General features: G+C 37.4%; 1 protein-coding gene across 1 annotated transcript; it reads left to right on the forward strand.

Annotated features, from left to right (window-relative positions):
* The first annotated feature begins 8,861 nt into the window (after window positions 1–8,861).
* Window positions 8,862–113,731, forward strand: LOC112049789 (uncharacterized). Its single transcript, XM_052884209.1, has 6 exons — window positions 8,862–9,115; window positions 90,512–90,681; window positions 94,514–94,691; window positions 96,996–97,135; window positions 106,101–106,332; window positions 108,283–113,731. Exons 1-6 carry the CDS (start codon window positions 9,076–9,078, stop codon window positions 108,372–108,374), a joined length of 852 nt encoding a protein of 283 aa, XP_052740169.1. The 5' UTR covers window positions 8,862–9,075; the 3' UTR covers window positions 108,375–113,731.
* The last annotated feature ends 135,131 nt before the right edge of the window (window positions 113,732–248,862 follow it).

A 248,862-nucleotide genomic window follows, 5' to 3' on the forward strand; every position in this document is an offset into this window, starting at 1 on the left:
TCTTCAGCTTTATAATATTGAGTATAGATTACAATCAATATATAAGGAGGGCTCCCATACAACAAACGTGATTTTTTGTTGTTGTTTTTTATTGATGTTAAGGTACCCATCGTGCGTGAGACCGACTCGCACTTGGCCTGTTCTTTCCGTGTTGTTAGGCCGTGTTATTGCGCCTCACTTTGGCACGGACGTTCATCGAAATCTAAGATGCACTTATTTAGTTGGGAGCCAATCTCCAGCCTCTTACAACCGAGCGCAGGTAACGTGAGAGATGAAATTGCTACTTTTAAAAATCTAATTTTTCCCGATAGACTATTTTCCGTCAAAGCGAATAACATTTTACCCGCATATCAGGTATGTATGTATTTTGATGGCCAGTACTTCTATTATCGTCGTTATCAACCCATATTCGGCTCACTGCTGAGCTCGAGTCTCTTCTCAGAATGTTGAGTTGGGCCAATAGTCCACCACGCTGGCTCAAAGCGGATTGGCAGACTACACACACGCAGAGAACTAAGAAAATTCTCTGGTATGCAGGTTTTCTCACGATGTTTTCCTTCACCGTTTGAGACACGTGATATTTATTTTTCTTAAAATGCACACAACTGAAAAGTTGGATGCCCCGGACCGGATTCGAACCCACCACCCTCCGGAATTAGAGTCAGAGGTCATATCCACTGGGCTATCACGTATCTACTCTATTGTATAGTTTGGGCATAGTTTGATAATGCTTTTTTAAGATACTTACGTATTTACGTACGAGTACTTACGTAGTTATGAGTATGCTTGTGCCTAGTACAGAAAATATACATAAGTAGTTATAGTTGTGTTGTTCGTTTCGGAATTTCGCTCAACAATGTCCTCTGTCCATCCAGCCTCTCACAAAGTTAAGCGACTCTCAAACTATGTGGACTATGTCTTGCCGTCAAACTCCGTAACTTTCACGACATCTTGCATTCTCTACGGTACAGTGTGGGCCAGATTATTGAAGACTTTCAGCCACCTACACAAAAAGAGGGTTGTTTATAAGCTTAACCACTATGTGTCTGTGTGTCTGTAACGCCGTATCTCTTAAACGCGTAATCCGATTTGGATGCGGTTTTTTTCTATTTAAAAGTTGGTTTTACAAGATTTACCTGATGAATAAAATGTTCATCAAAATGACTAAGGTGACTAATACCATAACTACATTATACACGGCCTCTGTGGCGCTGTAGTATGCGCTGTGGATTTACAAGACGGAGGTCCTGGGTTCGGTCCTCGGCTGGGCTAATTGAGGTTTTCTTAATTGATTCAGGTCTGGCTGGTGGGAGGCTTGGACCGTGGTTAGTTACCACCCTACCGGCAAGGACGTACCGCCAAGTGATTTAGCGTTCCGGTACAATGTCGTTTAGAACCGAAAGGGGTGTGGATTTTCATCCTCCTCCTAACAAGTTAGCCCGCTGCTTAGATTTGCATTATCACTTACCATCAGGTGAGATTGTAGTCAAGGGCTAACTTGTAAAGAAAAATAATACGTACCTCGTAAATTTCGATTGTAATCGATTTTTCCGTAGTTGGGTTAAAGTTGGCTTAACTTTTTTATATTTTTTGAAAGTCATTTCAGTCGACAATTTGAAAACTTTTACCTGGTGAACCGGTCAAAAAATAAAGCTTACTTTGTACATTTTTTATCGATGGGCTTGTAATTCAGAATGCGAATAATTTTTTATTTGTTTTAAATGCAACTTTTGAATATGAAAGCGGCCAGGGAAGCGATTTCAATAAAGATCCAACTGCCATCTGTTACATGATGTGATTGGTAATCTGTAATTGTAATTGAACATTCGTAGTTATTATCATTTTATACTGTACTAGCCGATGCCTCGTGGTTTTACCCGTAGTGCCCGTTCCCGCGTGATAAAATATAGCCTATGACACTTACAAAAACCGAGGCTAGTGGCAAAATAAATTTCAAAATCGGTTCAGTAAAACCCCCTACAATACCACAAACTTTACCTCTTTGCAATGTTGGTATAGACTGGCCAACGCACTGCCGTTTTACCCGCGTAGTTCTCGTTTCCTAGAGTGTACAGAAACAAAATATAGCCTATAACACTCCTAAATAATGTGGTTTTCTAGTTGTAAAAGAATTTTCAAAATCGGGTTTTGTAGATCCAGAGATTACTCCCTACAAAACTTTACCTGCTTATAATATAAGTATTGATGGAGAAGAGCTGTAATGCAGATTAACCTTATTTTATCTTAACTTTTTTAGTACATTTTATCTTTACTCTTTTTAGTAAGCTAAGGAATTTGAACTATGGAGACTTAAAGATGTAGCGGACATCAAGAGTTCCAATGAGCTCAATTATCCGAGTAAGTAGACGCAATTTTTTAATAAATACACTAAACGTTTATATAGCGAACACGTCATATAAAGTGCCGCCTTATGCCACCTACATGACACGTCCTCCGCAGGTGTTAAACCTCATTTGCCTGTAATTACGCCGGCAACCATGCCCTTCAGACCGAGATACAGCAAACCTGCTTGGGAGTAGAAAGAGTGGGATCTCTCCTCCCTGGATTGTCTCAATCTTAGGTACACATTTATGTGTTCCATGCGTACCCTGTCTATGTGCTATACCTAATGAGCACAGAACATAAAGAACACACAGACTACAAACACATATTCTTGTCTTGGTTTATGTTCTCGTCATTTAGATACAAACTCTTTTGTATTTTTTTGTTACTACATTCGCCCAGCAGTGTTACCCTACTTTTCTACCTATTTTCCCAAATCTAATGAAACAAAAATCTTGTACTTCTCTTTAAATAAGGCTACAAAATATCTTACTATTTATAGATTTATCACAATATTACAAACATACATGATCTTTGAAAACAAAATAGAAAAATAATCACCCAGAGCCCACGGTATGATAGATCTAACGAAAGGTTTCACTTTGGTACGATGTAGTGTAGGCAGTAGCCTAGTTGTAAGAGCACAAAATTGTACTAAAAATACAGACACGAAACGTAGTATCCCATTTGCGCCATTAAAGCCGCCAGTTCAAAGCGGTCTGTAGTCAAAACACAGACAGACAAAACTGGCCGTTCAGTTCCATTGAAACATTAATGCCCCTTTGCAATGTATCGCCGCATCTGCATATAGATCGAATGCGGTAGGATAGCTTTTTATGTGCATTGCAAATGTATTATTTTGGACTTAGTTTATCGTTTATCCAGAAGTTAACATAATGGTTTGGGATCATAAGGCCCTCGGTCCTTTTCTCTTAATTCCATGAAGTTTTTATTAGAAAACTGGTTTTGGGAAGTTGGTGAATCCTCTTGACATGCCTTAATGTCCAGTCGTTGGTCCAGTGATTAGCCAGCAAAGATGTTAGAAGATAAAAGAGGTAGGTTATACGCGGATCGCAAGTGGCATGTTAAAACTATGCTAATTAGCAAAGCTGAACTCAGTCGCCACACTGTCATCGAGCCATTGACAACGCCAACGACAACAGTTATACTTAAATATCAAATTTGGTTTACCTCTACCTCTTTTTTCTTCTAACATCATTGTTAGCCAATGTGGTAATGGATAATGATGTCCTGGGTTCGGATCCTGGATTAATTAACCGCTATGAGATACTGACTTTCTCTTTCCTTAAAAAATATCAGCCCCCGTGCGTCGAAAAAATCAGTCGGTCCTGGTCATTATAATTCACATCTGATAGTTGTCATTTATGAATTTAATATTATGACCCGTCAAACCGCATTGAGGCAACGTGGTTAGTTTTAGCTCCATAACCCCTCTACTATAAGGAAAGAGGCCAAGCCCAGTGCAGTGGGCTATTCAAGTAGGCCAATAATGTACTAGTAGTGTAGTAGTAGCGCAGTGTTGGTCGATCCCCCACCAGGTGAACCGACGACATCAATCGAGTCGCAGGTATTCACTGGATGCAGGCGGCTAAGTATCGTGATGTTTGGAAGTCTCTACAAAACGCCTATGTCCTGCAGTGGACGTCCTTCGGCTGATATGATGATGATAATGTACCTAAATGTCAATCTCCGAGATCGACGACTTAACATAATTTCCTATGCCCGTGGACTCCAGATTAAAAACTTGAAGATTACATGACTGTCTGTGACAACAAACAGAATGAGCTTACAGCTCAGCATTAATGCTGTAGCAACAAAAATGCATTAACAAGCGAAAAAGGAAATTTGTTTGTAAAAGAAAATGCCAAAATTTTCTTAGTTCGACCCAGGATCCGAACCTAAGAATTTTCGCTCCTCAGCCCAGGCTACCACTCGATAAACCATTAACCATATAATACTCATCAAAACACACTCGATGTTAATAAGCCAGTAAGTACTTATTGAGCGAAACTTTGAATTGAGGTTAATTGGCCCCGGGTAAAACAGCTCCGTAGGAACTTGCAGAGGATTTCACTGCACTGTGTACCCGATTTTACTGTTCCCAACATTTCTCAAAGATTTCAAATATAGTTCACTAATTAACTTATCAACTTTGTGCCCTAGTGTAGTAAATAAAGTCTGTTTTTAGAGTGCTACAGATCTTCAGTTTGAATTGCGCAGTTTTATTGTATCGAAATTTCAATTAAAACTGACAGACACTACACACGTAGGATTTATCTGCGGGTCCATAGCACGGATAATATTATTAAGATGAAAGTTTAATTCAAGTATGTTTAGTTGACAAGCAGTTTTGAAACGTTTTTGAAAAAGAAGTATTCCTCATAATTAAAAATATACTAAATTATATTGAGATCATCTCGTAAAGGCTTTATATGTCATCTCAATACTCAATACTCGTAATACTCAGGGTTTGAGTCCTGAGCGTCGGAACGAAGTTATTCAATTTGTAGGACATTCTGGCTGTTAAGTTGTATAACTATTCGTTATTCAAATGTAAAAAAAGACATCTGATTAGTAACAACTTTTGATAAAGTACCCTCTTCCCAACTTACATCATTAACAAGGTTATTAGAAGTTGTTTCAAACTGGCTGTTTTTTTACTGTTGTTTAATAATTAGATATACAACTTAATAGCCACAATGTCCTACAAATTGCGTGGTCCATTATCTCGTTCAGCAATTTTTATTTTCTGGTAACTCAGTAAGCTACCAGAATTTTCGTAAATAAAAAAAGTTGATCGTCTCATCGAGATGAAGCTACTGAATGAATGTTCTACGGATCCCGGACCACACTCCTTTATTTTAATTACTGCTGTAATTTTCCGAAATAAAAGAAAGTTACCTTTTTAAATAAACAAAAATTCAAAATTGGTTCAGAATATAATGAGAAATAGATATACTCGTTTCTATCGTATAAAAAGATAATTGACGGAATTATCGCTGGACATACATAAAAAAAAAAAAACATACATACAGCCGAACGTAGAACCTCCTCCTTTTTGGAAGTCGGTTAAAAAGGTTAAAGGTTTTTGTGATTACTATTACTGTACTATCGGGACCTACAGCGCCGATTGTAAAATTCTACATTATCTAATAAGGTACATTATCATACAGTAACGTTAGTAGTATATTTTGTATCCCCTTATTCCCACGGGAACAAGAATTATCCCTATAAACATGTGCCCTTTATACTATCCCTATATACAGGTGTATTATCTCTTTATACAGGTGTACTGTATAAAGTACATCTGTTAAAAAGTCTTTTATACAGATGTAATCTCTACTTGTTAATAAACTAAAAACGCGTGTCTGGCATTTCGATTCAAAGGCAAGGTGAAAGCCAATTTTTCATCGCTCCAATCAGAGTTATTCAACTTTCATTTCAACGCCTTACAGACAACCTTCTGCATCTACACATAAATCCACCCGCCTCACACCCCCGAATTTATCCCCCATCGGGAATAATTGAGTTTAATTGTCAGATCTGTTTTCCTAAATTATACAACAGAATTATTTACTAATGCCTGGCAATGAATAATGAATCACCCGACGGTGATACGCCTTCACAGATGTGCCAACTTTAATTTGGAAATGTGTGTTGGTCAGTGCTTTTTCGAAAAAAACTTACTTTGTACGTTTTATTAATCATACATCGTCATCAATGGGCTGTAACTCTGAAAGCGAATATGTTTTTTGTTTTATTTTTAAATACAACTTTTAAATGTGAAAGCTGTCAGTCATGTGATTTTAGTATAATCTGGCTTTAGTATATTTTTCTGAAATATATGTTATCATAATCATAATCATAATCAAAATATTTTTATTGGGTAAATAAAGAAATTTTATGTTATTTAGCTTCTATTGATTGCCAGCAATCTATTTTTAACCGACTCCGAAAAAAGGACGTTTCTCAATCCGACCGTATATTTTAATCTTCAATTTTAATCAGTTTACAAAAATTCGATTTTCGATTGTATAGTTTGATCGTTAATTTGTCAGTACTACCAGTAATATATTATGTGTCTTAATAAATTCCATAAAGTTCAATTGCAATATTTCTGGGGAAATAATTTATAAATATTTCCAATTAATCTTCTATAGACCTTAGAAAATATCGCCTGCTGATTTGTTGCCACGTCTAAAGACGTTTAAAGGCAATACTTCTGTTCCGCGAATCTTTGTTGATGACATTATGAATAGTCGAAGCGGCATTGTTCTAACAATGATGAATTTTAAGACATTCAAGCACTTATGAGGTACCTTTATTAACTACATCAACAGCTAACAACAGCCGTCAGTGCAACGCATTTTGGCCATTAATTAAGTAAATTTTTAAATCTATACTAATATTATAAAGCTGAAGAGTTTGTTTGTTTATTTGATTAAACGCGCTAATCTCAGGAACTACTGGTCCGATTTGAAAAATTCTTTCAGTGTTAGAGAGCCCATTTATCGATGAAGGCTATAGGCTATACATTATCTCCGTATTCCTACGGGAACGGGAACCACGCGGGTGAAACCGCGCGGTGTCAGCTAGTGACATAAAACTCTTATCTTCATTATTTTGACTTTTTTGTAATTTAATACCGATATCATGCAGCGTTGGAATCTAAATCTAATCTTCTCATATACATAAATATGTATGTATGTAACTACATAGTTACATACATCTTAACGACTACGGAATCCTAAACATGGGTTATGATGATGTAGTAGTTTGGTGAAGAGCATTTTTTGATGATGAAAAAACCATAGGCAACTAGCGGACACTCGCGACTTCGTCCGCGTTAGTTGTTCACAAATCCCTCGGGAACCATGGATTTTTCCGGGATGAAAAGTAGCCTATATGTTAATTCAGAGTAAAATCTATTTCCATTCCAAATTTCAGCCAAATTGGTTCAGTAGTACGTTAAGAGTAACAAACATCCAAACAAACGACGACGGCCTCCGTGGCGCAGTGGTGTGCACGGTGGATTTACAAGACGGAGGTCCTGGGTTCGATCCCAGGCTGGGCCGATTGAGGTTTTCTTAATTGGTCCCGGTCTAACTGGTGGGAGGCTTTGGCTGTGGCTAGTTACCACCCTACCGACAAAGACGTACCGCCGAGCGATTTAGCGTTCCGGTACGATGACGTGTAGAAACCGATAGGGCTGTAGATTTTCATCCTCCTCCTAACAAGTCCGCTTCTATCTTAGATTGCATCATCACTTACCATCAGGTGAGATTGTAATCAAGGGCTAACTGGTGAAGAATTAAAAAAAACATCCAAACAAACAGCCATACAAACTTTCGCGTTTATATATTAGTAGGATATATCTTTTATTTTAAATGAAGCGTCATTATAATTATGTTTTTGTATACAATTTCAACGTTTTAATTTTCATCCAATCAGCCGGCGCCAGTGTGTAAGCTAGTTAAAGGTTTAAATCAATTGAAAGCTCGCAAAATATATGGCGGTCCCGTCAATATTTGTCCAAATAAATATCAGAATATTTTAACGAAACACGACCCGATGCTTGTACAATGATTCTTTAATTATTTTTTACCTGAACGTGGCAATCATTTTTATGACCAATTTCCAAATTTTGATGCATTTTATTTATTTTTTATTGCTATTAGCAGAAACCTTCTATCGCAAAAAAGATACTCGTGTCTCTAAAATAAAAAATAAGATTTTCTTACAAAATCTTTCCAACTTGTTAACTTAGAAAGATTCCGATCAATTGATAATCTCCTCCTTTTTTTGAAATCGGTTAAAAATTACCCAAAATTCATAGAGTTTATTTTAAAGAAAAAATTGTAGTTGTTGTTCTAATTTTATTATTCTAACTGTAAACGTTTCGGGTGGGTGTAGAATTTAGCGAAAATACTAAATTAAATATAATTTAATACCTAATAAATCATCTATACGTCCTTATTTTTTATTACTTTACTATTTTAAAATATTATGATAATATAGTTTTAAATTAAAAATCAAAATTTTGCCAAAATTCATTTAATACTTTATTTACACTGTAATTACATTAATGTATTGTCATTAAAGATAAGCAAGTTGCAAACGTCTATGAAACCAACCAAACACCACAAAATAGTTAAAATGTAGCTTCCAAGTTTCGACCAGATACAGCAAGTTAAATAACTTGCTGTATCTGATTTTATTTATTTTATTACTTGACTATTTTAAAATAATCATGATAATATAGTTTTAAATTTATAATCCAAATTGCGCCAAAACTAAATCCGTTTGATAAATTGTTTACCATTCAAGTAGCAAGCAACTTTGAATCCAAATAAACGCTATTAAATAGTACAAATTTAGCTTCCAAGTTTCGACCACATACGGCAAGTTAAATAAAAAAACTAATAAAAATTGTATCCAATACGGATAAAGTTGTTAATACCTGTATAATTTCATAACTAACATGTATTTGCGCAGTCCACTCTCGCCTCAAGTTCTGTTATCATGTCGCTAGTACCCCAGCCAGCTCAGTATGTTGCCACTCACCGGACGGGCGCACGCTTTCCCGCTGGAAAATTCGCGCTTTTCGTACATTTTCGCCGGAAAATAGGATGTTCATGAAGTGTTGCTGATATTTGAATAGTTTTTGTGTTTTGTGAATAATGTGAATTATGGTTACCAAGTGACTGTATTATGAAGATGGTGGTGTTAATTGTTCTCGGCGTACTCATTGGTGAGTGTTGGTATTAGTTGAATGTTTGTGTGTCAATTAAATAAAGTGTATTAAAGTTAATGTCGGCAAAATGTCGGTGAGAAATTACATTCGGTGATGTTATTTTCTCTACATTGTGTGATGTTATTTGACTAATAATACTAATTTTTGCATTTAATTTTCTTTTATTTTTCTACTCATATTTTCGTATTTTCTTTTACTTTTCCTTTCATAAGGAAAGCGGTAAGTATAGTTTTCCGTGATAGCGTAAACTATTTTTCAAGCGAGTGTTTTATAAATATTAACATTTCTGTTTTTTGTAAATCTATAATCATTTAATATAATAATTTTGTAAATCTATAAAATAATATATCTATAATCCTATCAAAATCTAAAATAATGTGGATGGAAATTACAGCAAACTTAATCTCTCTATGTTGCATTTATTTTTTGGACTGACACCCATTTTGGAAGCAATTTCAAATACTTGTTCGTGCCAAAATAAATATAGCATTTTATTTTAACACAAACCAGATATTTTCTTTATCGCAATATACTATTGCTTATGCAGGTGTTTTTTTTTTTAATATTTCATTATTCTTGTTATATCCTTTAAAGTACATAATATTATCAGGAGGCTAAATCAAAGCAGCTTTAAAATTATTCACTTAAATATAAATTAGTTAAGCCTAAATAAAATAGCATAATTTCTATTTTATTTTTATTTCTTCTATTTTATTTATTTATCACAGCTCAGATAGTGTGATAGCCCAGTGGATATGACCTCTGCCTCCGATTCCGGAGGGTGTGGGTTCGAGTCCGGTCCGGGGCATGCACCTCCAACTTTTCAGTTGTGTGCATTTTAAGAAATTAAATATCACGTGTCTCAATCGGTGAAGGAAAACATCGTGAGGAAACGTGCATACCAGAGAATTTCTTAATTCTCTGGTTTCTTCTGGTCAGAGATTTTCTTCATTCTGAGAGGAGACTCGAGCTCAGCAGTGAGCCGAATATGGGTTGATGACGACGATTTATTTATATAAAAGCATAAAATTATGAACAAGTGTGCACTATGACAGTGTGACTAGACTGTACAATAATTAATTAAGTATATATTATTTTACTACTGACAGTGTACCAATTTATAATTATTAAGGTAAGTAGTCAACGTACATATCTAGTTAATAACGTAAGTAAATATAGATATTTGTTTTTTTTTTTAAGAATATTTGCCATAACTTTTTATAATATGACCAATATTCCCATTACCCTCCAACTAGTCGGGAAAGACTGTGCTAGGAGTGGGTACGACAATAGACCAACAGGGTGGGGATCGAACCACCACCCCTCGGTGATGAGTCCAACCGCTCTTACCGTTGAGCTATTGAGGCTATTTAGTTATTTACTTTATTTAGGTTTTAGGGTTTAGGAGTTAGGGTTCTTTTTTATGCTTTACAAGTTAAATCTTGACTACAATCTTACCTGCTGGTAAGTGATCTAAGATAGAAGCGGGCTAACTTGTTAGGATGAGGATGAAAATCCACACACCTTTCAGTTTCTACATGACATCGTACCGGAACGCTTAATCGCTTGGCGGTACGTCTTTGCCGGTAGAGTGGTAACTGTCTACAGCCGAAGCCTCCCAACAACCAGACCTGGACCAATTAAGAAAACCTTATTCGGCTCAGCCGGGGATCGAACCCAGGACCTCCGTCTGCAACAAACCAAACTTTTTAACCAGGACACGATCCACAAACACGACTCTTCTAAAGGTCTACAGCGTTCTTTTTACATGATGAGATTTATACATCCGTACAAGTCGAAGAATGTTGATCTTGATACTCGTATAAATGCAGCGGGAAAATTCACTCCAGTTCTAAAAACGGTGCGCTGGTTTCCAAATAAAGGCCGTTTTTATTTCGCTCATTTTTAAGCACAACTCTGCTTTTCAAGGATTAAATCTTTTAACGTTTTATTTTAGACGGCATTGTATTTGAAGAATTAAATCCATGTTTGTTTATTCGCTTTTGTAAATATTTTATTTCACAAATTAAATTTAGTTATATTTGATGGAATAGCTTAATAGAATTTATATAATGTATTTTCTAAATTATGAATCTTTTCATTTTGAATTATGAATCTCTTATTAGTTTTACTAGCTGACGCCGCGCGGTTTCACTCGCGTGGTTCCTGTTCCCGTAGGAAAACGGGGATAACATATAGCCTTCCTCGATAACTATCTAACACTAAAATATTTTTATTAATCGGATCAGTAGGTACTTTCAGAGATTAAGGCGTTTAATCAAACAAACAAATAAACAAACTCTTCAGCTTTATAATATTAGTATAGATTTAAAGGTAGGCACGTAGCTCTGCAACTTCAAGAACAAAATGTATGAGCTTCTTATATTTTACATGGCAATTTTTCACGGTTAGGATTAAATCCTAAATTAACTGGATACTATCCTCGCCCGCTAGATCTTCGATTACTTGTAGCATTATTTTTTGCTTGTAGCATTACCTAAGAAAGTTAGAGCAACATAACTCGTGTTAAAAATACATGACAAATATTATTAATATTTTACAAAATAAATGAATCAAGTCGGACTCGCCCACCGAGGATTCCGTACAAATTGCTTACGTACTTTAAATAAAGACGTACTTTAAATATTTTGTTTTATGATTTAGGTATGTAGGTATTATAGTTCAGATGTTTCTCTAAATTTGAAGAAGACGGTATAACTTGCCGAATTTCATAGTTCTTAGCAAGAAAGTCAACTTACAATGTTTAAATTTAAAAACATATATTGAGTGTTGTAATATACATTTATGGCAAAAGCCACCGTATGACTTTTTTACAGCTTTATGAAACTCTAGACCCAAAGTGAGTACATTGATTTTAATTTTAACTTAATACCGACTACTTTATACTGCAAGATAAATAGTCTTTGACAGAAATACAACAACAACAAAATAATCTTAAATGAGTTTGGTATTTTTCCTTTTGAGAAACGGAACCCTAAAAAATAGACCGTATTAGGCTGCTTTTCCACCAGATATGTACTGCGCTAAGTTGATATGGATGCGTTTGATATCCTCCAATAATTGTTGCACATTGGTGCACTGGTGAAAACGGATTCAACTAAGATATATGTTTTTTACAAGGAAGGATGCGTGCTCTGGATGCGTGCTCTGGATGCGTGCTATGGACGCGTGCTATGGATGCATGCTATGGTGGGTAATTATATGCAGAGCAGAGTACCTACAGTATGCAACGCATCTTCATAGCGCATTTTCCTCGTACAGCTACATTGCTTAGTATTGGTGGATACAATCACATATTTTCGAAGCGTAGATTTCACATCTTCACAGCATAGCTGAGTAGCACATTTCTTCAAAGCACCCTTATGGCTGTGAAAATATTATCTATACTAATATTATAAAGCTGAAGAGTTTGTTTGTTTGTTTGGTTGAAAGCGCTAATCTCAGGAAATACTGGTCCGATTTGAAAAATTCTTTCAGTGTTAGATAGCCCATTTATCGAAGAAGGCTATAGGTTATATACTACTCCCGTATTCCCACGGGAACGTGAACCACACGGGTGAAACCGCGCAGCGTCAGCTAGTACTCATATATAAATTAACTCTCACATAACAGCTCTTAACGGGATAACAGTTATATATTATCTCGTAATGTCGCCGGCGGCAGTGTCGCGGTGAGCTAGCTCATTAGTGACTCGGTGTCAGCGAGACAGATTGCTGGCTCTCAGCGCCTCGCAAACCTAGAGTAGGAGTCTTAAGACATTGCTAAGTTATATCTTATCGGCTCTACTCAACAAAATCCGGTTGTACAGTCGAATAAATAAACTTAAAACTGTCGTGATACGCCCAGTGGATACGACCTCTGCCTCCGATTCGGGAGGGTGTGGGTTCGAATCCAGTCCGGGGCATGCACCTCCAACTTTTCAGTGTGTCGTGAACTATCAAAAAGGCTTTTAAACTATCTATAGTAATATTATAGAGGTAAAGTTTGTTATAGGGGTAATCTCTGAATCTACTGAAGCAATTTTGAAAATTATTACACCCTTAGAAAGCCACGTTATTTGTGAGTGTCGTATGCTATTTTATTTTATCCCCGTATTCTCACGGGAATGTTGACTAAGCGAGTGAAACCGCGAGGCGTCAGCTAGTTTTAAATAGAACAACTTGATTTAGTATCGTTATTCTGCTTTTAATTTTAATGTTTTATCATCATCATTATCATATCAGCCGATGGACGTCCACTAGGCATTTTGTAGGGACTTCCAAACATCACGATACCGAGCCACCTGCATCCAGCGAATCCCTGCGACTCGCTTGATGTCGTCAGTCCACCTGGTGGGGGGTCGACCAACACTGCGCTTACAAGTGCGGGGTCGCCATTCCAGCACTTTGGGACCCCAACGTCCATTGGCTGTTTTGTTTGAGTGTGTGTATGTGTGAGTGTATGTTTGTTCCTCCTTCACGCTGCGGCTATCGAAGCGATTTGGTTGAAATTTGGAATGTAAATAGATTTCACTCTTACTTTTCATCCCGGAAAAATCCATGGTTCCCGTGGGATTTGTGAAAAACAAAATTCCACGCGGACAAAGTCTCGGGCGTCCGCTAGTAGATAAATAAACAAGTGATACAAGATTTCAGTTTCCTTTTGAGTTACGGAACTCTAAAGTTAATTTATTAATCAAGTCTCTCTCAGTAAATATGTAATCGGTCTCTTTCTCTGTCAGCAAAACAAATTGCAGTTTCCGCCGCTTACTGTAGATACGGCTTACGGGAAAATCTTGGGCGGTTCCTCGAGTTTAATTATACTACTTTATTACTTTACCTACACAAAAAACTTTTATTATCTAAAGCCTGCCTTTTTATACAAGTTACGTTAATAATAAGTTTTATTTTTTTTGATTTAAGGAGTGAATAAATTAGCAACATTTTACTCGTATTACCTAAGTTAAAAATACCACTAAATATGAGTTTTAATTAAGTGGAATCATATTAAAATAATAATTTTCATGAAACTTGGGTCTGTGAATTTAAATTAGATTTAGTTAATAGTTTACTAGACCAGTTAATTATTTTATATTTTTGAAATCCCGCAACGAATTATATAGCTTAACAAAGTAGGAGATAATTTCTGGAAGTTAAAATAGACTGAAAATGACAAGAAAATTGTATATGAGCCTCCGTAGCGCGGTGGATTTACAAGACGGAGGTCCTGGGTTCGATCCCGGCTGGGCCGATTGAGGTTTCTGGCTGGTGGGAGGCTTCGGCCGTGGCTAGTTACCACCCTACTGACAAAGACGTACCGCCAAGCGATTTAGCGTTCCGGTACGATGTCGTGTAGAAACCGAAAGGGGTGTGAATTTTCATCCTCCTCTTAACAAGTTAGCCCACTTCCAACTTAGATTGCATCGTCACTTACCATCAGGTGAGATTGCAGTCAAGGGCTTACTTGTATAGAAAAAAAAAATTAAAGTACAGGAAAGACATTGATTCGTTCGACCGTGTAGAGTTTTTTACGTTCCTGCAACTGTATGGTTTGTCTAAATGGTGTTTTATTGATATCATTCGATAGCCCTTGAAGTGCCCTTTTCAACAATATATAGCCTATACATTTGGACTTGACAGTTTGACGCGTTAAGGCCGACCTTTGATTGTTTTGTGATGTTAGTTTTATACTTTTACGCAATTTCGTCTCAGTGTATGTATTTTACACTAATGTTTTGTATTAACAATAGATAGGTTCTAAAACGAGCTAACGATTAAAATTTAAAGGAAAGTTGTAGCTTCTCTGAATCAAAAGTAAATACTAACTGGAAATTTTGAAATCCGACAAAATGACCTCCAATTATCAGCGCTTTCCTCCCCACTGCATATGACTTATCATAATTTTATCTTAGTGTATAATTTTTTTTTGATTTTTCAGATATCAAACGGTGTAATTATATTTTGAATAGATATGATAGTTACGTAGCTATTATAGCAAACTGTATCCCCCGATTTTCGTACATTCGTTGTTTTCGAAAGACACCCCACTATGGAAGCAATTTTAAAGACTTATTCACGTCAAAAATGGCCAAGGTAGAGCAGGTACGATCACGGCTCTACCGTGACAATATTTGTACCTATGCATTTCTCGATTTCTATTTTCTCATTTCGTCCTTTTAGATCCCTTTTTTACGTAGTCAGGTTATAGTTTAAAATACTTTATTATTTATATAACGATGTATGCACAAATTTACAGTGGGTGACTCGATTTCGTCTCTTTTCTTTCTTGAACGCAGCGTTACAGGTTGGACTTTTGCCTTCGTTACCTATTATTACCATAATACGTAACGGGTATCAGCGACAGTGATTGTACCATTCTTTTATGGAAACACCTCGAGCAGGTCCCAGAACTGGGACCTTGGGTGACCTTGGGTGTAGATTTAGGGGATCCCTTACGAGTAGAATGTATAAACACTTACCTTCCCTGCCCGACATGTTCCCCATACCCACACTAAACAATTTATGATAAACAATAATTACAACACAAAACATTATTGTACAAAATCACTAACTCGACTGGCAGCGTGACGGTGTCTACGCTGCCTAACAAACAACTGAGCGCAAATCATCAAAAACCCTCTTATTTATACCAACACTGATACCTCCCCTCTACAATACCACATGTAATCGGATACTTGTAACATATACTCAATAATTCCATGCATTTACAACTTAAACTTGCAATATCAAAAGCTTGAAACTAATTTGATAGCTTAACAAAGTGGAGTATCGGAGCTAATTTCCTTGTACATCAGTCAGTTTCAGCGCTGGCCCGCTGCGGCGGCACTGAAAGCCAACTCATTAGTAAACGTTCTTGCAATACATTCGTACTGCGTGGTGTAGAGTAAGACTAATTGCCGCTTTGCCGCTGTGTTCTGTTATTATCTCTTGTATACGTTTGATACATTTCGACCATTGACAGATGTAATTAATTTTATATTTTATGATATACAGGTTATTATCATTATCATAAAATATTCCGATCCTTCAAAGCCCAGTGGATATGGCCTTTGCCTCCGATTCCGGAGGGCGTAGGTTTGAATCCGGTCCTGCATGCACCTTCAACTTTTCAGTTATGTCCATTTTAAGAAATTAAATATTACGTGTCTCAAACGGTGAAGGAAAACATCGTGAGGAAACCTGCATATCAGAGAATTTTCTTAATTCTCTGCGTGTGTGATGTCTGTCAATTTGCATTGGGCCAGCGTGGTAGATTGGCCTAACCCCTCTCATTCTGAGAGGAGACTCGCGCTCAGCAGTGGGTCAAATATGGGTTGATAATGATGATAATGATGAATAGCTGCTACGATATTAGCACTACGCCGCTGCTACGCCTCTGCTACGAAGTTCTACGACATTATAGTTGAGGAAGTTGCGTATCGTTATTTTGTGATTTTGACCGTTGTTCTATTTTAGTTTCTGATAACCCAGCTCGTGTTATTTTAGAAACATATATATTTTTTTTTAATTTTTAAATTAATTGCACAGATTTTGCTTGGTGGTAAGCTTTGGTCGTAACTACTTATACGAGTAACCATAAAAAGGTACCAGTATAAGGCTTTTCTTAGTATAGGTAAAACCTTTTCAACCGAGTTTGAAAATTTCCTTATTTAAAAATTTTACATCATGAAAGAGTTATTAGAAATATTTTTTTTTAAATCAAGGGTTATTAAAACACGAATGCATTAAAAAATATAGATGTTTTTTTAAAGGCTTCCACTGAAATCCAGCGCTGCAGCCAGCTGCAGATTTATACTGAGTGGGAAACCTTTATTTTTCAGTGCGCTTTTTTATAACAAAAAAGCTTAGTTATAGTTTTTACTGACCAAATAAAAATCAAGTCGATGAGCCGTGATAGCCCAGTGGATATGACCTCTACCCCCGATTCCGGAGGGTGTGGAGTGTGGGTTCAAAAATTGATCCGGAGCATGCATCTCCAACTTTTTAGTTGTGTGCATTTTGAGAAATTAAATATCACGTGTCTCAAATGGTCAAAAACACTCTTTGCGTGTGTGAAGTCTGCCAATCCGCATTGGGCCAGCGTGGTCTACCCCTCATTCTGAGAGGAGACTCGAGCTTAGCAGTGAGCCGAATATGGGTTGATAATGAAATAAAAATATTTTTCTTTCTTTCTTTTATATCAGAAACACGAGTATTTTAATACAAAAATAACTGTAGAAAACGGGACTCAACGTTTTTATGAAAATTATGTTTTGAGAAATCTTTCAAGATCTTCGAGTTACCGTACAATTTTGATTTTGATATACTAGGAGTCAGAATATGCTCTCACTTAACTGTGAAATTTAAGCCATTCTGCCCCACGAACTAGGGGAGGAGGGAGGTCGGTCTCTTTATCTTGGAGCCAAAACTTTTATTAGAGAACTTTGAGCGAGGCAGTATCATAAAATATACTTGAGGTCCCCTCTCTATTCTAAAGATCTTAGCGTATCTAAATTACTATTTTATAGGATCATAATTTCGGTGATTTTCTGCGAGCCAACCAATTTTCTATAAAAAACTTCTTTGTTAACTTTACTTTTTATCCCTTAATATATTGGATACGTACTCGTAATTTTAGGACTTGACCTAAAAAGGCTTCACAATTTTAAGCTTATTAAGCAATATGTGCTGCAATAACTTCTTTTACGAGTATTTCTATAAAATTAGAAAAGAAGGAGAGTTTTTAGAATTTAAACTATATTGCGTATTATTCATATTGATTTATAATGAAATACAGCTAAAACTCACGTCATACAACGTCGGACTATGTCTGACCAGTTTCGAATCCATACGGGGCCCATAGTCATGAGCTGGTTCTTGCAACGCGGCGCGATCCAACGATCGTCGGGCTAGTCGAGCATGCTCCGGCGTTGTGTCACGTGAGTTTTAGCCGTGTTTCATATTAAATTAAAATTAATATGAAGGAGAGTGTTTACACGTTATGAAGGCTCCTTAACCTTACGCCCGGTCACAAATCCCGGGTTCTGTTCGGAGTTTCTCTCTATAGCCATATATACGATTATCCCAGTACCTGCAAGGTGAATCCATAGAAAGTTAAGATTCGTAAAGTGCTTTTCAGATAGCATGGGTACGGTGACATTTACCTTATAGCGTTCATAATACGTACTATTGTCGTGGATCGCGGCAAACTTGCAAGAGTGAAACGAACTGTCACCGTACCCATGCTATCTGAAAAACACTTTAGAATGTTCGACTCAATAAAAATATGGTGTACGAGCAGAAAAACAATTTCTAAAGTCTTTCTTAATTTAATGAAAACTTATGTTCATATTAAATGATTTCTTACATTATGATAAAAATATGAAGATAAAGTAAAGTTGCAAACTTAAAATTCAGGTAACCTTTGTGTCAGTATACATCAATACATCGATTTTAAAAAAAGAACAATAGAAAGCCACGTTATCTGTGAGTATCATAGACTATATTTTATTCCCGCATTAGTACGAAATTGGGAACTACGCGAGTGAAACCGCAGGGCGTCTGCTAATAAAAATATCTAGTTGAATACAGCAATTTGTTCTAAAGCCTTTTCGTTTATACAATCCTTATATTACGACTATAGTAAGATTTCCCAAGTTCGGTTATTGGATTAATAAGCAAAGTTAGAATGCTTATTGTGCGCGCGCTGAGGTAAGCGAAGCTATAACAATGGCCTGGCCTTTGAGACCGACGGGATATTGCCGGAGAAATGCATTGTGGTGCAAGGGGACGCTTGTGTTAACAAACACGAAAAATATCCCGCCAGTGGATGGAACTTCTGGTTGAGATAAGAAAAACTAAAGTCGTTTAAACTTCGACTTTACGTACTGACAATATAATATTTATTTTTATTGTCTACTATCAGATGGTTTTTTAAACTTCTTAGTTTCTCCTCTCAAAATAAGAGACTCTTCAATAGTCCACCACGCTGTAGCCAATGCGGATTGGCAGACTTTACACACGCATATTTAGACTTGGTCGTTAACTATGGGCCTCATAAGAAGGCTCAGAGTCACACAGCGGGCGATGGAACGAGCTATGTTAGGAGTATCTCTGCGTGATCGAATCAGAAATGAGGAGATCCGCAGAAGAACCAAAGTCAACGACATAGCTCAACGAGTTGCGAAGCTGAAGTGGCAATGGGCGGGGCACATAGTTCGAAGAGCCGATGGACGTTGGGGTCCCAAAGTGCTGGAATGGCGACCCCGCACTAGTAAGCGCAGTGTTGGCCGACATAGCTCAACGAGTTGCGAAGCTGAAGTGGCAATGGGCGGGGCACATAGTTCGAAGAGCCGATGGACGTTGGGGTCCCAAAGTGCTGGAATGGCGACCCCGCACTAGTAAGCGCAGTGTTGGCCGACCCCCCACCAGGTGGACTGACGACATCAAGCGAGTCGCAGGGATTCGCTGGATGCAGGCGGCTCAGTATCGTGATGTTTGGAAGTCCCTACAAAAGGCCTATGTCCTACAGTGGACGTCCATCGGCTGATATGATGATGATGATGATGATGACACACGCATAGAATTAAGAAAATTCTCTGATATGCAGGTTTCCTCACGATGTTTTCCTTCACCGTTTGAGATACGTGATATTTAATTTCTTAAATTGCACACAACTGAAAAGTTGGAGGTACATGCCCCAGACCGGATTCGAACCCACACCCTCCGGAATCGGAGGCAGAGGTCATTTCCACTGGGCTATCACGGCTCTTTTGTTATTTTTTTATCAAACTCTTAATAATAAAACAAAGCTAGCTATGGTTACAAAGTTCCATACTTACGTACAGTAGACAACTATTAAAAAACTTTATGGGCTGGAGTAGGTCTAGACTTACAACCGTTCAAATATAAATAAACATATTATAAAAATATGAAGAATATGAAGCCATCAGGTTAGATCATGGTCAAACGCGAGCCTATTTGCATTAAAAAAAAAACAGGCAATATTTCAGCTTTTCCATATTATTCCATATATATTAAACCAATTACTACAATTACTAATAATATTACAAATAAGTAATGTTTGTAACAATGAAGGGGGTAGTCTCTGGACTTAAAAAAATGTATTAATAGAAAGCTACGTTGTTTGTAAGTGTCATAGGCTATATTTTAACCCCGTATTCCCACGGGAATGGAAACTATGAGGGTGAAGCGTTGTAGGATGTAACCTATAAAAGCTACAATGGTCTACACACCATAGTTGCGTACCGTACTTACCTATGGCAAGAGAACAGGGTGGCAATGCTTCAGGTTTTAAACGATGAGGAATATCTGGCTATCACAGACCCTTAGTTCAAAACTTTTAGCCGTCTATAAAAAGCTAACGCTAACAAGGCTCAACTAAGTTCAACTTAGCTAAAGTTATTCAAGCATATAATTATAATATAATTCAGAAAACATCCCCTTTCTGAATTTATATTTAGCCTTATCAAAAGTCTATATTATTTACGTCTCTTAAACAGAAAAGATATAAAAAGAAATACATAAAGAAAATGAACAAAGGCAAAGAGTAACCGGCATACAAATGAAATGAAATTAATACGAAATGCTGATGAGGTCGCCCCTCATTACCGTACCCTGTGTAAATAATAAAATAGTGAATAAATTATCATATCTTTATTTCGGTAAAAGATTCAGCATAAGATACTTGGGGCCTGAGTGTGAAGTGAAGGATATTATTTGCATCACAAAAGATTCTTTTTATGTACTTTCTTTTCCTTTCGCGTCTTTCTCCAGTTGTTCTGTTTTGTTTCACATTATTCACCTGTTTTTGTAAATTTCATTCTACAATATTAGCAAGAGATAAAAATATATATTTTTTTCGATATAACTAAGACAACTAAGTGTCTCAGCACATAGACTAGCAACTGATTCATGCAAAATTGGTGTTAAAATATTCTGTACTTTTTAATATTGATTGATCACTTTCTATCAAGTGAGCCTATTATATAACCTATTTACTATTTTGGTCTTTACTCGTATTGTCAACCATTTAAAATTAACATCAAATCAATTGATGAAATGTCAATTATCTACTGTGTGATATCCACTGGCACTGGCAAGATCAACTGGCATCGCATTCAAAACAAACTCAAGTATAAAACAAGGGCTCCTAACGCATCGAAGAATCAACCCATAACAAACTCAGCCGGGTAAATAAAGAAATGTCTTAAATTGAAAAATAATTTACGGCCTCTGTGGCGCAGTGGTATGCGCGGTGGATCTACAAGACGGAGGTCCTGGGTTCGATCCCCGGCTGGGCAGATTGAGATTTTCTTAATTTGTCCAGGTCTGGCTGGTGGGAGGCTTCGGCCGTGGCTAGTTACCACCCTACCGGTAAAGACGTACCGCCAAGCGATTTAGCGTTACGGTACGATGCCGTGTAGAAACCAAAAGGGGTGTGGATTTTCGTCCTCCTCCTAACAAGTTAGCCCGCTTCCATCTTAGACTGCATCATCACTTACCACCAGGTGAGATTGTAGTCAAGAGCTAACTTGTAAAGAATAAAAAAAAAAATAATAATATAAAATGGAACGTTAGTGCAGTTACCCTACTAGTTGTTTATTATTATAAATTATGGCTTTATATAATTTATAATAATAATAATAATAATTTTTCTTTATTAAGGATAAAAATCCACATACAAAAGTATAATAATTTAAATATACGTCGTAAATTAAACTAAAATATTAAAATGACACGGTATGATATGTTATAATTAATGAAAAATAAAAATAATTCGTAATAAAATTGCACGTCATCTTATAACTAATTTTACCTACTTTTTATTTGCGTCCCGGTGAACACGTCGCCAATGGTCAAATATCGGGCCAGACATGTGCTCACCGATGACCGTGAGGATGACGTTGTTTGTTTGTCTGAGTCTTTCCCAGAAAGAGGCTATGCGATTTCGTATAATCGCAAAAAAGTCGGGAACCTTCGCCTCAGCAAACACCTAGGGAGTCGCATTAGGATGCGGTATGCATCATTATATTGCACCCTAATGGTGCTCATGGATGATCTTTTGTATTTCGTCCATAGTTGACATGTATAAAAACATTGGCAATATGCACGAAATAGCCTTAATTTCACGTCCACACTACATTTGGAAAATCTACGAGCAAGCATGTTGCACCGAACCGAAAGCGCCCTTCTCTCTCTTTCTATGTCTAAGTCATCCTCAAGATCACCCGTGAGGACATGACCCAAATATTTAAATTGCTTCACTTCCCGAACTGCAGAACCATTCAAATAAACCTGAGGCACTCTCTCCGGACCTCTTCCAGATCTAAAGACCATCATTTCAGATTTAAGAACATTGTATTTCAACCCATGGTCGTTAGCATAACGACCGCAGATTGAAAGGAGTTTTCTTAGCCCTCTGATTGAAGGACTCAGAAGCACCATGTCGTCTGCATAGCTAAGATTGTTTACACAAACGTTTTCGAGATGGCAACCAATCTTAGTGCTTCTGAGCTCTCCTATCAGATCGTTTATGTACACATTGAAGAGATCCGGGGAGGTTAAGCCACCTTGGCGAACACCACAGTCTAGTCTAAACCCACTAGACAGTGTTTCACCCCACCTTACATGGTTAATCTGGCCACCATACCAGTATCTCAACAGACCTACTATTTCGCTTGGCACCTGGGCCGCATGCAATTTGTTCCATAGAAGACTATAGTTTACCAGGTCAAATGCGCGATGCTAGAAAGCATGCATACACGGATGTGTCCCGTTGGGTATAATACTGCACTATTTGTTTTAGGCTGAAAATAGCAGAATCTGTTGATACACCGGGTCGGAAGCCAAACTGCGAATCATCAATATTAATAAATTTCTGCAGTTCGGGATGCACAACTCGCTCCAAAATCTTTCCTATTACAGTACCTAAGGAGATAGGCCGGTAGTTACTAGTAGCGCTCAAATTACCCGTTTTATTCTTAACAATAGGTATAACAATCGTTTTCATAAGGTCAGTTGGTAAATATGAATATCTTAGACACAAATTAAATAAAGAACATAGCTTTGAGGATAGAACATTACCTGCACACACTATGTGCTCAATACTCAAATTGTCGTGACCTGGTGACTTACCTCGTTTAATTTTATTTACTGCATTTTTTATGTCGACTGGTGTAAGCTGTACATAATTTCTAGAAAGGTTTTTGGACGAGGGCGTTCCATCTTTAGGTGCTTCTGTATTTAAAGGCTCTAATTTAAATTTTTTGCAAAAAGATCAGCAATCTCCTTAGGCTCCTGTAAATTTTCGACAGTTAAGGGCAATTTCTGTTTACCGTTAAAGTTTTTAGTTGCATTCCAAAATTTAGCAAAGTTTTTTTCTTTTTTATGTGTTGCAAGAATATCTAATTTAATTTTTTCCTCATTTCGCTGACACCAACTTAATTTATTTTTGAAAGCTTTTCGACTTTCAATCATTTTGTCATATGTACTTCCAGACGAAGGCTTGCCCGCTAAGAACCAACTGTTATAGTAAAACTTTGCGTTTTTGTGATATTCGTTGACATGATAATTCCAACCGATAATTGGCTTATGTAAACGATGACGTCCACCGGAACGCAAATTAGAAGTTATTATATATATAACTACATACTTTTAAAAACTAAATATTCAAGATCAACTGACATCGCACTCAAAACAAACTCAAGGATAAAACAAGGGTTCCCAACGCATCCAAGAATCAACCCACAACAAACTCAGCCCGGTAAATAAAGAAATGTCTTAAATTGAATAATAATTAATATAAAATAGAACCTTAGTGCAGTTACCCTACTAGTTGTTGGTTATTATAAATTATGGCGTTATATAAATACATACTTTTAAAAACTAAATATTCAAGATCAACTGACATCACTCAAAACAAACTCAAGTATAAAACAAGGGCTCTACACGCATCCAAGAATCAACCCACAACAAACTCAGCCGGGTAAATAAAGAAATGTCTTAAATTGAATAATAATAATTAATATAAAATAGAACGTTAGTGCAGTTACCCTACTAGTTGTTGGTTATTATAAATTATGGCGTTATATAAATACGTACTTTTATAAACTAAATATTCAAGATCAACTGACATCGCACTCAAAACAAACTCAAGTATAAAACAAGGGCTCCCAACGCATCCAAGATTCAACCCACAACAAACTCAGCCGGGTAAATAAAGAATATGTCATGAATGAAAATCTAGAACATTCCATTTCCAGTGCAATGCGTCTATTACTGTGCTGAAAGCTACCTCATTAGGAGGCGAGCCCTGCGGTGCGGCGCGATGTCAACGAGACAAATTGTGCATCTCTGCCAGAGCAACAACTTCACTAATTTAACAAACCAGGTAGCAGTTTGATTAATGCGTTTCCTGCAGGTTACAGCTAATTAGCTCTAAACTTACCTTCAACTTTACTATCTTGTTGCAAGGACCGCTTCGTCTTCGTACCATTTCAAGTTAGTGAAGATCTTAAACCGCATCATCGTTTAATATCAAGTGAGAACTTGCATTAATTGCAGGTAATTTTATAGCTATAAGGTTGTTATTTATTTTTTCGTTTTTTAACAACCCATATCCGGCTCACTGGTGAACATTAGTCTCCTCTCAGAATGAGAGGGTTTAGGCTAATAGTCTACGCTGGACCAATCATTGGCAGGCTTCACACACGTAGAGAATTAAGAAAATTCTTAGGTACGCAGGTTTCCTTAAGATGTTTTTCCTTCAACGTTGGACGAACTTATATATAACTAAAGTAGGAGATGCAAACCCCGGACCGGATTCAAACCTACCAGTAGGTACGTCCTCTGAATCTAAGACAGAGTTTATATCAAAGGATTTCCACCTATATCACCCATATTGACGATGTATTCGAGGTATGGTTGTGTATGTTGCCAACACGATCGTGCGTTCTACAAGAATACGTTGCGTTCTACTCTGCACCAAGCGCGCTGCTATAGAGCGAGTACACACTAGGCGTTTCGAAGCACGCGCTTTGATAACGCGCGATTTTAGAGTAAAGGGGTTTTTCGAAGGTGTACACCTGCAAGCGTGCGCTTCTGATCAAGCGCGCGGCAAAAGTCGTCAAAATTTCGGTCGAACGCGCGTTACGTGGGTGTCAGCTGCGCGCTTGTAGATACATCCACCGCCCTTTTGTACATTTGAGCGCGCACTTTGACGTCCATTTCTGAAGTGAACCAGTAGTAGGGATACCTTGACTGCGCTCGTAAAACACCGTACTGAGCGAGGTGTATGTGCGCTCGATAAACGCAACGCTGAGCGCCTAATGTGTACTTGCTCTTAGCCCTCACACTATGTATTACAATTTACTTTGCGGGGTATGTTTTGTGACGCCCTAATTTTCTTCTGTTCATGTATAGTATTATTTAGTATTTGCATATTTAACCCACATGACACATTTAAGTCTTTACTAACCTTTAATATGTAAATGTTCTCTGTACCAAATAAATAAAATTAAATGTAAAGAATAAACTCTTGATCGATACAGACAATTATTTTTTTGGTGTAGATGACAGATATAAATAAGCCCTCATTCGCACGAGAGCTTTTTAAACGGACGTTAAAAAGTGTTCAAATACAAGAAATGCATTCCCAAGTATATGTTCACACGACAGTATTTTTAAAGCAGGACGCTTTTTTTCGAGCAGCATTTTAAATTTTGGGCGTTAACCTTCATTTAACGTCCCTTAAAAAACTTTCGTGCGAATGAGGGCTAATGCTAATGCTATGTAAAACCATTCTGATTTTGTGACGAAAACAAAATGATGGAAGCAAATAAGACATATTTAAGTAAAAAAATAACATGCTCTAATAAAAGAAATAATATAACATGAATTCATAATAATTCAGTTTTAGAAAAAAAAGTGAACAAGCTAAGAATAATGGCGCACAAACGAAATTAGGCTCAGCGAGCGGGTCAAATTAAAATTAATATGAATTTTGATGAGTTCTTTCAAGATTCCTCATTAGGCGCGCCGTGTAAACAGCAGAATGGTGAATAAATTATCATATACTTTATTTTTTGGTGAGAAGAATTACAAATGAGGTACTTGACCTTTAAATTAAAGAAGAATATGGCATAATGCTGGCCTGCGTAGTTTTAAATCATAAAAGATTTTCATTTGAATTATTATAGTCGCTATTCTAACAGGATTGATGATTCCTGTGGTTCGACTGTTCGGATTTAAATCACGAGGTACTAGGTTGGAGTCGAACTATAAAAAAGATGTTCTTTTTTTAAAACATCATTATCCTATAGAAGATCCTATAGAAGATCCTATAGAAGAGAAGAGAAGATATGTATTAGAAACGACCTTTCCCCATCTGTGAATTAGATGAAAAGTATTTTATATCAAAATTAGGATGTTCAAAAATATGTTGCGAGTAGGTTGCCTAAAAATTCCTGGCCGTACTATGATTAATGATTTATTAACTATAGTTAATAATGGTTAATAAAAGTTTGTCCAGGAAATTTAGATTTTTACAAAATTTAAATAAGCTAGCAATCGCACCATTTCACAAAAGTTGGAAGTTTATCTGTCCGTCCTTTCATCACAAAGTGTACACAACTTTGAAGTTTAAGTCATGGTTGTTTTGGGAGATATTATATAACTAAAGTTCAGACCCTCCATTGTCCAAGTATAAAAAATTCTCCACAACACACTATGAGAATATTGAAATATGAGAAATTATGAACCCAGATTTTAGACATATAGCTTTAGTATCCCTTCGCTAAACATCCTAAAAGTATCATAGACAGTTTTTTAGAATTTAAACTATCGTGAGTTTTATTCATATTAATTGAATATGAAACACGGCTAAAACTCACGTAATATTGGGTCGGAGTATGACAAACTGAGAGTTTGGATCGTGCCGCGATGCAAGAACCAGCTCATGAATAAGGGCCCCGTATGGGTTCGAAACTAGTCGGGCATACTCCGACCTAATATCACGTGAGTTTTAGCCTTGTTTCATAATCAATTAATATCATAGACAGCATGAATAGACAAAGGGTCTGACCATCACACTTGTACGTCAATATGCGTTAAAGCAACTTACAATGGATACTGTATGCCTAGAACGTGCCCATTCACTGTGAAGATAATTACGTTGTCAAAATGTCAGTGTAGAGGGACTCTTAACAAAAAGGTAGGCGGGAAATTGAAATAAAATAGTAGTTCAACTAACTCCAACAAATATGATTAGGGTTGGCAAGTTTTAAGCAAGTAAATATAACCCTCGGGCTTTGGGGGGACTTTTTGTATAACGGCCAAGAGCTCTTGGGATATTTTGTGGAAGCACTTGATGGGAGATAAAAGTTTGTTATATAGTTTGACTTTACACCTGCTGGCAGCTCCTAGTGGTTTACCGGATCGTGCTGTTTTATAAAGTTTTGAAACTAGAAATTTTTAGGAAGCTTTAGTAATTAATAAATAAAACGATATTATATAAATTGAATCATTCAAATCATTAAATATTAATAATTAAAACTTTGACTTAGCATGCAAACGCGACCTTATTGCAATCTTATCCAGGCAACCGATGACGAGAGGATTTACGAAGAAAGAGCGGAACTAAACACTAGAAGTAATACTAGAAGATCCAGATTTTATTCACATTCATTGTTTAATTAAGAACTGGCCTGTATTCTTTTAAGACACACAAGTTAGTCGCTGGATCATGTGATCTGAATGATAGGTGAAGAAAAATAAGTTTAAAATTATGGGAAATACGAGAATGTTAGGTCAATTTGGCTGGTGGGAGGCTTCAGCCGTGGCTAGTTACCACCCTACCGGCAAAGACGTACCGCCAAGCGATTTAGCGTTCCGGTACGATGCCGTGTAGAAACCGAAAGGGGTGTGGATTTTCATCCTCCTCCTAACAAGTTAGCCCGCTTCCATGCTAGACTGCATCATCACTTACCATCAGGTGAGATTGTAGTCAAGGGCTAACTTGTAAAGAATAAAAAAAAAAAAGGTGTTTATTATACATATTTTTCGGATACAGGATTCGAACCTTAAAACTACAAGATTTCCAACCATTTTCTAAAAAGTTGTGTCATGAAGGTTTGTTACAAAGTTGATAGTTAAAACACCCGACGTCTCTTCGGCTATATGGGAATGTTACGCCTAAATAAAGCGACATTTATAGGCCTGCAGGTAAATGTGTACCTTTCTCATAAAGTGAGGTCTTTGGGGACCCTTGTAGCTTGTCAGTCTTCGTAAGTAGCGCGGCACTGACATGGCTCCTCATTATAGTTTCTAATTTTATTTATTTAATATTCTTTTATTTATTTAAATGATATTGTCAACATTTCGTTGATCCCCTTGTTAGTTCAATCGAGTAGGTATAAGTCCAGGAATCGAGACCCTAACTGTCTACCAAAAAATAAGTAATGGAGAAAAGTCTTAACAAAAATTATTGCGATTTTCTTGATTTATTTTTCGTATTTAATATATCGTAAGTCATGCCTATGAATTACGTATTTCTTTACAAGTAGACTAAAGTTAAATTTGATGCAAATCATCTGAAAAATCTTACACACTTAATCGAATAAATAATACAAGAGTTGGTCATATAATGTATAATAATAATCAATATTTTTGAAAGTTAATAAATTTCATCCAAATCATCTGAAAAATCTATGAGATCACAAAGTAGAAGTACACACTTACATATAAATATTACAAGAGTTAGTCATAAATACTTTAGATAGAGATCAAGTTAAATAAATGAAACTAGCAACAATTCTCAAAGGATGAAGGAAAGTTTAATAAGGTATATATGAAACATCACAAAATACGAGATATCTCAGAACGTATCAGCAGAAATACTGCGAATTCCAACTTCAGGCACCAGTATTGCCTCAACTTTCCAATTTTTATATAACCGCCTGTACACATTAAGTGAGACAGCGGAAGCGGAGGCGTGTATATTAAGGGCGTGCTGTATTTTTTCTGATGTATATTTGGCAAGAATTAGCACGTTGAGAAGTCCATATTTTTTGCACCTTATATCAAAAAACGGTTAAGTGACTTTTTACAACTTTAGCTACTGGTTTTTAGTTGAGGGATATGTCTAATTGACTAGACAATAGGGGTAATGCAAACTTTAAAGCATCTACTGTGGCTTAAATCAAACCCAATTAATTCGTGAACTTCTATAAACACGATAGAGTAGTCGATGAAACGTACGTATCTTACCGTATCGTACCTTGTTGATATTATCTTGTACAACAATGATATAACATCACCTTACTAGGAGTATATACGATATTGTAACAAAGCAGATAAAGCAAAAATAAACATGCCAGCAGTCGCTTCCGCCAGTTAACGTAAGCGAGGTCTAAACCTGACCATTGTATGATAACTGGGGAATTTATACTCGTGGCTTATAATCAATTTTTACTATTTTTCCAACAAAATCCGATGCCCATAAATATGAGGATAAACATAAATAAACAATACTTATATGGGAGACCAGAAGTTTGATTCCGTGCTAACTCAATGGTGTTATTTATGTTTTTAATTAAATCTACAATCATTTGTCATATTGTTTCAACAGTGAACAAAAATTAAGTAGAAGGCAATCTACTACATCATCGTTAACAACCCATATTTGGTTCACTGTTGTACACGAGTCTCCTCTCAGAATAAGAGGGATTCGGATAATAATCCACCACGCTGGCCCAATGTGGATTAGCCGACTTCACACATTTTTTTTCACTTCACACACGTGACTTAACATAAGAATTGAGGAAATTCTCAGGTACCTATACAGGTTTCCTCACGATGTTTGTCGTTTACCGTTTGCGACACATAACACTATTCTACTACATATACGGAATTATGAATAAAGCGTTAACTTTCGAACGAAATGCAGCGTTCTTGTCTATGGAATGCATAATTTTTTTATTTGATTTTTATTGAGTTTGAGTTTGCAAATATAACTTTAAAATTGAATATTGTACTGAATTATTTTATTTTCTCGCAATCGTAGTGAAAATTATAGTTTAACACGCGGGGCTAAACCCAATAAAAACTCGGTTTCTATTTACCTAAAAATACCTCGTGTATAATGGGTCTTTTTAACCCCTTGTATAACAATCTACTATTATATTGAATTACATAAAGATCAGGACTTTAGATTTATTTACCTACCTACCACCTTTATACAAATTTATTGATCGAATTTTATCGGTGTGTGATGACTGAAATTATTACTAAATTTACTTTAGATTTCACTCAACAAAATGTGATATCACTATAGATAGCAAAAACAAAAACAATTCGATTTATTACTATAAAACGAACAAGCGGTGTCTAGCTAACTACACGTCCTTGATACAGATGTGTTATTAATGATGGAAAGGGGAAACAACGTACTTTTCGTTATCTAATGAAATAATAATTATCCGACACCCTAAACAAATATAACATAATCTGCCCCTCACCGCGCACTAAATTACGCGTCACCCCATTGTGACTGAAATGTTACCGAAGTGTTACCAAAATGTTACCAAATTGTTACCAAATTATACGCCCTCGCAGCGGGCACAGACGCGTTCCGGAATTAATTCATTAAACATTGAGGTGTGCGCCTAACTAGCTGTTTCAACTAATTTTAACTTGTTTAATTACTTAGCAATTTTAATTTACAATATAGTATAGAAGCGTTTTACTTGGTCGCTAATTATGAGCCTTGTAAAAAGCTCAAAGTCACTCACAAACTCAAAATCACTGAGTGATCGAATCATAAATTAGGAGATCAGCAGACGAACCAAAGTCACTGACACAGCTCAGCGAGTCGCGGAGCCGAAGTGGTAATGAGCAGGCCACACAGTTCGAAGAGCCAATGGACGTTGGGGACCCAAAGTGCTGGAACGGCGACCATGCACCGGAAAGCGAAGTGTTGGTCGACCTCCCCACTAGGTAGACCGAAGACATCAGGGTCGCAGGGAGCCGCTGGATGCTAGTGGCTAGAGACGTTTGTGCTTGGAAGTCCATGAAAGAGGCATATGTCCAGCAGTGGACGTCCGTCGGCTGATAATGATGTAGATGATGATAGATGCGTTTTACTTTGTGTAAATCTCTAATGTATGCAGGGCATGAGGTAACTAACATTTACTTACTCAAGGTTATCTCGCAATTGAAAGATTCCTTAAAGATTGCTTGGATGACATTGGATCATCTTCTATACACGTAGGAAGTATAAAAAAATGTTTTTAATTTAACCATTGTTCGCTATTAGTATAATTGTTTTAAAAAGCAACTGATGGATTATATCCTACTTTTCTCAGCAGATCCTATTTTCATAACCGATGATAGTCACTATTATTAACCACAAACAAACAAAGTACTTGACGTTTCAAAACTACTGGTAAACTAAGCCTACATGAAATAAATTAATTTCAAACACGTCCTACAAATTTATTTATGACTTACTTACTTACTTACTTGGTACATTGCCTATCTTTTCAGTATTTATTTATTTAACCAAAAATGTATATTCAGACAATAATTAGCACATCCTATTATTAATATAAACGCGAAAGTTTGTAGGGATGTTTGTTACTCTTTAACGCTGCTATTACTGAAGCTATTTGGCTGAAATTTGGATGAAAAATAGATTTTACTCTGGATTAACACAAAGGCTACTTTCAACCCGAAAAAATCCATTGTGAAAAACTGAATTCCATGCGGACGAAGTCCTAGCGGACAGCCGCGTCTTCGTAATAATTGACGCAATATAAATTTCCAATTAATGCTTCATAATAATATTCATATAACAATTATTATCAATCTCGGCAAACAGCTTCAAACTGTAATATAATAATGGGCGCATGGGTCAAGTGGCTGTAGTAAATATCTCGGGTGAAACCAATAAAACTAAGTTGGGGATAGAGTTTAAAATTAACTGAGACTTAACCCTGCCGCATACGGCCGGTTATACAACTGGTTATATAACCAGTAAAATAATTAACCACAGTCATCATCATCATTATCAGCCAATATACATCATGCTGACACAGCTGGAAATATGCCTTATATAATGAATTCCAAAAAAAAAGGTTAAGCCTTCTGTATCTCCTTTGTCGTCCGTCTACATAGTAGGGGGTTGATAAACGCTGCGCTTTCCGGCTTAGTCCAATCTACTCGAAGCATCTTGAGATGTTGGAAATGAAACTTCATTTAGGTAATTTTTAAAATCTAAATCTTTATAGATGTTATATATTTTTTTGTGCTATGTGTGTTTATGTGCTATATTTTATCTCTGTATTTCTACGGGAACGGGAACTATGCGGGTGAAACCCCGCGGCGTCAGCTAGTCTAGGTTATACACTGCATTATAAATCGAATATTGCCCCAGAGACGTAATTTTTTTTTTAGAAAAGTTGCAGTAAGGTCAAATGCAGACTACGCAGTCTACGTTTGGCCTTAGTTAAGGCAAAGTTTGAAATGAAGTGTAATGTTACGGCCAATTGAGAGGGTGAATTGCCACTGGAGAGGGTGAGAATAGTTCTGTCCCTATAAGTTTGAAGGGCTGTTACAAATGTTAGGCTGTTTTCAACATTGTTTTGTGAATTCAAATAATTTGCTGGTATTTGCCTTATGCGTTAAATTGAATTAGGTACGCCTAAGAGCTTTAATATTGACTAACGATTTTAGTTATGACTGTATCCCCCTGATTTTTTTTTATTTAGATTAGTGTTGGGTCACATAGTTAGAAGTGCCGATGGGTGAGGTTCCTAGGTGCTAGAATGGCGATAGCGTACGCCTCACGGGAAAGCGTAGTATAGTTCGACCCCTGCACTAGGTTGTTTTAAAATCATAATTTAATGACGTAAATGTAAGGTATAATATAATGTTGTTGATTGGAACTCTTTAATATATTTTGATGACGTGTGAAGATCAATAACAACAAGCATAGATTAAGGCCTATCTGATGTCAATGATTTATAGATTGATTAATAATTGTAAAGAGAAATAATATCTATAGATACCTCCTAATTAAAATACGAGACACCAAAGACTGCCAAAATCTTTCCCTTCCTCCTTTGGCCTCTCCGTAGTTGAGTAAAAATAAGAACTTACTAAAAACCGCGGTTGCTGTATATTTTAAAAATATTAACAAGTAAAAGCACTTAGCGATCTTTGTAAATGAGTTTCTCAACCCATTGGTGTAATGGAGTCATTATGTTAAAGTTTAATTATCGCAAACTTTGAAGCGGTAAATGTCTTATTTTAAGACCATTTTAAAGGCACTTAACCCATATTATTATGAGTAAATTAATAATTGTTAATATTATAGTAATACTATTGAGTTATCTCGCCTTAGCGATATATGATCATGTTTTCACAAATTTTGGTACAACGCAGCGCTGGACTGGATTTTGAAGAACAATCACGCTTTTTAGATGAAAATTTATTTATAAAATTTACATATATACAAAGGGATTTAAAGGAAATTCTTGTTTTGTAAAGTAATTGTGGATTATGGTGGACTTGTGGATTACTGTCGCAATTCTTCAATGATGTTTTTAAAACTCTACAATGTATTAAAATTATCTCTATTTTCCCGTGTTAGACACAGAGAGACAAAGACAAATTTGAAATTCACACCACCGAGTTATAAAAACCTCATTGGAGAACGTACGATACGATTTCTTAAAACATTTTTATAATGGGAAATATTAAAAAAAAACAATAAATATACGCAAGCAAAGTTTTGACGCTTCCGCGGCGCAGTCGTATACGCAGTGGACTTACAAGGTCCTGAGCTCGATCCTCGGCTGGGCTGATTGAGGTTTTCTTAATTGGTCCAGGTCTGGTTGGCGGGAGGCTTCGGCCGTTGCTAGCTAGCACCCTACCGACAAAGACGTACCGCCAAGCGATTTAGCGTTCCGGTACGATGTCGTGTAGAGACCGAAAAGGGTGTAGATTGTCATCCTCGTCCTAACAAGTTAGCCCGCTTCCATCTTAGATTGCATCATCACTTGATGTGAGACATAATGTGAGATTGTAGTCAAGGGCTAACTTGCACTTACAGAATAAAAAAAAAGTAAAAAGAAATAACTAGCACAAACACAAGCTGATAGCATTATTCCTACAGAGATGCCTGTTTGGATAGAATCTCCCCGAGTAAAACCTAAGTAAAGTTTTGTATATTGAAGAAGTTGTTACAGGGAAGGCGGACCAACCACTTAATGGAAAAATAACATTACTTGTTCATGACATTGGAAATATAATTTTAACCAACTTGCCTGGATTCTCAGAATGGATTCATAATTTAATACAAACTACAGTGGACTAAAATAGACTGTCTGTTTCATTAATGTTTCATTCAAATAATTAATCTATTTTCGAGAATCTAAGCTAGAAGGGGTGATAATTATATTTAATTACGACAGTTAAATGGATTGTTAAGCCGATATATAGCCGAACCGGATATCTGTGATAGCCCAGTGGATATAACCCCTGCATTCGATTCGAAGGGCGTAGGTTTGAATCCGGTCAGGGGCATGCACCTCCAACTTTTCAGTTGTGTGCATTTTTAGAAATTTATATCACGTATCTCAAACGGTGAAGGAAAACACCGTAAAGAAACCTGCATACCTGAGAATTTCTTTTTTCTCTACGTGTGTAGTCTGCAAATCCTCTTCGTTGGCTCAGAGAGGAGACTCGTGCCCAACAGTGGGCCGAATATGGGTTGTTAATGATGATGATGATGATGATGATGACGATGATGATGATGATGATGATGATGATGATGATGATGATGATGATAGATTTAAATAATATTGTATCGTTATTAAACTATAATAATCATACCAAACATTATTCTTATCAGCCTAACAGAACCGAGCACCGTCTGGTTAAATAACTCTCTAATTTTTCACTGCTCTATCGAGGTCTTCTAAATGAGTTTACCCTCTACACACAGCTTTTATTAATGTTCGGGGGTCATCCCCATTTTGACCCCAACGATAAATCTCGAGTGAACCTTAAAAATCCAACATGGCCTCTAGCTTTATTTGGTTTTTATTATATAACTGCCTCGTTGGCTCAGTGCTTAGAAGTTTACAGCTTTAGATTATGAAGTCCACGTTTCAAGTTTCATGTGAGGTGTCTTTTTGGGTCTTTCTTGCAAGATATTTAAGTATTTATTTGATAATGGGCTTTTTCGAGATAATGGTATGAAACCTTTCATGCGCGAGACGAATTTGCAGGTCTTTTTTATTTATTTATTTTTAAACTTGACACCTCTATCTTGAGAAATTAGTCTTATAATTAGGCGGTGCCAATCCAGTGTCATGTTTTAATTAAAGCCGTTTCTGGAAAAAACACAGAAATTTTGTAACTTAAACGGCTTGAATTAAAACATCACTGGCTTGGCACCGCCTTCAAACTGATCAGAAGGTAGCACATAGGTAAGAAGTTATTTCTTGCTTGTTAGTTTAGGTTAATTTTTGAGTTGGAAGTCGGTTGAATTTTTTTTATTAAAATTTTTATTTTTTAATTTTTAGTGTAAGCATACCTATTGAGTGTGAACAAAATTTTATTAGCTAAAACGGTATTTTCTTATGATAAGTACCTAAGTCAATTTTAAAAATACTCTCTTCTCCTCACTACCTTCAATGTAGAATGCTTTTTGACGAATGTAACTTTTTTAGCCGGCGATCGATGTCGATTTTTCGCATCTTCATAATAACACCGTAATAAAGGTGTATACAAAAATTCAGCTCAGTAGGATTTTTTCTCCAGATAAAACTAAATTACTGGACTAAATAGAGTGTTGATAGATAACGTTGTGTCCGTAAAATAATATATTAAGAGTTATTTTTTTTCTTTTTGTGGTACCTTAAATCATCAGTAGCGTGCACTTCATATATGCAAAAATGCACTGCCTATCCTGAGAACACATTATGAACTGAACCTGTAGCCATGTGGCGCGTCGATTTTCTATCTACAAACGTTAACGCTTCGAAAACTGATAAATGTATGACTGCCATGTGCGACAGGTCATGTGATCAAGTTGTCGATCGGGTCTGTCATTCACATACATTTTATTACTTTTCGAAGCGTCAGCGTTTGTAGAAAGAGAATCGACGTCGCACATGGCACATACCTTTGATTGGATGAGAAATGTCACAGCCTAGTTAACAACCTTACGCCACTGGTTATCCTTAGCACCTAGACGCAATCAGCCAGTTAATGTAACAGCTAACTATATCTAGCTATAAGTCATTTACGTAAACTCAATCATAGCTGATTGAAGGGCCGCCTGATGGCTCACATGTAGTTAGACGGTATTGATTGAAGATGAAGCCGAGTATGGATGATGTGTCAGATGCCGGCTTGAATTACAACTACAGGTAATACATAGAGATGAAGTTACAACTATTGATGTATTATGTTTGAAATTCAAAATTCATTTATTTCAAGTAGGCTCAGTTTACAAGCACTTTTGACACGTCAGTTGACTATTTGTAAAGATTCTACCACCGGTTCGGAATGCTGGTTCTGCTGAGAAGAAACCGGCAAGAAACTCAACAGTAACTCTTTTTATGAAAACAAATCATACAGTGTTATAATTTATAATTGATGACAGCATTACAATTTCTTATAGTTTTACTTCCGATGTGAAGGTGGAAGCTGATCCAATGGCATCCAAGCGCCTTTATCTTTAAGGAACTCATCGATGGTGTGATAACCTCGACTAAGTAAATGTTTTTTAACACATTGCTTAAAGCTATGCATTGGCAGGTCCATCACATAAACTAAACATGAACTAAACGAGTATTCTCCGCAGATTCGGCTTTCTGGAGCCGTTACTACTCAAGTACTTATTGACAGTCTTGACTTGTTGAAATCTTAAAATAAATCAATTTAATTCTAAACCAATATTACAAATTCTACCTAATTGCTTGAGTTAGTATTCGCGGCTTCGAATAATAGGGTTTTGGGTTCACGTTTTTATATGAGTTTTTTGAGGTTTTTGAGAAGTATTAAAGTTGATTTATAACACTTTTCATCCAATAAACAGATGGGCGAAGGTCGTTTCTAAAAATGATCTTGGACTTTTCAGAAGCCAGACTTAATACAAAGAGGTCACAGGTTAGATAACTAAATTTGTTTTTGTTAAATAACTCAATAAACTACAAAAACCCAGATGAAATCTCGGGTGTTCTAACTAAAACATTATAAATCAACTTTATTAATAGAATAAGCTTATTGAAACAAAACATCAGCAATAAATAATATTATGAGCAAAGCGGTCAAAGGGTGAAGCGGTCCATTATAATACGTCGGCTTAAACCTATAAAACTTAGTTATGTAAAGTTTAAAATTGACTGCTATGTTAGAGAAAATCCCGTGGGTGTAAAAGGGTGAGAATAGTTACCCGGGATGACTGTCTGTTTTAATTATTATTAGATCCATTAGACGTTATCAGTAAAATTTTCCATAAACTGTATGTTTACAGAACATACAATTGGCTAATTAAAATTTATTATTAAAACATTGCTGAATTTGTTTTTAACCCCAACGCAAAGTGAGGGATGCTTTATGGTTGATCGATGTGTGTCTATGTATCTGTCGTGGCGCCATTTAATCATGAACCAATTTGGATGCTGTTTTTTAATTCAAAGCCAGTTTTCCAACGATATTTTTAAATACGTTCCATTGAAATTCGGTTAACCCGTTTATTAGATTAAGGGGTGAAAACAGAGAAGAACAATAGAATATTTTTTAATGTACTTGAGAACGTTGTCTACATTATATATTATAAAAAAAACTACTTAATTTTCCTGATTTGGTATTCTTTGTAATGTTGATTAATTGTCATAAGAACATCAGACATTTCATGTTTTTTCATAAAAGTAAAAATAAATCGTTATGTTTCTAGTTTCTGTTGCATTTTCTCTATTAGCAATTACTATCTGGGATTTTTAACCGACTTTTAAAAAGGAGGAGGCTGTAGGTATGTTTTTCATATTAACTTTAAAAATTCAAGTAATAACTTGTTATTAAGACAGTTTAAGTTTTTTTTTTTTGATCTACTATTAGTTCTTTTGCTCTCCGGGGTGGAAATTATTCCACCCTGATGAATAGCATAATTTTAAAAATACACAAATAACTCTTTGTTTAAATAAATTAGATTACATAAACGTTACATAGCCTAAAGAAAATAATATCTCGATACTTATTAATGCATTAATCTCGCAGATCGTACCCGCAGTACGGGGTGAGTGTGTAATTTACCAACAATGGCGGTATAATTTATGGCGCGTTGCAAAAAGGCATTACGTATTATTCGCTTAGTGGGAAAAAGGAAAATACTTTTTTGGATGTACCTAATTGTTTAATATTCTTTGTGTTCTTTTTTAATCAAAACCTCAATAGCTCAACGGTAAGAGACGAGTGAGAGAGGTAGTGGTTCAAACCCCGCCTTGTTGGTCTATTGTCGTACCCACTCCTAGCACATTCTTTCCCGACTAGTTGGAGGGTAATGGGAATATTGGTCATGTAATAAAAGATATGGCAAATAATTCTTTAAAAAAGTCAATTAAAACTATAGCATTATAATGTGCTTTATTTTTTTAAATTTTTTAGCTCGAATTTAATTATTATCACCATTATCTAATGTTTCAAAAGTACTTGTAAGGCTCCGGCCACAACCACAAAACGCCGCTAGCGGCATATTTCCTGTAGTTTTCATACATTTAATATGGACTCGCCTAACACGGTTGACGCCGGTGGCCGCTACACGCTACAATCGTCGCTACTCGCTTCTTGTGGCCCGCACCGGCCACTAAACGCCGCCACACGCCACTCTTGCGATTATTATACTGTATGTAATGGGTTAAAAAGTAGCAGCCACCGACCACAAGTGGCTGTCGCTCCCTTCAGCTGTTTTTGTGGCCCCTTCTTGCTTCTTGTAGCGGCGTTTGTGGCTGACGCGTGTGGCCCGTGTGCGGCGACTCTAAGCCTAATTGAAATTCAATTTTTTATGGCACCGTAGCGTAAACCAATTTGTTATTCTGTGTGCCTAGTGGGAGTTTGCAATATTTTCATACTGTTACTATCACGTTGACGTTTACGCAAATTTATATGGAATTGAAACAGTTGTGCAGTAGTGCCACTAGATGGCGCTGTTTCAACTCCTTAGAAATTCGCGTTTACGTTACGTGACAGTAACAGTATCAAACTGCCACTAGGCCCTCTGTTAAGAGCCTTGATTTTCCGCTTGATATGAGGTGGCTCATCTGTTTGATATGTCTACTATTAGGCTTCTAGGCTAGGTTTTTACCTTAAGTCAGGACCCCTCTATCCCACTGAGAGGTACTAGGTACGGACTCTCGCTCCCATGCGTTAATGCTTACATAAATTACAATATAATAATAGGTTCTTATATAAATTACAGAAAAAGAGGAAATTCGAAAGGCATGGTATTGCTTATTAAAAAACTTCCTTTCAGTAAATTATGAAAATTCTTTAGGAATGATTATGAAAGTAGTCAGTATTCCAAAAGTCGTCCTCAGCGACACAATGGTCGCATTTGTCGGCGCTATAGGAAAGTGGATGCAATACTTTCCGCTCGGAACTTGGATTTTTCGTAGAAATCTTTTTCAATGCACTGAAAACTTGCTGATATCGAAATTTCGTATCGCTTCTTTTGAAACATGAAGCGTTTGTCCAGTTTCGTTTGTTAAACTTTTATTGTATTTCATGAATTATTTCTTGCATTGATATTTGACGTGAATTATGGATAAAACTGCCGCCAGTGTTTAATCTATATGGATTTGATACTTGATTATGTGGAGATATAGATGTTCTAGGTTAAAGTTATTTTATTCTTTACAAGTTACTGACTTGACTTGACTGCAATCTCATCTGATGGTAAATGACGATGCAATCTAAGATGGAAGCGGGCTAAGTTGTAAGGAGGAGGATGAAAATCGACACTCCTTTCGGTTTCTACACGGCATCGTACCGGAACACTAAATCGCTTGGCGGTACGTCTTTGCCGGTGGGGTGGTAACTAGCCACCGTCGAAGCCTTGCACCAGCCAGACTTGGACTAATTAAGAAAACCTCAATCAGCCTAGCCGGGGATCGAACCCAGGACCTCCGTTTTTGTAAATCCACCGCGCCTACCACTGCGCCACGGAGGCCGTCAAAACTCGACTTGAGCTCAGCAATGAGCCGAATATGGGTTGATAACGAACAATAAGAATAACAAATATCAGTTTACCACTATAACACCTTTGTGAATAAGTTTAACAAAATACTTGTCAGATAAAGGAATAGGAGCTGAAATAGAAATATTAAAACAAAATGGCAGTTGGCAAGTCGTAAGTAAATATGGACGGTCTGAGATAAACTTCATCCAATATTGTAACATGGAAAATTCAGTTTGTTTGAGTAAAGTTGAGAATGTGATTGTCGCGTGGTTCTATGCTGGTTTTATTATTTAAGACTTTTTATTTTACTATGTATGAATTAACTTTACTGAGTGTTTAGAAATAAAGTTTGCTAATGAAGTGGTAAAGACTCATGAATAGTCAAACTTGACGTTTTAAAAGTGCTTGTTAACTAAGCCTACATGAAATAAATTACTTTTGATTTTTTTTTATAAATTTCTCTGTGTTATTGAATAACGTTAAGTTAGATGAAGCATTAAAAGAAGGAATGAAAGAAAATCTTTCATAAATTTCAATAACCTTACTCCACTTCTGAAACGTTACTTTTGAAACGTCAGATAATGCTATTAGGATGGAAGCGTGCTAACTTGTTAAAAGTACCGGAACGCTAAATCGCTTGACGGTACGTTTTTGTCTTTAGAATGATAACTAGCCACGGCCGAAGCCTCCCACCAGCCTGACCTGGACCAATTAAGAAAACCTCAATCCGCCCAGCCGGGGATCTAATCCAGGTCCTCCGTCTTGTAAATCCACTGTGCATAGCACTGCGCCATGGAGGCCGTCACTAATGGTGATAACATAAAAACTTAAAATTACGTATTCGTCAACTATCACTATAATAATAATCGTTTCTAAATAGCGGTTTTCCAGGGATAAAATTTCCCGTTTTACATTGTAAGCGAATTCTTAGACCGTTCGGTCAAAATGTTCCCGCCGTTACAGTGCCACGGGGCGTTACTTTTTATAGCTCTCACGTGTACTTTGAATGTGCAAACTGGTGCCGCCGTTTTGCCTCGTCAACTTGTTTGCTGATGTTTTATTCAATTCAAAAGCTAGCGCCGCTTTGACCTTATCGTCCGCCATTGTATGGTTGTTGTAATAAATCTACGCGATTTTACGGTCAATGCTACTTTGAATCATCTCGAATGGAAGGTTGTAGGGTCCAGCAACGAAATATTTATTCATAAACATTTTGCGTAGGCAAAATGTTTATGAACGTAGTGAACCCTCAGAATACAGAAAGTGTTTTTCTGTATTCTGAGAGTGAACCATGACGGTGGTGCGTTTTCTTTCTATTATTTTAATTTTATACATTTGAATTTATTATATTTTATGTTAAATGTGACGTCTCACGGGTTTTAGCTGAAAATCAGCGCTGTGTATTATGCTTGTATGTAGTGCAAGGCATATGCTGAGCTGTACTCCCTTTCGTTTTAAGGATTACAGGCAGACATGCTGTCTTTAGGGTAGGCTTGTTCGGCTCGTAATGGACATGAGCCAAACAATAACATAACTCACTCACGCCGACAAATATTTCAACCTTCTTTCTTCTTTCAGACTAATAAATCAGTATTGAAACAATGGCAGGATCGTAATGACATAACAACCGACAATGCTTCTACAACGTCTTCGCCGGCGAAGACGAGGTCCCCGATATCTAACGTCACCCGGACGTGGGTTTTCTAACTAACGATCTTGGGGGCGTCCGGACTGATTCACTCAGGTCACGGTCAGGTCAACTCCTCCCGAATGGCCCTTTAAGCCGAGGTCCGAGTCTCATAGGGGACGCCCTTAGAGAGCCGTTCCGTCCTCTATTTTTCTTTCAGCCTTCGGATCACATCAGGCGATGCTTCTGCGCTCGCCCAACCCCCCCAGTGACGCCGTAGTGAGTCCGCAGGGAGCGGAACCCGGCACCTACTCAGGCAGAAAAAAAAATACAATGGCAGGTTTATGGGGATCATTTTCAACAAAGTTTTGTCTAAGTGTACACTCATAAAAACAGCAACACAAATTCATTCTTTTTATTATAAACGAACCCTACCAAACATGAGTAATAAATAATTGGTTTTATTTTAGCATAGCAAATAATATTTTTAGCTCGCTTTCAAAAGTTGGTCAAGTGGGAATCGGCATACATGAGCCGTTGAACCGCGCGTGTTGTACTGCGGAGAGCTTTCCAAGAATACCTGCATTTGCTTTTTAAACTTTTCGATTTTAAACTACAAAATTTTTGCTGAACATTTTTTTCTTTGATATTTTTTTTTACCACGACTCTTTTGACAATAATTTAAAAAGCTTTTTAGAAAACTTTTCTATCACGTATTATGTTTATGTAGTTTTATTATAAAGTTATTTTTCGAAATTTGACCTATTTTTAACAACGCGGTTTTTGACTACCTCTGTGGTGCACTTGGTAGTGGTGTGGTTCTCGACATAGAGGTCCTGGATTAATTTTTAGCTTGGATGTCTTTAGGATTTAATATTTTCTAAATTTTCTCAGCTCTGGTCTGGTGGTAAGCTTCGGCAGTGACTAGCTACCATCCTACGTACCACCAAGCGATGTCCGTGGCACCGCATCGTTCCGGTACGCTGCCGCGTAGAAACGGTCAGAGATATGAGTATTTCCCGAAAGCTGCCCAGCCGAGTTGAATTCGGTGGTTCACTTCTCTCTCGAAATCTGACCTACCTTATTATGTCCAATAATAACTAAAACCTGGCTTAGTACGTTATTAACCCATATTCGGTTCACTCTTGAGCTAGAGTCTCCTCTCAGAATTAGTGTTTATGCCAATAGTCCACCACGCTGTCCCAATGCGGATTGGCAGACTTCACACACGCTGAGAATTAAGAAAATTCTCTGGTATGCAGGTTTCCTCACGATGTTTTCCTTCACCGTATGAGACACGAGAAATTTCATTTCTTAAAAATACACACAAATTAGAAGTTGGAGGTGCACAACCTGGACTTGATTCGAACCTACACCCACCGGATTCGGTGGCAGAGGTCATATCCACTGGGCTATCTAATGGCTTAGTAATTTTACTGAAAATGTATTGGACGAAAGAACTGCTATATACTACATAGATGTGTCTAAGTAGCGAACCCACGAACTTGTGATCCGAATCCACACAGGCTAACCATTAGACCAATGAGGCATTAAAGGCTATTGTTGCTGCAAACATAAAAATAAACTTAACATAGTTCCGTGCGTTTTGTGCGTTTCGCGTGATTTTCGGTTGTTACGTATAACTGCTGGCTACAGGGTAGTTCGTGTAACTCATAAAATACAGGAAATTACTACTTATAATGCCTTTTAGTAGCCAAAAGATTAATTTTGTAGGTATTTATTTACAAATTGTGGTTAGAGAATCTTTATTTCTCTTAAAGAATTTAATAATAAAGAACTTTATCACTAAGATTATTGTTAGGTACATAACATTGCCTCTTTGTATTTGTCGAGTGGTTATTCTATGTGGTTTTGGATCACGAGGTCCTAGGTCGGTATACTGGGTTTTTCTTTCTTCTATAAAAACTTTAGTAAAAGTTCAAAGTTAGGAAGTTGTTGGTGTTACACTCTGGTGCCACGGAGAATACATTAAGCTTATGGTCCTGGTTATTATCATTAATATCTAGTAGTGGTCGTTAAAAAAACACCCCATATCCGCGGGAAGTGGGGAGAATTAGGTAAACTAAGAAAACGAAAACATCGAGGAGCCTGTGGGACTTCACGTCCAAACTTTAAGGATAACGATGAAATATAGACCTGCTAATATGGTAACTCAGCCTTGTTCTGTGGATAGGTGCATGCACAGCGCCGATTTTCAGTTTACTCGAACCGAACTCGCGTCCATTTCTATTAAGTAATAGAAGTAAATCAGTTATAGGTATTTATAATGTTTGCACACACTCTCTGGTGATCGGTTGATCACTCGGTTAACCACATCCTCTTGGTTAAACACTGTATCAACTTAATACCATCGTGGCACGCACTACTATAGCACCTAAGTGCAACTGACTCCCTCTTGTCCGAGGCTTGTATTTATAGACTAATCTATTAACAGCCTGTTAATAGATTAGTCTATATGCCCCGCGCCGCCGCTTACCGAACCACCGGTTTCTAGACCAGCATCTCCGCCTCCTCCTGACATTGCTGTCAGTGGAGGACAAGACCTTACAGACCAAAGAGAAGTGGATGGCGGAAAAGGGACGGAGTCTGGGAAGACGGTGAAAACAAGTTGGACGTACCAGGTTCCAATTTAGTTATTGAGCCAATTAGTTCTGACAGTTCTAATCCCGATGTCTGGAGATCTCTACTCGTAGTTAAAAAGCGTATAGATTCTAAGCAGTATTTCAAGTAAGTCCGCTAAGTATATATTGTTTCAGGTTTCCAAACTAGTGTTGGAGGGATATAATATATAACGAGTGTAAAATCGTTGTGTCATCAGTAATAAACTAGCTACCGAGCAAGATTGTCTTTTCACTCGCACCTTACCGATATACCACATACATTACAGCATCTATAAGATAAACTTGTACCTCTTTTAATTTAAAGCGCGCTAGCTTAAAAGTAGCTTGTGTATCATCACTGGACGTCAGGTTAACTCGAAATCAGGTTATAAACCTTCACCGATCTCTCCCTACTACACAAAACATTCACTTAATATAGAACGAATATTTTAAGTACAAGGATTTTCAGGCACGCACATAATTTGTGCGTGTATTCTAAAGTATTAGGTTAGCTTGACAATAAATCATTGTCAAGCTAACCTAATACTTTAGAATCATGTATAACATTTGTTTTATTTTGTTAAGTATGTTATACCAGGTTATACCATAGTGGCTACATTTATTAAAGTTAGTCACTCATTTAGTGTATGCTACATAATATAATGGGACGACGCGTGAGAGACAAATAGAATCGCAAAAATGGTTATAACAAAACTTGATAGACCATCCCCTTCCTGAAGTAATTAATACACGTAGGTAAACTGCGGTTCCAGAAAGGCTGTAAGGAGATTAAAAAGAAATATTTAGCTTAGTTTATAAAGCTCCATTCTCATTGGCGTCTCGGTTACTTATAAGTCCTTAAATGTAAAACGCTCCATTCATATTGGCGCTGTCTCAATAACTCATAGGCCTACGAGTGTATAAGGCTCCCTACACATTGGCGCGAGTTAAAGTGAATCATTGCAACAATGTTCATCTGCTCCTCCGTTGTATAAAAAACGGGTGTTTTGTTTAACATGTCTGGTTGTGTATCTGGCATAGCAGCTTCTAAGCAAATGGGCCATTATGATACGCTATCAAGGTGGTTCTTAGGTATAAAGTGATAATGCATCCGCAAAAAACCCCTCTCCACCCTCAGGGTGAAATATTCTCGATAGTGAGTAGTTTATGTTTTTTGTCTGTTCTTTTAAAAAGTACGATGCCAATTGCCATAGAAACAGACACAGATATACAAACAGTCTAAGCCTTTACAAATGTAAAAAAAGAAAATTGCAAAAAACACAAAATCCTACGCAAATGACGTCACGGTCATGTTCATCTCGAACAGTATATATATTCATGTTAATGTACTCATAGCTCGGTCTTTATGTTAATATGAAACTTCGTTTTATCATGTTCTTCCATTAAAACTCAAACAAAAAGTATAAGAAAGTTAGTGCGAAGGAAAAAGTGGGATTGTTTGCACCACATACTCGCCAATCTACACCGTACGTCGTAGGTTTTATTTGTTCACGTATATACGCTGGGCCACGACTTTGCGCAACCAGCAGTTTTAATTATTACTAGAATTGAAAACTAAAGAATGTGTCGGGCCACAAAAAAAACAAGCCGAAGCTTAGCTATAGGTACGCCATGTATAATAATAAAAATTATTCAGTTTTATAAAATACTAGCGGACGCCCGCGACTTCGTCCGCGTGAAACTCGATGTAAACATTCAACTACCCCTATCCTATCCCTACCCTACCCCTACTCCTACTCCTACTCTACCCCCACCCTACCCCTACCCTACCCCTACCCTATCCCTACCCTACCCCTACCCTATCCCTACCCTACCCCTACCCTACCCCTACCCTACCCCTACCCTACCCCTACCCTACCCCTACCCTACCCCTACCCTACCCCTACCCTACCCCTACCCTACCCCTACCCTACCCTTACCCTAGGAGTATGGCAACGAAAACTGTGACACGAAAATTTTATATATGAGATTTATCACTGATTTCACTTCTAAAAGCTTACACAAAGTAGCTTTTAGAATACAAATCAATGATATATTTATAAACTTGTTAGACCACCGTTTATACGATACCGTCGTATTAAATTGGACATTGAAATATATCAAATACAATTTATATTTCATTTATGGGTAAATATTATGCAGTTTACAAGCACTTTATGTTAACCTTAATAAAATTATTTTCCTATAATTTATGTATGCTGTTTGATTAATATGTTGTGTATATCAAATAAACCTTTTTTTACTTTTTAAACGTCAGGCTATGTTTGTATGATGATAAGTTGAAAACTTAAAATTAAAGTTACGAGTGTCGTCACTTAAGTCACGTCACTTGAGTTATAGTCACTTAATATCTGTGTGTCTAGTGGGAGTTTTCAATATTTCCATACTGTTACCATCACGTTGACGTAAACGCAAATTGAAACAGTTGTGCATTAGTGCTACTAGATGGCGCTGCTTCAATTCCATAGAAATTCGCGTTTACGTTACGTGACAGTAACAGTATCAAACTGCCACTAGACCCTCTGATCAAATAGTATTGAAGTGTTTATGTAACATTTCAAACAAAAAACACTACTAAAAATGAGCAAATACATAAGTAAAGTCTGTAGTTAATAAAGCAAAATTCCTCCTATGCAATAAACTTATGGCCCGGGTGACGAGGGTAAGTTGGTGGCAGTAAAGTGAGCCACTTGGAATGGAACCCTATTAGGTACCCAATAACCTCAGCTCGCCCCTCACCCCTCACCCCGCGCGGCTCGCGGCCGGGACCTCAATAATGGTGGTACACTCGTCTCCTGATATTTGTTTTCATTGACAACTTACATACGTCTATTGGTCTTGTAGTTTACTGCTGAGTGAGGGTAAGTGGTTGTAAGTGAATTTGCACTTGATCTTTATGAATATCGGGGCCATAATATAACGCTACCCTTTGATATAACATAACAATGACATCGCGCTTTTATAGAAAGATTCCACGCGGGTAAAGTCTCGGACTTCTGTAAGTAATAATTATAATACTTTGTTGTCATTATCATAATCATCATATCAATCGATGGATGTCCACTGCAGCAAACCTTTTGTAGGGACATTCAAACACAACGATCGTTAGCTGCCTGCATCTCTCTCTGCGGTTAGCGATTGATGGTTACAGATCTAACACTCCGCTGTCTAGAGCGGGTCGCCATTCCTGCATCTTGGGACCCCAACGTCCGTCGGCTCTTCAAACAATTGCCACTTCAGCTTCGCGACCTATTGACCTATGTCGGTGACTTTGGTTCTACTGGGGATCATCTCATTTTTGATTCGATCACGCAGAGATACTCCGAGCGTAGCTCATCCCATCTCATCGTTGTCGCATTATACCCAAGTATATATTTTATTTCCTACTTCTACTGTTACTATATTTGTACTTCTATCTTAGGTTAGCAATAATTAAGTCTAATTTTAGTTTATTCACTGCTGCCCGAAACAGTGATCGGGCTACTCATTTTGAATCGTTGGCATAAGTTCTTGAGCCAAGATGTACGTCTACGACCAGGCCTTCCGTTTTCTCTTTATCTTTCCCTGGATCATTCCCTGATAGGCTTTATTTCCTAATTAGCATTAATTTTAAGAATGGATACCGATACAGTGACATACACTGTTGTTTATTGTATTTGGTTACGATACGTCACCATGCTGTTTATTGTATTCGGTTTGTCTGCAGGCGTGACACGAGGCCCGCGATGTACACTCGTGGCAAAATAAATACGCGCGCCGCTCTGCGTTTTCCGATAAGCTGATAATTTATTTAAGCACCGCAACGTCGATAAATTTAAAGGCTTTCATCTAAATAGTTTCAATTTTGGAAAATGTATCGCTTGCCACACATTCAGCAGGGGGAGAATAGAATATATTGAGCAATTATGTATACCGATAAATGAAGATTATTTTAAGCAGGTTGAAAAATTAATGATTCTGTATGTTACCTTGCAATGGCAAACCATTTTACATAATTATATATTTTCTAAGCTGTCTTAGATTTGGTCTTAGTAGTAGACTTATGGTGGCAATAGTTACGACTATACCAATTTAGATCAGAGGGCCTAGTGGCAGTTTGATACTGTTACTGTCACGTAACGTAAACGTGAATTTCTGAGGAATTGAAATAGCGCCATCTAGTGGCACTACTGCACAACTGTTTCAATTCCATATAAATTTGCGTGAACGTCAACGTGATAGTAATAGTATGAAAATATTAAAAACTCCCACTAGGCACACAGTTCAAACAGTATATCGTAGAATCACAGGACGAAAAACGCTAATGCTTGTAACGCTATAGATTGATGTACTTCTTCCAACTTTGTAGTGAAACTTATTATTTGATATCGTATTTTAAAACATTTTATTCGATAGGTTCCCGCGGACATTGTCAGAGTTTGCCCGACTAGTTTCGAACCCATACGGGGGTATGAGTCATGAGCTTGTTCCTGCTAATCCGATAATAATCAAATCCGTTTTAATCAGACTTTTATATTTCAATAGCGGACGCCCGCGACTTCGTACGCGTGGTATTCAGTTTTTCACAAATCCCGCGGGATCCATGAAATTTTCCGGGATTAAAAGTAGTCTATATGTTAATCCAGAGTAAAATCTATTTCCATTTTAAATTTCAGCCAAATTGCTTCAGTAGCCGCAGCGTAAAAGAAGAACAAACATACACACTTACACACAAACTTTCGAATATAAAATATTAGTGTAATTATTCACTCACGATTGTTTAAATTTTTAAAATAGTCTGACCATATTGACGTTGTCGTACCCACAGAGGGTAGAAACAAAAATACCAATGTAGCTACAACGTTATGGACGGTCAAATTGAAACTTCGTTCAATATTCTAACATGGAAATTTCTGAGTATGTTTACGTTAAGTTTGGACGTGTGATTGGCAAAGCTTAGTTCGGGCGGGTTGCGAAACTTTGATCTGCTGTGAGCTTGCTCTAAACGAATTTGAACAAACCAGAGCAAATAAAACGAGATTTCGAGTGAAAATACTGGAGTTTTTGATGTTTTCTCTGACGTTGTGTATGTGGTTTTACTTGGGAGATTAACAGCTTAATTTTCAGCTGAAATTAAAATGCTTACAAGTTAGCCCTTAACCACAATCTCGCCTGATGGTAAGTGATGATGCAATCTAAAATGAAAGCAAGCTAACTCGTTAGGGGTAGGATGGAAATCTAACACGGTAGATAGATAATCAAATCTAATCTTTCGGTTTCTACAAGACATTGTACCGGAATGGTAACTCGCTTGGTGGTACATTTTTGCCGGTAGGGTGGTAACTAGCCACGGCCGAAGCCTCCCACCAGCCAGACCTGGACCAATTAAGAAAACCTCAATCAGCTCAGCTGAGGATTCAATCAAGGACCTTCGTCATGTAAATCTACCGCGTACACTACTGCGCCAGGGAGGCCATCAAAAAGCTCAGGATATGATCGGGATTAAAAGACAGATCTAGCTCCGCTCGATAGACTAACTTTATTTACCCACTAGCTGACGCCGTGCGCTTTCACCCGCGTGGCTCCCGTTCCCGTAAGAACACGGGGATAATATATAGCTTATAGCCTTTCTCGATAAGTGGGCTATCTAACACTGAAAGAATTTTCCAAATTGGACCAGTAGTTCCTAAAATTAGCACCAGTAGTTCAAGCAAACAAACTCTTCACCTTTATAATATTAGTAAAGATAAAGATATAATCCTTAACACAATAAAGAAAAGAAAAGTATCAATGAAAGTGAAATGAAATTCCTGAAAAGGGAAACGTTTTCATATTTCAAGGTAATTACCGATAGTCATCATACTCGTAATAACGCGAACAATAATCCCGTACCGTGGCCCGACCACGCACTAATCCTCTCCGCATGGACACACGATGCGATAAGCGTTCATATCATAATGATAAATGATATTCTCTTCCCCTAACTGCATAACTGTCTCATTGTAGACAAGTTTTGACGGCCTTCGTGGCGCAGTGGTATGCGCAGTTGATTTACAAGGTGCTGGGTTCAAACCCCGGCTGGGCTGATTGAGGTTTTCTTAATTTGTCTAGGGTCTGGCTGGTGGGAGGTCTCGGCCGTGGCTAGTTACCATCCTACCGGCAAAGTAATCGCTACATAGCGATAAGGCCACCTTTTGCATCCATATTGTCTTATTTTTTGTTTTTTCTTATGTTGTGGTGTAAAAATAAAGTATAAATAAATAAAGTCGTACCGCCAAGCGATTTAGCGTTCCCGCGTGGAAACCGAAAGTGGTGTGAATTTTCATCCTACTCCTAACAAATTAGCCCGATTTCATCTTAGATTGCATCATCACTTACCATCAGGTGAGATTGCAGTCAAGTGCTAACCTGTAAAGGATTAAAAAAATAGTTGACTTTAGTTGCACCAGCCAACATGAATCAGCCTATTTTAGTGGCCCATTACAGGGCCAGGCCTCCACTTATAGCATAGGGAAATAAAGCATAGACCCACTACGCTGCCCCAATGCGGATTGCCGAGTTTTGAGTGATAATGTTTGAACAATCACTATCAGATGTAATACGGGAGTATAGCATCTTACTTCCTAACTCCAAACTGACAATTTTCATTTTTTTTTTTTTATAAAAAAGACAAGTTTAGAATGAGATACTGAACTATAGCCCGACCCAAAACTCGAACTTATGACCTTGTAATTCATAGACGCAAAAGCAAACCACTGCACCAAAAAGACAATTGCTTATAAATATAATCACGATCACACATTAGCCGATTGTATCCACTTTCAAATACAATTTCGCTTATTAATACATTACGAGTACGTAGTAGGTCCCAAATACTTAACACAACCTTAAAACTTAAGATCTTAAACACTCACATGGAGAGTTAAGCTCATTGCAGTATAAGCGCATGTAACTAAAAGCTCTGTAACTACAGCATAGCGCGGGCTTGAATGGCGTATCTAATTCGGAATATGCACATCGAATAAAGGCTCAAATATGGCTGCTAAAGGTATTACGTGGTCAAACTTTGATGCTGAAAATTAATTTGCTGCATTGTATTAGCTTCTCGGACCTCGCTATTGCAATATCTAATCAGGGAACTGGGGAGTTTACCTTAGTTCCTCTACTATAAAAGGTTTTAATAATAGTTTATGATTTACTATTACATTATTCATGTTATAGTTAGACGAGGAATGAACTACACTTACTTTAAAACTAACTAACTAAAAACTATTCTAATAGATCATTTGGCACTTTTTTTTAAAAGGGTCATAAATAATTGTTCATTATCGTTCTAGATTGAAAAAAATATTATATTTTTTGAGAAATTTTATAAAAATTTTAATTTCTAAGTATTTTTTGACAATACTAGCCAGAACGCTGTCGGCCATCATGGTCTACATCATATCTGTTTTATGGCGTCACGCAAGTCTGTAAACACTAAACTTTAACCACATGGTTTAGTGTTTCACAAAATTAAAAAAAAAAAAAAAAATTCAACCGACTTCATAAACACAAAACATACCGACTAAGCTAAAAAGCGAAAAATAACATCGTCTTATGTTCTAACTACTGATCAGTTTGAAGGCGGTGCTACCCCGGTGATGTATTAATTCAAGCCATGACAGAATTAAGATAAAGGTTTTCCAGATTGTGTTCTGTCATTTAGCTCTTGAAATGGCTTAAATTAAATTTTATATGCGTCTTTCATTTAGCTCTTAAACAGCTTAAATTAAATTTGATATGCCTCACTACCCTATTATGATTGTTGTCGTGATAGGGTCATAGTGACCTCTATAATTTTAGCGCTGGTTTATTTATTTTAGGCCAATTAGAATTCGAAATAATCTAGGAAGAACTAATTTTTAAAATCATCGTGTTTTAAAATACTGCTCTTGTACTTAAATGTTGTTTTCCAAACTCAATGTTGAAGGTATTCTGATAAAAAAACAAAAACACGCTCTAAAGAATCTTTCTTTGTGCTCTACTTAAATTTTTTGCCCCCGTCTGAAAAGTAACTCAGCGCAAACAGCTATTACGAGGAGAATACCTACCTGTAATTTCAGTTTTTCCATCTCAAAGACTCCCAACTACAAACTGAACAACACTACAATGTATTTAAATAACGCAAAGAAAGCGGAATAAGAGAGAGACACGAGTAATTGACCACAAAATGGCTGCGTCGCGGTAAAAATACCCCGAGCGGGGGTAATTTTATACGACTCCACGCCGTTCCGCTGATATACGGCCGTAATGTGGGGTAATCGCGATGTCGCAGTTACCCTTCAGATAAAATGAGATGGAATTGAAATATTTTAACTGTCTTTAAAATAAATATTTTTTCCTGCTTGTATTGCAAAGGAAAAATTAGGAGTGATAATCGCAAATTGTTGTGTTGAGAACAAATAATGACAGTGATTAGATAATCATATTAATTAAAGGTTACCTCCTTACCCTAATCTTAAATACACACAAATATATATTTACGAAGTTAAGTTTGTGGTACTATAGGAGGTAATGATGTACTCTAGATCTAGAATATAGTGATAAAGTTAGGAGTAAATTTGCATTTACAAATTCAAACCAAATAAAAAAATAAAATTAGAAATTGTTAAAATAAAAAAATAAGTATAAAAACGTAAAAAAAAAATTACTAGAAAAGCTATTGCCTGTCGTCTAAGTCTATCTTTATTATTTTTTGTTAAATAATAAAGATAGAAATAGAGAAATGCATAGATACAAAAATTATCAAGGTAGAGCCATGATCCATCCAAATTATCCCATTTATAATATTGGTTTTATTAGAATCCGACTAATATTATAAACGCGAAAGTTTGTATGAATGTTTGTTACACTTATACGCCACAACCTATTTGACTGAAATTTGGAATGAAAATAGATATTACTCTGGATTAACACATAGGCTAATTTTCATCCCAGAAAAATTCATGTTTCCCGTGGGATTTGTGAATAACTAAATTTCAGGCAGACAAAGTCGCGGGCGTCCACCAGATACTATAAGTATGTGAAATATAGCAACATATGTCTACACCAACCAAAATATATTTAGTTAAAACAAACAAAACACTGAACAACGTATTTCGGCCGCAGTTCAGTTTAGTTTGCCAGAATAATGTTGCTTTTATTCGCAGTTAGAAGTTTGTAACGCGCGCCCGCGGGAGCCATAACTCGCGATTCAATTTAATGATACAAAGTACTATCTCTTCAATTCCCAAATGAATGCAATATTTTGGACAACTACTGAAAACCCCAAATGTTGGTAATACTTTAATAATAATAATTAATTAATGGCCATTGCGGTATTTTTTTCTACTGCAAAAGATACTTAAGATACGCTCTTTCTTCGCAAGTCCGCTCGGCTGGGGTTGCCTGGTAGATTGCTTATAGCAGGGGTTCCCAAAGTATGGGTCGCAACCCAGAGGTGGGTCGTGAGCGAATATTGAGTGGGCCCTGAAACGAGAATTCCGCTCGGACTAATACCGATCGGACTAGCCAGACGACCACAGACAAGAAATAAAGTTATTAATTTACAATAATTATTATTTATTGTTGTCTGTGATGATGACACAACCTGATCACGACTATGTAATCTGAGCGTTACTAATATTTTATACCCCCTTTTTAAGACGGCGAAGAGGTAGGTCCCGACTTGGTCCGTTTTTGTTAGGTAGATCGAGACCCAATCAAGTTTGGGAACTACTGACTTATAGCAATGAGGCCGCCTTTGCATGCTAATTCTAAGTTTTTATTTTTTTTTGTATTTTTGTGTGCAACAGAGTGTTTCTTCTTTTTCTAAGATACTTCGTTCACCACAAGATATGACGTTGCCCGTTAACGCTTGCTTGGCCTACTGCAACGCCTGTAGCCATGTAAAATATCGATTCTCTTTCTACAAACGCTAACGCTTTGAAAACTAGTAGACGTATGGGATCAAAAAAGAATTTTCAAAATCGGTTCTGTAGATCCCAGAGATTACCCCCTATACCACCACCTTTTTAATATTACTAGAGAAGTAAAGATAAGCCAGTATTTATATAAATTTAATCGCGTTCAATAAAAAATATATTATTAGACATACTAATAATCGTAAACAATTAAATTGACATGGTACCAATAATAAATTAAAAAATAAATAGATATTATGACTAAATTAACATTGCTTAAAATTAGATTGTATATTGTAAAAATATTAAAAATAATTGTATTGTTGATTTATTAATTGTAATATAGTTATATTAAAAATTGTATTTGATTGTAAATTGTACTGTTTATTGTATCTGTTATTGAAATATAATAATCATAAAAACTATTAAATTCACATTGTACCAATAATACATTAAAAAAACAAAAAAAAATATTATGACTTAATTGACATTACTTATATTTAGATTGTATATTGACAAAAACAATGTATTATTAATTGTAATTTGTATTGCTTATTGTATCTGCTATTGAAATAATGGCTATTATTATTATTAATCGCGTTCAAACATGCTAAGAGCATATTATTATGATAGCTATTTCAGTCCCCGAAGAGCTAGGTAAAGAGCAAATCTTCCCGTCCGTCTGCCTCGCACAACAAAGTGATAGCAAACAGTTATAATCTAAAAAGAGGTCCCGCGGGAGTCTCGAGTCGACTAGCAACGCTTCAGTTACGATGTAGCGCTTCTTCATCATAATACGAGTATATATTTCTTAGTTTTTAGGGATCCGCAGTCAACAAAGAACCCTGAAGAATGAGTATCGGTGTGTTTGCGCCCGTGCATTTTATGACATACTATTAGACTTTTTTTATTCTTTACAAATTAGCCCTTGACTACAATGTCACCTGATGGTAAGTGATGATGCAATCTAAGATGGAAGCGGGCTAACTTGTTAGAAGGAGGATGAAACTCCACACCCCTTTCGTTTTCAGCACGGCATCGTACCGGAACGCATCGCTTGATGGTACGTCTTTGTCAGTATTTAACATAAGGCATCTCCCTCAGCCCAGAGGGACGTAAATTTTTGGCTTTCGCGATGAATCATGGCCCAACCCAAATCCCCTTACTAATCTAAGGTAAGATTAAAATTTTAATTATTTTAATTTTAGCCTCTTGTACGAGATTTTGGAATTATACAGCTTAAAATGGGTATAGAAAAATATCATTGGTTAGGTTAGTTTGAAGAGCCGTGGGGTCTCAAGGTGCTGGAATAGCGACCCCGCACCGAAAAGCTCAGTTTTGGTCCACTCCTCAATTAGATAGCATGACATGAGGGTTACAGGGATCTGATGTTGGTGGCTATATCCAACAGTGGACGTTCATTGTCCAAGGGATAATAATGTTGATGATTATAATTATAGATTTAAGATTGTGGTCTGAAACTTTAAAATCACAGCGAATTCATACCACTAGGTATACCGAAATAATCTTTAATGTTTAATATTAAAATAAATTTATAAATAAAAATAACCATTAGTAATAAAATATAATCAATTGATAATTTTCAATTAATCAAGCCTCGATAAGTATTTAAATCATCTCGTTCATTCATTTCATTTTAGAATCGGCGAGTGAATGGCAAAAGTGCAGCTGCATTCAGACTTAAGTAATTAATTTCGCATAATGCACTCTAATACCTACGTTGGTGAATTTCACAGAAATTTCATGTTTTCATTGAAATTTTATCACTAATGTAAAGTGTAAATGCGCGTTGAAACTTGAAATTCATGTCAAATTTACATGTTTTTGAATAAACATGAATAAATGTTGTTAGTTGTGTATATTTAAATTATTTCTACCTGGCGCGTATGTACATTTGATGACGTAGCGTGACGTAGTACGTAATAGAGTGCCAAACGACTGAAAATGACGATGATGATGATGATGATGATGATGAGGAAAACAGTCAAAGTACATTTCGATTGGATGATCGATAATATTTTTTTTCAAACGCAGAAAGAACTCTCTTTTATATTCTACTCCAAAACTTTTTGCAAAATATACATTTATTAATGAATATGCTATCCAAAATGTGATCAGTGAATTTTTAAACAATCATATTCTTAGGTACGAATTGAATACAGAATGTTCTTATAGGAAGTCTTTTAAAACGTTACCATCGATTCAAAAACAAATGTATTAGTGAGTAAGTAGGAATAGGCTATTTGCACTATTCTTTCAGGCAAGCTTGGATAGCGCCTTACGGTACCTAGCTCACTATTATTCCGTTCACGAAATTTCTTTAAAATGTTTTGGTTTTTTAATAAATATTTTGTGTCGGGACTTCTGGCTTTTTGACGTTATTCCTCTTTGACCAACCATAAAGGGCTGAACCATTCCAAAATCTGTTATTATTGATATAACATTTAATTAAACGTTGTAAGCGAAGGCTGTTTCGGTAAAACAAATACCATTCATTCATAATTTATTCAATTTATGATAAATAGGCAGCTTTTATTTCTCGTTTTATTGAGTTAATTTGAATTTATTCGGTTAATTTATTCATTTGGAAAGCGACCATCTTATTAGTTATTCTGTTTAAATCCCTATTGCGATCGTGCCCGGAGAGGGCTATTTTAGGATGGCTCCGGAACTGGGGAAATATTGCTACCAATTTGGAGAGGATGGCAAATCCCACGGGAATTCAACGATAATATTTACTTTATACGAGCACAGGCCATCGTTGCTATGCTCGTGAAAAATCCGATTAAAACTTTACACCTCTGCGATAGTCGAGGCGATTTTTGTTTGTTTTTTGGTAAATTTTTTACTGACTTCCAAAAAGAAATATTTCTAGCGGACGATCGCGTCTCCGTTACCTTGAATTTCTTGTCTTTTAAATGTTAATACGACCTTTCCTTTGCGTGATGTGGCTACCTTTAAGTAGAATTATATGTGTTGCGCTACTCTAGTTTCTAAGGTTATTTGCAATTTGCTTCTGTTTATGTGTGATTTTGTTCAATGAAATTCTGTATTTTTATACACCCCGCAGGAACCGTGGATTATCCTAAAAAAGATGCGTTCGAGGTATGTTCTGCTCGGAGGTCCCATTATTCACATAATTCATTGAAATATGGTGATATTAATACTTTCAGCGGTTAAGCCGTGAAAAGGTTACAGAGAGACATACAGATTTATTTTTGTATTATATATGCATCACAATTAGCCTATTTTCAGCCTATTTTAAGCATCCTGCTACTGGCAGGCCTCCTTTGTAATAAGGATATGGAAATGTCACGCTGCTTCAATGCGGGTTTACGGGCGTAGTGTGATAATGTTTGACACACTAAAAGGTCATGACATATTTGTTACTAGCTGACGCCGCGTGATTTTACCCGCTTTCTTCCCGTTCCCATAGGAATGCGGGGATAATATATAACCTTTAGCTTTCCTCGATAAATGAGCTATCTAACACTGAAAGAATTTTTCAAATCGAACCATTAGGTTCTGAGATTAACCTAACAAAAAAACAAACTCTTCAGCCTTATAATATTAGTATAGATAATAACTACAACCCTCGGCTTAACATACTCTCCAAGCAAGGGGTCGTGACCTTCAACTTCGTAACTTTCTTGGAAGAAAGAAGAATACCTACTACTCATTTTCATCATTATCATTATCTATTTTAACAGGACCAGGCCTAACTCTTAGTGAAGATGGAAGAGTACACATAGAACTTACAGTGAAATTCATAGTCGTTGTAGGGGCACCCCCAAGGAATCATTGTACCGCTGAGTGTCGAATTGCAGGTGAATGATCCCCTGGGGGTGCCCCTATAACGTATCTGAATTCCACTGTTAGACCCACCATGCTGCTCCGATGCGGGTTGGCGGGATTTGGGTGATATTGTTAAAAGCATTATTGACCACTATAAGATTTGAATGAATAAGACCGATACCCGGCTGCCTAACATGCTTCATTTTTCCAATTCTGGGCTAAAAAAAATTATCTAAAATTTAAAAAAAAAAAAGAAAATCTCAGTACCTTATAACCCGATCCAGGATTGGAACCCAGGTCCTCGTAATTCAAAATAACATAGGCTTACCATTGGACTTACGAGGCAGTTATTGATTTTCAAAATCCAAGTATATTGATACTTTCATTTCCATTCCAGACTGGATCCGAAGCAAAAATAATGTATACACATCATTTTTTTTTTTGGATTTAATTTAATCATTAGTTTAATATCTTTAAATTATTAGTTTACTATTTTTTTAAAATTTCTGTCTTTTGTTTTAGGTATTTGTTGTCTTTTGTGTATTATGTGTGTGTGTGTCCAAATAAAATAATTTTCTTTCTTTCTTTCTTTCTATATAGTTTAATCAATTTTTTGTTTAAATCCTCTATCAATTTTACAATACACAAAATCCAGCATGATGTAGTAGGATGGAAACAAACAGTGAATCAACGTTATGACCAGCTTTATTCGGATGCATCGACGCATTTTAAAAAATCAATTTGAACGTTTTCCTTTTGAAACGGATGGATTTTTAACTCTAATGGATTGCGCGGACCTTTTAATGGATTCCACGAATGAAGAATTTATACAATCCATTACAGAGAAATACAATTTTGTGTACCAAGCGACTCATATTTCAGTGTTGTTTCTTGGGTCGATGCAATTACTTAGAAAATGTTTACTTAGCATTTTAATCTACTTAAATTATAATAGTAAATTAATAATACTCCATCAACTATGTTTGAAGAAAAGAAGATGCATTTGAATTAAACATAAACTATTTTTAACCGACTTCCAAAAAGGAGGACGTTCTACGTTCAACTGTTTGTATGTTTTTTTTTTTTATTTTAAGCTATCGTGAGTGTTATTAATATTAATTTATAATAAAACACGGCTCAAACTCACGTGATACAACGTCGGAGTAAGCCCGAATAGTTTACAACCCATTTGGTGCCCTTAGTCATGAGCTTACAACAGGCCAAGATCCAAACTGCAAAGCGACGGCATGCGCAACCGCTCGCAGCGCGCGTTGGGAGAGCGGCTGAGGGAAGGGGAGTAAAGGTTTGAAAGAACGGAACCAATGATTCCGTTACACTCTCCGACGCTTCATGAATGTCATCTTCATTGGACCCGTCTTCTTCTAGGCCAACTACGAGTAACACAATCTTGCTCCAAGTTTATTATTTGTGACAATGAAAGTGACAAATAAATTAATCATTACGTTAGTATTTGTATATTGTATTCCCACGGGAAGGAGAACTAGGCGGGGGAATCCACGGGTCGTCTGCTAGTATACAAAATAGGCGAGTATTAACTCAACGACGTCCTTTATTAGAAAAATGTAGTCACCGAAGTGCTCGGGTTGATGAAGCAATATATCCACGTCACCGCGAGCCACTGAGCTAGCCGTCAATAGTGCCACACTGTCGACAGTTTATGACGACCTGCATTGTTGGAAAAATAATAAAATTTGATTTTCAGTTTTATATAAAAACTAGCGGACGCTCGCGACTTCGTATGCGAATAATTAGCGTAAGCTTTCATTCCCATTTATTTAACATTACATTTTTAAAAATTCAAAAATCATATTATCATAATTTTTAAAACGGTAACTTTAAAAACTTTCCATACAAATTTTTAACCCCTGTTTCACACCCTTCTATTTTTATTTTAGGGTTAAAAAGTAGCCTATGTTTTGCTCCAAGGTCCCATTCACCAAAATTCATCTTGATCGGTTCAGCCGTTAAAAGGTAACAAACAGGCAGACAGACAGGCTTACTTTCGCATTAATATTATTAGTATGGATGTTTTCATTGTGAAAATTAGGGTTAACGAGAGTTTTCAAATTGTATTTATATTATGAGTATGCTAATGGTAAATTTTGTTGACATAACAAAATTTATATGTAATTTATATGTATTTATATGTATGTGTAAGTACCTACTTTCGGAAATATAGGGTCATCCTTGCGGCGATGCCGAGGATCTCTTAGAAACCCAAGAACTTTCGAATGTTCAAGAACAAGTGATTTTTTTGTTCAAATGGTTAGTCTATATGATTTAGTATCAGAAGATAAGGTTTCAGTCTTAGTCGAGTTATGAAGCACTGGGTTTTTTTTTCTTCTAAAGACTTTTCAAAGTAGCCTATGTGTTAATCTAAAGTAAAATCTATATCCAAATTTCAGCCAAATCGGTTTAGTAATTGCGGCGTTAAAGAGTAACAAACATCCATACAAACTTTCGCGTTTATAATATTAGTAGGATAACTGTGCGTGTGTGGCTAACCTTACAGTATTCAAGTCACTCAAATGAAATACATTTTAATTAAAGTAAAACCCATTATCGACTGAAAAAAAACATACCCATTCTGAAAGCATAATCCGACACGAGTTCTTGTTTATTTTCCTACACGTTGTAATATTAATCTCTACACGCAGATATTCGTATAAACACAAACAGGATTAATTTGTTTAAACATAAACATAAACATAAACAATCCATGTGGAAAACTTTGGCGTACAAATAAACAATTTCCCAACGTCGCGCTCTCGCGTCAAAAATGGTTTTAATTAATTTTGTTTCCAATTTATTACGTACGTGCGATGGTGAAATGAGATTATAGTTTGGATGTTTTTTTAGGCTTAATCCACAATATGAAATGTTTTTTTTTATTCTTTACAAATTAGACCTTGATTACAATCTCATCTGATGGTAACTGACGATGCAATCTACGATGTAGCGTGCTAACTTGTTAGGAGCAGGATGAAAATCCACACCCTATCGTATAAAAAATATACTTCTCATATAAAAAAAACACGAATAAAAAATACACGTTTCTACACGACATCGTACAAGAACGCTAAATCGCTTGGCGGTACGTCTTTGCCGATCTTTAACACCCGAAACAAACGAGCCTGCGGGTCACCTGACACTAAGTGATTGCCGTCCACTTAAATGTGCGACACTAGAGGCACAATATAAATATAATAAATACTTTGAGGAATTTGTTTTTCCACCTTTTCAAAAACACCACATGGAAAGTATTATAACATACCGTACGGAAAGCTGTCGCGAAGCTGAAGTGGCAATGGGCGGGGCACATAGTTCGGAGAGCCGATGGCCGTTGGGGTCCCAAGGTGCAGGCGACCCAGCTCTAGAAAGGGCAATGTTGGTCGACCCCAACCAGGTGGACTGACGACATCAAGCGAGTCGCAAGTATTTGCTGGATGCAGAAGGCTCAATATCGTGATGTTTGGAAGTCCCTACAAAAGGCCTATGTCCTGCAGTGGACGTCCATCGGCTGTTATGATGATGATGATGTACGGAAAGTTTTTTCTGATCAAATTACTTTATGTTATAAACCTAGATTTTAATGCATTTACCTCTATGATAGCAAAATTTCATTGTTTGTGTTCTTTATTGTTCCGGAAACACGCACAAATAGAGCCTTTGACATTCACACAATGCATACAAAGTGTACAAAAGAGCAGCACTTCAAATCGTTCAAAAAAGCGAATAGTGCTTTTGTTCACTGATAACAGCTTTTTGTTTTGTCATTATCAGTCACAAACAATTTTTTTAATGGATTGCGGTTATACGAGTTAAGTGTGTGTGTGTGTGTGTGATGTTAAGTGGTTACCGTAAGTTTTTTCACTGTGATGATGCAATCTAAAATGGAAGAGGGCTAACTTGTTAGGGGGAGGATGAAAATCCACACCCCTTTCGGTTACGTCTTTGCCACGGTCTAAGCCTCCCACCAGCAAAAATAAAAATCCCATGTCAATTTTTGGAAATTTTATTAAAATAAAATGTAATAAAAAATAAAAGTATAGTTTGGGCATGTAGAGGGAGTAGAAAGTAGAAGTATGGTTTGGGCAGAGAGGATGAATAAGAGAGATCCATAAGGTGAGGTTGTATGGATATGTTATAAGAGGAAGGTCATGACGAACATTCCTGGACCAAATCCAGGACGATCTAAGTAAAGGCTATTTGATTTATAGAAAATAGTACGGCTACGGAACCATTCGTGTGTTGTAGTAGTTGTAAAATAATAGAGTTGGACTAAACTCTATTATTTTATTGAGAAATAATACAATAACTAACGTCTCATAAGTAACTATAAAGATCATGTCTACCTGGAATGGTGAAAAATACTAACTGCATTTTCACGCTGGACAGCCAGGCTGATCCTTTGATTAAAAAATGAGCCAGCTCTTCACTCATCATTCGAGCCGCGGCTAAATAATAGAAAAAAAAAAATGGAAAATAAAAAAATAGCATCTGCTCTGTTGCCATTTTTTCTTAGCTATAAATAATTTAGCTGTGTGTGAGGTTTTCACAGGCGTTTGTTGTGGCGTGAATCAGACGTAGTCACAATGTGCAGATTTTCATACATTTTCATACATTGTAGCTTTTTTATTTACACGTCGGGGTGTGAAATTTAGTTTTCATTTCGCCAGGCGAGGGATAAAGGCTGTGCTTTGTGAATATATAACGATTTATTGTTTAGATCTTGTAACCGTCACTTTTGTTAACAATTAGATGTTAATACAGGATCAAAGGTTAATATTTTATATACTCTCCCAGAACTAAAACTTGTTTTGTTTATAATGAATTTTTGAAAGTTTGTTTTATTTGTGTTAAATACTTATCCTATTTAGCCAACAACAATTATACATAAGTATTAATAATTAAATTAAAAAACAAAACTAAAATAACTATCATCATCATTATCAACCCATATTCAGCTCACTGCTGAGCTCGAGTCTCCTCTCAGAATGGGAGGGGTTAGGCCAATAGTCCACCACGCTGGCCCAATGCTGATTGGCAGACTTCATAAACGCAGAGAATTAAGAAAATTCTCTGGTATGCAGGTTTCCTCACGATGTTTTTCCTTCACTGTTTGAGATAAGTGATATTTAATTTCTTAAAATTCACACAACTGAAAAGTTAGAGGTGCATGCCCCGGACCAGATTCGAACCCACACCCTCTGGAATCGGAGGCAGAGGTAATATCCACGGGGGTATCACGGTTATTAAAAAAAATAACTATATTAAAAGGATTTTATTTTTATATTATTATTTCCTTCCCCTCCAACTAATTATGACTAAAGTAGGACAAAATGTGTAGGTTTATAACAATAACTCCCCCTCTCCTACTGAGAATTTCTAAATAAAAAACTCAATATTATAAAGCCTGAAACAGAATTCAAACTCAAAACCTCACCACTGCCACTGTATAAACGAGACATTTCGTAAATGTAACGTGAATAAAAAATAATTACCGCCAGAAGTTAACTTAAAATGCATTCAATTGTTATTTACATTTGCCAGGTATTATTGTAGGAATCGTGAAATACGCCTCCCGAGGGGCGGCGAGTTCGGAAGTTGAACTGTACGTAAAAGCACTGTTATGCTGAACTATTATGAAAATATCACGTTTTGGTTAAAGTTTGCATTTTGTCTCTAGCGTGTCGTAAACTGCACGTAAATTGGATTATGGTTTACTTAATTATTTCACCTTTATCTACAACAAAAAAGCTTCTTTAAAATTGTTGTTTGTCTGTCTGTCTTTCTATTCGTCCGAGATCCTTCGTAACCTTTGAACCGATTTTGATGGCAGTTTCAGCGGAAGATAGAGAAGGCATCATAATATTGATTAATAAAAAAGGCTATTGAGCACCATAATATAGATTATTTTTTATATTGAATTTTACGCGAGCGAAGTCGTGGGCGTCCGCCGACTTATTAATACTTTTATGAATTGAAATGTTTGTTTATTTCTAGCAACTATGTCTTGTATCTAAAGAAATTTTATAAAATATTGGCTGATTGAAAACAGCTGTAAAAAAGAGTGGAATCATCATCATCATTATCAACCCATATTCGGCTCATTAATGAGGCAGGTTTCCTTACGATGACATTTAAATTCTTAAATTGCACACAACTGAAAAGTGGGAGGTGCAAGCCCCGGACCGGATTCAAACCTACGCCCTCTGAATAGAAGGCATAGCCACTGGGCTATCTCGTCTCTAAAGAATATACTAAAAAACTTAAATTATAAATATCTCGTATCAAGTTAATAAAAGTCCAAGTTAAAGTAAAGATATATGAAAATCCAAATTGAAAATTTCATGACAAATTTTAATCTGGATTCCAAAGGCTTGCAAAATTATTAAACAAAATAAAAATATCTGTCATTTAAGTCAAGGTAAGTAATCACCACATTTCGTGGTAAGTTTTCTTTAAAATCACTTTCTGTGGCTTTAAAGAAAACTTACCATGAAGCTAGAAAATGTCCTGCTTTTCCGAAAGAAAATATCCTACTTGATTTAAAACAATAGCACACATGAAACCGTAAGTCGCATAGAATGCGAGTTGCGGAGGCACGATTCAGCACGTCACTGGAAAAAGCGAAGATTTTCATAAATTTTCATACATTGCCGGCGCTCGGCGCGTCGCAATTTAGTTTTTCCACGACTTTTGTGTTGTTAGAATGTCGACAACATTATGAATTTTCCGGCGTATATTTCAATATTGCGAGCATTAGAGTTTCATGTTCTGTGTAGTTGGAGCATATTTTAGGAGAGATATAAGCTTAGAATAATAGTAAATTATAATCACAACGCTGAACTTTTTACCAGTCTACTCAATGATGTTAAAAGAAAAAAGAGGTAGATAGGTTACTTAAACCACATACGATGTTTACAACTGGCACACAAAAGCATAACATGAAGCATCGTTATTTTGATATCACAAACAGACACTTCAATTATTTTTATATGTATTGATTTATAGGAAGAAAGAAAAGCTCATAATTACGTAGCTCTACCCAGGACAGGATGTGAACCCAGGACTGAGGATCTGAAGCCACATAGGCTAACCAATGGTCCAACGAGTCTATCAAGGTATTAATCAGATATTTTTCCGAATAAATTCATCCGTTTTCCCGCACGCTCGTCACGCGCCGGCCGAGTCTTTCATTGAGTTTTCACGCATTTCCACGAGGTTTCACGCAATTTTTCTTTATAAAATCCCCTATAAAATTTATGACGTCTAAGAAATGAGGTCTGAAAAGATTTTCAGCACAGACATTTTCATGGAAGGTTTTCTTTTAAATAATTATGCCTACAGGCGTACATTTATCTTGTACTTTCAAAGGTGAGCAATTTATAATTAGTAATAATTTCTAGATAATATATTTAGGCTGATGAAGTAAATCTGATGAGCTATGTCAGTCACTTTGGTTCGTCTGCGGATCTCTTCATTTCCGATTCGACTACGCAGAGGAACTCCAAGCATAGCTCCCTCCATCGCCCGCTCAGTGACTTTGAGCCTTCTAATAAGAAATAGTCAGCGACCAAGTCTCGGATTCTCGGATCCGAGTGTTGGTCGCTGACAATGGGCCTAAATAAGGTGAATATTAACTAACTGGGTGGATTTCAATGTACTGTGGTAAGAACATTAGGCTGATTAACATATACTTTTTCCAGCCTTCATAAAGTAGGTACATCAGGTTATCACAGGCCAATAAGACCACCTAGAGCCGTGATAGCCCAATGGATATGACCTCTGCCTCGATTCCATAGGATATGTGTTTGAATCCGGTCCGGGGCATACACCTCCAACTTTTCAGTTGTGTGCATTTTAAGAAATTAAATAGCACGTGTCTAAAAACGTTAAAGGAAAAACATCGTGAGGAAACCTGCATACCAGAGAATTTCCTTAATTCTCTGCGAGTGTGAAGTCTGCCAGTCCGCATTGGGCCAGTGTGGTGGACTATTGGCTTAACCCCTCTCATTCTGAGAGGAGACTCGAGCTCAGCAGTGAGCCGAATATGGGTTGATAACGACGAATAAGACCACCGCCAAACGAAAAAAAAGAATATTTTAAAAGTAAAATATGTCAAGGCTTAGCAAAACGAAAATATTTTCCACGTCAGAACCGTTACTGGAAATGATTTATTTGTGAGGCTACAACAGCTTCGCTTTGCAATGGCGCACGATTCCAGAGGCTTGGTTGTGTTTCCAAAATTGAATTTTAGCAAATGATGCTTCGCGGTTTCCTTAATAATTTATTACTCTCCAGAATAACTGTACGAATGAAATGTTGCCGTAACTTTGAGAATACAAGTAGTGGTTAATGTTTTGGTAACTGTATCTTGCTATATTTGCTTTTACTTATACTAGTATATTGCATAGAATTGCAAAAGTGTACACTCATTGTACCGAATCAGAAATGAGGAGATCCGCAGAAGAACCAAAGTCACCGACATAGCTCAACGAGTTGCGAAGCTGAAGTGGCAATGGGCGGGGCACATAGTTCGAAGAGCCGATGGACGTTGGGGTCCCAAAGTGCTGGAATGGCGACCCCGCACTAGTAAGCGCAGTGTTGGCCGACCCCCCACCAGGTGGACTGACGACATCAAGCGAGACGCAGGGATTCACTGGATGCAGGCGGCTCAGTATCGCGATGTTTGGAAGTTCTTACAAAAGGCCTATGTGGCCCTGCAGTGGACGTCCATCGGCTGATATAATGATGATAACACTCAAAGTTCGTGTGCAGTGGTTAGCCTATGTGGATTTGGATCACGAACTATTTTAGTAGTAGGTACATACATAACATACAATTTTTTACAAATCAAATTTGAAAATGAAAGACTTTCCATACCAACTTTCAATTTCACCTCCTTTTGATTTTATTTTCGCAATAAAAAGTGTCATATAACCTTCTCCGTATTATCGTGTTAGGTTTCATTTCAACTTTCATTTCAACCTGATGGCCGGTCAACATAAACTTGTCAATTTTGCGGCGATTTGGCTGAAATTTGGAATGAAAATAGATTTTACTCTGGATTAACACAAAGACTACTTTTCATCCCGGCAATATCCATGGTTCCCGCGGGATTTGTAAACAACTGAATTCCACGCGGACGAAGTCTCAGCCGCCCGCTAGTACTTTCTATAAAACAGATAGGATACAGAAAAGCAAAGATTTGCAGAAAATAGGTTAGATTTTATACCAGTTCATTGGTCAAGTCAAATAGCGCACGCTTCCCCTTCCTGTTACACATTTCCGTTCCTTTTTACGAAATTGACTTGTAGAAATACAACATTTCCACGAAACTTTACATGTTAGTTAGTTTAGTTTAATTCCGCGTATTCAATTGCAAGTTATTTCTTATTGCGAATTTAATTTATACCCAAACAACAAAAGCTAGCCGCAGGGCGCCTCGTTTCGGATGCAAATTGCTTTCAACTTTAAATTTTAACTAACTCTATAATGGACCCATTTTCATGGAATTTGGTTTTCTAATTTTCTGCAATGAACCGCCGCAATTTAACTTAGGTACATAATATTGTTTAGGATTTTAGAAATTTGATTAATATTAACAGGTAGTTAAATACAATGTTCATTAAATATTCAACACATTTTGTGTTTACCGAGATAAAGTTTCAATTCCTACAATTTATATAAAAAATTTACATAATGGCCAAAAAGGAATTTAAAAAACAAGAGTCAGCACTCGTAGGTAGTTTATTAAATAAGTAAAATAACATGAAAAATTAAACACTGACTACGTAATTTAGTTTCTTATGATAATCATTTTTAAAAATAAATTTTAATTTGTGCTTAAATATGTTCCTACCTAGGGGATAATCTATACGGTACATTAATACAAGTATCTATCTATATATTATCTTCAACACAAAGTAACTCGTTTCCTCGCTACGTTATACTTAATCGTCACGCACTAAACAACTCTGTTTGATGTCGTCATACGGTTATGGGTCTTGTGTTTTTGTTTGTTTAAAGTTACAACGAGTGACCCAGTTGCGGTGACGTTCAGATTGTGGTGATTTATACCCTGTTGGTGCACGTCACGGGCTGAAGGTTCGATAACAGTGTTGTTTCGTACGAAGATTTATTTATTTTATTAAAGTTTTGTTCGTTACAGCGACATTTTGACGGCCTCCATGCCGCAGTGGTATGCGCGGTGGATTTACAAGACGGCCTATGCTGAGCTATACAACCTTTCTTTTTAAGGGTTACAGACAGACATGCTGTCTTCAGGGCAAGGTACTGCCTGTAACTTTTAAAATATCTGAATTAAAATTTACAAGACGGAGGTTTTGGGTTCGTTCCCCGGCTGGGCCGATAAAGATTTACTTAATTGGTCCAGGACTGACTGGTGGAAAGCTTCGGCCGTGGCTAGTTACCACCCTACCGGCAAAGACATACCGCCAGACGATTTAGCGTTCCGGTAAGATGCCGTGTAGAAATCGAAAGGGGTCAAGTCACTTGTAAAAAATTAAAAATTAATTAAAAAAAACATGATTCAAAAAGGTTGTATTCATGGGAATTTTAAAGGATAGGACGAAGTCATGGGCTTCCGCTAACACACGTCACACTATCACACTTTATATAAATATATTAATTCAAAAGTTTGTGTGTAAGTATGTTTGTTTCTCCTTTGTGCAGCAGCAAATTTCAGCCAAATCGCTTCAGTAGTGAAGCGATTTGGCTGTGGCTTTCGAGTGACAGTGTTTGTAAAGACTCACTCTGTATCATCTTTACTCTGTGCCAATAAATAAAATTTAATTCCCTTTCCAATCATGTTTCCCCGTCGGGAGTCATAACTCAGTTCGCGGTACATCTCTCGCGAGCGCATCATTTGTCACGATGACAGATTGCGAGGTTTCTTTTACGACTCTTTCAATTCATAAGCAATACAATTTTACAAGCAATTTTTTTACTGTCAATTTAATTTTGTACGAGAATATTATTAAAAGGAGGTTTGTTTTCTTAAGTACTTTAAAAGCTCCGGTTAGGGAAGGATTCAATTTTAGATTTCGAAGCTCTAGATCCCCATCCGTTAGGCTATTGTTAGCTACTCTTGGTTGGAGAAACAACGGGAAATCGGAATTTTTAAAAGATTTTTTTTAGATTTATGACTTTTATTTCAATTTTAATACATTTGGGTAGCGATGTGTGGGTGAATCGAAATGATTGAGTAATGTAGTAGGTGATTTGTGAATCGCGTTTCAGTTGTGTTGCTTTTGAATATCTTTATGACAGAACGGTCTAAAGCCACGGCCGACAGAAAGCCGACAGAAAGGCCTACGAGAGGCATTTTCATTTTCATTTCGTTTTGTTTTTAAAATACACCAACGTATTTCGTAAACTATAATTTCTTATTTTATCAGCTCCACCCATACGAACATGTCAAAAATTCACCAACATTATGAGAATGCGAGAATCTGTGGACAATAAAATCCGTAGGGTACAAATGAAATGCGACACTGCAATAGTAACCGTCATATCTCACCGAGGACGGCGGCTTATCCCTTGACAGTGGAATAAAAACTAAATTTCATATCGCAACGTGTAAATAAATGCTACAATATATTAGACCAAGCTTGCTGTAGCCAGACATAATTTTTGGAATGCAGAAAGTTTCAAAATCAAAATTAAAGTCAAGTAGGCTTAGTTTACAAGCACTTTTGAAACGTCAATTTTGACTATTTGCAAAGACTACCACCAGTTTGGAAGTCAGGTTCTGCTGAAAAGAGCCCGCAAGAAACTCAACATCTCTCTCTCTTTAAAAAATCATACAATATTTGCAATAATTAAAATCATTACAATTTCTTTTATTTTTACTCCTTCTTCTTCATCCTTCTGGGCCGTTTTCGCACTTGGCCATGATTGGCTGTTGTACGTGGGTCCCTCGGTGTAGGTTCCCGCTGGATTCACTCCATCCAACCGAGCTTGCTCCAGAAGCTTAACAGGCCGTTCAGGTCGCCGATAGCCTCATGTAGTGTCGCTGAGGAACCAATATAGGTTGCTCGTTGTTCCGTTACTCCTTGTGTGAAGGTGGAAGCTGATCCAATGGCCTCCAAGTATCAGTCTGGAGAGTAGCTCAACCCACACTCCTTTTATAGGTAACAACGTTAACTAATCATGGAGTTCTGGCCGTGGTGGTTTTGAAAGGTAAGCTGATTTAAAAGAAGATCCTCAAGATGAAGTTTTTAATATTTCTACAGGATATCATGAGAAATTATTCCTCCAGTCGCTAGACTTTTAGCTTCAAGGCAACCCTTCACTAAAAACTCTTAAAATTATCTTGAAAAAAGTCTTTAACGTTGATTTTCAAAGGGTTGTCGTGAAGCACAGTAATTGGCGCTTATGTATATGATTTGTCATATTATGCCGAGGAAACTAGCTGACGCCGCGCGGTTTCACCCGCATGGTTCCCGTTCCCGTAGGAATACGAGGATAATAAATAGCCTGATAAGATAATATATACCCTTCGTCGATAAATGGGCTATCTAACACTGAAAGAATTTTTCGAATCGGACCAGTAGTTCTTGAGATTAGCACATTCAAGCAGACAAACAAACAAACTCTTCATCTTTATAATATTAGTAAAGATGGGTGTTATTGCCTAAATTGATCTTTATTAGTCACACATTTTTAAGACAGTATAACTTACTTTTGTTTTAAAACCCTATTTTCAAGCAGATGAAGTCGCGGGTATCCGCTAGTAAAAACGGTTGATATGTGGACCCTTGAAACCTGCTGTCTTCCAAAAACCACACAACACACACTAGACTGCAAATTCTATAATTAGCTACCATACTAACCTATGATAGGGTTAAACAACTAACAAAATATAAGCCTAAATAAAATAAAGTATGTCTGGCAATCGCAAGCTAATATTCCAACGTGTAAATAAAAGCTACAATGTATGAAAATTTATGAAAATCTGCACATTGTGACGTCTGATTCACGCCACAACTCTGCCCGCGCCTGCAAATCTCGCCCCCACAGTCGGGAGAAATAAAAGCTAAATTATTTATTAACCAAGGTACTGAATAAAGTGTCGCGTGTTTAAAAATACACCACTTTTGGTATTATATGTAATTTTTTACGATAAAGCCTCATTGGTTCGGAGGGCACGGATCATAAGGGCTTAAGAATCCTTGGTTTGAGTTCTGGGACGAACTATGAATGGCTAATCAATGCCTTTTTTAATGAAAAGTATTATTTAAATTTAAATTAAGACAAAACTGTATAAAATGGCTTGACAATATTATCATAAACTGTCAATAACTCTATCAATGCTTTATTAGAAAAAAAATACGATTTTACAAAATAAAAAGTCACGGAGCTCGGTCACCCAGATATTACATCACACTAATATTATAAAGGCGAAAGTTTGTGTGTAAATTTGTAAGTGTGAAAGTGTGTAAGTATGTTTGTTTCTCTTTTACGCTGCGGCTACTAAAGCTATTTGACTGAAATATGGTATGTAAATAGATTTTATTCTGGATAAACACATAAGCTACTTTTCATCCCGGAAAAATCCATGGTTCCTGCGGGATTTGTGAAAAACTGAATTCCACGCGGACGAAGTCGCGGGCCTACGCTAGTTAAAAATAAATATCATTTTTTTTCCATATTATGACCGTCATATTCCAGATTTATGCTTATGGATATGAGAGACAAATTTGCACAGTTAACAGTATATCAAGTGACGATAGTCCCCAACATAAGTTTCCAAATATTCCAGCAAAATAAAAACCAAGCCTGCGGCGCTTTACCAAGCGGATGTTTCAAGAAAACAAAGTCACGAAATCGAATAAATCCGCCATTATTACGAGACCCGACCTCCATATCGATATAACGAAGAGCGAGTGTACGATATTATAGGAGTCACGTATCCATTTATGGTTCGACCCATTCTAAACTTTACAGTATAGCAATAGCAGCGATTGGGTATTACCATTGTAGATACTTCATTATCAGCCTATTTCACACTACCACTGTAGTTCCAGAGCCGTGATAGCCCAGTGGGTATGACCGATTCCGGAGGCAGATTCCATTGTGATGATTGTGTGCATTTTAAGAAATTATATAATAATAATAAATAATAATCTTTATTACCATACTTATTACTAGGCATACATAAACTCTTTTTAATTTTAATGATTGTGCTTAAGCTATAATGCATAAATTAAACAAAAAGAAAAGAAACTAATTATTATTATTCGCCTACCTAGTAACATGGCAACTGGTCGCAAACTCAGCCTTCTGCTGTGCATAGTGCACAGCGCTGATATATATATATCACGTGTCTCAAACGGTGAAGGAAAACATCGTGAGGAAACCTGCATACCTGAGAATTTTGTTAATTATCTGCGTGTGTGAAGTCTGCCAATCCGTATTGGGCCAGCGTGGTAGACTAATGCCTTAAACCGTCTCATTCTGAGAGGTGACTCAAACTCAGCATTGAGCCGAATATGTGTTTATAATAATGATGATGATGACTATAAGACCAGTCCTCTCTTCGTATGTATGGGATATACTCGTATAGCGTACGTCCTTTGATCTTGATGTTTGGCACAGATGGATATTATCTTGGAGACGGACATACATTTTTTTTAATTAAGTGTTAAGGTTAGGCCTTGACTGCAAACTCACCTGATGTTAAGTAACGATGCAGTCTAATAGCAGGCGTCCATAAATCTGCATTCTACGTATAGGACGCATTGTATCAAACGGACTTGTATAGTCATACAAGTGCGTCCACTGATCCGCATCGTACGGATCGCATCAAACGGATTTTATCTGCCATAATTATAATTAAAAATCCGTTTGGTGCGCTGCGTCGGATATTACAATATGGATCTGTGGACGCCTGCCATAAGATGAAAGCGGGTTTATTTGGCAGAGGTATAAGTTCATTTTCCTCACACCTAAGTCAATTTCTACGCAGCATCATACTGGAGCGCCTGGCGGTACGTCTTTTCCGATATGGTGGTAACTAGCCACGACCTAAGCCTACCATCAGTCCAGACCTAATTCAATTTAGAAAATATATAATCCTTAATTTACTTAAAAAAACAATTATTAAAATCAAAGTGATTGAGATCCATTCCATGCAAATAAAGTTTACGGTTTCATGTCTTATTATATTACACTTAGGTAGGTATTGAAAATTATGGTCATGGTCGTGAGTAAACACTATGTAAGGTAAGGGTGAGGTGGGGTAAGTCGGAACACTTAATACGATTCGGCTCGAAGTGGCTTATTCGGTCGGGGATTTCTTATCCTGCAAATAAAACGTAGGTCACGTGGGGCAAATACGTGGGGAAAATCAGCTTTGCCGACCAAGTGTGTGGTATAATATGTTGTATTTTTATGACCAACAAAGGCCGCATAGGTTGTGTAATGCTTTTATAACTTCGTAGACATTTTTAGACCAACTCCACTAGGAATACGTACTTGTAACAAAGTTATATTTTTATTAGACTTCAAAAAAGGGGAAAGTTTACCGTATATTCCCTGCATACACTTTTGCGTTAACTTTTTAGTGGATAAACTTACTTTATAAAGTTTCTTTTAACTAAACTAGTATGGAGTTAGTGCTATTTTCAACTGTGCATGATTTTTTTTTTAAATATATTAGAATGTTGTTTGAGCTAATACTTATTTAAAATATTGCCTGCCTTTTCACCAACCAAGGGAAGTTTGAGCTGGGATCTAATATAGTCCCTATAAGCTCAAACTTTGGCGGTTGCAAGTTGGGCGGGGATCATTAAAGATTTTTTCATAAGCTAGTTTGTTGAAAAATCTTGTTAGTTTGTAGTGTTAGAATAAAGCTTAAGCTTAGCGTAAGCACGCTACTCTATTATTACAATTAATTTCAAGTACCACTTACGTTTTTCTTACTTTCCTTAAGCTACCTTTATTGTTTTTCTCGTCAAGTGAAATTGTTTCTTTTGAGAATTTTTAAACTTAGCGACCTGCAAGGTCTAAGTACTAAAAGAAAATCCGTGGCATTTGTACACTGAGGATAGATTACATAAATGTGAATTTTAAGGGTACAGGTACAGGTACCGAAACACAGCAATGCTGAATTGCAGGAGAATTCCCCGTGCCTTTGTAATAGTACTTTTAGACAAAGAGCCCTACTACTCAGTAAATGGTTTAAAAGGAATTTGACTTGACTTGACATGCTTATCACTGCTGTCACGCAGCATTGCTGTAAAGGCGAGGTTGATATTGTAATTACAGCATTCTGTAAAGTTACAGAGATGTGACATCGCTCATTTTCATGGTATCTACATTGTAAATGACATTTTATTTCGGCATCTCATAGAAATAAATAAAAAATTCGAATTCCAGTAAAACTTGTTATAGGCGAACATTACATCGACGAGTATAAAATAACAGAATCACACCCCAGGTATTTGAAGTTTATCTATGCCTCCGGTTGAAGTACATAGGGCGGCACTTTCTATGAGGCATTCTTTACATTATCTATGAAGTTTTACTTTGTTTGTAGGGTTTTCTACTTACCATCAGGTGGGCCATCTATATCATCCATCGATAATAATAATGTACGACAAAAAAAAGTAAAATGGCGCCGCATGATTGGGAAAACCGATCACGGAGAATGGGATAATGCGAGACCAAGGAATGTAAAAAAAAATATTAGTCACTTATATTGATACATTTATGCCATTTTCACCTAAATGACATAAATTGAAGGAAAGTAACTTTATTTAATACCTAGCAGACGCCCGCGACTTCGTCCGCGTGAAATTTACTTTTTCACAAATCTCTCGGGATCCATGGATTTTTTCGGGATAAAAAGTAGCCTATGTGTAAATCCAGATTATAATCTATCTCTACTTTAAACTTCAGACGATTCGGTTCAGTAGCCGAGGCGTGAAAGAGTAACAAACACCTATAACTTCAAAATCATGAGGTTTCGTAAATCTCGTGAATCTAAGGATTTTTTCGGTATAAAAAGCCTATGTGTTAATAGATTAAAATATATTTCCATTCCAAATTTCAGCCAAATCGGTTCTGTAGTTGCGGCGTTAAAGAGTGACAAACATCCAAACCTACATCCAAACATCCATACAAACTTTAGCGTTTATAATATTAGTAGGATTCACCCAAATATATTATTTGTATAAAATAATAAATTAGACTGTATGATATCCAATCCTAACAATGTTAGAGTGAATACTAAACTAACCCAGTACCAACACAGCGTAGGCCGCGCGTGTAACAAATAGGCCGCCTTAATAAGTGGACCGCCATTCAGAGAGTTATGTACACACGCTACGAGCAAAGAGAAAATTAACCAACCTAACCTTGATGTCATGTGCTAGCATGTTGATATTGGTGTGTGTTTTTACAAGATTTTTTGTTACAATGAAATACTTTTTCTTTTTTTGGTATTTTCTTTTTTTGGTACCTAATGCATTAGCGCATCTTAATCAGATGCTGCGTTCATACAACTGCGCTTTGATACTAATTTGATACTTCGCCCTGTATGTAAGACTCAACTGAACAGCCAGAGGGCCTAGTGGCAGTTTCATCTATCTCGTCAACGTAAACGCAAATTTCTAAGAAATCGAAACAGCGCCACCTAGTGGTACTATTGCACAACAGTTTCAATTCCATATAAATTTGCGTTTACGTTAACGTGATAGTAACAGTATGAAAATATTGAAAACTCCCACTAGGCACACTGAATACCTACTAATACCTAGCGAAGTCGCCCAAATTTTGATCCCCGCTTTCTGGAATATTATCGTACCTACACCTTACATAGTCTTTTCTGACTATTTGAAAGGGAAAAGGAATATTTGATTAAAACAGATATTTATGGCAAACAATAAAAAAGAAACAGATACAAAATAATTTATTATATGATATTTAACGGTCACAAGATACGACCTAAAACAATCATACATTGAAACTAAAATAAAACCTTATAAAAACATGGCGGATGCTCCGATATTTTTTTAAACATACACGCTATCCAATACCGACGAAATAGAAAACGGAATAATAAACAAAACGTCAAGGGACTCTTGAATTGCGATCGCTTTCTTTAGTTCGCTATTTACGATGCAAGCCAAAGTTCAGTCGTGACTGTGAATGCAAACAATATCACATGTTAGCGGAACATGCAGATGACAGGCGAAAATACGGCAATGTATGGCAACCACGCGAGCCTTTAAGTCAACGATTCACCGTATCGACTTTCGACCTAAGATTCAGTTGCATAAATATCGGGTCATGTTCTATATTGCTCGTTCGTGCTATTTATCCTACTCCCTGACGTCAACTTACCGTTGTGGGCCTTATTAGAAGGCTCAAAGTCACTCAGCGAGCGATGGAGCGAGCTATGCTTGGAGTTTCTCTGCGTGATCAAATTAGAAATGAGGAGATACGCAGACGAACCAAAGTCACTGACATAGGTAAGCGAGTCGCTAAGCTGAAGTGCCAATGTGCAGGCTACATAGTTCGAAGAGCCGATGGATGAAGCGCAGTGTTGGTCGACCCCCCACTATCGAGGATATCAAGCGGGTTGCAGGGAGCCGCTGGATGCTGGCGGCTTGAGACCGTTGTGCTTGGAGGTCCATGCAAGAGGCCTATGTCCATCAGTGGACGTCTATCGGTTGAATAAGGTAAGGTAAGGTATCCTACTCCCAAGGAAGGTTGTATTTCCGAGCGTATGCTTATTTTAATCTCCTGACTTGATTGCCTCGTTGCTCCTATGGTTAACTTAGGTAGATTTGAACCTTCATTCCCGTAGCCCAGTCATCAGGCGACGAGTCGGAAGACCGTGGGGTTTTGAGTCAGTTTTTGTCCGAGATAACCTTCTTGCCTCCCCGCAAGGATTTGGAGAATTGGATCTCTTGCTTGTTGTGACATCCCTTGCCTCGGAGAGCACGTTAAACCTTCGGTCCCGGTAATTATCCTTATCATCTAATTAGCATGAAGTCTGATTGGAGCAACATGGTGAAAATAAGCTCTATAACATCCTCCAATAAGAAATAAGATCTTGTCTTGTAGAACGCCATTAAAATATGCTGATATTTAAAACAAGTAAAATAAAATGAAAAACTTGAACTTCAGATAATCGCTTCGTAAATATGCACTACCTCCTTTTCTATTTAAATGTGGTGCCTCCATAATGTGTTCTATAAATAAATAAAGTCAACTACCGCCATTTCTGGCGGAATATTTAATGTTTCCATTCGCCTTTACGATCCCTGAAGCGCAGCGAGGAGTGAGGAGTGAGGCGTGCTCAGAGAAACGTTGCCGTAACCGCTTCCGAGAGACAGCGGTCTTGGTAATGGTTTAACACTATCTGGTAACTGTCTTCTATCTCCTTTCTCCTTTATACTATAAAACCTTTATTTTTTCCTATCCCACATCTATACTAATATTATAAAGCTGAAGAGTTTGTTTGTTTGTGTTTGTTTGATTGAACGCGCTAATCTCAGGAACTACTGGTCCGATTTGAAAAATACTTTTAGTGTTATATAGCCCATTTATCGAGGAAGGCTATAGGCTATAAATTATCACGCTAAGACCAATAGGAGCGAAGCACCAATGAAGAATGTTTCAAAATCGGGGGATTATTTACTATTGAGAGCTTATACGCTGTGTGCGCTGCGTTAACGGTGGAAAATTTGCAAAAATCATGTATGACAGAATTTTAAAAGTTCTAAAAAAAGTCCGCGGCAGTTCCCGCGGGATTTGTGAAAAACTGAAATCCACCACGGACTCGACACGAAGTCGCGGGCGTCCGCAAGTATTATTATAAACGCGAAAGTTTGTATGGTTGTTTCTTTGGATGTTTGTAACTCTTCAACGCCGCAATTAATAAACCGATTTGGCTGAAATTTGGAATGGAAATAGATTTTACCCTGGATTAACATATAGACTACATTTCATCCCAAAAAAATACATGGTTCCCGAGGGATTTGTGAAAAACTGAATTCCACGCGGATGAAGTCGCGGGCGACCGCTACACATAATAGAAAACAAAGTCCTCTGTAGAGTCTGTTTGTCTTTCTGTCTGTTTACGATAAATCGTTCTGCTCAAACTTTGTGTATCTAGGTGTATGATATTCACGGTGAGTCTGATAAAAATTATGAACGCAGCGAACAATAGTGCTGCGGCGTTTTCCTTCTAAGCCAGCTCCCGTGCGTACGCAAATACAATGCAAGTATAGTCTTTTTCATGAAAGAAGTCCATGAAGTATGCAAATACAAGTATAGTCCTTTTCATGAAAGAAGAAGAAAACGTGGCGCCTATATCTTAATGGCGCTCATTGTAATTTGGTAATGGCGGTTTTATGGTTTAAGGCGCTGTCAATTTTAGTTCAGGTTTTGGCCGCGGGACTTCTTTCATGAATAGGACCCCCTAGAAGTTGTCCGAAAAGCTTAATTAATTTAAAGTTGAATATCTTTTTTCTCTCACTTTTTTAGGTTGACATACAAAAAATACATTCATATTTTTTGTATCTCAACTTAAAAAGTGAGATTTAAAAGTCACATTTAGAATGTCCCCAAACGATAAATCTCAATAAAAACGTCTGAAAGACAAAATGTAAACGAGATACCACAAGCCGGCAGGCGGCTCATAAAGCCAGATTATGTAAATGGAAACGTATTACAGAGTACAGTGCATGTACCACTCTGTAATACACTCAAGGATTGCAATATACTTGTATTATACAATACGTACGTAGGTATACTATTCTATAACTAGTATACGTGCGTATTTCATAGTTTAGTGATGAGGCAATAGGTTAGATTTTGGTTCAGGCAAAAATAAATTATAACGACATTTGGAACAAGTCTGTGTTTAATTTTGAGTTTTTGATTTTTCTTATAACCATAACAACATAATCAGACGTTTCAAAGTACTTAAAATAAACGTAATTTAAATAAATTAATTTGGTATTTTTTGCGCAAGGGATCAGCTTTGCTGTCTAAAGTGTTTTTCAGACAGCATGGGTACGGTGACAGTTGCCTTATGACATTCATAATACGTACTATTATCGTGAATCGCGGTAAACTTTCAAGAGTGAAACCCATGCTATCTAAAAAACACTTTAGCGCGGAAATGCAGCTATTATATTCTTGCCACCATTCCACGGGGGCATGATTTGTATAGATATTAGGATATTTTAGCTTATGTTCTTTATAATTTTTTTTTTTTATTTCTCAATAAAAAAAATTAAATTATAAAATAGATATGATTTTTAAATTTTAATTTATGTAAGGAATTTAAACTGTTGGGAAATGATATTCCTAATTCAGATCAATCGATTTTAGTAAGTAACTAGTCACGGGCAAAGTATATCTCTAGATACGACCCACGATCTAATTTAGAAATATATTTTTACCGGTAGTGAGATTGAGAATTTAAATAGTTTACAAAACGATTTCGTTTATTTAATTTCAGTTTAGTTCTTTAAAAATTAATTTCTCAAATTCAAATTCAATTACCCTTTCATTGATACCCTGTCATTAGTCAATTTATTTCTTAGTCAATTTAGCCAATTCTTTAGCATTCGAAGAGTAAGAGTTCTTCACGCGGACGAAGTCACCGGCGTCTGCTAGTAGTAATATTAGTTTTATAGTACAAGTCTAGATAATATTTATAATGCAAATCTCTACCCAGTTTTAGTGTGGCGTCAATATAATATTACCATGAATTGACACACAATTTAAAACGTAAACACAAACAGTCGGAACGGCAAAATGTAAACGCGCTACATCCAAAGGAGGATTATGCAAATATGTTGCAATTGAGGGCACACTGCGTCCAGTTTACTTTGCCGTGTTGATGGTAAAAACAAATACATACGTGTTTCCCTTTGACGCGCCCCCTCCTGCACTAACTGGTCACCAGGGGATTACAGTGGCTTAAAGCCAGAGTTAAACGGTTTTGGGGTAACATTAAAAACTAACTGACACCGCGCGGTTTCACCCGCGTTGTTCCCGTTCCCGTAGGAATAAGGAGATAATATATAGAATATAGCCTTCCTCGATAAATGGGCTATCTAACACAGACAGAATTTTTCAAATCGGACCAGTAGTTCCTGAGATTAGCGCGTTCAATCAAACATACTCTTCAGCTTTATAATATTAGTATAGATATGATTCCACTAGGTGGACTGACGACATCAAGCTATAGCTTGGTAAGTTCGTTGATGACACTCCCATGATGTGCGGGCGACGGGGGGAAAGGACAGCGCGGGTATAAAGTAGTGCGCGCGGGTCATCGCTACCCCTTCCGGCCCGCGCAAACCATCGGGAGTGCTACAAACGTATTTGTCAAGCTATAGTCGCAGGGATTAGCTGTCCTGTTCCTAGTCGAAAATAGGTATTTGAGGCAGGTAGAAAACTTATCTAGTACCTTTTCTACCCTAACACGGTACTGGACATCTGTCTGAGGGGTAGTGGTGCTATTTCTCCAAGATGAGAATATTTTTTTTTTTGCTAAAACTATCTTCTGGTATAATTTTAACCCCCGACGCTAAAAGAGGGGTGTTATAAATTTGCCGTGTCTGTCTGCCTGTGGTGCCATAGCTCCCGAACGGTTGAAGCTATTTAAATTAAGTTTTTTTTTGTATCAAAGGTGACTTTAAGTGCGAGTGTTCTTGTTTGATGAAAATCGGTTGAGTCGTTTAAAAGTTGTGGAGGGTGAAATTAGGGAAGAATAATAATAAATAATGTTTGCAAATATACTCGAGTGGGGTCTCAAATGATCGCGCACTTAAAGACTTGATGACTTGATCGAGAGTGTAATTAATAATTTAATGACCTTTGGGGGTATTTCAAAATTTTAAATTTTATGTTATGTTATCATTTAAATTAAATATTTAAAGAAAGTAAAAAAATACCGGAAATAAAAATATTCAAGGCAAAAGGCATGAATAAAAATGCTTCACGAATATTCATACCTCTTGCCTGTATTATGAAGTGGAAAGCCGTTGTGCATCCAGCGAAGTTTTAAGGTGAATGAATAATAAAGATGGTTTCTTATACATCAGAGGCTTTGTGAATTGAGTGTTTTGTCGCATCTGTTCGGGTTACTTTGATGAGGAAAACTAACAATAACTAGTAACAGGAAAATTAAGATATTGTCAACACAAGCAGATATCCACGGTTTTAGTCGCGTAGGTCCCGTCTCCATGCAAATACGAGAATAAAATATATTTGTAATGGTGAAAGAATCTTCGAAATCTTCAAATAGTTTTTGAGAGCAAATCGTAATAAACAAACTAATCTTACCTGTTTATAATATTAGTTTAGATTTGATTAGGTATAAGTTGTTACAATATGTATTATGTACTCATCATATATATATAGAGCCGTGATAGCCCAGTGGATATGACCTCTGCCTCCGATTCCGGAGGGTGTGGGTTCGAATCCGGTCCGGGGCATGCACCTCCAACTTTTCAGTTGTGTGCATTTTAAGAAATTAAATATCATGTCTCTCAATCGGTGAAGGAAAACATCGTGAGGAAACCGGCATACCAAAGAATTTTGTTATAATTCGCTGCGTGTGTAAAGTCTGCCAATCCGCATTGGGCCAGCGTGGTGGACTATTGGCCGTATCCCTCTCATTCTGAGAGGAGACTCGAGCTCAGCAGTGAGCCGAATATGGGTTGATGACGACGACGATAGATATAGATTCCAACGCGAAGAGTAACTACGTGGGTGAAGTCGTGCGGTTCTGTTAGTTAATATTATTTTGAAACCATGTATGTACTTACTAGTTAAATCAACATAGTTCGGCTGAAATAACACAGCACGAGTATTGCATCGCATATAGCCATTTCCCAATACTCTAATAATTCATTCCCTCGGCCCGGACAGCTAGATACATTATTACTGTTTTGTCTAATGTAACGTTTCAATTCGCCGTATATAGAGCGAGAGTCTGCGAGGGTCAGATATGCCACGCATATATTGAAAGTATACAAGGCCATTCATAGTGGTAGACAGGCCTGTACAAGACACTCATAGTGTTCTAGCACTGTATGAACGTAAAACAAAATAAAGTTCTGCGTACTGGACACGTATATTTTCTGACGCTAATTCAGTAAATAGTTTAAGAAAATATACAAGGCTAGAACCAATGTAATTAATGATTTTAAACTTATTTCGTGGTTGTTCATTACGAATGTTATATAAACGGGTACATACCACGATAAAAAGACGAGATTTTTAATGTCGTTATTTCGACCCAGTTGCATAGATCGTGGTCACGACGGGACCAACGTGTTCTGACATCGTATAGATTTAGAATGCAAACGTATAACAAGTGTTTGTAAAGTATATTTTACAGGGCCTAACATAACCTAAACTCATGGTAACTAGTGCATTATATGTTTCACTCAAAATGCAAGCGCGCTTAAATAGGAAATATACGCGATAAAAGCGTAATAGCGATGTATAGTTTCAAAAATAATTATGCTTTTTGAAATTTTAAAGTATACGCGAGCAGTCCCAGCTTGTATCGGCCTTGTATACTTTCAATAAACGCATAAGCCACAATTTACAAAGGCTGAATGTTTGTTCGCCTATGCTCCTACCATAGATTAACCCTAGAAAGATAACCTCAAAAAAAATCAAAAATCATTTATTTCAAGTAGGCTCAGTTTACAAGCACTATTGGCACATCAGTTGACTATTTGTAAAGATTCTACCACAGATTCGAAATGCTGGTTCTGCTGAGAAGAAACCGGCAAGAAACTCAACAGTTGCTCTTTTTTAAAAATAAAATATACAATTATATTTCTCAGCTTCACTCGACCCGATTTTATATTAACATATTGTAGTATACTCCTATGCTACAGCCAATGACACAGTTTTTTAAAGTTAATAGGAATTTTTCAAAATATCACCATGGCAACCCAAACACCACCCCCGCGCGGCCATAGGTCGCCATCTTCATTTCTGTGTTTCTGTGTTCAAAGCCTAGACACGCTAATTCAAATAAAAATAATTTTAATCGTGGAAATCTTAGAATTTATAAAAAAATATTTAGTTAGTCATGCCAAAAGGCAAACGTAAACGTAAAAGTAATGAAAAATATGCAGATATTAGGAAAAAATTACGGAAAATCGAGGCAAGACTCGATAGGTCAACGCGGCGTCGAACCGTATCTTCAGGGGCGATGATGTTAGAAGAAAAACATCATTATTCAGGGAGTAAGTCGTCAGGTCAGTTCAACATCTTGTATAATATAATATACCCACATTTTCTTGTAAGAAAACGATTTGCTATCATAATTTAATTTCATACGTAATATGATGACATTTAGTGATGCGGGATGCCATCTGAGCTATCTATCCCTGTCACAAAACCTTTTTTCACTTAGCCCAACTGGGGCTAGGTCCATTCTCAAAGATCATATTAATTTATGATTCTTGTTACATTTTTATAATGTAAATTAGTGATGCGGGACGCCAACTGGGCTATCCCTGTCGCAAAACCTTTTTTCACTTAGCCCAACTGGGGCTAAGTCCATTCTCAAAGATCATATTAATTTATGATTCTTGTTACATTTTTATAATGTAAATTAGTGATGCGGGACGCCAACTGGGCTATCCCTGTCGCAACACCTTTTTTCACTTAGCCCAACTGGGGCTAAGTCCATTCTCAAAGATCATATTAATTTATGATTCTTGTTACATTTTTATAATGTAAATTAGTGATGCGGGACGCCAACTGGGCTATCCCTGTCGCAAAACCTTTTTTCACTTAGCCCAACTGGGGCTAAGTCCATTCTCAAAGATCATATTAATTTATGATTCTTGTTACATTTTTATAATGTAAATTAGTGATGCGGGACGCCAACTGGGCTATCCCTGTCGCAAAACCTTTTTTCACTTAGCCCAACTGGGGCTAAGTCCATTCTCAAAGATCATATTAATTTATGATTCTTGTTACATTTTTATAATGTAAATTAGTGATGCGGGACGCCAACTGGGCTATCCCTGTCGCAAAACCTTTTTTCACTTAGCCCAACTGGGGCTAAGTCCATTCTCAAAGATCATATTTATGATTCTTGTTACATTTTTACAATGTAAATTAGTGATGCGGGACGCCATCTGGGCTATCCCTATCGCAAAACCTTTTTTTCACTTAGCCCAACTGGGGCTAAATCCATTCTCAAAGATCATATTTACGATTCTTGTTACATTTTTATAATGTAAATTAGTGCGGGACGCCATCTGGGCTAAAAAATGCTGGTCACGTAAAAAACACTTATTAGGCATTCTTATACTTCTTGTTACCACAAAAAAAAAAAAAAAAAAAACTGATAATGGTATGGCATTGATAAATATTTCGGTTTTAATCGCTTATATGGCTTCACTCCTTGACCAGCCTGACGAATATAAATCAAACCCTAGCATGCAGAATATGCCTGTGGCTTCTACCACAAATCTTTCAGCGATCCCTATTTGACCACCTCGAACAGTACTCCGAGCCCAAGCTCAGCGGGTAATCAATCTTGCGCCCGGAGCCCGACACCAGCCACTGCGATCGTGCTAGTCTCAAGTGATGCACCGGCAGAGTCCCAGGAGCCAGAGATCGATGAAGAGATGCTCGCTCTATTGGGTGATTGTATTGCAGACAACAAATTTGGGAAGGCTATCCATAAAGACCTAAAGACCATCATGATGGCTTGAAATACTTAGTAAGGGGCTACAAAAGGAGGTTAAAGATAAGATACTCCAAGAATATTGAATACCCGAAAATTGCGATTTGTTGGTCGCGCCCGTCCTTAACCCTGAGGTTAAGGCAGGCAATGGTCAAGAGGGATTCATCACTAATGACTAAACAGAAACGCCGTTGCGGCTATTAATCAAGCTATTGAATTATCACTAGCTAAGGAAAATCACACAAAAATATTGAAGATGTTTGTTTTTTCAGATTTCTTAAGAAGTAATAATAATCCTAATAATAATCGATTAATCTCGAAAACCCTGCCTTGGAAAAAGGGGCTGAAGTCTGAAACAGAGAAGCCTCGCCGCAGCCAGGGTCATCGTGTAGCGCTGAACAGCTCTCAACAGCGGGGGATATCCGACCAGCCAGCACCGAGAACTTACAAGTACCCGAGACAGTACCTCTAAAATTATTTAGTTAGATTGCAGCGCTATATTAAATGTTGGAGTGATATTACAGATGATCCCATCATTTCATCGTGGTTACATGGATATGAAATTCCTTTTACTTCATTTCCAATTCGTATTCGGAATAATACTTCAGACTTTGTTAATCAATCTAATGTCTGTTAGATATAATTACTACATCTATATCTATATAAATCTGTCAATCTAATGTCTGTTATATATTAATGCAAAATCTAGATGCACGCACACATTAATGGCGAATTTATTTTAAACATATTTTTAGTTCCGAAACCAAATGGCGATAAAAGATTACTTTTGCATAAATAGATTTGTTATCACATTTTTAAAATGGAGGATTATAGAAATATCTCCGAGCTTATTACACACAACTATTATATGGCAAAAATTGATATGTGAAGCATGCCTATTTTTTTTTTTCTAAATCATTAGAAAGACTTGGGACTTACAACTCACAACTTGTAATTTTTTAGGTTTTATGTTCGATGCGATAGGAATAACTATAATGTTACCTATTTAAGAAAAAAAAAAAGAGATTACAGAATCATTAATAAAATACATTAATCAGAATAAGTGTAAATACTATCAATCTTGAAATGAAAGTAGCTTGCTTTGGTCTGAAAGTTTGTGCTAAAAAGCTTAAGTAGTAACGAAGTATTACTGCGAATTGATAATGTTCCTGCTATATCATACATCTGAATGAAATTGCTAGAGAGATGGCAAGATGGCAGTAGTGTGAAACAAGAAATATAACAGTGATTGTCTCGTATACTATAATAGCTTCCCTTGTATGCTAAAGATAATCTTGAAGCCTATTCTATAAGGCATAGGGACATAGGAACTTTGTGAATATGTTTCTTATGTTTCTTTTAAAAATAGTTTATATTTTCGGTAAATCAGAGATAGACCTCTTTGCTTGATGTAATGTTTGTGCCACTTCTCGTTACATTTCTCGAAAAACGTTCTCAATGCATGGGCTGTCAATGCCTTTACTGTTTCATGGTTTCATTTATCATTTTATGCATTCCCTCCGTTCTCCTTTATTTTGAAAGTGTTACAAAAAATAATATGCGAAAAAGCAGAAGGCAAAGTATTTGTGCCCTATTGGCCAACTCAAGCGTGGTAACCTATCCTAAAAAAATTTGGTCCACGTATTAGTTTATTTGAAATTTCTTCTAGGGTTATCCTGGTTGCCGTGACATATTCTGGCAAGCTTTATTAAACAAATCAATGTTACCTAATTCAGTCGAGATTATGTGAGCTTCTTTAACTATTAACACGTATCAACGATGGGTGTTTTAAGGAATGGCTGGATTATTGTAAAAAAAAAAAAAAACAAATTAATTATTTAGATCCTTCTATTCCATTAACATTTCAAAATTGTACCAAATATGGCACAGTTAATAGTTACAAATCAGCTTTATAGGTTTTCAATCTGTTAATGACAGAATGAAACGGTTTATAAAAGGGTGTTTTCAGATTAAGACCACAAAGGTCCTAGGTATAATCTGAACTGGCCCATCATCCCAGCATCGTGCTTAATTATTTATCTGATTTTTGGCCTGGAAACACTTAAAAAAAAAAAAAAAAAAGAAGTCTTCTACTTTGCTAACCTTGGTCACCGCACTTCGAGTACAAACTTTAGCTCTTATTTAATTAACTAACATGAAAATATTTGAGAATATTGAAATAATTATAAAAATTCCAGATTTGATAAAAACTTCAAATATAAAATAATTTCAACCTTTATTAAAACTACCGTTTTTTCAATGAAAAACCTGAAATTTGTCCCGCTAAAGATATGAAATCGTATACACAAAAAACTAGATTATTACGCACAAAAAATTAAGACTGCTTGTTTCATAGTATCAAAAATCATCATCAGAATATTTTATCCCAAAGGCTTAGCCATTGGATAAAAGACACAATTCAAAACAGTGGTGAAGATACGTCAATATTCTCTACACATAGTAGGTACTCGACATGCGATCATTTCAGCAGCTAATAGACTTGGGGTTAATTTTGATATAATTAGGAAGACAGCGGGATGGACTCTGACATCCTCAGTCTTTGCAAAAAATTTATAATCGAGAAGTTATATCCGATCATAAACAATTTGCGTTGTCTATATTATATAACAACAATAATATGAATGGTTCATATTACACTCTGATTGTTATACTCATGTAATCCTAACGGAAATGATTAAGAATTAAAATTCTACATATGTAGTTCACATAACTTTTATTTACTCTGAACATCCTACAATATGTTAATATAAAATCGGGTCGAGTGAAGCTGAGAAATATAATTAAGGATCAAACGAACTTACCTGGAAGTGAAGTTCGATCATAATTATATGATCAGCTTCACTCGACCCGATTTATAAATAAGCACCCTCCCATATGTAGCAAATATTTATTTACTTCCCTACCCATTATGTGAACTAGTCAATATCCCTAACTCTAAACTAAATGAAGATGGCGACCTATGGCCGCGCGGGGGTGGTGTTTGGGTTGCCATGGTGATATTTTGAAAAATTCCTATTAACTTTAAAAAACTGTGTCATTGGCTGTAGCATAGGAGTATACTACAATATGTTAATATAAAATCGGGTCGAGTGAAGCTGATCATATAATTATGATCGAACTTCACTTCCAGGTAAGTTCGTTTGATCCTTAATTATAAAATTTACAATTTCTTATAGTTTTGCTTCCTGTGTGAAATTCCTGATTCAAGTGTGTATGTATGCCAATTCAAGTGTGAAAAATCTTGTTCAATTGTACATAAAAGATAACCATACATTTCGGAGCGCATAACCTGGTCATAACTGTAAAAATATAGTCCTTACCGGGTAAAACTGATCATCCCGTGACGAGCACGGACGACAGAGCTAATACAAAAGGAAAACTAGATACGTGCGCTCTTATGAAAGATAAAGCGATTGTTAATCGACACAGGCGACAGATATGAGGCGTAGAATCTTTCTACGATTAATCGGACAACAAAGCTGTATATACCTCTATAAGATGGAAAGATTCGTTTAGCATAGCAATTAGATATTTTCAATGTATAACATTTCTTGTTGCCGTTGTTAAAGTATCAAAATCAATAAATAGATAGGTACGGTAATCAATCATAGAGTTTTAACCTTGGTGGCTTTCAAATTTAGCCGGTTTTAAGAGTCACGATCCTCAATTTCATTATACGATATTTTTTAAATGATATCATGAAAATCATACCGTAGCTTAGCTTATGGTAGAAGTTGGTTGAAAATTTTTCAGCTTTCATTAAACGCGGTAAGTCTGACTATCGCATACTTTCAGTCCAATAGTGGTCACATTTCAGATATACCGCCAATGTGCTATTAATTTTAGTGGTCACAATCCGTCACTGATAATGTTCAGTTAGAATTATTATACAAATTGACTTATTAAGTATTTAATATAGTATTTAAACGTTGAACGTTTGCAGGCTTTGTATGAATAATTGGCGTATTTTGTTGCTCTGAGTTTATTTTAGGTATCATCGTCATCAACAACCCATATCAGCTCACTGTAGAGCACGAGTCTTCTCTCAGAATGAGAGAGGTTAGACCTTAGTCCACCACGCTGGTCAAATGTGAATTGGCAGACTTCACACACGTAGAGAATTAAGAAAATTCTCTTCGTGTGTGAAGTCTGTCAATTCGCATTGGCTGAGCGTGGTGGACTATCAGCCTAACCCCTCTCATTCTGAGGGGAAATTCGCGCTCAACAGTAGGTTGCTAATGATGATTACACCTGCCTAAGTTAAAAATTAAGCAACATACCTTCTATCAGTAAACAAAATTTGCATAAAAGCACTTCACAAACACAAGATGACGATTCTGTTACAATGAACTTTTTTTATATAATCAAAAAAAAAAAGAAAAAAGTAAGATTCTGCTGAAAATTAAATTTTCGCGAACAAGCTGATCTCGGAATATTCTGGATTCTTTTGTTTAAGTACAATTTAAATGCGGTCCGTCTGTTAGAAACAAAGAAATTTCATTATGACACTTCAATATTGCTCGCAAGTCGACGTACTTTGGCACGAGGGCCCCCGAAATTTTTGTGTTCTGCATAATAAGCGAACACTTCGGACTTTCTTTTTTTTTTGTTAAAATGTTATTCTTTCTTTTCATTATGATTATAATTCATTCGGGGAATGTCAAGAGCAATGCTTGAGTTAGGTAAATTCAGCAAGTTTTATTATGAAGATACACCTTTTTGACGACCTCTCTGGCGCAGTTGGTAGTGCTTGATAATGGTTCTCAACAGAGAGATTTAATCCCAACTCAAATCGAATTGAATCAAATTTCGAAATTGGCTCAGGTCTGGTCTTGTGGTAATTTTGTCTTCGTGATTTTACCATCACTGATGGCACGTTTACCATAAATTAATCATCTGTAATGTTATGAGCTCCTATGATAACCCACGGTTAGTGTTAACATTAATAATTTTATTATTATCCTCTTTTGAAGTCGTTAAAAAAAGGTATTTTTATATATTTTTTATGACAGTGATAGTACGAATAGGAGGGTAAACGGTGATTTGTTTTCAGTTTTTTGTTGAGCAACGTTCTTACTGTCACGATGTGTTGTCTTGTGGTGTTAACGATTTTGTGATCAATTTATTTTATGATCATAAATTGTTTTGTGTGGATATAGAGAGCATGTCGGGCTGGGGATGGTGAGCGTTAAAGGATTCTAAAATGGTCCTATAAACCTGTTCCTCCCACAAGGTGATGGTGCAATCCCTGTCATTGCTACCTAGGCTACGCGCTATTTAGGCTTACAAAGGCGGCCTTATCGCTCAAAGAAAACTCCAAACTTAAATAACGTAAGTTTTCTCTTCCAGCTCGCACTGTATGCCACACGATAACACTGCTAGACGTGCCGCGCTGGGCGGACCCGCGCGTAGAAGCAGAGCTTCGCTGCTTCTATGCGAAGCAGCCGTTGGACCCACCGCTTCACTCCGTCAAGTGGTACCGAGGCACGCATGAGATCTTCCGATACACGCCACAAGAGGTAAAGAAATAATCCACAATGCTTCTTTATGCTTCTCTTCGCCTTATTTTTCTTCGCTTTGCTCAAATAATGCATCAAATATGCACTCGTATTTTCCTATTTCTTTATTACTATTTGTTTTATTATTGTTTGGACAGTTTCTTAAAGTCTCTAATTTTGACGGGCTCCGTGGTATGCGCTGTTGATTTACAAGACCTGGGTTTGATCCTCGGCTGGACCGATTGAGGTTTTCTTAATTGGTCCAGGTCTGGCTAGTGAGAGGCTTCGGCCGTGGCTAGTTACCACCCTACCGGCAAAGACGTACCTACCGCCAAGCGATTTAGCGTTTCTGTACGATGTTGTGTAGAAACCGAAAGGGGTGTAGATTTTCATCCTCCTCCAAACAAGTTAGCCCGCTTCCATCTTATATTGCATCATCACTTACCATCGCTTGAGATTGTAGTCAAGGTCTAACTTGTAAATAAAAAAATTAAAAAAAAATATATATAAAACCTCTATTATGGTATTTAAACCTCATTCCTTAATAGAATTTTTTGAAATATACAGTTGGCCCACTGCATATTATGGAAAAACTATGCCTGTTACATGATTGCATTTTAAGAAAAACGTATATAATATAATGCTCTGACCTGTACTTAACCATATTATTGGTAGGTTACAATTGCATTGTAATTTAGCAGTAACTATACCTTTCAGAATGCTTGGCAGCACTTCCCAAGCCTACCTAAACTCTGTTACATTAAAACAAATCAAGTTAGTAACTTAAAAACCTTTTATGTTATACCTTGAAGCATTCAGGTTTGCTACCAAGCGTTTCTTTTACATAAATCACCTTATAAATATTACTATGAACCAACAAGATTAACATACGCCGTTCCATAAATTTTCCATCACGTTTCCTTCATGTAATTTACAAGCAAACATTCTAGACTCGCATATAATTTTATTCCCTTTGTAAAGGCCATTGCAGACTACTACAATGATCGCAGAGAGTAATGTAATTTTTCTATCGCTAACATTTATTTGGACTTTATCACTTGTTTAATTATATTGTTATGATACTAGCAATTCATTTTATTAAAATACTAGCAAATATGTTCCTAAATAACCTCCTCTATCTCCTTATGAAAATCCCATTAAAATCGATCCAGCCGTTTCAAAGATTAACTCGGGCAAACCGCAGACTGACAATAAAATTATGATTTTCTTTTTTTTATCATCGTGTAAATAACTGTCGACAGACTTCAATGTTAATCATATGTATTGGTGATGAAAATAATATACCTGAATTTTATTCGTGGCACAATATCTGAATAAATGTGTAAAAAAAGAGTATAAACACTTTTACTTTTACTTCAAATGTATAATTTCATTTGCTTACTTTCTTTCTTTATTGTAAAATTGTAATTATTTAAGTCACAAATAATTTTAATTAACGACTTTCACGGCTATAACAGTCGCTGCGATTCTCGCACTATTGTACAATGAACTTATAACTAACTAGCTATTACCGACATCGCAGTACATTATATTTCATTTTTACCAAGTAATCTATTATCATTCAAGTCTGCGGCACTGAAAAATGTGCTGTCATCTCCGAACCTAAGTTGGTATAATAAAACATCGCTTGTATGCATTCGGGATTTACTCCCTCCATATTAAATTATTAAAGTTTAATATTGCCGACAAGATATTTACGTTTGTTTACATTTGTTATCTGTTTAAACAATATTACATTTTTGTGCATCTCATGAAGAAAGTTATGCATCATATTTCTCTGCAACTTTTCTACGTATACTGTTTTAAAGTCTGTGTTTTAGGATTTCATATCTTTTAATAAATTGAATCTTGTTTAATATAGTGTTGGATATTTTAGAGCTTATACTCACCACGCTTCACCAATGCGGGTCAGTGAACTTACTCGTAGAGTGTTTAATTACTCATCATGTGTTTAAAATACTCATCAATATCAACCATCCATATCAGGCTCATGATAGCCGTGATAGCCCAGTGGATATGACCTCTGCCTCCGATTCCGGAGGGTGTGGGTTCGAATCCGGTCCGGGACATGCACCTCCAACTTTTCAGCTGTGTGCATTTTAAGAAATTAAAATATCACGTGTGTCAAACGGTGAAGGAAAACATCGAGAGGAAACCTGCATACCAGAGAATTATCTTAATTCTCTGCGTGTGTGAAGTCTGCCAATCCGCATTGGGCGAGCGTGGTGGACTATTGGCCTAACCCCTCTCATTCTGAGAGGAGACTCGAGCTCAGCAGTGAGCCGAATATGGGTTGATGACGACGATATTAGGCTCATTGCTGAGCTCGAGATTAAAGATTTAACGTTAAAACGTTAAATCTTTATTATTCCAAATCTTTGTCAGTAGCACGCAATAGAAATAAAGCTTACTATCTGACGCGGCGCGTTTTCACCAGCGTGGTTCCCGTTCCCGTTAGAATACGGAGAAAATATATAGCCTACAGCCTCCCTCGATAAATGGGCTATCTAACACTGAAAGAATTTTTTGAATCGGACCAGTAGTTCCTGAGATTAGCGCGTTCAATCAAACAAACAACCAAATAAATTCTTCAGCTTTATAATATTAACATATTATAAAGATACAGGACTAAGACTTCTCTGTACTAAATTATCAGTCAAATTTCATAATATACGCTAAACCTCTTTATTATATTAGTATAGATATAGTTCTTTCTATAGCATGCCAAGCTTGTTATATTAATTGATGAGATTTACTCATACAGTATGTGGACATCGAATACATTTACTCGCCCTGATTTAATTAGCATGTCTAATCCAGATTGGACATGTTACAAGTCATCTGCTTGTTGGATTGAGTAATTGCCGTAATATCTGCACAATACCGCAGATTAGACAATGGTCACTTCGCACAATACCGAGTATTGTAAGCGTGTCAAGTCCATAGGATACTGACAAAAGAGATATTGTCAGTATCTATATCATAATTAGATGAATTCTAGTTGGACATTTTGATATAGAAAAGCTAAGATATACGTGTAAATACCTTTCTATAAATAAGAGGTTTTGAAATCTAAGCATGTTTGTTTGGACCAATTTTTTTTTTTACGTAAATGAATATAATTTTACAATAATTTAAAACTGCTATTATGTAATTATATATTAACTACTTACCATTATTATCGATCTGCTTATAAAAAGTGGATGCACAATCAACGACCAAACAACGTCGCCACTCAATGACTACCAAACACAACTTCTTGGCAGTCAATTCAAGTAGTCACATTAGCAAATTCAACCTTAAACTCAATCAATAGGGTATATTGGACTATAGGCCTTTAGGTATAATTTTCTTTACCAATAATTCTGAAACTGTCAAAAGCAAAATTGGCCAGTTTTTAAGTGAAATTATCTACATGATTGGGCGTCCTTTTACTATAAGAGGTCAATGACCATTATACTAATGTTAAACACAACTTGCTTAAGAGCTCGCTGTTATTATAATCTTCAGTTTGCAGCATCAAAGGATGCAGCGGTTGAGGAGTATTGTATAGAATGAATGGAAACGGCGCTATTGACAGAGACGTATAGGCATGCTAACTCAATTTTTTTTTTTTTTTTAATACGAGTTTGCTCTTCAGTCGTGTAGCACCAACCACTGACTAAAGTAAAACTTCTTTAGCTCTCTCTTTTTAACGTCTACTCGCCTCGCCCGATTGCACTGTTCGTATTCACTTCCACTTCACTATTCTGCAAGTGAAGCGTGCGAATAGAAGTTTTACTTTATAAAATATTTTTTTATAGGTACCAGTTACTTTTTCTAATTGTTTCAGTATGAGAGTCGAGCGTTCAACACGAGCGGCGTGTCGGTGACGAACAGCTCGTGCGACGGCGCCGCGTGCGCTGTGAGCGTGCGCCCCGAGCCCGGCACCGCCAAGTACACGTGCGAGGTGTCCAGCGAGGGGCCGCGCTTCGCCGTAGATAGGAGATCAACTAATATGACATTAGCGGGTAAACCATACCACAGCTCAAGTACAGTTCAACACGAGCGGCGTGTCGGTGACGAACAGCTCGTGCGACGGCGCCGCGTGCGCTGTGAGCGTGCGCCCCGAGCCCGGCACCGCCAAGTACACGTGCGAGGTGTCCAGCGAGGGGCCGCGCTTCGCCGTAGATAGGAGATCAACTAATATGACATTAGCGGGTAAACCATACCACAGCTCAAGTACAGTTCAACACGAGCGGCGTGTCGGTGACGAACAGCTCGTGCGACGGCGCCGCGTGCGCTGTGAGCGTGCGCCCCGAGCCCGGCACCGCCAAGTACACGTGCGAGGTGTCCAGCGAGGGGCCGCGCTTCGCCGTAGATAGGAGATCAACTAATATGACATTAGCGGGTAAACCATACCACAGCTCAAGTACAGTTCAACACGAGCGGCGTGTCGGTGACGAACAGCTCGTGCGACGGCGCCGCGTGCGCTGTGAGCGTGCGCCCCGAGCCCGGCACCGCCAAGTACACGTGCGAGGTGTCCAGCGAGGGGCCGCGCTTCGCCGTAGATAGGAGATCAACTAATATGACATTAGCGGGTAAACCATACCACAGCTCAAGTACAGTTCAACACGAGCGGCGTGTCGGTGACGAACAGCTCGTGCGACGGCGCCGCGTGCGCTGTGAGCGTGCGCCCCGAGCCCGGCACCGCCAAGTACACGTGCGAGGTGTCCAGCGAGGGGCCGCGCTTCGCCGTAGATAGGAGATCAACTAATATGACATTAGCGGGTAAACCATACCACAGCTCAAGTACAGTTCAACACGAGCGGCGTGTCGGTGACGAACAGCTCGTGCGACGGCGCCGCGTGCGCTGTGAGCGTGCGCCCCGAGCCCGGCACCGCCAAGTACACGTGCGAGGTGTCCAGCGAGGGGCCGCGCTTCGCCGTAGATAGGAGATCAACTAATATGACATTAGCGGGTAAACCATACCACAGCTCAAGTACAGTTCAACACGAGCGGCGTGTCGGTGACGAACAGCTCGTGCGACGGCGCCGCGTGCGCTGTGAGCGTGCGCCCCGAGCCCGGCACCGCCAAGTACACGTGCGAGGTGTCCAGCGAGGGGCCGCGCTTCGCCGTAGATAGGAGATCAACTAATATGACATTAGCGGGTAAACCATACCACAGCTCAAGTACAGTTCAACACGAGCGGCGTGTCGGTGACGAACAGCTCGTGCGACGGCGCCGCGTGCGCTGTGAGCGTGCGCCCCGAGCCCGGCACCGCCAAGTACAAGTGCGAGGTGTCCAGCGAGGGGCCGCGCTTCGCCGTAGATAGGAGATCAACTAATATGACATTAGCGGGTAAACCATACCACAGCTCAAGTACAGTTCAACACGAGCGGCGTGTCGGTGACGAACAGCTCGTGCGACGGCGCCGCGTGCGCTGTGAGCGTGCGCCCCGAGCCCGGCACCGCCAAGTACACGTGCGAGGTGTCCAGCGAGGGGCCGCGCTTCGCCGTAGATAGGAGATCAACTAATATGACATTAGCGGGTAAACTATACCACAGCTCAGTACAAGCTGGACACGCACCGGCGCCGCACCGCAAGTCTGTGTGACAGGTAAAAAATGATATGCGGCGGCGGTGCGGCACTGTTGCGTATTTATCTGTCTGCACAGAATTAGGTAGTTGACATTTATCTTTTTTGTAGATATTAAAAGTGTGCTAATTGCAGCTTGCTATGCTAGCTGCCAGCAATGTTGTAAAATTAACAGAGTATCTGCAAGTGCCTGAAGACAAAAGTCTTCGAACAGTGCGAACACACAGCGGGCGATGGAACGAGCTATGTTAGGAGTATCTCTGCGTGATCGAATCAGAAATGAGGAAATCCGCAGAAGAACCAAAGTCACCGACATAGCTCAACGAGTTGCGAAGCTGAAGTGGCAATGGGCGGGGCACATAGTTCGAAGAGCCGATGGATGTTGGGGTCCCAAAGTGCTGGAATCTGCAACGACAACACGGAGATATAGGCGCTCAAAACGCCTTATAGTTTGGGGAGGCCATTGCCCGAAAATGGGATGAGTTGTAAAAAAAACAGTACATTTGAAAAAAATAACAAAACCATTATTAGATAATTGGGTAAATAATTAAATTAAATTTACTCGAGTTTTTTATAAAAATCAATATATTCAAACCAAGTGATCATCCCTATTTATTGCGATGCGGCGCTGCGCCGGTACGACTGCATCATCATCAACACGAACCTTTCCATTTATTCCGTTTATTAGTTTAAAAGAAAGAAACATACACTCAGTTTAAATAAATTTACTCCACCAGTGCTGCCGGAGTACGACCCGCTGATCACGGGGCTGCCGACGTACGTGAACGCGGGCGAGCAGGCGCTGGTCAACTGCACCAGCGACCACTCGCTGCCGGCCGCCATGCTGGACTGGTTCGTGGACTCGGAGCCGCAGGAGGTGAGCTGAGACTGAGCCATTCATTCATTCATTCATAACTAATTATCCACCACCACCACTCATTGGAAAATATCTGAAAAACGGTTCGTCGTTATCAACCCATATTCAGCTCACTGCTGAGCTCGAGTCTCCTCTTAAAATAGGCCAATAGTTCACTACGCTGGCCCAATGCGAAGTGGCAGACTTCACATACGCAGAGAATTAAGAAAATTCTCTGGTATGCAGGTTTCCTCACGATGTTTTCCTTCACCGTTTGAGACACGTGATATTTAATTTCTTAAAATGCACACAAATGAAAAGTTGGAGGTGCATTCCCTCGACTGGATTCGAACCCACACCCTCCGGAATCGGAGGCAGAGGTCATATCCACGGGGCTATCACGGCTCTCTGTTTGCTCTCTCTGAAAAACGGTTAGCCTTAGTATATTGCACTTCTAGGAACTTTCAAATGATATAAATGTTTCAGAGACATGTTCAGAGTCGCATAAGCACCAATAATTGTGTCACAGGAGCTCCGCAAAGTGTCATGTATTACATATATGGTCCGCGCGATCACTTACATTAGTAATTTTCAAAAAACGATTTTTTTCATTTCTATATTATAAGCCATGCGAGTTAGTATTCAAGCGATTAGCAGTAATAAAACCCAACGGAAGTTTACAATATCAATTACCTATCTGAAAAATATGTCACGTGGGCACATTTCCACAAATAATGATTACATTACCTTTGACCCGCCATTATCTTGTCGAGGGCCGGATCTTGGAGGAAAATCTCATTTGATAACATCACCGCGAACTATATAATACGACGGCTCTTTATTTGACGTGAAAGGACATTTATCGAAGCACCTACCGGTTATAAGGTTGTCAATCCATTTACGGTAAGCGAGGCGATGTCAGTTTGCGATTTTAATTGTTTACATTTTTTATTTTCTTTTTAATTAAAAAGTTTTGAATTAAAAAAGATTAACAATGTAGAATTATAGTTGGTACGTTAAAGTGTCATTTACATTTGTATCTTTACATGATTCTGTAGGTAGATTTTATAAGTGAAAATCATCATCATGACAAAAGGAAAATATGAAAATAAAATATTATCTTTTGTAAAGGGATTAGTAGAATATTTTATAATATGGTTTTGAAAATTTAAAACCTCTTGTCGAACTTATCCAATATATAAAAAAAAATTGTATTTAAGTTTCATGTTTATCTCCAGTATGTCATCGGTCAGTTTAAGATTAAATTAATCTTCAAATTCAAAGTTTACTGAATACTCATAGATAGCATCTATCTGCTGTTTTTTTCTTCATTATCAACCTATTACAACAAACAAATTGAGAAAAATCAATCAAATCAATTGAGAAATGTCATTCTATATATGTTACAAAGAATCTCAATTTCGTATATGTCAACTAGCTAACGTCAAAGATAGTAAATTAGCCTGATAGTATTTAAATGTCTGATAATAGTCACTAGGTAAAAAGATGTAGAAAAATGTGAAAGTGGAAAAAAAATGTTGTAATTTATAGCTACGCATTGCTCATCTCTAATGGAAAGACTGCCTTAGGAACAAATAAGAAAGAAATCGAGAAATGTCATATCAAAGCACTTACCTATATAAGAAAGAAGGAAGACATTGAAATAGAAGGGTCTCAAACAATAATCGTCACAAAAAGTTTTGACAACCAATAGTTTGGACTTACTACGGCATTATTTTAGATTTAAACACCGGAACGGATACGAGCGAATACTTGGCCGAAGGGTTTGAGTTTTGGGTTAGCAGCAAATAAGCTATTGCGTTTCTCCCTGTATGAACAATCTCATAGCAGTCTGGTGTAATCTCTCTAGCTTTGAAGCACGGGGGTATGCCATATTGACATAACCCCGTGCTTATAGAGCACGACTCAGACCATTTACCTTTGGACTTGTATCTAACTCAAAGGAGATGGTCCAAAATTGTATGGAAATTGTACCCTGGGAAAATAAAAAAAAATATAATATAATTTATTTCTTTTTATTAAGTTAAATTTATTCACTTATTTAGATTTTAATAAATCCAGAGTAAAATCTATTTCCATTCCAAATTTCAGCCAAATCGCTTCAGTAACCGTAGCGTAAAAGAGGAACAAACTTGCTTACACATAAACTTTCGCCTTTATAATATTAGTGTGATCTTCTTACAAAAATAATTAGCTACCCTAAAACGCTTTTAATTTAATTAAACTAGTAAAGGCGCATTTAGTACCTACCCTCGTAACTTCAATCATCATAATAATATTATTAGTACCATAACATCACCTGACGATGCAAAAGTGCTTGTAAATAAACTAAGCCTACTTGAATTAAATGAATGATTTAAAGTAACTTTGATTTTAATTTTTACCTAACCTTATCAGCTTATAGACGTCCACTGCTTGACATAGGCCTCTTGTTGTAACCCGCTTGATATCTTCGGTCCACCTAGTGGGGGGTCGACCAACACTGCCCTTTTCGGTGCGGGGCCGCCATTCCAGCACCTTGGGACCCCAAAGTCCATCGGCTCTTCGAACTATGTGGCCAGCCCATTGACACTTCAGCTTCGCGACTCGCTGAGCTATGTCAGTAATTTTGGTTCGTCTGCGGATCTCCTCGTTCCTGATTCGATCACACAGAGAAACTTCAAGCATAGCTCGCTCCATCGCCCGCTGAGTAACTTTGAGTCTTCTAATCCGTCTCCGTAGGTCATCACTGGCAACATTCACTGGCAACACACACGCAAAGTAGTTAAAATAGTAACATAATTAAATGGTTAAAGGATCAACTGAAATGGTTGATATAATACTTATGTTATACAAAAAAATATTCAATTATTATAACCAAATTGCTCTTGCAAGCATTCCTTGTTAATTTTTCAATTAAGCAATTTTTCAATTACGTATAAAACTTCATTAAACGGTTATGCGAAAACTATATTATTTTTTATTAATCTGAATAAAATTTTAATAAATCGCCCGTAGTAAGTGACCCGTACGCCTATCTGCCTTCTAAAGCTTTGAAAAAAGGCTCTCTTTAATAAGAAATATGACCAAGCGTGTTGTAGCTCGCATGTAAAAATAGGGTTCCGTACAAACAAAAAAAACGCACGCGCTTATAACCCTGCGTTACGAAGTGATATATTAATGCTGAGTTAATTAAATTCTACTTTTACTTACTAGCGGACGCCGGCGACCTCATCCACGTGAAATTTCCCATGAATCCTACGGAAACCAAGAATTTTTCCAAGATAATATAAAGTAGCATGAACGTTGCTAAACTATCCGTTATATCATTAATATCCGTTCAGCCATTCCACAGATAAGCCTAGACGAACAGAAAGACAGACATAAAAAAATATTTAAAAGACTTGGTTATGTTCTAGTGTCCTGTAAATAACTATAAGTACTTGCAAAAACACAGTTCTTTAGACACAGATAGTCACATAAATTTTATTTATATGTATTAATTTCCTACCAATACTTTATACCATTTTTGTTGTTTCATGAGTTTCATCATGAGGTTGCATGCCGTGTAAAATGTTGGTCAAAAAAAAATTACAAACCAACGCTTATAAGCAAAGGTGTTGGTCTTTCACTTACCATCAAGTGGATCATCTACTTTGTCAGTTAAGTCAATTACAATTAAAAAAATATCCGTACATATAAGTTACTTGTACTATGGAACCCTAAAAGGGCTCGTCTTAGGCTTTTTTCCTTTATCCAAAGGTCAGGCCTTTTATGCCTGTAATAGTAGGAAGATAAATTTCTTGCAACATAAAACATTTTTGTTCCATTTGGCCTTTGTTCGAGATTGTCACCATTTCTGTCGCGTCACTGGGAACCATTTTTCTTTCTTGTCGCGCTAAGTAAATTAAAACACTGGCAACACTTAGGCGTTCAATAAATATTGCTATACATGCTAGAAACTACCTCGTTGGTCTTGTGGTTGTAATATGCTGTATCAAGTAATAAGGTCGTGGGTTAACATTTTGGGGTAGGGCTGTATATTATTTTTTTTATAAGGATAAAGCTCATCTGATAGTAAGTGTAGATGTGGCCTAAGAAGGAACGCGCTTGCCTAGAAGATGCTTATTCATTCTCATATTAAAGATGCCCAGGTTGTAAGAATTAGGAAATACTGACTTCGGAAGAGAGTTCCATTTCCTAGCCAAGCGTATAAGAAACGAAGAAACAAATTGTTTTATAGGAGTCCTAAGGTTGTCAATGACATAGGAATGGAAACCTACCCGGTGTCTTGCAGTGCGATGGTAAAAAGATGACGGTGGTACGAGCTCAAATAGCTCCTGTGCATACTTACTATTTACTGAATATTTATAAATACTAAATATTTATATTTTTATTTATTACTAAATATTTTCTTTCTTTGAGATAATTATTATTTTGCAAAACCCGAAGTTGGGATATTGTCCTTAGAATGTCGGATAGCTACAAAAGTGACATACTAAGGTGCTCTCACAGCCGTCCTCCCGGTCATTTAAAATAATATCTGAAAGTGATGCTTGCAGTGTTAAACATTAGCACCCTAAGCTCGGCAACCCGCCTTAGATCAGTCTAGTGGGACTAAGTTTTAGTCTTGGGAGGGAATCATCAAAAATTTATTATTGACTAGCGGACCCGGTCAAGCTTCGCTTTGACTTATGTGCACTTCTTATTCTACTCTACACTACTCTACCCCTACCCTACCCTACCCTACCCCTACCCCTTGACTCTTAAACGTTTGTGAATGGATACAGAAAAAAGAAAAGGGTTGTTTTTATGGTTTTCCGGCAATTATTCTAATTTTTCTCCCCTTTTAAACCTTCCCACTGGCGCGGAACCCAGAAAAACACAGCCCATAAAAGAAATACGAATTAATGAAAAAAAAAAATACGAATTAATGACGTCGTAGGTGCATAATGACCGCTAGATTTGTATGGACGTTCAAACTAAATTACTAATATCTTTGTTATTTCTGCGTGTATGCTTAAAGTTCAAATATTAAAAAAGTCACATTAATGTAAGGAAGCTAAAACTGTATGAATTTTCATCTAATTACGATAAAAGATTTTTAATGGATTTTGAAATTTTATAATCTTATTTATTTTACAAATATTCAGCCAATCTTTGCTTTTTATGTATAAATTAGTTAACATTGACCCTATTTACTCGAATGTATCAAAAAAATCAATATATTCAAACCTAGTCATCATCCTCATTATAACCTAAATTGACACAGCATGGAAATTGATTCAGGGAATTTCCGGTAATAAACTAACGTACAAACTACGCCAACATTACTTCTCCCAGTAATATTACAGTACAAGTCAGCATCGCCGGTCTTTTGTTTAAATTACCTACTAACAAAATGTATCTAGCGAAGTTACTTTGAACTGACTGTTCAAATAGTGTAACCTTATACTGTTCAAATAGTTTCGGAGTTCAATAATAGTCCAAAACTAGAGCGTGCCTGCGCAGACATAATTGAATCTTTAATTGCCCAATCCGTAACCAAGTATCTAGCTCCTAGAGAGAGCATCGCGTTGATCAATGAACCGAACTTTTGTCTCTAATGGAGCGGAACGGTAATTACTCAACGCTCACTTCTCCTTAGTATGCTTTACTGTTACGAAGTTTTTTTATAATTCGAATTCATCCTTGTTCACCTCTATCTGTATTGTATGTTGTTACACAGAGAGAGATAGACGAATTCGACACTCACTATCAAGCATAGCATAACATAGCAATGGCGCTAGTTAATATATTTTTCTAACACTTTTATGATTACCAAATATATAAAGGATATCCCGTAAATAGTTCGACATACTCTGTAAGGTGATAGCTGACATTAAGACCTACCACAATAACTAAATATGTGATGTGGGTATTAATTGGTTGAACTTTTAATTCTCTTGCAGTCTTTATTTTGTTCTATCATTTAGTATTTACATTTTTTAAATTAAAAAACAATGTTGATGCACCTATAAAAAATACAACACCTTAGTTATAATTACTAAAACCGTACAACAATTGTATTTAATATTACATTTATATAAAGTTCATTAAAATGGTATTCAATTACTCAACACTTAGATAAGTAGTACACTAGCCTATTTATATATAGCCCCTATTTTGCTGAACATCGAAATGATCAACGAACCGAGTTTTTGTCTCTAATGGAGCGGAACAGTAATTACTCAACGCTAAATTCACCTTAGTCTGCATTACGGGTATTAGTTAGTTCTGTTAATTGCTCATTAAATAATATCACCAACTATTTAATTACATTTTATCTGAGATAAAATCGTTAAAAGTTGAAATATTAAGAGTATAATTACTAAAATAGTAATCGTGTAACATAAACTAATAATTTGGAGTGATTAAAGTGAATCTTTAATTGTTTAATTTTAAACAAAAAAGACCTAATCACCAAGCGCTGAGCATCGCAATGATCAACGAACCGAAGTTTTGTCTCTAATGGATCGGAACAGTAATTACTCAACGCTAAATTCTCGTTAGTATTCACCACAGACTTTCATTCGGCTGTATTTCTTTTTACTCTTATCTTATTATAAGTATATTTTGTTTCATTGTAATGTTTTTTTTTGTAACACAATATTTTTATTAATACATTTTTGGTTGGCTAATCCGTAACCAAAATTATTGGTGCTCGGGGAGCATCGCAGTGAACAATTAACCAAACTTTTGTTTTAATGGAGCGGAACGGTAATTACTCAATACTTCGTTGTACGTATCACTAAACATTTAGCTTTATGTATCCCTACTAAGGCACTTAGTAGGTCATCATCATTATGACCATCAGTTTAGTCCGTCCACTGATCTTGACTTCGGCCTTCAGAAAAGACTCTCAAGCTACTCGCTCTTCAATATGAATAGTGTTTATAACATGTTTTTGAAAGTCTGTGACCTTCCTTATATAGTAAAATCTTTATTTATAGGTACATTATTTTATTAATATTATTAACATTCCCATGCCAACGTTGAGTAAAAGTATTGGCTGAATAAAACTTGGAACTCCAAATATAATAAAAATACAAAACACATTTTAAATGACCGACATTTCATTATTAATTTTAAACTTTTTTCAATGAATCAACGAATCGTCCATAACGGAGCGGAACCGTAATTATTTCTCAAATGACGAATTTGCTTTAAAATGTTTTACAGATATTTTTACCATAGGTTGTGGTTTTAGAACATGTCTATTTATACTAATATTATATAGATGTAAATTTGATTGTAGGAGGTCGTCTTTGGATATACAAAACCAATTTGGAATTTTTTTATGTCACTAGAAAGCTACGTTATTTGTGAGCAATCCCCGTATTCCCACGAGAATGGTAAATACGCGGATCAAACCGTGAGGTTAGTTAGTCTGCTAGTTATAAATTAAATTAAACTGGTAATAAAACAAATAACCTGATACAAATTTAATTTTACTGAACTTATGCCTCTAATGGTTCGGAACAATGATTGAAAACCCAATATATTTATATATTTTTATAATTGATTGTAAACTGATGTTATTATAATAAATTATGCAAATAACTCTTCGTTATATTTATATCAAATCATTGTTACATAGTGTTTTAATTTATATTGCAATTAATTTATTTATAATTACACTTAATGTAATTATCACTGACAACCGTAAGCATTTACGCAAGCCCATATCGCATAATAAATAAATGGAATCAGTGAACCGAACTCTTGTGTCTAATGGAGCGGAACGGTAATTACTCAAAGGCCGAAACTCTCTGAATACTGATGAATTTGTATTAGTGTACCTCCACTAGTTTGACCTTCAACAACATTTTGGTAGTTTGTTCTGAATTATAAAACCTCAAATCAAATAAACAATTATAGTTAAAGGAACGTTACAAATATTTGTACAGTTCTTTATATATAGATATGTATATCACATACCAAATAAATGGTAGGTACTAATAAAGCAAAACGGTTTCTACTTAAAGACAGATTTCTTGTAAGCGTTACGTCATACTTACGAAAAACAAGACATACTAAAAAAATATTTATTTATTTTGCTATTATCCACGAAAAGTCGACGAACCCATGCGAACCTAGGTCCGACAAAATACACTCTATGTACGTTTCACTCCGAAACCGGAGCATCCTCAGGAGATGTTGACTCTACAACGTGCATTTGTCGCATGGGTTCGTTGGCTTTTCGCGGATGATAGCAAAATAAATAAATTATTATATATTCATGATGAACTTCCGCAAACTAACGCCTGCTTCTATCCAATACATACTAAAAAGACTAGTAAGCTTATTATGCATCAATGTTCGTACCTAACTGTGTCAGTGGTCTAGCAGTTAGATTACAGATTAGAAATGTTCAATCATAATTATCCTAAAACCAAATCAAATTGATACGCCAGATCCTGGTGAACGAAAATACTTTAGGGGAGCGTTTTAATAAAAGTAAGGTAGATGCTTTAAAATAGAAAAGACAAGGAATAGAAGGCTCGATAACTATTGAGGCTATTGCGTTATCATGTTTTAACCATGTTCAACTTAGTTTCGTTTCTATATACCCAGTGTTCACACTCAAAATATTCTAATTTCAACTTACTATAGTCGCTGAAATGAGGAGATTCGCAGAAAAACCAAAGTCACTGACATAGCTGGCTAATTGGCTATAATCTGTTTTCTATGTTGTTACTTTTATTATCTTTGTATTTAGCTGTAAGTTTTCCTTTCTAAATAAATAAAAATAAAAATATAGAATAATAGCTTAGCGAGTCACAAAGCTGAAGTGGCAATGGGCCGAGGGCCGAGGACATCAAGCGCATTGCTGAAGTCCATGTCCAGCAGTGAACGTCCATCGGCTGTTGTTGATGATGATGATGATCGTTTCACAGGTCCCAGTAATCCACAAATTGGTTAACTTTTAACTCTTATTCGTCAGGACCCAGTGATCACGGGCGTGACGCACGTGTCAGGCGCGGACGGCGACGGGCTGCGTGCGTCGTGGCGCACGCTGCACGTATATCCTGATGACTACGCCACGCACCGCGGCTTCCTCGCGCTGGAGTGTCGCGCCACGCTGCCTACGCGCCCACCAAACGTGCGCAGCATGGCCGTGCGCCTCTACGTCGAGAGCCGCCCGCACATATCATCGCCCATGTTAAGTAAAACTAGTAAGTATCTAATTGACGCTGCAGTGCTGCGCCACGCTGCCTACGCGCCCACCAAACGTGCGTAGCATGGCCGTGCGCCTCTACATCGAGAACCGCCCGTACATATCATCACCCATGCTAAGTAAAACTAGTAAGTATCTTCCTCGCGCTGGAGTGTGGCGCGTCACTGCCTACGCGCCCAGCGAACGTGCGTAGCATGGCCATGCAACTCTACATAGAGAGCCGCCCGCACGTATCATCGCCCATGCTAAGTAAAACTAGTAAGTATCTTCCTTGCGCCTACGCGCCCACGTGCGTAACATGGCCGTGCGCCTCTACGTCGAGAGCCGCCCAATAACGTAAATAAATATTTTTCTAATTCAAAAGAAAATAAATGAAATAGCAGTGACTTCATTCCACTAGATACCCCTGTATGTGTCTTGTACAAAGTTATTGCAACAGTATTTCACATTATTTGCATACGCGGCCAATATTCTTATTTCTGAGACCAACCGCGCGGCGCTCGCGAGACATTGCGTAAATAAAATGTTTAAGACTTTTTATTATCTTTGTACAATATTACAAGATACAAGGATACTTCTATTTATTTTTAAACGCTTATTTATCTTGCCTTAGATAGAAGCATACATCCAAGGCATTTATCTTTATGTAATAAAAATTCCCCGAATAATATAGTGGATGTTATCTAAGAAAGATGAATAAGAAAATAATGTTTTAGTATAATAATAGTACAGTAGGCCTTAAGTTGAACTATGCGTAGTTACACATTTTTGGAGTCAGCGATTTACGGCGCGTAACCATAGAAACACGTGAAAGCCATTACTTACTTACGAATTTTTCAACGATTTGACATCTTTAATGTACTGCTAAACCATGAACCAAGCGCAAACCACACTTTGATTTTTAATTATACCTACGCAGATGACCGCCATTTTTGTTCAACTTACTTGCCAGGTACTGCTTACGAAATCCGGTTTTTATTAAAGTCGATCAGTTCCATCCGCTTTCCTATATCGTCTAGCCATTATGATCTGAAAATAAAAGTTTAGTTAAGAAACACAGTGGAAAGTTTTATCCTTTATGCGGGCCGGCGGCGGGCCAATCAAAAACTTTCTCCTGCGCTGTATCCGATCTGCGGAGTAAACAATATTGTTATCAAGAGAATGGTTGTTTTATATAAGCTTATTATCACACTAACATTATAGAGGAGAAAGTTTATATGTGTGTAATGTTTATGTGTGTATGTTTGTTTTTCCTTCACGATGCAATTACAGAACACTAGCCGACGCCCGCGACTTCGTCCGCGCCTAAACTATAAAAGTAAGGACACTTTTATAGTTTAGGCAGCGTACGCAAAATAAGTAACTTTTCTTGTTGATTTTTACACCTTGTCAGAAAAACCCAAATATCTTACGGAACCCTATTTTTTTCCAAAATAATATTTAGCCTATGTTACTTGTGGATAAAGTATCTTATGAATGGTGAAAGAATTTTTAAAATCGGTCCAGTAGTTTTTGAGCCTATTCATTACAATCAAACAAACAAACAAAGATTTCCTCTTTATAATATTAGTATAGATAAAATGAATAATCGCGCGAGGCGTTCTTCAGGTGTCACTAACTCGATTTTGTTTTATTATAAACTAGCAAACGCCCGTGACTGTATGTAACCATGTATTTGGATAAAAAGTAGTTAATGTTTGTCTATAACCTCCTAGATTTTCCAGTGAAAGTCTCATTAAAATCGGTTCAGTCGTTCCAGATATTAACCCTAACAAACAGATAGACAGACAAAGTGTGTAAAGATGCTTGATTATTTTTTTTAGTCTCGTGTAGCTTTGAGCACTTGAAAAAAACACAATTATTTTGAAATCATAGACACTTTCATTTTATTTGTATGTATTGATATTAGGTATTGAATAGATTTTTGTTGATTTTATTTTGTTTCCAGGTAAAAGCAGCGCGACAAGATTGCGCTGTGTGTGTGTTCTTTGGACGTTGATGCTCCTCGCACGGAGACGAGTGCCTTTACTAGTGCAATAGGACTAGTTGACTGAACTGATATATCGAATTATCTGTGGACCTTCAAAACGTACGTGAAGCTGTGAGGTACCTATAGTTAAACTATTATGAGATATTAATGTAATTAAAAATAATAATTAGATTATGTTTTACCTGTCTAGATAGACTAAGGGGCCGAATCTTCAGTACAAAAACTTTTGGACATGAGATTGCGAAAATAGGTAAATACAGACAGTAAGCGTACATTAATTTCAAATAATTTCTACATAGCTGTATGGACTAGTGTGGACTCAGAGGCGCCTCTAGCTCACGGAACGCCTGGGTGCAATAATCACCCTAGCGCCCTCTATCTTAATATATAAATGCAAAAGGTTCATTACGAAATCTCGAAAATCGCTTGAAGTACAAAACTGAAATTTGGCAGGGAGGTGATTTACAGTTAGTAGGTACCCACTAAAACGGATTATGCGAGCCGGATGCAACGCACACCCTGCACTATAGGTAAATACGCCTCTGAGTGTGGTATATATCCAAGAGTATTTTTGTATTTCTTTGTTTTCTCAATTGGTTTCTTCAAATAATTTAAAAGTAAGTAAGTGTTTTATTAAAGCTCGATGATATTTTTACTTTAATTCAAAAATATTTTGTACGCAGAAATAGTGTCACTACAGTGTCCAACATTTTTGTATATGTAGATTCACTTCTTTTCGTTGGAGTATATATTCTTGGGTACTAACTATGGTTATCAAGTTATGAACTGAAAGGAGAATTTTCACGTTATCTGGACAGGTATGTAATCTAAGAAAATATAAAATAAATGGTTTTCAATAGTAATTTTCCCGCAATTGTGTTGTCTGTGAAACCTTTAGTTATAGTATAAGAGCCATAGCGTATTATTACGAGTTATATCTTGCAATATTACTTTTTTTACTACCGGTCAGGTTAAACTGTTTTTTTTAACACGTCTTATTATTTTGGATTTTTTAACCCGTCATACTTGTTTATTGGAAAGTGCGAATTGCACTTTATTTGTCTTTCCGTCAGTCTGTTTAATAATTATGATTATAATAATAAAATATTTAAATAGGTAAAAACTAAACTACATAAATTATCCAGAAATCAATAATCACATTTCTGTAAAAACTGTAAATATGCCTAAAGGCAAAATCGTAATTGTAAAAAAACACCTTATTTTTTACAAATGCGAACATTTACATTCAATATAAAATCTGTCAATCTTATTATATAACAGCTAAACGAGACTAAATTCCGGAAATAAACAGCATAGGAATGTACTTTTGTTCGTAAAAAAAATATTATTTTTGTAAACCAAGATTGTTAACAAAGGTTTTTTTTTTTGTAAAATTTGTAAACAATAAGTCGCACAGTTTAATATTTCTAACTACACGTCTTGAGTAATATTTTGCACTATAATATACAGAGAATATTGTACATGTGCTCACAATTTTGTAAAATGAAATATTTTTTTTTAAATTTCGCTTCACCGAAATTCGTGGCGCATTATTTACAAAAGATCGTAAATATTTAATTACAATGTGAAAGTGTAAAAATATACCTTACCATTGACTCTTATCAAGTTTGGCGTTAATAATATTTTTTTTTCCAAATTCTTAAAAAATAAAGAAAGCAACTTAATAATTCCCATTCGCAATAATATTAGTTTAAACTAAATAGCAATAACAACATTATACATTTTTTTTACTAACGTTAAGTTGAACGGTTTGATCTAAATATTGACAGCTTTATTCGTAATAATAAATTCATTATAATAAAAAATATATAATATTAATTTATTTACTTTTACGACAAGATTATCCGAAATGTAGTAAACATAAAAGGTAAATTTCACACTGTCGCATATCCATGCAATATTATGCAAATACGGATGTGTACATGCAATGAAATGCATACGATTATGCAACTGCGCCACACTTGGTCAGATTCAACCCCTTGATAGACAAAGAGCTGGTGTAAAGATTGGTTGAAGTGCTTAAATGAAATTATTATTTTAATTATTATTATTTTATCGATAGATTAATGACAAAAAAAAGAGGTTTAGAAGATGCAGTAATCACTGATTTGCAGTTCAATTTTGTAACACCAATATAAGTCTTATACTAATGTATTTTAGGTTTTATTTAGATTGATACTAAACTAGTCGCTTCACAACTTCCAACGAAGTCGAAATTGTGCTTAATTAGTAAAGGTTTTCTGATTGGCCATCTGATACAAATTATTACATACTCTGTTCTAAACATTGGGTTTCTTCTCACGTCTTATTTATTCTTTTACCAATAACATTCTAATAAATACTTCATTATTTAATACTTTATTATTCTAGATTTTAATAAATACTTCATTATAAATTTTCATCAGCTCTAGGACTACAATTTTTTTTCTTTTGTAACACGACTAATATAAATTGAGAATTGTTATGTTTTATAATTATTTATGATAAATTATATTATTAAGAGACTCCAAGTGCCAGTCATACCTTATTTTAGACTGAAACTTTGTCAGTCAAAGCCTACCTATACCATACGTAAGTACGGTAGCCAAGGAAGTTGGATTGTGTTGGCTTTGGGAACGTAACTAATTTTCTGTAGAAACCGAAAGGGGTGTGGATTTTCATCCTCCCCCTAACAAGTTAGCCCGCTTCCATCTTACATTGGAACTCATTGACGTTGTGGGGGCGCCCCCAGGGGATCGTTCACATAAATCGTTCGATCGTTCGTATAAAGAAAAAAAAAGAGTGTGTGTGTCAGCTGCAACACACGAATGGAATTTACTCTTTCAGATCGACTGTCTAAATACGTGTATGTTGCCCCGCAGCATACACTATGTACATCTCAATACTGACGCCTGAAAAGTGAAAGGTGCGCAGAATAGGTTGCGCACAAAAAACGTAAGGTAACGTTTATCAAATTTTACTGCCCATATTTTTTTCATACCGCAGGCTATATATGAAAAATCGATTTAAAAGGAGTAAACTCCAAAAATTATAGCATAGGATGGACTAGCAAACTCTCGGCCTACATAAAATGAGGTATGTCTGACTCTCGCAGAATATAGTAATAAGCCACACAGTGTGATATATTCTCATCATGTTGTAAATATTAAATTAATAGTAGTCGATGTGCCAATATTGTTATCATTTTATGGTTGATTTTGTAACTTTAATATGGAAATTGCTCAAAATGATATATTTTGTAATGATAATAATTGTTACGGTTTGATTTTGTATAACACTTTAAAGTTAAATATTGGATAGAAGCAGGCGTTACTTTGCGGAACTTCATCATGATTATATAATGATTTATTTATTTTGCTATCATCCGCGAAAAGTTGACGAACCCATGCGACAACGACACCCAGGTCCGACAAAATACTCTCTACGTACGTTTCACCCCGAAACCGGAGCCTCAGGAGATGTTGTAGAGTATTTTGTCGGACCTGGGTGACGTTGTCGCATGGGTTCGTCGACTTTTCGCGGATGATAGCAAAATAAATAAAACTTTAAAGTTGTTTACTCATAGGTTCAGTCATTTAATCGTTTTTATCTGGAAAAGTTTTTGGGAGTTTAAATGTTGGTGTTTACTTTTCGATGTTCTCTTTTTGAATTTTTATTTGAACACTTCGTGTAATTGCCGCTTTTTTTGCTTTATTGGAAAATTGTGACAGAAAACAGTTTTAAGACAGTATAACTGATCTCACTTATAGCAGTCCCAAAATCGCTTCAGAAGTTTCGGAGTATATTCGTAACAAACAAATAGTCAAATTTCACTTCATTATAAAATTACTTTAGATGTAACCGCGTAAAAAATCTAAAACAACGACGAATATCTATGGAAAAAATAAATGTCACTACTATAAAATGCATATTTATGTTATAGGTGGTACAAATGAAATAACACGTTTTTCACAGAAAAGTAGACAGTTACATTTTCAACTTAAACAAACACCGGGAAACGAGGCATTTTCCTAATAATATTTTCTTGTTATTACCTATTTGCTATACACACAATGTATTCGCATTACGTTCCAAATGGCTTCAATAAGCACTTGCAGTATTCCGTTACCCGTAAAGTCTGATACATGTAATATTGGTATTTATTAGCATAATCTGAAGGTGTGTTTAGTCCCTCATACAAATAAATGTTGTACTTGTATGGTTGTACAATTTATATTTATATGAGGGTATACATACACTCGTGAAAAGCGATATAAATTTGTTACACATACAAAGTCAACTTTATATTATGACATTGAGATTTAGTTGCACCATTTATTATTATTAAGAGTAACTAGCGGTAATGATTGAAAAAGAAGTGGATTTATTTTTAAACCATTACTTACTTTTTAGAATACTGTTAAGTTGTCAGATAAATTTTCATTTTGCCATCGAAAGTGTTTGTCTGTGATATCGATATTTTTTTTAAATTATTGTCTGTCTCCTCATCTTTGCTAATCTCTGAAACGGCTGAAACAATTTAAACAGGACTGTCACTGGTAGCTAGAGGAGGTTATTGCATACAGGCTTAATATATAATTATAATAATTAAAAATTAAAAAAATATATAACTTCTATTCCGGAAAATCTATGGTTCCCGTGGGATTTTGAATATCAAGCCAACGAAGTTGCGGACGTCCGCTAGTAAACAATAAATATTTTGTTAAAGTTGAAAGTATTTTGAAAAAAGTTAAGTGAACAAGTTGACAACCCTAGCCTAAATTCAGTAGGAAATTTTTCCTTACCTCATAACACAAATAACATTATGCACTCTCTCACTCCCACTTCCGCGTAATGTAATGCTCCGTCCCCTTTCCTCCCATAACAATGGTCTAGAAAATATCGCTCCTAAGGAGGGAACCTCCTTCCCTCAATTACCTGCTGCGGTTGAATTCAAAGAGATTTCTTTACATTTAATATTTATTGAGTTACATAGCCAAGGAGCAAGTGGCTATTTCTGATACACAGAAAATATATAAATTTTTTGTAGCACCGTATATTATAATTAATTTTAAAATTATAACTATTTTAGTTTCCAATTAGGTATTTAATTCATTACTAAGATGTTGTTATTGACTGTGTGTAATCACCCTTATGGTAAATCGATTAGATTTACCATAAGGGTGCTAACACACAGCCCATAATTATGACAATGGGAGGGCTCCTACAAATAATTATATAGAATAATTAATATTATTATTACTGTGATCATAATTATTTGTTACTTATTCTATTTAAGGCTCTCTAAGTTCATCGAATCACGTCTGTAAATCTGAATTTTATAAGAGTAAAATAAATCTATTGTACATAATAAAATATATGGAATTATCTGAATGTCAATAATAAAATTATTGAAATATTAATGATTGATTTTTTTTCACTTCTACTACCAATTTAAAATGCCATTTTTAATTTCCAAAAAAATAACTCTAGGATATTAATCCCAGGAAATGTAAATAATACAGCAATTGCAGCAATGGCTCAGAGTCACACAGCGACTGATGGAACGAGCTACGAGTATAACTTGGTGTATCTCTGTGTTTAGTTTTAACACACATATTTATATCTATATCATTATTATTTTGTCTATGTAGTTTATGATTCCTCTCAATTTTTATATTGGTTAGGCTCTGTGTTTTGACATTTTAAAATGGTGTGTGAATCTGTGAAAACAAAAAGTGTCGGTGCAAAAAACAGAAATGAACGGTCAACGGAAAAACTTATTTAAACCTCATAACTTTATTCTAATACTTTAACGGGATCCCGGGGACTATAAAACTCAAGTTATAGTGTGATAAACGACCTTAACTAAGTTTTCTTTCACTACGCAAGAAACGCGTCTATTCATCTTTTTGGTAAGTGTACGTAGTTTATGTACTAATGTTTTTCGATTCACCGGCGGAGCACCCCAGGCTCGATTTTGACTAAAAAATAGCTAAATATAAAACATTGGTCCTTCGAGTCGCGATTGTTATCGAAATTTCGGTAACAAACTTGTCAAATCGTGTTCGGGCGTGGTTCGCCATACAAAAATTACTTTGTCATTCGGACGTTAAAATTTAAAAATTTACATAAATTACTGCACACAATTATATTATAGTTACAGGTATATGTTTATCATATGGAATTTAGTTTATAAACCCCCTTTTATGTATGGATGTAGTCTATTATATTACATATTGGTAAAATCTACATAACTTATACACTGGGACACAATAGTTTCTTTCACATGTAAAAGAGCATCGGAAAAGCTCATTTTACAGTTATTTCACATTCTTAAGAGCATCGGAAAAGCTCATTTTTCTTAAGAGCATCGGAAAAGCTCATTTTACTTTGGCATTAAAATTTAATTAAAAGTGTTATCATGGGTAAAAAAGTGATGACCAAGGTGCGCTATGAGATGGCTGTTTCAAATATTGAGTGTATTTATACACTTGCTCAGGATTTATTAGAGTCAGAGTCAAACAAAGTCTTGTTTAAGACCAGGTGTTCGGATTTGGAAACAATATTTCAAGAGTTTCAGGAGTTGCATGTACAATTGGCATCGGATTCGGGTACAGATTTTGATTATGAGGAACATATGAATAAGTTTAAACAAGTAAATAATTACTATTATGTGGCTAAGGCTAAGTATGCAGAGGTGTATCAGTCTTCGGAGCTGCCAAAGGCTAGTTGTTCAACAAACACACAAACAAATTCAAAAAATAATATAATTCTTCCAAAAATTCAGTTACCACTTTTCAGCGGCAAAATAGAAGAGTATAGCCATTTCATGGACTTATTTGAGGCTATGGTGGGTAATAATGGTGGGTTATCGGATACCCAAAAGATATTTTATCTAAGTGGGGCTCTTAGTGGGGAGGCCAGGAGTTTGGTACAACACCTGTCAATGGTAGGGGAAAATTATAGTATATTATTAGAAATTTTAAAAGCTAGATATGGAAATAAGAGATTGCAAGCAGATAGATTGCTTCAAACATTGTTATCGGCACCTCATCCGGGTAAAAATATTGGGTCACTTAAATCATTTTTAAATTTGTTAATTGAGACCACTAAAGGTTTAGAAAAATTAAAATTTCCAGTTTCAGAGTGGTCCTATTTGCTTCTATACATAAATTTAAATAAAATTGATAATTCTATGAAGAGACAGTTTGAAGATAAATTTGGTTGTAATGAAGACTTGCCTACCTTTGAAAATTTTATTAATTTCTTAACAAAGGAGGTTCAGATTTTGGAAACAACTGAATCTCACAAAAGTTCAAATTCCACTAAGGTACATATTTCATATTCTAATAGTCAAACTGAAAAACAGTCCTTTTTGTGTGTTTGTTGTAATGGGTCACATTATTTAAATAAATGTGAAAAATTTAATAAATGGGATGTAGCAGCCCGGAAACGGTTTGTAATTGAAAAAAGGTTATGTTTCCGTTGCTTCCATAAACATAATATTAATGATTGTAGAATAAAACTAACTTGTGGAAAGTGTAGCTCTAAAAAACATAATTCATTAATTCACTTGGACGAGGGGTCAGTAGGGAGCGGTCCTACTGGCAGTTATTCAACTCAACCGGAGATGGTCCCGGGTGGGTCAAAATTTAATTGTTCAAGTGAAAGGAAGCCTGAGGTGTCTAATTCTTTACATGTAGGTTCGGTTTACACCAGGCGCAGGGTTTTGTTGTCTACAGCCATAGTGCATGTGATGGATAAATATGGAAAAAATCAGGAGGTTCGGGCCTTGTTGGACAGTGGTAGCCAAAGTACTTTTATTACTGAAAGATGCATGGCTCGTTTAGGTTTGCGCATTCATAGATCTGCTGATATTGATATTACAGGGGTCGGTGGCAATATATTGGCTGGATGTAAAGGTTATGTCACATTGAAGATTTCCCCATGTCATATCAACAACCCAGTGTTAGTTACTATGGGGTTGGTATTGAATAAAATAGCAGATGATTTGCCTAGTTCATCACTACCTAGCCACTTGTTAGATTGTTATAAGGGTATTAAATTGGCAGATAATCAATTTAATACAAGTAATAAAATTGAAATGCTCATAGGAGCTGATCTCCTCGGAGATATTCTATTAGGAGGTGAAATTATAAGACCTGCTGGTTTACCATGGGCTATGAACACCATATTTGGATACATTTTACAAGGGCCCATCCAGGATACTAAAGAAAGCAAATCAAGAGTGCAGACATATTTTATTAATACAGATGCTTTATTAGAAAAGTTCTGGGAAATAGAAGATATACCAAACATGTTGGAGGATCCCAAGGATAGGGAGTGCAACTTAATTTATGAAACAACTCATCAAAGAGATGAAACAGGAAGATATGTGTTGCGTTTGCCTTTTTTATCAAATAAACCTGAGTTGGGAAGTTCTCAAAACCAGAGTCTCCGAAGGTTTTATTCCATGGAGAAAAGATTACAGTCAGATCATGTGTTAAGAGATAAATATGTTGAGTTTATGCAGGAATACCAGAAAATGGGTCACATGGTACCTTATACTGGAAATTTGGATAGTCCTCATTACATAATACCACATCATGGAATTTTTAAAACAGGTTCAGATAAAATAAGGGTAGTTTTTGACGCAAGCCTTGCAACATCATCAGGATATTCTCTTAATGATTGCCTCCATGCAGGTTCAAAATTGCAGCATGACGTCATGCAGATTATTTGTCGGTTTAGACTTCATAAAATTGCCTTTTCTACGGACATCCGGATGATGTACCGTATGATTAACATTCATCCTGAAGATCAAAGGTACCAACTTATATATTGGAGAGATACACCTGAGCTGCCTTTGCAACTCTTCGCATTAACAACAGTTACTTATGGTATGAAATGTAGTCCGTACTTGGCTATAAAAACTTTACGTCAACTGGCTGATGATGAGTCCTGCTCAACCAAAGACAAGGTAGTTCTTGGTGAAGCTGCTCAGGTCCTTAAGACTTCGGTATATATGGATGACATTTTGGCTGGTGCGTCAGATATTCAATCTGCTCAACAATTAAAAAATGATCTGGTACACATTCTTTTTATTAGGTGGGTTTGAGTTGCGCAAATGGATGTCAAATGAGAAATTATTGTTAGAGGACATTCCTGAGGAACACCAGGAGAGACCCCATGTGTTTCACGCGGATGGTCCTGGGTTTATAAAAATTTTAGGAGTTCAATGGAATCCGGTAGCGGATAGTTTTAGTTATAAAAGTGGAGTGGACGGAGGAAAGGAATGGACAAAACGAGCTATACTGTCTGTGTTAGCTCGCATGTTTGATCCCATGGGTTGGATAGCCCCGGTTATATTACAAGGAAAAATTTTAATGCAACAGATTTGGATGCAGAGATTATCTTGGGACGAACATCCACCAGCAGATATTTTAAAGGAATGGAATTTGATTGTCAACAACTTGTCTTCTGTGGAAGCCATTCAAATTCCAAGATTTGTGTTGACAGAAAATCTTATACACTGTTCATTACATGGGTTCGCTGATGCTTCTGAGAAGGCGTTTGGAGCATCAGTGTATATTAGATCAGTTGATAAATACGGACAGGTCAAAATTGGGTTAATGATGGCCAAAACCAAGGTGGCGCCTATTAAAACTAAACTCAGTATACCTAAGTTGGAATTGTCTGGTGTAGCGTTGATGGTTAAATTGTTAAAATATGTTTTAAATTGTATCCAGGGTAGGGTGACCATACATGATATTTTCGGTTGGTGTGATAGCAGCATTGTTCTTTCATGGCTTAAAATTCCACCTCATCGGCTTCAAGTTTTTGAAGGCAACCGAGTGTCCCAAATTCAAAATAGTGGTTTAATAATAAATTATCGATACGTTCCCACTGAAATGAACCCCGCTGATATTGCTAGCCGTGGTTGTAAGGGGCATGAACTAGAATCTCATCACTTGTGGTGGGGTCCTAAATGGTTGGCAGCCAATATGGATGAATGGCCTGCTAATATTGTAAACAAATCGGTGGTTCCTGGTTTACGCAAACAATATATAACTTCTGCTTCCAATGTAGCTTTTGTATCCGACATTTCATTCATTTCTCGATATAGCTCTTTTTCCACTTTAATCATGGTAGTTGCCTTTTGTATACGCTTTGCGCATAATTGCCAAAATCCATTAAAAAGATTTTCGGGTCCCATTACCGTTAAGGAACGTAATGATGCATTAGAAAGGTTGATTCGCTTGGTGCAGTCGGAAGCGTTTGCAAAGGACATAGCTTTAATAAACAAAAACCAAACTTGTTCCACTGGTTTGAATAGATTAAAACCTTTTATGGACAAGTCCGGATTATTACGAGTCGGTGGTCGACTGGAGCGATCCAGTTTGCCATATGAAGCAAAGCATCCTTTGTTGTTACCAAAATCACATGTATTAACTTCCTTAATTATTGTACATTATCACAAATTATATTGTCATATAGGAGCAACTGCGTTGCAAGCGATATTGCAAAAACAGTTTTGGATAATGTCGGCTCGTCAAGTTATTAGGAGTCACTTATTCAAGTGCATTAAATGTTTTAGGAGTAAAGCTAAAGTGGAAGAACCTATTATGTCAGATCTACCTTCGGATCGGATAAATGCTACAGGATTGTTCCATACTGTACAAACTGATTTTGCTGGTCCTTTTGCAATCAAGGTTTCTAAATTACGGAAAGCAAAGGTGGTAAAATCATATTTATGCGTTTTTGTTTGTTCGGCTACTAAAGCCATACATTTAGAAATTGTGGGGGACTTATCGACCGAAGGTTTTTTGTCGGCTTTTGCCCGTTTTGCGGCTAGACGTGGTTTGCCATCCTGCGTCCGCTCGGACTGCGGAACGAATTATGTAGGTAGTAGTCGTCATCTCGATGAAGTTCAACGGTTTTTACGCATGAAGGATGTCCAAAATACTTTAATTCATCAAGTAGGTCAATCTGGAGTTTCTTGGCAATTTAATCCTCCTGCAGCTTCTCATTTTGGTGGGTTGTTCGAAGCCGCTGTTAAATCTGCCAAAACCTTACTTAAACGGGTAGTAGGGGAGCAAACTCTAACTAATGAAGAGTTTTCAACGTTAGTTGCAAGAATAGAGGCAGTGTTGAATTCAAGACCCTTATGCCCTTTAACTAACGACCCGGACAATTTAGATGTTCTAACCCCGGCCCATTTTCTTATTGGTCGTCCGCTTTTGGCAGTTCCGGAGTATGAATGGCATCACATGCCGGATTCTAGATTGACCCGATACCAATTAATTACTGCAATGTCGCAGAGGTTTTGGATAAGGTGGAGTGAGGAATACCTACATACATTACAAATGAGGCTTAAGTGGACCTCAACTACTGATCCGCCTAATCTAGGACACCTGGTTTTAATCAAGGACGAAAACTTATCTCCACTTAAGTGGAAGCTTGGAAGGATACAAGAATTAATACCGGGAAAAGATGGGATTGTGCGGGTTGTAAAGCTTCTAACAGCCAAAGGGTCATTGGTGCGCCCAGTGGTTAAAATTTGTAGACTTCCAATCAATTAATTTAGATAAAGGCTGTTTAGCCTTTCTCGGGGGGGGGAGAATGTTTAGTTTTAACACACATATTTATATCTACAGGGTGATTCGGACTTTAGTGCGGACATTTTTTTTCGTGGTTCTGTATCATTAATAGAACATAAATCTACAAACAGTTCGATACATTTTATGTAATTTTTTTTTTCAATTTATGTCTCAGAAATAACAAAATAATGGACACATTCCCAAACAAACTGCGCAACTGCTGGCGGCACTTTGTAAGACGCCGACAAAGAAATACCGGCAGTAGTCATATCGCTTCGGCTTCGGCTGACGGGGGTGGCAGGGTTGAGGGGATCGAAAAATCCCTGAGGACGCCTGCCGAATTGCCGATGGGCGACCAGTGACAGACAATCTGCCGTCGCTTGCGCATTTAAGTCGAATCATCCTTTAATGCAAAAGTTTGCGTAATAATAATCATCATTTGTATTTCATTATTCCAATCGAAAGTTTATAATTTTTATTATTACTACGCATTATTGATGGTCCTAAGCCGAATAAAGTATGAAGGGAAAATCGATTCTCAACTCAAAAGTGACGACCTTTAATTATTATAAAAAATAATAGGTACAAAAATAAACGTAGAAAGGTCAACGGCCCTCGGCGCGGGCGCTCGCTAACCTAGTACCTACCAGCTGATTTTGTAGTTGCCTATTACTGTGCTATTACTTAGTACAGCGATAGGGTGACCCTCAAATTCTGTTTAAATGTTTAAACTTTAGCTAACGATAACTTTGTTATTGTTGAGTTAAAAAAAAAAAGAAAAAATACGTGTTCATTAAATTTTGTTTATGTACAAAATATAAAAATATCCGTACTTGAAAAAATTTCTTCCTGTATATCATTATTATTTTGTCTATGTAGTTTATGATTCCTCTCAATTTTTATATTGGTTAGGCTCTGTGTTTTGACATTTTAAAATGGTGTGTGAATCTGTGAAAACAAAAAGTGTCGGTGCAAAAAACAGAAATGAACGGTCAACGGAAAAACTTATTTAAACCTCATAACTTTATTCTAATACTTTAACGGGATCCCGGGGACTATAAAACTCAAGTTATAGTGTGATAAACGACCTTAACTAAGTTTTCTTTCACTACGCAAGAAACGCGTCTATTCATCTTTTTGGTAAGTGTACGTAGTTTATGTACTAATGTTTTTCGATTCACCGGCGGAGCACACCAGGCTCGATTTTGACTAAAAAATAGCTAAATATAAAACACTCTGCGTGATCGAATCAGAAATGAGAAGATCCGCCGAAGAACCAAAGTGACTGACATAGCTCAACGAGTCGCGAAGCTGAAGTGGCAATGGGTGGGGCACATAGTTCGAAGAGCCGATGGCCGTTGGGGTCCCAAGGTGCTGGAATGGCGGCCCCATAATGTAAAGCGCAGACAGGTCGACACCCACCAAATGGACTGACGACATCAGGCGAGTTGCAACGTCCATCGGCTGATATGATGATGATGATTTGAACATGCTTTTGCTTAAACACGTCACGCTGCTGTAACGCAGACTAATGTGCAGAGGCTCAAGAAAACGTTAATCTTCTATAAAAACAAAACTGTAATACCTACGACGGTTAAACGTAATTCAAAAAGGATAAAAAAAATTAAAACCCCCGAAATTTTCGACGGGGTTGCAAAGTCGTACTCGTGGTTTTTGGAGATAAGTGGTTTGATTTTTATGAAATCCTAACTGATCCTTTCGCCCCATATTCAGATACCGTCGTGGCTATAAATTATACTAAACGAAGCAAAGCAAATCAATCAATTAGAACCTCAATAGCTCAATGGTAAGAGCGGTCAGACTCATCACCGAGGGGTGGTGGTTCGATCCCCGCCTCGGTCTATTGTCGTACCTACTCCTAATACAGTCTTTTCCGACTAGTTGGAGGGGAATGGGAATATTGGTCATACATAAAAGATATGGCAAATATTCTTTAAAAAAAATTAAAAAAAATAAAATGAACTTTAACTGTGATTGCTTTGCTGCATTATTTTGAATCTTTGGGGTGAGGCTTCAGCTTCTAAGTTTCAAAAAAAGAAACTTAGACTGATCCAAATGTATCCTAAGAGTTTTTGTCATGAATATTATATAATATGCTCTTTACATCGAAATGTCTTCGAATATTCCAAGTAGATGAAGTCTCAGGCGTCCGATGGTTAATATTATAATGTAAGAATTGGCTCAAATCTGGCCTGGTGGGACGTTCCTCTAGTCTCAGCCACCGCTTGGCTCAGCTCCAACACAATGAAGTCGCGGCAAAATTCAATTTCACATTGAGCCGAGACACGGAACAAGAAAGAAGCCGAGGTAGCGTGAAATTCAAGGGCAATGCAAGATGAAAAATTATAAAAAAGTTACCTACTTGTACTGGTGTATTGTGTCATCATTATTAACTATACCTGTAACTTGTATCTGCAAATAAATATATTGATTGATTGATTGATTGATTGATTACTTTTAGCAGATTCAGAAGTGAATTACAAAACGAAGTCCAACAAGGGTTAATTTGCAAATATTTGTCAGGACAACATAATTAACAAATCAAACTGTAACCAAAATAAGACCCTAAAATGGCAGAGAATGACCTTGAGTGGAGGAAATTTGTGATCGTTGTATATGGGGTTAAGGGATCCCTTGACAGTTAAATAACACTCCCTTTTTTCACTCAAGTCACTCTCCCCGTCCATCCCAAGTAACCCATAAAGAGTTACAAAACAAGAAATGTGGACGGCTCGAACGCCACGAGCATACCAATTACTGAAGCCGACCGTACGACAAGCACCTTATATCACAAGTCATTCCCGCCAACTAATTGCTACCCCTCTCTAACTCCCTACTCTTTACGTAAATAAGTAGCGCCACCTAGCGACGGCACGAGCCAACACGAGATTGAGCGACGTCATATTCGCCTCAGACTAATATTTCCTACACTACTTTAACAGCCCACTGCCCACTTCAGTGCCAGGCTTCCCTCATATAGCCTATAGAAGAGTGGAATTGGAGTTTAGACCCACCACGCGGCTCCAATGCGGGTTGGCAGGATTACGGTGACAGGACCAAGGTAAACATTGTAAACTGCAATGCAATATAAAGTAAGTAAACTCCTGTTTTTTTTTCTATTCTTTACAAGTTAGCCCTTGACTACAATCTCACTTGATGATAAGTGATGATGCAGTCTAAGATGGAAGCGGGCTAACTTGTTAGTTAATCAGAATCAGATATTCTTTGTAGGTATTATGTATGCCACTAGCCGATTAATCCAAGCTGTCAATTTAACCCAGGATCTTTCTTAATGCCTAACTGCAGAAGGGAATACGTCAAATTAGAAAAAAAAATCGGTAATGATAACTATAGGAACAAAAATCACACCAGTTCTATTCAATATTTTGTTTTAAAACAATTCAGAAACGCGTGAAAAATTCAATTAGTAATAAAACTTGTTAACAACTAATTGCAAAAACAAATAATTGAACTTTACACAGCTCGGACTCGTGCTCTAACTGGCAACTAGTGTTGCTAAATGAGAAAAATTTCCAACTCGTAAAACAATGTTGTTTAATGCTAGTTGCAAATTATAGGACAAATAAAAGCAACTTGCTAAATGTTTTATTGCATCGCTTGTGATTTTCGACACCTATTTCTTTGACGCTGTGATATGCTTTTAATCATTCCGATCATAAAGTGCACATACAGAACTGCGTATATATAACTAATTGGAAGCCTCAACGGTAAGTCCGGCTGGACTCATCACCGAGGAGTGGCGGTTCGATCCCCGCCCGTTGGTCTATTGTCTAGTTTAGCACAGTCTTTCTCGACTAATTGGAGGGGACAAATTGGTCATATTATAAAATATATGGCAAATATTCTTTTAAAAAAAAAAGACTGCGTGTACACTGCGGGTATATGGGACTCGCTGACTGACCAGAATACCCACTAAAACCCAGCGGAGCCACCTGCGTCCTTTTGGGATACGAAAGAATCACGAAAAAAGGCATTTTTTCATCCAGACCTCGTGCTGCCTACAAGGGTGGAAGGAGGTGCGCATTTCGGCGCCTTCTACCAGCAGTCCTTCTGCGGAACAGGTCAGCGTCAGGCGCCCGCTCTTTCTGCTACTCCGAAGCCCCCTTTAAACCGATGACAGACTCGCAAAAGGAAGCAAAGTGAGACCATCCTTCTTTGCTGTCGACAGCGAGAAGTCTCCCCGAAGAAGGCGACACCAGTGAATGCCTTTGCGGCGCCCATGACACGGACCTACTCGTATCTACCTAGTTTTATAATTAATGCTGAAAGTTTGTGGGACCATGCTTCTATTAGATATATATACTAACATTTCATATACGAGTATAATAAGTATATGTATCGTAAGCAACTATATAAATTAAAATGCTTTGGGTCTTTCAAATGTCCCGATCCTCAATCATCCAAGTATAAACAAAAAAGAGTATTTTATTCTAATATGGTTTATTATTATGACAAATCATACATCATATGATCACTTGCCTGACGCTTCATGGATTCGTTTCAGAGATTCTGAGAGTTAAATGCGATTATATTTTGATAACTTGATATTGATAACTTCAGCGATGTTACTTGTTTTTTTTTTACGGACTTCCAAAAAGGAGGAGGTTCTACGTTCGGCTGTATGTATGTTTTTTTTTTAAATTTTTATAATCTTTGTTGAGGCAAATTCTCATAACAACATACTCTACGCAAAGTACGCATTTTTTTTATTGTTCTTATTATAACTAAATTATTGTTGCCTTTATTGACATGTCATCAATAACACATATCTTAACTGCGTCTGACGCGCCAGACCTACTTGAAGATATTGAACCAATGGCCATAATTACTCCTCTGTTATGTATTAGGTATGCCGAGTAATCATGCGCCCATAATTGCTGAGCATAATTGCAACCAAGCTATGAGCCACTCCAGAATCTCATTACCGAGTCCAAGGCAATAGAACAGTGCGAGTTTCCATACTAAGGCGGTTATAATTAAACTAATACCTATTCGGAAGAATCTCTTCTGAAAGCTTATTATCGTTATTAAAAACATTATAACCTGGTTAAGCGGTTAGCTTCTGACATCCTGTGTTCGAAAATTAAACTTTTCTTCTCTTCCTCAAAGTATTTAGTTATAATTTTGAACAATTAAAAAGTTAATGGTGTTTATAATACACCCATGCGACGGAGAGAACAAGCCATCGATCTCTTTCATAATTAATATTTGCATATTATAAAGGTTGGTCGGTTTATGGTGATAATGTAAGACTTTTTAACGATCATTATTCACTTTAAATGATAATGACCAGCACAGCCTTAACATGCTCTAACGAGGCACTGGGGATGTTTAGTAATCACACTAATATGAGAAAGAGAGAGGGATATTTGAACTCCGTTGCTATTGGTTTCAATTACTCTTTTGGGACGAAAGGGAAAAGGATGTTTCAACTCCGCCGCTATTTGTCGACAATTACTTATACTTGTAAAGGCAAAAGTCGGTGTGTAAATGTGTGTATGTTTACGTTTAACTACTGAACTGATTTGGCTGAAATTTAGAACAGCGATTGAACATACTCTGGATAACATAGGCATCCCGGAAAAATCCAAGATTCTCGCGACGTATCTGAAAAACGCAAACGATTATCTGCTAGTTAATTAAATTACAGTTTTGAGGTCGGTTTAATTTTTTTTTTGACGATTTTTTTTACCGTTTAAGTGTCGTTGGATGGCAATGGAAACGTCGCTTAACATGCGGCATAGGCGGGCGCGGTGTAAATAAGACGAGATATGATCTCCTGGCCGGCCGCCAGCCGCACCTGCCCCTCCCCCGCGCAGATAGCGCTTAGCACTGCTGCTGTCTCTGCTCCCTATCTTACCACGTACTACAAGCAATTAAATATACTTACTTTTATTTGAAGGCGTGGTAAGCGACCAGTAGCGCACCAGGCATCACGAGACGAGAGAAAGACAAATGTCGACTAAAAACAGCTGAATCGAAAATATCACTGAATTGACATTGCGTTGCGAAAGAGCGAGGGATATTTCGGCTCCACCGCTATTGGTCGACAATTACTTTTCACTTTACTTGCATTGGGACGAAAGAGAGAGGGATATTTCAGCTCCACCGCTATTGGTCAACAGTTACTTTTTCTTTTTAATTGCATTGGGATGAAAAAAGAGGGATATTTCATATTCGCCGCTATTGGTCGACAATTTGCGTCAATGACATACATTGACGCAAATTGTTTATATTTTAATTATAAGTAATTTTTATAGTAATAAATGACATACCAGACCGCCTGCGCGGTTGTAAGTGGAAAACTAAGGCTTATACACAGACAACAACAGTTCGAAAAAAGGAAAAGCAATTCTTACAAGTCGCTATTGTGTTCATCAACCTGTGAAGTAAATTTTACGCCTTTTGTGCCTGTAGTTAGAACAGAAACATGCTTGAGATCAGAACACACCAGTCGCTGCTTGGAAATAGAAACAGAAATGATTACCCGACCACTGTCACATAAAACTCACTAATATTTTATCCACTATTGGTCAGCAATGTGTCTTCTCTCTCCGCGAGATATTTGGTTAACGCATTCTACTGACTACTGGTTTGTACCACAAACGAATACGAAGGTAATAGTAAACCAGCTTTAAATTAGGAATTGTATTTCATTTGTATGCCGAATGTTTTCACTCTGTCCAAAACAAAATATCTATTAAACATTCCATAAACGTAACGGTTTCATTTGTAGAATATTTTTTTCTTCGAATTCGCATTACCGTAATTTTCTCCGGAAAATGGCGGGAAAATTGCGGTGACCCGCGCCTTTACAATTACTTCAATCGGTTTAATGTTCCCGCCGCGTTTTACCTTCAGTTTTCTATTTCCATTCAAGACATGTCAAGGGCATTGTGGAAGGTAATGTAGCAATAGTTTTAGATTTTCGCAACAAACATGGTTAAAGTGGAAACCAAATTGAAAAACCAACTAAAGCCCTGCAAAATTTTGACGACCTTTTTGGCGCAGAGGTATGCGCGGTGGTTTTACAAGACGGAGGTCCAGGGTCCGATTGAAGTTTTCTTAATGGGTCCAGGTCTGGGTGGTGGGGGGCTTCGGCCGTGGCTACCACCCTACCGGCAAAGACGTACCGCCAAGCGATTTAGCGTTCCGGTACGATGTCTTGTAGAAACCGAAAGAGGTGTGGATTTTCAACCTCCTCCTAACAAGTGAGCTTCCATCTTAGATTGCATCATCACTTACCATCAGGTGAGACTGTTGTCAAGTGCTAACTTGTAAAGAATCGAACCCAGGATCTCCGTCTTATAAATCCACCGCGAATACTGCACCACGGAGGCCAAAAAGTGAAAGAGCTTCTACGTCCTCGGCCAAAACCTCCGCTGTTAGGAAATAGCAAGTACACATTTTGAAATTCAACTTTAATTACCAAACTTAGCTACAATTAACCATTCCTTTTTTAATAATATTCTTCCGATCGAATTTTTTTTCTTTGGCCACGGTGGTCAATCTCGTATGTTGAGATTAACCATTTACACTGGAGATATTATAGTACACAAGTGTGTGCGCAAGCACAAATGCACTCTCTATTCCCTCACTTTCATATGGGACGGCAGACCGACAAGACCGGTGAAAGATTAGGCGCAGGACCGGTAGCTTTACGTGCTCTCCGAGGCACGGGGGTGTACTAACATCGCTAACTTCCCAATTCAGGCTGCTATTAAGATTTTTCTGGTAAGAAAAATCTCAATAAAGTATTTTTGTTGTTGGCCTGACCCGGGATTCGAACCCTGAAACACATTGTCCGTAGCTGAACCAACCAACCACAAGACAATTGAGGCAATTGAGACTTTTACAATAACCATTTTACCATTATACTAAAGTTACCTTTATAATATCCGTATCTACAACTGGATCATATTATTTTGCGCCGTAATGATATTTTGACATTTACGAAACAACTGTGGAAATATACCAGACGAAATCTAAGACCTCCTCTCCTCCTCCTCTCTAACTGAGCAAATTATGTTAAACTGTCATGCTTCAATTGTTTTTCTCTTGGATTATGTAGAGCGGAGTAAGTTTCTGACTTTTGTTCGTTGTAATAGCGTTTAAGAGTGAAATTTATAAGGATTACACCTATTAAAGCATCATGAATGAGGATAATCTAGGCATTCGGTTGGTTGGATTTGTTGGGAGTCGTTGCTTTTAAGATATTGTCTTTAGAGGTTGGTTGTAATGCCCGACGAAGTATCGTGGATCCAAAATAATACTAATCCTACTTCCTATCCTTCTAATATTATAAAGGCGAAAGTTTGTGTCTAAGAGTGTAAGTGTGAAAGTATGTTTGTTCCACTTTTACGCTGCGGCTACTGAAGTGATTTAGCTGAAATTTGGATTGGAAATAGATTTCACTCTGGATTAACACATAGGCTACTTTTCATCCCGAAAAAATCCACGATTCCCGCGGAATTTGTGAAACTGAAATCCACGCGGACGAAGTCGCGGGCGTCCGCTAGTAGTCCATAAAGCGCAATGATAATGGAAATATTATTCTGTTTGTTTGTTATTACTACTACTTATAGTTACTTATCAGAGCATCCTCTTCTATTGGATAAATGCGTAAAGAGATTCCAGGTTAAAACACAGAGCGCTGCTTTATAACGATTACTCATACATCATTATTGTCATCTGATGGACGTCCACTGCTGCATACAAGCGTCTTCTAAGGTCGTTTAAACACTACGGCCTTGAGCCGCTTTCATCTAGTGGCTGCCTGTAACACGCTTGACGTCTTCGGTTCAAGAAACACAAGAAACACTTTCCGGTGCGAGGTCACCATTCTGTACAATCTTGGAACCTTAACTACGATTTATGTTCGAATTGTGTGCCCCACCCTATACCTACTTCATGTGATGTTGGTAACTTTGGTTCTTCTGTGGATCTCCTCATTCCTGTTTCGTTCACGCAAAAATACTCGCTCGGTCGCTCAAATGTGCGTTGAGTGACTCTGAACCCGCTATACTCAACCTGCGGCCCTCGGGGTTTGGTTGTTGGCCCATCAAGGACATCTGATATTAAATAAACCATTTTGAAAACTAACCGCGACTAAAATAGTCGCCTGACTCCTCTAGCGTTTTGTTTTTAATGTACACTGTACTTATTACCGTAGTAGTCGATTTCAGAGACTAATAGCATTCTCTTAATTAATATACCTACAATTTAAAAACTATTATCATTCATATTGCGAAAACCTAAAAAAATATTAATTAATGTTGCGGCCCGCGACACCATGACTAACACGTGTTTGTGGCCCCTTTGAGAAAAAGGTTGAGTATCATTGCGTCTGAACTAGGAAGAAATATTGTTAGAGAATTACTGGCATTACTGGCAACAAGCACTGTTTGATTTGTTTGATCAGGCACTGAAGAAATTTGCAAAATTTCACAAAATTTCCTGAACACTCCCCAGCTTAATTGCATATGGCAGGTAACAGGTTAATAATAGTGATCAAAATCGATGGCATAACATGGTATTCGAGGCATGAGGGTATAGCTTAACATCCCAACCCCGTAATGCTATTACGAATTTCTTATAAGAAAATTTCATTACTTCTTCGCTCGATCCAGATTTTGAGCCTAAAGTTCAATGAGCCACAAGGATAAGGTTAATGATCCTCAGTGTTACCACTGAACCAACAAGGCAATTCACATTTACTTACATTACAGTATAACAACAGGGAGCTCAAAACCACTCGAGGTCAGAAAGTAGGTACTCAAGATTAACGAGCGAAACAGTTTTGCACGAAATAAAACTACACTTAACCGTAAACGCTTGAAGGGGCTATTCTCATCCCGACGTTGGCGATTGCCCGGAAAATAGCCCGGACTGCCACCGGGTATAAACATTACTGGCTATAACTGTCAACCGGCTAAGTCACAATAGCTCGCAGATCAGATACATTCATTGTTAGGTAGGTCATAAAACTTGGGACCTTTAATGACATGAATTTTGTTCAAGATTTGGACTTACTATTCTCATTTTCAATAATAAATCTAGAAAATAAGGTAAGGACATCTTTTTTATTTCAAAATCAAAATCAAAAATCATTTATTTCAAGTAGGCTCAGTTTACAAGCACTTTTGACACGTCAGTTGACTATTTGTAAAGATTCTATCACCGGTTCGGAAGGCAGGTTCTGCTGAGAAGAAACCGGCGAGAAAAAAAAATCAAATTTTTTTTGTCATATCCTTCCTAATATTAAAAAGCTGAAGAGTTTGTTTGTTTGGTTTGGTTTGATTTGAAAAATTCTTTCAGTGTTATACATATAGCCCATTTATTGAGAAAGGCTATAGACTATTTTTTATCCACGTATTCTCGCGGGAACGGAAACCACGCTGGTGAAACCGCGCGGCGTCTACTAGTATATGTATATACCCGTTCAAGTCCAACTAGTCGGACAAGACTGTGTTAGGAGTGGATACGAAAACAGACCAGTCAGTCAACCAGACAGTTAAAACATAGGATGTGCCATGCACAAAATATTATATTTGAATTTTATCCAATGAAAGATTCATTTATGTCTGTAAAGTTTTGTTCATTAAAAATAAGTTTCATAACAAAACTATCCGAGTGAACAATGTAATTACTAAACAACGAAACATCCAAAATTTTTGACAAAACATACAAACTTATTGCCACCTCATCCACCGTTTTCGATCATAAAACTAGCGAATTTGTTCACAAAAGAAATAAATTTCATTTCCCCTCTCTCAAGCTATCGCGGATCTCCTTCGAATTTACGATTCGCATTCATATTAACCTGATATCGCATGGATACTCTATTATCGGAGGAAATACTTGCAGGTAGGGATGTGAACAAACAGTTCACTTGAAAGGAATGAGACATAGTACATATGTTACTTAATATCTTATTTAAAAGAGTGACATAGCTCATTAACTTTTTATAGTTATTCTTATTCTTATATGTATGTTATATACTCGTAGATAACCCTGATACTAGACAAGATTGTTCATCACAAATAACACATTTATCAGCTGTGGAAATCTAACCGACCTTAAACGCAAAAGACTACTACTAATTTTCCAATCGGCCATTACTTCATTAATTGATTAATATGATTACTTCAGCATTCTAACGAAGCTTCACGATAAAAGAAGCCGGACTCAATAAACGACAGATTCGACCATCGCCCGCTGTCCTTGCCCACTTCTAATAATTGCTTAGTCAGACTTTACAGAATAATATAAGAGGTAGAAAAAAGGTGCTTTAGACCACGCGAGTGTAGATAAACTTCTTTGCGTTCTCCCTCTAAACGTCTGTTCGCCTCGGTCGATTACACTTTTCGTAACGTATTCGCCAACTTACTCCCCAAGTTAAGCGTGCATAACGAAGTTTTACTTCATTATGTAGATGAAGGAATGACCAATGAGCCGGAGAGTTGAGTGAGCCAGTGAACCATTGATACACGTAGTTCATTCCCATCGTTCGTCCGCGAACAGCCCTAGCCTGCGTGGTATGTTTTTCTTTCCATCTTTACTACTTTATTCCTTTTCAGATGTTTATTGCTTTGAATCTTCGTAAATATTCGGGTATTGTAGTAACTTTTTATTTGTTGTACATAACTCGGCTTTTATTACGTTGAAATTGTTTTCTTTTTTGTGTGTCATTTGTATTCACAGAATGAGGATTCGATGAGTTGATTTTCCTCTTCTAATATAAACGATAGGTATTTTATTCATACTAACAAAGAGACGCCTCGCTGTTTCACCCGCATATTTCCCGTGCCTGTGAGAATACGCGTACACAATACGGTCTTTGCTGCGCGCTGATAATAATGTGATCCAGTGGTGATTTTTTTACTTAGTTCAGTGTGGTTAAGACGTGAAAATAAAACAAACTAGCTCACATTCGTATTTAATACTAGGTCGTTAGGATTACGAATATGACGCCGGAAGGTACCTTAAGTATAATATGAGGTGAAATTAATGATCAACTGATTTTAAATTTAGCTGCGCAAAAGCAAAAACATATAGCCACTAAATTTAACCTCCCAAAGCCCCCAATATTTGTAAAATTAAAAAAAGGGCACAAGAATATAAACATCCCAACAGAACAATATCCGTCGGGTCCGCTAGTAAAAATTAAATTGAAGTATAATTTGTATTCTACCCTCGCCAAGTGCTAAAGGGGAAGGCATGTAAACAATTTAACAAGATATAAAACCGTGGTCGTAACCGCTCGGGCGATGGTCGACAACAAGCGGACGCAATTCCGACTCGATTCATTGCGTCTTATCTTAACCGAGACCTTGTGGTCGTAATAATTGGGACCGACAGCAAAAAACTGGTCTAATTCTAAAACTTTGGCGATATTTTTTGGTGGTTTATAGTAGTAGTAGAGAGCAGCTATTGGTGATATTTGATAAAGGAACTATCTCGAACGAAACCTTGTGGTCGTAATAATTGGGACCGACAGCAAAAAACCTGGTCTAATTCTTACTTTGGCGATAATTATTGCTAGATTTAGTAGACAGCTTGGTAATGTTTGAGAGAGTAACTACTTATATCGAATATTAAACTAATGATAGGATCCAAGGCGCTGTGATAATTTTTCCAAAGAATTTTTAAAATAAAATTGAAAATTTTGAAAAAAAACCCCGAAAGTCATGGAATTATTAATTACACTTACGATCAAGTCATCAATGTTCCTATTCAGTGCGATTTCATTTGAGAATCCACTCGAGTATATTTGCAGACATTCGGTTATTCTTCCCCACTTTCACCCCTACAACTTTTAAATGTCTGAACCGATTTTCATCAAACCTGTCTAAGAACACTCGCACATAAGTCACCTTTCATACAAAACTTAAATTTAAGTCACTTCATCCGTTGGGGACCTATGATGCCACAGACATACTGACAGTCAGACATACACGTCAAACTTATAACACCCCTCTTTTGCGTCGGGTGTTAAAAAAGGCTCATCCCTGGATCCATCATATACATCATCATATCCATCATCGATCCCTGGATCTTCGGTTTCGACTCGATTAAGTAGGTAAGATTGAGAATGAAATCCAAATTAACTTGTATTTTTAAATGAACCGAGAAATACAGAAAAATATTATATTTAAATAATTATTACAAAAAAGAGAAATTCCACACTAGAAAATTAGACTCTTTGTTCTTGTTAATCATCTATCACATTCCCCATAAAGCGGACTACATAAATTATGAAAAATTAATGCGTTAGGTCGCTTTATCACTGCTGGCTACTATTATAAAGCCACAATGTAGGTCATCTATTCCCATATTTACTGTCGGAATTGTTCTCGGATCTAGGCAATGCTCCAAATAACATTTTTCTTTATTAAGTACGAAATAAACGAGCGATTAATGTCCGATGTCGCCGTTTGCAGCATCTTTATTTAGTTTGAGTTCCAACTTTAATTATTTAGTAGTAAGTATTTATATTGGATGATTTTATTTGACAGAACCCGGTCGAGGAAGTATTACTATTAAGCTACTGTTACACATGCTCATTTCAAGCACAAAAGCATGCCACTATTGAGCAGTTGCTACTTATTAGCATGACCATAGCAACATTGCGTATTTTGTTTTACGCCACCTGCTGATGTCCTTAAGTTTTCCTAAACCGAAGGTTTCCTGAAAGTAATCGCTACTTAGCGATAACTGATAAGACCGCCTTTTGTATGCTGATCTCTTATTAATACAAAGCAAATGTAATTAATTATTTTTATATAAAATAATACACTAACGTCACACATCTTACAAATAAAGATTGATGCAAACAAAGCGACCTAACAAAGACTTTTACATATATTATGACGAACGGACAGCAAAACCATATAAAATGTCAACATGTAGAAGGAATATCATTTTTTTTTTCTTTACAAGTTAGCCCTTGACTACGATCTCACCTGATGGTAAGTGATGATGCAGTCTAAGATGGAAGCGGGCTAACTTGTTAGGAGGAGGATGAAAATCCACACCCCTTTCGGTTTCTACACGGCATCGTACCGGAACGCTAAATCGCTTGGCGGTACGTCTTTGCCGGTAGGGTGGTAACTAGCCACGGCCGAAGCCTCCCACCAGCCAGACCTGGACAAATTAAGAAAATCTCAATCTGCCCAGCCGGGGATCGAACCCAGGACCTCCGTTTTGTAAATCCACCGCGCATACCACTGCGCCACGGATGCCGTCATCAGTATTTCAATCCGAGTAATTGACAATGCAAGCTCATCTCTTTATCCCACACCTTATTGAAAATAGAGAGGGGCTCATACACAGAGTTTTAAAATAACGCTACAGTATCCATAAATAAACCTTTCTCGCAATCAAACAGTCGTTCTCGAGTGCCAAAGAGATGTACCAAGAAAAATGTACGTGATTTGCCTTGTTCTAATCTTACATGCATTCACACTCCTAAAGTTAGCATCTCTATCGAAACGAGAGTCGCATAAAAATGGATGGTACAGAATATACGACTATAAACCAATAATATAGTAGACTAGCAGACGCCCGCGACTTCGTCCGCGTGGTAATCAATGTAAACTTTCAAGCCCTATTTCACCACTATAGGGGTTGAATTTTAAAAATTTTTGAATCACATTATATTTCGTAAATTTTTTATGATTTGTGAACAAATTTTTAAAACTGTAACTTTATAAATGAAGGACTTTCCATACAAACTTTCAACCCTTATTTCACCCCCTTCTTATTTTATTTTCGCAATAAAAAGTACCCCATAACCTTTACCGTATTATGGTTCTGAATCGTGCTAAATTTCATTTGAATTTATTTAGTAGTTTCAGCGTGATGCATGAATAACAAAAAGCACGGACAGACAGCCAAAAAATTGAAAAAAAAATATTTTTAGCTTCACTATCAATTTTATAATGCCCCTAAACAAAAATTTTCTTAATATCTTCAATGTACAGAATTGGACCCAGTTTTATTTATAAATATAGATAGACAACGACTTGCTTAACAGCGACTTTCAAAACAATCGAAGTGATTTTATAATAGAGACAATTCTTTTAATGCCAAACTATGCGCCGTTTCATACTTTAGTACTTGTCTGACTTGACATTTACATTATCATTCAAAGCCCGGCGACCCGCATTGGAATATGGTGGCCCTCAAAATAAGCTGATAACTGTGGTATTATAATTATCATCATCCCCTAACTTTTACCCCTATAACAACTGTCATGTCATGTCTCAAAAGATTAATGAACTTTTTAATAACACGATGCTAAAATCTGAAATTGAGAGATGTCATAGCCCATAGAACTCTACGAGTGTGAAATATGCCAATCTGCAATTGACCAGTGTGATAGACTAAGACCTAACCCCTCTCATTCTGAGAGGAGACTCGAGCTCAACTGTGAGCCGAATATGGGTTGTTAATGATGATAATGATGATGCTAAAATTTAACTATACAAGGTCTAAATTAAATAATATGGAACCCTTAATTTCCGTGTATTGTAGACCTAACCCCTCTCATTCTGAGAGGAGACTCGAGCTCAACTGTGAGCCGAATAAGGGTTGTTAATGATGATAATGATGATGCTAAAATTTAACTATACAAGGTCTAAATTAAATAATATGGAACCCTTAATTTCCGTGTATTTGTAGAACTATCTTCATACATGAAAATTTGGCAAAATGTCAAAACGTCGAGAGCATTTTCCTTTGCACAACTTAGCACAAACACGACACAGTATACGAAAATTAAAGTGCATTTCCACAGATTTTCACAACACAAATCACTCGCACATTCCCTTCAATTTACATGTAAAACGAGTACAGATTTAATTTACGTACGTCCGGCAAACGCATACGATACGTCACTCGTATCGCTCCCAATCACTGCCGTTTTGTGTTGCTTGCAAAAACGAAAATTGCTATCGGCGTATCGGGTTTTATCATTTAATTATAAATGTATCTTATTACACAGTCAAACTTAACTGTTGCATGGTTATAAGTATTCGTCTTGCTTTATATTTTTGATATTGTAATGTCAATTAGGAACTTATATTATTACTATTAATTTTATTGTCATGGTTCTGTTAATCAGTAGTATCATTAAGGCCCGCGGCATACACTCGTTTTCTGTATTCGTTTTCCGAATCCGTTTTCCGTGTTCGGAAAACCAAATGCATTAAATCAATATAAAATACATGCATGAGAAGACGCACATGTAGGTTTTTTTCCCGAACGGAATAAAGGACAAAGGGAAACCTGTATCGCTGAATTGAGTAAATCGAAGTTGTGTCTCAAAATTTTCATGAATATAATTCATTTTTTAATTTATAAATGTTACTTTCATTTATAAGATATCACGAAAACACCGTCAATAAAAACTAATCAAAATAAAATACTATTTTGTCTTCAATAAGGTCGCCATTCTTCGAATGTTGTCATTGTAATATTTACTTACATGACATATAACATGTCACTTTATATATTTTTATTTTTATTTTATATCATTTCGACGATTTAATACCGCTATTGTCCACGTTTATTTTGACCGTGAGAGAAATAAGACTCCATAATAGTATTAGAAGACTCCATAAAAACATTATGGATTAGTGTAGGGTACTTTATATAGTTTAAGTTTTAAATACATCATGGAAATCGGTAAGTAACGTCAACATATTGAAATGTTTTTCCTTATCGAAAGCGCCTTACTACTAATCTCGAAAAAGAACCAACAATGCAGGAGGTCAAGTACGTGGTCAAGTAAATATACACACATAAGTGCATCGCACTGGCTTATCACTAATTCCCATACATTGCACGACCTATTAATTAGGAACTAAACTTAAGTGAAACAGGACGAAATTATATTCCAATGTATCTTTTACTTTTTAACCAGCGTTTTAGTTTAAACATTCTTCTGTTAAACATTACGTTTTGTGTAGGCAGGTATGCAAAATGCGTCGACACTTGCTGATTACCGCGAAATGCGATGAATTATCATTAGAGGGTAAATTATATTTAAAAGTCTTCAAATCATACATTCAATTAAGCTTTATATCATTGTGACACAATAAAGTTGATACCGATACTAATCTTCATAGTCACTTGGTCAAAGTCTTTTCACGCGTACGTAACGAATGCTCTGGCGATAATATACATTCCGAAGGAAGAAAAGCGTAAAGTCTGCGGTGGTCTTACGGAATTCCAAATCGGAATTACGAATACTGAAAACAATAATGTATGCGGCCAGCCTTAAGGCAGACTGGTCAATCAAATATAAAATCGGTCTTCCTACCACTCACTTGTCAATATGGCTATGCCTAAACTGGGCATCCATCCATCCGTTGTGTAATAAAATGTATTATAAGACATGTAAACAATAAATGAAATTAAATAAAAGTGGTCGTTTGACCATCGCCATAGCTAATTCTAACGTTCTAAGGAATTTTAGCGTTTTTTTTAATTTTATTTATTTTTTTATCGGCAATATTACACTTCAGAGAAACTGTACACAGACAAAAATATTCTCAATATTATTAACAATGTGCAAGATTAAGTCGCTAAAGTGGATTTACAAAATGGAGGTCCTGGGTTCTGGGTTCAATCCCCGGCTAGTGGAAGGCTTCGGCCGTGGCTAGTTACCACCCTACCGCCAAAGACGTACCGCCAAGCGATTTAGCGTTCCGGTACGAACCGCCGTGTAGAAACCGAAAGGGGTGTGGATTTTCATCCTCGTCCTAACAAGTTAGCCCGCTTCCATCTTAGACTGCATCATCACTTACCATCAGGTGAGATTGTAGTCAAGGGCTAACTTGTAAAGAATAAAAAAAAAGACCACGGCCTGTGTTTTTGGGTTCCTTATTCATGGGTCGGATAAACAAATTCCCAAAAGGCCGGCAACACATCAGTGACCACTTGGTCAAACTTTGGTCGTTTGCACGCATATGGTCAATAATATTGACCTTGTGCGACCTTACATCCTTTCAGCAATGAGTAAAAAGCTAACTAAAGCTTTCCCCACCCACATCATACACCCGCTGCGCGCATTGTGTCACCGATTCGTCCACTACATTGACCCCTAACAACCGGCGATGGATACTAGATAGTAATATTATAGTAACCTGCATTCAGGACCCATCCCATCCCATCACGATCGAACTGCTATTAAATTCTATTCCCATTCTTGATATACGTAATTACGGTAATGTACAATATACCCAACATAACCTATGATGATCGATATTTTACTTGTTTTGAGACTTATTAAAATAAGTAGTTCGTCTCTAAAAGAAGGAAATTTGGAGCTTAAACCTAGCTATCCAACCATTAAAATTATGCACAAATCATGTATGACGTAATTGTTTTCCTTTAAAAGTCTTAAACTTTAGACTTTGTACGCGGACAAAGTTGCGAGCGTCCCTTGTGATTAATAAATCTATGCTAATATTCTAAAGAGGAAGTATTTGATTGTTTGTTTGCATTGAATATGCTCCGAAACTACTGAACCGGATTTCACTTTCACCGTTGGGAAAACCGGTGGCATCTACTAGTTAAAAAAAAAACCTCCTTCGTATTAAGAAAGTAAAACCAACGACAATATACCTAACTATTTTCACGTAATGTTTTTCTCGCGATTTTTGGTACATATCTTAGGTTTTGTATATCTATATAGTTGATAATAAAAAGTGCAGTTAGTCCGTATAAAACATTTTATTGGTTGGATTTATGTGCAGCGGCTTAGACTTGTGTTCGTGCTAACTATAAAGTGTGCCTCCACTTTTATGACCGTGGATATTTTATTCAAAAAAGAGCACTTGCTCCACATTTAAAATCCACCTGCAACTTTTTACTTGAATATTTTTGTTCATATATTTGACATACTTTATTGCGATCTTAAAACTAAATAAAAAGAATCTATTTTCATTGTGTAATGATTTGGTACATTCATCATCATCATCATCATCATCATCATCATCATCATCATTAGCAAGCCATGTTCGGCTCACTGTTGAGCTCGGTTTTCCTCTCGTGGGAGGGGATGGAGTAGTCCACCACGCTAGACCCTACGTAGATTGGCAGCAGGCGATTTGAAGGACGTTTACTTTGCATCCCCTGCACTAGTAAGCGCAGTGTTGGTCGACTCCCCACCAGGTGGACTGCCGACGTCGCAGGGACTCGCTGAATGCAGGTTGCTCAGTATCGTGATGTTTGGAAGTACCTACTAAAGGCCTATGTCCTGCAGTGGACGTCCATCGGCTGATATGATGATGATGATGAAGTTTTAACTTAATTCATCGAGTTTATATTGGTACAGTAGTAAATCAATACGCCCTAAATTACACAAACGAAGATTAGTGACAGCGATTTGTCTATACATTATTAACCTGGCCCTTCCCAATACACCTACACTGCCCTCCGCGCTATGTATCTCGCCCTTGACTAATTGAGCCATTTGTCAACCATCTACCCAGAATCGGGGTAATTAAGGCCACTATTTTATCTGAGATGCTCGGATAAATGAGAAAGAAGGTTTATTAACTGTAAATTACCCCGGTATATCATTCTTGAAGTTTGGTGTTAGGGGCTATATTTTTGTTTTCCAATAAATTAGAGGCAATATAATGTATTTTTTTAAGGAATAAAATCGCGTTTGACCACGATCTTACCTGATGGTAAGTGTAGATGTGGCCTAAGGTAAAACACGCTTGCCTAGAAGATGCCTGTTCACTCTCATCTTAAAGATGCCTAGGTTGTAAAAATCAGTAAATACTGACTTCGGGAGAGAGTTCCATACCCTAATCATACATAAAAGAAACGAACAAGCAAATCACTTCGTACGAGTCCTAGGGATGTCAATGACAAAGGGATGGAAACCTACCCGGTGTCTAGCAGTGCGATGTTTAAAAAGTGTCAGTGGTACGAGCTCTTATAGCTTCTGTGCACACTTTTCGAAATATATTTTGTAAAAAACCGAGTGACTAACAACCTTCCTGCGATGACCAAGGCTTTGAAGTTTCGTCAGAAGGGGTGAGTCATCTTGACTACAATCTCACCTGATTGTAAGTGATGATGCAATCGAAGACGAAAGCGAGCTAACTTGATAGGAGGAGGATGCAAAACCACACCCCTTTCGGTTTCTGCACTACAACGTCCTGGACGCTAAACCGCTTGGCGGTACGTCTTTGTCGGTAGGGGCTAACTAGCCACGGTTAAAGCCTCCCACCAGATCTGGACCAATTAAGAAAACCTAAATCAGCCCAGCCGGTGATCGAACCCAGGACCTCCGTCTAGTAAATCCACCGCGCATACCACTGCGCCACGGATACCGTCAAGACTGCAATACACGACCGGACTTGAGCTTGATATAATGTTAACAATTAGTGTGGCGTGAAATACTTAAAGCCCCACTTGGTGTTACGTGACCATTGATTGACCATTCTAACTATTTCGCTTAATTTTATAAAAATCTATTATAGAATTATTTTCGCTAATTAGTACATACACAAATCTTTTTATAGGAAACTAATTAGATAGTAACTAATATCGAAGTAGAACATAGCTGCCACGTGGAATGGAAAACTAATTGTTAATTTATTTCTCACAAATGGAACTATTCAAGAGTGATTGAAAGGAAAAAGAATACTTTTACTAATTGATTTTACTAGCTTGCACTAAGAGCAAATGGATGATTTTAAGTTTTCCCTAACAAAGTATAAAGATTGGTAATTTACCTTTATTCTCACTTTGTATTTGCATTGAAACTAAAATGGAATTTAAAGTGTATTTCAGATAGCATGGGTACGGTGACAGTTCGTATCACTCTTGCAAGCATGCCGCGATTCGCGATAATACGTAGTACGCATTTTAAACGTCATCGTCATAAAACAATTGTCACCGTACCCATGCCATTTGATGAAAAACACTTTAGTGTCTCGTCGTTTGTAAACCCTTGGCCGATTTTAATTAATATTTTATGTATATTTACTTGGTATGAAAATACGTCTTGAAGTATTTTTCCCCCTTATACTTGAGGTATTCCGATATTCTAATCAATATAGTGTTAGTTTTCTTTGAAAAAAAAAATATGTCAGAACTTATTACGTTTGCTGAGTCAGCTAATTATACTAGTATATATATACTCATACTAATATATAAAGCTGAAGATTTGTTTGTTTGATTGAACGCGCTAATCTCAGGAACAACTGGTCCGATTTGATAAATTCTTTCAGTGTTAGATAGCCCATTTATCGAGGAAGGCTGTAGGCTATATATTATCCCCGTTTTCCTACGGAAACGGAAACCATGCAGGTAAAACCGCGCTGCGTCAGCTAGTGTTTTATATACTAGACTATATCTTCGTAACATATTTTGACCCAACATTAGATTGATATCCTAACCGAACTGAGATCTATCTTTTTGTACATAAAAAGTTCTTTTGGTCCCAAAAAACGTGTATCATCGTAATTTTTCATAAACATGTCTCACAAAAACCGATGCGCGGTCCATTTGTCAGTCCCCATCAATCTTCGGCGGAGACTTGGATGGATTAAATTTTAGTTTTCAATAAACAACTTCCCGCTATCGACATCGATAAAGTAATTTGTCATGTTGCACAGCTTGCTTCTGCGATAGGTAATAATGTTATAGCGCGGAACTTTTGCACCCGTGACGAGATACTTATCACTACCAACCAATCACATTATTGAGCGATGATGTGATCACATACCAGTTATTATAAGGAACTTTTGCATCCGTGACGAGATACTTATCACAACCAACCAATCACATTATTGAGCGATGATGTGATCACATACCAGTTATTATAAGGAACTTTTGCATCCGTGACGAGATACTCATCACAACCAACCAATCACATTATTGAGCGATGATGTGATCACATACCAGTTATTATAAGGAACTTTTGCACCCGTGACGAGATACTTATCACAACTAACCAATCACATTATTGAGCGATGATGTGATCACATACCAGTTATTATAAGGAACTTTTGCACCCGTGACGAGATACTTATCACAACCAACCAATCACATTATTGAGCGATGATGTGATCACATACCAGTTATTATAAGGAACTTTTGCACCCGTGACGAGATACTTATCACAACTAACCAATCACATTATTAAGCGATGATGTGATCACATACCAGTTATTATAAGGAACTTTTGCACCCGTGACGAGATACTTATCACAACCAACCAATCACATTATTGAGCGATGATGTGATCACATACCAGTTATTATAAGGAACTTTTGCACCCGTGACGAGATACTTATCACAACTAACCAATCACATTATTAAGCGATGATGTGATCACATACCAGTTATTATAAGGAACTTTTGCACCCGTGACGAGATACTTATCATAACCAACCAATCACATTATTGAGCGATGATGTGATCACATACCAGTTATTATAATATAAGGAACTTTTACACCCGTGACGAGATACTTATCACAACGAACCAATCACATTATTGAGCGATGATGTGATCACATACCAGTGGCGAAGGATGACATTTGGATGAAGGTAAGCCGTCCCAAATAAAAGGAAATTCACACAGCGTGATACGCGTTTCTCATATATCTAGATTCACAATTAATGAAGAATGAATCCAAATTTAAAAGACTAAAAAGAAAAGCTCCTGCTGACCTCTGATAAAGAAAAGTATACATAGGGCTCATGTCACTGGATGTGATGCCATCCAAGTCATGACAACATACAGACCATTTGATGAATGATTTTTTTTTTTTAATAACAGATTGCAAAGAAAAAACACCAAAAAAAGAAATATATCAAGATATACCTAGTACAAAAATAAATATCCATGGATTTTTATAGGCAACCCGGTAGTAATCGGCTTGCATGAACACTTCACCGCTGTTAAGTAAATGTATAGTTATAAATATGGTAAATATAACTGATGGAATAGAGTTCTTGTAATAATTATTTTTTTTAGTTTTCTCTATATCTGATGGTCCGAACTAGGTCGAATCGTTGAAAATTAAAGTGTGACCTAATTTAGTAGTTTTATTCAAAAATATATTTCTTTTTAATTTTTTAAATTTGATATCTCTGGAAAAAATTAACCAATTATCTATTGGCGCAGACACAGGCCAATTTATTATTTATTTCTTGATTTTTACCTAATATATAACAATGTAACGTCTCTAAAACGAAACCGAATGGAACGAAGATAAAGAGAGTTAAAAGATCCTACTGTAAAGGTTTGTTTTAAATAATATTTCTTCGGGAACACAGGATATAAATAAAATTAAAAGAAAAACAAGCTTGAACAAATTGATTTTAAAGTACCAGGCAAACATAAAACAATTGGATATACCTACATACATACCGCGAAACATCGATTCCAAAGTAATGATACCGCTAATGTGGAAACGAAACACGTTCAGCTACTACGTCCCAAAAGCAATTTAAATGGAGGTACACGTACCAAGCTAACATGCTACCCTGGTAAGTCGTTAAATAAATCTTTTTTAGTCCTATTGAAAAAGTATTTATGTAAATAGGTTAAAAAGTAAAAAAAGTATGTTTTATTATTTATCATCATCATTTTAGAGTAGTGATTGTGGTATATCATTCCTCTCTCCTAAAGGCATAATCAAAAATTGTATGGAAGTCTGCCCCAGCTACACTTTAGCCGCAATAAAAACAATATCTTAAAATAATAATAATCGATTCAGCCGGTATAGTAAAACATCGATCAAATAATCTAATATTCAGTTTATGATGTGTTTGTTAGACTGTGTAAAACTTACACATGTGTGTATTGCGAATCAAATTAAAGTAGTGTGTAGTGTAAGGATACAAAATATATTCATTGGTGTTAAATATTTTTGATGTCTGAGTTTACCTCGTCCCCCTCGAAAAATTACAGACTATTTTATCGGTGAATTTTTGTACTATACAAGTCCGTTTATGTATTTTTTTGAGTTATAGACTCAAAAAAACATAACGTGATTGGTCTATCATCTGACCCCTACATCCGTAACTAAACAAACTTCTCTGAAGATATGATACCTAACTATAAGAGTCAAGTCAATAAAATAAATTAGGACAAATAAAGTTAAGTCAGTCAGAGTTAAGTGATAATAAACGTGAACCGTTTAATGGTTAACGTTTTAAGAGGCACAATGGGAATTTAACGGCCCAACTTAAGTCGATAAATTTGCTGTTTTCCTTAATTCATAGTGAACTCAGCTTAACACTCCAAATATTATCTTTACGCGGTTTGGGATTTACCTACTAGGCAAGAATTTCGACGGAATATTTGGAATGGGGATGATGACTAGGTTTGAATATTATTGATTTTTATGAGACATTCGAGTAAATAAGGTCAATATTAACTAATTAATATGCAAAAAAACAAAGATTGACTGGATGTAAATAATATTATCCAGTCTGAGAATTTATCTAAAAATACCTACTTAAAAACCTATCCTAAAATCACAAAGAGGTAAGTTTGTGATGGTTTAAGGGGTAATCTCTAGATCTAATAAACCGATATTGAAAAATCTTTCATCACCTTGTGAGCCAAGTTATTTGTGAGTGACATAAGCTATATTTATCCCCGTATTCTTACAGAAACGAGAGCTACAGGTAAATCCAACCAATTAATGACTGAATTGATAGGGATGAAATTGCCACAAACATAGATACAGTCTGGAACAACACCTAAGCTTTTTTATCTGTCCATATTTTTATTGACCACCGTTCGAAGGTGATGCAGAACAAGGCATGAGTGTCAAGGGACTAGGAGCGAAGAGAGAAAATAACTTGTAAGGAGCCAAGAAGGCATCCCGGGAACACGCTAAGAGCAATTACCGGGTTCGCCCTCGCTCAATTCATCCCAAATTACCGAGAGATTGAAAGGGCCATGGGAGTTGGTGGGTTGTCCATATTTTTATAGAAACGGTATCTACGCGGGCAAAGCAACGGAGCACACCAAGTATCACAGAGCTTATAATTACTCTGCACTTCACGTCACGCGAGACAACAAGATTGACAGGTTAATTATTGTAGTATTTAACGCCTGTCTGGATTAATTACATTCATTGCCTGCAAAGTAATGCGGGCTACAGACGTTCATATAATGATTTATTTATTTTGCTATCATCCGCGAAAATTCGGCGAACCCATGCGACAACGTCACCCAGGTCCGACAAAATACTCTCTACGTACGTTTCACCCCGAAACCGGAGCATCCTCAGGAGATGTTGACTCTACAACGTGCAATTGCAAAAACTTTTTGCAATTGCACGTTGTAGAGTCAAAAACTTTTTGCAATTGCACGTTGTAGAGTCAACATCTCCTGAGGATGCTCCGGTTTCGGGGTGAAACGTACGTAGAGAGTATTTTGTCGGACCTGTAAATCATTATATAATCATGATGAACTTCCGCAAAGTAACGCCTGCTTCTATCCAATATTTACAGACGTTCAGTTTTACCTGTACAGTTTTACCTAATCTTCAATCAAAATGAGTGGATAAAAATGTACAGTTAACACTGTACAGTTCTCATTTTTGACTACACACGGATGATATGTTCGACTTACTGTTAAAACTACAGGTTATTCTGCATTATGCAGACTTAGTAGTACTTTTATATTTTTTGTTTTGGATCAATTACATTGATTTGTTTTTCAGAATGTCTAGCATCCACGCTCAATGGGTTGGACTCTTAGTAAAAAAGATATGGCTACAAAAAATAAAAAATATAATAACTATAAAAATATCTTATTGTTCTAACCAAGCGATGCAACCCGAAGCATATGTGTTTAACACGATCGCTGCCGTGCGGGATCGATCGACCCCAAAGGATTTTAGGGCCTTAAAGAGTTACGGGGTCAAAAAACCCTGTACCGCAACAGCGCTAATATCATAAAAATCCATGACGCATCACGTTTTCATCTATATTTTCACAGGTAATTTTTCAATTTTCACTATACATACTGGATATAATAAAAACTGATGTACAGAAATACTGATTGACGGCAAAAATGTATTTCACGTTGAGCGTTGTGAAAAGGAATCCTATCCTTTTCACTTTTTTAGAATAGAAGGATAATTATATCTCGATAGGATAGAAGGATAATTATATCTCCATATTTAGTTTATTTGTATTAGAAACGAATAGTTCGTTATAAATCCTCTGGTGGGCAGTAAATTTATGCATTATGAAGTACTAGACTCTCGGCACTAGAAGTTCAGCAAAGTTCAAATCAGAAAAGTTATCAAACCCACAGTATTTAAAGAGCAAGCAAACTAAAGCAGTGTTATTATTTTTAATTTGGACCGGAAACCAGAGAGAGAACTGTCGACGACAAAGTAAAATGAGATCGCATCCTAGACCGTCGTTTATTAAAATTTGTTCGAAAAACCGTCCTTTTTGCCCGCAGCCAGAGATACTTACAAATAATACTAATAACAGATAGGACCAATGTTACTAGTATGAAATAAAATAAAATCAAACACCTAGAAAATTAGATCATTCAGCTTACTTTCTATTATAGTAATAAGTAACGGACGTCCGCGACTTCATATGCGGGAATTTCAGTTTTTCACGGATTTTTCCGGAATTAGCCTATTTATGTTGCTTTTTACCTCTTTTCTCTTTCAGTAAAGCTCCATTAAATCCATGAGTCGTTCCAACAATTAGCGGACAAACAGACTGATAAAAATTTAAAAAAATATATGGTATTTTGGTATCGTGTTAATAACTATAAGCACTTGACATAACACAGTTACTTTGTAATCATAGACAGACACTTAAATTTTTGTTTATATGTATTGATGATTCAGCCGTAATGATTTTTTTAATGTAAAATACGAAGAATAAAAGAAACATTGCCTATATAATTTTAAGGCAGAAACCTTTTCAACATTTTTTAATATTAAATTTATTAATAAACAAACATCGTCGTCATCAACCCATCAATAGTCCACCACGCTGGCCCAATGCGAATTGGCAGACTTCACACACGCAGAGAATCAAGATAATTCTCTGGTATGCAGGTTTCCTCACGATGTTTTCCTTCACCGATTGAGAGACACGTGATATTTAATTTCTTAAAATGCACACAACTGAAAAGTTGTAGGTGCATGCCCCGGACCGGATTAGAACCCACACCTTCCGGGATCGGAGGCAGAGGTCATATCCACTGGGCTATCACGGCTCTCTCTCTCGGCAATTATTTATTATTATTATTACATATATTTTCCACTCATAGACAAAATATTTTCAATAGCAACTCTAACATTCACGTAAATATCTTTGTTCTCGGAGCATAATCTAGCGCCAAGGAACGCGGGAATGGGAGCAATATTTTAAGGATTTTGCAAATAAAAAAAAGAAATACTATTTGTCGTATATAAAGCAGATTTTCGCAAAATGCCCTTCTTGTGATATTTTATTGCTATAAGCCGTATGAAAATGACGACAATTTGGAGTTTTGTATAAATAAGGAAATGGTATTAAACTTTAATATAAATTATGAGGTTTATAGGAAAGGAAATTTGACCGAAAACAGTAACTGGATGAGTGTACTGTTTAGTTTGGATGACAATGAAAATTATTGACGACCCAATATGATGGAATCTTATTTATTAGATGAAGAAATATTTTATGTACCTCTACGATATGGGTATCAAATTAACGGAATTTCGAGAAACGATAAAATAAATAATTAAAATTAAAAGTTAGTATTAGGTAAATGTTACAATAGGTAATTGTAATGCCGATGGTTTCTCACTTGCTAGTTAATAAAAAAATGTTAGATCGTTTTCTTTAACTGCCTAATTAACATCAGATATGACCGTAGTCCAGAAGTAGCTTGTCATTTAGTAAAAAAAAATAGTCTCACAATTATTTTTTGTCATTATGTAACGACTATAAATAGTTCGTGCTCACGCCACGTCAGCATTTCTCTACAACGCCTAACATTAAAATTCAGCCGGTACGCGACGCGCTGCTACGAATTTGTTAATAATTTCCAGTGGAATTGCGTCCAATTAATTTAATTTAAACACCTTTCAGCAATTCCTCGCTAGTCGCTAGTCTGCTGAATTATTACGTCACGCGAATGAGATCGTTGACGCTGGGCCACGACTGTCTCGTACGAGCGACAGCGACGGCGAATGTGCATGTTTCGGTCTAGCACGATACTACAGTAAGAGTACTCGTTCATTTTGGCAACGGGAGGGCAGATACACCGTAATGCCGTGGCTAGGATTTGATTATTCCACTAGCGCGTAGACGCGTATGAATAGTTACAGCGGAGTATTCAAAATGTTCACAGTCAACAAAATAGCTTTTAAAAGAGGCGCAGCCTAGCAGACTGAATGTACGCCGGGGAATATTAATGTACAACTGCAAATCGCCGCCTATCAACGTGGTATCCTCTAGAGTCCTTTTCAACACAAAGAGAAAACTGATTGATTGTGTCGGTAAATTATGTCAAAAATTAAAAAACGTTATCAACATCATTTACACATTGAAAATAATTAGTACATATTAAAAAACATTACTACATTTCAAATTAATTAGTATTTGTGACTAGCAATGGCCCGCGTCGCTGTCGCTAATGCGACAAGGCTGTGGCCCCGCGATAAGATACGTATACACTCTACACTTAAGCTGACAACGATGATACTTCATGAATATTAGGGTCACACTCGGAGATGCGGCCGACTTTGTCTGCGGCGAGCGCTGAAATTGCTTTTGCACGTGCCAACATTTAGCTGCATAATATGATAAGTGTGCTTTTGATCCTGTTTTAGAATAAGAGCCTGCGTTAACCAGACATTCATCATTTTATGAAGGTTAAAAGTTTGTGAGCCTATGACCTAACTAAGTAGGTCAATAATGCTATTTTATAACACATTTGCTCGTAAAGTATCTCTTATTTCACCAATTTCAGTATTGTATTGTATCTCATACCGCACATGTGCTGTAATGTAATTTAAAATGTTAATCATCCGTCTAAACACGAACAGTACTTTTTTCAAATCTTAGCAAAGAGTTTTTATGGCAGAAAAGTGCTCAACATTTTATGAATAAAATTAACTTTTCGAGGTAAACTGTAATAAAAAAACATTTAATTCTTTCATTTTATTAATTTTGACAGTAAATGACAACCATTTATCTTTAACAAAACAAAAATATTAATTTACTTTATTAGTAACTAGCTGACGCCGCACGGTTCAAAACTCTTCAGCTTTATAATATTAGTATAGATACTGCATTTGCCAAAGTGGTGATCCATAGAATCGTCAAATGTAATAATTTGACTGCAACTGCTTCGGTTTGTGCAAAGTTCAGTGCTCGAGTTCTGCACTACCTCGCGTAGAGTTCTAGCACTGAGCACATAAATAAAAGTAATTAATTAAAGGACGCAGCGTACGGAACAGCGTTAATATATAGACGGGATCTACATACACTATTATTTTCAGACAGTCTCGATAAGGTATGTCGGAGAAATCGGCTTAGAAAAGCAAATGAATTTTGGATATGACGTGGTGGAAGCCAAGAAAGATAAAAGATAGCTAAAAAATGTAAAGGACTTTAACTATAGAGGCATATATATTTAAGGGCAACAAAAAGGAATCGAGTCCACATTTTTATATCTCAACGGACAACTGAAATAATGTATAAAAACTGAATTCAACCCTTTTTTCAAGATGGCGCAAAATGCACATAGGAAATCGTGGTCGAGAGTTTGAAGCTTTTCTAGGCTTCCCCACGTCATATCCTAAATTCAGTTTTCTTTGTTAGTTTGCATTTCCAAATGTATATAGCAACTGAACTACGAACAGTCAACATTTATAAGAACCCCTTTTCTTTTGGTACGTTATTAAAACAAATACCTACACCGCAAAATTTAAGTATAAGACAAAGTTTACCCAAGTAGCTCCACAATTTAACGTCAGCCACACGTATCTACGACATACACGTGCGATAGTGTGTGTTTCACCGCAATATTAGTGTGTGTGAAAGCGTGTATAATTCTAACAGACGTTTTAATTAACTCTAAATTGCGCAAAGGAAGTAATTTAGCGAACCCCCACGTTTTTGAGGTTCTAAGATCATACGCTCGCAGTCAACTCACAGTACGTGTTTTAATAATGTAAACTTCACGCTAAGAGGGGGGTAGTGAAATATAAAGGGGGTGAAAAATATAATGCTGCCTCTACACGATGGGACATCACTATGACCCACTATTACGGCGTATTGGTTTCATAAGGTAAGCACGATAGTCTTAATGTGTCGTTGTCGGTTTTTCAGCCGCACATCAAAAAGATAGTGAATTAGTGAACCAACGACGGTGATATGCTTCTACACGCGGCCTTCTCTCAAACGTGTTTTAATAATGTAAACTTTACGTTACGAGAGGGAACAGGGAACGGGATGAAAATACAATGCTGCTTAGTAGCAGAATTATATTTTCACGATGGGCCATCACGATGACATACTATGGTAACACATTACGTTGCCCACTATGATAGCCCATCACGATATCCCACTATGATGGTCCATCGCGATCGCCTTCTATGATGGGCCGTCATGTAAAGGCGTAGTGACGTCTGATAGATTATGCCGGGTGAAATGGTCTTGATATGGCGTCTTACCGGTTTTTCGGCCGCCCAATCAGGTCCTGTGGCGAAACTGGGCTTATTATAGAGGACAGGTTTATCAATTTCAAAACCATTAACCCCTACCCCCACACTTGAACCCAGAGCCTCGTAATTGAAAGCCTCTTAGGCTAACCACTAGAGCATCGATGTAGTTACTAGGCAACAATGTTAGTTTATAGCAATATACAACCAAGACCGACCCACATTATTGATTGCTTTTGTTAATAGAATGAATAACGAGGCTTCGCAGGAAGGTCGAAAGGCGCCGAGAGCCCCTAATGAGCGCTTACTCCTCTCTTGTTGCTTTTTTGTATTCAACTGCGCCTCCACTCGTACAAGGAGAAACACGGAAACAAGTGTTCATGGAAATCAAAAAGTATGTTTTCACTTAGAACGAGAAACTGCTGTAGCCAGATAAACGCCATTTTCAAAAAAAAAAGCACTTTATGTAAGCTAAAAGTGTATTAATGCTTTTGTTATAGATAAGTGTACGGTAGAAAGTTATAAGCTATGGCACCGGTGGTATTCTCGAAAATGCGTGAGGATTTCCAGGGAGATGTGCGTCTCTTTGTTTAGTTCTTATTTTGTATTTTTGTGTATAACGACTTAACTCAAAAACTACAGTACGGATTTGAGAAATGATTTAACAAATAGAAAGCTACATTATCAGGGAGTAACATCAGCTGTATTTCATCTCCGTATTCCTACAGGAATGAGAACTACGCGGGTGAAACTACAAGAACTGCTAAGACGTGGTGTGCCCTTCCGGCGTTTGTGTTTCCTGACACATACAATTTGTGCACCTTCAAGGCAAGAATGAATAGGCATCTTCTAGGCAAGCGCGCTTCATTTTAGACCTCACCATTGCTCACCATCAGGCTTGATTGTAGTCAAGCACAAGTTTATACGACATAGAATAACATGAATAGATTAAAAAACTCAAAAACACGCTTAATACCCATATCATGGGGGTGCATTTCAAACAGCCTGTCCTCCATCTTGGACGTCCGCCATATTGGATTTGTAATGACGTTTCTGAGCTAGTCATGTATTGTCATCAGAACTCAGAGCGTGTGCAAAATTTCATCCTAATCGAAGACCGGGAAGTGAGCTCAATTAAGATTCCAAGATTTTCTTACAAGTAAAGCTTATATAAAGCGTGTTAAAAAAGAGACTGCTATTAAGTTATATTACACATTATGCCTTAAACAGTAATGTTGCTTCAATTAATTCCGTAGCATTGTAAATCAAGCCATACTTGAGCTTATTTTTAAATTCTGATTTTGATTATGAAAATGACTAGCGAAGTAATCCAAAGTTGATTCTAATCTAAATTACATCTGACAAGGGACGTGGGTGCGTCCGCTGCGGTGTGCTAATTACAAAGGAGCCGCGAACTTTTCTAATTTCCATCATCTCCATTCTATTGTACCGCTTTGTATAGCTAGCGATTTAGCTTGATACGCCAGCACAAGTAGCAGATGAATAATACGTGATTTATTATGCTGTGGTCTGCGAAAAACGAAGAATGCAAGCGACACTGCTATTCAGACTCGATAAAAATTCATATTATGTAGAAAAACTTTGTTCCAACTAGAATTTTGCAATTATACATAGGGGAAATAGTGGGTAATTCTCAGGTTGTAAGAATTAGAAATAAAAAACAAAAGAAAGAGAAAGAGATACTCTAGGCATAATCCATGCATATAACAATGTTGTAAATGGCATAAGAATGAAAATCTATCCAGTGTCTTGCAGTGGTGATGGTGACAGTGGTCACTTTCCTGCACACACTTCTCCAAAAGTATTCTGTAAAATACCAAAAAATTCTACTAGCGATGTTTGATTTTACAGTTTTGCTTAGTTAGAGTTAAGAGTTAGTTGCTGAATGAGTCTCCTAGCTCACCAATCCACAGCATCCATACCAACCAATTGAAAAGCAAAATTAGCAGAGCCGTAAAAAAGGTGACTGGAGCTCTCCCTACTCGACCGCACTTGAGCTTGAAATACTAATATTGGTTTTGCTTGAAATACTGCTTTACACAATAATAATTTTATACTCTAGATCGGTCACGTCCCCACTCGTTTTGCCTTTAATTCCATTATATATTTATGTATATACAGTTTTTACACTTCCTGAACACACAACTCGACATTATAGATAATATTTAGGTATTATTTGTCTACATAACGTTCGTTGTTGACCACAACTAACATTGAGTTGTGTATAAATTTCCTCTTTTGAGCGCCTCATTTTCATGAGCTAGTTAACACATCTAACAGTATTTAACATCATTTGCTTCACATTCATAAGGATACCAAGTTTTTTGCCATTAACATAATTATATCATATACTATCAAATTACCCTTGTATGAACGATAAATTATATGTAAAATTCCAACATCATAATATTTATACGAAGGGCGTCGGTAGAAAACGCAAAAGTAGATAAAGAGAACATGATATTTTAATTAAAATTCTGTTCGCGGTTTTTGGGTCAATATAAATATAACAAATTGGATACATTTGTTTTGTGTTTCTGCTCTGAATATATTGTTATGTAAATTGTTTTATCTCGAACTAGCAGGCGCCCGCGACTTCGTCTGGGTATTAGCGGAACATTCTTCCTTCCATTGCTACGTTCGCGACTCGCTGAGCTATGTCAGTGACTTTGGTTCGTCTGCGGATCTCCTCATTTCTGATTTGATCACGCAGAAAAACTCCAAATACAGCTCGCTCCATCGCCCGCTGAGTGAGAGTTCGGATCTGTAAGTCATCACTGGCAATGAGCAGGACAGTGCACATAGTTCGAAGAGCCAATGGACGTTGGGATCTGACGGTGCTGGAACGACGACCGTGCACCGCAAAGCGCAGGGTTGGCCGGGTTGCAGGGAGCCGCTGGATGCTGACGGCTCGAGACCGTGATGTTTGGAAATCCATGTAAGAGGCCAGCAGTGGAGGTCCATCGACTGTTAATGATGATGATGATGATGATGATGATGATGATGACGATTGTTATATTTTATGTCAAAGTTGTTAGGATTTAATTTTATTTAGTTGAAAACTAAATAAAATTAATTTACATCATCACTATCAGCCTAATAAGGGACCAGATCTCAATTTATTAATCCTAACTACTGGGCTAACGGGGCAAACTTCGCCGTAGTCAGGTAAGAATATCCTGTCATGAATATTGTACGTAAATATTAGATTGCACAACAGTATGGCAGTGCGGGTAAATTGAATGGTAATGGAATACGATATGTTTTGCCTTTGTTCGTATATTCGGTATAAGGTGTCGGCAACGGTACCTTTTACCCTGCCTACCCCTCTAGACAAGGTAAAAGGACCTACCTTCTGAATTTTGCCCAATAAAATTTGTTAGCCATGTTACCTTGGACATTATCTATCTATACTTATAATAAATCTGTAGAGAGGTCAATTTTGTGAAACAAAAAGTACTCGACGGATTTTAATAAAACTTGGTACAATATTGTTCTTCATACACCTGGGCAGGTTATATTATACTTTTCATCACGCTTCGATCAATAGGAGCAGAACAGTGAAGGGAAATGTGTGGAAAACGGGAGAAGTTACTCCATTTTTTAATCTTCCGCCGCGTGGTAGGGTAGGGGTAGGATTGGGGTAAGGTAGGAGTAGGGTAGGGGTAGGGTAGGGTAGAGCAGGGTTTCACGCGGACGAAGTCGCGGGCGTCCGCTAGTTATATATAAGGAATTAATGAATATTAAAAATAACTAACACCAAAGTATGAAACTATACCAAGACTGTAGATATAAAATGGAATAGGATAGATAGAGTGAGGACTAGTTTACGATAATAAGGGTCGTATTCGTGAGGATATTGTCATATTTTCTAGTTCTGGGAATCGGACCCACGAACTTGGATGCAGAAGTCATTATTACTACCCAATGCGCCACTTGGTCATCAAATAAACAATTCATCTGTTATGATGTGTACAAATACGTACAAATAAAAGTGGGATTCATCGTTATAATTTAAATATTTAAATCTAGTTTGGTTATTGTACTCGTTTTTTCACAAATCAGTGTCACAATCAGATTGTGTTGTCCTTTCATATTTTTTTCATATGACATGACATAAATTTAAACTAAAAATTGTTTCTATTGTCATAGCGCTACTAACTTCCCAAGAAGCAAATATTTTAAATGAGAAGGAGATATCCGAAATTGGGCCTACTTTTCAGAAAGATACAGAAATGATTAATGTACTAAAAACCTTGTATATTTTACTAGATTAATCCATTAGAATCTTAACCGAATATAATATTTGCCAAAAGGGAAATGATGAGATATCATTGTCAAATATTACGTCAAATGTTCTGTTTTTGAAACTGAAAGTTTTCCTAGGGACTTGACATTTTAAATTATCGTATTTTTGACTAAATGTGTCAAGTTAGTGTCAAATCCTTATTAAACCGTCAGTTTGATACTGATAATGCAATTAATTTTATGTCAAAGGGACACAAATTATTGCTCACCTATAACAAGTAATTTAACTGATTAGGAAAATATAGATTTAATTGAAAATTGGCCTCATGAGGACTCATAATTTGGGTCCGAGTTTTTATAGAGACTGGGTTTCCCTTTATTGCTAAAAATCTCAATATTTCAAACCCCGACCCAATCGAACCCTGGACCTTGTAATCCAAAGGCTTATCACTGCACCACCGAGGTGTGGGTTTAGCGTATAATATTTCGCTAAGTAACGTGGCTTGTGGCAATCTCTCTCGGGCGCCATCGCTCAGCGTCAGGAGTTATTTCGCTATATATTTATTATCATTAAACTAGCACGCCAAACTTTGACCTCATGTACTAACAAAAATGCTTTTTCTTTGTGAATACTTATGGGACTAAATACCTGCAATAGTCTGACATTCCTCATTTTATGAAGGTTGAAACTAGCGATTCTACACCGGGAAGCGCAGTGGTCGACCACCCACTAGGACCGAAGACATCAAACGGGTTGTAGGGAGCCGCTGGATGGTGACGGCTTGAGACCGTGGAGTTTGGAAGTCCTATGTTCAGTAGTGGACGACTATCGGCTGTTAATGAGGATGATGTTGATAAAACTTTGTCAGCTAATACCTAGCTAGGTAGCAGCCAGTTATGGAGTTTGGTAGTTTTAGAAAGGTTTCATTGGACCAGACTTTAACCGTTGAAGTAATCAAGCGTATTCTGTTCAATATTATTCAAAAGATACATGATTTTTTACAATCCTACTAATATTATAAACGCTAAAGTTTGTATGGATGTTTGTTGCTCTTTAACGCCGCTACTACTGAACCCATTTGGCTGAAATTTGGAATGGAAATAGATTTTACTAACACTAAAGCTACTTTTTATCCCTACAAAAACCATAGATTCCCGAGATTTGCGAAAACTTGATGATTTGGATGGTATGAATGTGTTACTCTTTCACGCCTCGCCTCGGTTATTAAACCGAATCACCTGAAATTTGAAGTAGAAATAGATATATTATATAGTTGACCGTTGTAATGATCATTACAAAACGAGCTGTATATTACGAAAAAGTAGAAAAAAGTAATTTTAAAACTAAAATAACAAAGCTTGCCGAACCAAACCGAACCCAATGAAATTAAACACAAAAAAAAACATTTTAATAAAACAAATATTGTTATAGGATACAAATTTTATTTTAATGTAAATTTTTACCATTTAAAAGTCAATAAAACAAATCCAGTACACTTTGCCAAAACCAAAATCAGTAATTGTCTAATGGACCCTTTCTAATTTGCAAAGTAATTACGTAACGTCAAGTAAATCTGAATCTATAAATGATAGATCTATTCCCGGAGATTCCTTGGAAGAGCGCCCCAGACGGAAATTATTAAGGAAAGAGGAAGATAAATCAATTTGTGTCGGCTGAACAGTTATGAAACTTTTGATTATTCTTTTATACAACTTTTTATATTGACTGGGAAATTCATTTCCATCCCGTCTTATTCTGGAGTTTTACTCTTTTTATCTCTTTAAATCGAGAAAAATACTTTTAATCCTTATCCAGATTTGTTTCAAACAGTGGCCAGTGTATAAAATTTCCCATTTCTTACGGTTTATATAAAATCATCATCATCATTATCAACCTACTGGCTGACGCCGCGCGGTTTCACCCGCGTGGTTCCCGTTCCCGTAAGAATACGGGGATAAAATATAGCCTATTCCTTCATCAATAAATGGGCTATCTAACACTGAAAGATTTTTTCAAATCGAACCTGTAGTTCCTGAGATTAGCGCGTTGCGTCAATCAAACAAACAAACTCTTCAACTTTATAATATTAGTATAGATTTTAACAGCTCACTAAAGTGAGGCATTGTAGGATAAAGAGGATAGTCAAGTCAAAGTTGAAATTCATTCATTTAAATGCTTGTAAACTAAGCCTAAGTTTACAAGCACTTTTGAAACGTCAGGTATGTAATGTTTTGTAATGTAATTAGATAATAGTGATAATTAGTTGATATGGAGCTTAGACTAACCATGCTGCTATAATGCAGGTTGGTGGGCTTAGGGTGATAATGTTAAACTCATTAACGACGGCTACGTAAAAAAAACCAATACTAATACAACAACATAAAAATAAAAAAATAAATAAAAACTCCCGGATGTCATGAAATAATTAATTACACTCTCGATCGAATTATCAATATTCTCTTTCAGTGCGCTTTCATTTGAGACCCCACTCGAGCATATTTGCAGACATTCCGTTATTCCTCCCCACTTTCACCCTCACAACTTTTAAACAAACATGTCTAAGAACACTTGCACATAAGTCACCCTTAAAAAAAATAACTAAATTGTAATCGCTTCATCCATTCAGGATCTATGGTGCCACAGACAGACAGACACGTCAAACTTATAACACCCCTCTTTTTGTGTCGGGGGTTAAAATGGTGAGGGGCTGGCTACATAGCAAGGATGTGTGACGATTGTTGTTCAACATGGCTGCCATCGTGGTCAGGCTCCCCAGACTACAGGCGAGTAGGCCGACTACTTGGTAAGCGGTCCGATGACATTGGAATAATCGCTGACAATAAGTGGGTTAAAAAACCCCAAAATCAATAAAGATGGTCCGTACTGAAGGATGAGAGGTTCATTAGAAAAAAAAATTAAATATGTATTTTTTTAATAAATAAATATAATTACTTTAAATTGTATTTGTTAGAAGAAAGAATAGCTCAGTAAGTATTCCATGATTCGATCCAGGATTCGTACCTAGACCTAGTGATCCGAAGCGATATAGGTTAACCAGTGGACCAACGAGCCAGTATTAGTTTTAAGTATTTCAGTACTTCTAGTTACTCTCGAATCAGATAATCTTAATTTCTCGGTATAATTTGTTTTTGTTTCAGACGTCGTTGTGTATTTAGAGTTTGTTATCATTTCATCAAATACGTAAAATGTTACAGATATATGCTTCACATTACAACTGGAAATTAAAATCTAGAATATTCTTTAAAGTCTAAAACTTCATGAATTGTTTTAATTATGACGCAAAAAAAATAACTAAGACACAAAATAAAAATATTGTACATGTAAATAGATACTAATCAGTAATAATCAATTTATTAAGTAATTAAGATAAGTTAGTTTAAGTTTTTTTCTTTCTCAATGAAAAAAATTATAGTACTCGTAATTTATTAAATTTATATTTTCATCATCATCATCAATATCAACTCATATTCGGCTCACTGCTGAGCTCGAGTCTCCTCTCAGAATGTGAGGGGTTAGATAGTCCACCATGCTGGTCAATATGGATTGGCATATTTCACACACGCAGAGAATTAAGAAAATTCTCTGGTATACAGGTTTCCTCACGATGTTTTGCCTTCACCGTTTGAGACACGTGATATTTAATTTCTTAAAATGCACACAACTGAAAAGTTGGAGGTGCACCGGATTCGAACCCATACCCTGAGGCAGAGCTCCACTGAGCTATCACGGATGTTAAGATAAATAGAAAACATCAAAAAAAATGTTGGAAATTATGTGAAAATCCTTAATATTTTGTCCTATCTATAATTTAAATAAAGCTTATATATCTTTTACGACAAATTAAACGGATCCATCTTACTGAATAAATAGATCCTGTTATGATTTATATTACAAAGCAGAAATTGTGTTGATATTAAACATCTAATTGAAAGCTTAATAGATTAAATAAGTAACCTAAAACCGATCCACGCTGATCCAATGATAGTTAGCTGGCTGAGGGTTTTTTATTCTCTACAAAATAGCCCTTCAGTATAATCTCAATTGCAGGGTTATTATGTAACTCGGTGTATCATTCAAGTAATGGAACACTACATCGTATTTTCGTTTTTGCAATCATCTAACATTATGTTTTTCAAGAAAATGACACAATAAACGTAAATTTTTCGTAAAGTAACATTAATCTAGTAGTGGTAGTAGCAGGCAAAAACTGATATTTACGTAATTTTGTTGAAATATTTATGTTAGACGATTGTTAAAACAAAACATCATTGCCACTTGATGTAAATGACATATTCAAGGTGATTTCAGTGATTTCATAGAAATAATTATATTAGATGATCACAAAAACGAAAATACGACAAAAATCGGTGTAGTGACTCATTGTTTGAATGGCTTTTTTTTTTTTATTCTTTACAAGTTAGCCCTTGACTACAATCTCACCTGATGGTAAGTGATGATGCAGTCTAAGATGGAAGCGGGCTAACTTGTTAGGAGGAGGATGAAAATCCATACCCCTTTTCGGTTTCTACACGACATCGTACCGGAACGCTAAATCGCTTGGTGGTACGTCTGTGTCGGCAGGGTGGTAACTAGCCACGGCCGAAGCCTCCCACCAGCCATCATCATCATCATCATATCAGCCAATGGACGTCCACTGCAGGACATAGGCCTTTTGTAAGGACTTCCAAACATCACGATACTGAGCCACCTGCATCCAGCGAATCCCTGCGACTCGCTTGATGTCGTCAGTCCACCTGGTGGGGAGTCGGCCAACACTGCGCTTACTAGTGCGGGGTCGCCATTCCAGCACTTTGGGACCCCAACGTCCATCGGCTCTTCGAACTATGTGCCCCGCCCATTGCCACTTCAGCTTCGCAACTCGTTGAGCTATGTCGGTGACTTTGGTTCTTCTGCGGATCTCCTCATTTCTGATTCGATCACGCAAAGATACTCCTAACATAGCTCGTTCCATCGCCCGCTGTGTGACTCTGAGCCTTCTTATGAGGCCCATAGTTAGCGACCAAGTCTCGGAACCATAGGTCATCACTGGCAACACGCACTGTTCGAAGACTTTTGTCTTCAGGCACTGAGGAATTTCGGACGAAAAGATGTCGCGAAGTTTCCCGAATGCAGCCCAGCCGAGTTGGATTCGACGGTTCACCTCTTTCTCGAAATTGGACCTACCTAACTGGATCATATGTCCTAGGTATACGTATTCGTCTACAATTTCGAGTGCAGCGTTCTCAACTATAACTGGGTGGAGCGATACATGAGCATTACACATTATTTTTGTTTTGCCCATGTTCATTTTCAGGCCCACCTGTTGAGAAACGCTGCTGAGGTCATTGAGCATGGTACTAAGGTCATCCAGAGTCTGTGCCATGATGACTACATCATCCGCGAACCGCAGTTGAGTGATGTACTCGCCATTGATGTTGATGCCAAGTCCGCCCCAGTCCAGAAGCTTAAAGACGTCTTCCAGTGCGGCGGTAAATAGCTTCGGAGAGATCACATCTCCCTGACGCACTCCTCGCTGCAACTGGATTGGCCTCGTAGTCTGATCCTGAATACGGACTGACATTGTGGCGTTTTCGTACAAGCACTTCAACGCTTGGATATACCTGTAATCAATTCGGCATCTCTGCAATGACCTTAGCACAGCCCAGGTTTCCACCGAATCGAAGGCTTTTTCATAGTCCACAAACGCTAAGCATAGTGGCTGGTTATACTCGTGAGTCTTCTGTATAACCTGCCGCAGCGTATGGATGTGGTCTATGGTACTAAAGCCTTTTCGGAAACCGGCTTGTTCGGGAGGCTGGAAGTCGTCAAACCTATTAGCGAGACGATTCGTAATGACTCTCGAGAACAATTTGTAAACATGACTTAGCAGCGAGATGGGTCTGTAATTCTTCAGCAAGGTGTTGTCACCTTTTTTGAAGAACAGAACCACCACGCTCCTATGCCACGCCTCAGGCGTCGTGCCCTCGTGAATGACGGAATTGAACAATCGCTGAAGGACTTTAAGTATCGGTTTTCCACCCGCTTTCAGGAGTTCTGCTGTGATTCCGTCCTCACCTGGCGCCTTATTGTTCTTCAGGTGTTTGAGTGCCACACTAATCTCGTATAGGCTGACGTCCGGGATATCTTCGGTATAGTGTCGGGTCAACTTGGCTCTGGGGTCTTTAGCCAAGTTGTCAACAGGCTGCTGAGTAGTCGTATATAGCTGTCCATAGAACTTCTCGACCTCACTTAATAACTCGGGCTTGGAAGAAATCAGATTACCGTGCTCGGTCTTCAAACGCGTCAGCTGCCTCTGTCCAATAGACAGATCTCTGGCGAAAACTTTCGAGCCGCGATTGTTTTCAATCGCATTTTTAATACGCTCGGTATTGAAGTTTCGCAAGTCGCTGGATTGCGACTTAGAGATCTGTCTACTGATTTGTCGGTATTTTGACGCATCTGCTGAAGACTGCAATCTCATTTCTTGCCTCTCTTCCATGAGTTTAAGTGTATGGTCTGAGAACTTTTTGGTTCTTTTCGTACGGTGGGTCTTATAGAACTTAGACCCAACGGAATGGACAGTTTCCACGAACCTGTTGTTTAGATCGTCCACAGTTTCGCAATTTGCTAGGCAATCAAAGCGGTTCTGCAGTTCTAGTTGAAAGGACTCGGGGTTTTGGATATGGGCACGAGTAGGTCGGAGCGTAGACTTCACCAGTCGATACCGTTCCAGCTGAACGTTGATATTCAACGTGCCTCTAACCATTCGGTGATCGCTACCGGTTTTCACCCTATGGATCACAGAAACATCGTTGAATATTTGCCGTTTGGTAGACAAGATGAAGTCAATCTCATTTTTCGTGGAACCATCGGGGCTCATCCAGGTCCATTTCCTGTGTGGTGGCTTCTTGAAGAAGGAGTTCATCATAAAGAGGCCCTCCTTCTCCATGAAGTCAGCCAACATTTGGCCCCTGTCGTTCCGTTGACCATATCCAAATCGTCCCACTTTCAACTCTGAACCGCTACGTTCGCCCAGCTTTGCGTTAAAATCCCCCATCACAACATTGTAATAAGAGTTTGAGGCATGTATGGCTTTAGAAATATCCTCATACAATACCTCTACCTCCTCGTCGGGATGTGTCGAGGTCGGTGCGTAAACCTGTATAACCTTCAACGAATACCGTTTGGTAATTCGGAGGACCAGGAACGCTACCCTGCTCGACACACTTTCGACTTTTACAACATTGTTCACGAGGGACTTGTGAACGATAAATCCGACACCACCCTGGGACTGTTGGTCGCCCTCCCGGTAGTAGAGCATGTTGCCGGATTCAAGGATTATCGAGCCCTCCCCCTCTCTTCGGACTTCAGACAATCCTATGACATCCCAGTGCAACTTGCTCATAACTTCTTCCAGCTCGATCACCTTTTCGTCGGACCTCAAAGTGCGTGCGTTGTATGTTGCCAGGTCTAGTCGTCGGGGTTGGCAGCGGAATCTCTGCCGGAGATTCTTAACACCCCTTGCCCCGCCGTTACCGTAACCGCTGCCAGAGCCAGGGATAGCGGGGCTGCCGGGGACTAGGGGCTGTGTTGTGTTTGTTCTGTCCATATAAAGTTTTGCCCGATACTGGCCACGCTGGGCATGCGGGTTGGTCAGCGCAGTGCTAGATTACTCGCGCCGGTGTCGCTGCTGCCCGACACCGGCCTGAGGCATTTCGTAATCTAGCCTGTGGGAATGGATATACCGCCATTCGTCGGTCGCCAGAGCCTCGTCGGTCCATCTGCAGGGTGCACCACGAGCAGGTGAGGTTGACAGTTGGGGAGACTGACTGGTACTAGCCTCCCCCTTACACCCCACCAGCCAGGCCTGGACAAATTAAGAAAATCTAAATCTGCCCAGCCGGGGATCGAACCCAGGACCTCCGTCTTGTAAATCCACCGCGCATACCACTGCGCCACGGAGGCCGAATGAATGTGAATGGTACACTGAGAAACATAATAAGACCGCTGATGGTAAATGAAAAATATCTTACGAGTAGATGGAAGCTGGCTAACGAAAAGCCATTTCAGTTTCTATACGACATCGCTAAGGAACGCTAAATCGCTTGACAGTACGTCATTGCCGGTATGGTTGTAAATAGCCACGATGGAAGAACTGAACCAATTAAGAAAACCTAAATGGGCCCAGCCAGGGATCGAACCCAGGATCTCCATCTTGTAAATCCACGCTATTACCACTGCGCCAAGGAGGCCGTCAGAATTCATTTAAATAGAGGTATAGAGGTTTAAAAACAACAGTGCATTTAAAAGTCACATTCAATTTTCACCCCTATTTCATCCTGTGAAAATTTAACCCCCTTTGCGAGTTTCCGCGCTTTATTTTCGAAATGCGGGTATTTTCCCCCATTCTGTTTATCTGACTCCATCGTGAAGCTGTTTGCGCCCTCTATGACTTCCGCTACTAATGGATCACGGAGAGCTGATTGACGTGGGAATACTTTTCCGATTTATTTACTTATACTCTCTACTATTTACTTATTTTGTATGCACAGGGTATCTCTATCATTCCTATGGAAGCAACTAATTTATATTATTAAGAGGGTAGTACTAATCGAAGCTGAACCGAAGCGAAGACCATGTTAAATACTATTTTATAAAGAGGTAAATAAGAGGAGTATAAAGAGGTTTATGAGATTTTAATAATAATTTTAGAACGCATGTTCCTTGAACATTTTTGATCAATTATCGGTAAAAAATGTAACCCCTAAATAGTGTTAAAAAAATTAAAAGTGGTTTTCCATTTTGCTGACCCTCCTTTAGTTGAACACACAAAAGCGATAACCTTGAAAACGTTACTAACATATAATAAAACAGTAAAACTATCTTTAACAAATATCATGATACAGAATAAACAAATACTCGTATCTCCTACATAGAAAACTGTCACTCATATTACAGAAAATCTCGTGTTACTTTGCTCTTTGAACATACTCGAAATTATAGCGTTTAGTCTAGAAAAACAACAAATTTCATTCACGAACCTTTCCATTATATTTTTTCAAAATTCCATTATATTCTCCAGTCTCACTCACGCCTTGAATTCTCGTAATATCATGCATAATATATAAAAATGCGTCCCTCAACCATCCAATTCATTAGTAAAGTAAACTTTAAAAATGTATCTCGCCCCCTGAGACGCGAGACACAGGCTCCATTAACTAATTCCCCGCTTGAAGCGCCGCTGTCTCAAAGGGAAAATATTCAACTTTATTTATATAATGTTTTTTTGATAGACTTAAATGGCTGATAAAAATCCTATGTTATTTCAACGTAAAAATGTCTTTGAGTTTGCATTCTTTCACAAAATTTAAGGACAGCAATCCTGAAGACCAATTATCTCAACTATAACTATATAAGGCGATTCGGAATTTTGATCCACCATACTGTTGCCATGGTTTAAGTAGCCTTATGAGTATAATGTTGGTAGCACATGAGATAAACTATGTAATGATCACATGTTAATCAGATGTTAATGATAATGACAGACTGAGATGAACGTACTCTCCGAGGCACGAAGGTGTAACGGGTCAGGATAATTATACTACTACAATTTGTAAAAAATAATTATACTACTAGATCTACTAAATTTACTACTAGCATCGCACATTCCAAGTAGTGACCATTTTGATACCAGTCGTCATCTTTTTTATTTTATATCTTTTCATTTGAGTTACTTTATTATATTTACTGTTTTCTCAATATTGTTTGTGTGTTATATAGACAAAATTTTTTTCTTTCTTTCTTTCTTTATAAATTCGTTACTTTAGTGAAGAAACGCATGAAATGCCAGGTGTGTCGCCATTTTGAGGTCTCGTAGAAATCACAGCTCTGTCCACGATAGAGCCACATTTCGATATTTATAATTTCTGCCGAGGATTAATTATATTATTCATGAGCACGTACTTGAGATGCAAAAAAAAATACGTTCCACCGAAAATTTTCCGTAATCTTTAAACACCGTTGGGCGCAGTTTTTCCAACACCAATTTCCATTTTCTTAATACAGAAGAACCTCTCGGCGATTTTCGCTACTTTTAATTTTTCAACGCACTTGAACATTTTCCGCAATGTTTTAAAAGGGAAAATCTGGACTTACAGCCTGTAACGGTTGTACCTTCGTCATTTTATAAAAGGTGAAAGAAACCCATGTTCCTACCATAGATAAATACGGTAGGTGCCTATGGTGTCTTGACCATAATTGTCTAATAGATTTGTGAGGTAGCAGGTAAGGTCCAACCTTAAATCAAATTAAAATTCAAATTTCGTCTATTTGGAGCTTAGCTTACAAGCACTTTTGAATTTGTTAAACAAAGCGTAACTTTTAGTATTTTCATCAGGATAATATTATAATATTAAGAGAAATCATGTTCATTTAGCTTCCTTGATGCTCCTTAAAGTATACTAGGTATAGATGCCTTAAAGTATCCTTCTTTACTCTACCACAGAACAGAAAGTGGTGGTGAACGGTGGCGGTACAGCAAATATTTGGAATGCCCTTCCAAATATTTTCTGTACGAATTGTTTTGACACCATAAATGTCAATAACTTTCATCTCTAATTTTATCTATGGTACCTACGAGTATATAAACATGGGCTGTCAAGATTTCAGCTTTTATGGTGAAGATCTGGCTGCCACAGACCCTCGCTCTATCCGATGCGTCGCGACAGGGTCTCGGACGTCAAGACTCACTCGCCGTCAAGTGCGAGTCGGTACTCGGGTCATCTCATTGACCCGTTTCTTGGATTACATTTGACCGAGCACCTTTTGATGGTGGCACCTCCAGACTTTGGAATTTTATTATATCTTTATTATATTCAGGGGCGTCTACCGCCGTATCAGCCGTATTATGGATACGGCTGATACGGGGCCTTATGCCGAAAAGTAAAAGCAAAAATTGTTAAAGTGTAACCCACAGTCTTACTAAATCTGGTGATTCCCGAAAAATGCCCATAGAGTTAGTACATTTAAATAGTACATTTAAGAAATGACATGAAAAAACTCTTTTTTCCTGGCTTATAAGTGTGTGAGTGTCTTACCCAAAAGTTGGAAACATCCTACATATAGGTTAAGTCAATGTTTTTAAGAAAGCCTTTTTTCTGAGAATTTTTTACCCTTTGTTTGGGCCGTTAACTTATTTTCATACAGCGCCCTCCAAGGCACTCTACGCTACTGATTATATTCTTACAATTGTAGAGAACTTACAGGGTCCTGTCTATCACTTTCACTTCACTTTCACTAGTTTTCAAGTCCTTTAGCCGGCCAGAACATATAAGGACGAATGCAGATACTTTAATTTTTTCTTTAGTCCTCGCAATGGGTTGCTCGCTCGGTACAACAGACTAATTTACTATATTTGACGCATGCTAGTTAACTTAAACGAAATTGAGATTCTATGTAACAAATGTCATTCGGTGCCTACTGGTAGATGTATATATTTAAAAGAAATTCGGGTTTGTTACAACACTTATAACTCGAGATCTGCTGGACCGATTTTCATGGTGTTTGATTCGTTGGATTTGTCTCCGCCAAGAATAGCAGAATACATCTCAAAAACAGTGAAAACTCAACGAATAAATAAATAAGAAAAATGAATAATTTTCCATAAATGTACCTGTCAAACATTTGTTGTCCATTCTGTCAAATACTTGTAAGTAATGATTGACATTTACGCGTGCGTTAATTTTAATGTAAATTAAAGTATCTATTTCCGAAAATAATTTCTAAGATTGAAGCGTAAATAGTTTAATAGTTCGTTAACCTATAGAGGTTAACGAATGCGTCTATTTACGTTGTCTATGATTTTTCCAAGATAAATAATTTACATAGGTATAAAAATCAATGCCACTTTTCGTTGTAATTTTAGAAGGTGAGCCCGTCACCTAACCAAACCAAATGTTTAGGCTTTGTTCGGACTATTTAGTAGAGGTAGGGTAGGGGTAGGGTATGACCGGGTCCGCTAGTATCATATAAAGGGTAGATGATATTTCTCGATTAATTAGATGTTTATTTTAATAGTTAGTTAAATAAAGACCAAATTAGTGAATGCCAGCTGGCCCTGCAGTGGGCCGTTCAAATAGGTTGATAATGTTAATGAGCTCTAGTTAGGTGCGGAGTCCACCGTAAGTTCTCTAGTGTACTCCTACTCGTATGTCACACTAAATACCTGTTCAACAACAGACCCGTGTTAGAAATTCCGACGATGAACTGCACTGTACGTACGTACAGCTGCCTCGCGCTCAAACGGATCTTTGTTTCGGTACATTTGTTGAAATGGCTTTGTTATAGTCTAAGAGGTAGTTGCTACTTACACATGACACAAAATCTTAATATATAATGCTTTTCTCTACTGCACGTCTAAAAATACAGCAACAATATAATATGCAGCAGCTATACAGGGACTACAGAAACAGAACTGTTACAGCCATCTCAGTTTAAAACCAGGTAACTGAATTTTTCAGACCTTCAGTCTTTTACACTGGTCATCTAGAAATAACGCAATATTTTAATAGGTAGCTTCGAGAGGGATATTTAATTAAAACGGTTTGATATTGTAGGTATAGGAATGATATTGCTTTTTTATCTTGTCTTTTTTAAATTTTAATCTAAAATATGAGATTTTGCATCAAGCACCGAAAAATAGTGCATATTATAAAATTTATTGTTTTAAGCGTAGTATGTTTATTTATTTCGTGATTTGCGAACCTTAGAATAAAAAAAGAACTATACAGCGATAACGGATATAGCAATGTTACTGCCATCTCTTGGTCTATAAGGTACGGAGTATTGTGCCACGGTCAGGATTGAGTTAGGTAAACAGTTCCAAACCGGCTAACTAGTGCACAGTGTTTCCTGAAAATTGGAGTAACTGGATTTCTGGGAGCTGAGTGATGTGTTTTAGGGTGTTACCACACCAGTACACTGGCCGGTCAATAGCGTTCATCCATGTATAGTCCTTTTCATTAAAGAAGTCCCCCAGACTCTTGTCATTTGGTAATGGCGGTGTTATTGTCATTTGTGTAAGGCGCTGTCAATTATAGTTCAGGTTTTAGCCGCGGGACTTCTTTCATGAAAAGGACTCTAACTGCTTCGTTGTCCTGAGTTTGAATAAAATACTAAACATTTTTCCTTCTAAGAAATTGTCACTAAAAATTCTCAATTCAGAGTTCTGAAGTTTTTTTTCTTTCCAAGTTAGCCCTTGACTGCAATCTCACCTGATGGTAACTGGTGATGCAATCTAAGATCGTAGCGGGCTAACTTGTTAGGCGTAGAATGAAAATCCACACCCATTTCGGTTTCTACACTTTCGTATCGGAACGCTAATTCGCTTGGAGGCTTCGCCGGTATTTGGTAGAGTTACACCCCATGCCTTGAATAACAAATTAATTTATCTATTCCGGTCTTTATTATTACCATCTGATAGTGATCTTTAAAAAAAAATATGATTTTCCCCATAAGCTCGCTAACCTTAACTGGAGCAACATAGTGGGGTTAAGTTTCATACATCCCCTCTCCTTTAGACATGGGCCTGTAGCCATGTGGCACGCCGATTCTCTTTCTACAAACGCTAACGCTTTGAATATAATGATAATAATATGCTTATTTATATCATACTAGTCTGCTAGTATGCTTTTGCATTTATATTATTAGTATTAGTACGGATTTTCACTGTTAGAGCAAAGTTGCTATATCTTTTTCTTAAAGGCCCTACTCACACATCTGCCGCAGGGTCAATCTAGGGTGTAGGAGTGGGGATGACTCTTAATTGCATCCTTAATTGTGATGTGTGTAGGCATGCCGGGGCAATTTGGGAGGATGGCCCTGCGGCAGGGCGGCAGGGGCGCGAGACTATCCTTGATCCCTAAGTCGTCCCTGCCGTCGGTGCGTGTGTAGCGCGATTGGGGCAATTTCTCAGTCAGTTTGTCAGCAGCTGTCACACGGAGTGCACGTACAAACAGCGTAGAATCAAAATGTGTACTTTTATAATATTCATGTGGCATAACTCACTTCTTTTCTGTAGCCATTTCTTCACCCAGTATCTCCTTTTCCTTTTTTTTGAGGTAGCACCACAGAAAGCGCCAAGGCTACTCCAATGTTTTGAGTGGTCGATAATATGGGTGGCATTCTCAATACGTGTGCTCAGCTCGGCTTATTCTGGAAGACTGCACGGCAGGCAAGTGTGTAGAGATACTCCCGATATCGGCACAACCGCCGTGCACCCTAGATTGCCCCTGCGGCAGTTGTGTGAGTAGGGCCCTTTAAGTCGCTCCTCGCTACGTCAAATATACGGAAATTAAATTTTGTATACGTCCACTGACCGGTCGCGCAGGCAGCGACAACCAACGTTATTGGAAAATATTTTATAAACGCGGTTATTTATTCAGTTACCGAAATATATAAAAAATATTAAAGAAATGATTGAAAAAGATGATTAAAAATAAATGTCGAAAACCTTAGTGCCGTACTAAAGTGGTGGAGCCGGAAGTCAGTACAAATTTTTAATTCGCCGATTTTTAGGTTTTTCGACATTTTAATCATCTTTAACACTATAATAAAGCCGTACATCAATAATTATTCGTAATAATTTATCATTTATACCTGAGAAATTCCATTCACTCGCGTACTCACCTGTATCGCTCAGAAATGACGGCATAGTGCTCTGAGTTATTTTCTGATATAGTACCAGCCTTTTAAACGTTATTTACGTTGATTCATTTCACAGGTAATTTTTTTTCAAGGGCTTGTAGTCTATATTACTACATCCGTTCTAACCACAACTAACAATAATTTAGAAAATATAAAATTGAACTAGGAATAATCCCAGACTTATCTCGCTTGTAAAGCAATTTATACCTTCTCGGTCATCAATTGTAGTTGTAGGAGTAATATTTGTTAAGATCATTTTTATGTAAAAATATAGCATGTATGATCGACAGGTCGAACCCATTATGAGGCTATTTGAATAAAGTTTTTGAATTTCCGTAAGAAGGAAGTAATGTATAAAAAAGGTTATATTTTGTGTTTCGTGTTTTATACATACAAGGATTTCTGAAACATGTTATTTTCTTTTGCTCTATTCAAAAATGTCCATTAGGTTTGTTTCCCAGTGAACCTGAGCGATGCAAAGCAAAGATACATATTTTTTTTTAATTACAACCAACTTCAATACATAAACGTACCCACGAAACTTAATAAACAAAAAATAAGGTTATAATATTTTCTACCTTCTAATTAACTCCGTCATTGCCGGTCCCAAGCCCGGATGCAAAAGGAGGAGGGTTGGTCAGGAGAGACCATACCTACCGTAAAAGGTCAACGCCGAGTCTCAGGCGGCGGGAAATATCCTGACAACACCATGGCCACCTAGCGCCCATGAAGCGGTAACCAGTGACCGAGAGGAGTAAATGACCTCTAACAGACTGATCCGGAAGGACGAGGAAACCCACCGCGATTATATTCCTAAGAAAACCACCACATCAACACTGAAGACACAAAGTAAAGAGAGCGATTTGTTGGACAATCCGACTAACACTCGACGCCCTTCGGTACCCGGGCTGGATGGTGTGAAATATGCGACCGAAGTCGCGTAGCCGAAAATAGGAAAAAATGGCATAACATCCTAAGGACAGGGATCAGAGATGGAGGTGGTCACGACCCTCACTCATGAGGATTACGACTCACGGAGGAGGACCTTTTATTCACCTTGAAGGCCCAAGCCACAATTATTAATGGATCGTACTCAAATGGTAATTATATTGTATTATGTCTACCTATACATAGAAAGGAATTTAAGTAGCTGGCTGCCTTCCCTAGTCATAGAGACACTCAATTGTAGGACATTGTGGTTGTTAAGTTAAAAAAAACATCTGGTTAGTAACAACTTTTAGTAAACTACCAACCTACCAACTTGTATCAATAACGAGGTTAATTAAAATCGTTACTAGCTGTTTTTTTACTGTTGCTTAATTAATAATACAACTTAACAGCCACAATGCCCTAAAAATCTCGTTCCTTCGCTTAGAAATTTTCATTACCTGGTAACTTAGTTAGCTACCAGAATTAAAAATTTTCGTAAATAAAAATTGATCGTCTCATCGAAGCTATTTACGAAAAATTAACTTGATAGTAATCAGTTGTAAAAAAGTCTAGTGCATCCATGGCCGAATTAACACAGAATGATTTTTTGCTTTTAATTATTTATTTTGTTTAAATTTATACCGAACAATACAGCCTCGCATAGCTTTCGTCGAACTCTGCCCTTAGATCCAAGATAGGATCATCGCATTATGTCGGAGATGTTATGAGATTGCCTCCCGGAGCTTTGGCCGAGATAACTGCGGGTCAAAGGTAATGTTATCATTCTGTTTCAAAGAAAAAAAGTATTTATTTGAAAGGTCCTCCCGCTTGTGAGATATTTCAGCGATGTCGACGGAAAAGGATTTTTATATCAGTTTCCTTACACTTGATGTATAGGGTGAGCGTGAAGGGCCACATTTAATACATACACATATAATAAATAGGGAGTATAGAAAAGAGTTTTAACAAAACAATATATCTAATATATTTCTATAAGTTCTTGGCTGGTGGGAGGCTTCGGCCGTAGTTAGTTACCACCCTACCAGCAAGACGTACCGCCAAGCGATTTCGCGTTCCTTTACGATGCCGTGTGGAAAGTCTTAGACCCCTCCCGAATGGCCCTCTAAGCCGAAGTCCGAGTCTCATAGGAGACGTCCTTAGAGAGTCGTTCAGTCCTCTATCTTTATTTCAGTTTTCGGGTCTCATAAGGCCATGCTTCTGCGCTCGTCCAAACCCCCCGGTGACGCCGTAGTGGTCCCACATGGAGCCATCGGCACTTACTCAACACAAAAAAAAAACCATCTTAGAGTGTATTACACTTACAATCAGATGAGATTGTAGTCAGCAGCTAACTTGAAGAAAAAAAAATACAGGTCGTGACTTCTAACTAACCTTAACCTGGACTGAGTTTGTTATGGGCTCTTCTCGGACCAAGGCTTGGAACCCTCGTAACTTTAATTTTAAGCTTTCGACTATTATTACCACCATTAGATTAAATTAAATTATGACATAATCCTGACATTTTAAAAGTGCTTGTAAACTAAGCCTGATTGAAATAACTGAATTTTGAATTTTTTTTCATTCTTTATCCCCATATTCCTAAGCGATCGGAAACTATGGGGGTTAAACCGGGGGGTACGCTAGTTTAATATACGTTCGCTATCGAATGTAGTACACACGAAATGTATTGGCATTTGCGAGTAATTCAGGCTTTGAGTGATTACAGGCACTCTATTGACTTTCCGCTCCATTAGAGTGCAGCGGCTCATTGATCAGCGCAGGCTGCTGCGCTGTTCCGGCGGCAATGGGTTTTGTTGTGGATTGCGCAATTAAAGGATTCTATTACATTGAAGGCGATTTACCGTCTGAGAAAGATTATCAGGGAGAATACGACTGCGGTTTAGTTTATCTTTTTTTTATACGAAAGTTTGGTTAATACATCGACTGCTATACTATATTATGAAGAAAAACTTGATTGTTTGATTGCATTGCATCTTTCACTGCTGAGCAGCTACACTATTCCCGAGTTAAACCGCGTTGCGAATGCTAGTTTAAGATTATGAAGCATGTAGCTAATTTAAAAAAACTTTTGTCATTATCATTGACATAGTTAATGAGTCAAACATTATTATCGGCATCATGGTGGTGGATCTATCGCAATAGGTTGAGGCTACAAAGGCGCCCATAAAGACATAGTAAAAACCGTACTAGTAGACTTAGACCCCAATAATCCGGTTTTGTTACAAAATCCGTTTTTAGCGGACGTTTACTAATTATAAACTACCTCCCCGCCAAATTTTATCTATGTACGGCAAGCGGTTTTCGATATTTCTGATTCGATCAGAAGCTTTCTGATTCGATCAGAAATGAGGAGATCGCCGTAGTGGTCCCACATGGAGCCATCGGCACTTAACACAAAAAAAAACCATCTTATAGTGTATTACACTTACCATCAGATGAGATTGTAGTCAAGGGCTAACTTGTAAAGAATATAAAAAAAATACAGGTCGTGACTTCTAAAAGCCACTAGTACTCTCCATGTCACGTACACTGGTGCCACGATGGATCCAACGAGCCATGATCCTCTACAGTTACAATCGATATGATACAATTTGAATGGTCAGATAGTAACACAGCGCTTCGTCTTGGTGGTGCCAAGTCCCTATGTCCTAAAGACTGACAAATAAGAAAAAAAGACAGAAAAGATTATTTAGAAGACACATCATATAAAGGAAAGAGAAAAAAAATAAAAAAAAATAGTTAAAATACTACAACTAGCATAATGTACTCATAGAAGGGTCTCCACTCAGTATATTCCAAATAAAAAAAGAAAATAAAATTACGAAAACAATAATTTTCTAATACATTTTGTATGTAATGGACAGAACATTTTTTTGATGATAGCACGAAAATTTTCATTGCCTTATGTCAACGTTCCAGACAGGACACCATCTGTCATGTCTGTCTGTCTGTTCGCATCAAAAGTGTTGCACTCGATCTCATTGCCTCTTATCTCAGTGATAGAACGCAGAAGGTATGCATAAATGATATAAAGTCGCACGGTTCCACTACCATAATGGGCGTCCCACATGGTTCAATTCTGGGTCCTTTTCTATTTTTAGTGTACATAAACGATTTACCATACCATGTCAGCGGCATATGTGAGATTGTACTGTTTGCTGATGACACATCCTTAATTTTTAAGTCCGACAGAAATAAAGATAACTCTGACGACGTAAACCGTGCCATATCGCATGTGTCGCATTGGTTCACTGCAAATAATCTACTTTTGAATGCCAAGAAAACTAAATGTATTGAGTTTTCATTGCCAAATGTTAAAAAATTAGATAAGTCTATAATGATCGATGGTGAAACACTGGAAATGGAGAGTTCCACAGTTTTCCTGGGAGTGACCTTGGATTGTAAACTTCAGTGGGGTGCTCATATAGAAAAACTGTCTGGTAAACTTAGCTCAGCGGCATTTGCCGTGAGAAAAATAAGACAGTTTACTGATGTTGATACAGCTAGGCTTGTTTATTTTGCGTACTTTCACAGCGTAATGTCTTACGGTATTTTATTGTGGGGCAAGGCTGCCGATATACAATCTATATTTGTTCTTCAAAAAAGAGCAATTCGAGCAATATATCAATTAAAATCACGCGAGTCCCTTCGTCAAAAGTTTAAAGAAATAGGTATACTAACAGTAGCCTGTCAATATATATATAACAGTATAGTATATGTAAGACAAAATATTAATTTGTACAAACGAAAAGGAGATTTAAACCCACGTCTTACTAGACACGGGCATAAGTTAGTTATTTCTGCATATCGTCTCCAAAGAGTAAAAAAAGTATGTATGTCTATAGCAAGTTCTGTAAACCTTCTGTACTTTCTCATGAATAAATAAATTATTATTATTATTATTATTTTTTCTCTCATTTATTTATTACTTCTTTTTTTTAAATTTTTAACAATATAAGTATAATAAAATACAAAACATTATTAAAAATTTATAAAAAAAAAAAAAAAAAAAAAAAAAAAAAACACCCTCACCCTCCCGCTGCGGGACATTTGAGTGTCCAAGCAACCGGTGGTCAGGGCTCCAGAGTGAGGAACCTCCTCACAATACGCGCCGTCTCAAGAATCACTGCCTTTTGTATCCGACTCTTGATCCAACAGTTAAGCGAAAGCTTCTTAAGATGTTGGTCGAAGCTTTTCCCTATAAGACCATTGACTGAAACAACTATCGGAACAATAATAGTTGACTCAACATTCCACATGGCGGTAATCTCGTGAGCAAGGTCCAAGTATTTTGATACTTTTTCCTTTTCGGCTTTAACCAGATTATCGTCATGTGGAACAGTAATATCAACAATTATTGCACGACGCACTGACCGATCGACTAGCACTATATCAGGTCTATTGGCTACAATATACCTGTCAGTGATAATCGTTCGGTCCCAGTAGAGCAATGCACTGCTATTTTCAAGAACTGACGCTGGGTCGTACCTATAGTAAGGCATCTCAAAATCGATAAGGCCATATTGAAGAGCAAGCTGTTGGTGGATTATCTTGGCTACTTGATTATGTCTGTGCAAGTATTCGCCGTTAGCAAGGTGAGAACACCCGGACACAATATGCCTGAGGGACTCCCCAGGACGATGACACGCTCGACAGATGTCTAGAGTGCCATCTTTCATAATGTGTTTCCGGTAGTTTCTCGTCTTTATAACTTCGTCCATAATTGCACAGACAAAACCCTCGGTTTCCCCAAAGAGGTCACCGAATTGCAACCAAGATACAGATGTTATTTGATCTACATCCGGCCCAGTAAGGGCCTTGTAGAATCGTCCATGCAACTCCTTGCTCCTCCATATTGCCACACGATCTGAGTTACTGATTACTATAGGCTTGTGCCAGTTCTCTTTGCCTAGGGATAGCGGGGTAAGTCCCTTATCCACTGCAACGACATCCTGATACATACTCACATTCATCTTGAGAAAATGATCTCTGAGATTGCACACCTCACGATTATGGAGGTTCCTGGCGTTTAAGAAGCCACGTCCTCCACACTTGCGTGGGAGGTACAATCTCATTACAGATGAACGGGGGTGATGCATCCGGTATGACGTCAGCAGTTTGCGGACTTTACAGTCCAGGGAATCCAGTTCGGTTTGAGTCCACTTTAGAATGCCAAAAGTGTATATGAGTAAGGGCATGACCCAGCTATTAAAGGCACGCACCTTGTTACCGCCTGATAAAAGACTTTTTAGGACTTTTTTCAGGCGGCCAAAGAAGCGTTCCTTCACTACCTGTTTCATATTCCCTGCCTCAATACAAAGTGCTTCTGTCATTCCAAGGTATTTATAGGTCTCGCCTTCAAGGAGTGATCTGAGAATGACAGTTTCTGAAATAACTATATTCTCGGAGCTCACTATCCTTCCTCGCTCTACATTGATGACCGCACACTTGTCTACACCAAATTCCATCCTTATGTCATTGCTAAAGGTTTGAGTAATCTTCAGCAATGACACTAGGTCTGTACGCTTTGATGCATACAGCTTGAGGTCATCCATGTAAAGCAAGTGAGATATGAGCTCACCACCCCTGCGAAGGCGAAAGCCTAGCCCTGAATCCCGCAGTAAAGTACTGAGAGGATTAAGGGCTAGACAAAACCATAAAGGGCTCAAACTATCGCCCTGGAAAATACCTCGCCTAATCCCTATCAGTTCATTCGATTCAGAACACTCAGAAGCGCCCGGGTGACGAAGAACTGTCATCCACTGTCCCATACATGACTCAAGAAAAGAGCATAGTGTTGTATCGACCTTGTACAACCGCATGACCTCCATGAGCCATGAATGAGGCACCGAATCATAGGCCTTCTTGTAGTCTATCCAAGCAGCCGTGAGATTTTTTCTGTTTCGCCGAACCTGTTGGCAAATAGCAGTGTCTATGAGGAGAAGTTCCTTTGTACCACGAGACCGGGCCTTACATCCATTCTGTGTTGGGGCCAAAATATGATTTGCATTTATATGCATCGTTAATTTTGATGACAGAATGGATGTAAGGAGCTTATAGATGGTGGGTAAGCATGTTATCGGTCGGTAGTTTTTGGGGTCTGTGGTATTATTATTATTATTATTATTATTAAAAAAATCTTTTGTAGGTTTGGGTGTACTCTTCTATAATAAGATCCCCAAGACTGTGATGGACCTGCCAATGCATAGCTTTAAGCAATGTGTTAAAAAACATCTACTTAGTCGAGGGTACTACAACATTGATGAGTTCCTTAATGATAAAGATGCTTGGAGGTCGTTGGATCAGCTTCCACCTTCACACAGAAAGTAAAACTATAAAAAATGTAAACAGTAATTGTTATTAATTGTAAATTATAATACTGTATGACTTTTTCAAAAGAGCAACTGTTGAGTTTCTTGCCGGTATCTTCTCAGCAGAACCTGCCTTCCGAACCGGTGGTAGAATCTTTACAAATAGTCAACTGACGTGTCAAAAGTGCTTGTAAACTGAGCCTACTTGAAATAAATGATTTTTGATTTTGATTTTTTTGATTTTGTCAGTTGCGCTACAGTTCGTTTCATATAGGATGGTGACAGGTTGTTTCCCTCTTGAAAGTTTGCCGCGATTCACGATGAACGTCATACAGGCGACTGTCACAGTGCCTACCCATGCTATCTGAAAAAAATTACCAAGAGGAAAGATTTCTTATTGGTTTATATGCGAGTAGGCTGCGAAATTACTAGATAGATTTTAATAAATACTGTATCAATGGAAAGCTACATTATCCGCGAGTAACCTAGGCTATACTTTATCCCCGTATTCCAAAGCGATCGGAAACTATGGGGGTTAAACCGGGGGGTACGCTAGTTTAATATACGTTCGCTATCGAATGTAGTACACACGAAATGTATTGGCATTTGCGAGTAATTCAGGCTTTGAGTGATTACAGGCACTCTATTGACTTTACGCTCCATTAGAGTGCAGCGGCTCATTGATCAGCGCAGGCTGCTGCGCTGTTCCGGCGGCAATGGGTTTTGTTGTGGATTGCGCAATTAAAGGATTCTATTACATTGAAGGCGATTTACCGTCTGAGAAAGATTATCAGGGAGAATACGACTGCGGTTTAGTTTATCTTTTTTTTATACGAAAGTTTGGTTAATACATCGACTGCTATACTATATTATGAAGAAAAACTTGATTGTTTGATTGCATTGCATCTTTCACTGCTGAGCAGCTACACTATTCCCGAGTTAAACCGCGTTGCGTCTGCTAGTTTAAGATTATGAAGCATGTAGCTAATTTAAAAAAACTTTTGTCATTATCATTGACATAGTTAATGAGTCAAACATTATTATCGGCATCATGGTGGTGGATCTATCGCAATAGGTTGAGGCTACAAAGGCGCCCATAAAGACATAGTAAAAACCGTACTAGTAGACTTAGACCCCAATAATCCGGTTTTGTTACAAAATCCGTTTTTAGCGGACGTTTACTAATTATAAACTACCTCCCCGCCAAATTTTATCTATGTACGGCAAGCGGTTTTCGATATTTCTGATTCGATCAGAAGCTTTCTGATTCGATCAGAAATGAGGAGATCTGCAGAAGATCCATAGTCACCGACATAGCTCAACGAGTCGCGAAGCTAAATTCGAAGACATACACTAGAAACGACGGCTACGACAACAACGCTTGTTAAACTACTAGAAATGACGGCCTTCGTGGCGCAGTGGCCAAGCGATTTAGCGTTCCGGTACGATATTGTGTAGAAACCGAAAAGGGGTGTGATTTTCATCCTCCTCATAACAAGTTAGCCCGCTTCCATCTTAGACTGCATCATCACTTACCATCAGGTGAGATTGTAGTCAGGGGCTAATAAAAAAAAAGAAATAGAAAGCGCAGTGTTGACCGACCCCCCCACCAGGTGGACTGACGACATTAAGCGAGTCGCAGGTATTCGATGAATGCAGGCGGCTCAGGATCGTGATGTTTAAAAAAGGCCTATGTCTTGCAGTCCATCGGCTGATATGATGATAATGATTGTTCCGTACTGGAATATAATAATAATAACATACAACCAACCTAGAGGAATTATTTTCAAATATAATTTGGATTTAAATTTTGAGGTTAGTGCTCACCAGCAGTCTTTTTCGAAACAGAACAGAAACTTTACTCTGTCAGTTAAGAGTAACTTGACAGAATACAGTTTTCTAAGCCATATAAATTTTATTTCAATAGTAATTAACCCTTAACCCTTAACTTGATCAAAAACGATCAAGGGTTAAGGGTTAATCATTTAAACAAGGAGGAAAGTCTAGCCGTGTAGAGGGCCAAGAAAAGAGGCTCGTGACGTAATATAGGTAGCTATATTAATTTTTCTATTATTTAAAAACATAAATAACCCACTTTAATACAGACACTCCAGCCGTTGTAAGATCAGAGAGGTTCCAATCTAAACATTGTCAATCGGTACCCGCTCCTGGCACTGTCCGCTTCCGCTGACCCTTGTCATCGTTTGAGTCTCACTGCCGACCTTATTAGCTGGCTGATTAATGACTTGGACCATCCCTTCTCTATTAATAATACACTTTATTTAATTCTGTCCACCTCGGGCTCTGTTGGGAATGTCCTGCTTTATAACAAGGCACTGTATTCGATTTATAAATTTGATTGAATTGAATTGAATTTGATTTTTTTGATTTTTGATTTGATTTTTGATTGAGTGTGGTCGTGGTTGCAGTGATGAGCGACGCTTTCTGTCCAATGCTTCTCAACTTATTCTTTATTCTTTATAAGTTAGCCCTTGACTACAATCTCACCTGATGGTAAATGATGATGCATTCTAAGATGAAAGCGGCCTAACACTCCACATGGATGATTGTGTTGCAGCCTTGACAAAAGCCGTTCATTTGATATCCATATCATGGGGGTGGATTTGATAGAGCCAGTCCACCATCTTGGGGAGGCAGCCATATTGGATTTGTAATGACGTTTTTAGCTAGTCATGTGCTGTCATCAGAACTCAGAGCGTGTGCAAAATTTCATCCTAATCGAAGACCGGGAAGTGGGTCAAATTAAGATTCCAAGATTTTCTTACATACATAGTTACAAGTGATTAGGGTGGCCGCCATATTGGATTTGTAGTGACGTTTCTTAGCTAGTCATGTATTGTCATCAGAACTCAGAGCGTGTGCAAAGTTTCATCCTAATCGAAAACCGGGAAGTGGGTAAAATTAAGATTCCAAGATTTTCTTACATAGTTACAAGTCAAGCTAATATAAAGCGTGTGTGTAAATAAAAAAGTAGCAAGCTATTTTCAGTTACGAAGCAACAATATGCTTAAAAATGTACATAGAAAGAAAGGCTTTTTTTTAAATGTGGATAATTTAAACCCTACCCCGGTTCCAGGCGCTATCTGGCGGAAGTAAAGGATGTCATGAGTTATACTGGCCAGCGTCCGGTCCAGCAGATGTGGGGTGCTAGGAGCCGGTGAATGCGGTTAGCGGGAGATTTATAGCACTCGCTTCTGGGTCTTTATGTTTTTCAAAGTTTTTAACAATACAATTTCAATTGTTTATGTCTGTACCTATTGCCTTATATTGTATACGTCTTATTCGAATGTGAACTTTATAGCACCTTAGCCTTAACCCTTAAAAGGGTCGGGCTTCTTTCCTTTTAGGAGAAGGAGTTCCGATCTTGGACTTTATAGAGAATAATATCAGATGTTGATGATAAAATAATTTTCTCGTACACCTTAATCATCAAATAAGAGAAGGTTTTTTCATGAAAGTCTTTAATCGAAATTTTGGAATTAATCGAAGATAAAATTTATTTCCGTCCAAATCGGTTCAGTAACATCGGTGTAAATGAGTAAAATATACACACACTTAAACACAAACTTTCGCCTTTATTGTTTTAGTGTGATTAGATCTTTGGTCTAGCAACAAAGTATTTATCGTAATCATACTGCTTATTCTTTTGGAAGACGGATTGAGAGGGAAAAAACAAAACGCAAGTTTCAGTTCAGAGTTTTGTCCCACTCATCTATACTTATAATAAATCTGTAGAGAGGTCAATTCTGTACATGAAATATATTTTCAAAATAACTATCAGGGGTTAATCAGTGATCGATACTGATGCCAAAAATGCAATCAGTAAAATTTTTTTTTGTCTGTCTGTCTTTCTGTCTGTCTATCTGTCTGTCTGTCTGTCTGTCTGTATGTTCGATATAGAAACAAAAACTACTCGACGGATTTTAACGAAACTTGGTATAATTATTCTTCATACTCCTGAGCAGGTTAAAGTATACTTTTCATCACGCTACGATCAATAGGAGCAGAGCAGTCAAGGGAAATGTTGGGAAAATGGGAGAAATTACTCCATTTCTTAAGCTTACGTCGCGTGTGCAGCCTTAATGGTTAGGGTAGGGGTAGGGTAGGGTAAGGTAGAGGTTGTTGAACGTTTACATCTACTTTCACGCAGACGAAGTGGCGGGCGTCCGCTAGTCATGAATATGACGTGCACAATTGCTTGAAGTATATAAAGTGTAATGTAGTACAAAATTATTTAAAACTCACCAAGGGTTTAATAATAGAATGCCCTTGAGAATAAAATTAAACTGGACACAATTCATATCTATCGTAATCACGTAGTACAGTAATTTAGGGCGGAATCGCTATTAGTTTTCTAATAAGGCCAGCTGCGCTCCCAAATCAAACGATGACGAGGGTCAGGGAGGGACATTGTGCGGGTGACTGAACAAACACTGCGCCTAGATAGCCCGTCGATAACGGGATTGGCTCATAAAGACCTGAACACAATAAACTTCAATAGTAATCGTAACTGTAATATAACACTATAAATTGAGTTAAATATAATACTTACTTTATAGTATTCTAAAGATTTATTTAAATTATGCGCTTAATATCCGTGATACCGTGGAAACATTTTATATTTGTACGTACGAGTATAAATGTCCTTTTTACGTTTATAGGCGAACGCTTGGCTGCAATCAAGGTAAGCAATGATATTGCCTATAATGAAACTTGCTTGCCAAGAAGATACCCATATTGTAGGTGGTAGGGGAAACGGAAGCTAGCAGGGCATTCCGTAACTTAACAGTGCAAATCTGGAACAAAACCAAAACGCTTCGTCGGATCGGAATTAGACGAAGCGTTTTGGCTCTGCATTTCTAATTCGACAGAGGACATCAACTAAGTATGGATGCAGATTACCTGCGTTGCCTAGCAGTTCTAAGATAAAAAGGCGAAGGAGAAACTAGATAAAAAAATTCCAGGGCGCATACACCGAAAAGTCCAACATCCAGCGACTGCCTATACTTGATGTCATCGGTCAACCAGTACTTCGCTTTCTGGTGAGGGGTCGTCATTCCAGCACCTTGGAATTCCAAGGTCTATCGGCAATCCCAACTATGTGGTCTGCCCAGTGCCCATTGCTACTCCTAAATCCAGGGCTTTTAGCTTTCATATTTTAAGGAGGAAAGGGGAAGTATAGATTTTATCTATACTTATAACAAATCTGTAGAGAGGTCAATTCTGTACATCTATACTAATATTATAAAGCTGCTTGTTTGTTTGATTGAACGCGCTAATCTCAGGAACTACTGGTCCGAATTGAAAAATTCTTTCAGTTTTAGATAGCCCATTTATCGAGGAAGGCTATAGGCTATATATTATCCCCATATTCCTACGGGAACGGGAACCACGCGGGTGAAACCGCGCGGCGTCAGCTAGTGAAATATATTTCTGAAATAACTATCAGGGGGTGATTAGTGATTGATACTGATACCAAAAATGCAATCAGTAAAATTTTTTTCTGTCTGTCGGTCTATATGTTCGTTATAGAATTAAAAACTACTCGACGGATTTTAACGAAACTTGGTACAATTATTAGTATATATACAATTATTATATTTGGTACATACTCCTGAGCAGGTTATAGTATACTTTTCATCACGCTACAATCAATAGGAACAGAGCAGTGAAGGGAAACGTTGGGAAAACGGGAGAAGTTACTCCATTTTTACAGCGATACTACTGCAAGGGCTAGATTAAAGAGGTCTAAGGGCGGACGAAGTCGCGGGCGTCCGCTAGTAATTATAATTGTTATATTACAAGCATTACGTGAAACTAATGTTAGTTTAAATTTCAATTACTATTTTTAATTGTCACAACGTCATATATCCCCACTTATCCCCGGGGATTAGGCTGTAATTTTCGCGCTCACAATTTATCCCCGCCATACCCCGGGGAATGAGGTTTGATTGCTAACTCCACAACACAACACTCGTAAAATATAAAACCTGGCTTACAACTCAGTAGATGAGAAAATACCCCACCATAGACAGATAACCAAGTAATACTATTTTCCATTTTTTTTCCATTTTTAGCATATAAGGCGCCGTGATAGTCCAGTGGATATGACCTCTGCCTAATATTCGGAGAGCGTAGATTCGGTGGGGCATTCTCCCATAATAATTTACAGTATATACTCGTTTAATATAATAAACTAAAGATCATGCGTCTCAAACGGTGAGGAAAAACATTGTGAGGAAACCTACATACCTGAGAATTTTCTGAATTATCTGCGTGTGAGTGTACCAATCCGCCTTGAGCTAACGTGGTGGACTAGCCTAACCCTTCTCATTCTAAGAGACTTGTGATCGACAGTTAGCTGAATATGGGTTTTTAATGATGTCTTTAAGGAACTCCAAAAAATGCTTTTTCTAGCATTTATGTGCTGGCAAAAGACTGAATTCAATTTATTGTCACCTTCAATTTATCCAAATTTCATAATACATCAGTAGGTCCTTTGATAAATTAAGTGTAGCCGACTAAGAAGCCGTGACTTCATTGCTTATTCAGCGGGCAGACATGCGAAAATGTTGCTATTAAATCTGCCTGGAGTTCGGGCGTCTTATGAATATCTGATACTTCGCTGCCAGGTGCGGTGAATTTGTTATTAACAGGAACGGGAACGGTAAGAACTTTCTTAAATAATGATTCTACGTTTTTAAGAATTCAAATTCAATCACTTGTATGTAGTAGAGCTGTGTATAAAGTTATTTCGGGGAAGCACTGCAAACATGTTACTGCTGCTACGCAACAATAACGTGTTATTGAGGGCTGGTACTGCTTAAATAAACGGCCAAGTGCAAATCGGACTCACATACAAAGGGTTTCGTATCATGTTGATGATGTATCTCTCCGTCGTGTTCCTCATTACTGAGGGTCGTGACCCCTATCACACATTCACGACTTTTTCTCGCACGATGTCACGCCATGCGGCTCGGCTTTTCGCGACTTGTAGAGCTTTGTGTACTTTTGTATGGATTTGATCTGACCAACGCATCGGGCTACGTCCCCGAGATCTCTTCCCTTCCGCTTTGCCATGATGATGTATAAAAACGGCAGAAAATCACTTTTGTTGTATTGGAGCCCCCTTAAATATTGATTTTATTTTTAAATAACTCGTATTTATTTTCAAACTAATAATAATCTGTGAATATTTTGAGTTGTTGCCATCAATATTGACAACCAACGAACAATAAAACCATTTCCATAAATATTGATTTTATTCTGTTTTTAGTATTTTAAGTTATAGTGGCTAAAATGTACTGTAAAAATTACAAGTGTCATGGTTCCTGAGATACATATGACATACTGGTGAAAAACAGGCGGTGTTTTAGTAATAGGTTCCCGTTTTACCCTCTGGGTACGGAACCTTAAAAAAGTATTACGAAATGTATTGTGTAGCGGCGATGGTAATACTTATCAGTGGGCCATTTACTTTTACCGTCAAATATTTCTATAAGAAACGAGTCTGACTATTCGTATACCTTGTTGACCAACTAAAGTATAGTATAAAGGTAAGAATGCTTTAGCAATAACATTAAAGTCGAGGTATTGCGTTCCTTTGAAGGCAGGATTTCCGATAATTGCCTACTTGTGACCGGCCGACTACGGCGCTCCATAAGCCGGTAACAACCTCGCCAGGGACATAAAAGTTCGTTTCACATTCCAGATTTTAATAATATCATGTTACTGGTGATATTATTAAAGTCTACGTAGATTGGACGTAAAGTAAATGATAAATAAGATTTTGGCAAGTGAAAGAAAGATCAAATATGTATATCAAGAATAGCGTTCAAACAAGAATTATATATAGAAATGTTCTTTAACCCAATGATATGCATTATTATTAGAAAGAAATGTACTTTAAACACAGTTAAAAAATGTATAAAATAGCGACAAAAATGTAAAAGTATGCTTCAATGATTTAGGCATGTAGAGTGGATGAATGAGAAGAATGACGAAAGAGATGATGTTCATAAGGTGAGAGTAAATAGAATATAAAAAAAATGGAAGAAGAACGTTAAGACGAACGTTCCTTAATCAAATTCAGGACTATATTTTAAAATCAAGAGCCGACGGACTTATATGAAAGTAAAAGAAGCAAAGAAGATATGCAAGAATCGTAGCAAACAAAACGATGTGGTCTATACAGGCTACCTCCAACTGAAATAAGACGTGACGTACTTTTTTTTTATGAATAAACTTACTATTTCAACTGAAATAACGACTCTTTGGTAGAAGAAACAAGAAAAACTATAGTATATACCGAAGCTTTGCCACAAATAGTAATAAAAGTGTGAATAAAAACACAAGTTTATTGCCATTTAGGGGCATTTTTTAAATAAAAAAGAACATTTTCGTGCCACTTAGTGTACGTTTGGTGAACGTAGAGCCTCTGGAGCATGAAAATGTAGATAGTAAAGATTAACGAGCGAAACAGGTTAGCACAAAATAAAGCTATATTCGTAAATGGGTGAGGGGAAGGGTCCTCACAATGCCAAGAGAACGGACGGCAAATAGCGTCCGGGCTGTAATCATTTCTACCTTAAACTCAAAATTTTGTGTTCATTCAACAATTTGAATTCAAATTCGCTGTTTCAGTAGAAGATTTTTTGGAAATTGTAATCGTTTTGTTTGTATTACTTTGCTATTAGTAAGGTAGGTAAATTCAATTAAGCCGATGAAAAGAAATATGTCATGAAAAATCATGTTTATCATTAGTTGCCAGATAATAAGTTTCGTAGCAACCCTACATCATCATTATCAACACATATTCGGCTTACTGCTGAGCTCGAGTCTCAGAATGAGAGGGGTTAGGGCAATAGTCCACCACGCTGGCCCAATTAGAATTGGAAAACTTCACACACGCAGAGAATTAAGAAGATTCTTTGAGATGCAGGTTTCCTCACGATAACGTTTGAGACACGTGATATTTAATTTCTTATATACTATCACGGCACCCTACATAGAGACCCTCAAAGTTTGATCTTGAGCGATATTATTGGAAGTGTTTCCAGTAAAATACGTGACTAACAAAATTTAATTTCTCATATTAAGCCCAGGAAAAAAATTGAAAATTTATGCGTAATACGGACGGTTGAAGGTCTGGACCCGTAAAGCATGCTAGATGCCACACTCAACACGGTCCTAACTGCATAATTTCCTACCGTACTAACTTATGGTAGGGTCATAGGTTGATAAACTTCAGCTTTTTAATATCACGAAGGTCTGGCTGTATAGGCTCTCGACCTAGAAGCCTTATAATTGCAGCGGAGCTAACTCGACCTCGAAATAAACTCCGATAACTCCGAAACTCCATAGCTTGCTCCATCACACGCTGAGTGACTCTGAGCCTTTTTATGAAACCTCAAATTTTACATAAGGACTAGTATTGCACCCAAATTCACGAACAAAATTGTCAGTATTTTTTTGAGGAAAACAAGCTTAGATTAGATATATGATATAGCTAATCTAGGCTCGTTTTCCTTAAAAAATGGGTCTCACACTTAGACTAATTACATAAAAACCTGTCTTGCTAGATGTTTTCTGTCAAAGTATATGATCAACGATCTAAATCTATTATTAAAACTGTGTCTATAGAATCGATGTTTTATAACCGTTCTACTTGTTCCAAGTTAAGTTAAGTTAAGTTTGACTGTTTTTTACATCATTAGATCTTTGATCATATACTATGACAGAAAAGTAATATTGAGCGAGGCAGGTCTTTATGTAATTAGTCTGAGTATGAGTCCCATGGTTAGCGAACGCGTTTCGGAACCATAGATAATACGCACTGTTCTAAGACTTTGGTCTTCAGGCACTAAGACCAAAAGACAGACGAAAAGATAGTACGAAATTTCCCAAATGCTGCCCAGTCGAGTTACATTCGACAGTTCAATTCAGATCCGAAAGCAGCATTCTCGAATATAACTGGATGAAGCGAGTGAACAAAACGCATTATTTTTGTCTTACCCACGTTCATTTTTAAGCCCACCTGAGAGAAGATGGTAGGTATGAATGGTGGTCACAGCAAAGAATAATCAATAGATCGTTAAACACAGTGGCGTAGCGTGCCTTGTGCGTGCCCCGTATGAAAATTATTTGAGAGGCCCAAATGAAGGATAAAGATTTCTCACAAAATAAACTAAAATGCGTGCTTAAAATAAATATGACAGTGAAAGTGATTTAACCTATGTAAGATGTTTCTATTTTTTGGGCGCATGCTAAACCCAGGAAAAAAATATTCGTTTTTTTTTACTTTTGTCATCTGATAGAAGTGAACTCTATAGACAGTTTTTTTTTCGGGAAGCACCAGATTATATTGTGGATTACATTTTACCAATTTTCGCTTTCACACAAAAAGGGCCCCTCCTGTCCGGAGGCCCTGTATCGTTGATACGGCTGATACCGTATCTGTGCCCCTGTTTAAACACTACAACCGAATAAAAACCTTTTTTAAATGTCGTTTAAAAAGTAAAACTCGAACACAACAGAGGCGCACAAATTAAACCAATACATCAAGCGCGCGTCTGCGATTTCACAACAGAAATCACTCGCCGTTCCATTATTTACGGACGCGAGTAGGATTTTAATTTGCGCCCGCTCGCCCGTGGATACGGCCTTTATTGTGTTATTTCTATGAATCTGTATTATAATAGAATACTAGCTGACGCCGCGCGGTTTTACCCGCATAGTTCCCGTTTCTGTAGGAATATGGGGATAATATATAACCTATAGCCTTCCTCGATAAATAGGCTATCTAACACTGAAAGAATTTTTCAAATCGGACCAGTGGTTCCTGAGATTAGTGCGTTCAAACAAACAAACAAACTCTTCAGCTTTATAATATTACTAAATTAATAGATTAGAAACAGTCTTCATTGAAATAGTTTTATGCTATTTTCATATGAAACTTTAGTCTCTGGCCGCGATCTCGCTGGATATTAAGTGACGATACTGTCACAGATGGTAGAGGGAGAGTTAATTAGGAAGAGCTACAAGTACAAGCACGCTACAAGTTACTTCTACCTCGCCAATACGCAGCATTTAGAATGCTTGACAAAGCGTTAGCTTTTATCCCTCATTCGCATTCGTTGGAAATAGATCTTCATTTAACTTCATACTACATTTGAACGCTTTTTTAACATCCGTTAAAAAAACTCTCATGCGAATGGAGGCTTAGTCTTAAAGACTACGAGTTCCTAGGATAATGCTCACGCATTTGACTGGTATGTTGTGAATAAGTAATCTTGACTGACAGACTTCGCTTCAAAACGACTTTATCCATTGCCCAAAAGATATCGTAGATTATAGTAAGCCAACAACCCGCATTGCTAGGAGGGTTGTTGTACTTAGAGAGCTTGGAAGGTTCAAGGTCCTTGTCATTAGCCCTCATTCGCACGAGAGTTTTTATAACGGACGTTAAAAAAGTGTTCAAATATGGTATGAAGTTAAATGAAGGTCTACTTCAAAAGGCCCATAATTTTAAATGCAAGACAGCTCTACAAAAAGCGTCGTTAATTAGGAAGAGCTACAAGTACAAGCACGCTACAAGTTACTTCGCCACTACGCAGCATCTAGAATGCTTGACAAAACTTTTACCCATCATTCGCACGAGAGTGTTTTTAACGGACGTTGAAAACGCGTTCAAATGAAGTATGAAGTTAAATGAAGATCTATTTCCAACGCCTAAAATTAAAAATGCAACACTGCTCGAAAAAAAGCATCGTGTTTTAAAAACGCTGTCGTGTGAACATATACTTGGTATACGTATGTTGTATTTGAACGATTTTTCAATGTGAATGAGGTCTTAAATAAGGGATTCTCGACCCTCTAGTGGATCTTCCAAAATGCTGATAATGTGGAGAATTGTTTTCACAAATTAAAAAATAATAAATGTATACAGGCATGGACCCAAGCCAGTCTACCGATTAGGTATGGTGGTTTGGGTACTCGCAAAATTTCCGATATTGCTCTGCCAGCATTCTTGGCTTCAATCCATAGCACTTTCGATCTCGCAGGTAAAATCCTCAAAGCCCCTTCGGCTACAAACTGCGAGATTGCATGCTTGGATGAGGCTAAGAATGCATGGCTAACTGGATCAAATCATTTCCCGACCAGACCAAAAACACAAAGGGCTTGGGACACTATAATATCAGCTTCAACGTTGAATTCTCTGCTTGAAGTCACATCTGGCAGGGACCGGGCGAGGCTTCTGGCATCTTCTAGACCAGAGTCAGGCCATTGGCTCCATGCTTATCCATCACCTAATACTGGCACTTTAATAGACCCAGAATCATTCCGCATTGCCGCTGCTCTTCGGGTTGGAGCTGTGCTATGCGCGGAGCACAATTGCACATCTTGCGGAGCTCGCGTAGATGAGCTCGGCCACCATGGACTCGCCTGCCCTTCAGGCGCCGGCCGCTTGTCCCTTAATGACATCCTTAGAAGGGCGCTCGTCAGTGCTAACGTACCTGCCGTTCTGGAGCCTCAGATCGTGCGCAACGATGGCAAGCGTCCCGACGGGATGTCATTAATTCCCTGGAGTATGGGTCGTGCGCTGGTGTGGGATGCCACTTGTGCAGACACTTTAGCTGCTTCATACATCCAGTCGACCGGCAGACATGGCGGGGCGGCGGCAGACATGCGGGAACGTCAAAAGTTTTTAAAATACAGTTGTCACGGCGCCCAATATGAATTCGTCCCGTTTGGCGTCGAGACACTAGGTCCGTGGGGCAGGAGCGCTCAGACTCTCCACAAGGAGATCTGCAAACGCCTCAGAGAGGCAACAGGCGACCCTCGGGCGGGCAGCTTTCTCGCGCAAAGAATTTCTATCGCAATTCAGCGCGGGAATGCTGCCTGCGTGATGGGCACCCTACCAAGGGCGGCAAATTTCGATAATTATTTCTAGGTATTAGTTTTAATTTTAATTTATTTTAATTTTGTAGTTGTAGTTATATTTCCTTATATTTTATTTTTATAATAAGTTTAGCTAATTTAAGTATTATCTTCATTAATAAATACTATTAAATATAAATGTATTATTATTTTTTTAATTTGTATAAACACAATTTTCGTTCGAACTGTCATCAAAGCGCCATTTTCATAATACGCCGAGATAGGTTCCCTTAGGTATACAAGCTCACAACCCAATTTCTCCTGACGTTTACAAAGTATCTCGCCTAATTACGCAGTTTTAAGCAGATCGCTTGATGAATGATATAATCCGTCGCAGCTTTGATATATTGCTGGAGGAACTAATAGACGAAGAGACCGTGATGTATATTTTATTGCAATTTAAAATGCTTATCACCATAATCAACATTATTTGACGACCTCTCTGGTACCTATAGTTAGTAGTGTTCTGGTTGTGGTCAAGAGAGAGGTCCTGGATTATAATGAACTGATTAGAATTGTATATTTCCTAAATATACTTTTCATGCAAAAAATATTACAGGCCACCTGAACTGAAAAAAAAACTAAACAAAAATCGTACTGATTTTTGTTTAGTTTTTTTTATGATAAGTATATTTTATCAAGACTTATACGTACTTATATGTTACAACCATTCAGGATATGTACTTTTTCCCGCTAGCTCTGGGCCTATATATATTTGAACTAGATTTGAACAAAATATACTTAAAGTGAACGTAGGTTAATTAGTTGCGTGTAAATTGCTGACATTAATCTTCGCGAGTATGATTGTACCTACAAATATTTACATAGATATACTTACTTCATAGAGTTTAGTTCATAGAGTCTATTTAACTAAACGACTAAACTAAGAAATCAATATTTTTTGTTTTCAAGTTATATATTAATCGTTATAATATAACGAAGATAAAAAGAGGACGAAAGCTTACGTTAATTTTTCTGCGAGCATCGCAAAGATGCTAGAAATAAAATCTGCTCCATAAATTTAGATAACTAGATAACTATATAATTTTAAAAATATACCTACTTATTAAAAGAAAGGCAATTTTCGTCTAGTTATAAGAAAATGAAGACTCTAGATGTGCTAACATCTCACTGCAAACTTGTATGGTACTTGTGAAAAAAAGCCGAGATTCGTGTAGCATCCTTACACTAGCAACTGTAAGAGCGCTTCACACGATTGTCTCGCATTCATTATCTCTAACTAGCTGTGCATTGTTCCGTTGCGAGCAGTAATGAGCAATGCGCTAACGACACTTACAGACAGACGGACACAGCTAATGTCCACATTGTTAGCGAGAAAAACTCAAAATGGCTTCCGTATACACGCTCTACTAATGTTTTGTTTTATTTTCCTTTCAAGTTGAGAGTTTTAAACGAAATGAAACGCTGAACAACATGTCAACTACATTGTTGTCTTTATTTTGTGTTAAATTCTAGTAAATACATACGAGTACATACTTCATCATTATGAGCCGATGTACGTCCATTGCTGGACATTGTTCTCTTGTAAGAACTTCCATATATCACGGTCTTGAGCCACTAGCATCCTGCGGCTTGTTTTAACTCGCTTGATATCTTCGGTCCATCTACGTAGTATGGTAGCCAACCAACTCTTCTCTCTCTCTCTTCACGAAGTTTTTCATTCACCGTTACATCGCACGTGATATTAAATTTCATAGAATGCACTTATCTGAAAAGTTGGAGGTGCATGCTCCGTATCGGATTCGAATCTACACCCGGAATCATCATCATCAGAATCGGAGGTAGAAATCATATCCACTGGGCTATCACGGCACATACAACTAAATATAGGCCACATTGATATTAGCGAAACTGAAAAAATATCTAATTAGTAGAAAACTAAGTATACTCGTTGACTTTTGCATAGTAATACGACACGCAGCTGTATGTATATTACGTACCCATCGTTCCACCTTTCTCCATCCTTTTTCCTATCCTAGCGAAAGTTTATATGGATGTTTGGATGTTTGTTACTCTTTAACGCCACTACTACTCTGGATTAACACATAGGCTACTTTTTATCCCGAAAAAATCCATGGTTTTTCGAGATTTGTTACTCTTTCACGCCTCGACTACTAACCAAATTAGCTGAAATTTGGTATTGAAATATATTATAACACATAGGCTACTTTTTATCCCGAAAAAATCCATGGTTTTCCGAGATTTGTTACTCTTTCACGCCTCGACTACTTAACCAAATTAGCTGAAATTTGGTATTAAAATATATTATAACACATAGGCTACTTTTTATCCCGAAAAAATCCATGGTTTTCCGAGATTTGTTACTCTTTCACGCCTCGACTACTAAACCAAATTAGCTGAAATTTGGTATTGAAATATATTATAACACATAGGCTACTTTTTATCCCGGAAAAATCTATGGTTCCCGAGGGATTTGTGAAAAACTAAATTCCACTAGGACAATTCTAATTAACATACTCTGATAATTTTGAAGTTTTAGAGGATGTGACTTGACTTTGTTTGCGTTAAATAAGCAAACCCCGACTAACAAGTAAGTTAATAATGAGAGTTTTAACTCAATCAACAATAATATATTCTGAAACTCCACAATATTAGTGCGTGCAAATTCAAGCTTACCCAAGCTATGTGATTGCGCAAGTCAAGGCAATGTTTGAAGGCTATTTACTGCTTATTGTAACAGGGCGTGCAATATGTAGTAAATACACATGTAAGCTATACAGTAAAGGAGCGTTTACATACAACGTAAAGTCAGATAACTGCAAGCAAACGTTACATAGTTGACTGATTTGCAAATACATAATATAGGTATAGATCAATGGGTACTTCGCACGCGTGAAATTGATTAATACCTAAATAAAATTAGTTTAGCCGTTCCAAAGATTAGTCTGGACAAACGAAGAGACACAAAATTGTTAAAAAAGCATGTTTTGGTGTCGTCTAAATATAAGATTAAGCATAAACACTGGAAAAAAACACAGTTATTTTGAAATCACAGACATTTCGATTTAATTTATATGTATTGATATTCTAATATTATACTTGACAACTCTCTCTATCAAGGACTTTTCAATAACAGAATGAAATGAAAAATGCAGTTATCCACTACTTGCATACTATGGCCTAAATGAACCTGTTTATAGTCTGACCGTCTTTACGTTGAATGTAAATGCACCCTTACAATCGTGTGTTATAAATGCGCATTGCCGATATCGAGTTTTCAGAGGCTACGTAGAAACTAATCTACTTCTTGTCAGATAAAATCGTGACGTGGGTTTCTAGAGGATTTAAAAAGTACTATAAAATTACTTTCGAAACCGGAAAAGAAATTCACGTTCGATTAAAAAGGAAGTGGTTTTAAACAAAATGAGGTGTTTACCTAATTATTAATTCGGTTGAGACTTATCGAAATTTTTTTCCAAAATATAATCAAAATAATAATTATCACGAGTATTTCTTAAATCTTAACTAAGATATTCGTGTCTCTTATTAGAGTGGTCGTGGTTGCTTCGATGTGCGAAGCCTTCTGTGCTTCTCCGCTTTTGGCGTTTGGCGATTTTTATACCTACTTGGTTGTTGCGGTAGCAGCTTACTGTAATTAAGTATTTTCTGAATTACATCTTCACGCTCTTGATGCTTGTTAAATAACAACCAATTGACTAACCAGAATATTTTATTTCGGGTTTTTTTATAATTTGCCGCAGGCTCCTTAACAGGACCTCAGTAGCATCACTCTGCACTCGAAAGCTCTATCAGAGTGACAGTGAAAGTAGACAAAAAGGGAGGGAATAACGTATCCTGTGAGATTTGGACTTCGCATAGGCGTATACAGCAGCTGGGCTGGGTGGGCCGACCCACCCTAGAATAGTCCAGTGCCCACCCTAAGATACTGGGCTACCGATTTGAAATTCTGTGATGGTCGCCGAAATACTAATAATTGTCCACAAAATATCATTTAAAATATCCAATAATAACAATTACAACTTATATATAACAAAGAAAAACCTATAAGCAATAAAGATTTTAAAAAATATATAAAAATACCTGATACCTACCATAGATACAAAAAAATAATAATAAATAAGTCGAGCCACGACTATTGCTAACGAAATTTTTAACGTGTGTAAAGTGTGTGTGTGTGAGTGTAGACTCTGTTCAGTGATATGTAGGCCCACCCCAGGTGGTATACCTGGTTTAGGCCTACATATGTGGGCCCAGGAAATAATCCTAGGTACGCCAATGGGACTTCGGCTTAGAGACGTTTACGTTTGAATGTATAATAGTATTTGACGGCCTCCGTGGCGCAGTGGTATGCGAGGTGGATTTACAAGACGGAGGTCCTCTGTTCGATCCCCGGCTGGGCCGATTGAGATTTTCTTAATTAGTCCAGGTCTGGCTGGTGGGAGGCTTCGGCCGTGGCTAGTTACCACCCTACCGGCAAAAACGTACCGCCAAGCGATTTAGCGTTCCGGTACGATGCCGTGTAGAAACCGAAAGAAGTGTGGATTTTCATCCTCCTCCTAACAAGTTAGCCCGCTTCCATCTTAGACTGCATCATCACTTACCATCAGGTGAGATTGTAGTCAAGGGCTAACTTGTAAAGAAATAAAAAAAAAATCAATCCTGACTTTCTTACGGAGGTGACTATTGTAGGTAACCACTTCTGACTGACATCAAACCGGTCTTCCTCTTCGCCAGTGAAGCTAAACAGAGATAACTATGTTATCGGGGTAGAAAAATATTATGCACTTGTGAATTGTGGAGTACTTTCATCATTAAAACATAATTAACATTGTAGTCCCTCATTGTAGCAGTAATGAGCAGTCTGAAGAGTCAACTTGACACGTCGCAGCGGCACCGCCTCGCGGAGGCTGTTGCAACAAACCTACATCCTACTAATATTACAAACGGGAAAGTTTGTAGGGACCATTGTTACTTTTTTAGAATTTAAACTATCGTGAGTGTCATTTATTTTCATTGATTATGAAACACGGCTAAAACTCACGTGATATTAGGTCGGAGTATACCCGACTAGTTTGGAACCCATACGGGGCCCTTATTCATGAGCTGGTTCTCGCATCGCGGCACGATCCAAACTGCAAAGCGGCTGCGCGACGCGATGCTGCTCGCATTGCGCGATATCACGTGAGTTTTTGCCGTGATTCATAATCAATTAATATGATCATTGTTACTCTTTAACGTCGCGACTATTTAACCGATTTAGCTGTGGAATATAGATAGATTATGTATAGAATTGACACATAGGACCAGAAATAAATTATGATTGCGAAAAACTGATTGTAATGATGGTATGAACTGTTTCACGCAAAAACTACTGACTGGATTGGCTAGCTGTTATTTGGAAACAATTTGTGGAAACCCTAATTTTACGCGGACGAAGTCGCGGGTATCATCTAGTCTGTAATAAGGCTTTTATTTATTTCTATACAACACAATCCTTGCAACGTTATCTACAACTTGAAAAATTAACCGATTTTAGCATCTTCTTATTTAGGCGGTTAAAAAAAATCGGATGTGGAAGTCGAAAAATTAAATAAATCTTAATTATTAGTATAGTGCTTTATTCTAATTAAAGTCTTTTCTAACGAGGGTTGTGACCGAATCATCGTGAGCTCGTAAATGGTTTTCATAATATGCGCAAAAAAAATACTATACTAATATAATAAAGAGTTAAAATTTGTGGTAATATAGAGGTATTTTTTTTATTTAAAGAACGATTTCGAAAATTCTTTCACCACTAGAAAGCCACGTTATCTGTGAGTGTCATAGGCTATATTTTATCCCCATATTCTCACGGGAACTAGAACTAAGCAAGTGAAACCATGTGGCGTAGACTAGTACATAATAAAGTGCTACAAAGTATCATATGTTTAAGTCAACAGTTTCAAATAACGAGCAAGTTAGTAAGTCAGTATTAGGCGTGTTAATATGAAAGTCACGCGATTGATGTTTATTCAGCTTTGTGCGAACTATCGCGTAACTAATACGATTTAGTGTTTAGTTTGGTTTAGGCGTCAAGTTGTGGAACTGTTATTGGCTGAGTTTCACTAAGTTTGCGCTCACGGAGTATCTACTCGAGTCTAGAGTAATACAAATAATGCAACATATTAATATCTTCATAAGCAATATCAAAATCAATTCATGTTTATTGATTTCACTAAAACTTAATTAGTAGAACACTTTTTATTCAGGTTGGTTTAAAATAAGTTATATAATGATTTATTTATTTTGCTATCATCCGCGAAAATTCGGCGAACCCATGCGACAACGTCACCCAGGTCCGACAAAATACTCTCTACGTACGTTTCACCCCGAAACCGGAGCATCCTCAGGAGATGTTGACTCTACAACGTGCAATTGCAAAGATCTTTGCAATTGCACGTTGTAGAGTCAAGCGGATGATAGCAAAATAAATAAATCATTATATAATCATGATGAACTTCCGCAAAGTAACGCCTGCTTCTATCCAATATTTAAAATAAGTTGTTTCCTTAAATACAAACAATAGATAATAACATAACTTTAATAATATTTGTAGTTATTTAATATTTTTTAATGATCTACATGTGTGAAGTCTGCTAATCCGCATTTGGCCAATGTTGTGGACTAAGGCCTTACCCTTCTCATTCTGAGTCGTGCTCAATAGTGAGCCGAATATGGGTTGTTAATGATAACGATGAAGAGTCGTGATAGCCCAGTGGATGTGACCTCTGCCTTTGATTCCGGAGGGTGTGGGTTCGAATCTGGTCCAGGGCATACACCTTTAACTCTTTAGTTGTGTGCATTTTAAGAAATTAAATATCACGTGTCTCAAACGGTGAAAGAATAACATCGTAAACCTGCATACCAAAGAATTTTATTTGGTGTGCAGTGCGTGTGTGAAGTCTGCCAATCCGCATTTGACCAGCGTGACTATTGCCCTAACCCCTCTCATTCTGAGAGGAGACTCGAACTCAACAGTGAGCCGAATATGGATTGTTAATAATGATGATGATTTAGTAAAAAGTTATAGTTTTTTGAAGGTAAATCGATTTCTCTAGAAATCACTGAATTTGCAAAATTTCCTAAATAAGTATAATCCTCAATTTCCCTACGTGTACAGAAATGCGGCTTAGTTGAACATATTCGCTATTTGATATGGAATAAACTAAATCCGCTTCGGGAGGCTTGTTTGTAGAACTGCCACTCTTTACTTTGGGCTTATCGAGAACAGTGGAGGGACGGACGACACATATTTAATAGGAACGTGTCATTTAAAACGCGTTAAACACAGATTTGTAACTGTTTTTTGAAAACAGAGTCAATTTTGTATGAGATCAGTTCTTTAGACATTGTCATTTGAAAGAAAGAAAGAAAAGGTGTTTATTTAAAAGTTGTGCCATACACTGTCTTACACTAATTGTAGCGTCGGATACCTCAACCAGCTGGGCATATCAAGACTATAACCGAAGCAGTGGAAGCATCAAACACTTCTTTGTTATGTTTGGCACAACCTTGAAAAGATCATCATCATCATCATATCACTGCAGGACACTGCCTTTTGTAGGGACTTCCAAACATCATCACGATACTGAGCCACCTGCATCCAGCGAATCCCTGCGACTCGCTTGATGTCGTCAGTCCACCCGGTGGGGGTCTACCAACACTACGCTTTGTAGTGCGGGGTCGCCATTCCAGCACCTTAGGACCCCAACGTCCATCAGCTCTTCGAACTATGTGCCCCGCCCATTGGTGACTTTGGTTCTTCTGCGGATCCCCTCATTTCTGATTCGAATTTCTTTGAAAAGGTACTAGCTCAGTATTATGCTGCTTATGTTTTTTTTAATGTTTGTTACCTCATAACTTCTTCATTTACCAACCAAATTTGTAAATTCTATTTTTTAAAGAGTATACTTCCAGATTGGCCCCATTTCGTTTTCATGAAAATCGGTTTGGTAGTTTTGTGTTAAATTTCAAATAACAGAAATACGTCTTTAAAGTCGGTTCCATTGTTATCTTAAAAAGATTATACCCAGTGAAATCCACCCACTTCCCATCCATACTCGTTATCCCCGTGGGAAAAGCGAACATTTCCCACTACTGTGCTATAATAGGCTGTTAATACACAAATTTTTGTTCACTTTGGGCGGAATATCATGAAAGCGCGTCACCAGTAACTTTTTACGAGTCTCGCGTGTATTCCGAACACCAAAATGTCAGTGATGTAAAATGTAGGTGTTTCGGTGATAAAAACTTGTTTATTAACGCTTTCACGACTCTCTTGCGCCTTAAATTAAATTAAATTTTAATATAGAACCTTACTTTATAGTACCTACAACTAGCAAGATGTTAGAACTTTGAATATTAAAAACTTTGTCGTAAATTCACTTGTGAACTGGCAACTTAATCTTTAGACTTGGTACTCTGTTACTTTGAAAGCAAGCGAGGCAAAGATCATTATTATCTTATTCAGCTATATATAGTATATTTTCTTTGTATAGATATAGTATGACTGAAACACAGATCTGATATACCAATTTATTTTTTTCACAGAGGGATGAGCAAGGTAGTGGTGTAACAGAGGACATCCCTCGGAGGGTCGTCGGCGGCTCAAAGCCTGTCACTTGCCTTTCATCTCTTTATACTGCCGCAAATAACGCAAAGGAATAGTTAAAGATAATTGTCTTAAACTGCTTTGAAGGGTTCTTCATCTACTTATATCTTCATGTGTATATAAAACTGTTATTTTATAATTTGGTTAGCAACAAGTTGGCGCAGTAAGAGTAATATTTAAGACTAGCTGACGCCGCGCGATTTCACCCGCGTGGTTCCCGTTCCCGTAGCAATACGGGAATAATATAACGCTTACAACCTACCTCGATAAATGGGCTATCTAACACTAAAATAATTTTTATATCGGTCCAGTAGATCATGAGATTAGCGCGTTCAAACAAACAAACTCTTCAGCTCTATAATATTAGTATAGATGACTATCAGATAGATACTCGTAATAATAGTAACGACCGTCGGTTTTAATTGCTCTCTAAAGCATAAGGATGTAGCACCACCAATTTACCAACTGCTGCAAGCGAAAATTTCTCGGAAGAAACTATGTCCCTCGGACACATGCTAAGCGGTGTGGTTAGCTATATGTACTGCAAAGATATGCAAAGCCCTATCAGTTTTCCCTATCACCTACAATAAAGGATATCCACATTAGAGAATTGATAGAAGTAGTGTATAATTGGGGATTCTGGTGTTTTTATACAGAATCCCCAATTATACACTACTGATAGACATCTCCTAGGTAGCAACGTCCCACTTCCACCATATGAATATAGACTGCACTGCTTACCATCAGGCGGGATTGCAGTGATGCGTTTAATTAAATAACAAAGAAATCTAAATATTTCTTATACTTCAAACCAGGACTTCAATATCTGAAGGCTACACAGCCTAACCTAAATGGACCAAAGAGCCTCAAAGAGGCAGTTAAAAGTAGAGTATTTATTACACCCAATACTCAAAAGTCGGACCTCATGATGTGTATGAGCTAAACTAAGAGATATTAAATACAGTTACAGGTTTAGATTTCCACCAAAGAGGCAGTGAGTAGTATACAATTTTAGATGTTGTAATAGTGTTCTAAGTATATTACCTGCTGGAAATATTAGATTATGTATCCGAGTCAATCCATCACAGTGCAGGTGTGCTGCTGCGGAGAGATAAGTGGCAGTGACAGTAACATACAGCCTACTACAGTTGTGTAACATCATATACCGAAGTGGAAGATGGACATAAACATCCATATCATTTGACACCTAAAGGTGGGTACAGATTGGTGCAATGCAACATGTAATGCAACATGCAATGCAAGAAATTGACGTCCACATTGCTGCAATGTATCACGAATGCTCGTGGTTTGGACGCCTCGCGCGCACGAACTGCGCCTGGGTCGCGCACGCTCCGAGCGTTACAACTCGTGCGCGGTTCGATCCGAGATTTGTCGGTTTTTGGTACGAACACAAAGGGGCGCGCAGTGTGCGCAGGACTGAGCGGACTGATTCGTAGTTAATGCGCGTACCGCGCGCGCCACACGTCCCAGGCAGCAGCGAACGTGCAATGTAAGGCAGAATATTACATTACATGTTGCATTGCACCAATCTGTACCCACCTTTAGGATAATGAACACTGTTAGACTACGAGTTCAATTCAATTCAAAGCCTTTATTAAACCTTACATACCTTTTACATAATCTATACTAATATTATAAAGCTGAAGAGTTTGTTTGATTGATTGATTGAACGCGGAAGGAACTCAGGAACTACTGGTCCGATTTGAAAAATTCTTTCTGTGTTAGATAGCCCATTTATCAAGGAAGGCTATAGGCTATATATTTTCCCCGTATTCCTACGAGAACGGGAACCACGCGGGTAAAACCGCGCGGCGTCAGCTACTTTTTAATAACAGTAACAATATTAAGTTTATTTTCATTATATTATTAGTAGGTTAGTATGTTACCATATTTGTTATACGAGTAAGTTTTAATAAATTAGAGTTAGTTTTATTTCTATGTAAGGACCCCTCATTGGGTATAGGCCTCCTCCAGCCGCTACCACTCGCTTCTATTCTTAGCGTCAGTGAGCCAGTTCCTTCTTGCTAATTGGACGATATCATCGCACCAGCGGGTCTTTGGTCTGTCTACTTTTCTTTTTCCCGCAGGTCCAGGCCACTCGGTAGTTCTTAATGTCCATGGATCGTCTGTTAGTCTTGAGACGTGTCCAGCTCACTTCCACTTAAGTTTTAAGGCGTATTTTAATGCGTCAGTTATTTTTGTCTTCCGTCTAATGTCTTTGCTTTTTACCTTTTATTCATTCGAGGAACGATTACTATTCTGGTTATCAGACTACGAGTATTGAGTAATATGTTATGTTAAAGTTATATTAAGGTTTTTATTTGCATCCAGAAACTCTTCACCGCAGACAAGTGAGATAACTCTGTGTGGAGCTTTGTTCAACTTTTTAAAAAGGAAGAATTCAATGAAACGCGTATCTATGCTTAGTTTTGTGCTTGTTACCCTTTAACTTCGTACACTGAGCCACGTGTGCTTTTTAGTTCAAAACTTTTTCTCCTTCTCTTTAAATGGTTTAATTTAATTTATGGTTTACTTTAATTCGATTCAGAATTGAATGAATTGATTGAATTCGGTTTACAAACTACTTTTTTAATATTACATTTTTTCTTCATCTATACATTCTTCTTACATTTTGCTATCATAAAAACTTGAAAATGGATTTTATTACAGTTCTTACAAGTAAATAAAGCTAAGTGTATAGAAATGGGCAAAACACCAAATTCAATGCAATTGAAATCACATGCGTTTGCTAATGTTAATTTAGAATAAAACTCTGCCGTAGAAAGTACGCAATAATGGAGATGGTCCATTTCAGGTCCACTCTTATACCTCGTATCATTAAAATTTAAAAAATACAAGGAATTTATTAAAGTGAATAAATATATCTAAATAAAAAGAAATAAATAAAATAAAAACCCAAGTTTTTGAGTTATATCAAGATGGCGCCCATAGAGCAATTATGACATGACAGATGACAGCAAACGTCAAATCTATTAAAGCATTGAAAACGTCATTTATCCGCCATTAATACCCTTAATAATGTTGCATTTCTTGGGAGATAATGAATATTATTTCGTAAGAATTAAAGTTAATTCGTAGATTTGTATAATCTAAAAATAATTAAAAATAATATCTACTTTTATTTCCGCCAGGATACAATGACTGGACCTGGGCTCCATACAATTTTGGAACATCTCCTTTGTAAAAAAAAAAATGCCTGATAAGGTTCGAACCTGAAAATTACGAATTTCATTCCTTTCCTTGAACTTTTAAGCTTTAGAGACTAAAATGCGGTTTAAATTCTGAAATTCCCTTTCTCTAACCCTGCGTTTACTGGAAATAGATACCTACTATTGTGAGATACCCTTTCAATATAGTTTGTATGAAACCCGACCGTCCCTTGGCGGATAGCTGGCGGGCTATCTAAATGGTACTACAGCTTTCATATTGTATTTGTGTGTAACTTTATATACACGGTTTACTAGCATACCCTACAGACGTCCTATACGTACCTATATATTGATTTGCCTCACGGTTTTACTCGCGTACAATGTTTGCTTTATAGCCTATGTAATAGTAATTAACCTATGTCACTCAAAAGTTTACTTATAGTGATATACAAACAGAATTTTCACCACCCAACTTGCCGTTTCAGGGATTTGCGTGTTTAATCATATGAAAAAACTCTGTCGCTTTATATTATTACCTAGTAAAGATATAACAATGTCTGTAATTATGTAGGTACACTATAATTTGTATTCACTATAATTCGCTAACTATGGGCCTAATAAGAGGGCTCAAAGTCACTCAGCGGGCGATGGAGCGAGCTATGGGGTTTCTCTGCGTGATCAAATCAGAAATGAGGAGATCCGCAGACGAACTAAAGTCACTGATATAGCTCAGCGAGTCGCGAAGCTGAAGTGGCAGTGGTCAGGCCACATAATTCGAAGAGGCGATGGACGTTGGGGTCCCAAGGTGCTGGAATGGCGACCCCGCACCGGAAAGCGCAGTGTTGGTCGACCCCCCACTAGGTGGACCGAAGACATCAAGCGGGTTGCAGGGAGCCGCTGGATGCTGGCGGCTTGAGACCGTTTTGTTTGGAAGTCAACAAACTTGTCAAGCCATGCAAGAGGCCTATGTCCAGCAGTGGACGTCCATCGGCTGACAATTACGACTATAATTTTAAATCAATCAGTTTTCGTCAGAGCGGCGGGTTGCAGGGGGAGCTGAAACGAAGCCATCACGAGACGTCAGATTAATATGAGCGCGTGGAAGTGCTGTGTTGTGACGCTGACGTTTGACTTGTTCAAGAGCTGCAACTGTCTTGATACAAAACATTGTCCTGATGCGTCAGAACACGATATTTGTCAACACTTTCCATCATGGTCAATGGTCATGCCACGACATGTGGCGTCACGTCAGCCAAATATAAATCCGCCTTTACCGATATAATGCCGCGAAGAAACCGTCAGAGGTATCTAACAGCGGCGAAGAGTCCATACAGGCCGATTCCCGCCAGGTTACCTTTTAAAAATCATTTTTTTAAGATCGTACGTTGATGCGATGTCGTGTAGAGACTGAAAGGGGTGTGGATTTTCATCCCCCTCATAACAAGTTAGCCCGCTTCCATCTTAGATTGCATCATCACTTACCATCAGATGAGATTGTAGTCAAGGGCTAACTTCTAAAGAATAAAAAACATACATATTCATTAATGTAATGAATATTTGGGTATGGACGTATGAGATACCCTAGTTTGTATCAAGCGGTATGAATTTCCTTTTCTTAAGGACGTAACGGCTTACCTTCTTCATAATTCCATCCTTCGCCACTGATGCCTACAAACGTAGAATACACTCCTACCTCGTACTGACAACCCAATAATAATATAGCAATGATTTACAACCTCATGTGAAGTTTAATCAGCAAAAGTGGAATTATGGGTGTCGGGAGACAGGTACGGCGGCGTTCTAATTATGAATCTGAAGCTTCACTGAATCAGGGATTTCCCCTCTGTGACGTAGGTAATATTATATTATGACTTGATTCTCAAATTCAACACGTTCTATATTTAAGTTAAGCAAACAATGCTAATAATTTGGTAAAGAAAAAAATAACCGTAAAGCACTCAATTCCATATAGGTAAAGTCGCAGTAGCTTGCTAGTGTTAGGCTGTTATATAGGCTAAACATATGGGCAATACATATAGGTTATACTACATTTAACCTAAATTAACCAGTACGTAATTTACAACGGCACTGATTTGTGTAATACATTAACGTAGTACGAGGCATTTTTGACCCCGTAACTTTTTACATAAGTTTAAACTTTGTTCTTTTAGATGACTTCCAGCCAAAGTTACCCCGTATTTATATATACATCGGAACTTTGCTTATTAGCACATCCTGAATCTTTCAATACTAAGGCAAGGTTATGCTTTTGCACTATAGACAGTTGGTATTGTCTATATATTTTGTGTATATAAAAAAATATGTTTTTATACACTAAATATGTTTTCTTAGCCGCACCGCAAATGAGCCACGTACGAGGCTACTTAGACCCCGTATCGCATCGTACGTGGTAACGTAGTTGGCTGATAAAGTTGAGTCCAATGCAAAATCAACTATTTCAAGTGTGGCCACGAGGGGATAGTCGCAGAATTGCTTGTTTCCCGACCGCTCCTAGCTCTCGACGCGTCAATTTTTATTTCTCCCGAGCATCAAGGACTTTCGACCTGAGGAGATGCAATTTCGCTGTATAGTGCAGGCGCCAGGGGAGCTAAGGGAGCGAGGGGTGCGGGGGGTAGCTTGAGTGCAGCTCACAGTTCCTCGTGATATAAAGTGACAATATCGGATACTTGTATTTCACCTAATAGGATCAAAATACAATTTTGCTGACAGCCAGCAATTGTGAGCAGGTTTTGTTGTTTCTTTCTTTTTTATAAATGTTGTGTTACTGTACTGTTCGATATTCAAATGCGTGTTTTATGTATGTTAGCGGTTCGTTTTTCCTTTACATAAATTATTCAAAAAATATTTTGTACCTGAGACTCGGAGTTTCGACATAAGTAAACATTGAATATAGGAATCGTCAACTCGCATCTATTAATGTAAGTATAATGGTTAGAGCTGAAACAACCACCATTATTATGTAAATTTAATAAAAACTATCGTAATATACAATACTAATATTTATGGGAACAAAAATCAATTACAACTTAAGTACCTACTTAGAAGTGTAAAAAATATAATATAATATAGCAATACCACAGTAAAGATATTACAAGCAGTATAATAACTCGGCCGTATTTTTGAAATAAATACCTACAGCCGCGCGGTACGTAAACATGTCATAGGGCTGCCCGCATGCAGCAATTTAATTACATTTGCTAACTTTGTGTTTCCACTTAGTTTTGTGATTGTAAATAAACTTTTTTTATATAAACAAATAAAATACTTTGTAAATTGTAGTAAAATGGGAAGTGATAAATAAAAATGCGTGTTTTTTGATTGGTTGATTTAATTAAGGCTGATACTACGTCAATAATCTTGAAGGATTGGTCGTATTCTTAAACATATTTATTTCGGTGATGCCATCTAGGTATTACCTCCACACTACGTGAACAAATAAAAAAAAAGATAAATACCTTCATGAAATTGTAGTGATTTAAAATAGATAATGAAACAATGAACAAACGCACTAATTGTCCCTACGATACGATAGTTCCCCTAGATTTCTCTAGGATGCCATTATCAGATCCTGACATGAAAAAAATGGGACTAACCTGAAAGAATATTCATCCAAACAAAAAAGAAACGGTTTACAAATGACGGAAATATCGCTGTAAATACGATACGATTCTTTTTGGAAGTCGGTTAAAATTCTTGTCACCAATGCCAAGCTGAGCAAAAGTTTTATGAGCTTGCACATTAAAGTGCATAAAATCCGCCATTTTGATTTTTTAAGAACTAAGTTACCCAGTGACACTCGGCCTATCTAGACGAGTCTAATGACATATCATTTATCAGTATGTGTGCTTGGCAAATTTGTTCGTAACACTCCCGAAGGTCGGCGCGGTCCGGGAGGGGGGTAACGATGCCCAGCGCGTACGACTTCACACCCGCGAAGTCCTTTCCTCCCGTCGCCCGCATACAACAACAAGTCATAACATTCAAACACATACTCCTCCTTTGGGCTTCGCCGCAGTCGGGTAACAAAACACAAATGATCCGAGCACAGTCACACAATACATTGTACAAGCAGTCGAGGTTTTAATACAAGCTTATCGTACCTACTGTATCGTGATTCATGAACCGCGTATAGCTACATATTTCAATCGTGTCAATCACTTTCCTTTACTCTATTCACTTTATTTACTAATCCAGATACCTACCTTTATTCTGGAGATAAAAGGAAATACCTTATCCATTAAAAAATACAAGATTATGTACCTACCTACTAATAAGTAAATTTATTTTAAAGTTAACCTTTCAGAGTTTCCAGGTAACTTAAAAAAAGTTATCTCTGGATGGGATAATTTTGAATTCATGCATCCAAAAACGGCACAGTATTTCCTACTGGTCATAATTAAAAAAATCTAATACTATTAATACACTTTACTCTGTTAATACACCGTGAGTTCGTTCGTCACCGCGGCACAGTCGCGACTGTCTTCACCCTACGATCACCCCATGTTCAAGGAGCGTAGGTATAGCTCGCGTTTCGACCTCTAGTATGAAGTCCAACTACTGGTTGTAATATCTTTTCTGTGGCAATACTGATGAATATGGGAATTACAAATTAAGTACCTACTTAGAGGTGTAAATAACCTGTAACTTTAGCAGTAACTAGATAAATAAATAGTCACACTAACCGTCCAAAATCTACATCGTCGCATTCTGATGTGAAACGATTGGACCGCGCGAACTGTCGTGGAAAGACTAAATTCCACTTCTGATTTTCGGAGGTATACTAAATCACACGGGCTGAATATCGGGATATTGTGGTATGTTTGGATTAGGTTCTACGCTTTACGTCAGGGATCGCAAAATACACAAAGTAACACTATGGATCATTACCGGAACGACCGCTTAACTTACGAATACAGTTCTACCGTCTAACTACAATATTGATCAAGTATAGCACTGATACTATCATATTTAAATCATGTATGACAAGGAGTCAGCCATCAGCGGATCTCGGACTTGCAACCGATTCCAGTAGGGTTAAAGAAGTCTTTTACGGTAAACCAATACTCCCCATTCTCCGCTAGTGTTGGCTCCCAGACAAGTAACTAACAATGCAAAGGCCTTACTACTACTAATAACTTACCAATGACTCACTAACGAACCGTCTCGAACTAACACAAGTGTTCAACTGAATAAACCTGAGAACTACCGCGTCTCGCTTTCTCGGACATCGTCAACTGACAGATGTCCACAGACAAACAACTGACACATACGTTTCTAACAGATATCGCTATCAAATTAGTTACTCTAATTAATGTAAGATGGCGCTATTATTATCTAACTCTCCGACATATACATATTTGTAATATTGAGCTCGTCAAGACTTTTTTTTCATATCTTTGATATTTGATATCAATAATTTGACTTTTGATATCAAACACGTGATGATTATCTCAATTTAATTTTTTTCGAGGTTAGAATCTGAAGTTTAAATTCCGTTGTATTATTTTTTTATAAAATTAATAAAATCTTATCACCCGAAACATTATGACGAATTTTTTCACATTTCGTTCATTAAAATCGGTTCTGTAGTTTATACCTACATACATACATACATAGACTGCCAAAATCATTACCATTCCTTTTGGCTTCGCCGTAGTTGGGTGAAAATGTGTCTGTTAGGACAAACTATTTACTTAATAGTTGCAATATTAAATAGTTTCTGTGTTCAGGGGTTACAACATAAAAATACATTTTACATCTAGATAGAGATGTTAAATAATGCTGAACAAAGAAACTTACTATTATCCCGGAAGAACTAAAACTTGTTTGGTAGAAAAACACAATTCCCTGAAGTTCCTAGTTAATCAAACTAGGTTAAACGGATGCCATTCAAGAAATGGTAGTTTTTCTTTCGTAAAATAACATAACGCAGTAGTTTTTCATTTTTATTGTACACCTCTGTATGATATTCGGGACGGCGCGCAGTAATACATTTTATTTAGTTTATTTGATGGCGGAGGAATGAAGTGTCGCCATCGGTTTTCCATATCCCAGTAAACGGGTAGAATGTAACACAAGACATAGCGGTTTTAAGTTGCTCTTATTATTCGAAATATTGTCTTACTATCAATAATAATTATGGTAGATATAGATAGTCATATTCACCATTACCAACCAAAATTCGGCTAGCTGTTGAGCTCGAATCAGAATCTCAGAATGAGAGGGGTTAGGCCAATAGTCCACCACGCTGGCCCAATGCGGATTGGCAGTCTTCACACACGCAGAGAATTAAAAAAATTGTCAAACGATGTTTTTCCTTCATCATTTGAGACACGTGATATTTATTTTTTTATAATGCACACAACTAAAAAGTTGGAGGTGCATGCCCGCGCCGATTCAAACTGCTATCAGCAAACGGAGGCAGAGGTCATATCCACTGGGCTATCACACATCATTGTAGATAATATGTCATTATTATTTCAGATTCAGATGTGTGTAAGTACGTACTGTTATAAATTACATTTTTATATGATCTGGCTCGTTGCACGAGCATAAAGGTTTTCTATCTGCTTCTTCTCCATGCGAAGAGTCAATTAACTAGCACAAAGATCTAGAATATGTGCTTACAGGTGCTATTAAATAAGCAAATATTTGCTACTAGATCGTAAGTATACCAAATTATGGCAACTGTATTCCATGCTCCAAAGAGACTAAGATAATATAATAATTTAAGCTCTTGATCGAGTTGTTTTTTTTTTGTTTTCGACAACGGCGGATTATTTCATTTTGAGATGAATGCACAAGTATGATGCGCATTATTATAGTACACAAGTGCGTGCGACAGCACAGGTGTACTCTCTTTTCCCTCACTGTTATAGTCCGATGGTTATATTCATGGTGATATTTATAACACAGTAGCATACGCTACGCAATTTCACCCGCGTAGTTCTTATTCCTATCGGAATACGGGGATAAAATACTATGTTATTCAGTACACATCTTCACCGAGTAATACTCGGCTTAGTAATGGTAAAGGAATTTTTAAAATCACTCGAGGCGTTTTTGAGTTAAATCATAATAATCAAACGAGCAAATAATCAAATTTTACGTCTTCATAATAACAGCTTAGAAAAGCTTTTATTCAAAGTTAAAAAAATATCGTCAGGGGTAGTAAACATTTTTAATTTTGTCACTTTTTCAGTTGTTCGCTTATTCCTCTGGACTGTAGCGCAACCCGAAAGTGTATTGAAAATTTTATAGCAGCAATATAGTGAATTGCGAATGTGACCGTACTTGTTTGGGGCGTAACTAAATTTTATATTCCATTCCAAAACATGTGTCATTCGTTGACTTGTATCAGATGGTTCACCGTTTCGCCCGCTATAGGTTTGTGTGATATTATATACTTACTCGTAATAATTTGTACACTGAATATTAAGGTGTATATCCATGGAATAATATAACTTAGCTCTTATTTTATACGAAAAAAAGGTTTTTTTTTTACTTACTAACTTACTTAATAACTACTTTTTAATTTGAATCTTGTAAAAGTAGATATATCTTCAATTTGTATTGTTTCATGACTTCATCTGACAATTGTTTCATGATTTATCGGTGGTTTTGTCTGTCTTAGCTGTTTTGTTTGTTGGATTTGACATCATAACTAACTAACTTTCCGAGCGGTGTCACCCACATCGTCCCAGTTCCCGTCAAAATACGATAAAACTGCTTATGACACTCACAAATAACGTAGCCTTCTGGTGGTGAAAGGATTTTCAAAATTATTTAGGTAGATCCAGAGTCCTACCCCTTATAACAAACTATACAAACTTTACCTCCTAAAGTATAGAGCCGTGATAGCGTAACATCGTGAGGAAACCTACATACCTATAATTTTCACAATACTCTGCGTTTGTAAAACCCCTTTCATTCTGAGAGAAGACTCGAGCTCAGCAGTGAGCCGAATATGGGTTGATAATTATGATATTAAGTATAGATACACTGTAATATATATAAAGATATAATCTGTATGGACGATGCACTTACTTTTCTTAACTTTTTCCCTAATTTAAGCCCAATATTCCCACAAGATGTGGATCTACTGGAGTGAAACCGCAGTATACAGTTAGTTACAAAATAAAGACCAAAAATGTACATAATACGTAGATTCAGTGGGGCACATCTCCGCACTATAATATAATAGCGGCACAATATCCGCGGTGCTCGCGACATTACGTAGTCGCATAAATCTTAATATTTACGATGTTCGCGTTATATTACTCTAGTCGCATAATATTCCTGATGTTTCCGGATAGGCCAGGAGACTGTTAACACATCTTTAAATATTATTTATTTTATTTTATATTATTTTAAACATGTCCCACTTGTCAAGTAATGGTAGAGTAGGTTTTGTTTTATGAAAATCATCTTACTTATATTATTATTTAAGTAAAATTGCCATATTTTCATTTCATTCATTATATTAAGGTTAAAATTGCGGCCAGTTGCCATGATGCTAGGTAGGCGAATAGTAAATAATTCTACTTTAAGTATTGTAGTTTTTAGTACTGTTAAAATTATTGTGTATGCCTTGTAATAAGTATGGCAATAAAGTTCTTATATTACATTATTTTATAACAGGTGGTGGCTTGTCTCTTAAGCAACTGTTGCCTTTTAGATATTCTATCAACTAGTTTAAAAAGTAGAGATTAGTAAGTAATCAGCTCTTACACTAGTAATATTATAGTCGCAATAGTATCTCGCGACACGTTCGCGCGTTTCATCCGCACGCCCCGACCGAGTGTTACGTACAATGTACACGCATCAACACACAATATTACACGCGTTACGACTATTTAATTACAGCGTACAACTGATAATAATACATAAATATGTTGCGTGCGGAAACATGCCCGTGAAATATATAGTTTACTAGCTGATGCCGCGCGGTTTCACCCGCGTGGTTCCCGTTCCCGTAGGAGTACGGGGATAATATATAGCCTATAGCCTTCCTCAATAAATGAGCTATCTAACACTGAAAGAATTTTTCAAATCGGACCAGTAGTTCCTGAGATTAGCGCGTTCAATCAAAAAAACAAACAAACAAACTCTTCAGCTTTATAATATTAATATAGATTATTTTTATTATTATTCGTATATATTTTATATAGAATGAATGAAATCTTTATTAGCATTTTCCGTGGCAGTTTCTAATCATATATAGATACACCTATATAGTTACCTACCAAATTGACTGTGGAGGCTTAGAAGCACCACATGACTTATTTTTAAGAAAGTTAGTTACATGACATGTCAAAAATATTAAAATCAAACGAAATGTACTTCATTTATAATGTCTTCATTTGAATAATGAATCTTTAGTTTGACATTGTATAAATCTAAGACTTGCTTAAACACAGAATAGCCGCCATTACCACGTCATGCTCAATAATCTAAAAAAGTTTCAGTTTAGAAAATAATTATCACTCGCACCCGTCTCTCGGTTTCTCTATCTAAGACTTAATCAGTCACTCGGTGTTACGGTCGCACCCGATATAATAATCTCCCAAAAATAAAAAATACAGCTATATAAGACTCAATTAGTTAGGTAAAAATTAAACTTCTAATAATTTAGCTATAAACAAACAAATCGTTACCGCTTGTGCCCGTCTCTAATCAGCGCTACCAAGACTAACTCAGCGGCGTTACCAGGTCGCGCGCGATATTATAATCTCCCATAAATAAAACATACAGCTATCTAAGACTCAATTAGTTAGGTAAAAATTAAACTTATAATAATTTAGCTATAAACAAACAAATCGTTATCGCTTGTCTCTAATCAGCGATACCTACCCAAGACTAACTCACCGGCGTTACCAGGTCGCGCGCGATATTATAATCTCCCAAAAATGAAATGGCGCGCGCCGAACGCCCTATTACCCGCCACGGCTTTACGGCCAGTTTTTAATTACGGTGTTAATTGACTCGGCAAATGAGGAGGTGAGTGAACCTCGTTCGAATGCGGAATACGCTCGCTCGCCGCAAATCCGACCATGACGTTTATTAACAGCGGACATTTATATTTTATAAATTGTGATAATGAATGTACTCGCCGCATAACGCCATCTATCGACACGTGTTGTGTATTCATGATTAAGTAAAATAATTAATTTCATAGTAATATAGGAACTAGTGGGTATGTGAAAGACCTGACGGACCTCACCATAGGGTATATTGTTAGATTCATAAAGGATATTTTTGGGGAACAACATCGTAATTGTAATTGCTTAGAGTATCTATACTAATATTATAAAGCTGAAGAGTTTGTTTGTTTGTTTGTTTGATTGAACGCGCTAATCTCAGGAATTACTGGTCCGATTTGAAAAATTCTTTTAGTGTTAGATAGCCCATTTATCGAGGAAGGCTATAGGCTATATATTATCCCCGTACTCCTACGGGAACGGGAACCACGCGGGTGAAACCGCGCGGCATCAGCTAGTAAACTATATATTTCACGGGCATGTTTCCGCACGCAACATATTTATGTATTATTATCAGTTGTACGCTAATTGCTTAGAGTATCTATACTAATATTATAAAGCTGAAGAGTTTGTTTGTTTGTTTGTTCGATTGAACGCGCTAATCTCAGGAATTACTGGTCCGATTTGAAAAATTCTTGTAGTGTTAGATAGCCCATTTATCGCGGAAGGCTATATATAGGCTATATATTATCCCCGTATTCCTACGGGAACGAGAACCTCGCGAGTGAAACCGCGCGGTGTCAGCTAGTTAAAACATAAACAGAATAAATGACACTATTGCCAAATAAGTGCTGCACAAAAAATGTTTTTTACACCTGATTCATTAATCGATTGAACAGACGTCAGTAACATTTTTCTATTGTGTCTATATCAATACTTAAAGGTAAAAAATCGATTTTAGAACGTTCTAGAATAACCATTGAACTATGTATCGGAACAAAAAGCTAATAAAACGAGCTTTCTAAAAACTTCCAATCGTTCAATAGCCCTGCCGCCAACAGCGCACAAACTATTGTAGAAATGTAAACAGAGAACTCAAACGTTTCTCTTAAAATTTCATTGCAGCGAATTCCTTTGACGTAGTTTCTTTTTATTCATACAATTTGACGCTTGACTGCATTTTCACCTTGTGATAAGTGACAATGCAGTCTTTCAGCCAGCGCTTGGTAGGGGTTTTTTTTATAACTTCTTTTCAATAGTATCTTATAAATATAACTAACCAAGGACCATCGCGCATACCACAGTGCCGCGGAGGTCTTCAACATAGAATTATTGAGGCTTCGGTTCGGTTCTATGAGTATAAGACATTATACCAAAACTAAAGTACCAAGGAGTCTCTAAAATCATAGTCTTTCATTACAGGTTTTTTTATCAGTAGCTTTCCATTCATCATTATTAACCCACTAGCGGACGCCCGCGACTTCGTTCTCGTGGAATTCAGTTTTTCACAAATCCCGCGGAAACCATGGATATTTCCGAGATGAAAAGTAGCCTATGTATTAATCTAAAGTAAAATCTATTTCAATTCCAAATTTCAGCCAAATCGCTTCAGTAGCCGCAACATAAAAGAGGATCAAACATAAATACACACTTACACAGTTTCACACTTACACACAAACTTTCGCCTTTATAATATTACTTTGATATTGGGCTCACTGCTGAGCTCGAGTCTCCTCTCAGAATAAGAGGGGAGCTTTCTATTAGTGAAAGAATTTCAAAAATTGGTCCAGCAGTTTCGGAACTTCTGACGGCCTCCGTGGCGCAGTGGTATGCGCGGTGGATTTACAAGACGGAGGTCCTGGGTGCGATCCCCGGCTGGGCAGATTAAGATTTTCTTAATTTGTCCAGGTCTGGCTGGTGGGAGGCTTCGGCCGTGACTAGTTACCACCCTACCGGCAAAAACGTACCGCCAAGCGATTTAGCGTTCCGGTACGATGCCGTGTAGAAACCGAAAGGAGTGAGGATTTTCAACCTCCTCCTAACAAGTTAGCCCGCTTCCATCTTAGACTGCATCATCACTTAGCATCAGGTGAGATTGTAGTCAAGGGCAAACTTGTAAAGAATAAAAAAAAAAAAAAAAACAAAAAATCAAATCTTAGCTCTTTATTATATTTGTTCAGTTTCATTTTATTTCATTTTCTGTTCCTTCCCAGTGACTGTAAATAACAATCAATAGATACAAATGTTCAGCAAAGCATTTATGCAGTGCAATACAAACACAATACCCAAAGATTTTCAGTGACCAGTTAATTAAATTAATATTAACACTTTCAGTTTTCATTCGGTTTTCATTCATTATAAACATGATGTTGAAATGTTGAATGGCGGACCAGTCTCCTTTGCTACACTAATGAACAAGTCCGTAGCGCCCGGAACTGAGTCGTGGTTGCTCTCTGTTAGCGAAGGCTTCGACGCTCGAAAGCTTTTCATTATAGAACGGAAGTCTGCGATAGTCACACATACAACATTTTATGAAAGCTAAAAGTTTGTCAATCACCGACATACTCGATATACTTACTGCATTTACGGTTCATACAAACGGTGCACAAACTTTATATCTAATACTTAAGACAGCCTTCCGTTCTTGGCGACCGCGACCGCGACCTTCGACCCACTGGTTGTATGAATTTATCACCGACATACTCACCGACACCGACATACTCGATACAAATCAATCTAATCAATCTAAACAAATCCCGAGACCGCGTAGCGCGACCACTTTTGTTTAGTGCTCCATATAAATTCATACTAAGCAGTGGCGACCGCGACCTACGACCGCGCGACGCACTGATTTATATGGAGCACTAAACAAAAGTGGTCGCGCGTCGCAGTTTCGGTCTTTGTTTAATATAAGTTCATAATAAGCAGCGCGGTCGTAGGTCGCGGTCGCGCGTCGCGGTCGCTAAAAACGGAAGGCTACTTTTAGAAGGGAGCAACTATTTCATGGATTTAACGTAATCTTCAGTCAAATCCGTGAACCGAGCGATTGACAGTGATCATCGAGTCTATGGACACTTGGCCGATCCACTATTTTGGTCTTTATTATCAACCTAATAAAATTAACAACGAATTAATTGACAAAATGTCATCTAGTCGTTCATACCGAGTATTATATGATATCCACCAGTACCACAAGCACCGGATGACATTTGTATTTTGTGTCATAGTAATGACACAAAATGATAATGATGATTAGAGTTGGCTCATGTTACGCCGAGAAAAATATCATGAAAAAAATTCGACGTTTGATGGTCTTAATCCATTAAGCTTTACCTTCCAAAGCCATCACAGTTCCAACTCGAAAATAAAATTGATTATCTAACGTCATACAATCATGGTCGGAAAATAACTTTATACATGTCAGTCTTCATAACATGTAGGAGGTCTAGCCATAGCAGGCTCGTAGTCCATTACTTCGCTACCTGAAACTGACGCGCATCGATCACTACCTATACAGTGTGTGCATTGAATTTTATAAAAGGAAATTGTAACTGAATTCAATTTGAATAACGTTTCTGAATAAAACACTAATTTTTTTTTGCAAATCTATATGGAATCAACTTCTAAGGGTATATCGGTATATTTATAGGCATCTATATAAATTAAGAGAATTATAAAATGTAATATGTTTTATGACTTTTGACCTCCTTAATGTGGAAAAGGTCAAAAGTTTGCCTAAAAATATAATAAAATTTTAATAAAAAAATACAACCGACTTAACCGACCAAAAAACGTACCCACTAAACTAAAAAGCGAAAAATAACGTCATAATATTTTCTAACTGCTGATCAGTATGAAGGTGGTGGTAGTGTATTAATTCAAGCCCTAGGGGTAGGGTAAAAGTAGGGTATGACTAGGGTAGGGGTAGGGTTGAGGTACGGTAGAGGTAATGTAGGGGTAGGGTAGGAGTAGGATAGAAGCAGGGTAGGGTAGGGATAGGGAAGAAGTGCATCATAAGTCAAAGCGAAGCTTGAGCGGGTCCGCTAGTAATAATATAAATACATAAACGTCGCCATATTAGTCGGGAAATACTAAAATTAGCGCCACAGCTTCCTCAACAGATGCGACAAACTCTTTACGCTATGCCGCGTGCGCTAGTCCCCCAGTTTACCAACTCCCAGTTAGTTTTAGTGCATATTAGTTTTCAAAATTATCGCCCAGTTTCAGTCGAATATGACACAACAACAGTATTTGGCCGCGATTTCTGACTAACTTTAGCTTTTACGGTTAAACTAAAACTATTTTGGCTTTAACTAATAATACAATATGTACTTTGGTTTAATTACAGACGAAAAGATTTGCATTCTGTTTTCTTTTATTTATTGTTTTATTTTACTAGTTAGCTCTTGACTACAATCTCACCTGATGGTAAGTGATGATGCAATCTAAGATGGAAGCGTGCTAACTTGTTAAGAGGAGGATGAAAATCTACACCCCTTTCGGTTTCTACACGACATCATATCGGAACGCCTTGCCAGTAACTAGCCACGACCGAAACCTCCCACCAGCCAGACCTGGACCAATTAAGAAAACCTCAATCGCCCAGCCAGGGATCGAACACAGGACCTCCGTCTTGTAAATCCATCGCGAATATCACTGCGCCATGGAGACCGTGAAAAATTTATTTCAGGGCTTTTGCACTCATCCGGCTCACTGTTCACGAGTCTCCTCTCAGAATGAGAGGGGTTAGGCTAATAGTCCACCAAGTTGTCCCAATGGCAAACTTCACACACGTAGATTAAGAAAATTCTTAGGCATGCAGGTTTCCTCACGATGTTTTTCCATCACCGTGTGAGACACTTGATTTTAATTCCTTAAAATGCACATAACTAAAAGGAGGTGAACCGGATTGGAACCTACACTCTCCGAATCGAAGGCCTGTGGAATAGAGAATCGGTTGAACCTCCGTTGCCCTCTTATTCGGAGAGTTATTGAGCTCTTTAATTCAAAAACTTCCAAAAGAAAAACTAGTTTATGAATTTCTTATATACCACACTGGCTAGTTATCGTGAAATGCTCACTAGAATGAAACCTTCATGGATAAAACCGCGGGGTACAGCAACATAATTTGATAATTATAGTTTAATATTAATTTTATAAATATAAATTTTAGATGTCTATGTACTGCTTAATGTTTATATTTTCACATTTTCCGAACAGTTTTAACATTCATAGTCTAATTTATAAGTACATTCAAAATTTCAAGAGTCTCCTGGAACCCAGAGCGTTGCCATAATCAAGCTACCACTTAAAATGTCTATCAAATTATCTAAACCACTCAAAATTTAAAGAGGATTAATGAATTTTCCGAACTGATACTAAATATTTATGAAGGGTCTATCGGTTTCATAATTATACTCCTATAGCTTCTGTTTTGTGGTTTAAAGTCTGTATTTACTTATCCTGTTTTACAAAAGAGGGTTATGTTTTTCGAATACATTATGAGTTATATATTTGCATTGATGTTGAAAATGCTGATGGATTTCAACATTATTTTTTTATAAAATATCCTTTTACGAGTATGTCGTAAATTGATAGTTGTCGCCTGATCAGTCGATAATATTACTACTTTCTAGTCGACAGTCTTTCGTAAGCTTAACACTCTTTATACATTACGTTAGTAAACTTTTGTCAAATGCTTACAATGTCGTAATACTTCTAATAAAATTATTTCATAATCCAGTAACTTGCTCTCTGGGGCATGATGGTGTAACACTACCAATTTCCGACGCCGGGCCGAGAGTTTCACTGATCTTAGAATAACTAAAAGCTCAGTATCTCATAGACCGACGCATGACTCGAACCCTGAAAGACCTCGTGATTTAGTTTAGGTTTTTTTTGATATGGATTTGTAAACCTTTGACCTTACCTGAAACCTGAAAAAACTAAAGTTTATTTAGTTGAAACAATTTAAGTATAAAATTAACGTTTAAGTAATTTTTTTTTTTTTTATTCTTTACAAGTAGCCCTTGACTGCAATCTCACCTAATGGTAAGTGATGATGCAATCTGAGATGGAAACGGGCTAACTTGTTAGGAGGAGGGTGAAAATCCACACTCCTTTCGGTTTCTACACGACATCGTACCGGAACGCTAAATCGCTTGGCGGTACGTCTTTGTCGGTAGGGTGGTAACTAGCCACGGCCTAAGCCTCCCACCAGCCAGACCTGGACCAATTAAGAAAACCTCAATCGGCCCAGCCGGGGATCGAACCCAGGACCTCCGTCTTGTAAATCCACCGCGCATACCACTGCGCCACGGAGGTCGTCAAAAATATGACACAACAACAATTTTTCAACACATGTTAGGACTAAACTGAAGGTAGGTATTTTTGTATTTTGTACAAAAATTAATATAACTTAATAAAAACCGTACAATTTCGGCTAACATATATTACGTTATTTTAGTAGTCCTTGATGTCAGCTGTCACCCTGTAGAATATTATCATTTATTTAGAGAGGGACTGTGAGAAATTCTAAGCTAACACTATCAATATTATATACATCGTTACATAATAGCACTCCTCTAAGCCTATTATTAAAATATAAATATTTACTAGTTCTAAGCGAATATAACGGTTATAAAGCATTCATAACTCCGTTAGAAAGATAGACGAGAATTTATTAAATCTCTCTCAAAATTTAAGCTCCTTAATATCTATAAATAATGAAACAGTTCAAAATAAACGTTTACAGAACTGAAGGCTGTACTTATAATAGCGTTACCCGATTATTGGGTCTTCGGCGGGAGCAAATTATCCGCGGTCGGAGAGTGGGCAATTACCGGAAAATCCAGCTCTCAAAGAGAATTCCGATAATACCCTCCGAAGTTGAACATTACCTGCCTCTTAGTTAACCATCGAAATTGGGGTGTAAGGGTACGAGCACATCTGACGTTAAATCTGTTTACTGGTTTTTCATATGGACTTGGCTTTTATTTCTGATTGTGTGTGCAGCTTACTGTGGGATTAGGATGTAGAATAGTTTGATAATGTGAAATCACGATGCTTAAGGCTGTTTTTAGAACCTTCTTTCAGAAGCCTTCTTCCTTTCCTTTTCAGAAGCTTATTTTCTCTTTTCCATGTACAAACATCTCATTATCAACCCATATTCGGCTCACTGCTGAGCTCGAGTATCCTCTCAGAATGAGAAGGGTTAGGCCAATAGTCCACCACGCTGGCCCAATGCGGGTTGACAGACTTCTAGCACCCAGAGAATTAAGAAAATTCTCTGGTATACAGGTTTCCTCACGATGTTTTTCCTTCACCACTTGAGACATGATATTTAATTTCTTAAAATGCATACAACTGAAAAGTTATGCCGAGATAGATATTCTACAATATATCTACTACTAGTAGCATACACTTCATAAATACAAAAGTGTCAACTTTGAGGACCCATAGAAACCATAGGCATAGAGAAGGAATTTTCCATTTTGTATAATTTGTACGTACAGTGCGTACCCTAGTTATAAACCTTTCGCATGCCACTGAAAGTGCGGCTACGATAATTTTAGTCAGTCTGAACTAGGTGTAGCAATTTACTCTGTAGCAACTTGCACTTTTGTGGCCCGGCTACACTGGGAATTCAAACTCCGCGCTGGGTGCTTGACGATAACGACGTGTTACAAGATTTAGTCAATAACAGAACAATGCACGACGTACCTTGGACTGCTACTGCTCTCGTTGACTCCACGTAAGTACAGGGAATTTTCAAATCAAATCAAAAATCATTTATTCCAAGTAGGCTCAGTTTTGACACGTACGACAAGCACTTTTGACACGTCAGTTGACTATTTGTAAAGATTCTACCACCGGTTCGGAAGGCAGGTCCTGCTGAGAATTGCATACCGGCAAGAAACTCAACAGTTGCTCTTTTGAAATGAAAAAGTCATATAGTATTTGTAACGTATACTATACATAGTATTATAATTTACAATTGATAACAATTGCAATTTCTTATAGTTTTACTTTCTGTGTGAAGGTGGAAGCTGATCCAACGGCCTCCAAGCATCTTTATCATTAAGGAACTCATCAATGTTGTAGTAACCTCGACTAAGTAAATGTTTTTTAACACATTGCTTAAAGCTATGCATTGGCAGGTCCATCACAGTCTTAGGGATCTTATTATAGAATACTTTTACTCTTTCGTTGTTGATTTGTGTTCCTTTTATGCTTCGCGCGACGCGTTGGATCTTCTAGTATTTTAACGAACGGCCATTTTTGACAACTACTGTCATTTCAATGCGATCCACATACTAACAGTAGCTCCGATTGGTTACAAATACGATGTGCATGACAGCAGTATATGTAGGCTGTGTTGCTATTGCCTGAAATCCTGTGCAACGTCGGTCATCGATGGCGCGAAGTTTGAATTAGTGGAGGCATAATGAAACATAGTTAAATCTACTAGATTTAACCAAGAATGAATGTACTAAATATATTACTAACTATAAAGACTTTAGTCTACCAACTAGAGGCGTAGTGCAATGAGCACTAGAGGCGTAGTGCAATGAGCACTAGAGGCGTAGTGCAATGAGCACTAGAGGCGTAGTGCATCGGATGCACCGGCGAGTTCAAAAGAGGTCCCGGAGCATCCCAATATGCACTGAGGGTGGCCACCGAGGGGGTTTTAGTGGTAAGTTCCACTTAACCCGTCTTGCCCCCCAGTAAGTCAGGTATCTCACAAAGAGATTTCCCCCCCGAAAACAAAAAAAAAAGAGTCTTCCAACTATAAAGTACCTCTCTGCCAAATTTCATCTTTGTAAGTCAAGTGGTTTTCAATACTTCGTGACGAGTGACCTTTCGCTTATTCATTGCTTGGGCTATGTAAGCGCAATGATGTTTCGCAAATTGTTTTTTTAAGGCTCGCCCATGAATCCGCGGCACAATAGCCCAAGATAGCATTCAGCGTGTAACAAAGAGTCCCAACAATACTCTACATTTGGGACACGCGGCGAAACATACCGCGCTATATTTATGTTACTTGATGTTTTAATACCCGCATTTTGCATACAAAAGTTGTGGAAAATGCTGCCATAGAATTACAAACTCCGAGACTATATTTTTATTAAACTGCGGCGAAAATGGAAGGTTTATGTTTTAACTTTTAACAGTTTGCGTTGAATGGAACTTCTGGCTGTGAAACTCTTTGAGCACTAAGTTGTTTAGCACATGGTCTTTGGGAACCATTTTGAGCTGTATTATAAAGTAAAACTTGAATTTCATCATCATCATCATCATCATCATTATCAGTCGATGGACGTCCACTGCTGGACATAGGCCTCTTGCATGGACTTCCAAACGAAACGGTCTCGAGCCGCCAGCATCCAGAAGCTCCCTGCAACCCGCTTGATGTTTTCGGTCCACCTAGTGGGGGTCGACCAACACTGCGCTTCCGATGCGGGGTCACCATTCCAGCAACTTGGGACCCCAACGTCCATCGGCTCTTTTATTTAATGAAGGAAATCACACTATAATTTGAGTTTTTTTAATGTATAAATGTTGAGTTAAATTTTGGCCAATCCAGAATTCGAACTCAAATCGGTCTAATTACAATACAAACGTCATTATTCACTCGATAATATTTAGTTGCAAAGTATATCAGAGAATTTAAGTACATTGCAATACAAATAGCTAGTAAAATAGGTAGTTGTGCAGGTACTTTCCCTTATACAATAATTAGCGACTTCCGCAATCTCACACCACGTATCACTCTCACTCTCTATTTGCTCGTTAACGCCACCGTTTAAATATTATACAGTTCGGATAAATTTAATTCGGTAATATAAAAATACTAACTAGAAATGTACTCATTTATTTTGAACTGAGCGTTTATTTATTGTATACTCGGATCTATAGTTCCTTGAAGATGTAAAAAAACAAACTTCTATGTTTCCGATACACCATAAAACACGAATGTCATGTGGCGCTTCATTTGATAAAGTTAAATTTTCTGTTTATGACAAAGAATATGATCGGTTTATGAAAAAGAATCATTTGTACATGTTAAGTGGGTGAATCCGACTTGCACTTGTTCGGTTTTTATGTACTAGTAAGTACAGTAAGATGTCGTGCTATGATTACAAAGTAAATAATCACGGTAGCAATAGCTAAGCCGTGTCATTGTGACGTACAAACTGGATTAATTCCCGCGTTGCGATACCGCGCGATTCTATGATTGTATTCAATTAGACAACGGCAGCTTTGTTAGATGTAAAGCAAACATTCATTATAACCCGCTAGTTAGTAAAACTAATGAATACGTAACGATATACTTACTATACGTGTATATACGAGGATATGTATCGTGGATTAAGACGGATTAGAATCCACGCGTGATGTAGACATCCGATATGTAGATTAACCAGAGTTGTCTTGGGGATGGATCCAGTAACTTCTTCACATCCACTTCTTCGCTAACTTCCGATCCAATGATCACGACATAATATCTCGTGAAGACAAGTGATTGTCGACTAATACCGCCAAACCGGAAATATCGCTTTCTCTTTCGTTGCGATAGAACAAAATATATATCAATATTTCCGGTTCGGCCGCTAATACGTCATTTTGTCTCCATGAGATATGTCGTCGGTCGCATGTTAGTTAGCCCTCCTGTGGAACTAACATGCAACCAACGAGATAATCTCGTCAAGAGAAATAGACAAAATTCAACCAATGGCGGCGCAACCGTAATCTCTTTCATTGCGTTGGTACGAAAGAGATGTGACTGGAACTACTCCGACGCTATTGGAAGAAATTTTGTCTATATTTCTCTTGACTGCTCACATGCGAGTACATCTGGTGATCGTTTTTTTGTCCCATAAAAAATAATATGTAGATAACCTGACCTGGAAACCGAATCTAAGACCCAATTTTATGATATACAGATATGATATCCTAACTAAACTTCTTTCAACTATTTATAAAAAAATACCTTATCTATTTTTTTTATTCTTTCCAAGTTAGCACTTGACTACAATCTCACCTGACGGTAAGTGATGATGCAATCTAAGATGGAAGCGGGCTAACTTGTTAGGAGTAGGATGAAAATTCACACCCCTTTCGGTTTCTACACGACATCGTACCGGAACGCTAAATCACTTGGTGGTACGTCTTTGTCGGTAGAGCGGTAACTAGCCACGGCCGAAGCCTCCCACCAGCAAAAATTATCCCACCAGCAGCTATTTACATAATTCGCGTTCGCATAGAATCGCCAAAATGCTTTCATCCCAACGTTGAAATATGAAAAACTTTATTAAAAACGCTATTCATTCTTATTTATTCAAATAGCGGAGTAAAAGCCTTCCCTTGTAAAGATTAACGCAGAGAATTATTATTACATACATTCGCTTTAAAAACGTAGTTTGTGAAATGGGGGTAGGTCGTTTGTCAACATTTTTATTCACATGCAACTTAATGTATTAACCGACCTAAAAGAGGAGATTCTGTTTTCAAACCTAATATTATAACTAGCGGATGTCCGTGACTTTATGTGAGTGAATTTGAGTTTACAAATCCATGGAGTTGTGAAAAGCTTGTCATGGATTTTTCCGAATTAAAAAATAGCAGTACATACATTTAACTTGCTCATCTAGATTTTTCTGAGATAAAAAAATGTACATACATGATATAACTTGCTGAATGTGCTCTGGGTTTTTCCGACATATAAAATACATACATTTAACTTGCTCAATATGCTCTGGATTTTTCCGAGATAAAAAGCATGTAAATACATAATAAATATAACTTACTCATTTAAGATCTGGATTTATCCGAGATCAAAAATAGCATGTACCTTGCTCAATAACCTCCTCTTTTTTGAGCTCAACTTTCTCAGTGAAAATGCCACTGAAACCGGTTCTGCCGCTCCAGACATTAGCCTGGACAGTCAGACAGACAGAAAAAAAGTTTTCTTGTTTGTTAATTATGTGTCATGTAATAACTACGTCACACGTCCTTCCATTTGCTACGATCCTAGTATATCTCCCTTCACTTGCACCCTTGCGTATTCCATTCGCATGAATCCTTTCATACAATATCGTTATCGGCACTCTTGACCTGGCCTTTATTGATAATGTCCTGGTAGCATTAGCCTTCCACTTCCAACATTTCCATTCACCCCGACTTTATAAATCCCATATGTTAGTCCCATTTCATTTATCCTCTGTACGTGCCCAAATCATCTGAGAACCCGATTTTAGTTCCTACATTATAAATACCACAAGCTTACTTATTACACTGTCACCTACTCTCTTATTGAATGATAGTCATTTCATATTACTCTAATGAAATGAAACAAAATATTATACTATTTCGGAAAAGAGCTATTTAAATTGATCATCTCATTAATGATAATGAAATCTTAGCGTAATGAGGCGCGGTGCGGTGTTACAGAGGGCGAGGGGCACCTGCCCCGTTGCCCCGCGCCGCTCCACGCCGCCCCGCACTGATATTACGAGCTCAATTAACGCGCCCGCCATGTTTTAATTATAAGGTCAAAATATTAATGAAAGTAGTGGGAAATTTCGGGTTATTTAAGGAAAAAAAGCAGATAGCCAAAATGGCTCCTTGGCTTAGACGCTTTGTAATACATGTCTGAAACCAAGGTAAAATACGAGTAGTATGTCTGAAACTATAACTTCTCAATTGTTTTTATTAGTTATTTACATGGCATTTAAACACAATCAAGCTTTCTAAAATTTTTGTCTGACTGTTTGTCTTTTTGTCCGGCATATACTCTGGAACGGCTGAACCGATTTTAACGGAAGTTTACTGGTAGATAAAGCAGATTATTTATTGAGCAACATTTATGCTACTATATGTAAGATGGCAAAATAAATGTGCCTAATATTTAACCTTATGGTTGCTGAACCTTGACCAAAACAATTTGAGAATTCGGAACGTAAAAAGGCATTATTTTAAGTTATGTGTGTAAATATGAGGGTATTTAGCGTAGGAGTATCAGCCGGACGCGGGCGCGTGATAAATCGTACGCCGCGCGTCCGGCCTTATCGCGTGGACGCGAGCCACATATTTACTTGTGAATGGCTACAGAATAGACGCATTTGTAGACCTTACTGAAAAATTACATTTTAAAGGTTCCGTACCTAAATATCCCGTGTCTCTGTCGCTAACTATGGGCTTCATAAGATGACTCAAAGTCACTTAGCAAGCTGTATGATTGAATTAGGAGAATGAAGAGATCCGCAGAAGAACAAAAGTCACTAATACAGCTCAGGGAGTCACAAAACTGAAATGGTAATGCGCAAGGCACATAGTTTGAAGAGTCAATGGACGTTGGGGTCCCAAGGCGTTGGAATGGCGTTCCCACAACTGAAAGTGCAGTAAAGTGGACCGAGGATATCATGCGGGTTGCAGGGAGTCAATGTATGCTAGCGGCTCGAGACCGTGGTGTTTGAAAGTCCAGCAGTGAACGTCCATCGACTGTTAATGATGAAGATGATGTACCTCAAAAAGGGAAAAATGGAACCCTTTTGGGGTTACCTTATTATCCGTCCGTCAAAATCATTTGTTTCGGGAACGCGTTGAAATATCGAGTTTAAATTAAAACCATACAAAATTATTTCCGTTTAATTAATATTTAATAGAGACCGAGGATATCAAACGGGTCGCAGGTAGCCGCTGGATGCTGGTGGCTCGAGACCGTTGTGATCAACAGTGGACGTCCAACGGCTGATAATGATGATGAAAATATTATTATTAATAATTATTTAATTCAAGACTATTAACAGTAAGGTACATGAATTAATAATAATAACTCGCCTTTTCTAACATCTCTCTAACATATTATACTTTAGCATGGACCAGGGTAACAGAACACTGCAGCAAATGTCTGTTTCTTTTGCTCCAAGTTTTGGCCTTGGAGCTGAAATCTTGTGTCAAAGGCAAAGCTCTTACGTGTTCGCTTTGCAAGCTCACTTTGACTGTTCTTATCTCAGTGCACTCACGATGCCCCGCCCCCTACCGTCGCAAATATATTTATGTTATTAGGTCTTATCGATAAAATCTTTTAAATTTCAAATCAAAAGGTCGATTTCAATAAAATCTGACTTCTAAAATGATTGTGGTGATACAGAGATATTTTCGATAGTATAGTCTGTAGATAGTATAGGTACTATCAAAGAAAACATAAAAACCTCAAATAAAGAACTGCTAAATGAAATCAAAAAATTCTATTAAATTTTTCCAATCAATCGCGTTCTTTGGGAAAATTTTATAAAATTTTGTGGGTTTGAATCCGGTCCGGGACCACCTCCAGCTTTTCAGTTGTGTGCATTTAAAGAAATTAAATATAACTTGTCTCAAACATGAATAATAGAATTTTGTGGATTTTAATCCAGTCCGGGGCATGCACTTCTTTTCAGTTGTGTGCATTTTAAGAAATTAAATAACACTTATCTCAAACGGTAAAGGAAAACATCGTGAGGAAACCTGCATACCAGAGAATTTTCTTAATTCTCTGTGTGTGTAAAGTCTGCCAATCCGCATTGGGCCAGCGTAGTGGACTATTGGCCTAACTCCTCTTATTCTGAGAGGAGACTCGAACTCAGTGAGCCAAATATAGGTTGATAACGAAATCGTGGTCTTTGTTTGACAATTGCATTTATCAATTGTTATTGCAACATAATGTAAATCTCGTGTTACGTTTTAAGTGAGTTTTTTACCCGCACCCCCCAATTTTTAACAGTATTTAAGTATTTTTGTATTAAAAAAATATATACTTATGGTAGAAAAACGTTCACTCGGGCAGTAGGTATTTTATGAAAGAAACTATCTAATCGGTCACAAAGGGACAATCAAAAAAACGTTCCTTAAATGCTTATTACAAGGCCTATACATCATGGTGACGGATTACATTGCCTAATATTAAAGAAATTCAATAAGCCCTTTTATAAAACACGAAAAATCTACCAAGTGTATGTTATTCTAAAAGGTTCAACAGTTGCCGTCACGAAGTAGACTTCGTTAAATTGTATAAGCAAACCAAGTATAATATAATATTATATAGTGAGTAATAAGAATATTATATAATGAGTAATTAAATGTCTATGTAAGAGACGAAAGCTAGTATAAAAGTCACGAAATAGAAGTACAAATCGAATTGTGTCTCTATTTGTGGTGCCTTTTCGAAGCGCTTAATAACAATCTATGAATATTATATCGATGGTTTCCACAATAGAATCACATACTTATATTCACAAGAACAACATAATATGTGGTGAGGTTGCTATATAAACATATTTTTAAAATCATAAAAGTTAATTTGCTGACTTGTTATTTTTTGAAAATTTGGGAAGGGTATTTTCAAAAATTCTGTCCGCCATGATGAGGCCTAAACATACATGCTTACTCGGAATTTGAAAATTTTCTCTCGATTTTCTGCTGACCGAGGCGAGGAGCTTGAATTCATTTGAATTTAACTTTCATTTATAAAAATATCTCAGTATAAATTATTGTTACTAAAAGATAAAACTCAAATTATTTATTTTATCTCTTCAAGTCTAAACCGCTAAACTAATTGCATTGTGTTTTGATATAGAAATTAGAAGAAAGTTGTAGAAAAAGAATTTGTGTTAAAGTGTAAGTCAACCATTTTCAACTATTAGGTACATGTTACACGTACTATTTTTCAGTGTGGCTCAAACAAAACTAAATAGGTTTAAGAATTACGACACTACTCTCATACTATACTCATACTGTATTTTTTTCGCAGACTAAGTCACCGGCCTCTTCTAGTATACTATTATTAATATCATAAAGAGATAAAGGTTGTGATATTGTAGGGGATACTTAATCTCTGGATATACTAAACCGATTTAAGAAATTCTTTTACCACTAGAAAGCCACATTATTTGTGAGTGTCATAGGCTATATTTTATCCCCGTATTTTTACGGGAACGGAAACTACGCGAGTGAAACCGCGGGGCGTCAGCTAATTTAAAATAAAGAGATATTTATTTTCGCCCTCGCATCAGGGTCACAGCCGAGGCTGACTACTGATTATCGGATTTCCATTGCGCTTTCCGAGATACCGTCTACCCAAAACAAATGGAAAAATTATGAAAACCATATTGGGCTCTCCATCGGAATAGGATGATCTAGAAACGTTATTACTCGCCAGTATTTCTAAACAACAGCCTTTAACTAACGAGCTAAGCAAACATAATTTTACTAACCGATATAAAAAAATAATAAAACTGAAAAAGGTATCTTAGATGTTGTATTTCAAACTGGTCAGTAGATTAGGTATGATTTATTTTTTCGATTTTATGTGTAATACCTACTTACTACCTACCTATTTGGAGTTAGTTGAATTTTTTTGTTAATATTTTTTATATATCTATGTACCTAATAAATTGTCGCATAATTGCTTTAACTTTATGTTTTCGACTTTGATAGTCACCATTACTTTACAATAAAATTATTGACGACTAAATAATAATCTTTTACCACAAGAGCAATCTCTATTTTTCACTCTCAAAGTATAATAGGAGGTATGCAACTTTGACAGGGAATGGAAAGAAATTAGAAAGAAAGAAAAATATTTTTATTTTGTCATTAAAATAGGATGGTCATCAATTAGTCCAGCTCTCTGAGATATGGAGGCTTAAACACCAAGATGCTACTGAAAATTTCTTTAAAAAAAAGCTGAATAATTCATAACCTGATCCCATTCAGGTCTTGAAATCAAGACCTTGTAATCCAAAGCCATATAGACTTACCAGCAAGACACATTAATGACCCGAGCTTGAAATCGAAGCAGAACCAGTCTAAAATAAATCATTACCAACTACGCCATATACTTCACCAAGATTGCTATAGATAAAACCCTTGGTTATTCTATAATCCAGACGAGCACGTAGAATATAAAGCAGCCTCCAACTGGCCCAAGACGGCGATAACGCAGCGCTATCTGCGTGCGTGACGCATATGATATGAAGCGAAGAGATTACATTGAGTTACGTGTGTTTTAAGGAGTTTTGTTACGGCTTCACGGAGTACAATGAGCCATTATGTTTATCTTTAAATGTCGTGTACATTCAGTTTTACGTGTCATAATTCGAAGAGGAGATTACGTAATTAAGTTGTTTTTAACCCTGACGCTAAAAGAGGGGTGTTATAAGTTTGTCTGTGACACCATAGCTCCTGAACGGATGAAGCGATTTATATTTAGTATCTTTTGTATTAAAGATGACTTATGTGCGAGTGTTCTTAGACATGTTTGATAAAAATCGGTTGAGCCGTTTAAAAGTTGTGGGGGGTGAAATAATAACAGAATGTCTGCAAATATACTCGAGTGGGTTCTGAAATGAAAGCGCACTGAAAGAGAATATTGATGACTTGATAATTAATACCTTCATCACAGAAAACATGACAATCGAGGGTTTTTCAAAATTTTTAATTTTATGTTATTAAGAAATTGGAGTACATCATGTCTTTTTTAGTTTTCGTACCCTGAAAGTAAACTATTATAATATCACTTTGTTGTTCGTCTGTCTATGACATTTTATCTTCGGAACGCGTTGATATATCGAGTTGAAATTTAAACCATAATAAAAAACCGTTAATATAAACAGAAAAAAATATATTTTCGAGATTAATGACTTGTTGGTCTTGACAAACAGGGGAACAACAAAATTATCCTATATATTTTTCAGCAATCTTGTCTTGGGCTACAGAAAAGTTTGTAGTCCGCGCTACCGCCCACCTGAGCGCGGTAAGGGTAAGGGTTTTATGATATAACCCATTTATGAACCCGTATTAGTTAATTTGGAGATACTCGTAAAGGGTATTGACAGACAGACGGATTACTTTGTTATCCTAAAATGATTTTTCTTCTGAGGTACTCTAATGAAATCAAAAATGGTAGAAATCTAAATATTTTTGAGCAATCTTGTACTAGGGCTACAGAAAAGTTTGGAGTTCATCCGTAATTCACGCGAGGAAAGCCCGCCACTCGCGCTAGCGCGTTTAATATTCCACAAGCGCGAAAGATCAGCGCACATAACATTTTGACTTTATGACGAATACATTGGCTTTATGGAGTGAAAAAACGGAATATTTTGTACATTATTGAGCATCCCGCTGATTTATTCGGCACGCTTTTAATATACCTCCTACCGGGTCTCCGAGTTTACACCTGATAGCAGCCAAATGGAAAATTTGATGATGCGAGAGTTATAGACCAGTAAGGTTACAAACAGATCATACTGAAAATTCGTTACAAAATCGAAAAACAGCAGGAAACGGAATATATTAGACCATAATGCCTTTTTAGGTGTAGTGTCAACAGTCTATGGAAACCTGAAAATGCTTCTTATTTTTAACCGACTTCAAAAAGGAGGAGGTTCTCAATTCGGTCGGTATTTTTTTTTTTTTTTTTATGTATGTACACCGATTACTCAAAGACGCCTGGACCGATTTCAAAAATTCTTTTTTTGTTTGAAACGGTATAGTCCCCATTTGGTCCCATTACCATCATGACAAGATCTGATGGTGGAATCCTGGAGAAATTGAGGGAAACTTTCGAAAATTATATGGGTGTCTAGTGTGTTCGTAAACTTTACCATTTAGTACCTTTAAGAACTACAAAATTATGAAGGTTTAAAATCGATCTGATGATGGAGTCATAAAACAGACGAGGGAACTCCTTGGCGATTTACAGCAGTTACCTTGTGTTTGGGCTTGATTAATTTGTATTAATGAGAACTTTCCACATAGATAGGTTGTGACTGTCATTTAGGGGTTTGGTGATGAAGACCAAGGACAATTAAGGGAACTCCTTAACAGTTTACAGTAACCACCTTGTGTTTGGCCTTGATTAATTCGTATTGCTGAGAACTTTCTACCTAGATGAGTTGTGTCTGTTATTAGGGGTCTGATGATGAAGACCAAGGTCAATGAAGGGAACCCCTTGACGGTTTACGGTAGCTACCTTGTGCTTCATCATCATCATCATATCAGCCGATGGACGTCCACTGCAGGACATAGGCCTTTTGTAGGGACTTCCAAACATCACGATACTGAGCCGCCTGCATCCAGCGAATCCCTGCGACTCGCTTGATGTCGTCAGTCCACCTGGTGGGGGGTCGGCCAACACTGCGCTTACTAGTGCGGGGTCCCCAACGTCCATCGGCTCTTCGAACTATGTGCCCCGCCCATTGCCACTTCAGCTTCGCAACTCGTTGAGCTATGTCGGTGACTTTGGTTCTTCTGCGGATCTCCTCATTTCTGATTCGATCACGCAGAGATACTCCTAACATAGCTCGTTCCATCGCCCTCTGTGTGACTCTAAGCCTTCTTATGAGGCCCATAGTTAGCGACCAAGTCTCGGAACCATAGGTCATCACTGGCAACACGCACTGTTCGAAGACTTTTGTCTTCAGGCACTGAGGAATTTCGGACGAAAAGATGTCGCGAAGCTTCCCGAATGCAGCCCAGCCGAGTTGGATTCGACGGTTCACCTCTTTCTCGAAATTGGACCTACCTAACTGGATCATATGTCCTAGGTATATGTATTCGTCTACAATTTCGAGTGCAGCGTTCTCAACTATAACTGGGTGGAGCGATACATGAGCATTACACATTATTTTTGTTTTGCCCATGTTCATTTTCAGGCCCACCTGTTGAGAAACGCTGCTGAGGTCATTGAGCATGGTACTAAGGTCATCCAGAGTCTGTGCCATGATGACTACATCATCCGCGAACCGCAGTTGAGTGATGTACTCGCCATTGATGTTGATGCCAAGTCCGCTCCAGTCCAGAAGCTTAAAGACGTCTTCCAGTGCGGCGGTAAATAGCTTCGGAGAGATCACATCTCCCTGACGCACTCCTCGCTGCAACTGGATTGGCCTCGTAGTCTGATCCTGAATACGGACTGACATAGTGGCGTTTTCGTACAAGCACTTCAACGCTTGGATATACCTGTAATCAATTCGGCATCTCTGCAATGACCTTAGCACAGCCCAGGTTTCCACCGAATCGAAGGCTTTCTCATAGTCCACAAACGCTAAGCAAAGTGGCTGGTTATACTCGTGAGTCTTCTGTATAACCTGCCGCAGCGTATGGATGTGGTCTATGGTACTAAAGCCTTTTCGGAAACCGGCTTGTTCGGGAGGCTGGAAGTCGTCAAACCTATTAGCGAGACGATTCGTAATGACTCTCGAGAACAATTTGTAAACATGGCTTAGCAGCGAGATGGGTCTGTAATTCTTCAGCAAGGTGTTGTCACCTTTTTTGAAGAACAGAACCACCACGCTCCTATGCCACGCCTCAGGCGTCGTGCCCTCGTGAATGACGGAATTGAACAATCGCTGAAGGACTTTAAGTATCGGTTTTCCACCCGCTTTCAGGAGTTCTGCTGTGATTCCGTCCTCACCTGGCGCCTTATTGTTCTTCAGGTGTTTGAGAGCCACACTAATCTCGTATAGGCTGACGTCCGGGATATCTTCGGTATAGTGTCGGGTCAACTTGGCTCTGGGGTCTTTAGCCAAATTGGCAACAGGCTGCTGAGTAGTCGTGTATAGCTGTCCATAGAACTTCTCGACCTCACTTAATAACTCGGGCTTGGAAGAAATTAGATTACCGTGTTCGGTCTTCAAACGCGTCAGCTGCCTCTGTCCAATAGACAGATCTCTGGCGAAAACTTTCGAGCCTCGATTATTTTCAATCGCATTTTTAATACGCTCGGTATTGAAATTTCGCAAGTCGCTGGTTTGCGACTTAGAGATCTGTCTACTGATTTGTCGGTATTTTGACGCATCTGCTGAAGACTGTAATCTCATTTCTTGCCTCTCTTCCATGAGTTTAAGTGTTTGGTCCGAGAACTTTTTGGTTCTTTTCGCACGGTGGGTCTTATAGAACTTAGACCCAACGGAATGGACAGTTTCCACGAACCTGTTGTTCAGATCGTCCACAGTTTCGCAATTTGCTAGGCAATCAAAGCGGTTCTGCAGTTCTAGTTGAAAGGACTCGGGGTTTTGAATATGGGCACGAGTAGGTCGGAGCGTAGACTTCACCAGTCGATACCGTTCCAGCTGAATGTTGATATTCAACGTGCCTCTAACCATTCGGTGATCGCTACCGGTTTTCACCCTATGGATCACAGAAACATCGTTGAATATTTGCCGTCTGGTAGACAAGATGAAGTCGATCTCGTTTTTCGTGGAACCATCGGGGCTCATCCAGGTCCATTTCCTGTGTGGTGGCTTCTTGAAGAAGGAGTTCATCATAAAGAGGCCCTCCTTCTCCATGAAGTCAGCCAACATTTGGCCCCTATCGTTCCGTTGCCCATATCCAAATCGTCCCACTTTCAACTCTGAACCGCTACGTTCGCCCAGCTTTGCGTTAAAATCCCCCATCACAACATTGTAATAAGAGTTTGAGGCATGTATGGCTTTAGAAATATCCTCATACAATACCTCTACCTCCTCGTCGGGATGTGTCGAGGTCGGTGCGTAAACCTGTATAACCTTCAACGAATACCGTTTGGTAATTCGGAGGACCAGGAACGCTACCCTGCTCGACACACTCTCGACTTTTACAACATTGTTCACGAGGGACTTGTGAACGATAAATCCGACACCACCCTGGGACTGTTGGTCGCCCTCCCGGTAGTAGAGCATGTTGCCGGATTCAAGGATTATCGAGCCCTCCCCCTCTCTTCGGACTTCAGACAATCCTATGATATCCCAGTGCAACTTGCTCATAACTTCTTCCAGCTCGATGACCTTTTCGTCGGACCTCAAAGTGCGTGCGTTGTATGTTGCCAGGTCTAGTCGTCGGGGTTGGCAGCGGAATCTCTGCCGGAGATTCTTAACACCCCTTGCCCCGCCGTTACCATAACCGCTGCCAGAGCCAGGAATAGCGGGGCTGCCGGGGACTAGGGGCTGTGTTTTGTTTTTGCCGTCCATACAAAGTTTTGCCCAGTACTGACCACGCTGGGCATGCGGGTTGGTCAGCGCAGTGCTAGATTACTCGCGCCGGTGTCGCTGCTGCCCGACACCGGCCTGAGGCATTTCGTAATCTAGCCTGTGGGAATGGATATACCGCCATTCGTCGGTCGCCAGAGCCTCGTCGGTCCATCTGCAGGGTGCACCACGAGCAGGTGAGGTTGGCAGTTGGGGAGACTGACTGGTACTAGCCTCCCCCTTACACCCCACCTTGTGCTTGGGCTTGATTAATTTGTATTGCTGAGAATTTTGTACCAAGATGGGTTGTGACTGTGGGTCCGATGTATTCGTTTGAGATGAAATTTTACACTAACAATTGAAAAATAATAAAAATTTTAATAAAAAAAATACAACCGACTTCAAAACCTAAAAACGTACCCACTAAACTAAAAAGCGAAAAATAACATCATAATATGTTCTACCTGCTGATCAGTATGAAGTCGGTGCTTAGCTGGTGTTGTCTTAATTTAAGCCATTTCTGACAGGACCACATGAAACAACACTGTCTGCAAAATCTAAATCTATAAGATATGCTCACATGGCTTGAATTAATACATCACCGGCTTAGCACCGCCTTCATACTGATCAGCAGGTAGAACATATTATGATGTTATTTTTCGCTTTTTAGTTTAGTGGGTACGTTTTTAGGTTTTGAAGTCGGTTGTATTTTTTTTATTAAAATTTTTGTCTAGTCGAGCTATCAGTTCATAGCATAGAGTATTCAGTGTCATTCGAGGATGAGATTACGTTATTAAGAAGTTTTAATAAAATCTATTCCTACATGTCTTTTAAGGGTTCCGTAGTCCACAAGGAACCCTTATAGTTTCGCTATGCCCGTCTGTCTGTCCGTCCGTCCGTCTGTCCGCGGCTTAGCGCAGAGACTATTACTACTAGAAAGCTCTAATTTACCATGAGTTTGAACATTAAAAATGTAAACAAGGCCGTAAATAAAATCTTGAAAAATATTTTTTAGGGTACCTCCCCTACATGTAGTTGAGGTTGATTTTTTTTTCGTTTATCTCAAAGTATGGAGTATTGTTGGATAGGTCTTTGAAGTCAGCTGGTCGTAGATTCATGTTGTCTGCTTGTGTTACCAAAATCTAATATTTTTATTTTTTATAGCCGAAGTTAGAATTTAAATTCAGCACCGACGCTGCACACCACTGGACTCGAGGCACTTGCCGTTTTTGTCATGTAGGACTAAGGTTAGTTTCATTTTTCTAATGTACCAGGAAAACATAATTCAACGCATGGAAACCTTAACCTGTGAAAATTAACCTTAATTTCTGTAAAAGTTGATGATGGAGTTGCCGCCGAACCGCAAGTATTCCGGTTAGTGTTCCGGTACGATGCCGTGTAGAAACCGAAAGGGGTGTGGATTTTAATCTTTCTCCTAACAAGTTAGCCCGCTTCCATCTAAGACTACATCATCACTTACCATGAGATGAGATTGTAGTCAAGGGCTAACTTGTAAAGATTAAAAAAAAAAAAAAGTATCTCGCGGCCGGGAAGTGGGCAGTTATCGGAAATTCGTAGACTTAACGAGCTCTCTTAACCAAGTAGGCCTATGCAACATTCTTTAAGTATAAACACTACCTACCCTTCCCTTCACGAGAAAAATAAAATTAAAAAATAAAATATATTATAAAATAAAAAATCTTAAAAGTATTTGTATGCCTCACCCAATCAAAAAAAATCAAAATCAAAAATCATTTATTTCAAGTAGGCTCAGTTTACAAGCACTTTTGACACGTCAGTTGACTATTTGTAAAGATTCTACCACCGGTTCGGAAGGCAGGTTCTGCTGAGAAGATACCGGCAAGAAACTCAACAGTTGCTCTTTTGAAAAAGTCATACAGTATTATAATTTACAATTAATAACAATTACTGTTTACATTTTTTATAGTTTTACTTTCTGTGTGAAGGTGGAAGCTGATCCAACGACCTCCAAGCATCTTTATCATTAAGGAACTCATCAATGTTGTAGTACCCTCGACTAAGTAGATGTTTTTTAACACATTGCTTAAAGCTATGCATTGGCAGGTCCATCACAGTCTTGGGGATCTTATTATAGAAGAGTACACCCAAACCTACAAAAGATTTTTTTACTCTTTGGAGACGATATGCAGAAATAACTAACTTATGCCCGTGTCTAGTAAGACGTGGGTTTAGATCTCCTTTTCGTTTGTACAAATTAATATTTTGTCTTACATATACTATACTGTTATATATATATTGACAGGCTACTGTTAGTATACCTATTTCTTTAAACTTTTGACGAAGGGACTCGCGTGATTTTAATTGATATATTGCTCGAATTGCTCTTTTTTGAAGTACAAATATAGATTGTATATCGGCAGCCTTGCCCCAAAATAAAATACCGTAAGACATTACGCTGTGAAAGTACGCAAAATAAACAAGCCTAGCTGTATCAACATCAGTAAACTGTCTTATTTTTCTCACGGCAAATGCCGCTGAGCTAAGTTTACCAGACAGTTTTTCTATATGAGCACCCCACTGAAGTTTACAATCCAAGGTCACTCCCAGGAAAACTGTGGAACTCTCCATTTCCAGTGTTTCACCATCGATCATTATAGACTTATCTAATTTTTTAACATTTGGCAATGAAAACTCAATACATTTAGTTTTCTTGGCATTCAAAAGTAGATTATTTGCAGTGAACCAATGCGACACATGCGATGAACCAATGCGACACATGCGAACTAAACCCCAAAACTAGAACCGGAAACCGGATCCGTAGTTAAAAAGTATTGAACCAACGAGGCATTGCTATTTTCATAGCATCGAAAGTACCAGGAGTCAATAATTCGAAGCATGTTAGCCTTAATAAGCCGAAAGTACAATATAGAGTGGAAGCATGAACCTTAATTCCTGTAACCCTGCCAGTTGATCGAGTTGCCGCCGAGCCGCAAGTATCTCGCGGCCGGGAAGTGGGCAATTATTGGAAATTCGCCGAAGCGCTAGAATTTCGCTATTATCGCGCTACAGAAATTCGACCGAATTATTCAAATCGTTGGGGTGTTATAATATTTTGTTCTAACAATGATTTGGGGTTTAAAATATTATAATTTTACGTTGCCTGCCTCGTTGGACCAGTGGTTAATGTGGCTTCTAATCGCAAGGACCTAGGTTCGAGTAATGCGTCGCGCTGAAAGACTCAGCTTTTCTTTCTTCTAAGACATTTTCAGTAAAAATTGCCCTGTATTGGAAGTTCTGTATTGGAGTAGAGTGATGGGTGTAAGATCCATATTATCCTCTTATAAACTAGAAAATATTTTTTTCATTTTCAAATTTACATGGTTTTCATCAAACTTATCGTTGCTCTTTTTAGGGTTCCGTAGTTAACAACGACGGTCCTATTTGGGGCTTAAAAATAAGCCATTAAAAATAGGTTATTGTGGCTGGTGGGAGGCTTCGGCCGTAGCTAGTTACCACTTTACCGCCAAAGACGTACCGCCGTAGGTACGTCTTAATACTCACTCCTGAAAGGTGCGCAGAATAGGTTGCGCACAACAACGTAACGCTGTCATTCGTTCATCGAATTTTGCTGCCCATATTTTTTTCATACCAGGGACTATATATGCAAAATCGATTCTTAAGGAGTAAACTTCAATAAACTCCAAAAATACAATAAAAACATTAAAATTGTATTATAATTCCCAAACGAAATGATAAAGATAAATAACTGGGTAGCATAGTAGTTTAAACTACACCTAACTAAGGCGTAGAGAGTGCAGAGAAACCATTAAACTGTTTCAAATACAGGCTAGTACGTCGGCGTCGCTACCGAATAGATTTCCAGTTTCCTATTTCCGTGGAAAATACAAAAATACAGCGTATAGTGTGATCGAGTTTCTCCCCGGATGTATTGTTTTTTGGGAAGCACAGGTATCTTATATAACATGGAAATGTCTTTATGAAACTGCTATAGTTGTACACAGTTTTTAAAACTAAGGCTTAGCACACACTGCAGTTGAAAGCAAGCGGCTTAAGAATAGCCGAAAACTCAAGATATCATATTATTGTACTGCGACTGGGTTATGGCTTAATTTTATTTCATTACTAGCGGACGCCCGCAACTTCGTCCGCCCTTAGACCTCCCTAATCCGGCCCTCTCGCAAAATCCGTTCTTATCGGAGCTCTACTATCTTTATACTACCTCCCTGCTAAATTTCATCTTTGTACGTCAAACGAATTTTGAGATTTCGTGATGAATTACCTTTTGTATTTATATATTAAGATGCACATGGATTTTTGACGAATTGTGTAGAATTGATTTTCAGATAATACAATGGTAAATGGAAATCAAAGTGAAAACTTCTTTATTCAGTTAGAAAAGTTGTTAATTTTAAATCATTTCAAGCAATGCCACCATTACACGAGTAGATTCTTGGTTGCATCTACAAACAGATCATTTATAGTAGGTACATTTTGCATATGTTGCAAAATGTACCTACTATAAATTGTTACAATACCTTTTTTCTTTATTACTGCAAAGGACGAGTATCCTTTGCACTCACCTAGTTGAGATTTTTCTAAATTGTCATTGTAAATTGGGCCAGCTAGGTAGACTCGAGGACAGGAAAGGAGGCTCGAGCTCAGCAGTGAGCCGAATATAGGTTGATAACGAATGAAAGATTTCTAATGGATGCACTTAGTATATGAATCCACAAGAATGTTCGACGTAAGAAAGCGAACCAAAAACTTTCCACATACTTACCCTATGTGAAATCTCTTACAAATTTTAATTAATTAATAATTAAAATAATCATTTTAATTAATATTTTAAATAGTTAATTTTTGTAATCAAGTGAAAAGTTTGATATCCTCAAATGTAAACTAACCCTAAGGTTTGTACCAACTGCAGTGTAATGAAGTCGAGGCAATAAAATTTTAAGAGTCCATTGAATCTACAATTTAGAATTTCAGAACCGTTCCGTAGTACCGACACAAACATTGTGCTATAAGCGTTCAGATAACACGATACTTTTATTAAAGTAAGTAAATGTAACACTTAGAGCTTTCACCTACTTCTCATAGTGACTTTATACTGTGTACTGTGTAGGTACATTTTGTTTGTCAATTTTAATAGCCTCAATAGCTCAACGGTAAGAGCGGTCGGACTCATCACCGAGGGGTGGTCTATTGTCGTACCCACTCCTAGCACAGTCTTTCCCGACTAGTTGGATGGTAATGGAAATATTGGTCATATTATAAAAAAATATGGCAAATATTCTTTAAAAAAAAAAAAAAATTTGTTATTTAAGTTACGGAATATTATGATTTTAGATAAGTTTGTAAAATGGTGGTGAAAAAAAGTGAACCTTGGCTGAGTTTGAAGTGGGCTCTTCTCGGAATCTTAGTAAATTTAATTTTAAGTTTTTGACTATAATTACCACCATTAATTTAAATTAAATTATGACATTACTTGAGCTTTCAAAAGTGCTTGTAAAGTAAGCCTAATAGAAATAAATTAAATTTTGATTTTGAAACTTATGGTTCGTGTCTTGAGTTGGGTTATTTTGTTTTTTTTCATTCAATGACAAGTTACTTGTCTGCAAACTCACCTGCAGGCTAATTCACTAACTTTGACGTATGTTGGTTGACATATACTAAATTGAGACTCTATGTAACAAATATCATCCTATTGCCTACTAACAACCCATTGTGGTTATCATACAGTAGGCATATGACATATTTTCGTAGTTATAACCTAATAGGTCCGGAGACCACTATTAAAAATCTTTTTAACATTACGCGCTAACCTGTAATTGGAGTTCAGCGGTGGATTTGACCAACATATTTTATAGGCATCTTAAAGACAATTTATTTTTACCCGACCACGACGAGGCCAAAAGAAAGGGCAATGATTTTGGCAGTCTATGTATGTATGTATGTTCCACCGTAGCGCCTAAATTACTGAACCGATTTTAATGGAAATAAGGTGTCAAAAGATTTGTAATAATATAAATTGAGACATATGCTATAGTCGTGGTCGCACCCATTATCTTTCTTTCTTTTCTTTTTCTTTTATTTTTTTAAAAAGAATATTTGGCATATCTTTTTTTTTAATATGACCAATATACCCATTTCCCTGCAACTAGTCGGTAAAGGTAAAATTATCCGCCCACTTTAATATACTCACGTCATATAGGCACAATTATCCGCCCACTTTAATATACTCACGTCATATTAAAGTGGGCGCATAATTGTGCCTCTGAGTATAATTTAACAATGCGTTTCTGTTGTTCCGGCACTCCTTTAGTTTACACACATTCGTCGTCACTACTACACCCTAAGCCGGTCTTCCGAAAATAGAATATTAAGACGTAGAAAAGCCTTTTCTACATCAAATTTACACTTTATTAATTAAAGTAGACCTTATATCATACGCTTTTATGAAAATTTTCCCAACCTGTAAACTATTTGAGGAAAATTTTAAAATGGGCCATTTTCAAATCGGTCACGTGCCACGGACCGAATCGAATTAACCCGATACGGGTTAACAAAGGAAAGTTGCGTGTTAAAATATACTTCATAAATTGAGTTCCCGCGTAATTAAAGCCAGCAACTTTTTACTTAATTCCGCGCACCTACGTGCTCACCTAAATTGGTTTCAAAACGCGCTTAGCGGGTATGTTTTGTTTCGAATTAGCGATACCCGTGTACGCTGTACAAACTGTTTAGCTTTTATCTTCTTTGTATCACCTGTTGTTTCTGCTCGCCTGGTACTTTTGAATGAATTGTTTCAACAGTTTAATTTGAAATTGTTTGTTTTTGTTTGTTTATTTATTGTATATTGTGTGTTTACAAATTCATTTATACAGATGTTTTGTGTAATTTAGAACCTATAAGTTTAAAGTTTAGTAGGTATACTTAATCTTTTGTAAATCTATTTGGTCTTGGCTGTAGTGATAAGCTACAAAGACAACCGTTTGTCACTAGACATACACACACTTCAGTTTAATACACACAAACGCACTAAAAAAATTGATTATTTTTTTATAAAAAAAAAGGATAAATTTTATTGATAAAAACAGTTACTATCTTTGACGTATGCTTGTTGACTTATTATACGAAATTGAAATTCTGTGTAAAAATATCAGGTCCAAATCTTGTATCAGCTAGATGACATTTTATCACTTGTTGTTTGTTGGTTGATAATTAGGGCCAAAATAGTGAATAGGCCAGCCAGCTGCTCGTCATTATAAATAAAATCTGAGAGTAATCATTCAAGTCAATCATCTAAAAAGCTACGAATACATAACTCAGTCAAAATAAACGTTAACCCTTGCATAAATTCCCTAAAAGCTAAAAATTAACATGAGCTTCACACAAATATACAAAAATTATAATTTGTCCCTATCGGCCTCATTGTGCTGCAAAAATTATGCAACTTTGAATCGTCATAGTAATTCATCAACATAATATGTATGTACTTAGTCGAAGCATAATAATTTAGAATAGTTATGTAACATAGACAATAATACAAAACTTGTACAATAATGTTTCCATTAAGCCGTAGTTTAAACGGTTAATGTCGTAATTATTCCAGTAGGAATTAAGACAGTCGTTATGAACACTTTGCGCTATCAAATTTAATCAGCGCTCTGCTATAACACTGCTATAACACTACTATGACACTGCTGTAACATTAATATACACATAACTCTCTCAGGAAGGGTCAAACTACTTTAGGAGAGTTGTAGTTAATGATATTATATAACTACGTTATCATATACCTCTCTGGCAGTTGGTTGATATACATAGTTCTTAGCAGAGAGATAGCTTCCTGCTTCGACTTTATATTGACTTTGATTAACATTTGGTAAGACGGCAGCCAACGGCTAACTTGGACTAATCTTTCTGATCGACTGTCTAAATATGTGTATGTTACGCCTGAATCAGAAATGAGGACGCAGAAGAACCAAAGTCACCGACATAGCTCAACGAGTTGCGAAGCTGAAGTGGCAATGGGCGGGGCACATAGTTCGAAGAGCCGATGGACGTTGGGGTCCCAAAGTGCTGGAATGGCGACCCCGCACTAGTAAGCGCAGTGTTGGGCGACCCCCAACCAGGTGGACTGACGACATCAAGCGAGTCGCAGGGATTCGCTGGATGCAGGTGGCTCAGTATCGTGATGTTTGGAAGTCCTTACAAAAGGCCTGTGTCCTGCAGTGGACGTCCATCGGCTGATATGATGATGATGATGATGATACGCCTGAAAAGTGAAAGATGCGCAATCGAGGAGCCACACACGCATGTGCTCGCTTTTGGCGGCAGCGCACGGTGAAACGTGCGTAGAATAGCTTGCGCACAAAAAACGCAACTGTCATTCGTTCATCGAATTTTACTGCCCATATTTTTTTCATAAATGAAAAATCGATTCATAAGGAATGAATTCCAAAAAATACTTATTTGGTCTTAATTTGGTAGATCTTAGTTGTTTCTGTAAAACAGTTTAGTTATTACTTTTGGTGACTAGTCTAGACTGTAGCTAAACTGAGGTCTCAATCAATTGAGAATTTGGCTGATATATACGTAGCTACGTACTGGTCACTGTACTACGTCCGAAGTGATGCATATATGAGTATTCTGTGTATCCCTGTAACAGTTGATTGCTCAAAGGCTGTGAGGCTCTATGTGTTAGGGACCTTGTGGCAAAAGGTCTTGTAGGTATTTATATTGATCAAAATCAAAATTCGCATATTATTTCAAAGCAAGGCAAGCACTCTTGAAATTGTAAACTCTAAAGTTTAGAAAACTGGTTTTGTATGTAGCCCTCCTGACTAAACTAAGTACATAGACGTTGCACAATTGTACCTAATTATTAAATGTGATGAATGTCTTTACAGATTTGTAAATAATTTTATGACTTGGATAAATATTTTGCAATATAAACAAATATAAAATACTTTAACAAGTTTTTAACAAGCTTAGCGATATTTGCTAATATTAAAAATTTCAAATACAGTTTGTATGAGGAACAAAAAAACATAATAAATAATAATGATTTATTTATTTTGCTATTATTCGCGAAAAGCAGACGAATCCATACGACAACGTCATATTTATGACATTTATAATTAAGTATAATAATAATGATTTTGTGACGAGTAATATGTATAATTATGAATAAAATATGACTATGACTATGACTATGTTTTGTCGGACCTAGGTGACGTTTTCGCATGGGTTCGTCGGCTTTTCGCGGGTGATAGCAAGATAACCTTCAAGAGCCTACCACGATAAATGGGTTATCTAAGATTTTTTCAAATCAGACCAGTAGTTTCAGAGATTAGCGCGTTCAATCAAACAAACAAACTCTTCAAACTTCCGCAAAGTAATGCCTGCTTCTACCCAACATTTATGGATGAAATCCAGAAAAAAAAATATTATTCTCTAGGGAGGAAAAATAACTACACGCCAGCGCAGCGGGCAACACAAGTTACCACCAGGCTTTGTTTTTCCGTTGTGTAAACTTTGTTAAAATCATTCGATGTGAATAACCCACAGAACACACAAAACGCTAAAGTGAAAAACCCAACGGGCGTTTACTAGTCAATGTATATAACCTAAAAGATAAAAGTTTTTGCTCGACTCTAGACTTGATAAATTTACCCTAAAAACCGGCAAGGTACTTAACTTTAGTATCTTTTATACGAGGGTACTTAGCCAAGAAACTAAGGGGAGTTTTGTGTTCACGCACGAGCAAACACAGCCTTTGTTTTGAAAGTACATAATAAAGAGAGAAACATAATTAACCTTCATAACTTTCATGGAAGAGCGGTTCCCAAGCGACTATTTTCTTTCTTTTTTTTATTCTTCTATACTGTATTAAATGACTGACCAAGCAGATGAGTCCCATAATGGTAAGTAAAAACACTTTGCTAGACACGCAAGGAAAAAGTCCTACAGATCTGTTAACACCATCTATGTTATTTATCTAAGGTTATACCAATTTCTATGTCTATAAATTTCCAAATTATAAACTAACTACGAAAGTAAGGTAAGCCACTAAACAAATTTAAAAAACTGGACACCAATGGAAAGCTACGATATCAACGAGTAACATAGACTGTATCTTATTGTATTTTCTTGAGACCGAGAATTACGCGACTAATCCGCGAGGTGTCCACTGTTAATAAACGCTTTTGTAACGTAATTGTGTTTTTGCTCAGGCAATATAATACCAAATTCCCTTCCGCCAACAATCGTTTACTTAAATAATTTTCTCCATTTTAATTTATCATAACGTTTATCTTGAAATTCGTATGCCGTGAAACAGAATTTATTGACGCAAACATTATTAAACTCATTAACACAGTAATAGATTAACAAAATGTAACGTTCATTTAATATAATGTAGCGACAGTGGAGTAACTGAGGGCGGTAGGACAGGCAACTAACTACGGGTTTCTGGTCTGACGGGGCAGTACATTTAAGTATTTAAAATCAATAAAAGTTACAAATAAATTTCAACGGAAAGCTTGAACAAAAGTACTACATATTTCATACGATAATTCACATGACACGGTCTATTTTTAAATTTGGACATATTTGAAGGCGTTGCTTTTTTTATATGATTACAAATGTATAGTTTTTACGCGATATGTGTAGTTAAATTGACGGTGTTTTAGATGATACAACTTACCAAATCTAATAGTTCTAGCATAACATAAAGTAACCTATGAAATTTGATTATTCTACGAGTGTCAAATGTCTAAAATGTGTGTTAAATATACGTATTAGTGGCTTTAACGGCCGTATCTTTCTAATTTTACTTGAAAGTTTGAGTTTTTCACAGTTTCACTCGATAGCTCCAGGCGTTCCAGATAAAGAGTCTGGACAGACAGACAGACAGATGGATTACAAAGTGATCAGTTGAGCAGGCTAATTCACTAACTTTGACGTATGTTAGTTGACATACGAAATTGAGATTCTATGTAACAAATGTCATCCTACTGACAATCTTACGTGTATATCACACAGTATAGGTAAGTTGGTACAACATATCTCAGTTAAGTTAATGTTTTTTTAATAGGTTGTTAATAAATACTAAATTGGTGAATAGACCAGCGGGTTCCGCTTTTCCCTTCGAAGTACGGTACCCCAAAAAGATATAGACACTGGAAATTTCCCACAATAGTTTAAACATTTAAAAAAGTGGGAATATTAAAACTTTAATGAAAAATTCGCTCGTGATAATAACGAGTGCGCTGCGAGGGCAAATCCCTATTTAATTAAACGCTTCGCGGCTCAACGGGACGATGAGATGTAAAAACGTAGGCAAAGTTCACACGCTGCCACGGAATAACATTTAGCTAGACGCCGCTTGTTTTTAAAACTCTTTTCGAGGTCAGATATTTGGACTAAGACCTACCGCTGTGTGGTAGGTCTTAGTCCAAATATCTCCTAAATCTTGATCTAAATATCGTGCGCTTCATAGATGCAGAAATGCAATGCATACCCTGCTCCTCATTACGGAGCTAAATTGGAGAAGCAATTTTATAGTGTTATAATATGTACGAAATTGAGCTTACTGATTACCCTAGGTAAAAATTGTGCATGCCACTGTTATTGCGTGGCGATAAAAAAAAATATTTGAAAAAAACTAGCAGACGCCTCGCAAATACACTCGCGTAGTTCCGGTTCCTGTAAGAATACGGAGATAAAATATAACCTTTGTTACTCGGTAGCTTACTAATACTAAAAAAAATGATCAAGTAGTTTTTGAATTAAATCGTTACAAACAGAAAATTAAATCTTTAAAATATTAGCTAAAAATTTTTTGTGTGTGGATAATCTAAATACATAAAAATAAATGCCTCTTTTCGTTGTAATTATTTTATAACTATCAAGAGCGGGGTTACCTATCGGAACCAAATGTTTAAGCTTTGTTTGGACAATTTAGTAAATGGCTTATGTGAAGTTTTCACAAAAACGAGCGGCTCTTCATATAATACATTTTTTGTAACAAATTAATTACGGTAGGGTAGGGTAGGGTAGGAATAGGGTAGTGCAAGGTAGGTATAGGCAAGAAGTGCACATAAGTCAAAGCGAAGCTTGACTGGGTCCACTAGTAGTAACATAAGTATTTACTGTATGAATTTACCAGTAACATGCGCAACCCTTTAAGTTTCCAGCTAAGTTAAGCGAGCGTCCCTCGAGATAAACATGCCAGCGAAAAACATAATCTCAGTTGCTTTGTGAGTAAATCTGTTCTACGTACAGCATCAGCAATGTTAATATTAACATAACCGCATACAAGCGTGTTTGCGATTTCATATCATGTAACTTATCAGAAGTAGGTATATGTTATTTTCTGTTTGAAATAAAACTTCTTTGACTTTGTTAGTAAGTTGGATTTTCCGTGTCGCGAGCGTTACAAAAAGTGTGATCGAACGAGGCGAACTTGATTAGAAGGTGTAGTGTTTGTGTATATATACACCGGTAGTGGTAGAGGGCGAGCAATCTATCGCTACTAAAGAACAACAGTTGATGCAATTGAAGATGTAGTTCAAACCGCAAAACAAGCACACTCGAATGGTCATTGGAATTGTCTCATACTTATTGATGTGAGAAATGCGTTTAATTCTGCCTCGTGGTCAATCAGTGAAACATACCTTGGTGTTAAGCCTAATTGGAGCTTAAATTTCGGTCTACACATAAAATCAGTCAGTGAAAAAGCCTCTAAAACAGCGAGAGCTCTGTGCAAGTTGCTTCTAAACACAAAAGGCCCCAGTGATAATAAAAGAAGAACGCTGGCTAAAGCTATTCAGTCGATAATCCTATATGCAGCACCGATCTGGGGACCAGCCATGAAGTATGCTATACACAGAAGAAAAGTTCTAAAATCACAACGCGTACTAGCACTCCGTGTCTGTTCCGCATACAAGTCGGTATCCACTGATGCAGCATTGGTTCTCGCTAACCTGACGCCTATCCACCTAATAGCTATGGAGAGAACAGAATTAAGGCAAACAACGTCTCAAAATCCAGAATCAGCTAAACAGGGAACTCTTGCGCGATGGCAGAAGGAGTGGGACACATCCAACAAGGGCAGATGGACACACCGACTTATTCCGAACCTCTCAAACTGGACCAGCAGACAACATGGACGTTTATCTTATCATTTGACCCAATGCTTTACAGGCCATGGTGTATTCATGGACTACCTTGCAGGAATCGGAAAAAGGCCGGATGCGACATGTATGTACTGCAGTGAAACTTATAACGCTTTACACACAATATTCCACTGTGTACGGTGGAGTAAGGACCGAGAACAACTTTGTACGGAAATAGGTAATATTTCGGAAGGAAACATTATATTAAAAATGTTGGAAACCTCGAATAATTGGAAGAGTATCGCTGACTTCGTGGAGAGAGTCATGACAGAAAAGGAAAAGGAAGAGAAAAGAAGAAAGACAGACAAGTAAACGACAACAATGTTTCCCGTGTTAGGCTGAAAGACGGGTACACGGAAAACAGGGCGACAGGAGGGGTTTTAGCCGGTAAGAGTCCGGCACTACCTAACTCAGCTAGGTTGATGAGGCTCCATGAGGATTTCCCCTTCTGTATACGAAAAAAAAAAAAAAAAAAGTCTATCGCTGGCATCGAAAGGAGGCGGACGTGTGCTGCTGGCCATTATAGTGTAGGTTTGGGTGTACTCTTCTATAACAAGATCCCCAAGACTGTGATGGACCTGCCAATGCATAGCTTTAAGCAATGTGTTAAAAAACATTTACTTAGTCGAGGTTACTACAACATTGATGAATTCCTTAAAGATACAAGCGCTTGGAGGCCATTGGATCAGCTTCCACCTTCACACAGGAAATAAAACTATAAGAAATTGTAATTGTTATCAATTGTAAATTATAATATTGTATGACTTTTTCAAAAGAGCAACTGTTGAGTTTCTTGCCGGTATCTTCTCAGCAGAACCTGCCTTCCGAACCGGTGGTAGAATCTTTACAAATAGTCAACTGACGTGTCAAAAGTGCTTGTAAACTGAGCCTACTTGAAATAAATGATTTTTGATTTGATTTGATTTGATAACAGTGTAGTGGTGAGATGGTGACTTACTGCTATTACAGTAAGGATAAGGGACCTTACAGAAGGTATTGGTTACGCTAGCCACAAACGGTCAATTATTCTCACGTTTTTGAAAAGCAAACGGTAGTACCCACGCGGCATACTATACAAGTCATGTACGCAGTGACCAACACACGATCAATTATAGTTGTGGGTGCTACAGAAACGTTAGAATAATTGACAATTTGTGGCTAGCATTAGTAAATATAAAAAGAAAAACAGTTACGTTTCTTATGTAACTGTGGAGCAAGACGGTATTTTATTTACGGTATTTTATTGTGGGGCAAGGCTGCCGATATACAATCTATATTTGTACTTCAAAAAAGAGCAATTCGAGCAATATATCAATTAAAATCACGCGAGTTATCAATTGTAAATTATAATACTGTATGACTTTTTCAACTGTTGAGTTTCTTGCCGGTATCTTCTCAGCAGAACGTGCCTTCCAAACCGGTGGTAGAATCTTTACAAATAGTCAACTGACGTGTCAAAAGTGCTTGTAAACTGAGCCTACTTGAAATAAATGATTTTTGATTTTGATTTTGATTTTAAGAGAGAAAAGTTTTATTTCGGTCAAATTACCAATATTCCCTCTCCACATAGTCGGAAATAATTTAGATAAGATTAAGAACAGTAGGTATTCCTAAGTTTAAGTGCTTCAGCTATTATTTAAAGGATGATAAAAACAGGCATCGAAAATATAGCTTCGGACCTCGTGATCACAAACAAGTTAAACCGCAATATTAGCTAGATAATTAATTATTATTACCGAGTATATTGTGTAGACTCAGAGGCTGCATATTGTTTTAGAGCACAGGTTCCCAATGTGTGCGTCAACTCCACACTGTGGACGTTTGGGATTGTCATAGGACAGTAAAAGACCTAGAGAAATAGGGGGCGTTGAGATAGCACACATGTGAAGTAGGAGATTTAAACTATAGTCGATATGATGAGGGTCGGAAAAATATGGTCATTTAAATGTGTGCAAAAATTTATAT

This window comes from Bicyclus anynana, chromosome 11, assembly GCF_947172395.1.
Source record: "Bicyclus anynana chromosome 11, ilBicAnyn1.1, whole genome shotgun sequence".
Taxonomy (NCBI): Eukaryota; Metazoa; Arthropoda; class Insecta; order Lepidoptera; family Nymphalidae; genus Bicyclus; species Bicyclus anynana.

Bases quoted from the DNA above. Each gene is read 5' to 3' on its own strand.
- LOC112049789 (XM_052884209.1), top strand. From the start codon at position 9,076: ATGAAGATGGTGGTGTTAATTGTTCTCGGCGTACTCATTG. The intron at 90,682-94,513 runs GTAAAGAAATAA...TAATTGTTTCAG, and splicing joins TCCGATACACGCCACAAGAG to TATGAGAGTCGAGCGTTCAA. The intron at 106,333-108,282 runs GTAAGTATCTAA...TTTTGTTTCCAG, and splicing joins GCCCATGTTAAGTAAAACTA to GTAAAAGCAGCGCGACAAGA.